Source organism: Trematomus bernacchii, unplaced genomic scaffold (genome assembly GCF_902827165.1).
Source record: "Trematomus bernacchii unplaced genomic scaffold, fTreBer1.1, whole genome shotgun sequence".
NCBI lineage: Eukaryota > Metazoa > Chordata > Actinopteri > Perciformes > Nototheniidae > Trematomus > Trematomus bernacchii.
Genome location: NW_022987698.1, coordinates 681,566 through 925,358, shown reverse-complemented (window position 1 = coordinate 925,358; position 243,793 = coordinate 681,566). Strand labels below are relative to the sequence as shown.

Below are 243,793 nucleotides of genomic sequence, written 5' to 3'. Positions count from 1 at the left end.
TGCAGGACGAGACAGGGACATATAGCTGTTGCTGCAGCATGCCAACGTGTGATAGATATCATGCTGCATGACAGCACAGGGAAAGTGATAGGCCTTCTTGGCTCTTCAACAGCATGAAGGAGCATGTGGTGAATGTATGTATGAGCCATAGGGCCAGTGGAAATGTACTTCTTGTATGTAAAGAACATTTTGTGATTAACTGCCGGACTGTTTTTGATTGAATCACTTAACAACTAATATATTGACTATACCCACACTGACCTTTTTTTTTTATTAACGTTCCACTATCTAAAAAGCTCAACAAGTAAAGTTACAAGTGCATTACAGTTTTCATCATCCATAAAAAGTTCAAAATAACAACTTGACCTCTCAACTCGTTACACATCACATGTTATCACATCTTAAGTATCTAATAATCTACTAAAAACAGCCATTTAGTTCAAAAAGGGCAAGACACAGTTCTACAGTATGATCCTTGTACTTGGCTTGAGTATTTCCATTTTGCTACAAAACTGTGGCAACATGTTGATGTTTTCTTCTCACTGCTTTAGTTAACACCTGAGCTGTAGTAACTAACAACAAATAGGAAAACACTGTATACAAATTAATGTTATTGGGGCCATTCTGCTGCCAAATGAATACAACCACCTTCATTATATCTTGCTGACAATACTCCCACATCTTTACATTTTTAGTCAAATATGAACAGGTCTTTGTCTGGTAGAGTATTATTGAAGTATATGTTTTTCAGTAGACAATCTTGATTCCACTTCTAGTTTCCTTTTTCTGGCGGCTTTCTGGCTGTCCAAACCATGTATCAACTGGAAACTTTCTTAAGCCACGCAATCCAATGCAGAGAAACTTGTTCGGCTCAGTGCTTCAGTTGCTCCATATTCTCAAACAGCTTCTTTCATTTGTTAATATTCACTTTATTCCAGTGTCCTAAAAACAGGAGAAATAATTGTAAGTGCAAGTTTAAAGGTAGAGTTGTTGAACAAGCTATATCAAATGAATACCAATCATTTCTTATGCACTGAAGCTAATTTCACATGGACACTGTCTGATGTACTCACCTGCATTCAGCGCAGTTTCTTGTATATAGTCATCCCAAGGAACCCGGAAATAATAATAGACACCAGTGTGAATAATGCTCCACTAAGCACTGCACCTCTGTTCAGAAGAACTAGGAGAAGAAAACGGTCGTTAGTGAAATCAACAATTTACGAAATGGCATGCAGAGATACAAAGAGACACGTTTATGTTCACATCAACTACCTCAGTGTTGGGGTCTTACCTACAGGTTTTTCTTCTATCAATATAGCTGCAGCTTTAAGACCTTCCTCGTGTGCCTTCATGCTGCGGCCATTTATTGAGACTCCCTCACTTGGATATGTCTCCATGGTTTCATTATCAGATGGGGCCTCAACGACAATGATCTCTGCATCGCTGCCATCCGCTGTGTCCTCCTCCAGGTCTGTTTCAGGATCTGATTGGACAACTTCTTCTTCTGTGTTGTCCTCTGAAGTGTCCTCTTCTAGATCTTCCACAGGGACGATGAGGAGGGGCTCTTCTGGAGACGGTTTCTCGCTGGCGGGCTCAACAAGAACATCAACAGCTAGGGCTGGTTCTGTTTCCTCCACAGCAGGTTCCTCGTGACCTTCCTCTTCTGGGTCGAGTACAACAGATTCCTCTTCTTCTGGAGCAGCAGGAAGAGGGTCTTCACTAGTAGCAGGGTCCTCTTCTGATTCTTCTTCTGGGACTATTGGGTCAAGCACCCCTGCATCTTCTTCTTCTGCGTAATCCTCTGGGGCTTCATCTTTTTCTTCTTCCAGTTCCTGCTCATCTTTAGCAGGATCTAAAGCAACAGTTACACCGGGATCTTCTGGTGCTGTGTCCTCTGCGGCAAGTTCCTCTTCCTCTTCCTCTCCGGTCTCAAGATCTACAAGTTCCTCTTCCTCTTCCTCTTCCTCTCCGGTCTCAAGATCTACAAGTTCCTCTTCCTCTTCCTCTTCCTCTTCCTCTTCGGTCTCTAGATCTACAGGTTCCTCTTCCTCTTCGGTCTCTAGATCTACAAGTTCCTCTTCCTCTTCGGTCTCTAGATCAACAGGTTCCTCTTCCTCTTCCTCTCCGGTCTCAAGATCTACAAGTTCCTCTTCCTCTTCCTCTCCGGTCTCAAGATCTACAAGTTCCTCTTCCTCTTCCTCTTCGGTCTCAAGATCTACAGGTTCCTCTTCCTCTTCAAGATCTACAGGTTCCTCTTCCTCTTCAAGATCTACAGGTTCCTCTTCCTCTTCGGTCTCAAGATCTACAGGATCCAGGGCAACAGGAGCACCATGAAGAGAGTCTTCATCAGTAGCAGGGTCCTCCTCTTCTGGGACTGTGAGAATCAGCCCTAGATCTTCTTCTTCTTCTTCTTCTTCTGTGTATTCCTCTGGAGCTTCTTCTTCTTCTTCTTCTTCTTCTTCTTCTTCTTCTTCTTCTGTGTATTCCTCTGGAGCTTCTTCTTCTTCTGTGTATTCCTCTGGAGCTTCTTCTTCTTCTGTGTATTCCTCTGGAGCTTCTTCTTCTTCTGTGTATTCCTCTGGAGCTTCTTCTTCTTCTGTGTATTCCTCTGGAGCTTCTTCTTCTTCTTCTGTGTATTCCTCTGGAGCTTCTTCTTCTTCTGTGTATTCCTCTGGAGCTTCTTCTTCTGTGTATTCCTCTGGAGCTTCTTCTTCTTCTGGGGAAACTTCGGGGATTGCTTCTTCTATTACCTCTTCTTCCAGCTCTGGCTCTTCTTCAGCAGGATCCAAATAATCAACTGGATCTTCTGGGGCTGGCTCCTGTGGTCCTGTTTCCTCTTCAGCGAGTTCCTCTTCCTCTTCGGTCTCTAGATCAACAGGAAAGAGGGCAACAGATTCCTCTTCTTCCAATGCACTGGGAAGATCTTCTTCACTTGTAGCAGAGTCCTCTTCATCATCTTCCTCCAGGTCTACCAGGGCAACTGCTTCGTCTTCTTCTAATGTACTGGGAAGTGTTTCTCCATTTGCATCAAGGTCCTCTTCAGCAGTGTCTTCAAGGACTACTGCTTCGTCTTCTTCTGTTTCTAGAGAAATGACAGAGACAGTGTCCTCTTCTTCACTGGGTCCCAGAGGAACAATAACAACATGGTCCTCTGGGGCGGACTCTTGTGCTGCTGTGTCCTCGGCTGCAGGTTCCACTTGAGCTTCTTCTTCTGTTTCAAGCTCCACGGGAACGAGAGCAACTGCTTCATCTTCTTCTAATGTACTGGGAAGTGTTTCTTCGTTGGTAGCAGGGTCCACTTCAGCGATGTCTTCAGAGACTACTGGGTCAACTGCTTCATCTTCTTCTAATGTACTGGGAAGTGTTTCTTCGTTGGTAGCAGGGTCCACTTCAGCGATGTCTTCAGAGACTACTGGGTCAACTACTTTGTCTTCTTCTGCATGTTCTTCTTCTGTTTCTAAAGAAATCACAGAGACAGTTTCCTCTTGTTCACTGGGTTCCACGGGAGCCATGACAACAGGTTCTTCTGGGGCTGACTCTTGTGCTGCTGTGTCCTCTGCAGCAGGCTCCACTTCCTCTTCGGTCTCAGGCTCCACAGGAATGAGAGCAACTGCTTCATCTTCTTCTGACGTAGAAAGAGGTTCTTCATTCGTAACGGGGTCAACTTCTTCCAGGACTACCGGGGAAACTGGAGCTTCGTTTTCTTCTGAAATGGCAGAGACTGTTTCATCTTGTTCAGGCTCCTGTTCAGCGGACTCCACGTGAACAATAACAGGAGGCTCCTCTGCAGCAGGTTCCATGTGAGCTGCCTCCTCTGTCTCCTCTGGCTCTGCAGGGACAAGGACAATTGAGTTGTCTTCTTCTGGTGTCACAGGAAGAGCAGCAGGTTCTTCTTCAGTATTGTCATCAGGGACTACAAGTACAGGTTCTTCTGCAGCAGCTTCTTCTTCTGCATTTTCCTCTGTAGCTTCAGGAATAATAGGGATTGGTGCTGCTGGAAGGGGGTCCTCCAGATCATGCTGTTCAGGGGGTGCATCTTCCACAACAGCAACAGTTTCTTCTTCAACATTTTCCTCTGGAACTTCATCTTTTGAAGCTTCGGAAGAAATGACCAGGATTGGTGCTTCTGGGGCCGGATCCTCAACATGTGGCGTTACATCAACAGCTGGGGCAACTTCTTCTGTGGTCTTTTCTGGAGATGCCTCTGCTAAGCCAGCTTCTCCAGGGACTGCTTTCTCCTCTGAAATGTCTTGTGGAGCTTTAGCCAAAGGCTCATGAGAGACCTGGTCTTTTATGAATATTGCTTCTGGCTCTTTTGCAATAACTGGAATGTCTTCTTGAATGGGTGAAACCTCAGGAGCTGGAGTTGCTACCTTTACAGCAACTGGAATGACTTTCTTCACTGTTTTTCTCAACACTTTTACGTGAGTTCGTGTTTTAGTTACCGGTGCTTGTTTCTCTGGTCCTGGTCCAGACTGACCATCTTTGGCAGCTGAAAAATACGATAGAGACTCAGATACAGCTTTAGCTTCCCCCCTTGCATCAACAGCCTAGCTATGTTCTCTGATTATATCGAAAGAGGACCCTCATTAACCTTAAATATATTCTAAGGATTCAGCTTTACTGTATGGTATGTCAACTCAACCAGTATACCCCATATCGTCTTGTCCACCGTATGTTTTAGTTGATAACTCAAAGTTAATTTATGGACGTTTTTATACTTAAATTATTTTTATCATTTTAGATTTTTCCAAACTTACTTTTGTATTGCTGAAGAGGCCCAAACCTGACAATTCTCTGAGCTCACTTTGATACCATACAGTAGCAGTTGGACATAATACATGTAGAGGTTTTCCACAAAGGAAACCTAGTACACTATTGACGCTCTGAACGATGGCTGATTATGTAACAATTCAAAACATCTCCAGGGACCTGATATACAACATGGAGGGTGTGTAGTGATCCAAGTTTAGTTCAAATATGTCACAGGGTTGCATGCCTACAGGAGCAGGTGTGTCATCATGAATGCAATTAAACTATTTTGAGAAGTTTGGTTGGTAATTACATCAATGCGGTAAGGCACAGGAGTTTTATTGTCAATTTACTCAGGTGACTGAGGTGACTGAGGTCCTTTCCCGACTGCATTCTTCTTCTTGTTTTATGAATAGCTAGAAAACACTGAAAGCCATATTTGCCTTCCCCTGTCTTCGATTCTGCTGACTGATAGTCTACCAATCATAAAACAGCAAACACAGGTTTACCTCATGAAACACATTTTGAATGAAGTTGTATTCAGACATTCATGTTATCATTAATGATCAAACCTAATGAACTGTAGCTCAAGCAATTTGTTGAATTATATAGTTAAAATTCAGTTACATTTACCGAGTCTGCAATAATGTGTAACCTTAAGATAATAATTCACACACACTGGCCTGATATTATACAATTTTGTACAGACAATATATAGATTAATTTAAAGAATCCTACATTTTAACAGAGAGTAAGTTGTCTAATCGTTTTTTTACATCATTGATCTTAAGCCATTTCATTTCTAAGAATTCGGTCATGTCACAGAGTTTAGAGGAAAAGCATGGCTTACGTATCGGTGCTAATGAGCATAGCTGAACCGTTAGGAGCAGGGTCAGCAGGAGCAGAGAGGAAGCTTTGAACATGATGTCCTTCTTGTCACAGTCCCTTCATTAGAGTCAAACAATTTCCACTAACTCCCACACAGCAGTGTGACCGGTGCCCCCACTGAGAGGGAATATCCTGCAGGGGGGCAGTATACGTGTAGAGTGTCAGTGTGGACACATGTTGTGAAGTGACACACCATATGGTAATTTGGGGAGGGTGCTTTGAGGGTGGGTATGCGAGAGTTATGATCACATGACTACACCAGCTGTTCTAATCCTGGATTATAAGGTCAAAATGTCTCTTAAAACACCTTAAAAAGGTCTTTAAGAAACAGATATATGAAGTTACACCATGTTATGGAACATAACCTTTTTTCAAAGATTTAAAAAAGTTTGAATTTATATTAAAGGTCTCCTATTATGCTATTTTTAGACATATATTATGGGTCTCAGATATATCAAAATATATAAAAAAATATGTATATGATGTGTTTTGCTCAAAATACCAAACAGATCATGCATTTTAGACATCCCTCATATCCCTCTGTTTTAGCCCCGTTAGAGAACTGCTGATTCGGGGTCCTTAGCTTGAAAAAAAAAAAAAAAGAGGAGGTGGTGGAGCCAATGCCTGCTCAGAATTACACGGCAGATTCAGCTCAATGCTGCCGTGACTAAATGCCATCATATTCCAAACCACATCAAGGATTATTTCTGAAAGAGTATGGAGCTCAAATGCTTTTTCTCTTACCGATTTACCACAAGGCGAGTTCCTTTTTTTATTTCCTGCTTTTTTACACATATGTTCTCTCCAGTACTGCGTTAGCTGTGAGTGTTAGTATGCTTGCTAATGTAAACAAAGGCCATATTACTTCCAAAACAGTCGGGCATTGTTTCTGATAGAAACTTTCTGATAGTTCCGTAGGTCCACATTTCCGATATTGCGTCATATCGGAAGCAAATCTGGATCAGCTCCGTTGTACCCCTGTTTTTAGAGATTTGGGTAGGGGGAAAAGAGAGAGGGTTTTATTTGCTTACGCTGCGTGAGTTCCCCGACACACCGGGGACACATATTTATGTATAAAAGACATCAAAACCTGCATTTTGCATAATAGGTCCCTTTTTAGATATTTGCTCTGTGAATACTATATCACATGGCAGACAAAATGACCCACTCATAGTACATGAAGTATTATTTGGTACAGTTGGGATAAAGGACATACTACCTTTTAATCCTCACATCAACTGGAATGAAGCTCGTAATGAAGTTGTACTCGGTGGTTGTACTCAGGGATCATTTAGGAATGCTAATACGTTGGTAGGTTTTCTAGCTGGTAGGCATGGTTTATCTATTATTATAGGATAATATTAGCTGCTTACCAACAGTTCAGCTTCGACCTGATGAGTATCATTGTTATAATGAAGACTGTACCTCACAAGTAGGACAACAGACAAGAATAAGCAGATACTGTATGTTTGTAAGAAAAGCTCTCTTACAGTTTCTCAAAAACGGTTACTTTAAGATTTTGATTGCCAAAAATTGGCAAAGAAATATTGACTTTAATCATAAGAAATGCCTGGAAATGCATGCATGTTTAAACACATTTACTAGTTTTTGCATCTTTATAAAGATGTATAAGCATGTCCTTTGGGCAATGTACAAATGCTCTTATACTGTAGCATAGGGAGTGATCTTTTATCCGTTCCGAGTGCATTTTTTTCCTTTCCTCAAATCTGCCAATGATGTGAGACTGAAACATCTTCCTGCCATGTTCTACTGATGGCAGTCTTCAGGAACAAAGCTCAAACAGCACATTATTCCACAGTGAAGTTACCATATTTTATTTCTTTAAGTGCCATTCATGCATATTGGGGAAGGGGGTGGGGTGGGCGGTGGTATCGACAATTCTAATAACACTTGAGTTATTTTACAGCACTTAACAAATACAGAGAGTAGCTGTGTCATCTCATTGGACAACAAAAGTAATAAACCGTGCAATAAACAAAAATAGGAGAAAAAAATACAAGAAATGACAGAGACAAAATCAAACAAACAGAAAAATAAAACACAAACCAAATATATATTATCAACACTGAAACACTGAATGTAGAACCATAGTACAGGTAAAAGGTAGTGTCACACAAAAAGCCAACGCATTTTCATCACATATATACAATATAGATATATACATACTGTCACCCTCTGATTGGACAATAACAAAATACTCTATTCTTTTCGCTCCTGTCTTTCATGAATAAGACCCACCCCCAGCCTTGATACCCCACCCCCGAGAGGAAAAAAGGGATGATTGAAAAGACATATATGTACAAGCACAACAACACACCAGCACTGAATAAAATAGGCCCCAATCAGCAGTACTTGTTGGCAGTTCTCTCCCATATCGTGACGAGGCTTTTTTATCTTTTAATCTTTTTTTCCCAATAATTGTAATCTCTCTGGCAGGTACATGTCCAGCGGTTTTTAAAAACTTAAATTGTCTTTTGAAAAACAACTAAATCTCACACAAGCACACACACACACACGCACACACACACACACACACATAACATTGTGATTGTGATCCAGTCATTGTCTTCACCTTTTTCCCTTTTAGCCACATCCGTTCACTAAAATATTTTTTGTTTTCCCAATGTGCTGCTGTGCTCAAACAGTAGCTTCTGTGCATTTTCACAATCTTCACCTGGAAGAACTGAAACACACTTCACACCAACCAAGGACTCACAGGACGCTCTCTACTGTCGGTCCAAAGAGTCCTAATGAAAACACATTGATGTTTTTTCACGGCTGTCTTCAGTGGCAGTCGATTGGCCCCCCCACTCGACTAAAGGAGCTATGATTTGGGTCATTTAACGGACTGACGTATTTTGTCTGAGCACTAATGAGGAAATTCTGGCAGTTGAACAAAACTCATAGTTGAGATCCACAGGCGGACATTTGATATACAAAGACAGACAAAACGGAGCAGAAAGTAGCAGGAGTGGACAGTCACTGTATGATTGGCAGGAAAATATAAAAATGAATGGCAGTATCATCAGTTGAAAGAAGAGAACTTGACTTCATCCGCACAGTGCAGCTGTGGACAGTTTAACAGAAGACCGACAATATAAAACTGGGCTGGTTCGAGTTTCAAATAACCTTCTGTGTTCAAATGTAAAAACATCTGGTTCTATAATATCCAATAAAACAACCGTGTGAGATTTGAACATGCCTTTTCTCACAATAACAAAGACATTGTGTAATATCATAGAAAAAGAATCCATGATTGTCATTCAAAATATGAAATAAAAACCTAAACGTTGTTGCTGGAGTCCCTAGTTGGGAAATTATCTTTATAGGAATAGTTAGACATTTTGGTAAATATGGGAAAACCGCACTGATGTCTGTATTTAGAATATGAAGCTACAAACAGCAGACAGTTAGCTTAGCTTAGCTTAAAATCTGGAAACAGAGGGAACAGCCAGCCAGAATCTACTCACCAGCACCTCGAAAGCTCAGTAATTAACATTTTACAACTCCAGGAAGTTACTGCAAATGGACATTAAATAGTCCAACACATAACCTACTGTAAAAAGTTTTTGTTTTGTCTTTTTCAAACAGATAAACACATGAGATAATACGTGTTAAGTAAATACTTTTGGTGAGGTTGCAGGCATATTTCGCTACCTATAGTCACACTAGCTCATTTCCCAACGTTTCCAGTTCTAATGCTGACAGTCTGCCGGCTGGAGCTTCAAAAAACATCCCAGAATGTGAAACTAATCCTTTCGATAAGGACACAGTGTAGTAGATGCAAAGCACCACACTGTACATAGTTTACCAGTATAGAATAGAGCAGGAACAATCCTGTTTATTGTCAACTGTAGGGTCAGATAGCTTTGAGATCCAGGAGGTGCTTTGCATCTTAGAAACGGATCAACAGAAAGTGTAAGTGTGCAAAGGGCTCTTTTTAACATAGTGTCTCTAAGGTTCAGCACCTGTCTGATTGAGGAGCCACTTGTTTCAGGACGCAGAGGACAGGTTTCCAGAACCGCGGATCTCCCTGTTCTGTGCTTTGGAAACCCTTCCCACAAAAAAAAAAAAACATGTCTGAAATCTATTCTTTAATCACTGTGTGCATCTGCTTTTGTGCTCGTAGATAGCATAGAGATGATTGCAGCAATCAATCATAGCCCTAAAATGACAATAAAACCAAAACACCCACACACACCATATGTTCAACCAACACACACGCGCACACACACACACACACGCACACACACATTGTATGAGTCACATTTCTCATTCTGTTATGATTGTATAATAGCAAATTCTGACGCTATCGAACCATCACAACAAAACACAGGGCAGTTGAAAGATTCTTATCTCTGTCATTTGAATGTCAGGAGTGACAATGAACACGTGTAGCATCGAAATATCGCTTTGATGTGCGATAGGTGGATTTGGATTTCATTTATTAAAAAAGGAGAGTTCGGTAAATAATGTTTTTTTTGTTTTTTACCTTTTTCAAATGGAAACACCATTTGATGCATATCCTATTGATCATTAACCAATCCAGTAATGGCACGTTTAAGAAGCTTCACCACCCTTCATTAGTCTTTATACAAACACATTTTATTTGTCCACTAGCAATGTTTCAAATCGGCAAGGCTGGAAAACAGAACTCTAAAAATTGCATTCAGGCTCATTACTTTTCCTTGTTTCTCTCACTAGTTAAAACAATTATAACATGGGTCGCATACAATTTTACACAATTGTTTAAACGAATAGTTTGGCATTATAGAAATTATGTTTATACGCTTTCTTGGGTAGAGTTAGAAGATTAGCTCTAAACCAATCTCACTTCTGGAGGAACAGGACAGAGAAGCAGCTAGCATGGCTCTGTCTAGCGCTAACGCAGAATCAGCCAACCAGAACCTTTAAAGTTAAGAAATGACCACATTATATCTCCAGGGAGTCATAGCAACCATCTGAAATATAGTCCAGCACATTTCCCCCCCCCCCCTGTAAACGTCAAACCGTTCAGTTTTTGGAGATATAATGTGTTTGTGAGTGAGCTTTAGAGGCAGACTTTGTTAGCTTCAGTCAGAGCCAGTTCAGCCGTTTCATCCTGAGAAGTGTATCTACCAAACAATCTTGTCATATTACTCCCCAAATTACTATATGTTTACTATGATACATAATAACATAATGATATATTGGCCGTTGTTAAGTTTTTTAACATTAAAGTGTCTCTGAAACTGTCGCCATGATACATGCTGAGCGGTGCAAACTGTTTGAAAACCAACTTGTACTTATTAGCAGACATAAATGCTAATATCGATGTATTTGTGATAAGCGGATGATGTTAGCATTACCAATACGTCCAAATCGACTTTTCATTGTCTCTGAACGATGGTGGCTTGTGTAATGATCAATAGAATAGTCACCTTAAAGTCAACTTCACCATAAAAACGGGAATTTGTTTCACGTTAAAACAGTTTCTGATAGGTAAAGCAATTATTTTCCGACACGATGCACACAGAGACCCGACATGTTACTTTGGGTGGAGTGAATTAAAAAAGACTAGAGATATTTGACTTCCCTGCTTCACCTTCTCACTCATCATTCTCACGCGTCTTGAAGTGCTTGAGACAGAGAACAAGTTCAAAAAAGAAAAAGCTGTTGTACTCCCCATCACTGGTCTGTTGCAGTGAGCCTGATCACGATGGTTGGCTTTGAAAACAGATCACCATACTTTCTGTGATCTCCCTCTCACCTCCTCTCTCGGTTTGTATAATATCAAGCCTGCTTAAACATTTAACACCCTGTTCAAAGTTATTGTAAACCTCACTTTTCCACCAACTCAGCCACAGTGGGGCCCACTTTCTCCCAAACGTGACCATCACATTACTCACAGAGACGGCCTGTGTTTCTTCAAAACAAAAGAAACAAAACCAAATTGTTTTTAAAAGATAAAAGAGAGATAAACTCATCCAAGAGGCAGCGGAGGCCAATGTCAACACGAGAAGAATTACAAGCTGAACACGTCGCTCAAATCACATAACAGTTACGGAGCAGGGGGTCGGGGGGGGAGAGGGGTTCGGACTTTGGAAGGCTGCTGGCGAGGGACGGGGGGAGGGCCGGCTGAGGAGCTGAGGAGCGAGTGGTTTAGACGTCAATGTGTTCTACTCGTCTCTAGACAAGTACACAAGCACTTTAACATGTCCAACTGAATATGATTGTCTTCAAAGTAACTTTTTCTAGGTATGTTTTGCTTTTTGTAGAAATGTCAGGGCTGTGAAGTCTGTCTGTCTCTTAAGCTTGTCAAACGTTCTTCTGCCTCCCACCCACAGCGGCCTCCTCTTCCTCCTCCTCCTCCTCCTCCTCCTGCGGCCTCTCAGCTCAGCCTGGCTTCCTCTGGCCTCCAACTCCTCTCCTCGCTCCCTTTTGTTTTGCAGAAAGGAGATTTTAAGGGGCTAAACGATGGAGTCCCAATCAAAGTCGTCCTGGATGTCATCAGCTGGCATGCGATGCATCTGGAAGTTTCTGGTAGGTATCATGTGCTGCTGGTTCATCTGTGCATGGTGTCCTGCAGAGAGAGAGAGGGGGGGGGGGAGGGGAGAGTCAGATCGGCCCAGTTGATCAATAAAACAGTAAATCAAAGGCTAATAGCAAGAGCTAGTTATTATTTTCTCGGTGGCTTCATGTCACCTGTCATTGCGGGTCCTGTGCCGCTCATAGGGGTCATGTGGGGATATCCTGGAGGACCCATCATGGACATGCTCTGTCTGGTGTCCATGTAGATATTTCCTGAAGATAGAATTCGAAATTTGATGTCAAGCAAAAAACCAAACTAGTTTCAGGGTGAGGCCCTGCAGCGTCATTTTACAGAAGGAACTCTGCATTAGCTCAGATTATAGCTACTACCCACACAAAAAACATCATGGTCTATAAATACTTGGTATTGTTTGACACTTGAAATCAGTTGATATTATAATAATACCACTTCAAAAAAGGGATCTTTGTAACTAATGTTTAGAATTTGCAAGTAACGTGTACAAAAGAAAGCCTAATACAGCAGCTAAAGAACTGTGTTTCTCTCTGTGTAATCATTGTTGGGGTGAACTATAGACATATGCAGCTGTTGATGAGGCGACGCAAGCAGACCCTATTTGGTTTCAAGGGACCAAAAAGGTTGCAGATCGCTAGCATGAAGGGCGAGCAGAGCTCACTGTTTGCACAACGTCTCCAGACTGTTTGCACTTTCTGATATAAGGAAATGTAGGCGAGATACATTCTTAAGGCTAAAGGCTCTTGGTTAACTTATACTGACTTTTTCAGACTTAGAGTTTAGTATGAAAATACCCTTACAGATAATAAAGAAATACCTCATAGTACTGAACAATTACAGCATATATTTTTACCAGAAAACAAAACCAGATAAAAGGTGCTTTCTCAACAAGATTATAATAAATCACATAAGAAAACCTCCTCATATCAAAACAGCCACAGCCAACAACTACAGAGCACATTAATAAGTTGGTAAGGTGTTGGAGTGTGTGTTGGAGTGTGTGTTGGAGTGTGTGTTTGACCTGTGTTGAGGTGCTGGCTGGGTTTGTTGGGGTGCATGGAGCCGTGACAGACAGGAGGCTGCACTGCCCCCTGTGGCTGGATTACACCGGTGCGGGCAAAGAACTGGTTGATGGACGAGCAGAGGTCGGCGATCTGGGTGGGCTCCAGGGACCAATTGTTCAACTCCGCTTGTCTCATACTATCTCTCAACCCTTCAGAGCATAAAACACACAATTATAGAAGAGAACAATCAAAGTTAATACCAGATCTAGTGACAGTATCTGCTCTAAAATGCATTAGTGACAATGAAATGTGTGAAACTGCACCAGCCAACTGACTAGAATATAAATATAGTAAATGAGAAACTAATTAACAAACACAAAGCAAAAACTTTGGTTGCAATATATATTCATTATGTCAGTAACCTTCAGTGGGTGATATTTAAAAAACATCCTACCTTGCAATCCTAGACTGTAATTGGATAAACTGACCTGCTGAGCTGCTGAGCTCGGTGTTTTGGTAATTAAACTTGAAGGCAGTGTTATTTAATTGAAGAGCTCAGTTTAATTAAACTCGTAATCAACTCCACAGTGTCAACACTTCAGCACTCAATCAAAAGCCGGGGCAGAACTGTACTATCAGCTCCCGGCTTTTAATGTTTTCTTCTTTCTTTAATCTAGAAAAATCTTAATCTCCTACAATTAAATCAAATACATTACATGTCCAATGTGTGTTTAGTATTTGTAAATGCAGTAAGGTTTATTTGTTGTGTCCAAACCGCACCTTGGAAAGGTGAAAGGTCGACATCAGCCCAGTTATAGCTGCTAGCAATACGACAGCTTTCTTTCAGTGCATCCAGATTTGGGTACCAGTCAGACAGTAAACCTGCAACACACACAGCAAACTATCTGTAACATTTCAAGATACAAGACTTGGTGGAAACAAGTCATTTGGGTTCCAGCACCAAGTTTACTCCTGGGACAAATACAGATTTAGTCCTCAGTACATCTTTTATGGACAACTGCACAATAATTGCTGCTGTAATTGTTATTGACTGTGGGTTAGCTAATAATGCCAGATGATGCATTTTCATTGAAGTCACATTTTTACAGCTGTGCAGCCAGACGTAGCACCAAATGAATGAGAAGGTAGCACCAAATAAAACATTTTACCACGGCTTTAAAACAGATGAGCTGTGTGCTGCGGCCACTAGGAGGCGCCAGTCGACTCTGAAAGAGCTGCTGGAGTCGCTGGATGCAGCATTGCTTTGTTCTCACAGCAGCACAGATAATAAATCAGATGATGATTTACTGTCTACCACCTACAACAATTTCTAAATGCTTTATTACAAAAAAATGTATACAAAACGAGCTCTAAACGTGTTGACGAGTGAGATGAACATGATGAGGAGCGAGTAGACGCAGACGGACGGAGGGTCTTACCTGGGTTGCAGGCCATCTGTTGCTGGGTAGGATGGGGCTGGAGGGAGAGGCTCGGGTGCTGCTGCCCGTGCTGCGGTGGGTGCTGGCTGTGCTGCGTGTGTTGGGAGGGGTGTGGCGTGTGTTGCTGTGGGTGCTGGCCGTGGGACGGGTGCTGCGATGGGTGCTGCCCGTGCTGGGAGTGCGCAGCGTGCTGGGGGTGCTGGGGGAGCTGACTGTGTTGGCTGTGCTGGGCGTGTTGGCTGTGTTGGGTGTGGGGGCCGCCGTGCTGCGGGAGGTGCTGTGCGTGGGGCGAGCCGTGGCCAGGGTGGGCCTGGGCAGGGTGGGACAGGGGCACCTGGCCACTGTTGGCAGAGTGGCTGTTGTTGGGTTGGTTGTTTGAGAGGCTGTTCTGAGTGCTAATGTTGCCGCCGGGGGAGTGCTGATAGGAGCAGGAGGTGTGGGTCTGCTGGGAGGAATCGGACTGTATGCCCATCAGACCTGGAGACAAAGCACAACAACAAAGGGCTGCTTAGTGTGCTGCTGCAAGAAGTCCATGACAGACAATTATGTTCACTCGCAACAATCCTGATAATGGATCTGTCTGCCATTAAATAGTGATGAAACGGTAACAAAGTGGTTCCTCACAGTCATATTGACCAACATTATCATGGTTATCAGTATAATCAGGGTATTGTACACATTTGCTGAAGACATTTTAAAAAGAAGATGTGTACACATGGCAAGTCAAAACTCAGTTTGAATGAAAATGCACATTTAAAACAGTCGTATCTACTTCACTTACTGTAATTGTACCCTTGTTTATCCTGAGAGGTAACCCTTTAATCCCTGCTTCTAATGTTTCACTATTCATTCATATTGAATATTAATTTTTCCAATATATCAAAAACTTGCTTTATCAAAATAAATCTTAGAAAAGGATAAAAAAAGGCAATCCATTTTACAATTAAATAAAACAGAAACAAATCAGAACATTGTCACACTGAGGAAGCTGGAACAAATTAATAATTCACCTGAAAATTCAAGTCAACTTATCAGTTAAAAATGCCATCACTTGCTAGTTCAAGCTACTCAATTGTGAGGATATGATGTTTCTTATCATTGTAAATGGAATATATTTGCAGAAATCACCTATAAATCATTGATAAAGAAACATGACAATTCAAATATTTTTGGTAAAAGCCTTCACCGGTGAATTGAGACGATTGATTCCAACACAAATGTCACTGAAAATGGTTTCAGACCAACGTGTTTTAGTATAACGAACTTGAGCACAAAGAGAGCCACGGTTGTCACATGTAAAAACAGCGACTTAAATACATCTTTACATCTTACAATAATGGGATCTGGGTCTCCTGTGTTTAAGTAGTTCTACACTTGAGACAGACCAGCTGCCATTTTGTTGCTTCAGGGAATGACTCAGCATCAGCAGTGTCTCTGAGGTTCACCGTCGCTCTCCTCTCCAGATACACAGCTCGGGATTTGCCTTTGACAAATTCACGGTGCCGCGGCACAAACATGACTGGGGCATGAACATCTGCACACACAACTGCAATCATCTGAGTGGCAGGGAGTGGTCTTAAGAGGCCCTGTCCTTCACAGCTTTGGCACGGTAAACCTATTTCACTGGAGTGCTTTTAGAGCTGACTCTAGCCCTGAACCTCCACAATCGGCACGTAACACTCACTGCAGGGGTGACAAAGGTGCATCTCTTATCGGCGCAGAAAGCCCATTGTCCAACCAGGGAAATACAGAAAGCAATTAACGCGGCACCAGAATAATAATGCGAGCTCATTACCTATTATCAAAGCCAGTGAATTAGCTCACTGTCTACAGCGGCAGAGTGTGAAATCCTCTAGCTCGATTATTTACGCTTTTTAATTGCTAGAGCTTGTCTGACTAAGAGATTTCACTTTTATGCGCATAAAAAAAAGGTAACAACTTTGAACTAATGAAACATAGATGATAGATTAAAGGAGAGGAACTCTTTGAAAACATTAGCATGAAATGCATTTGATTTGTGAAAGTAGGTTATGCACAGAAAGCTCAGTATACTTTGCTCCTAACCCGCTTGTCAAGTGCTCTTTGTTTATCAGTCAATCAGATTACAAGCAAAAATGCATTTTGTTCAGCAGGGATTCACAAGCTTTTGGAAAGCTGTGCGCTATCCGCTAGTATATATTATATCATAACAAATTCCCTATCATTATGAAACATGAACCTCATATCCAACAGATTTGTGTGCAAACTCCTCCTCCCCTCTGATGAAACACAGCCTACATGAGAAGACGTCTAAAACAACATGCAGACAACTTTCATATAAATTTGAAAAACATAAAAGCAAGAAGGATAGAGTATCAATTCTGTATTAACCGTCAAATGAAAGCAGTAACATCTGTTTACATCCCCTAATGAAATATTTAAGACATGAACTCTCAGATTCTTATTTTGAATATGAAATTAGACCTTTTCCACATTACTCTGGCAGAAGAGCATGAAAATGCTCCGTATAGATTTGCACTATAGGCTAGTCAGCCTGTTGAATACCTGCTCGTTTCTCTGTAAACCTAATTAGTGCCTAAAGACTCTCTATAGCCCTGGCTCTTAAGAACAAACCAACATTAGGAAAATCGTTGAGAGAATCATCCCGTTCCTTTATAAATAAAGCTTAGGCTCTTTATTAGATTTCCACTCGATGGTCCTGGGAGGCCACTCACCTTGTTGGCTGAAGGACTGCTCAAAAACAGACTTGTAAAGGCTGCGGAAAGAGGCACTGAGATCTTCAAATTCGGAGAACAGGAGCTGCTTGTCCCTGTCTGGCATGTTGTACTGGGACTGGGGGGGCTGCTGCAGGCTCATGGCCTGGGACACGGGCTCTGGGTGAGTGGTCACCTGGAGAGATGAGGAGAGAAAGAGAGTTTAAGATTAACAGAAGCAGATGCATATCTTTGGGGAACATAGGTAAAGTATCGAACACTATAATGAAGACTTGTAAGGAACATGAGGTAAGATTTGACCTCATGGGCTGCCTTCATTTCAAGTTTATTCTTGCCTTTTCCTTTGATACGTAAATCGAGGGTAAAACAAACAACTTTCAAATAATCTGTAGATTAATCCATAACGAAAATAATTGTTATTTTTGTGATCAATTCATGTATTAATATTGTATCCATTCTTTTATTTGTATTATTATTATTACTATTATTATTATTGCATTTTGGATTTGTCAACTGTTATGTAGTTAATTTATGTACCTAGATGTGTTTATTTTTGTTATGTATGCTTTGTGAATAATATCTTAAAAATGCAAATAAAAAAAATAAAAATCTTAAAAAGATTTACAGAAGCAAACGGCTACAAGGAGAGCAGATTATGTTTAATGTTTAATCTTGGATAGATTTCTGTGGAAGTACACTGGCCTCAGTTCTGCTACACACAGTCCACAGGGACTACTGAGGCTAAGAGGAGCGCACTATAATGTTCAAACATACACATTAATAATATACATACTTTTCAAAAGATACCCGCAATGCTCATATGGTTATGGAGCCGCAAAGAGAGAAAGTCTCTAGAATACTTAAAGCAAAGTTTGTGGTTTATGTAAATGTATGAGCTCAATATGACGATGGCACTGTAATACTGTTGTTCCAGTTTGAGGAGGTGTCACTCACACAGCATGTAAAGAACAATCAGGCCGACCACAACAATATAGGTCAGTGCTTAACCACCTTGGCTCACACAGCATTAAGAGACCAACTCAAATGGACACAATCCCAATACTCTGGTGGCCAAGCGAAATGTATTCAAAACAAAATCAATAGCAATACCGTGTACAAATAAGCAAGCATTTTATCCACGTCTCTGTGTGGGCAGTCAATGTTATGCACTGCCCCGAGATGTGAGGCGGCAAGCAGCGCTCCCCCCAGCAGCAAGTTTGTCTACGAGATTTATCGGAGCAAGAGGCATTGATGCAAAACCATGGCTGTTCTTACAAAGCAGGACCTGACAACTGCGGGGCTAGCATTACAAGAGAGGTCACGTCCAATATTTGATCACATAACATCTTCCTCGTCCGAGATGTGGGCAGTCTGCTGAAGTGCACGGCTCGCAGTCTGGCTCGGGTAAGAGTGAAGAGGTGATAATAAAGCCAGAGTGTTTACTGTGAGCTGCTGAGAGAGAGAGAGAGAGAGAGAGAGAGAGCACATCCATCAGGCTGAGCCGATCGATGCCCAGCGCCTGGAGCAGGGAGCACTCTAGGATGCAGGAGGACCACACCAAAGAGGGGGCATCTCTGGTGGGAGGACATCAGAGGAAGCGCTTTTCTTTGTCTGGCTTCCAGGAGCGTGCACATTTTCTCTGTTTCCCTTAACCCCCTTCCTGATGTTGTACTCCAGCGCATGTCCACCTTGAACCTCGGTCTATTGCTGGCTACGGCTGCCTCCTCTGAAGAAAAACCTCTGGAGGATTTCGGATCAGAGGAAATAAGGGAAACAGTACACATTCTATGTCTGGCGGTGTTTAGTTTTTATTCATTTAGTGACTGTTGCTCCTTTCCAGGCTTAAAAAATGCGGATAGCATGAGGATGTATCATCTGGCATCAATGTAGCTTTGTGCCAAACTTCAGCAGATTTATAGAAATATCTTGTTCCTACTATCCAACTAAGAGACATTTAGGAGCTGCGACATCGACAGGGAAAATGACCTTTAAGGAACAGCAAGGCAACAGAACGAATGCAAAATGTAGATTGATGAGCTGTGCAGAGCGGTCTTACCGGTGTATAGCTGTGCACGCTGCCCACACTGTTGAGATTGACGGAGGCCAGACTCTGATCCGACAGGCTGTTGTTAAGGCTGCTTCTTGGACTATCGCTCCCTTCCTGGTCTGTGTTGTACAACGCCACCTGAAACACATTCATGTACATCAGATTATTATCTCCGACACACACATAGGAACGATGTGACCATTTGTCATATTAATTATGGCCAAAATAATTGTGCAAAATTGTTTTAAACATGCTCAAGACTCTTAAGTTAACCACAGAAAGGACACATCTATTTTGAGCAAAAATATTTTTTTAGAGAAAAACAAAATGAAAATCTAACAAAGTTATAAGGTACCCCCATGGTCCAGATAAATAAATGATTCTAATCTTTCTTACACTTTAATCTCCTCTATTTTCCACCATGATAGCAGGCTAAGCCCCACACACACACACACACACACACACACACACACACACACACACACACACACACACACACACACACACACACACACACACACACACACACACACACACACACACACCACACACACACCACACACACACACACACACACACACACACACACACACACACACACACACACACACACACACACACACACACACACACACACACACACACACACACACACACACACACACACACACACACACACACACACACACACACACACACACACACACACACACACACACACCACATTCCTCTGAGTTAATTTTGGTCTATAGTTAAACAATATAATTTATTATGGAAATGTAAAGCCTGAGCGTGTGTGTGTGTGTGTGTGTGTGCTGCATGCAATGACATGTCATAATAGCAGAGTACTTGCTCTTCACTTTATTGAGAGAGTGTGTGTGTGGGAGACGCAGGGTGCTGCAGAGCTGAACACCCACCACAGCCACTAAGGGCTTCATGCTGAACGTGTGAATGGGTCTGGAGACAACTGAGACATTCCTATCACTAAAAGGTCACACTACTGGCGATGTCGACCACATCTGCTCACCAAGCGCAATTCCATTTGGGACAACACTGACCTTTCAATGAGGCCGGGAAACTAGCCGAAGCACTTCAGGACGACAATCTTAATGATCGTCTAACAAGGTTTGGCCCTCCCACCCTTCCCAAATAAAGTGCGCCGTCAGACAATTATAACAATAGTAAGAAGAACGATCCAGATAATGAATATAATGATACCCGCAGAGAATTGTCCATGTGATGAGCTTTTTATTGTGAGAAAGGAATGGCAGTAATGCACTGATGGTGGTGCTGCAGTGGAAGAGGGGCCTGGCATTCGAACACTGGTGTGTGTGCGAGCGTTTGTGTGTGTCCGTCCATGACATGAGGGCAGCGTGGTGGTTCCTGCTCATCACTGTGAGTAGAACAGAGTGGGCTCTGTGCTCAGCACAATGAGACAGCAGTGGCAGCAGCCTTCAGGCAAGCAGATTGGCCGGGCCCCTGCCTCTCAGCGGCAGCAGTGGACTGAAGCCTCTTGTCTTTCTGCTGAGGCGCACAAGGAGGGAAGGAAACTCTCACTGCCTCCTCTCCTCTGACTGATTGGCCCGCTCGCTAACATGCTGGTACAACTCCCGGACGTACACACGCAGGGTGAGAGGGTCCTATAATGTTGTTAAGCTTTTAATATAAAGCTCCTGAGCTGCAACAATGAGATAATAACGACTGCATTTAAAAGCAGAGACGCAAATTCTGAATCCAAACAACGCTGTACGAGGAAGAGGGGTCGGGCTGAGGGAGAGGAGAATGGGGGGGTAGTAAGAGAAGCTCATTAGGCAACTCTAGCCTTTCTCCACTCAGTGTGGGCTTGGCTCCAGCGTTCATTAGTGTGAAGGGGAACTCAATGAGCAGCTAAGACTGAAGGCTTAAGCACATCTACAAAATCAGCACGACAATGCTAATCAAAAACAGCGCGCCACAGAAATATAAATGTTATGTGTAATGAAGTCATAAAACAGGCTTTTAGCCTTAAGTCTCTCACCGCAATCTATTTTTACTCTACTCACCCATAAAGTGTGATGATTTCTAAACCTCGCTGCTCTGTGGTTTACGCAGACCCCAGAGTCCCCCGAGTGAAGACACAGATGAACACCCAGTCGCATCTCACCCACATACGGAGAAGCATGCACAAACACATGACACACATTTGTACAGCTACAGATGTACACTAAGGTAGGGTAACACACACACACACAGAAAAACACTCAGACAGAGGCAGGCATGCTCATACAGGCAGGAGCGGCTCCGCGGTAAATACTGTGTACGCTGTGAGCTAGCAGGCAAGCGAGTCAGGATCTATTCTTAGCAGTGAATTAAGTAAAAAGCCAGAGGAGTCTTTTACATGGGGGCCTAATCTGGAGCATGAGACATGGATTATGAAATCAAAGCAAGATTGGCCCAGGTGTCTCCAACAATGCCAGCTAGTGTTCAGCACAATCCCTGCATGCAGGATTGAACAGACAGGGAGAGGCAGAGGAAGAGGGTAGGGAAAGAGGGGGGGGGGGAGCCAGACTATTCATCAGCAAACACACTTCCAACAATCCCCTCTCTACATCCATCATCACACCTCAGTGTCAGAGTTTCATCATATTCACGCCAATGTTTAGGGCTGCCCCGGAATACAACCTTTGGGGGTTGGGGGAGTAAAATCTTAGTCTATATGAGAAAGGCACACGAAGAAGAGGGGGGGGGGGGCAATTGTGAGGAATGTCCGACAGACGAGAAAGAAAGAGATTCCTGCTGGTTCAAAACTCGTCCTGACAGCGTCTCCCATTGGTCTATCTGAGAAGGCGGGAATGAGGGAGAGAGACTGGAATAGAAGGGGAGAGAAAACCAGAAAGGGAATTCCTGTGGCTTGGCACACTGCACCGAAAGAGGCGTGGCCTGTCGTGTGTTTACAGTGTAAGACAGTGAGAAACAAGCTCCCTCCGAGGAGTTAAGGCCTCAGATCTGTTGCTATTCCACTTTGTCTTCTGTTCATTTCACCATTGTTAAAGTTTGTGTCACTATCAAGTGAACAAAAAGACACAACGCTTCATTCATCATCTCTAGGAATCCCACGGAAGTCATGATCTATGCTATTTAAATGTTTTCTGCTGGTTGCACTTATGAGTTATTTGACTGGAGGTATTTGATGGCAGGAGTCCAAACTTTAATCTGTCAGCTCTGTATGTTAGGGCCTCATTATGCACTCATGCTGGTGGAGAGACTGGTGCTTGTAGCAAGTGATTGTTTGTAGTAATCACAGAGGAAAAGGGGTCATCTTTCCCCACACTTAGGCCCATGAATCTTTCTGCGACAGAAACATGAAAAACTGCATGTTCTCTGTAGAAGCAGCCTCGAGCTAATCGTCACTGACGCGCTCGTCAAAACAAGCTGAAACCCCCGGTAACATACTCTATGTACATGTACACACAAGTTATAACACACACCGACATATGCTCAGACTTTGGAGCCCCTGTCAAACAGACACACACTAACTCGTCTTTCCTGTGAACACTCCTGTTCACATTAAATCGTTTTTTTTAATGCTCGCAGCAAATGAATAAGCGACTCTTGTAGGCTTTTTAAAAGTACACCTGAGAGCTGCCCCCACTGGGCCCAGAGGATGGGAGCTTAAGGTTAAAAAGCCTATTTAAATTTCAGAGTGAGCGGCACACTCACAGCTAACAGTCCCCGTGGCTTTGCTCTGTGATGTACAAGTGGTTCCAAGCTTTTAAATATATTAATACAAAAAAAAGAGAGCAGAAGGAGCCAGCAGCAGGGACGGTCACCTGTGGTGTAACAGCGCAACGTGGTCACAGAATGAGAAACACGACTCTGGGCGTTAACCTCCACTACAGGTGAGAGCGCAGGAACCCCATGCAGCGTGCGGTGTATCCTATTGCAAGTCTTCACGGGACTGTGTGAGGTCTATCAGGTTGCAAAGAGCTAAGTATCAGTGTGAGCATCATATTTCCGTGTTGAAGATAACAAGAGCCTGCTGCCTGTTGTTGTTGTTGTAGAGGAAAAAGGTGCTGCAGTGCAGATAGTTGTGTATTTTGGTGTGGGATGCTTTGCAGAGAAGCTTTAGGCATATGAGCGTGTGCTTGTGTGTGTGTGTGTATCTCCCCTCCACTAGAGTGCTCCTCTCTCTATGGGGAATAGTGCTGTAGGTGGTTGGAGAAGTGGGTGGGGTCAGGGTGCAGCCGTGTAGCCAGGTGTGTGTTGGAGCTGGAGGCTGGATGGCTGGCTGTAGTACCTTGTTAGTCACAGTGTTGATTGCCAGTGTTGGAGAGGCACTTCCAGAGATCATACACTCCATCCCCAAAGACTCCGACTCCAGGCTGTACGGCGTAGAAGCCTGTGGGGGTTGGGAGGCAGACAAAAAATACATAAATAAATAAATAAATAACAAAAATTCAACACGGTCTAATTATCAAACAATCCAAATCCAACTGCAGATGAAAAAATAAAAGACCTGTATTATGTTTGTGACAGATCTGTTGCTTGGACGAGATAAGGGCTGCACAGTGTGGAAAATGAGCGATAATAAGCAAAGACAGAACTACTTGAAAAAAGGGAATATAAAAATATTATAGATAAATATTTAAGTGTACAAAGTTCTGGCATTCTGATGCTTTCGTTATAGTGTATAAACATGACAAAATGCTTGTTGAAATATAAAAAGATATATAATTTTGTTTGTTGACCAATTAATATGTCACTGAACACAAAAGGCACAACTGAAAACGAATGTCAGTTATGTTTTAAAGTGCAGTTTTCCACAGACCCAACAAATATCTGTAGAAAACAAAATCCCTAATATGTTAGTCTGTAATGATGCGTTTAATGTGCAGGTTGACATTGTGGCGAGGATGACAAAACGATATATTGTGCAACCCTAGACATGATACATGCCCCTCTGCAGAAAACAAAAATATTTAGCAGAACTATTGCAACACTTTTATTTAGGTCACATTTGAACTGAGCCTTCTGAGACGATGGAGACAACCCCCCCCCATCCCAACCCTCACCTCCCACCGAAGCACAAATACAGAACACACACACATACACACACACAAACACGCACCCTCATGCATGCCCCTGTCTTGCTGTATAGGCGCACTGTAGCGAGAGATAACTCTGCCATGCCTGTCTCATAAAACTGCTTACTGTAAGAGGATTGGCTGCCAACAATACCATTCTTAATTCATGATAAACATAAATGAGATTTCACAAACTCTCAATTTCAATGTCTGAGACTCTTAATGGAATGCCTTGTAGGCAGGCAGACAGTGTCTAGAGGGGGGGGAAGGGTGAACGCAGCGCATGTGTCCTTACAGAACACACACTCTTCACTTGGTGCGTTCTTTTGTGTCATGCTCAAATGAAGAGAACTGCATCAGAAGGGCTTTAGTTGAAACTGTTGGTAGCTGCATATTGAAAACACCTTTTTCCCTACCGTTGTTGTCTAAAACATCTCACACAAGCAAAAGAGGCGCAGTTTGTTGAATGAATGTGATAGTATTTTGCTGCTGTAGGGCCAATACATGAACAGCATGCTAAGTCTTATGTCGTCTACGTGCTTGTGCGTGTCTTTTAGAGACAATGGCGTGTGTTAGGCGTGTGCGTGCATGAGTCTGCCTTGGCCAGCCTAACAGGATCCTCCCTCCCTCGTAGCCTCCGGTCAGCCACATTGTGGGGAAGGAGGAGACAAGAGCTCCCCGTGTTGGGATGCCCCAGGGCCAGGTCAATCTGAGCGGCGCACTAAAACCTGTACAGCTGTACGTAATGCTGGGCGAACCTCATCCATAATTAAAGACAAAAGCTCCCGCTCAGAATAGCCGGCGCGCACAGCTCTGCATTAATTGATGTTTGTTAAAAAAAGTGGGCGCAGAATGTAATGTATGGAATGGCTGCCTCGGGCATGGTTTATTAATAAGGACCCCACTTCATGACAGGCTAGCGAAGCAGCATGGAGAGGCAGTTACATAAAGTCTGGATATGAACTCCTACTGAGTCTGTGTGTGTGTGTGTGTGTGTGTGTGTTCACGCATGTGTGTGTGTCTGCATGTAGTAGAGAAAGAGTGGGAGAGAAAGGAGGGCAAAAGGAAGGAGGCAGGAGAAGAGACACAGAGGCACAGATAAATACTGGGATGGAGGCAGAAGCGTAAGCAGAGAAGCAGCATATTAAGAGGTTCCTCAGGAGGTTTCTTTCATCAGACTCACCCGCTCTCCAGACCGCGGCCTCTTCTTTGGCCGTGTAGGCAAGGCGTCCTCCTTCGGGTTGGTGTCAATGGCCCAGTAAGAGCCCTGCAGACAGAACAAAAAGACCTGTGAGCTGATAAAACACAACATATTGCTATTTCACATAGGGCTGTGCGATTATGGCAAAAATCATAATCACTATTGTTTTGGTCAATAATTGATATCACGATTATGAAAAACGATTATCCATTTACTTTGACAACATCCATTTATTGAATTAAAAAAAAGGGGAACAGTATGTTTTAAACAGTTGATTACCCTGAACTTTAAGTATAATTCAACTGAAAAACCAATAAAAAATAAAAATAAAAATAAAATAAAAATAAATTGTTTTATTTCGATTATGTTGTTTTCATAATCGTTGCAAGCCAAAATCGTAATTGCGATTAAAATACGATTAATTGAGCAGCCCTAGTTTCACACGACATCCCTTCAGTGTTTGCACTGGACTTGGACATTTACTCTACGACACGAAATCACACGAGCATCAGATGTTTGGTTCCAACATTATTTAGAAATAAGAGGTCTAATCTGCTCTGCTAAAATCTATCAGCCCAAGCTGTTATTCGAGCATTATTCTATATATTTGAGCTGTTTGTGCGGCGTGTGGGTGGGCTTTGTTAGTGAGAGAGGCTTGGCTTTTCCTCCTCTGCGGCTGCTTCTCAATGAGAGGCTGGTGAGGGCAGCTGGTGGTGAAATGCTAAGCCTTTTCTGAAGCTGTACTTCCTCAGCCTCAGGTACTGAGTCAGAGTGCTGTTGCCAAGGATGAAGGCTCCACAGTCTCAGCTCAGGAATTGAGGCAGCGCTCGCCCTGCCGTGTTGCTTTCTTCTTCTCAGGTCTGAGCAAGGCTAATCAAGGAGAGAACAGTTGGGCTGGCTCTGGGGCTGCAGCTAGCAATTCAACAACCAGGCTGCATTATTTATCTTTTGCATTCCCATTTAATTGATTTTTCAATGGTTTTCTTCCTCGAAGCCAACAGGAACAACGCTCACAGTACAGATTTTCACCCTGAGGCACTGCGAGTTGTGAATTTATTTTTAATATTTCATATGACCCCCCGATAAAAATCTCAATTGTCCAGAGAAAGTGAGTTCAGGACCTTTAAAATTACTTCTTTAGCAGAGAGAATAATTTTTATTTCCACGAGAAATTGTGCGAACAACAGGAGAGGCAATAGAAGCAGCTGTATCTCAAGTGTCTATACAGTAACTGCTGCATAACGGCCTGCTCTTGTACAAGCCAGAAAATATGTTCTTTTTTTACAGCTCGCATACACAACTGCTGCAATTGTTAAAAAGAAAAGCCAGGGTTGGCCTACATTTGTCAGGGGGGTTAACATTATAAGTTTTATTATGTGCGAGGCTTTGGGGTCAATTAACATTTTCCTCAGAGGGGAGGAATAATTCACAGCACAATCAAGCAAAAAGATGAAGAAACATCTCGTATCGATGTGGGCTAAAGCAGAACACCTCATTACCCACCCCGTGTTTTAACATGAAGCTTCACTGACAAACGTATGGTTAGGTTAGAAAAAGGCGTATCTACATGTGCTTCATCTCTGTGTTAAGATGAAGGGGTTAAACGCAGGGGTACTGATGCAGATGTTTCAAAATTAGGAGGCAGAGAAACAAAGCCAGGCTTGGTGGAGTTTCTTTTAATTAGGGGGGGGAAGAAAACATTAAGTTAACTCTCATGGGAGGGGAGTTTCTGCATTTCCCTACACCCACCCCAAGAGAGTTGGCAGGAAAAAAAGAAAAACATATAAAGAGTCATTAAATTATTCACAAATATACTGCAAAATACTGAAGCATTGCCAAGTGAAGTGGAGTCTGGGGCACAGCCACAATCTCCTCTGCAGCCATATAAACAAGGGCTGCTGCAAAGACTGTTAAATAAAACGGATAACAGATTACCTATTCTCTTCCCGTAAATGACAAAGCTCATTTTCATACATCAACATAAGTGTTGTCATGTAGTTCCCCTTTTGTGTGTAAATAAAGGAAGAACAAACACAACAAGTACACCTGTCCTGGAAACTCCAGACAAAGACAATTACAAAAATGATTATTAACGGTAGCCTTCACAGCATGAATGTCTACCTCCGAGGTGGTTTTGGGGGGGGGGGGGGGGGGTGTCGATGTACAATACCAACTGTCATCTCCTAAAGCATCTCCGAGTGAGAGTGAGAGGCAGACAGAGAATGGCATGACTCTCCTATCTCATCCAACCAGCAGTTCTCATATTCCTGCCACATTACAATATTGATGCAACATATCAAGAGCGGCTAGCGCCTCTTTGAAGTTGTCTTCGGGGGGGAAGGGAGTGAGGAAAATTCAAAATTAAACATTAAGGATGCGAGCATGTTGGCCATGCATTTGGAATGGGATCCATACAGCAATAGATTATTTTGTATTTAGTGGAGCAGCTCCCAGGAGTGTCAATATCAGAGGATTACAGCAAAACATGAAATTAGCATTCAGTCCCCATCCTCTACACAGCTAGGCGTAGCTCTTCATGCATGTGTCGGTGTGCATGTGCGTGTGTGTGTGTAATTATTTGTGCGGTTCCCTAAGCATATGTAGCGTATGCTCTGACAGCGCCGGGATAAAATCTGGGTTAGGCTACATATGGTTAGACCTATGCATGCCGTCAAACTCAATATAGTCCTCAGTGGAGCACTTCTTATCAGGACGATGTCGCTGCAGATTGGGAGGCTGAAAAAGCAACTGAAGGTGCTCCTACTGAGACTCAAATGTCAAATTAACATGTTGGTCTTTACATTGTTTACGGAGAAGAAAAATGGGAGCAGAATGGAGGGATAATGAGGACTGATTCTCTCCTAGGAGTAGGTTCAGGTTCACCTTGAGATTCTGGAAATGACATGACTTCCACCCTGTTACGGCCCCTTCTATTTTCCCTTCTCCATCACCCACATCTGCTGTCTGCGCTTGTCCAACAAACTAGTCTCCTTACATTTTGAAATGCAGTTCTGTGGGGCGGGAGGTTCATAATAGATTACGAGCATGCCATGCATTTCCAGACTGTCAGAGTCCTGGCAGCCATTCAAAGGTAACATTTTTCTGCCAGAGATAGGCTGATACACACCAAAGAAATGTTGTAACAGGGCTTTTTTGGCAGCTGAGAAACTAAACTAAAACATATTAGTCTATGTATATATATTATTGTATTAACTGCATGCATTCTTTTCAGATTCAAATGTCTCACCTTTCCTGGGTCATCTTTGGAGCGAGGCACTTTGAGAAAACACTTGTTCAATGACAGATTGTGCCGTATTGAGTTCTGTGGGGAAACAGACAGAGAGAGAGACAAAGGTGAGGGGGGGGGTCAGTGTACACATACCAAAAACAAGATAACCCAAACAAGTCTGCAGGACGTGAGAACATCACCGCGAGCAGTAACAAGGGCACACATCTCGTTGGCATGTATCTTTAAGGTTTAGTCACAGCTCCTGTCATCAAGGTCAGCTCGTCTCAGTGACGTGAGATCTAGCCTGCCACTGTGTCCAGATTTCACTCCACAAACACATACAGGAGCCCAGTGTGTGTACCAAGCCAACAGGAAGCAGTATCTTTCATCAATGTCCAACAAACTGCAGACTGGTTGCACAACATATCGAATTCCTCCGGTGCCAAAAATAGGTGCCAGAAGGAATCCCACACTGGGATGGTTGCTGCTACTTGGGCCTGATATTAATTAATGCTTCAGCGAGCTCCTGGGGGGGCAGGAAATAAATTATGTAGATCATTCTGAAAGTTAACTCATTACAGTGTTACAAGCTACTCCACGCCGGTGAAGAGGGAGGTTCATCCAGCTGCCTGATTGGGGAGGGGGGGAGGGCTGGAGTAGCCACAAGGGCTGGAGAGCGACGCTCCGGGCCCCCGGGTTAACCAGCTACAGCGGGGCCCTCAGAAGCAGCTGGAGGCAGGCCAGCCGCCGGCGAACAAGAACCAATGGATGCACACGTTTGTCTACTCCACTTTATGGAGTGGTATTGACAGATGGCCACACTGAAGAGCTGTAGATTCTCTGATGAGTTTAACTGATGCACAAGTAGAGAGAGGCAGAGAGAGAGAGAGAGAGAGAGAGAGAGAGAGAGAGAGAGAGAGAGAGAGAGAGAGAGAGAGAGAGAGAGAGAGAGAGAGAGACAGAAAGAGAGAAAATAGAGAGAGGCAGAGAGAGAGAGAGAGAGAGGCAGCACAAGAGAGATAAGAGAGGAGAGAGAGAGAGAGAGATAAGATATATAGAATAGACATGGAGACAGTAGATCAATAAATATAGAGATGATAGACAGTATAGAGAAAGACAGGGAGACAGAGATAAATAAAGAGAGAGACAGACAGACAGACAGACAGACAGACAGACAGACAGACAGACAGACAGACAGAGAGAGAGAGAGAGAGAGAGGGAGAGAAACAGAGAGAGGGAGGGAGAGAAACAGAGAGAGAGAGACAGAAAGAGACAGACAGAAAGAGAGAGACAGAAAGAGAGAGACAGAGAGAGAGAGACAGAGAGAGAGAGGACAGGGAGAGGGAGGGAGAGAGAGAGACAGAGAGAGAGAGACAGGGAGAGGGAGGGAGAGAGAGAGAAACAGAGAGAGACAGGGAGAGAGAGAGACAGAAAGAGAGAGAGAGACAGAAAGAGAGAGACAGAAAGAGAGAAACAGAGAGAGGGAGGGAGAGACCCCCAAGTGCAAAAGATGGGAGCTGCTTATTCAACAGTATGGGCAATTATACCGCAGGAGGCATGATAATGAGAGCCTGGTTGTAATGCTGTCAATCTTTCTGGTTAAATCACTCTGAAGTGCCAATGCAATCCAGAAGAAGTCTAACACTTTGTTTCCAACAGAAAAGGTAGCGGGGGGAAACTGGAGCAATAGACAAAACAATTGTGTTGTTGTGCCAAAAGGAAATCTTTTCTGAAAGTGAAACTCGATACAGAATCTATCTTTTGAGTATCAAATCATCTTCCCTGCGGGCTTGAAAGAAGGCAGTTTGCTTCTTCACAATGAATTCATGTTACAATGGATCCCCAAAATGTGATCATGACATTAGCTATCTGCTGGCGGGCTCGCAGCCTGCAGGGCAGTGAGGAGGAAGGGTCCTTTAAACCGGGCAGTCTGGCACACCCATTCACAAAAAGAAGGAGCTAAATGCTAGCACTTACTTCATCCGTTGTCCCGTAAGAGCTCCAGACAGTGTTCACACATGTAGCGCACAACAGCAGATTACGCCTGTCAGTAACATTCTCACTTTATCGTCCCAAGCACTTGGACTGTAGCACTGGACATGATTTTAAGTTGTGCGTTTAAAAAGGTTGCACTTCAAATAACTTTGCACTCATCGAAGAAGAATGTATTAGTTTGAGATAATTTGTTTTTTTAAATGATTAAATTGTTGGCGTGAAACTGCTTAAACCACATGACTCATAATTCACAAAACATTTGTGTCTATACCACCAAATTCGAAATAACTTACACTAATTCAAGATAACCATAGCTGTTCCTAAATGCTGCATTTTAAAAGCCGCCTTTCAAACTGCAGGGCTAAGTGTTTATTACGATAAAGATTTGGGCTGAAGTATCACCTAAACACCTGAAGAGAGGGTATTTGAACAATACAGACAAAGACAACAGCACAACAGACGGGGTATTAAGAGACACAGATTCTCACGAGATATTAAAGAAGCAGGAATCACACGCCAACTACACAAAAGTTCATCAGGTTTCAAATGAAAGTCACAAAAAAGAGATTCTCACACATCCTCAAACATCTTACTAAGAGAACTTTCAAAATCAAGAAATCTTGTATATGTTTGCAATTACCTATTTGTGGTTTTCTGTTATTACTTTCAAAAGAGAGTGAACATGCCAAGTTACTGAAAGACAAATGTCTCGCCTTATCTGAAATCAATCATTTCTATAAAACACAACAAAAGTAGGTAATCTTCAGAATGATTTTAATTTACTTAAAATAGCAAAAATAATGATTATTTTCTTTCAATGGATTCATGGATTCGTTGATCCGTTTTGTTAAGCTCCAGTTGACCTTATTTCAAGTATAACAGCAAAACATTATGCGTTACGTAACTATGCTACACACTAGTATGCATTTATGGATAGGTCTCAAACCACAATATATTCTCCTTGGATCTTCAAAACTACACACGGAAGAAATCAGACTGAACTCTATGTGGTCTGAATGAAATCCAGCCACGTGATAACCACTTTCCCTCAGAGTGTGCAACGCTGTGACGCTGCAGCATCATCACTGATCTGTAGGCTTGGATCTGAGAAGAGTCACAAAGACTTGAATTCAAACACAGTATTAGTGATGTGGTGGCTCTTAAACTTACTGTTGTGAGTGCACATAAACATGACTGGAAATGAGGGCTTGAAAATATTTGGATTTTCTATCGATATCATGATATAAGACCAGATATTGGTATTCGTAATATCGCGAAAAATATTGGCTTTTCCTGCTGTTAAAGGACGCACTACAGTAAATTGATGTACATTTCAAATGTGTATTATTTGGCTTTACCCACTTAGTCATTATATCCACATTCTGATTATTTATTTTGACCAAAAAAATCATTGAGTAAAAGTGTTATGAAAGCACAAACTGCCAAACGTACAATATCATCACAATGTCAATAGATGTTTTTTTACAAAATATTGTCGTCATTGATTTTTTCAATATTGCCAAGTACCACCAGAGATCCTGCCCCCCCCCCCCCCCCCCCTTCAACTCAGCTGCTCTTCCTCTTCACAGCCAGTCTACCTCACACAGGCTGCAGTGACAGCACCATTACACAGACTTTGTCCTTTTAGCCTCACTTTATCCCTTGCCTTGTCACAGTTGGACTTTAGTTCAGATGAATAAAACAATGTGAACACAGAATGTGATCATGCATAGTGGATGGTGACTAACAGGTATAAGGCTCTCAATTCAGCAAGCTCTGCTACTTTACAACCCTGGGACATGACAACAGGGGAGTGTCTGAGCGGGAGGGAGTGTGATGCAAGCTGTACAATTCTTATACACACTTAAGTACTTCAAACCATTTTCCCATCACAGCCCCTGAGTGTGTGTGCCACTTGATGCCAGGCGGACAGCAGCAGCTGAACTCAGAGAGGTGGCTCTATCCATTAAGGACTTTCTGCTGGGACTAAATCATTGATACAGTCAAGCAGCCGAGGCCTGCCGCTACATTAGAAGTTTACTTTTTAATGAACTCTGCCTGCCTGCTCTCCTCTCCTCCTGACAGGCCGTGAAGCCACATATTGTGTCAGACAAACTCTCCCCACTGCTTTAGACACATCTGTGGTGTGAAACTAACAGGCTGTGGGTCATTTGCAGGCGAAGACATGAACCAGAACAAAAGGGAACTCGAAAATATTACAACAGCAGCAGGGGAAGAAAAGTAAAAACATGATGACGGAGACTATCAGGGCATTTAATAGATCGCAGTGCATTTGCTGAGTAGGAGGGAAAGGAGTACCAAGACTACGATAGGCTGATGAAAAATTAAGGCCAATTACCGTCGAGCATATAAACAATATGTCAGCATTTGAGCAGCAGCTCCTTAGATTTAAATCCTAAGGCTGTTTATGTACAAAGTATATCAGCTTAAAGAAAGTAAAATGGGTATGAGGGTAAAAGGGATGTGAGGTAGGAGGAAGAGGTCAGAGGATGTGAACACAGTGATGCACTAAGTGAGTTAGACAGAGCCCACTGCAGGGGTCCGGCCCAAGTGCTGCCCAGCATCTACCTGCAACCCCCATAGAGCGCCTCGTATCCAACCTCAGCACAGGCCTGTGTGTGTCTGTGGGATGCCTCCTACACACCTAAAGAAACGCGCACACACACACACACACACACTGGTACGTGTCTCCGAACAAATGGCGGTGATTTAACACACCAGGACAGCAGAGGAGGCGTAAGGCAGCTCCGTCCTCCTCCTCCTCCTCCTCCTCTCTCCCCCCCCCCCCCTGCTGAGGAGCAGACCGCCAGGGGAAAGTAGGTCAGGCTGACCTCTGCGCTCGGCGTGTCAAACGCTCAGAGTGAGCTAAAGGGACAGGCCATGTCAGAGCCCCGCTCCTCACAGCTGGGGAGGAGGAGGCACCCTGTGCACACGGTCAGGGACCCAGGGGAGCGGACTCGGCATGCTGGGGCAGACACACGTATGCACACATACCGGTTATGACATAGGGATGAGCACCAGCAACCCAGGGAGAGGAGGAGCCCCACTGCGGTCCGACGTGAATGAATCAATGCCCCCGCAGCTTCCTGGCCTTCCCACATTCACACCAACTTCCTGAAACTTTTGAGCCTCAGGACAAAGATTTTAAAAAAGGAAAGAAAAAAAAGAATGTGTGCGGGGGCTTTGACGGACCGACACACAGCCCACTCTTACATTTCCCACAACTAACAAAGAGCAACAAAAGGCAGTTTTTGAGTTTACCTGTAACATTCCTGAGTGAGGGGCTCAGATGACCTACAGCGGCTCTTAAAGTGTTACGATTAAACTCCAGAAAGAAGGGGAGCTGCTGTCTCTGGGATGAAAGGGCTCCCTAGCATTGCAGTTTGTGGGAAATAGGCTGCGTTGAATGATGTGAGAAACCAGTAGTTAAACATTTAACACCCGCTACAGGAGCTGCGCATGAAAGCAAATATTTCAAATAGAAATGTTGTCCGTGTTACATTTATATTTCAAATTAAGAGCAGGTCTGAAGCAAAAGGATGTACAATTTAAAGCTCAGAGTAAGTTAAGGGGGCATTGTAATGTGTACCCAATCACATTAACTTTACCATCATTTACTGCTTTTAGAGAGGGGAAAAATATGTTAAGCTATGAGAAAATATAAGACAGGCCTGTGGTGCCACGTCTAATATCTTGTATCGCGTGTCTGTCCAGAGGAGGGAGAATGACAAATCTGAAATAACAAGAAAGTATTCCTGCTGGCCCTTTAGAGGACAGGACCTCTCATTGACCTGTCAACAAGTCTGAATGATGGAGAGACACAAAAGACTCGAGCCATGGCTGACATTTAGATCAGTTTAAAACATAGTGAAATAATATCTGCTGGAGGAATGAACGGTGAGACGGAAAGATAAAGCAGCTCGTTGAGTGGGTGAGAGAAAGAATGAATGAGTGAAACAGTAGCCAAAGAAATTGAAAGAAAGACCTTGTGGTTGGACATGTGTAAACGAACACGGAGAGTAGATATCATTTAAAAAAAAGAAGTGGCTGCCACACAAGACGGCAGTGAATTTGCGATATTTTATCAAGATTATATTATGAAAAGGAGGACGTCTGTCAAAAATGACGAAGCACTTCCTGCTGCATGCTAGAAGAATTTTTAAATAATTTCCTAACACGACCAAGCGTGGTGGGGTCTGCTTTCTTCACATCATGGTGGGAAGGCTCGATACTGCAGTGTCAGAGATATCAAACGCAGATATTATCACATTAGACTCATGACTAACACACTGACATCACTCACAAATGACTCGAAGACGCAGTTCACAGACAGCTTTTACAAGATTGCGACATGGGTTTGAAGTTCAGTACATCTGTCAGAGGTGGATGGTGAGGAGTGTAAGCGGTGTTGCAGCTTTTAAAACGGGACGAGACGGTGGGCAGGGATCCATAGCAGCGCCTAAAGGGCATCGGTTGAAAAAGGTTGTGTGCGTTGAGACAAAATGAATTGTGAAATCTAGTACCGATTGTTAACTAACTCGTTTGTTTAAGGGTTTCAGCTTCTCCGACGTGAGGGTTTCAGAGCACTCGGAATACTTTCTGGTTTAAGACTGTTCGATGAATACAAACATTTGAATAGGTAATTTTCAGTTGGAGGTAAATGCAAGTCGCATTCACAAAATGAATACCTAAAACAAATAATGGACAGAATAATCTATAATGAAAAAGGTACTGTAGTTGCAGCCCTACAAAACTCAGAATTTCCAATCAATTTGTCGTTTAAGTACTATTAGAACAATTGAAAGATTAAAAAAAATAGATTATACGCAGAATATTATGAAGTATTTAATCAATAGCTAATTATCAGTACATATGAACTCATTAGACTTTTTGCAGGCCTTACCAAGAGACTACCAAAAAGAAGGAAAGGTGCGACAGCGAGGAGCAGAGAGAACTAAGAGCAGCGAGCAAGCCCACGATAAGAGGAACTGGAAGTGGATCAATAGAGTACAGTAACACACGCAGGTAGATTACTGTATTTTTAGGCCTTTGTTATTTTCTAAGGACCCTGTGACATGCCCACCAACACAGAACATACTCCTCAGCCTCGGGGATCTGCACCGAGGCCACGGAATGTAGCACCTTCGCTGTCTATTTGTAGTGGGTGTGGGAAGGCATGTGGGATGCCACAGCGTTTGCTCAGCAAGGCTTTAAAAAAAGGTTTTATTGGACACACACACACACACACACACACGCACATAGGTAGAGAAAGGTAGGTTCATCCAGGTGCAATCACAGGATGATTTAATCCTGTTAGCTGTGAGAAGAGCGGTGACCCTGAGGCCATTCGAACGAGGCTCTTCTGACTGACTGGATGAGAACCTGCTGCGTGATGACAAAGGAAGTGGCAGGAAGCTGTATGCTTCACTGTCACCTCGTGTTCTACTGCACGCATTCATGTACATGAAAAATCAGGATAAAAGTAAAGTAAGTAGGTTTTCCTGGGCTTTAATGACTCAACATATTACATTAGGCATCTATTAAAGACATTTTGTCACACACTACACACACACCCACACACACACACACACACACACCACACACACACACACACACACACACACACACACACACACACACACACACACACACACACACACACACACACACACACACACACACACACACACACACACACACACACACACACACACACACACACACACACACACACACACACACACACACACACACACACACACACACACACACACACACACACCACACACACACACACACACACACACACACACACACACACACACACACACACACACGAGACCCAAAGCCCACACTCAAATACAAAACAACTATAACGATTTTAACTTGATTTACTCCAACCGTCTTCAAAGGCATTTGATCTGCCTCCCTTGACATCTAGTAGTAATATGTTGGCATGCAAGGTTTTAAACCCAGTACTCTCTGATGTCTACTGACTTGTATGTAGTTTTAATAAAACATGCAGTTTGCTTGCCTGCTGCAGAAAAATACAAGGTGAAATTTGTCCTAAAAACATTTCACAGGTTAGTCCATGCTAGGAGAGCGCTGTGTCCATGTCTATGATGCAAAGACGAAAGAAAGTGAGCGCTGATCACTAACTTTCACTACGTAGACTCAGGTCATCTGCTGTAGCACATTGAGGTATTATAGTCATTAAAACTCACCAGCCACTTGTGCAGAAGGAGATGACACTATGGGGAAATTGTATTTCTCTTCCTCCGCTTAACAGTGAGCATTTGGCTAAATTAAACCCATTTTTCACCGGCAGGCTCATATAATGAGGCCAATACATGCAAGAAAGAAATTAGCTTGATAAGCGATTACATGTTGTGTGGACTCAAAAAGACATTGCTATCACGAGGAGGGAGAACATTTAGTGAGATGCTTGGATTTGGTTATTACGTTTTTTTTCAAAGCTTTAATTATGGAAAATAATAACAAGGAACAAAGAGCAAAATAAAAAGATAAAAACCTTTCAAATGTTGCATCGCGCTACAGGGGAGCAAACGGAGATGACAACTGAGGTCAGTGTGTTGCATCAGTATCCACAGGTGTTGTGTTTCCAGAGGTCAGCTCCATACATTCACACTGCAGGAAAGGCTAAGAGTATAATCAGGAGAAAGGCGTCTACACGTCACTATCTTGAATAAATACAAGCCGTCTACATATTAACCACCTTTAGATACACATTAACCAAAGAAATCTGCAGTAGATGTTTATCTTACCTGCCTATTCTGAACGAAAAAGAAATCCAACTTTATCTGCCAAGTAATTTGGCCGAGGGTAATCCAGGGATACTGCATCCTATAGAGCCCAGGCAATAGACTGAGCCAAAACAAAACCCCCATAGTTCTCTGGTGGCATAAAAGAGGTTTATGAATGCTGCACCAAGGATGTTCCCTTTTCAACGGCAGCGTGGGGTTAGAGACCAAAAAGCTTCAATATAAATGTTCTGAACTCAATCCCACTCGGGCCCATGCACCCACATTCCCTTCCCTTCCTGCTTTGTTGTCGTAAAGCCAACCTTGGAATGGACCTACAGAAATTCAAGGAAATAAAAAACTGCTTCTGCATTATTTTCTAGGTGCGCTCAGGGTTACAGCCCTGGCTTGAATGCTATGTTTGAAAATGGAGCATTTGGGAGGCGGTCACTGCTGATTTGAAAAGCTATGTGGGAAATGCAACTTAGTGCACCGCTGAATGGCAGGTCAAACAACCACAAAAGCCCTGAGCCACTTATAAGAAGCCTATTTGATCAGAGTCCTTCAGAGGCGATCCGTCTTTGTCTCTCTTTCTCTTTTTGCCGATTCATGTGCCTCTCACTCCAAACCGCACACAGCCAAGCCGTTTTGTCCAACCTCCAATGTGTAAACGGTAGCACGGTGCGGCACGCAGAAGTGCAGCATTATTCCATGAAGTGGATTCTTTTAGAAAAGATTTGACCTTCGACAGGGTTGTCTTTGGCGATGAGAACAACAAATGTTGAACACACACACATTTATTTTAAGTCAAATATCTTGTTTTTTATTCAAATAAACATCAATTGGATCTTGTGGCAATCAAGAAAGTGAACTGCTTTGTTTCACCAGAGAAATATTCCATCAGTATTTAGTTTGAACTTAAAAAGCTACATGTAGCTAGAAAATCAGAACAACTGACTGTAGCTCACATTTAAGAAATAACAGCTACATTACTGTATATGTTAAAATCAAAACATGTTCAATAATATAATCATTAAATCCATTCAAATATGGAATGATATATAGGAAATGCTTCTGGTCATTTATAACAACATGGACTATCATCTGAATGATCCTGTTTAGAGCTCGTCAGCCTCCATCTTAGCTGCTGATGAGCTAACGTTAGCAAACAAACCATCTTTGGCCGAGCGTAGGGACAGCAGTTTGCAATGCATATCACAACAGACGACAGTATTCTGTTACAGTTTGGCAAACCCACACAATAAATGTTTGTACAGCAGCTTATAAAATCTAAAATGAGGAGCCGGCAAACAGCATGCACAGTGACTCTACTCCTGAACTAAAGGGGGGGGGGGATTGGGAACAACAGGGAGGTGGTAGTCACTTTAGTTTTTTTAGGGGTTATAATTGTGATTGCACGCTCTGGTTCACCTTCCTTTCTCATGCACTCAGGTCATCACAAGTTATAGTAGCCCAGAGGCAACACAAATAATTTGACAGATACTCAAATGGGGGAAAAAGACACATACTGTGTGCTTGGTCACTTGAGGGAAACGGTGAGTGCAGACTGACAATATAAGCAGATAAAGCAGCCTTGCACAGCGCTGTAAATCTGGTTCTGTGAGCGACTCAGGCTTGCACTCTTCTCCTGTGCTTTTCCTCTCCCTTCCTCCTCCACTGCAGAGGCTGTACAAGGCCATGAAAGATTGGAGGCAAAGTGACGTCCTCCGGTTTATCCTCCCTGAAAGCCTTCGCATGCTCTCAGTTCCACATGAGGGATCTGATGAAAGCCGTTTGTCAGTACGCCACTTAATTATCAGCCAGAAGAAGAGCCTCTGATGCTATCCTCTGACAATGGCTCACAGCAGCCTGCTGACTACAGTGCCCACTAACAATGAAGAACTGACTGCAGCTACTAATGGTGACGGGGTAGTGCCAACTGTCCACTTAGGAGTTAGACAAATTACAAAGCAGCACAGAAATCTTTGTGTGCTACTTCAATGTACATCCTTTTCTTTCTAGGCTCAGGCAGCGAGGAGGAGCACAGTTTGCATCCTTGTACTAAGACTGTAAAACGTGATGTTTGGGAGAGAAAATGCAAAACAGAAAAAAGTCCTACTGAAAACACATTATATCTAGTGGGGGGAAAACGGAGAGGTTTTGACCTTTTATTTTCCCTGCATGTCTACTCACACATTATAGAGCTTATGCTGCTGCTCAATATGCACATTAGCATACGAATAAATAAAACAGTCACATGCGTTCCCTAACCTTCTATATTTGCATTGTCATATCTCTGTGGCTGCTGACTGTTGAGAAACAAATAGCGACCGTGACTACACACCACTGTTCTTTCAGTGCAAATGGATCAAACAAAGAATTCCATTACGTTGATATTAGGTTAAAAAACTCAAAATCAAGTATGATATTTAAATATCATAAGGAGGGAGATATTCAACATGACCACGCCTCTCCTTCTGCCTGGCGTTATCTATTTTCAAAAGGCGAAGGTGTGTATTCTTCGAAGGGTTGGGCTGTCAGTATCAAAGATCAGCAGGAGAAAGGTCTTATTCTTATTCTGTTGTGTGCAAACGTACATTTGCTAGTAATCTCAATGCTCTAAAAAACCCTCGGCTACTACACAAGCAGAGGAATGAGTAAGCCATTTACTATCATCACCCGTATGAATCTGAACTGATACTTTTCATTAGCACAGTACATCACGGTACATGTCCATGACAGACACAGGGTGATGACTCAGTGTACCCTTGGACTCCCCACAGTAACCTGTCAGCAGGGAGCAAGTCCACAAAGCAACATTTTAAATCACTGCTCTGCTCTCGGTAACAAATCCTGAAAAGGGCCTAAGAGAATCTTTTTTTTTTGGTAATATGTATTAGATGTGATTTTCTTCTGAAAAGGAAATCACAGACCCACCCTACAGTCCATTAGCCAAGTGAATGCAGAGCTGCCAGACTTGCTGACCCATTAATAATACATTGCAGTGGTCAAAAGAGGCCAGACACCTCGGTGCACCCCTTCATCCCTCTACACGGCCACATTAATGGGCTAATTCAGATGCAATTAACTGGTGGGGAGAGGCTGTGGCCTTGTGGCTGGAGGAGCACAGGCTGAAGGGCTTAGAGCCAGGGCTGGGATTATAATGTGAGCACACACATGAACACACACATGAACACACACACACACAACAATTGACATACTACAAGCAGGGAGCATTTGTAGTTCAAAATAATGTAGCTTTCAATATTGAATATGAGAAGAAAAGAATGGATGGCATTTACTCAACGTTTTCATATTTATCCGTAGTGATACTGTTAGTAAATTACCCTCAGCTACATTTCTGTTTCAGTGCGTTTTTCTAAAATACTGTCCATAAGAATACCTGAAGAGGAGGTATAAATAAGATTTAAGCAACACAGACATATTTTTGAAAGTTGACAAATTTAACATGTTGGAAGTCCAGCAGATGCGAAGTAACATGAGCGTTAATGCAGATTGTTTTTGTGTTGACCAATGAATGTAAAATCTCCTTTAAGCTCTGTTTTGGTTTCCACCGACTCCTGAGACAATGGTTTGGGTCTTTAGCGACTCCATCAGTGGACTTAAAATGTTGCGAAAAAATAAGTAAAAGACTTAGATGATAAGCTAAAAGACTCAGATGATAATATTAGATTTTTACAATTAGCCATGTTATTTATTTTTAATACAAAAATATTGATTATAGCCGTTTCTACGCACAGAAATGCTTTTATCCTGTGAGGACTTTGTGTAAAATGACTTGCATTTCGATTTAATTTCATCACTTTCATTTTTGAGTTTGTCCATTTCTGCCAGTTTCATTCAATAAAGTGGCTGCAGAAATCTGCTCTTCGAGAATGTGACGTTGACAAACGAGCAATTACAGGAGCGATATTTGTGTGTCACATCTGTGGCCGGCATGACCCGCGATTAGCCCTACTGATGCTGAATGTGAGATGCGAGAGCCAGGGCCTGTCATCGCAGGCGCCGGGGAAGGCAGCGCGGCCCAATCTGGCATGTCATCCATCACTGGTTCCACTCGGCTGCCACAGCTGTGTCACCGTCCCCCTCTCACAGACTGCTGACCCCACTGAGGACGCAGCAGCAGCAGCAGCAGCATGATCAAATATCTCTCTGGGATAAGAGACAGCCAAGCTGCTTCACTGACTAGTCAGAGGACAACCCCCCCCCCCCCCTCCCCCCTTTTCCCCTACATATCCTCTACCATGGTGACATCTTTATCAATAAGCAGCATTTAATGGCGGGCAGCAGCAGAACTGTGTCGAGACACATGGCTGCTCACCTTTGATTCCAAAAAAAGCAAGGATTGTGAAGAGCAGAGTGAAGCTGCGGGAGGCTGACAGAGAAGGTGGTTAAATAATTGCCGAAAAAAGAGAGAACGTGGATTAAATCAAACGAGGAAATGGGACAACATCGGCCCGACGTATTTTTCAAGATAATTAGTTGCCATGCATATTTGATTAACCTGGCATCATCAGGGCCAGTGTACTCATTTTGTTATATCTTCTATCAAAAGTGGCTGACCTACAGTGTGGACGTAAGGCTGAGCCCACGTCGCTCTGAGTGGATATTCAGTGGAGGGCTTTGCCACAATCAAGCTACAGACCTCTGACCCTATCAGCAGTCTCAGGTTGCTGTAGACTTTTGAAAAGATCCTTCTCCAGCCTCTGCCAATTAGTCCTGCAGCCTCTTTTCCTTTCATTTCCAAAAAGGAAATGCTGCGTGTACGCTACAGCGCTGGCAGATCAATTAGCCGCATGCTTCACAGGAGGCAAGCGCTCTTCGGGGAGAGCAGGCTACCTTAATTATGAATATTATTAATTATACCTTTAAAAAGACCGGGAGAAAAAAATCAATCAATCAGACTCAAAAGATGTTTGTTAGAAATTAAATGCCACCTTGTTTACTTTTCTAAAATAACATTTGGTATACGGATGGAGCTGGCAGCAGGAGACAGTGTAACCCAGCTCCGATGAAGCTAACGGGGCAGAATCAGTGTTAAAAGGCACATTCAAAGGACTGCGATCTATTTATAGCATTCATCAGCGTACATCTCTGCCTCCTTGTCAGGGTAGAAATCCGTGCACACATAAGAGTTGATGTTAAAAGGCACCATCTGTGATCCCAGTGTCAACAAAGGTAGAGTCATATTCAGACTGAATAGCCATTATGGTACAACTCCATTATTCAGTCCGACATTGGCTTCTTATTAGCAGTTTCCTGGAGGGCAGGATTTGATTTGACTCTAACCAATCGCTGCACTAATGCATCCGGACTGGAGGCTCTGACTGTGTTAGGCTGCGTACAGTTACAGCCAGTTAATATGAATATTTAGAGAGACTATCAGTTGATATGGACATACAAGGACCATTTCTAAAATATCCCTCATAGAGATGTGTCCTGGTTCAGGGAAATAATAGGCAGTGTTTCATATTTACACAATACAAGTTCACCGGGTGCATTGTTGGATTGTACAAGCACTAGAGCATTGCCAATGTTATATTATGGACGGATATCAAAGAAACAGTTCAGTATCTTAATACAAATAAAGGAGGCAATTAGGTTTGTGTTGAATACTGTAGCCTTTTAGCAGCTGGTGGCTTCCGCTCATGTTTACTTTGTATTCACACTTTGGTGACTTACAGTTGAACAGTAAATTGTAAGAACATGCATAAAACAGTTTTGATTTTACAATTATAAATCAGTTGAGGAAGACAAATGCAAATCAGAAATCTTATCTGAGAATGCACTTATGATTAATTTGTAATGCGGACAACAATACTGCTTGCTTTGCTTATTCTTCACCCTAACAAATACTCATGGAAATGTTTTTTCTTTCAATTTCTTTTGAGGAGATGGCCGTATTCACAGACATGCTCAGCAATATTAAACTGTACACACGCTACATTACACAAAAGGCGACCGCAAACCAAGTCGAAAAATGATAGAGGGCAAAAGGCCACTCACTGGGAAAACTAAGTTATAATACAGGGGAAAGCTAAGAGCTATTTTTGTCTAAATCTTTCTAGCTATGGAACGATGACTAAAGAGTTTTGAGCAGCTCCCCACGGCCCTTCATCTTTCCCTCTGAAGAGTCTAAGAAATAACTAATGATTTTTCCAGTTATGAGTTGTTTTGAAATGTGCTTCAAATACCAGGCAGTTTATAACGTTAACTGTGACACTGGGGTTGATTTTCTAGCCCAACTGTGCCTCAGGCTACATATTTGTGACAAAGAGAGGGGCACGGCCTACTGGAGGTGATGATCTCAGTCACCACATAAACGGAGAGCTCTGGCAAAGACACAGTAATACAGATCCTGACCCTTTCTCCAGTTATTGGGGAGTCGTATGGGTCTCATTAATGCCAGTCAGATTTTAAAAAGTTCAGCGTACTAGAAAGTTCTCATATCCAAAGTCCAATCCAACTGAGACAGATGCCAGGCCCTAACTAGCCAGGGGACGAGAGAAAGTGTAGCTACTTAATATACATGACTGCCTTGACCTCTCATAATTCTCCATAACAACCAACTGAAGAGCCAGCCTCAACAACGCCAGCTGATTAATGTAAGAGCTTCTTCAGCGTGTGTCTTAGGATGTGTGCAGGGATCACCATCCCATCACAGTCCAGTATTGTCTGCATCATAAATTATTCTTAGAAAGAAGGAAAAAGCCCGTTAGCGCAAGTGGTGTGTCCCAGAGTGTGAGTCAGGTATCGACTTCAACAGATCTCATTATCACGGAGGAGGAAGTTCACTGAATCAATTGATGACCGTGGTCAACAGCGTTTACAACCTGCCGCTGTATCTCCTCTCCCTGAGCAAAAAAGAGCAAACGGGAAGGAGCCGTTCAGGGTTAATGTCTGCCTCAAATGCTAACAGGAGCCATAAATATACATGTATATGAACTAAAAGGCCATAGCTATGATTGTCAAAAAGACAGCTACAGTTTCAAGTCAAATTGAAGCCAACATCTCCTCGCAGGCCTGCAAGCCACAAGAGGAAGCGATAGAAGCCTCAGGCCTTTTATGTTCTGCACTGCAGTCAGCACTTCACTCAGCGGAGAGTGGGGACAGCAGCTCTTGCCAAAATGTATCTGTGCCAAGGCCTGCCAGCCTGCTCTCCCCGCCCACTCTAAGGGCCAGAGCGTGAGCGGTGGGGCGCCGGTAGGCGGGTGCAAGGTGAGGCTGGTGGGCGGGTGGCCAGGCTGGAGCTTCCTGACACAAGAACCCGCCTCACAGCAGGATCAAACTGGCTGCCGAGTGAATCACCACCCCTCCTACCACCTGACAAAGTCAGAGCCGGGCCAGTATGCAGCCACTTGCTGTCTCTACAATTAACAAGGAATTCAGGATGAGACAAAAATACTGCTGTATCACCTCATCACCCAGCCAAGGTTTCTATGACACCTACAAAAAGAGAAATGTATGAACTTTGTCAAAAGGATCACTTTTGACTTAGGGTTGGTGTGAGTGGTGCTCTAAATATGTTTCACTGCTGCTAGAATATTCAGTACGAGTAAAGTGCTTAACATTTAAATGCTTGCTTTACGGTGTAATGATGATACAGGCTGAGAAAGTAGATGAAGGTATCAGAGAGTCTTGCACCGAAGCAATTTTACACTTTCAGATTTCAGGCCCTGCAAACCTAAGCTTGAGGTGGGAGATAGGGGCAGGAAGCACAGATTCTCATACCTGACCAATCTTATTTAAATAGGCAACAGGAGCAGGGATGTTCTGAGCTGTGGCTAGTCACTAGTCAGAAGCAGGAACATTATCTCCAGAGTAAATAATGTCCTGGAGGACCAGTAGCTACCCAAATCGCTTCTTCAAAAATAGAAAACTGCTCCAGGCTGCTATTATTAAGCCTCAGATCCAATGGGAAGTTGAACCTTTGATCTGTTTAGGGTACTGTGTATTTGCATTTTATAATGAGATCAAAGCAAGGTCCAGGGCACCCCCCCTCCCTCCCCCTCTAAAAGCTGTGGGCCTCAGTGAAAAAGCAGTGGGAGAGTGGATGTTTGTGAGGCAATCAACAGTAGCCCACATTCTCCTTTAGTTAATTCCGATTCCTGTACACAGGTGTTGAAGTGAAGAAGTGAAAAAGAAAAAAAAATTGCCAGTAGCAACAATCTCCTCGACAGTTAAAGTTCAAGAGCAAACATTTCAAACATTTCTAAACTGGTTGAGAATTGCTCCAGATTTTCTTTGGCATTCTTCACCTCGAAGAAATGCAGAGGGGAATTGACACACTTTGCCTGGAGAGAGCCCATAAGGAGCCGCGAGAAGGTTTGAGATGAGGGTCAACGTTTCAGAGTGTATGTGGAGGCTCTACTCAATACTGTTCCTGACCACTTTTTAAAACAGAAAATATCCCAGAAAAGAAATGGCACACAGTCACTCCTTCTGCGGCTGAGGTGAGCAGAGCCTCATGTTTTCTGACGGCTGATCAGAGGGGGAGAAGGACTTCGTACAATCGGTTTGCTTTAATTACCCCTCCAGTATCAAAGTATTTCTGTAGCAAAACATGAGCTTAAATATTGTTGAAAATTGAGATACAGTGCATTTAATTGCAGCAAGAATTAAAGGCAATAGTTACATTTTTGAAAACTACGATTTATTTTAGTATCGACCACTATTAGACAACTAATATTCTGTTAACAGTGACTTTGTGACTGATCTTGAGTCCACCTTATTATCTTTAAATTATGAATTCACAATATGACTTTTAAATACAGTTAAAATACCATTTAAAATATTATTTATTTATTATTTAAAAAAAGCTTTCACACATTTTCGGGTTATTTACATCTGAGTTTCACAGCAAATGAATATCACATAATAATCATTTGTAAAAAGTTTAGTATGCCGCTCTTAACATCTAATGAGAAGAACTACTTATTAATTAATAAGTTATCTTTAGACTGTATAGGATGATTTTGCCACATTTGAACCGACTGATTTAATGTTTTCAACCAATAATTCAAATGCATGTCATAACTTGACACTGGTTCCCCGTCACGTTAGGATGCACCGGAGACATCAGCATCTACACTTACTGTAATTAAATCTTTGCCTTTGGATGTATAGTGCAGCTAGTCATTTAGCCTACTGCTCATCGCGATGCATGCACGCGAAGGACGACAAGGGGAATACCCCCTCCCCTGCAGCCGTTTTTTTTGCAGCTTCTTGAAGCCACGCGTCTGCAAATGACTTATGAAGCAATTGCCCCACAAACAGTTGTAGCGAAAGTAAGAGACCGCCGATCCTTTAATGACACGCACGCAATACAGTATCTGTGAAGATTTTTGAAAAGATGTGACAGCAGACTGGACTGAAATAACTCAGCTCTTGTAGTCCCATTCATTTGATTACTAATCATCATTTACTAAAAAGGTTTAATAATGCATTCCAACTATGCTCTTTTGAATTCTAAAATAATGAAACTGACCTAATGTAAAACATCTTTAAAAACGTTCTTCTGACCTTGACTGAATGGGACTGAGCGATAGATATGAATTATAATCAGGAAGACACAGAAGTAGTACTCTGCAATATACACATGCAACAAGCAGAACCCTATACTCTTCTAGGAAATATGCGTTTAGGAATCCTAGTATATAAAACATCCTTAAGGAATCTGGCAGATATTCAATAAGACGCGCTTGCCATTCACCCTACAGTATACAAGCTGAAACCCACAAAAGACTGCTTGGACTGACCTGCCAAATATGAATCAAGAGTACCTCAGAGAGCTGGAGAGGGTGTTAAGAAAATCCCCGCCTAATTGCTTGCTCATAGATGCCGAGCACATACTCTGCACTCTCCAAGGCAGCGTTCACACTTTTTGACCTTGATGAATTATCTGTTTTTATTGACAGCACTTATTGATATTTCTTAAAAGCGCCGGCTAATGGAGTTCTATTGAGATTATTAAATGAGCTGCTGCTACTGGGATTAGCCCGGTCTCATCTCGCCAGCACAGCCTGCATTATCATACAGAACAGACGCATGCGTGTGTCGAGTCCCAAATTCCAGCGACTGACATCTCCGGGGAACAGAGGAGCGATGACTACATCCGACCTACATTCACCCCACCCAGGCATGCTCGCTTCCAAGTAATTATAAACGTGCACACTCAGTCACACTATAGGTGGAATCATACCATAGTAATGTCACAGTGCAGGGAAACGTTACTCCTGCATGCACGTTGCATGATTATACCGTTTAAATGATGTGATCCTTTTTTGCAAAGACGCATTTCTGAGGGATTTCAAGTCAAAAACAACTTAAGAGTGACCTCCTGGAGTTTGGGGAGGGAAACTTTTCTCATGCTTTTGCACAGACTTGGATGAAAATATAATTTGTGTAATGGGGTTGTGAAAATTCTCCAAGCGCAGAAACATTAGGAACTAACCTAAGGCTGCTGGAGCTCGCTCAAACGCCCCAGGCATGGAAACAGCACTATTGGATTTCATTCAAATGTCTTATGCAATAAAACCATTTTATAAATACTCGATACACATTGTTTTAGTTGTTAAAATACTCCGAAAAAAAAACAATGACATGGAAAACACCCCATTAACAAGAACTGAGAAATATGTGACGCAGGCTCTAGCGTTTGAGCTCATCGTCAAACCGCATTTCAGAGTTTCCTGTACTGAGCATCCTGGTTAACGTGATGTGGTTTTTTACACGAGAGGTATTTCTACAGTTGCAGCCCACAATAAGGCCAAAATCTGTAGATCTATGCAAACTTTTACTAAACTAGAAAGTACTTGAAGGCGGCGTAATCTCAACCAATGCTGACTAAATCTATAACTTGCTCTTACACCCCATGACATTATTACAGTCATGTCAAATCTACATTACTACCTACAGTTAACGGAAACACTTTCCATTTCCACATTTTATATTTCTGTAAGTGTTACCTCTGTGGGTACAAAAATAAAAAAAATACAAACATTGAATTGCATACATCCTAAAAAAATCTTCCACGATCTAACACTGCTTCAAACAGCATGCTTTCTTACTTCCAAATTCAATCAGACACTTTCAAAAATCCAGAAAATAGAGATTTCAGCCTCATCTAAAATGTCAAATTTTCAAAACAGCTCCTGTGATATTTTAACAACCTGTTATCAATTTACACCGTGTGACATTTCCAATTCTTGAGTGCCATTTATTAAATATTTGTAGGCATTTAAGACGAGGTTTTAACAAAATAAACATTTCTTAAGTGTCTCCTGTACAAAGCAATACTGAAAGCAGCAGCTGATTTCATGTCAAAACCACACGAGACAACAAAGGAAACTAAGTCACGCGAATGGCCACACTCGTTAGCCAAGCGTTGACTAATTAATATCATGTGTCACCTTTCTGCTCCATCTACACTGGGCTGTAATGGATAGAACAGAAAAGTGCAGAAGTGGCAGCAGTACCGGTCTGATTTGCACTGAGGACTCCCACACTGAAATGTATAAGAAGGGAACAGTATGCATTCAAGTGTCAAATAAATGTTGCGTCTTATCTACAGTTATTTTAGTTGTGCTAGCCAGTCACACTGTTATACTTACAAGCAATAACGTCCACTTCAACCCACATACATGATGATTAACTCTCTCTCGTACAAAAGAAACATTAAGAATTTAAAGTACCATAAATGATACAGATTGACCAATGGGTGCTATATGCAACCAAACCCAAAACCCGCTTAAAAAAACAACAAAAATGCTGAAAACTTGTGCCAATATCTGTAGAGAAAACCATAAGTGTGTGATGAGTAGTTCAATTGCATGCTAAAGAAGGTGTGTGGTGTACAAAATCAAGACGATGCCTGTGTCTCAATGCAGGGATACATGCAGAGTGACATCACATACACTGTTGTGTTTCTGACAACTTCATAAGGGTTGATAAAGGCAAAAGAGGAAACAAAAGGTTGCATAGTGAAACAATTCATTTCCTTACACAAGGCATTGCCACACAAGCTCAAATCAATCCATTTATAACAACACATGCTTTCTCATCCCTTCCTCACCTACACACACACACACACACACACACACACCTCCATGCAGCCTGTACACACGCCAGATCTTGTCGCCCCAGGAAATGGGCTTCATACATCTTGTCTGACTGCAATAAAGCAGTGCCTAAGATTCTATTTCCAATAAACGTCGACTGATTGGAAAACTCATTCTAATATCAATTTCCATCTGGACCCTTTAAAAAGGCAATCAGCATAGCTTCATCTCGGTATATCATGGGCTCCTTGAGATGATGACACAGCACTGGCTCTCTCTTCTGCATAATGGCCTTCTCCTATCAAGGCATCTGCAATGAATAATACCACCCATGAATGGGCTATTTAGTCTGTGTTCGCACAGATAGGGGCCACTTCTCTGAATATTAATCCAGGGTTTTACACTTCTATGCTTCTCTCAGCGCTGCACCATTTGTCATTCGGAGAAGTAAGGCACTTAGTGTGATTTGGCGCACTCGTAGTTTCTCTTTAAGCTTTCTCAGAAGTGACAATGGTGATTACCAACGGCATCTCACTTTATTTAAAATGCCCAGTGACCACAAAACAATGATTTAAATCAATCTCAACTCTTTCACAAAGGCTGTCCACGGCTTTCTTCAGAAGGTGAGGTCAAAGAAGAATGTTCATGAGTAAATGTATATCCACTGTTGTAAAAACCAAAAGGATATTCGGTATTCAAAAACAATGGAATAAAACTGGTTTGACAAGAAATCAGGAAGTCTGTAAAAAAGGCTGAAGCCCCACTTTAATCGGAATGCAACCCAATTGCCCTTATTATGAAAATAGACGTCTACACACCTACATCAGCTCAAAAGAAAGGCTTTGTCTCTTACCTTCCAGCCACTGCCCGCCTCCCTGTAGTAGGGAAAGTTATCACAGATCCACTGGTAGATCTCGCTCAGTGTCATCTTCTTCTTTGGCGAGCTGTTGATGGCGAACGTGATGAGGCTGGCGTAGCTGTAGGGCGGCTTGCCGTCCTTGTGTTGCTGCACCTCCTCCTGGTCCAGCGTGGTGTTAGGATCCAGCATGGCGCTCTTCTTGCCCATGCCTGGCCCGTGGGCATTCTGGGCGTCCGCCTTGCGGATGGCCGCCTGCATGGTCAGCTGAGGAAGCCAATCCATGGAGGTCAGGCTGCTCTCCAGCTCCGACGTCATGGTGACGGCAGGCTGGGCCGGAGGGGGGCGGGGAAAAGGTGGAGGTGGTGGTGGTTGCTGTTGGCGCTCGGTGACTGATGGAGAGTGGACCAGGTGCGGAATAACAAACAGAGACGAGTGACAGCTTGAGGATGAAGGCTCCCTCAGCTCATCAGCATGATGTCTTCCGTAGGTCAACTCTGGAGAAACAGGAAACAGAGAAGGCTTTATTAGTCAGCTTTTCTATCTCACAAAGAGCACAGGAGAGCATTGGAAATAAAAGATTATGCATATCAATACTGCAGAGAATAAAAACAAATGCAAGCTAGGAAGCACCTCGGAACAGTTGGCCAACATCAAAAACCAAGTGTCTCTGTAAAGTATGCTTATATTCGCCGTGCAGTAGATCACAAGCCCACCACTTTCTCCACCACTTGCTGCTCTCAGAGCTGAGTCATAGGGACTCCATCTGCACAGAGAGAGAGAGAGTAAATGCCAGGCAATTGTTTTCACAACTGCCAGCCAAATGGGGGAATGGCTCAGGAGGAATTCCGACTCTCTTGAGGGTAGTAAACCCCCTCTCTTTTCTTCCCTGTCTGCCAGCTTGCCTGCCTCCTCCCCTTCCTCCCCCAGACGGAGCCTCTGCCGTAAACAAGCCAGCCAGTGTCGTCTTGCAAAGCCGTCGTCGACCCTCAGCGTGTCGGCCGGGCTGCGCAGGCCACAACAGCCTGTCTGCCCGTCCCTCTCGGCACACTGCCCTGCCCGGCTTAAAATAGAAGGGCAGAGTAGAAAGGTCTAGAGTTACAATCGTAGGTGAACACGCGGATCTGTGGGAGAAGAAAAAAAACCCAGAGCAGGATGACACTGCAATCTGGCCGAAGGAGAGAGAGAAAAGAGAACAGGCGGGAGAACGAGAAATCCTCAACAAGTGGGGGGATTTTTCTCTTGACTAAGCATGCTCGCACAAGTGAGTGTGTGTGTGTTAGCATGTGCGATTTTGAGGGTGCACTCTGGCTGTCACACTGGGAATAAATAGTCCTGACACTTCTAAGGTCTCCCTTGAAAAAGAGATCTATGGGACCAATCTGGTTAAATAAAGGTTTGAAATGAAATGAAATGACTCAATAGGTCAAATACCATATCTTTCAAAAATAGTATAAGGAATCCCAATTATTACCATTCAACCACTTTGACATGAATCTTAATAAATATTATACCACAGTGAGATTAGCTTTAAATGTGTTGGTCTTTTCAGGAGTATGTATTATATTTTTACACCAATATTTAAAAAAATGTGTATGTTACTTCATTAGTGAGCCAAAAAGTTGGGAAGGAGTTTTGAAAAAAAACATACATTTTATGGGCATCTGCTGTCAATATGAAATGAAGCAGGAATACTGAGATATTTCTAAATTGGGCAAACTGCTTTGGCAGTCGTTTGGTCACAAGCAGTTTGTGGTTGTTCCTTCAATTGATCTCTCACAGCGGGGGGGAGCCGGTGCTCAGCAGCCAATTCAGAATCTGCCATCAGCGTGCACAGCCAGAGCCAGATGATGGAGGCTTTTTTTTCTCTTCCAAATACCCAACAGAACTTTAAGAAGCAAAAAGCCAAATGTAGTTAGTAGAGATCATTAATGGAGTCAAGCTTTGATAATAAATACTACCTTATAATCAGTGTTGGGTTTCATCAAGAACTTTAAAGTTCCTATCCAATGTTTTTCTCTGTTAATTGCACGTACCTTTTAATTAATTGAATATCCTGCCTGTATTCCGCCTCAAGTGTATCCTTTGTTGAGCAAAGTTCAGAGATGGCTGTACTTAGAACAGTAGTTAGTTACCTTGATTTCATTGTATTACATTTTAGTATCATTATCACTGCTAGAGCCATCCACATAAACATGTTAAAATATTTTCACCAAACTATCGCCCAGAATGCAACTTCTGGCTCAGTTCAAAAGTTTTGAGAAGGGCGAAGGCATGACTTGAAAGAAGCCTATTTTTGCCATAGTTTGGCAAAATGGTGAATGTTTAGAACTTACTGAGCATGAAGGTTGAAAACAAAAAAGGGATTTAGCTGAGGAGTGGTTTGAGACAGTTTTATCTCTATGAATACTTGTGACCTTTCAAATCTTTTGCAACTGACTGAAATCAAAGTTGTCCGCAGCGGTACTATTTCAACGAGAACAGCACAACAAATGTTTTATAGCCAAACCTTTTGATAAGCAAAGATATACGAGTGATCGAGTGTAACTTTAAATTATTCACATGAAAAAAAAAAAGCCTATTTTCTATTATTTTCTATTCCTCCTTCATTTAAATTTGCAGTTTGTTCACAGGTTGGAGACCTGGATGAAAACGCCAAAGACTTTGAAGTAACTCCCACCCCCACTGCAGTCATGAGCCGACTGATGGATGAGCGGAGCTGCTGACGGGCTACGGACCGGTGAGTCAGCCTAATGGAGGAGAAGAGTTCCTCACCAACGAAAAGACAAACAAATCATACACAGAATATCTCCACCCTGTGACTGAAACACAGGTGAGTCATACGCTGCTAATGACAGTGGTTTTCCCTTTTGAACGGCCGCCCATTGAAACATAAAACTCATTTCATTTTGAAGATCTTTCATTATTGTTCTGACTGTCTGTAGCACCTTTCAAAGAGCCACCATACAGTATTAGTGTTCATTTTAAGAGTATTCATTGTCCACCAACTAACCATTTACATTTGATGATATAAAATAGAGCTGAAACACCATATTGATCAAGAGAAAAGATAACCACTTTCATATTTTATGAATCCTTTCAATCATTTTCAATAAAATATAACAACGATGTCGACTTCCAACTATTCTTATCTGAGGATTGTCAGCGATCTGTTTTGTGTTATTGCAAATCGAAAGTCTTTGGACAACCCGCTGGTTTTAACACATAACACATTACCTAGGAACAACTGTAACGGTTGCTTATAAGATTCTCTTTAACATTTATCAACTAGATCAAAACATTGCAGATGAATCATAACTGAAAATAGTAATTACTTGTAGCTATTTAATACATTTCATTTCATTTCATTAGATTGAAATGGGTGCACCTGAACTGGCAGCTCAGTGTCAGGATCTATACAGGTTAAGTCTCGGTGATCCTCCTACTGACACTAAATGCTCAGAATGAATAAGGGTATCGAAGGAGAAGTAGCAGGCAGAGCCTCGTGGCGACCACCAGAGGTGAGCTGACGGAGAGGGGGGGGGGGGGGGGATGAAAGGAGCTCCGCCCGCTACACAGAGACACATGCCATTTGACCCTCTCCGCTAATGATCCAGCTGCTACATAATCTGCAGGGCCAAGCCGGTGTCTTAATTAGAGAAACCTCTGCGGGCTGAGGCAGGAATGATGAAGCAGGGCATCACAGGCAGGCAGTGAGGCGGCCCCCCTGCTGCCTTCATTACGCTGCCAGGCAGTGGGACAGTCAGAGCAGGGACAAGCCCCGACCTGCCGCCGCCGCCGCGTCAGAGATGACTGTCGGAGTGTGTTCACCAACTGGGTCTGGGAGTGAGGCGAGGAGTACTGAGGAGGCGGGAAAAGATTAGAAGAAAAAGCCAGGGGAGATGTAGCAGTGAGGGAGGGGGGGGGGGGGTGCAGGGCTCAGCAATAGTCTGCATCGAGAGGAGGTCTGAGAGTTCAGGCGCTATTATTACGAGCCCAAGGGAACTGACTTGGGATCCCAAACACATACAGCCACTTTGATCCAGCTGTAGGAAAATGGGGTTCCATCACTGTCACCGCCAAATAAAGGAAAGGGACATTTCTTTCTCAACTTTAATTTGTTTTTAGAATGGATGGAGCACGGAGAGTATTTGAGGGCTGAGAGGGAGAAAAAGATGGTCAAATGTATTCTCTATTCAACACTCAAAGTTTCTTTGTCCTCAGGGGATTAATGGCAGATTTAGTTCTGAATGGGAAATGAAAGCGTTTTTGTGACATCTTAATTTACCAAGGTCTTGACAGGATTTATCAACGTTGCCGCTGCCAACAGAGCACTGACAGCAAACCAGTGATTGTGTTTTGTGTCTCAGCTCCTAAGTCTGAAGTGGCTCAATCAAACTGACAGCTTGGTTATTAAACATGTGCCAGGCTCCGCTTTTATTCAAGAATCTCCAGTGAGACAATGAGCTGAGTAACAACCAGGGATCACTCAACACAATACAGCAGATTACGTCAACTCCAACATGTTAGGCAAGTATGTACTCCGATGACAAGACAGTTACTGCGTCACTTCTGCTCCCCGTTGCCACTATTGCAAAATTGATGTCTGTACTTAAGCAACTACTTAAATGTTTCAGTACCGCTTAAAATGGCTGGCCCGGGATAAAATGAATACTTAAAGTGGGTTATTGCTACAATGACTTTCTTTAATAAACAATTGATATAATGACAATAAGCAGCTACTTTATTTGAATCCTAATGCAGAAAGTATTGATGAAGTATTGATGATGCGATGAATGCAGAAACAACCCTGAATGTAAATCTTTACTCATTTCTGAATTTTGAATTAATCCGATGAACATAAGTTCAATTTCTTACCGTTTTATTACGATTGGAAAGTACTGTCAATATCACATCAGAATGAAGCATCAACAGAGGTGTTTTGTTATTTGTGGGTAAGGTCACTTTTTTTCAATTACAGTAACACTAGATGATGTTGTACAATGTTTTACAAAGCTTTACAACTTGCTCTACAGTACAACCAAAACCTGGCTGATGGTCATAATACTGTTCCACTTTTTAATGATCAATTAATCCATTATGTCACTGTGTTGTACAGCAGTAACTCAACATAGTCAGCAGTCTTGCTAAACATACAGATGTACACAGGTGCGGCATGCAAATTGTATTGACTTTATTGAAATGCTTCAATCACTATGAGAAAGGCAGCATGAGGCTCTTTTCACCTTTCTAGGATCAGTCTGAAGTATCTGGATTAACTAAGGGTCATTTCATCAAAGATAAGCCCTTAACGTGTCATCCTTACAGTCTGATGCTTTATGACAGAGTGAACATGGTTCATTTGTATTGAAACGTTAATGCATTTAAAGTGCAATGTTTTCAATTGTTTACCTGACTTGAATGGGTGTTTTGAATATTTCCTTTCCTGTTGCAGTGTGTTGCCGAGTGGACTCTGAATATGCCCGCACTATTGCTACCACAGGATTTAAGACCCAAAATATTTGTATAAGACTTCGATAAAGTAGCCTTTAAATATACTGCTTGGCATTTTCTAAAGAATACAGTGGGTTGGTCTAAATTGATGAATGGATTGAACCAACACCGGCCAAGGTAAGTAATCCACCTTAATTAACAATATTGCTTTTATCAAAACGATGTCATTGTGCATATGGCTGTGAATCTATGAGATCCAACATATCCAAAACATCATACCTGAAAGAGTATAACAATACAAATATTAGAAACACATAAGCAACTATTTGAAACCACTGGTTATACAAAATACACTATAATAAGATCCCTGCACTCTTGTCACATGCAATCTTTATTTTAATGAATGAAACAAACGCCTCCTGTTTCATGACATTCTGCAAAACCAGAGGGAACTGCTGACTGAAGCAGAAGTAAAAGAGGCACATTAAAAGGGAAGTATGTAAAACGGAATAAGGTGAATACGACTGATTTTACTATTTAAATGACAGTCCAAGTCTCAGTCAAGAGCAAAAGGCATTCCCAGTAGTGAGCAATACTTAAAGACACAGCAACACACCCCACAGGAAGTGTTAGTCAAGGATAAGAAGCATATCCCTAACTGAAGGAGACAGGACGCACACTAAATGTTTTCATCTGACATTTCTGTCTCGTAATGTTTGGTCAATAAACCTGACAAAATTCATTTGTACTGTGTTTGACTAACCGAACACACACGAGTTTACCTGTGAGCGGATTGTGTTTCTGCGGGATGAAAGAAAGCAAGTGCTAGCGAAAAAAGAAAACACATAATCAGATGCAGTGCTTAATTTGGTCTGAAATAAAATAACTATTTATATCTTACACTTCACTGTAACTTGAATGCTTTTATTTTATACCTTTCTTATTCTATTTTAGCTTGTTTAATTGATGAATCGTTTTTTCATTTATTTAAATGCTATTTTATAATGTGTTTCTGTTGCACTTGATGTTTATGCTTTTAACATTTTGTATCTTTGTAAATCACATGACATTGCCTTAAGTTGAAATGTGGTATAGATAAACTTGCCTTTCCTTCCTTTCTCATAGTGAATAGGAAAATCGATACCTTCGTAACGCCTGTGTGTTAAATAAGAATCAGGAGGTCAATTAGCCTAGCTTAGCATAAAGTCTAGATGCAAAATAATAACAAATACCAATATTTTTACATCTAAGGACAGACTTAAACAAAATATGCTCAATCCTCAAATTCACCAAAATGCTATTCATATTTTTATATAACATTCACCTAGCCTATTTCTTTCTCTACCTAGAACACCTAGACACTTTCTTAGAATAAGTTGCCTTCAAATACCTGTGCATTACTGTCATAATTTCCTTTCTGAGAAAAGAGTAGGCTAGTCGGCTCACATTCTCACTCCCACTTGCACACACATGACTGTTGATAGGTACCAGACTCTCCTGCACTTATCTGCAATTTCCTCGATTAATCCCCTTCTCCAGCAGACATGCATCCACCAGGGCTAACACTCCAGCAGCATGCGTCTGCTCAGCTCCACACACACTTCCATTAAGACGTGCAACCGCCATACGGGATCCGCTACCTCAGAACAGTAGACGTGATGAATGCTGCATTAATAACAATGTCACTAGGTTTCAAACAGACCAAAATAAATATTTACACCACTGATTGTTAAATGCTGGCCAAACTTTGCTGTGTGTGTGTCGAGAGAGAGAGAGAGAGCTTATTATGACAAGAATCTTCCTGCAGTGTGATGGTAACTTGGCAAATGGGAGGAGAATCGTGAAGCGTGCTCCCTCTGTTATGCCTGAAGATTTGGCACATGCACTCACAACAACAACAGTGATGTAACCTGGTAACAAGCCTTTGGCATCTTTACTCTCGACCGAAACCCGGGTCATACCTTCCATATCAACGGCTTTATATCCAGCGTGGGAGAAGCCCTTGTTTTTCTAGCGATTGCAAGGGGGATAAACAGGGAGGGGTGGGAACTCTGCTCACCTGCCCTTCAGTCAAAAGGCAGACTGCTCACTTTTTCCAGCCCTGAAGGCAAAGGACTTAGAGGGTTATTTTTGAAATCTCTCAAACTAAAATAGCATGCATCTCAGTATTGTGATCGCACATGAGCTCTGTAATTATTCAGCCAACTACCCTAAGCCTCGTCTTCATTAAAAAACAAAAAAGGTAGATAACGGCAAAACCAAGGCAACAGCTCTTAATGTCAGTCTTCCTTCTCAATTAAGGTCTTAATGCTTCAGCTCAAACCACCCCCTGGAAAGAAGCATTAATAACCCAGTCCTTACTTGCGTTTTTAGGATGTGTCAATTATCGCTTCAGCGCTCACGCGACTGAGCACATTGTTCAGCTTATTGCAGCCTGAAGCATAGCCGGGCGCCAACCGGGGCCCCCTCGCCGCTGACATAATGTGCAAAAACGTCTATGTTTCACAGTGCAATCTGTGTGTCAGTGTTATTAGTAGGCAATGTTGTATTAGAGCTGGCTTTTAAGATGCAGACAAGCAGACCTCTCTGCTGCGCTCTCACAAAAGAATAATGGTAAACATGCTCTTTCTGCTCCCCTATTCCCCCAATCCCACTTCGCCTGTGGTTGAACAAATCAAGTTCATAATTATTCTGCCAATCAATCGGGAGCGCAACTGTGGCTGTGGGGCAGTTACACGCTGAGGAGAGACAGTTGTCAACAAAGCAAAGCTAAACTGTGAGTTCCTTTAAACCCACTGAACCTTAAAAAGGCAAGAGAGACACCTTTGTCTTATTAGTCAGTGCCAAACAAACAGAGGTCTTCTGAATGTGGTGAGGAGAACATGCATACAGCTGCTACAGATATACAGAGAGATGGACGGGCAGAGAGACGGAGGATCAGAGATCTGGGAGCTGGCAGTGGATCAACAGAGCCGCTTCAGGCTGTCTGGAGAGGACACGGAGCAAGCAACAGGGTTTGTGACCCTTGACTCCAGACACAGTCAATCCAAGAGAGAAATGTGAATAGAAGCAGCACATTTAGATAATAGAGAGATGCTCTGAGCAGTCCGACATCTTAATGTGAGTTTGGTTGGATGGACGTAGATAAAAAGGTACAGATCTAAGCAGCACACACACAACAGTCTAATATGCAGGTAAAAAAACAAACATACATGACATGCCAGTAATTGAATAAGCCTTTGCAGTGAATCGGAGCAGCGATCTGTCCCTAACAGCTTGCCTGGGAGGTGGCTTTTGTTTTGGAGGTGGCAGGGGTGCCTTGACATCGACCATGCGAACCCAATTACCCCAGTCCCACGGCCTGGGGGCCCGCATTAACACACTCCCCCTGGGAGGTAGACTCCACGCCAGCCTGGCAGCCAGCAAGGTCCTGCTGCTGAATCACAAATAGAACACTTAAGGCTCCGGCAGGCCAAGGCTTTTGGTGAGGGCTGATCTACATCTGCATTCGCTAGATCTGTTCCAGCGTCAGTGTTACATGTTGAGCCAGTCTCTGAGCCACGCAGTGAGTGTCCGTTTGCCTGGGAGGAAAAAGCTGCCAATTGTCAATGGAAGAATTTATTAATTGAAAAAAGATTGATTGGCAAATATTTTTAAGAATTCATTAAATGCTAGAAGAAATCCAAGCATTCATTGGTCCAGCTTAATAATTGCGAGCATGCTGCTTTTTCTTCTGTGAGCGTAAACTGAATATATTTGGGTTTGGGGCTTCAGGGAAAGATGACAGCCATTTCTTAACACTATTCTATGCCACTTTAAACGATACATTGATTGCGAACATAATTGTCAGATTGCTCGTTAATTGAAATAATCATTGGTTGCAGGAAGGCTTGTTCACATATTTCGAATGTAATGAATGTTACAAAAGATTGTTTGGATAAATGAGAACCTCACATTTAATTGTTTACATACATACCGTATGATGTGACTCTTAAGTATAAAACAGTATACTTTGAGCAAAGAAATATATTTGTTTCTCTTTTAACAATGTATCATGGTTAAATGTATCCATGTCATCTCTCTCAGAAACAACAGTGTGCGAGCCGTGTTTCTAAGTGCGACAGAGACGTGTTACAAAAGAAACCATGCTAGAATTACCCAAGCGTGATTTAAAGGAATTACCTGAGTTGGCAATGCATGTGCTACACAGAGCAGGAATCAGGTCATGCATTTCAAATGTAGACAGTGGATCAGCATTGGCAGCTCTGGAGCTAAAGGAGCCGAGACACTGGTTACACCAAGGCAGAGCACCGCTGCTCTCAAACCCACAAAGAACAAAGTCAAAACCACATTTAGCTTTGGTTTGGTAGATGTGTTGGATGTTCTTCTCACGTAAAGCCTAAAATCGTCTTCATTTAAAATGGCACTGGAGCTGGAGTTATAATTAAAACCATTTGGCTTTTTAATCAATATTCAATCTCTCAGAAATAATTAACAGCATATTAAAGAGTTTACTGCCTGACGGAGCTGGATGCCTCTACATCATTAAGCTGTTGAAGCGCTGCTCTTTGACTCCGCATGTCCCATTTCCCTGGTTTACTGCGCCTCCGTACAGGCTCTTTAAAATGCTCCTGGAGTAGTACTGTACCTGCAGATAATAACACAGCCCACTGATAACACGCAGCGTGTATACTCTCCCACTCTCACTGGCTTTGAACATGTTACATATAAACACACGAGTGAACCTGTACGTGACAAATGGAAGGCTTAAACAGTCTACTGAATGCAAATGCTTCACAGGAAATAGCAGTCATTTATGATCAAGGTGGTTGATTCATGGCATATTGCTGAGGGGCGGCCACCTGCCATAAATCCATGCCCTTTCCCCCCGAGCGATAATGCAGCATACATTGGAAGTTGCACAACAAACACGTGCTATTGAATATGTGCTATATTAGAGGGATAAAAGTCACAGGTCAATAGTTTGATATTTTCTTCTGCTTTTTCTACCACTGTGTTAGCACGTATAGCTAAAACTCCTATAGTGTCCCAGACTCAATCAAGCACATAATGTGCATGTAAATAACATGCACACATACTAGGCCTTTTTACACATGCATTGCCATACTAAAATGATCTAGACATTAACTGGACAAGCTTTATGTGAGAACGAAAATGTCTTTTGGACCTCTCATACTCACACCCAGATATATAGCACTTAGTCCACTTAATGTTTGATTGAGCAATGTATAAACAGAAGCACTCACTGTTGAGAATTCACAGAGAGCAAGTGGGCATATTGATGACACATTTGAGGGTAAAGAAGAAGGGTCTCTTTACAAAAAAAAACATTGTTGAACTGAGAGACAACTTGAGTCTGGAATTAATGCAAGTAAAAAGTGAAATCGTAACACAAATTCAAGGAGCCACAAGAGATTTGGTTGTTGATGACCAAACCATGAACCGGCTACACATGCATCTCGTCTGGCCTACAGCACGATCTACCCATGGGCCACCCCTCGTATCACTCACTCTCAGTATTCCCAGTAGGGGATAATGCTTCTGACCAAGACAGTCTCCTGTTGTGCGCTACATGTGGAAATGTAAACTCCGGACAATGTGCTGGCCTAAATCTTGGTACGTTACATGAGAAAACGGCTATATGTGGAGAGTCACGTGATCAATAATCGGCGTAATGATGAAAATGTATCTTATACCTGAAAGACAGTCTAAGCAGTGTGGCAGAATACAGCACAGAACTCCAATCAGCTGTTGAATTTAACTGGTGCTCTCGTACGTCACCAGGAATTGTCTGTGTTTATACAAGCTAATAAATTCCTTGAGCATTCTCCAGACGACTTCCATGGTCATTTGGGGGCAGCTAGCTTTTTGTCTTCTACTACTGCTGCTGATTAGGAAGAGTAAACTATAAGGCTGTGGCTGTCTAAAGCGCCGCATGACAGACAAGGAATTTGGTTTCACATGGACGGACATCTGTCGTTGTCTATACCTGTTCTCTTCACTCTGCTCCGTTCCAGATAATTTCAATTAATTCGGTATCCTGGAGACAATGTTGCTATTTATCTAGGTGTGGATGGGGAAGGGGGAAGGTAGCAGCAGTCATTGTTGGTTTAAGCTCTGCATTGAAAATACCTCCTAGCATAAAAGTGGATTCATCACTGTGAGGTTACTGCCTTACAAGAGCCACAATGGCTCATCACAAAACCTGAGGATTTACCATTTAAACAGCAGACACGTGAGTTAGGCCTACAGTCAAACCTTTTTGGCTTTCACTGCTAAACAGACACGACGAGATTGAATGGTTACTCAAACATAGTGGCACTCCTCTGAAGAAAGGCTTTTAGGCAAATGATGGATTAGCTGCTGGCATTATTTGGGCACTAACCACAAATTAGCTAACGACGAATGTGGCAGTTCCTTCAGCGGAAAAACCAAGACAAAAATATGACTAATGTTTAATAACAATGATCTGTAGCGCGAAAATAAATATCATTGAAGAAGTTTGATTACATTTTCAAAAATATCGTTGGTCTTCATTCATCATTATGTTTTAAACCTTTGGATTTTATGTACATAGGAAATGACAACATTGCTATAGTGTAGTAGCTTAATGGAAAATAAGAACACCACGTAAGAAAAGTGAAAAATACCCTGTATAATTTCCTTCCCAATGGCAATGTCATTAAAGTTCAAACAGTCCAAATTCAAAAGGAACACAATTTGCTACGACAAGATAGATCGTCATGTGTGAGACTGTTTTCCTTAAAAAATACTACATCAAAATAACTGAATATTTCTTTGTCTTTTTATGTAATTGTCAAAAATAATTTGTTAAATACAGCTTATCTTTGTACAAGGCAAGGTGGTGCATTATTGATATTTCGCAAAATATATGTTATAAGCCAATCCGGGATGTCATGACTATTAAATCAAATTCAAGCATTCCTCAAAATATGGACGTTGACAAAAGATGATGTCAGTTAGGTAACTTCTTGTGTCGAAAGATGTTTTTCAAAAATGTCAAAAATACTATATGATATTGGTTAATTTATCGTGGTCAATTTATTTTTAAACAATAAGATTAAAGCCTCCGTTAACCACTCAGCACTGATCAACTGCAGATAAGTAATAGTCAACGTGTTTGTCAGTAAGTGACAAATAAAGGTCACAGCAGGCCCAGACAGCATGGGAAACTCCGGGGACCTCTCTCTCTCTAGAGAAGCAGTCAGGAGGCAATCCGAGTGTGTTTTCAGACAGGAGGTGAGAGCAGAAGGAGATACTCCTCTACTGTTGTGACATTTGCTGCGGTGTTTCCAATGAGGGACTCATTTCAAAGGAGGAAGGTGAAGACACCGTGTGGGCTGCTAACACTTTACTCTGCTCTCCAGCATCATATTGGCCATGATGGGTCAATAGCTCACACACTTTCGAAATATCTTGCTTCTGACATTGTTAGTCAGTAAATGTCAAAATCCTACGTCCAACTTCACTTAAAGTTCCCTCAAGTCTCTGCTCCCAAGGTACTTTTTCTACTGGTCTATACAAAGAGCTACAGCAATTAGTTGATGCATTGGATAGTTGAACTACAAAGAAAAACTATTGCCAACTGTTTTGATAATTAATTGTAATAATAATTGTGTGTATAGCTTTCATTCAGAGAGCATAAAAACCACTAGTTGTCACTTGGTCCTCATTAATAGGACTAAAGCTGCACATGTGTTGTTATTGATCAATTGTATAAAAGGGTAAGGAAAAAAGGAAACGGGAAGTTAAGGAAATGGTAAAATAGCAAAGGTCAGAGAATTGAAACTGAAACTATAAAATAACCCTGAATAGTTATCAAGATTTAAAGACCCCATGATGACATATTGTAGGTCTCAGCTTATGTGAAGTGGCTGTTAACCTCCGATCGATCTGCAAAGCTCATCAAAAGTCTTGAGTGCTTTCCATTATTGGATGGAGACGGAGGCGAAAGCATCCAAACATTGACTGGGGATTTAATTCTTTATGAGTGAATAAAATCACATTGGCACAGTTATTGGACAGCCCAGCACTGACTAGTGGGGTTTATGACACACTTCACGGACTGCAGCACGGATGGCAGGTGAAATATTCCTGCAGCATGTCAGTCACAGCAGAGTATTTATCCATCAGCACAAATCATTAGCAGAACCAGTTTGTTGCCGTTTAAGGAAACACTGAATAGATTTCTTTTCTTAACTCATGATGCGATTGTTACTATTGGTGTGATTTTTCGCGTTCACTCAAAATATTTGGGTTGCTGTGATAAATTAACACGTCACCTCTTTGTAGTAAACCCGATAATAATACATTCACACAAACCCTGGTATAACACAAACAACAAGCATTTCAGGATGCTAAACTTTCGGAAGAATTCACACAAAAGCCTCATTACATTCGCTAACAGGGATGATGATGCAGCGGGGGGGGGGGGGGTTTCACACCTCGTCTTGGTGGTGTAAAAGATAAGGCTAATTAGCGTGGCACCATTTGCATCTTCACCTCGGTGTTTCCACAGCGAAGGGAAGGGAGCAGCCGCAGCGGGCTAATGAATGTTTGATTTGAGAGGGAAGACTTCCTGTCACTTCCAACGCTCCTGACATACCCTCTCCTAAATCCCTTACATTTTTTCGTGCTCTGCTATCTGGCTCTGCTATCTGGCTCGGCTGTCGGCGTCTTACCTACCTACCTACCTACCTTCCTCTCCCCTCCCCCCCCTTCCTCCACTTTAAATTCCTGAGTTCATCCCCCTCTCCTCGCCCTACCACCACCACACAGGCTGCGCTCATTACAGCAGATTTGCATGTCTGCTCCAGAGCAGTATGAGAGGAGATGAAACAGAACTCCCAGTGCCTCTGCAGAGCTTCACTCATCTGACAGAAAGAGCTCCACCTTGGGCCCCAGACACAGCCAGCAAACAAATGCAGGCTGCTTACCAGGCCACACACACACACACACACACACACACACACACACACACACACACACACATACACATACATACATAAATACACAAACAAATACAAAGCTACTCCCCCAGAAAGAATCCACACTGCACTATATTCAGTTTAAATATATCTATATTCAAGAAATAAATTGAAAAACAGAGGTCTACCTTCCAGCCTTTGCTCCCCTTCCTGTGCATTACAAATCAAGTGTGCTCAACTGAGAAGGATGAGACCATGAGTTATGGGATGGAGCCATCGGTCTCCATTCACAATAAGGTCTCACACACCTGAGACCGATGACCGGCTTTTTTTTATGTGCATGACATTGTTTTTCAACTGGTCCTTTCGCTATTTAACAGTCTATGAATACACGGGGTACAGCTGGGGGATCATTCTAAAAGACACCATCTAAAATCATATCATAAATACATTCTATAATGAAATAACTCAAGTCTTAACAAAATCAGTCAGATCTTAAATACTTGAGAGCTTTTTTGTTTCAGGGTAATGATTGATTCAGTGCTGTAATGATTAATCAACCAACTGATTAGACAATTGCCAAACATTTGTACTTGCTGCTAGTTTAACTTTTTTAAATAAGAGGATACATTTTTTTACATTATGATAAATTGAATAGCTTTACATTTGACCAAGTTGGTTTGGAAACAATGATCAAGATGAAGACATTAGCTTTGCCTCAGGTCAAATATTATGCACAGAGGGTGCAGGCTGTTCTGACCTTTTTATATATTAACTCTCTATTTTACTAAATATCAGTCACAAGTTAACAAATCTAAAGTTGTTGAGCAGAAGGTGAGTTTCAACAGCAATGACTAAATGTCACATACTTTACTAAAAAAAGAGCAAAACCTCCAAAAAGAGGAAAAAGTACATGTTCTGTTTTTGAATGAGGAGCTTTTGCTCAAGATGACTCTTAGTGAAAGTGGTGAGTCATGTGCCATGAGTCACTGTGAAAGGGAAGAGCAGAGAGACCTACAGTGCACCGTGCGCGCTCCTGACCAGACCTGTAGTGGTTCCTGTGACTATGGACTTCTTTTTAGAATAGCACCAAGCCAGAAAAAATAAAACATTTAAAGTCTTAAAGTCCATATCTTCTTCAAATGGAAATTCTCAAACAGACTGCGCTGCTCCTTATTTTGCACTTTGAGATGCATTACTGCCTCTTATTGAGAAGGAACATCCTCCTCAGTCCTCTCTGACTCACACTCAGCAGATAGACTAAATAAAGAGAAATTAGAAATGAGAACTTGGACACTATTTTTGATTCATAGCTTTCAGATCCATATTCTCAGAAAGTTGTATTATGAGAATAGAAACCTTTCCTCAAAACAAACTTCTGTACAGATATTAACTGTAAAACCACAATCTGCCGTGCAGGAATATAAATGACCTCAAATGTTTTCACTGCCATTCAGAAATGCAGTTTTGGTATTTCACATTGAAAGTTTTTTCAGAGGTTTCACTATCCCTACGTAGAAGCTGGTGACGGTTGTGGTTGAGGACGCTTTGACTGATGACGTGAGTAGAAACCCACTGCAGCCACAACAACTGAAAGCCAATCATCAAACAGGTAAATCCCCCCCCAATGGAACATTATGTGTAATATGCCTATATCTTTTCTTGGTTTCTGAAATGTTGGAGGTTTAAAACCCCAAATGTTAACCAGCATCGTATTAACCCAGAGCGCTTCGGCTCTTGAATGTCACAAGATAACCCTGCTGCATGTCAATAGGATAGTGGTTCATTGTTGATATTTTGTTTATATTAACTTCATCTGTAGGGATTTCTTTCTGGGACTTTCTGTTATTGAAGCTGTGTAATAATACATGATATTGTATTACACTCAAACCGCCGTGATTCATGAAGTAAATGTGGCTGCAGTGTTTGTTAGAGATGAATAGATGATGGCAAAGCTGGGAAACATTTTAATCTCTACTTTAGGCCGGTATGACAATGGGCTAAGTGTGACTCAACATATTCAACACTCCATGCAATGCAATGCAGTTCAACAACAGCACCAAAAAGGACATCCTCCAAAATAATCAAAACCTCTCGAAAACCATTTAACGAAAAACTAAACATTATAATCTTCATGACGGGAGGCTTTGTTGCATTAGACTGCATTACTTTCATCCAATGCCATGAGGCAGAGATGTTTCTAGTAAAGAGGTACACAAGTAGCTGCCATTTGCAACTTTAACATATGAGGTTCTATAAAGTCATATTAAAGTTGAATTCTGTTTATGAAATATAATGGGACACTTAAACGTCTCTTTGTGGGTTCATTGTGCATAACTGCCTTTCACCTCTACTTGAAATGCATTTAAAAATATGGATTTGGACGCAGCTCATCATGGCTCTAAAATATATTAAAATGTCCTGTGACTAAAAATCATATGTTCAATTCTGTGGGGAATAATGTGTGGTGCTGAATCACATTTCTGGGAGTGAGCAGATTGTCTGATGGAGCCAGGAACTGAATTTACAGGCACCAGTATCACCAGTGATTATGTGTACTAGCCCTGCTTCTTATCTCAGTAGCAGTATTCTAGCAAACCACACAAACCACAAATAAAAGGACGTGCGTTTGTAACAGACCAAAAGAGAAAATACAGTAAAGTTATATAGGCAACTATGAATGTATTGAACTGAGAAATGTCCTGCTAGGTTTCGAATAAAGTCACCAGGAAGATTACACGGAAAACAAAATGGCAGAGTGGAGATCAAAGTGGTTCGACGCTCGAGCCTCTTAAAAAGTGGCAAAAATATCACAACATTTATTGGAGAAATGACAAGAGAAAAAGAGCTTTTCAGAGGCAGTCATTTCAGATGAGTAAATGGGGATTATCAGGCATAAACCGAAGCAGCAATCAGCATTAACCAAAGTCCTCTCCAATTATGGTCACTTTTGTCAGAGCATCATTTCGACTTTCCTCGACTGGACTCGCAGAAAAAAAGGCAGAATTCCGAGCGCTGTGAGCTGTGGAACTTAGCTGCAGTGTGGTCGGTCTTTACATTGCACATTAAGTCATTAGAGTGTCCCTGCTCGCAGTCCCTCCCTAACCCCCCCACTGTACACACCAGTCACAAAGCCTTTCAGACCCAGCTCTGCCTTCTGCATCTTAATAAGAGGAGGGAAACCAGAGGGAAGCGAAGGCATGGCAGCCTTTGAGAGGAAGCCGAATAAATGACTGAACACACACCCTGGGGCGGGCACGCCGGGGGGTTTCCAAGAGGTCGGAGCGAGCGGGGCCAATCGTGTCAAGACGGAGGCGGCACACTAAAACAAAACTGACATATCAAAGCAGCCAAGCCTTGTTTAAGGGAAAAGAGCAGCGAAGACACTGCATTCAGCTGCACAGCTTGATTCTGCTTCGATGAGAGACAACACAACCAAAAAACGCCAATTAGTGATTAAAGTGGAAATTCCATCTACTGCAAAGCGGCATTTTCTTCCAATGAAAAACAAGCTCAAACCATCCGAGATATCCTATGGCCTTTGATCCCATGCTTGTTTTCTGTTCAGAGGTATAGACAAACTGTAAACCAGGCATTAGGGAGACTGCTTCTGTAACCAAACATTTCATCTCCTCTCCATATCATATTTAAGAGCAACTGTTCAGACTTAAACCTTGCCAGTACAGACAAACCTCTGTCATTACTAAAGCAAACTGACTAGGCCTTGAGGCAACTTTCGCTGATTCGTGTAAATAAATGCTTTGTCTACAAGTACAGACCATAATCTCTGACAACCTGGATAAACTGGCAATGCGCAATATAAAAGCACACAGAGATTGCAGGATTATGAGAGCACTTAAATTAGTTATATTTTGAAATGAGCTTGTTGAGAGCCAGTGTGGCCTTAAACTCAGTTTGCCTATAATGAGATATCAACTGTTTACCACATATCTTCTCTCCTTGTGATAATGAAGGCATTCCTGGGAGCTTTCCGCCATGCTGACACAGCCTTTAGGTGCTTATATCCAAAAATGGGTGCATTAAGTGCATTTTAATTGACTTATATTTACCCACTGTATTGTCTTGCAAATAAAAAAGATCTTCTGGCACTCCTCGAAGACTTAAAAAGTAGGTCACTCAGTCTCCTGTGAGTCATAGATGTTGGCAGGGGACCAAGCAGAGCAGGTAAGGGAGCGAAACAGCTCGAGCTAAGAAGGGCCTAATGGTTTACTGATACCGTTTCATTATTATTAATAAAAACATAATCAACTTTACTTACAACTGTGCATTTTTTGGTACAATATAATATCAGGCAAAATTGGATGCAGAAGTTAAGGAAATGAAAACAAGAAAACTGTGTCACACACATAGCTGCATTAGCACACACACAGAGATCTATATTGTAGTCAGGCCTCCCGAGGAACACTTATGTCTAGTTATGTGTAAACTCCTCCACATGAGTCTTTACATTCCACTATACACTTTAGTAGAGCTAAAGAGATGTCTCAGATTGCAGGTGTAGTCTCGCTTCTCTCCAGGGCCACAGCACCTCAGCAGAGGGGCCGACACGCGGGGTCAGAGCTGGCCATGAGATTTCCAAACAGTTTTGAAGGCGGTGACTCAGCCTGGTTAAAGCCGTCGGTCACACAGCCACCCAGGGACAACCACACTGATGTGCAAGTCTCCGGCCCTGTGACTGACACACCGATACTTTCTTAATTACATTGGGCAACTGGCACTAACCACGTTGCCTCGGCCATGGAGCCCCTCCTCCAGCTAACCCATCCGCCCTCTCATTCATCCACCCTGAGGGAGAGGCATGCAGGCCAGAGGAAGTATGACTCATCTGAGCAACAAGACGCATTCTTCTGAAGTCTCTACAGACGTGTTGTTTGCTAAGTGAAGAGCACAGGAGAGTAGGCGCAGAGAGAGATAAAGAAAAAAGAGTGAGGGCTCATAATTAAGCAGTAATTAAGAGACTATGTGTGACATGTCTTGGAAATGATTGGTGCAAAGGGAGTGAACTTTAGTGTGGGTTTCCTGGTCCACACACACACACACACACATATCAACGTTTCCTCCAACTCCACAGAGAGAATCTTTGGCTTCTGTGAGGGGTTTTCTGAATCACAGATGGAGACTCCAAGTACTACATCTAAGGATAATCCATCAGGTTCCATGCAGAGAAAGAAGTGACTAATGACGACAAGAGAGAGGTTTATGATGTGCAATTCTGCTGAGCATGCAAAAGGACAATGAGGCATGATGAAGACATATGAAGAAAAAGTGTTTAATCTAACGGATCCACCGCGGCTCATTCCCAACACCACATCTGCAGAACTTGGCACTCGCCCCTACAGATCATGAGCCTCACACACACCACATCACACACAGTCTCCAACTTTTACATGAAGCTATTTCTGGAGCGGCCCACATTAACATTGTCTGCAATCACAAAACAAATGAAGAGGCCACGCACAGCCTCCAGGTCTGATCCACCGACACACAGCTGTTGAAATGTGCCCCGTCATGTGATTCCATGATGAATGATCCGTCTCCCACCAGTTTACCATCAGCAGTGGATGATCTTGAGTAATGTGGGAGTCAACCCTGTCTTCAAGACTCCACTGTTTAACCTTACAAAAGCAGACTGTGGATTTGATTAGACATCACCATCTCTGAATTTCTTCTCAGAATCTGCAGATTGACATCCAAACATGTGAGAGTTTGCTGCACATGGCACTGTACACAGGGATAGGGTAAGGTAACCTATGGGGCTGACATCATTGCATTGCACACTTCCTTTACAACTACTTCCACTGCTGCAGTATGCAAGCAAGTACCTATTACAGCAGAGATTATACCATCAAACCTCACTGTCCATAGGCCTATTAAAAGGAGATCTAATTCACTTTGGGTTCGGGGTAACACTCTATGACCGTGGATTTTTGACTGACAAGACAACCCTGTTATCTCTTTGAATTAAGAGTCACTTAGTATATCTAAAATCCTGCTGAACTCGGACAGATTTTCATTGTTTCTCTATACTCATGCATGCCCCAACCACCGCCTCGCGTATCATCTCATTATCAATGAAGTCTAGTTTATGGCCGAATATACATCGTCATGGTTTCATATTTAAACTGCCTTGAAATACGTTCATTACAAAGAAGAAAGCTGAGAGTACCATTTGGGGAATATAATGTTATTAAATTGTGATATCTCTACGGGATTTGAGTACAGGTGTATGATCTGTCATATAGAGCAGCTATGTGTTTGCTGAACTGCACACAAAGCTGCATTATTTAGCCAGTTGTTGGTGCTATCATTTTTCTTTTTCTTTTTTTTTTAAATATTCCCCGTTTAAAACTGACAGAAGGCCCCCATGTCTTTTATATTAAAACGGTCTCTGGGTATTTTGCCGTTTCACCTGGATGTGCATTTTGTATCAGCCACAGGAGCCCCTGTATTGATTCAAACAGATACCAAATGATGAAAGACACCTTCTTATTACCTAAGCTGCGTCAGATTAGCAAGCTTCTTTCGCTGCACACAGCTCGAAAGCCTTCTAACAGTGTGATCCATATAAGCATATCAACTGCTTCTACGCAGTATGTGCAAAAAAGCTTAAGAGAAATACACTGATATTGATGGCTTATCAGAACTCAAGGATAAAGCATACAATAGGGTGACTTGTAAAATCCTTGAAGGCATTGAAAAGTTAAGCAGGTCTTGGAGTAGGTCGGTAAAATCTCAAATGACACAGCATTGCATTTATTCTAAAATCTTTTGTTTGAAATGTCATTAAGCACTACATTAACTCCCCTTTGATGTTGGGGGGTTTGTAGGCCTTGACTTCCATTGCAATTCCCTCCAACACATGTTCTATTATTACACAAACACTTCTTTTCATCTACCTTACATCTTGATGCAGAGATAAGACATAACCAAACATTGAAAATAGACAGCGAAGGTTGAAATGAGTCAGAGAAACCGCAATGAACTACAAAAGTCACCAATATATACCCCAGGATCCTCTCCTACAGTGCACTGGTGTAGGTAGTTATAGTAGATGCCCGAATAGAAAGATGGGCCCTGATTAGTCCGGGTGGGGAAATACAGGGCTAAACACTTTCAGATAAAACATGTTCTGAGCAAATATGCCGATAATTCGACTCGGTTGAATTAAACATCACATACTCCTTTCACTGATTCATGTCCACATTCGACTCCAACCCGGGAGTATGGAGCACATAGGACTAGTTCACTGACAGAATCAACTCAATAGACTGGGAGGGGGGGGGGGGGGGGGGGGGGTCGGTCGAGGAGAACTAGGCAGTGTATTGCAGGATGAATAAAAAATGAAAGTGTAGTGCTTCAGTAAATTCGCTCTCTCCATCCCGTGAGGAGGGGGAGGGGGTGCTGGTGGAGTAGAGGCTTGTTTGAAAACTGAATGCTGCATTCCCACATCCACCCATATCCAGCAAGGGGCTCTTTAAAAATTCATTAATTTACAGCAAAAATAGATTAAAGCACCCAGCTGAGCAAAACTCAAAATGTGGCTCCGGAATAACATTAATGATAAAACATCTCCCTCAAGCCTGGAGGGGGGGGGTTCGCCTGAAGAAAGAGTACTGGCTTCTTTCACCTTACAGCACCTTGAGAATAATTTATTTTCAATCATTACTAAAATAATGCATTTCTAATTGTCATTTTTAATTACGCTTTTCTTGGGATGGGAAAAAAAGGGGCAGAGGAAAAACCTGCATAAACTAATTAAAATCCATCCAAGGATCTGCCATTCCCATGATGCCATGCCAATGTCATTCTATTCACCATTTGATATTTCAGCTACAGAGACTCAATGACAGCTGCTCCAGGCTCCCCAAAAACGCAGAGAACTGCAGTTACAGTAATTGCTCTGGCCAGCACTAAATGAGGTTCACTTAAGTGCAATTATCCCCCTCTGATCTCTCACATAAAGAGACTTCTTTAACATGGAGAAGTGGGCTCACACAATGTGACTGCAAACAAGATTCAAATTGGAATCAGGGAGGCATTTCCAGCAGATGAATGGCTTCATAGCTCATCTGCATTCTAGTGATGCACAGCGTTGCTAATGAAGACTGAGCCAGACCTTTCTCCCCAACACAGCGAGAACAAAACCTCCCACTGGATATAAAAGCACAATGCGGGGAGACATTTCTAACAAATGTGTCCAGTCATTTGGCCTGGGCTGCATTAGAGGTCACCTAGCCTCCATGCAGAGTTAACAGCGGAAAAGAAAAAAAATATCCAGTGTTGTTTTTGCCCAATCCAAGGGGAAAATGCACTTGATGATGGGCGATGAGGTAAAACGAACGAAACCCCCCAACCTGAAATAACGCTACATTTCACAGCAGAGAGGAATGTATGCCACTTTGGATTGCGACCAAAAATAATTGTAAAAAAAACTAGAGAGAGGGCTTTGAACAACAGCATCACGGCTACGCATTGCCAAAAAAATATAAATATATATCAGACGTCCTCATGAATAAATTGCCATCTGCCAATGGCTTAACACAATAGGTTTTCTGCCTAAAGGGTTAAGATATGGCAGGTCTAATAGGGGTTGCTACAGAGAGTACCTGTTGGGTGCAGTCCAACAACACAGGGTGGTGGGGGGGGGGGGGGCTGTGATGGGCGTTCATATTGCCACAGGCAGAACTACCACCAGGAGTCTGATAACTGCATCTCACGGATGGCCATTTGAATAATCACTTCAACAAGGGGAGAAATTAAAAAGCCTCTCAGTGAGAAGGGGCTAGGGACCACATGCTGAATTCCAAATGAGGAGCTTTTCCGATGTAGAAAAACTGTTCTGAAGTCCCTCTACTATACTGGCACGCTGACCCTTGCCACCCATCCAAATGAGCTTCATATCATGTCACTATTCTATTAAATATATTAATTATACTATCACCTTACAGACGATGACAGAGTATTTTTTTATTCAGGGATGATAGATGAATGTTCTAACTGGCGCCATACACAAAACACAGGAAGACCTGGAGATAAAGGTGTTTTTAAACCATTAGGCAAAAGACTGCTCAGAGCACTGCAGGCCAAAACCACCATTAAAGAGAGGCTGTATCACATCCTCCCATCCACACTTTTAAATGCTTACTGTAAGGATAAACAGATGTGTGATCTTCTCTATGTTATATTCTCCACTGTTTAATCCAAAGATTTTTTTAAAGCAGGTGACCCATAAAAAATGTAAAAAGGTAACACTGTTCAATTTAATTTGATGAGAATAGCAAATAACCACTACTACAGCGGCTTAAAGCGGACCGAAAACATGCCAAATCTAGCCTTTAAGTCAAAACACCTCGAGTCATGATCAAAACTGAATAATTACATCGCTAATGGAATTGAAAGGATGCTATAAGTCTAATGAACAAATTCTAAAAAAGGTGTGTGGGCCGTATTCATGTTTCTGCACACAGTATGTAAAGGAAAGCCAGCAGCGGCTGCAGTCCAGGTCTATTGTCTTACAGCCAGGCAGCATACAACAGCAAAATGTCACTTCCGATGTCCACGCCAATTATTCCACTGCAGCGTTTCACATAGTTTTTCAGTAGACATTATTGCTTGTAAAACACTCTGAATTTCATGATGGCATCAACGATTTAGACTTTTCCTGTGAAGGAGTTGGGGTGTATTTGCATGTTATACGGAGCTAGGGACCCTGTAATAAAATGCCAATTCATATAAACTGCACATGGAGCTTTACAGAGAACAGCAGTAGGACAATTCAAAGAATAAGACAGAACAACCAGGTACTAGAAAATAATATATATAAAGCTATTCTGGCTCTGCTTACCTGGAATGGGGGAACATGACAACTCAAACACCATGTGTCTTTCTAAAGCTGCATGCACAGATATTCTGATCCAGACAGCTCGCTGTAGGCCTGCTATTTAAAGGATGGGTGATTAAGCAAACCAGGTCTGACCTTTGATTGTGGGAGCTGACTAACGCTATGGGCATTTTGTTAGTTGAAGCAAAACGTCTGGCAGGGTCAGGTTATTTTTGGGGGAATTTATAATGGTTTGTTTTAGTCATAAATTGAATAAAATTGGGAGTATGATGTGATAATATTCTCAGTCGGTTCAGTCGCTAAAACAACAACGTGACTTCATTGATAAAACTTGCACAAGTTGACAGCGGGGCATATTAAGAGTGCAGTCATCCATCGTCTAATAAAGGCCGTTAGGAGAAGGCAAGGGCACCGTTTTGTATACAGCTGCACGCAAATGCCACAGCTATTTAGTTTAAAGTCGTAGCGTTAACTAATCAGTGCATCACACACCAACTGGTGAAACATCAAAGCAGAGAGACATGCCCTGAGAGATGTCTTGCACTGCAGGTCCAAATGTTAAACTGCAACACAGTCTGTACCATCTCAGGGCAATCCACAAGGGTATGCCACCAGAGGCAAAGACACAGTCCGAGGTTACATTCAGTTGCAGACAATTCACCTGAAATATGCTTTGCACTTGTTGATTGTCCAGCCACATGACAGACCTGCGCCTTCTCATAAAGATCGACTAGTTTTCCATACGAAGATCATTATTTTCTAGAGGAATTTACCAGCCGCCTGAGAAACAGACGATTGACAGACGAGAAAACACACTGCAACAGCTGTGAGTCAAATACCATCAGAGCATGCAGGAAAGGCAAATGACACTAGGTTTATACACACACAGTCACACACAGTCAGTCACACAGTCACACAGTCACACAAACAAAAAAAGCTAGCTAACGATAGCTGTTGGAGGGCTGAGATAGGTCATTATATCCACCTATTGCGAGGGAAAAACACACGCACACACCTAGTCCTGGCCCAGGAGAAAACACCGACAACGCTCAGCTAAAGTTAGCTGGCTACCAAAACTGGCTAGCTAGCTGTCAAAGTTGCCCTGTCAGTTGTCACCGGTTGCACGGCGGTGCTAGCAGCGGGCTAACGCCAGAGCTGTCAACTTGGAGAGTTACAACAACACGGCCGGGGTGTACTAACACTGACCACGGGGAAACACGGACTGCCTCTCTGAGAAAAAAGGTGTCCCCCGCACCGCACGCCCCGCCACGGCGAGCGGAAAGCCGTGTGCCAAGGCCTGTTCCCCGGGCTCAATCCCCACAACTTCAGTGCAGCTCACTTCCCCGCTAAAGTCGTCCATTTCGTGGGCCTTAGTTCAACTTCCATGCCCGTGTAGCTCACTTACTCTGGGTGAAAGCTTGCTGTGACGGCGGCTGTCTGTTAAATCCTGTCGGTAGTTTGAGAGTAACTGCCCCCTCCCCTTCCTTCCACCTCCTCTTCTTCTTCAGCTCGCAGGGGCTCCCCAGGAGGGTCCTGTGTTATTGACGTTACCGTCCTGTGCAAAAGAAGCGCTGTAGCCTTAGCTTCACCGGTGAGCCCGCGGTGCCGTGGTGTCCCTCTTCAGCTACTCTCCGCCTTCTCCCGTTCGCCTTTCTCTCGGCGGCCGAGCCAACATCCGGGACTCTCCCCCCCGTTTGGTAAGTGCCCGGAACTACTTTCCCATACGACGACGCACATGAAGGTTTATTTTCTCCCTCTCTAACCACCCCTGCCGCCACAGAAACTAGCGCGCGGTGTACGCACGAGCCCCAGACAGTGTTGTAAAGTAACTATGTAGATTTACTAATCTACTGTAATTAAGTACACATCTGAGGTACTACTACGTTACTTGGGTATTTCAATTGTGTTGCTACTTTGTACTCCTGCCCCACTATAAATTAAGAGGCAAATAGTGTACTATTACCTTTTGTTACTTTGTAGATATGGATCAATGATTAAAAAACAAACAAACACTTAAATAAAACTTGAGTTACACCTAGATTCAATTCACATGCTACCCATAATTAAAAATGGTTCCACTTTAACAAGATTGATAAAAACATTAATACATAAAAAAAAGAAAACATATAATATATGATTCTGAAATGGGCCAATCTGCATAATGAGTACTTTTACTTTTGGAACTTTAAGTACATTTAGATGCCAATACTTTAGTACTGTTACTTGAGTAACATTTTGAATGCAGGACTTTTATTTGTAACAAAGTAATCATACACTTAAGTATAGTACAAGATCTGAGAACTTGTTCCACCAAACACGCGCTTGTCTATCAACAGTGTTAGAGGAAGTACTCAGATATATAAGTAAAAGTAAAAGTAGTGATACCAAAGTGTATAAATACTTAGTTACAAAAAAAGTCCTGCATTCATAATCAAGTTAAACTAGGCCTATATCAAAAACATTAGAAACAAAGTAATAATTGTGCATATATATTTCAGAATGATTTAATATAATTGGATTATAATTATGTAATCCCTTTATTGTAATAGATGGTGAACGAATGTTACTTAATGTATACTGCTTTGTAGAATATATTATGATAGACACTACATTATAAGTTGATTTGTAATGTATTAGCAATAAGATTATGTAAAGAAACTAAAGTTATTAAATAATTGCAGTGGAGTAGAAAGTACATTATTTGCTTCAGAGATGTTATGGAGTAGAATTATAAAATAGCAGCAATTTGAAATAATCAATAGGCAAAATTTCAAGTGCCTCAAATTTATATTTAAGGACTCAAGTAAATGTACTAGGTTGCACTTCACCAGATCCTATCAATAAATCTATTGATTAAAAAAAAGCGCTTATTTCAAGGAGCATTGTAACTGAATATAACCCAACACGGTTAATATCTTAGGACATAACCTTTTTAATAAAGAAGGAAGAAGCACACAAGTTCTTAAAACAGTGTTACAGAATAAAGGGAAAGAAGTCCACATGGGGGCCACTGTGCAATGAGTCACCTCTTGTAAAAGGTTTTACAAGTTATAATTAAAGGCTAATAAATCATTTTAATTTTCCAGTTACAAGCCAGGAGAACTTTTGGGTTGTCAGGTTTGTTAAACATATCTGTGACTGGTGTCCTTCTTGGTACAATGCATATTAAAGTATATTAGATGATGTTAAAATATGAATACGTTACTTGAGGTGCTCACACTTTCTAATAAGCGAAATTGAAGTCTGCAGTTATACGTGTAAGAGTCATGGAGACTATCTGATCATGGGTTTTTTCTTTCTTCATAATAAAATTCTAGCTTTAATCTAACAACCAACATCTTTGTGAACCACTGTGGTTTTTCTGATTAAATAAAAGACATGCTCCACTGGCAGATAAACAGCTTAGAAGAATTTATTTTGAATTTGACCACCTGGCTACCTAAAAGGTGTTCCCTCTATAATCTATTTAATTGATCTGTCATTAGTGAAATCTTAGTTCATTGACCACTAATAAATCTATTAGTAATAACTTACAAACATTTTAATAACGGGAATTATCTTAAAGTTGTACAGATAAGAAAAAACGTATACAGAAGCTGATAAAGGATTAAGTATTCTAGTCCATGATCTAAAAAGATCTCTAAACTACGCCATCCACTAAATGCAGTTTGAAATAATGTCCTAAGTTATTTTATTGCCTAAAACAACAACAATTAATTAAATAGGTTATATTTCCCTCACCATGTCTAACTCTTTATTGAACAGTGGAAACTGAATTCAAGGTAACTTAATATACCTCTACATTACCGGATTACATTTTTTTATTTTTGTCAAGGACATGACCATCCTTAATGTCCTCACTGGACAGTGAGGTCTAGTGAGGTCTAGTGAGGTCATGCTGACCTGTCTTCATTTTGTTGTCTTATCTCCTATAATAGAGTTACAGGTTTTATTTGATATGTTCAGTTAAATTATCAATTTTGAATACTAGTAGGATATCTGGTGTATAAAATAAGTTTAAGTAAAGTAGCAGGGACGATGGATGTGTTATCTCTATTTATAGCCAATGTATCTTTGTAGTTTCATTTATATTCTACAATCTTATCTTTTTCGTATTTTATTGACTTTTGGCCATTTTATATTTTACCGTGGTGATTTTGTTTTTATAAAAGTAAACATGCATGTCCACAAATTGAGTGGAATCTAATCTAGTTAGTGGACCAAATCAATCTACGCATTAAAGAAAGCAGCCATGCTTAAGTGATGTGATCGACTCTTCAGCAGGGCAACAGCGCCTCCTGTGGGTCATTCAGGGAGCCTACAGCATTTATTTGTTCAAATGAAATTATGAAACACATTTCGACCTTTTATGTAGCCTCTCTAGTGGGGACATGTTTCATTTTGTAAGGTAACAAGCAGTGGTGGAACAAGTATTCAGATCCATTACTTGAGTAAAAGTACCAATAAATGATTGTCAAAATACTTCATTACAAGTAAAAGTCATGCATTCAAAATCTTACTTAAGTAAAAGTACAAAAGTATTATCAGCAAAATGTACTTAAAGTATAAAGAGTAAAAGTAATTATTGTGCCAAAATATATATTTCTAGTGACATTTCTAGATAATATTGTTGCATCAAGGAGCATTTTACTGTTGTAGTCAAACAAAGTTCTGGTTTACTTTTTTCGTAATCATTTGACTATTTTTCCCTTTACAGTTCCTCATTATTGTACTTAAGTATAGCACTGGTGTAAAGGTACTTAGTTACTTCCCACCTCTGGTTACAAGTCATATCCAGAATAAAACTAAATATAGGCCAAAGACATAAAAAAGAAAAAGGCCTAAATTAAAATGCCACATGACAACCAAATAGGCATCTGATTATTTTGTATAAACAAGAGTATGAATCTACAATATTGGACTATTGGCAAGAAGAAAGAAGTCTTACTGCATTTCATTTGTGTATCTGTAATTATAGATGTGAGTCATGAGTGATACTATAGAACTGTTCTAAAAACTGATTTCCATAATACAAAACTTATCATAAATATAAAACAACCAGATCAGCAGCAACACTTCAAGATGTGTGTTGCCATTATGAAACTCACTGACTCAGAGGGTTAGTCAAGGTGAAAAGATCCGCTTTAAGAGAAATCCCTCTCTGCCCCATGGGAGTCTGTGTGTTGGTGATGTTAATTAATTAAGAGTAACACCTCATTGAAAGTGAGAATAGTAATTGACGCACGAGTCGACACTATTTAACCTGCGTGGGTGCAGTGCAGTTTAAGGCCACTGGGGGCGCTGAAGGTTTTCTTCTCTGTTTTATTAAGAGCAACCAAATCAGCTCAGTGGTTTCAGGAAGTGCAGAAGTTGTTGTGAAGCTGACTGACATCAACCTCGGAATCGAAAGTAGGGCATTTCGCAGTTTAGTGAGTATATTGTGGTAAAGCAAATGTGTTTTTTATTAAGGCTGTTGTCACGGTGGCAAATTACTGTATAATAGCAAGCAGCTCAGCGGTGTGCATCGTGTGTAAAATGACTCACCACCTGTCATATTACTGATCATTTGCCTATACAATTCAGAAAACCTTGAATAGGCTGTGTGTCCTTCAGTGAATCAGCCGCCAGACGGTCTAGGTTCACCTGATAAGTTTACTGACTGTAGCATTTATGCATACTGTGATCAGAGGTGGAAGAAATATTCAGGTCCTTTGCTTTAGTAAAATGACTAATACTACTCTCTGAAATTACTCCACAAAAAGTCCTGTATTATTCCTGTACACTACTTTACTATTGCACAAGTTTAATAACACAATCCAACTTTTAAAGCATGGTATTTAATTCCTGAATCTGCCAGTGGGACATAAATGTAACAGTAAGTTATGTTCATTCTACCAGTGGTGTAAAGTAACTAAGTACATTTACTCTAGTGTACTTGCGTACAATTTTGAGGTACTTGTACTTTATTTGATTATCTCCCATTTCTGCTTCTTTGTACTTCTACTCCACTACAATTAGAGGTAAATGGTGTACTTTTACTCCTATACATGTATTTAATACCTTTAGTTACTTTGCAGATGTTGATTATTGATTTAAAACATAATCAACGATTAAATAAGACTTTAGTTACACCTGGAGTAAATTCACAAACTATAAAATAATACAAAGTAGTTCCACCTTTACCAGCTTTGATAACAATTTAATGCATCAGTAATTATAATCAAAACAAATAATATGTAATATTCAGAAATGGACCAATCTGCATAATGAGTACTTTTACTTTTGGTATACTTATAAGTATATTCTGATGCTAATACTTTTGTTCTTTTACTTGAGTAACATATGAAAAGCAGGACTTTTACTAACAGATTATTCCTGCACTGTGGTACTTCTACTTTTACTTAAGTACAACATTTGAGTACTTCTTCCACCTCTGCATTCTATTATAGGAGGGACTTGATGTTCTCTGAAATTAAGTTATTGACTATAAATCACTATTGGCAATCAGCCATAATGACTTGGAAAAGATCACAATATGGGCACAAATCCATGTTGTGCATCCCTAAAATAATGGTCAAATCAATGCAGTAGAGACACAAATATCCAGATGTCCAGTCCCTGGTATGACACGCTGCTCCAAATTCACTGGATATGACCTTTACCATATAGCCACCCAAAAGACTTATCAAACTTCTTGGCTTGTAAGTCTGCAAGGCCCAAGTTTGTCAAACTTTCTGTTAAAAGACATGTGTGGGAACCAAGCCCAAACTGAGCATATGTTCTCAAATGTTTACTTTGCACTTAGGATTTAATGCTTTGTTTAACTTGGCTGAAGCTGTGTCTGATTTCTACTATATTCTACCCATTACATTTTTCTTTCTTAAACTAAGAAAGCTCCCTCCAGACCCACAAAAGACCTTATACAACCGGTTTAACAGGCCGGCAAAATGGATGTTAAAATCCAAAAGAACCGGTTTAACAGGCAGGCAAAATGGATGTTAATATCCAAAAGTTCCCCATTAAACACAGACCTAACATAAACCTTACTGACTGATCACAACTCTATTCTTTACATTACATTACATGTCATTTGTTAGACGCTTTTATCCAAAGCGACTTACATACATTCACTACTGTGGACAATCCCCACAGGAGCAAGTTGGGGTGAAGTGTCTTGCCCAGGGACACAACGACATGCTGACTGCAGTGGGACTCAAACTTGCTATCCCCTGATTCGAAGTCCAGCACACCTTCCACTGAGCCACAGCCTCCCATCCTCCTATTCTAAATCCTCTTTCCTGATGATCCTTTTATTTTGTCAGTTCAAGTCTGATTTTTTTTGCATCACAGCAGCTCCATTTTCAACATCAACGACAAACCTTAAGACAAGAAACAATGGAATAACATTCAACATTAAAATCCCTATGATGCCCTCTCTCTCATCAGGTGATGGCTAATCCCAGAGTATCTTCCATCGATGGGAAGTTGGCAGAAGAATTTGCCGTCCCCTGCCATGTTGATGAGGTTAAAGAGAAGATGGCAGCTTTCGCCAGTCTACACGCTGCAGCGGGTCGCAGAGTGGTTCTCATCACATCAGGAGGAACCAAAGTTCCCCTAGAGTCCCGCACTGTCCGCTTCCTAGATAACTTCAGCAGTGGCAGGCGAGGAGCCTCTTCAGCGGAGTATTTCATGGACTCAGGCTACGCAGTCATCTTCCTGCACAGGCATCGCTCCCTCTACCCCTACACACGGGTGTTCTCTACCATTAACATGCTGGATGCCCTGATGTTCAGAGGGGAAGAAGAAGCTTCCTCTGGTGAAGTGGTGGTTAACCAGCAGGTGCTTCCCAACATTGCCAAAGCACTGAAGAGATATCAGGAAGTGAAAGAAAGCAACCTCCTTCTGCCAATCGAGTTCAGCACTCTGTCAGAGTATCTGCATCTTCTTAAAGCAGCAGCACAGGCACTCAGCGCTATAGGTACAGATTAACAATTTACTACAGGTTGAATGTGTGGCTTTTGTCAAGCGTATTGCTCATAACTCCCTATTCTGCACATACTGTAGGACCAATGGCCATGTTTTACTTGGCTGCAGCTGTGTCAGATTTCTATATCCCAGCATCTGAGATGCCCGAACACAAAATCCAGTCTTCTAATGGACCTCTTCAAGTAGGTGAAAAAACATTCAAAACTTTTTTTCCAGCCTTGCAAGAATCACGACTCAAGGGGTGGCAATGTCTGTTTGTAAATTAAGCTCCAATCCTCTCTGTGGCTAAGAACAGCCTAAAAGAGCTGCTAGCATGGTTGTTCTGTGACATTCTTTAAGAATAACCCCCCCAAAATAAGTCTCTGAAGTAAATAGAATGGCATGTATCAACAGAAAATCTATATCAAAACATCCGACTACATGCACACCGTTGTAAAACACATGCATTTTTGTGAATGTGTTTATGTGGAAGTGTTTTAAAATAGTATGTTTGTAAAGTTGTGAGCATGACTAGATCAATGATTTGGATGCAAGATTTGAGTTTGTTAACAGATGTTTTTATATAGTTTTGCTGTTGATAAAAACATCCTGGTTCATCCAGCCAGATTTTTCCTCCTTTCCACACTTTTTTTAAATCAAGAATACAAGATAGCACAAGGTTATCTTTGTGTGTGAAGTATTCCTTTACCTGGTTGTTAATGACAATATACTTTTTCTTTCTCCCCTTCAGCTCAGTTTGAACATGGTACCTAAGATACTGTCCCCGCTAGTGAAAGACTGGGCCCCTCAGGCTTTTGTCATTTCTTTTAAGCTGGAGACAGATGCATCCATCCTGCTGGACAAGGCTCGCCGGGCTCTGGCCACCTACAGGCATCAGGCGGTGGTGGCCAACGTGCTGGACTCCAGACGGGGCTATGTGGTGGTGGTGACCCCCGAGACCCAGGCTGAGCTGATCATCTCAGAGGAGGATGCCAAGAATGAGGTGGAGATAGAGGAGAGGATAGTGAGCAACCTGACGTCAGCGCACGACAAGTTCCTCACTCAACAAGGGGGCTGACAGAAATCACCCATACTGCACACCTGAGTCATGAGTTGTTGTCTGTGCGCTCACTCGTTCCTGAGCTCGGCTTGAATAAATACTTTAAATCATATTGATAATATAACCTTGGTAATAACTTTAAAACACATCCTGCCTTCCCATGACCTTTCTAATGTACATCATCCAAGCTTTGATGACTGTTTCTGTACAATGACAAAACACAAGTTAATGAAAGTTTATTAAATGTTTATTCACATTGTGCAATGAACTAGAAACAAAGTAATGTTATTGCCTTTTCTACACAAGGGACTGACGGTTGAATAATTCAGTGACATGCTTTACTACAAATCTATAATAAAAATCAACAAGTTTAATCCATTGGTATTTTTTTCAACCCCTGGCTCCACGTATTGGACTCTTGTTTGGTTACTTAAGTTTGACGCTCTTCTTGACGCCAGCACGAATACCAGAGCGCTCTCCACTGTATCTCGTCTCCTCCCGACGAACCTCTCGGACCTGGGGAAATTGAACGACCTTGTCAACTGCTGAACTTGTTTTTCAACATATACTCTGGATTCAAACTGATGAGCCTGCAGTCCTCAGAAGCTTCATGATGCACTGAAACAGTGTAATACAAATGTTCTCATCAATGTATGGAATACAAACCTGGCCCTTTCTGCGGATCTTGGCCCGTCTGAACTTCTCTCTGTGCTTGACTCTGGGATTACGGTCAATCTTCTTCCTCTTTGGTGTGAGCCCCTTGTTCTTCGACATCTGTGAAATTGGAAGAGTTACATAATTAGAATAACTGAACAGAAATGACAAAGTTTAAAGTGGCAACAGACAACTTCTCCCCCGTAAAACTTCAAAAGGGTACTATTGTTGGCGCAACTGTCGCAAAGACAACCAAAATCCCTTTCCACTCAAACACCGGACACACTGCGTTCAGTTGTTCACAACTTTGTGCTGTAAATAAAGCTTTCCCAGGAGATTGTACCTGGTGTCACTGTTTTATAGCTTTCAATTATGCAATCTAATTTCATAATGATAAGTTAAAGTAACTCAAAATGAAATGCATTAAGTGATCACGGTGTAAGGGGCACCAAATATGAAAAAAAAAACGTTTTATAAGCAACTCTGATGTACTTGTTACTTCCCTGTACCAAAGATCTATAAAAACACACATTTTACCCTCTTTAGTTTTTCTTCAAAAACTGAGAATGAAATTGTCTACATAGAGACAAGACATGCGCTGCCGTAGCAGTACAACTAAATACGGTTTATTTAATGTAAACATGTAAAAAAATGTATTCAGCTTTGTTATTCAAGCAATAAAAAAGTCCAACTTCCAGGAGTATAACTTGCATTTATGTCTAAGTAACTGTCAGGATTAATTTACCTACTCGGAAATGATCACCTGCTCTGAAGGTGTTCTGATAGATCTGTTATATTATTACTATTAACTTCCAGGTGAGAGTGTCTGACTAGCTATTAATACTTCAGAGTGCTAGTGGTTGTAACACTGTACCTGGTAAGTAATGCCTCTCTTAGCATCTGGATCTTCCTCCATATATTCCTTCTCCTCCAACCTGCAACAAATTCACATTGATCAGATACAGAGTTGATCTTGTCCAAACAGCCATTTTAAAGACTCAAATCAAACGTACTCTTCTGTTTCTGGTTCTTCGACCTTTCTCTTCAATTTCGAACGCTCCTCCGCATCTCTGTAGAAACGCAGAGCCGCTTCCTCGTCCATATCAGAGTCAGAGTCATCCTCCACCCCAGGCATAGGTTCTTCAGAATCCTGCAAACAACGTGTTCTCATTACCATTCAAGAGTCATACAAAACAACAGCAGTGGATCTACATCGAGGATGCTCTTCAGTTTATGCAATAGTGTTCAAAACCGAACACAAAAATCTCACCGTTCCCTTCTTATTGGAGACTTTGGCCTTCTTGCCCTGTGCAGGTTTGCTGGATTTATCTTTCTCCTCCCCAGCTAGCAGCTTGCGAAACTGCGGTGCAAGCCGAGCATCCACTGAACTGAGTTCATTGATGAGCTGCAGGAAGGTATTCAAGCGTTAGACACAGGGTTCTAATAGTCATTTCTGGCATTTTCAAACGACAGTAGCATCAAAAAATGAATGACACTAAAGGAAGCCGCTGTAGATAGATAGATCAATAGATCAATAGGTAGGTAGGTAGGTAGGTAGATAGATAGGTACTTTATTGATCCCAATTTGGGAAATGTTTGCATTGCAGCAGCATAAAAAACACAAGGAAATGTACATAAGAGAAACTAAGACAGAGAAATAAAAACAGTCCAATATATTTCAGAAATATAAATAAAATAGCATTAAAAAGTTCAAAGATAAAAAATATATACATGTGGAAAATATACAAAAGAAATTAAAAATATACATGTGGAAAATACAAAATTCCAGTAACAAATATAATGCAAATATAATGCTCTTCCTTGACATATAGAATGAAAACACAATCGCTAATACTACTTTACTAATGCTATGTTCCCCTGGCAACAGGTGTCACTGTGTGTGTACTCACATTTCTGAAGATGAGCAGTCGTTCAATCACAGGATGGTTATGAGCAGGGATTCGCTTTGCTTTCAGCACCATGTAGAAACTGATGTTCGTGCAGTAACTGCGGCAGGAAAGAATAATTAGCCACTAATTAAAAAACACGTTGACATGATCTAACAACAAGCAATAATAATTGATTCACAACTAACTTGAGATACAGCTGCTGTTTTGTCTTGAGGTAGTCAGCACCCTTTGGAAAAAAGCACAACAATTGGTTAGGAATTATAAAATGGATTGCCTGAGCTACATGACAGTATTATTATGTGGTTTGGTACTTCTGAAGACAAATGGACATTACAAGCTTACAAAACAGACACCAATCATCATAAAATATAACAGTAGCCATCCCATCTAATGATCAATCCAGTTACAGCTATTTAAAGAACCTAATCAGAGCCACGGTTGATTTCAATGTGGATTCTCATACAGCCAAATGTTAATGTGCTCACCTTTCCTGGAGGGATCTTTCCATCCTTGACCATCTGGACAAGAGGCTGCAGCTCGTCTTTCAGCTCATTTAGCTGCACACATACAAAATACTTCACATCAATAACATGTTGGATTGTGGTAACTATGCAAGTATCTTTTGGCTTATTAAAGCTGAGGTTTTTGTTGGGAAAATACTGAATGTACTCTTTGAATATCAGAGTAGCACATGATAACAAAGGCCCTATGTAGCTGTGTACGTAACAGGATGTATGATTACATAGATGACGCTCATGAGACACTGTGTTTTACATACGATAACTATGTTCCTACGATTAACATGATGATTCAGCATCTATGGAGATAGACATATGACTGTCATGTTTCTTGTTTACGCAGGCCTTAGCTAATCTGAACTAAGCACAGAATACTGCTTTGAACCGGTATTCTGCATCTTGTGACTGTAACACCCTCTCTTGTATATAAGCATGTCAAGGACACTGTTCTGGGAACTATCTGTCCCATGAAGCTTTGTATGTGATCACTACTTCCTTTCTTGCAGGATAATAAATACATGTATCTTGATATTGAAGATCAAGCCGGTGACGAGTGATATTTCTCTAACAGTTTTTAACACATTGGTTTTGGTTGAATGCCTGTGTTTTACCTTTGCTTTGAAATCCTGAATAAGTTCAAGCAGCTCTGGTGACTCCTTTTTCAAAAGTTTCATTTTCTCTTTCTGGGACATTTGCTTCAGATCTTTGACAATCCTTTCTTGTTTTCCCGCAGTCTTGTCATCATCCTTCTCCTCCACAGCAAATTCCTTCATTTAGACAAATCAAACAATCACAATTAAAAACATTTTCTATCATTACATTTTCATTTACCTGCAGGTGTACCAAAGAGAATAACAAAATACCTGGAAGAAGTTTAAATCATAATCCTCCTCGCTCAGATTTGCAGCTAAACGTTTTTGGATATTTTTAGCTTCTTCTTCTTCCTCTTTTTCCTCAGCTTCCAGCTCATCCTGCTTTTTACCCTCTGTAATAACACAAATACATTTTTGTCAATATTAGCCATTTAGAAAACCAGAATTACCCAGATAATATTGGTGGAGATAAAAGATGCTTACTCGTGGCCCCATAGTCAGAGTCATAGAACATCTTCTTCTTGGTGCCCCATGCCATTTCATTAGGAAGATCTGAGGAAGACAGCAAGGTTACAGTTAAATAGGCTTGTTTATAGACAGTGAGGCAAAACTCTTCGCAAAAAAAGATAGATTGTATGTTTACCGTCTTCTTTTTTCTCCTCTAGATCACTTTCCATATCTGTCCCCTCCTCTTCCTCTTCTCCCTCCTCATCATCTGACTCCGAATCATCCAGAGCCATCACTTCCTCCTGTGAAATTCAGATGAGCTTGAATTGGTTCTTGATTTACATTTATTTAATGAATATAAATCCTAGCAAACACATAAGTCATTACCTCCTCATCAATTTCCTCCTGGTCGCTCTCCATTTGAACACCGCTGGCAAGAAGTTTCTGTGACAAAGAAAACACGCAGCAAAACAAATATATATATAAGAGAACGTAAACACAGCAACCTCCACATACTGAAGAACTACTAATGAGGAGGACTTACTGCAATCTTGTCATCATGAAACTCATCAATTTTGTCCTTTGCGTACTGTGAGGATTTCTGAAAGGAAGAGGGAAGACATTCAAATATGACGTTAAAATAATCTACAACACCAAAACAGAGTTGAAGTTAGGAAAGTTTGTTGATGGTTAAGAGTCACGTGATTGATGTACGAGATATATATCACCAGAGTCTGGTTATTACAAGAAGATAACAGTATTATAGAAACATGTTCAAAATGTTGTCAGTTTGCAAACATTTTTATTATTTGAAACCTAGCCACATCTAGTTTAGATTTAAAGGAGAGGTGTCATGGCCATTTCCACTGATCATAATTCCATTGTTGAGGTCTACTAAAATAGATTTATACTGTGCATTTTTCCAAACTCACATTGGTTTCTCATACAGCATCTCTGTAAACTACTTGTATTCACTGAATTTCACTCTCTGCCTTTAACGGCTCGTTGTAGCTCCCAAAGCTCCAGCCCCCACCCTCCCTGTGAGCACAGTGTGCTCTGATTGGTCGGGACGTTGTGAATCGCGCTGAGCTCCGTGGAGGTGTTGTTTCCTTGTTTAGGATACATAGCGAAACACAGCCAAACTCATCCTGAGCACACACAAACTCACAGCCGAAGTAAAAACAATAAGTGTGGCTTGATATTGAGTAAGAAAAAGGTTGATAAACGCTGTGAGAATGGGTCTGCAGAGAGAATTTCGCCGCGATCCCAACTGTCTGTTATCAGCCTGCAGCCAGGGAGGAGAAATCAGCAGAGCTGCCTGTGTGTGAGGATGTCCGTGGATTGGTCAATTTGGACCAATCAGCGGGGGCTTAACCTGTTAAGCACCAAACCTGTTTTTTATGTTTCAGGCTCGAAAATGACATGCCCAAAACAAATGACTACAACTTAACTTCTAAAAGGGTTATATGAATAATTTCTTTTATGAAAGCAAGGTTACATCTGTGAGTTGGATGTAGAAGTGTCAGAATCAATATAGATGTTTTTTATTTTAAAGAAAATTCAGATTTTACATAGTAAAAAACTGTAAATTATAGTGTCCGTCCAAAAATTCTTTTTTACTTATAGTGAAAACTACCCTTGGATGATGGGTTAGTAGACTAAAAGCTTTAGGAATCCAAAGTACAACATATAATAAGTACCCTGTATCAAGATTGATGCAAAACAAGTGACATTTGACCTTTTTAGAGAGGTTTAGCCAAAACCACTCCACCTCTGAGGTGATTTGGGTGAAAATGTTTTTTTTCTCCATATCTCTGGCCCCCCTTGGTCGATTTGGATGGTTGACACCTCTTTCTGACCGTTAGATAGAATCGAAGGGGGAGGCCCCCACACACACACGTGAAGAGAAGAGATGGGGGGTTCGCGCATGTAATTTTGCATCAGAGTGGACCTATCTCTAGCTCTGACATTTGGAAACGAAAAAGCAGTTTTATTGCTTATGGATTATCAGAAATCATTTCAAAGAGGACACAGACACATTGGATTAACCTATGGATTAACTGCAGCATCGTTTTTTTATCGTTTGAATGCCATTGAAGACCAGTTTTGACCAAGGTAAGCCATGTTAGCGTTTCTAGCTACCTAGCTCCACATGTTCTGATGTACGCTTTCGTTTATAGCGTCGCAAATGTTTATCACTGAGTGTTGAGGTTTTTTACACAGATTCTGTGTCTCCAGGAGATGCTAATCGAGGGGTTGGCTGTGCATCTAGGATAAGTAATAAGGGAGTTATGAGTGAGTTTAGGTGCAGTTTTAGGTTACATTTTTTCGCTCATGGGTAATTCAGAGGCTGAGTGTTAGCATTGTGGGTTTTTTTTTTTAAAAGATCAGTTAGCTGAGTTTCTTCCCGTTACATGGATATAAAACATTCATAGTTTATTAAACATTCATAGTTTATTAAATATTAAGATTCCTTAGACGTTGTTTCCTGCAAATGACGCGTTTATCCGCCCGGTACCGGGGGGGGCGGTGCGTAACAGGTTAACGTAACGGCTCCGCGGACGTAACGTAACGGCTCCACGGATTGGTCCATTTCGTTCCGGGTCATGCCGTACCCGGAAGAATCAAATGGACAATGACGTATCTCCAACGAGGCGTTTTGGGGAGGTATTTTCTGTGTTAGTTTTACTCGCTATAGGGTGTACTTTGAGGGTTTTGACTCTGCAAACCGTTTACATGCATAAAAACCTTCATAACACACAAGGGGACGGGTAATAACCGGAAAAGCATGACACCTCTCCTTTAATACTGTAGATCAATACCAACAGTCAAAAACTTTTCTGAAACTCTTGTGACGATAACAAAATATCACCTATCATTATTAATCATTAACCAACAGATGTAGGTTACATATAATACTTAGGTAGATTTCTCTCAGTATGTCAAACCCTACATTTTGTATGTCAGGCATCTCTGTCTTATTGTGACCCTACTGTGATGACAACAACAACAACAACAGCAGGGACAGATCTGCTGCTCTACCTTGTCAGGGACAGGCATCTTCTTGTATCCCTCAGGGTCATCTTCATCATATTGCACTGGCTTCTTTTGCCTTGGGGCCTTTATAGTTCTGAATGGTAAAAGAAAGGAGACCGACATTAAATAATATAATAATTACACTTATATGACAATACAACACACAGTATCAAAGGATTTCCCTCTCATATAATAACATAACTAATTCAAATACATGCATACAACATTCAAGTTTACAGATACCTAAATACATTCACACTTAAGACAAGAATGAAAGCACAATACCTAAATAAACTGAACTAAAAGCAAACATACATGGTTAATAAAAAGGGCAAAACTGTAGAAAATTGGGATACGTTTTCAAGGAATTTGGAAAATGTTTAGCGTTATAATAATGGAATAACTTAGTGTTTACTGTAGGTCCGGTTGGAAAAGGAAAAAACGTTAACTTTTTAGACAAAAATCGATTACAAGGTGTCAAAACATATCATAAACATAGACTGTATCAGAACACCTCTGCCTAACTATGAGGCAAAATGCAGCTTTAGCAGCATAACAATCACATAGCAACATAAAAACATGCAGACTCTGGTTTAGCTAACTTTGGCCGAACTCACCTTTTTTCTCGAACCATGATGGAAACGATAAACTGTTAGCTGCACGTTAGCAGACAAACAGGACGTTACAGTGGAAAAGAAGCAATGCTTTTAAACACCAGTGCTGACAACTGGAGATAAAACAAAGGAGAACTGTATTAAATATCCAGTTGTATAGCGTTGAATCGACACACTTCCACTCTCGTTGCCATGTGCTTCCGTTATTCTACTTTACTTTAGATGACGGTCTCCACAGCGACGTGAAGGCTGCAGACCGCCCTCTACTGTGAGGGAGGGCTACATCCATCTATTTGATTTAGTGTTTGAGTTTTGAATGACTTGTTTACGGGTTTGAATCAAATACATTGAGTCTACACCAATTGTAACCCCAGCCACCCTCGCCACCAGTAAATAAAATCCCACTTTAATATTGTGTTAGCTGTAATTTAGCCCGCCAATAGCGTTTTATTTGTCAGATAGTTTACCTATTTTTTCTCATGGTGAACTTTTTTATTTTCACTCTTTTAGTTATGTTTTGTTCTATTTTGAGATGTTTTTATTGTACAATTGTTTATTTTCTACTCTTTTTGTATTTCTAATTATGTGCAATACTTGTGCAATGAAAACATTTCCCAATTTGGGATCGATAAAGTATATCTTATCAATTAATGTGCAGGGAGAGAACAACAAATATGAGTGAATAATATAAAACCAATGGAGCACTGTATCTGACTGAAAATGTAACTCCGCTTGTACGATATTTGGTAATATGAAAATTGTTCTGGATATTATAATATAATACTTCACTCCCAATGATTGCTTGCAACCCAGCATTTAGTCGATCTCTCACATTTCTTCAAATGTGGTCATGTGTCCAGGCAGCCATTCAAACCCAGCAAACATGTTTAAACCGGTTCAAACAGACATTAGAGACAGTTGTAGTACAGCGGATAAGCACAACAATTGTGCATTTTATGAGAAAAGCATGACATTTCTAACATAGTTAGTGCATACCATAAGGTTTATTTTCAGATGTGGAGGGAAGTCAGATTTGACCTGTGAGGACCGTGAGAGGTCAAATCCAAGATGGCCGCCAGTCTCTCGGGTCAAATGTTCAAACACGCTTAATTTTGGAACCAAACATTGTAGAAAAACATTTAAGGTGTCATATCCAACTAAATTAGGGATGCCCAATCATTTGGTGATACTTGAGATCGCCAGAATTCAAGAAAATGCATTTAGGTGAAGATAAAGGTAGAAATTGACCAAAAATAAGCTGTCAATCAGTTGAAATTTGGTGTGTGTGTGTGTGTGTGTGTGTGTGTGTGTGTGTGTGTGTGTGTGTGTGTGTGGTCACCCAGCGCTAGCATTAATACAGAGACTGGAGGAATATGGATTTACTTGGCACAGTCTGCATGCTGAAGCAAACATTTGTTTTTGTCTTCAAATACATACTTACATGATTGTGACGAGCATAATATTTGCTCCCCGCCCAACTCTCTAAGTGCTTGAACTCCGTGACAGGAGGATGAAGTATGTATAAATGGATGGAACTATCAACAAAACAACAGCGTTTTATTCCCCAATGTCATATTTAATAGAAAAATAATGATGCACCACTTATTGGAGAAAGAAGAATGGGGAACAGAAAGGTTTAGAGAGGGACAACATGCTGAAACCTTGCAACTTCAGTGCCAGAGAAAAAAGGTACTGCGAGTACACTTGTGGTTATTGTCCTCATGTTGCACATAGAAAATTCAATTAAGATGTTTACCGCATGTGGGCAAAAATCCATCAATCTTTCAATTTTCTAAAACTTGTTATATCCTTAGAGTCATTTAAAATGAGTTTTTTTCTCCATGCCATGGAGTCTAAATGGGTAAACCTTTGTATTTGTAATTGTACAGCCATGCTAGGACAAACAAATCCCCTTTGCCAATGTTCTCTCTGCACTCTCTGTCACACACACAACATACATAACCCTTTCTTTGCATGACCTCTAAATGTCCATGTGAGCCACTAAAGAACAGAAAAAAAGCTGCGCTACCTTGGCTTTATAGGTGGACAGGCAGGGAATTGAACCCCAACCCTCTATAAGTGGAAAGGGACAGCGGTGAACCTTATAGTTGAGTGCAGCCCTTTGTTAACAGCGAGGGTTAAGAGAGCTGTTTGTGCTCTACATGGAACTGTTTTCCATCTCCCTCTTTGGTTTACATTATTATTATTTTTCTATTAAATATGACATTGGGGAATAAAACGCTGTTTTGTTGATAGTTCCATCCATTTATACATACTTCATCCTCCTGTCACGGAGTTCAAGCACTTAGACTTAGAGAGTTGGGCGGGGAACAAATATGATGCTCGTCACAATCATGTTAGTATGTATTTGAAGACAAAAACAAATGTTTTCATCAGCATGCAGACTGTGCCAAGTAAAGCCATATTCCTCCAGTCTCTGTAGTAATGCTAGCGCTGGGTGACCATAAATCCACTGGAATATACCACACACACACATTTTGCAAATTTCAACTGATTGACAGCTTATTTTTGGTCAATTTCTACCTTTATCTTCACCTAAATGCATTTTCTTGAAGTCTGGCGATCTCAAAAGTATCATCAAATGATTGGGCATCCCTAATTTACACACACACACACACACACACACACACACACACACACACACACCTTATTTTTGGTCAATTTCTACCTTTATCTTCAACTAAATTCATTTTCTTGAATTCTGGCGATCTCAAAAGTATCACCAAATGATTGGGCATCCCTAATTTAGTTGGATATGACACCTTAAATGTTTTTCTACAATGTTTGGTTCCAAAATTAAGCGTGTTTGAACATTTGACCCGAGAGACTGGTGGCCATCTTGGATTTGACCTCTCACGGTCCTCACGGGTCAAATCTGACTTCCCTCCACATCTGAAAATAAACCTTATGGTATGCTCTAACTATGTTAGAAATGTCATGCTTTTCTCATAAAATGCACAATTGTTATAATATGAGAGCTTATCCGCTGTACTATTGGTGTATTCTTTTATTTCTTCCTTGTTGTACACATCAATGGTCTATGTCATGGTTCATGTGCTGTGAGTATTAAACGTTTGGTATCAGCTTTTAAAATAACTCAATTTACATAAAAAAGTGTAAACTGTACATCAAGCACATAACCTCATGTGTGTTAACTGTTAGCAAAAGGATTTGTGTCTCTTTCTTCTTTAAACCTTTAACATCGTCACCTTTGAAACAATTATTGCATTCATTTCATACCATCTATTTCATGATATACTATATTAATTCCAATTAATATAATATACAAATCCTGACCTTCATACTGTATCAACACAAATGTACATTTATATCCATTCAATAAAGGTCTACACATATTTGTTATTCTATATTTTAATCAAAAGGTCCTATTGTAATTTGTACAGCCTTGTAGTGGTGAAAAAGGTTAATACTATTCAAGAGGAGCAACATTAACATAACAAAAAACATCAAATTAACAGGTAGAATTTACAGACATGCATATAACAATGGCTTTATTCTCAGTCATAGCCTGTTTTTGGCCTGATTTGGGTTAACACTGCAGAGGTTGTAACTATCCACTGTTGACGGCTGTCCTTGGTCAGTGAAAAAAAATGTTTTTACAGAAGTTATTGATCATGTATGTTCTTCCTTGCTTCTCATTCCTGTTTACCCTCCGCCTCTGCGAGTGGCCACCTCCAGGACGCATAAGAGGAGCTGCGGGGCCTCTCTCTGGGCAAAAGGTTTTGTTGACTTCTGTACAATAACGGTTTCAACTCATCGTTCCTCTTCCTCATCAGGTTAAGAGCAGGTGTCATTTGATCTGGGTCAAAGCACTGTCAAAGAAAAAGGAGATTTAAGGCACCAAAAACACATTAAAATCATATCATTACAAGTTATGTTTAGTTTAATATGCAAAGTAGCCATTACCTTATTAAATATGTTTGATTTAAATATACATGAAACACAAATCTGATTATTGGATAAAGGCTCAATATTCATATTTATCACCTAAAGTTACACATTTGTTTTTTGTTTTAAATGTTTTTCTGAAGAGATATTATGTAAAAAAAATGGAAATTAGACATTATCTAATGCTGACTTTGTGAAAATGGGGACAGTCTATTTGCGCAAAAAGTTGAGTTATACTTACAACTCAATGTCTATTTTGGATGTTTACTTTTCGCTATACAATGGGCGACTGTGGCTGCAAGGAAGTGCAGTCGTCTTTCAATCAGGAGGTTGTGGGTTCGATCACAGCCCTTGCAGTCATCATGTTGATATATCCTTGGGCAAGATACTTAACCCCGAGTTGCTCTCGATGGCATGTGTGAATGTGTTGTGTGAATGTTAGCTTACTTGAGCAAATGGCACTGCTCTGTATGAATGGAGTGAATGATGACTTGTAGTATGTAAAATGCTTTGAGTGGTCTTAAAGACTGGATAAAGCACTATACAAGTAGAGTCCATTTGACATTTTACCAAAATAGCCCAAACTCTTAAAATTGTCCATTGCATTAAAAAAATAAGTTTTTTCCTGTATTGTCTTAGCTTAAAAAGAGCAACATCTCTGTAAGCTTTACAGGGGGCTGTTAATTTATTTTCGTAAGAAGTATCTCCTCCTCCATCACTACTTCTTCACAAGCACATACAGAAAGAGATATAAAGAATCCACACACTTACACTGGCCATAAACCTTGGCACCGGGACTCCTCTGTTTTGTGTTTTGTTTACACTCAGCTCCATCATAGTCTGGGTCAGTTCTGACGCGGCGGCCTTCGATCCTTTCCCGATCTGTCCTGAAGGGCTCTGCTGGGGATGAGTCCTCTTCATGATGTCACTCAGGGATTTGTAGCTCTCAGACTGCGGCACCATTAGGATCAGAGGTTTCTGTGAGGAGAGAAATGCATCTCAGTTTTCCACAATTTTAACTCAAGTGCTTCGGTAGAAAAGGCCCGTTACTTACTCTAGAAGATGGTTTGTTCTCCACGGGTGAGCTAGTTTTATTTATGCTTCCCACTTCTCCCAATATGGCTTCCCTCTTTAAGGTCTCTCTTCTCTCCGAAAATGGAAGGATGTTTATATTGTGTGTTGGTTCTGTTCCTTCATCATCAAGTCTTGTTCGTGTTCTGTCATCTAAATTGGTGCTCTTCTCTGCGGAGAGTTGTCGGGCAATAGCCTTATTTATTATGTGATCCACCCTGCTGGAAAAAAAAACAACACAATAAATTAATAATTTTCTATGGAAATAATCAAGATTCCAGGAAACAGATTAGCATAAAACGTTATTAGAAGAAGACAAGAACAAATACTAGTATTATTTTAAAAAAGAACTGTAAGAAGACATACTTGAAAGTTGGTAATTTATGTGGCACATTGTTTGTCACTGGAGAAGTGTTTCGATACACCCTGTCACATACAGAAAGAAAGCAATATATAAGTCATGCAAACAACCTGTAACACAAAATATTACACAAAAATGCTGTGCTAGGGGAAATTAATTAGAGAATGAAAAGAAACAGAAAACATGTTTCAATTTTTCATTTGGGTGTCAGTTTCCAGTATTAAGTTACATTTTAATTAAAAATACCAACATTGTATTTGTGTAAATGACCATTTTAAAAGCATTCTGTATGATTGGTCCAAATACAACTTAGATTGAAGTCAAGATGATCCATGTACCTTTTGTTATCCACAAATTGGTTTCCATTGTAAGTAGGCCTAAAACTGTCCATAAAGAGTGTGTTTTTATCAAACAGCATTTGGCTCTGCATCTGCATCTCCTTGGCCATGATTTCCTCCTGCTGATCAAACAGGAATTTGCTCTGCACCTGCATTTCCTTGGCCATGATTTCATCGTGTTGATCAAGAGGACTGCACTTTGTAGTGTGTATAACCCCCATGGCTACCCAGTCAAGGAGGGAATCAGCAGGTGGGGATGGAGGATTGGCAATCTCAGGCTCATAAAGGTGATGTCTTTGAAACCCGAGATCTGAGCGGTCTTTCAGATGATGAGTCACATCTACATGAGTCTCTGCCTCCCTCCATGTGTCAGGGACAGGGAGTGAAGCCGCAAAAAGGGTCCTGAACTCCCTGTCGAATGATTCTACAACTGGGCCGTTCAGAACGGTGATCAGCTGCCGGTGCAGGTGGGCGTCGGTCCATGTGAGGCTGCAGAGTGCAAAGATAGCTTGTTATATCAAAGTGTTTCTGATACATTTAAAGGGAAATTAAGGATGACAGTAAACATTAGGATCAAAACCATACATTCAATCAAGCTGTAAGCCAAGGATGTAACAATATAGTATGAACATGTAAAGAAAAAGTTAATTGAACTGTCAGTTTATTAATTTTTTTAGGAAAATACAACCATAAAAGATGATGGGAATAAAGTAGCCATCATTATAACCTTTCTGTATTGAATATAGAAAGTAATGGGTCTATTGAAATTATAAACAATACAAAAATGGCTTGAAGTTATTATCCACATGTCAATGATGATTTCTACAATAAGGAAAAAAATGGGAAATGAGGTAAATGAAACTGCTCACCTGTAGCTGCCATGAATCACTGTCTGTAAATCGAATAGAAGGAAATTGTCTTTCATTTCTCCGACCACCATTCTTCCTGTCCTCGAACAAAAGGTTTTCCCACCAAGAACACGTACCTGCATGTTCTGCCAAACCACAAACCAGAGTTGAAACTTGAGATAGAGGGAAATGAAAAGGTGTTGTTTATCTTTGATACAATGAGATGAAGCGGCATAATATCTTACACAGGGTTTATAGTAAACAAGAGTATACATCCATGCAAGGGGCCCTGTGAGGCTGTACTATAGACATAGCAGTGCTTTGAGCCAAAAGCTAACGTCAGGGTGTAAACATGCTTACAATCACATGGCTGATGATTAGCAGAAACAGGTTAACCATGTTCACCATCTTAGTTTACCATGTTAGCATGCACAAATGTGCAAGTTAGCAACAGAAACAAAGTAAAGATGAGGAGATGTGATTCATTAGTTTTGCACTTTTTTTGCGTCATTAACCAAAGTATTTGGCCTGAGGGCATCAGATGAAAGTTAAGGGATCACCAACCTGACAAAAATTCATTCTGAGGGGTGGACATTTCTTCACCAAATGTAATGGCAACCAATACAATAGTCAATTCATTTCTCTAAAAACCACAAATGTCAACCTCATGGTGAGCAAGAGTCATTTTAGGGATGGAGAACTTAAATTCGGTTCATTCATCAATTTCATAAACTGCTATCATGAAATGGATTTATATCTTGTAGGGTATTCAACATCAGGCACAGCATTTCACCACCTCAAGAGAAACAGTCAACTGTGAATGATGTGCAACCAGTTTAACTATGCATGGCTAAGAGTACATTTCACATTCCTAAGATTATTAAACAGGAATGTAAGAGTAAAAGGACACCACTACACAAAATGCAGTCTATCAAGTTTATAACAACGCTTTAAGATGTAACCTTAAGATGTAACCCAGTGGCCCTGTTGACTGGCGGTGCTTGGGTTAATTTATTGTCATGTCAAACATACCCAATCAAATGGCTGCTAGGTGTGTGCTAATTTGCAGGAGGTGACTCACCGGATGCCTGAGCCTGTTGAGCGTGAAGTTCTCTTGAATGGACCTTTGGTTCAGGATGATGTACACAGGGACACCCCGGGAAGCAGCTTTGTGTAAATCTCCAATAATTGCACCATCTGTCAATCTGTCCGTCACAATGGCAATTACCTGTGTATTATAGAAATATGTCCCTTAGTCTGTACTTGATCGGATTGTCCAGAAAGTGGCATACACAAAATGTAACCCTTTATTTCTTCTTTATTTTTCTAAAAGATTAAAGATATCATATTGATGCAGATGATGGAAGATGTGATGCTACTTCACAGAAGTAAAACTGAACTAATATTAACCACAAAAGCAGTAAAAGTTGTTTGGGTTGATGCATTAAGCAGCATTCGTGTAGTGGAGCTGCAAAGGTTGCTTCATGTTTCTATATTTAATTTATTGTTGAAAGGTTTAAATTGAAGGAGTTCTTTATATTTGATTCTATTCTTTTAGTACAATCTTTAACTTAAGTCTCCAGATTAACATAGCAAAAAAGAAAATGTATCTCTGAAATATAGTGGTGTTAAAGTATTAACTCTGAATAAATTACATTATCATAAAAACAGTTCTTAAATCAGAGTGTTCCAGCTCTACCATATGAAAATAAACGTGTTTATCCATAACATGATATATTTGCATACTTCGCCAGCATTTTGCAAGTGCCATCTGATGATCTGCCTGACAGAAGGGTCCCCCTCTGCAGGAGGGCTGGTGTGGACTCTAACGCTGTCTTTGGCTCCCCAGGGGCTCTTCTCAGGCCAGCCCAGCTCCAGGCTCGGGGGTGGTGTGTCTGTGAAGGAGGGGAAGTATGTGGAACAGAAGTCCTCCATCTCTGAGCTGCAGTCCTCTCCATTCTCCTGTCTTTGCACCTGTAGCGGGTGAAGGCGATAGTCCTGAGCCCAGCTGCTTATCTGGCTGACCTCTTCAGAAGACAGGAAGCAGCCGGAGCGCTCTGTGCCGATGGAGCTGTAGAAGGCCTCTGGTCCTGCATTGAGGAGTCTCTCCACTGCCTGACGCTCCTTCTCACAATGGAGGAACTCTGGGGAGGACTCATTCACCGGTAGAAAAACTACATTCTCATCAAGGCTCTGCTCGTGTGAGTTGGACATGACGGCAGCCTGATATGTCTCTGTGTAAAACTGCTAACAAAGTTTCCACTACTGACTTCTGTAGTGTGATATCAAATCCAACCCAGACCAGCTCATGTCACCCTTGGATCTAGTTGAAGTAATTCCATTCATTCTTCTGGCAAAAAGTCACAATATCTCCATGTTGGCAAGACCAGCCCCGAAAACATATGATATCTTGAAGGTGCAGGCAATGCTCTGTGAGAAAAACTCCTGGACACATTTTAAATAAATCTATGAGTAGACTTGTCTGAAAAAAATCATTTTGAACACACAAAACACAATGTGAAACTCACCTCCTGGAAAGCATGTCTCATCTCTCAGGCTTGAGTATCACTAAAAAGCTCTTAAGAGCTATACCTCTTCATGTGTTCCCTCCCAATGCCGATCGTCTCACCTCTCCAAACACTTCCACTCCTTCCAACCGACGTTGTTCTCAGATTCCAGACATTCTACAAAGCTGACAGATCCGTTCGCTGCACAGTCTCAATATTTTACTTAAATCAGAGTCTTTGGTATTCTGGCTCTAGGTCATACACTAAACACGTTCGACGTGTGTGGCAACAAATAGTGCAATGTCAACTTTGTCTTAGAGACTGCTTCTTACCTCACAGCTTCCTTTTTGGACTGGTCCAGCCTGACTGGTAGGTTTGGAGGCAACAGTTTCACACTGCACCTAACTTTCCATCTAAAAAGGTGTAATTACAGTAGTTTGCTTTTTATTACCTCTGGGGAAAATGTGTTGGTGAATGTGATACTGCTGAAGTGTAACTGGCCAATTTCTTATTAGTTCATTATCAACTTCCTCTGAAATGATGTGGAAAATGCAAGCATACCTCAGCAAAGTAAACATTGAATGCCACAAAATGTTGACTGATGCTTTAACAATGATTGGCACACCCTTTAGCAACCACAGCATAATGTCAGAGGATTGCACCGGCACTGAGTGACACAGAAAGCACTGAGTGACACAGAAAGCTCAAAACAAAACAGGCCTAGCACAGAGTAAGCCTTCTTAATACAGGAATGCTCTTTAGAAAAGGTGTCAACAATCAGTGCATTGCTCTCTTTAATAAGTAAACAGATATATACAAAATATATCAAACATAATCACAATCATTAAGTACAAGGTATAGATTGATTAGCAAATACTTCCATTACAGAATTCTTCATGATTAATATGTTAAAGGTCCCATGTCATGCTTTTCCGGTTATTACCCGTCCCCTTGTGTGTTATGAAGCTTTTTCTGCATGTAAACGGTCTGCAGAGTCACAAACCCTCAAAGTACACCCTGTAGCGAGTAAAACTCTAACACAGAAAAGACCTGTCTGTGCTGCCCCAGAACGCCTTGTTGGAGATTTCTCTTTTTCCATTGTTTACTTCTTGGGTATAGTGACGTATTTCGGGTATAGTGACGTAACGTAACGGCTCCGCAGATTGGTCCAAATTGACCAATCCGCGGAGCCGTTACGTCCACGGAGCCGTTACGTTTTGACCAATCTGCGGACTTCCTCACACACACACACACTCGGCGGGACGTTGCGAGGCTCGCTGCTGCAAGGAGCGGGACACTGAGCTGGCTCACTGGTGTGGGGTCGGCGAGACAGTGAGACACCGCGGAACTCAGCCTGGCACACACACAAACTCCCAGCCAGGCTGCGGGTGTGCGTGTGTTCCGGGCTGGGTTTCGCTGTGTCTCTCTGTCTCGCAGACGGCCACTGGGCTCACAGGGAGGGGGGGGCAGGAGCTCCAACAAGCCGTTTATGACAGAGAGTGAATACACATACTATACAGAGATGCTGTATGAGAAACCAATGTGAGTTTGGAAAATTGCACAATATAAATGTATTTTAGTATACCTCAACAATGGAAGAATTATGATCAGTAGAAATGGCCATGACATGGGATCTTTAAGCTTAAGTCAGCATGACCGAGTTTTCTTGATTTGGTCTTGAGTAACAACAATGTGTCTCCTAGAGAGTCACCATTATGACATAACGTCCCGCATACCATGTAGGGTGGATTTTGGGTCCGAAAGTATTAAATAATTTAAAGAAGTATTTTCTTCTTAGTCTCTTATCTCCTCATGTGCACTATCTTTACTCTGGAATGTGAGTGAAGAGCTCTTTTTTTTAATTTTGCATATTTTCTGTTTGTGGCTCACTGCTTCTTGCGCAGGTGGGCGTATAGCACTCCACTGACCAGGAGGAGAGGGACACACAGCCAGGCCAGGATGAAGCAGTAGCCAAAGCGTCCTTTGCTAAGATCTCTGGATTCACTTAAGATCTCCTTTCTGTGGAAGGTGAAGATGAGGCAAGCAGCAAAGACTGTGAAGCCTGCAGGAGCAAGACATTAAAGGTTTTAGTTCAAAATGTCTCACCACAGCTGTTCATTTCATGGTATGCATGTGTGACTACCTGATAGGGATTAATTAGGATCCCTTTGTAAATATAAATAGAATTTATATTAAATAGAACAGATGGGCATGTATGTTTTTACAGGATTAACTAGTGCCTTTATAGGGGACTATATTTTCCGTTGTGGATTATTAAAGTCTTGTTTATTATTAATAGCAGCAAGACTGTGAATGTGGGATAGACTGATATTCAAATTGATACAACTATATATTCATCTAAAGGCACGATTCCAAAAAAACACAAAATAATTCAAGAGAGAAAAACCAAGCTGATTTCACTCATCAAGTTATACTTTGACAGAGGTCTACTCTCGTAACAACTGTAGAAACAAAAGCTACATTTGCAAAGAAAATATAAGTGCAGTCAAGTTTTCACAAAGGATTCAAAGCCTTAAAAGTGAAAAAAAAAAAAGCTGTCTGTTTTTTTTTCATTGACAACATTTGATATGGCTTATGTAATAACTTAAGACTTCACCTGCAAATGCCTGACAGAGGCCTGTGAAGTAGAAGAGTCCTCCTCTGGACATGGTGACCAGCTGACCGAGAAAAACTAGGAAGGAGATGGAGGAGAAGACCACAGAGAGGACCATGAGGGCCTGGACCGACTGCAGCCAGTCTGGGAGAGTGGGTCAGAGAATGAGTGTAAGACACTCACTCACAAGCAAAACACAATGCAAAACGTGACCAGTAAATAATGCAGGCTAGCACGCAAACAAATAATTTAAAATGTACCGCTCTCATTTGTAGCAGCACACATCCAGGTCTTCGTGGCATTATCATGGAAGCAGTTATACCAGAGGTCTGTGATTTCTAAATCATCCCATATCCACCAGGACTGCAGAAAGAATAAAAGAAAGCAAAAAGAAAGATTGGTTCATTTCAAAGACAGGTTCTCAGAATAGCACAAAACCACAGCTGGCAGTAGTTGATGTGCAGCATTTGTGTGAGCCTTTATTCACATCATACAGGGATCAACAGTGACATCTACTGTAGGAAGAGAGAAAACATGCGTCTCACCTTCTCCAGGGTGGCGATGAGGAGCATGGCCAAGGTCACCAAATGCAGCACGGTCATGAATATGAGCAGGAAAACCATGGCTGCTTGGAGATGAGGGAAGAGTGTGGTATCCTGTGTACAAACAAACAAACAAACCTGTAATGTAATTATAATTATAGAATTGCATCTGTAAAATCTGTTTGGGCTACAGGAGTGATGTAATCATCAGCAGGTTTCCTCTTGTATTGTAATTGTTCAAAATAGCATTTTTTCTAATAGTGTCCATCTGACTATACCTGTATTATTATTATTATTATATATGTAAAGTATCAGTGTGACATCACAACTGAATGAAAGTGAAGTTGGCTTGTTAAAAGGCACGTTTTGAAAAAATTGAATTCTCAGTTTTTATGATATAGGAACTTTGATATTTGTGAATCAACAGCTTTATGGTCCATTTCCAAAGTGCTCATCAGATTTCTAAAGGAAGTGGCCTGAAACAGTGGACCCTGTGTCTGCCTCTTGGGGAAACTCTGAGCACTTTCATCACGCATCTCAACATCTGCACTGACAATCTCTGCCCATTTATTAGCCACAAGCATGCCAGACAGAGAGTTTCTCTTCGTCTCCAGAGCAGCTCTGGTCTCTGAGGAATCAGAACATCAACTCCCTGGAACAATTGTAAACAAGCTTTATCCTGAAACCCTACCTAACAAGGGTCTGACATATCCAAAGTCAAAGATCCTTGCAGTATAAAGGATGATTATCCATCATAATACATCGGGTTCAATTTGAGAAAAAAACATTTAAATTCTCTTATGATACAATGTCATATTGTGTTAAGATTGATAACAATAGCGCCTCTTGAATAACTTCAGTTTCTTTGTTTTTGTAAGCTTTAGTACAATTATGGTTAAAGACTCCATTTTTCTTACACCGTATATTGAGAAAGGTTGAATTGGCAAGAGGATAATAATGAATCAAACTAATAGCACTATTTTTCTTTCAAATATTTTATAGATATTGTGATAATATTATCACTGGTGCATTGCTTTTGCCATGATAATTGTTTAGTGAAAGTCTGAAATCTTTACAGCCCTTATCCTAGCCAAAAAGTCATTTAAATAGGAACAACTCTAAAAAGGAGATATGAATGACTCATGGTATGATTCACTTTTTTCTATCCAACATTTTTTAGGACACTTGCAAAAACAGGCAATAGCATCATTAAGCAAGACTTTTTGGTTTCATTTCCCATAGATACAGGTATAAATAACTAACGGCAAAAGAAACAAAAAAACATAACGGACATCATGTCAAACGTAAATACAGTAATAACTAAAAAACGAATAATCCAGAAACAAGTGTGATGTGCTGTTTTTCTATGCTGTTATGGGACCTTAACTGTGCGTCTTGTAAATTGTTGCTAGCCAATTTCATAAATCATTACAGTAAATCCCTTTTGAAATACAAATGGTGGGGTAGACCTTTCCTTTTCGTAAATGGTCCTCTCTTAACTACACAGCTTACTTTAAGGAATGAGTATCCTACGCCTTGCTCATGTTTGTCTTTCCTACCCACCTCTGTCCAGAGGGGGAAACCACTGTTGCTGTTCCATTGTGGACAATTCAGAGAGGCCTGTGTTTGATTAGATAATGCTACATCTGGTTTACATAATGCTGAGGTAACTAGCACAGGCAGTAAGGAAGGTGATGATTACAGAAAATGCACTGTTGATCAACAGAAACGCAGCCTTATGAAGGTTAGATATCATAATGAAACCGTATTTTAGCATTTGATCACATTAGGGTGTGACCTGCATTTTATTGGGCAATAGCTTCATCATACTAAGCTGTACGTGAAAGTCCAGGAATAATGTCTGTTTAAGCTCACATAACAAAGATGAAGTTCTTACCCTTCAGCTACAGAGCTTTTGAGTCTGTAATGTTCAGTGGTTGTTGATAACTGCTTCCTAGTTGCAGTTATCCTCCCTCTGCCCTTTTCTGGTCTCACAGTCTTAGCTCCAAAACTTTGAAAAGGGTACAGAAAAGGAATGTGGAGTTAGATATAGGAGGAGTCCTCAACACCCATTTCCTCTAGAGTTACTCTGCCCTCCCCCTCAAATGTGTGGTCTGGACCAACTCATTACCAACAATAACATTCCTCTAGAACTGAATAAAAACTGAATATTTGCACACATTCAATCTGTATTTAGTGTAGAACTAAATAAGATAAGGTAATGTGTGCCTACGTTTTTCAGACTTCACACAGTTGAAACACATTTGTCGTAATTTCAACTGTGCTGGATGTGTGGGCTCGCAATGGTTACATTTTGTATTATTAAAGCCTCACCTGTGCAAAAGCTGTTCTCAACATTTTTTTATCATCTAATGTCACTAAGAAGACTATAAAAAAGCAAAGTAATACACAACATAAATTGCAAATAATTAACATGCCACAATTTTGCATGACCTCCTCCCCCCTAAAGCACAAAAGTACTCAATACAGGAATATTGTCACTATGATAATGTTCTTACACATACATGTTCATAAGCACTTTACTGTTATAGCCAATCAATCTAAAAACAACTAGAGGTGGGAAGTAACTAAGTACATTTACTTAAGTACTGTCCCAGGTATTTCCATGTTATGTTACTTTGAACTTCTACTCCGAACTTCTACTCCACTACAATTCAGAGCTAAATGGTGTACTTTTACTCCACTACATTTATTTAATATCTTTAGTTACTTTACAGATTTGGATTAATGATGTGAAATATAAACACTTAAATAAGGCTTTAGTTACACCTGGAGTAAATTCACAATATACCCTGCAGTATATATACTTTTACCAGCTTTAATAAACACTTTAATTCATCAATAAATATAATGAAAACATATAAATACATATTATTCTAAAATGGACCAATCTGCATAATGAGTACTTTAAGTATATTTTTTATCTTAATACTTTGGAAATGTTACTTTAGTAACATTTTGAATGCAGAACTTTTACTTACTTAGCGTACTGCTACACTCTGGTACTTCTACTTTCACTCAAGATCTGAGTACTTCTCCCACCTCTGAAAACAACACAATGCATAACTCAAACATTTAGCATAGCCTACACTACACATTTCTTACTTTTTTTTAAAAAGTAACTTTAACTGTCACACTAGACCAGTGGTTCTCAACCTGTGGTACGCGTCCCGCTAGTGGTACGCGGAGGAATCTGACATAACAATTTTTTTAATTTATCCGTGTATATGTATGTATGTATGTATATATATATATATATATATATATATATATATATATATATATATATATTGTTTTAACACAAAGGCTTTTCAAAAGTTTTTACATGAACCTAGAATTTAAAAAAAATGCAATAAAGTAAAATATAGTAACATAAAAATAGACAAAAAGTAGAAATACAATATATGGTGCTCTCTGTAGTACAGTGCATATTCTTTTCTATTATTCAACTGATTATTAATTAAGTATTCATTATACAATTTGTTCAACAACTTTATGTGACTTTATGTTAGCTTAAATAGCTTATAATATTATAGTGCAACAGTCCTCAATTATATGATCTGGCTATAAAAAGAACAATTAGCAATAAATGTAGCACAACCCCACGTACTACTACAACAAATTATAAATCATACTTAAAGCAGAATAATAATTTAAAAAAAGGTCCCTTCTTGTCACGTCATGATTTGACGTTGTTAAGGCAGATTCTAACCCATTTGACCTTTTTTTAATCTGCTACTAGAAAACAAAAAAAAATCCTCTAAATGCAGTGGTGTTACGTTTGAGCTATATGTTGAAATACTCAGAAGCAAAGTAAGTAAGCAACCTCAAGTTTAGAAAACGGAAAAAGGAGAGCATTAAATAGGACATGGGTGCTTAAAAAAAGCATAGTTTTTACTGAGATGTGGGACTACTGGTGATTTAAAACTATTTACACTGGTTCCTACAAGACTCCTTCCAGGACCATCGGACAGCCCACAATCACAGCCGGGAGTTCTTACAAGTAGTAACAGAATCTCGCTAAACCACCACTTACTGCAACCACAGGCAAAGATCATTTGTACTGTTTATATTCCCTCAGCCCACATTAGCCATCCTCTCTTTGTCGCTGGTTTTGAGTAGAATTATCTGTTAATGAAACCCCAAAGTATGTGGGCAGTTTAATGGGTGCGATCCTGTTTGCTACGTACCGTTGATTTTCGGTGTTCGGAGTCGAGGTCGGATTTTTCCGGAAAACGAAAAACATTTAAGGCTGAAATGTGACTGTAAACTACGACCGATAGTTGTTTTTCATCGCAGGACAAATGGATCAACCACAGGTACCGAATACATTTGACATTTGCTTCGTTTAGTTTACCTAACCGCTACACTTCATCTAAAACGTCAGACCGTTAACACTTTTGATTATATTTTTCGCTACAAAGCTGGTGATGAAATTAAGTGAGCCCACGTACAGTTTCTTCCTTTATCCAAGTTAAACTTCAAAGTTGATTATAAACATATCTCCAGCTTGTTCCAGCTCTACAAGCTAGGATGTTTACACGGAATATTTGCGTGTTCGTTGTTTATTTAGTTTTTGAATGCCTGAACCCTTAAATCAATTGTAATGTTGTAGATCTCGTGCGTCATGCAATACATGTTTATCCTCATCCTGATACAGTTTGAATCGTTGCAAACGTTAGGATGTTAACTAAACAAAATATATATATTGTGAGTTCTCAGTTCAGAGTCCCATAGACTGTATAACATAGGTTCAAAGTGTGGCTGCAAAGCGTTGCACTAAAATAATGATTGTGCTTTACACGTTAACACACACATTTAGTTTTTCCCAGTTTCAGACTACCACAGAAAGAAACTCCAGCAGTAACACATATGCCAGCGAATAGAGAAATAGAGAAACAGCTGTTCCCCCAAAATGTGCAAACAGCCAAGAGAAGTGTCAGTTATCTCAGTCTAGTTCAGAGTTTGGGAGCCCTTTATTGATAAAGATGTATTTGACAAGCCTTTTATCTTAAAATAATCCCAGAAAAAAATAACACACAAGGTTGTAAATAACCAACATATTATTGCCCTCTATATATTAAGTGTGAATAAAAGTGACAGGGTAAGATTAAATAAAAACAACATATTTTGTTATGGATCCTATCCACACAGTTAAATGACATAATGTTCATTACAAGTAGTCAGCCTTTTTCTTAGTGTGACACAAGGTGGTTTGTCTGTCAACCATCTCTAGGAGGAAATGGAGCAGATCGCCACATGGTTACAGGAGGAGGGACTCGCTCCTGACTCCTCAAAGGAGGCTCAGCTGTGTTTGCTGTGGAGTGCCCTCCAGCGCACCAGAAGCCATCTGAACAGTGTGACATGGGACCTGGACACGCAGCACTCACAGCACTTAGCAGAGATGGCAGAGGTATGTAATCACTGCTGCTTTACTAGTGACATCCAAAACTGCCAATAAGAGCAAGATTTTGTGAATTTCTGCTTCTGCTTCGGTCCGTTTGTAAGGTACGCAAGTCCTTGGAGCAGATCCGATTCTTTACAGATCACAAAGATGTTTTGGTGCATGAGATACAAGATGAAAACGATCTCCTCAAGGACCAGATGCAACGCCTAGTATCCCTTCAAGGTTTGACAGTTTTACCTATAAATAAACATATTCAAATTATAAAAGTGTAAGTGACCACATTCAAACTTCCAAACCTTCAATCTGCACTATGACATAGTATTTCTAATTTGTTGTATGGTATTTTCCAAAAGGCTAATAGTTCAAATTCTTAAAGTGGACCTATCATGCTATATTTGAAACATATATTGTAGGGCCATACCTATATAAAACATGTCTGTGAAGTTTTTTTTTCAAAATACCAAACAGATCATGCATTTTAGCCATGCCTCATTTCGCTCCATTTGCTCTTTTCCAGCCTGTTTTTGCAAGGGCTGATTCTGCTTTTGTGGCAGACTACAGCGCCACTTACAGGCCTGGCATATGTACTACAGCGTCTCCAGCGCTTTCGAGCTGTCTCTCATTCCCCTGATAGGTGGAGAGTTGCCCATACAGTATAGGCGGAGCACCCCTTTTCTGAAAAATTCAAATAATAATCAGCTCCGTTGCAGCCCCGTTTTTAGAGATTTGGGTATGGAGGAAAAGAGAGAGGGTTGTGTTTTCTGACACTTGGTGAGTTCCCTGACACACATATTCATGTATAAAAGACGTACAAAAGTGAATTTTGCATGATAGGTCCCCTTTAAATTATACTGCAGGTATAATACATGTGAAGGCTTTCTACTTATGTCTTTACAATATAATTTGCACGTTTTTTCAGTAACACAAGCCATGTTAACTTACCTATCTTGTTTGGCAATTGTTGAGATGTCAATCTTCAGGTTCTGGACTGTGTCATCAGCTTTGTTGTCTTTGTCGTTTGACTGTTTGGGAGACAGTCGAAGGTGGTCCCATAAAAAAGCTAATATTTCTGGGGAAATATATACTTAAAAATACATATTTGTCGTGACAGGCTAACATGGTGGGAGACGATGAGGCAACAAGAAAAAGGACCCAAATTCAGATAAAAGAGAGGAAGATATCTGGGATTTTTTGATAAAGTGAAAGTAGGCCTACGTACTGACATGAGTATAATGTCCAGTCAAAAGAAAAAAAGAGTCCAAAGGTAACAGAAATTGTGCAGGGGATAAATAGTGCAGGCAGAAAGGTACATATTCAGAGTCAGTTTCCAGGTAACAGAATTCTTGCAGGGTTCAGGGTCTGGAAGGCAACACAATGACTCAAAATGAACAATCTGCAGGGGAATGAGAGCAAACCGGACAGATATATAAAGGGCTGATGAGGCAAAGTAGAAACAGGTGAGCAAGAGTGAATGAGAGTCAGGTGACTGGGACAGGTGAAAGACTCTGAGGTCATCTAGTGGACTGATTGGGTATAGCAATGCCTAGGGAAGTGAGCATGTGGCACAAGGGAGGAACATAGGGGTAAGACAGGATTGAGATAAGAGCCCAGATTTTCAAATTTATAAAGCAAAACCAAGGAAAAGCCTTTATTTTAGGCAAGGGAGCTGAGTGCACACCCTTGTTTACATCAATTAAGCTGTGCTGAGGCACAGAACAGTTATTAATTCCTGGGAATCCACATTACAAACAACCTCACATGGTGATCAAACATCCCCAACGAGGTGGAAAAAGTTTAAGAGATGTGTGTATTTGTCAAGCAAACTTTATTAAGGCAAAAGTCCCCTCCTAATTCTTGTTAACTTGTACAGAGGAGCAATCAAAAAGCATTCTGACTGGAAACATTGCAAACTAGCAAGTCCATTGACATCAGGACAGCAGAAAGCTTACACATCTTCCGGTGCAGACTGAAAACTCATCTCTTTCGACTCCACTTCGAGCAATAAAATGAAAAACAGAAAGCAAAAAACTAAATAAAAAGCACTTATATACTAACTAAGCACTTACATACTAACAAAGCATGTATATTAACAAAGGACTGGAGAGCAGACTACAGAGCAGCTTCTTTCCTCAGGCTGTGAGACTCATAAACTCAAACTCATATTTTATTTTATCATGTTTAGCAACAAGGGACAACAACTGCAGTTTGTGAAAATGACAATGAAATAACTTAATACCTTAGAAATGTTACACTGTCACCATTCTCTGTTGTGATAGATTCCCAGATTAGCGAGGTGGCTAAAATGCTGTACCAGCAGGGTCTCACAGAGCTGATTCACAGCAGCCCCAGTGAGCAGGTGGCCTACCTCCTGGTGGAGAGAGCCTCCTTACTGGAGACGAGCCAGGGTCCAAGCAATCTGATGGGTAATGGAAACATACCCAGCCCACTGGGGACCGGAACCCAGCCACTGAACACCAGTGCACACCAGGTTAGATGATATTTTCAGTTGTACACTAACAGTTCTTAACAAAGCAATGGACAGATAAGGTTTACAGAGCATTGATTCAGTTTTAGATCGGCACAGTGTGTTCGATGTGTATGATGTAGACACACAGGTCGACCAATACTGTGGTTGACCACATGGTTTTCCTGTTTACTCAAACCAGCAGATGGGAAACGTTCTACAAACCACACATCTATGTCTGGTGAAAGTGTGAAACTTCTTAAGTGAAGAAAATAGTGTCCAACAAATGTGTGTACGTGGGGATAGGACTTAGTCTATGTTTCTCTGCTCTGGTCTTTCCACAAGGTGGCAACTCGTCACAGCCAGAGCCCATGGAAGAGACTATTTGGACTCCACAAAGCTGCTCAGAGCAAACATACTTTTATTCCTGTAGGTCCTTTTATCTAAAGTAATGTTTGTGCTTTCCATACAGTACTAACCAACACTAAAAATGTACTCGGGTCAGTAGAAAAATCAGGGAACATCAGCCAAACTGACTTAATTTTGTTCTTCCAAGATGCATGCTAGCGTATGAGTATTTTGCATGTTTTCTGTTAAACAGCATCAACTTTATCTGCAACCTTTTTTTTTCTTCCAGCGTTGTTAAGCTCTGTTTCCAGCTCAAACTAGGGCACTTTGCATGGCAGAAGAAATGCAAGATTCCACACCACTGATGCATCTTGATCCGGTGCATTTCTTAAGGTCTTGTTTCTGTTCTTGCATGCCTGTATGAACATTCTTGTTTTAGTTTGTCGGTTCTCGTCATTGTACAGCAATCACTTAACTCTTGGTCATTTAAATAAGTTGCCATCCCTCACTCTTTCTTTAGGCTGAGGCCAGACATTTGGCAGGCAGTTTGGAGAGGGAGTGTTCCCGTCTGGAGCGGGACCTGGAGGAAGGGTCCCGCCGTCTGGCCATGGCCCACAATGAGATCCGACGCTTGACTGATGAGCTGGAGTCTGCTCATTTGACCCAAAGAGCTTATGGTGAGTGACTCATATATTTTTTTGCACATTCTATGGACAATCTTGCACTAATGTACATTCTCAAAATATTGAAGTGACTGTTATTTTGTATATATTGATTGTTGTGTTTTTATGTAGGTCATAATGTGTGCACATGTAAAAATGTGTCTTAGACTGTGTGTATATATACATATTTGCACATTATATTTAAATATTTTATATACATTTGTTTTTATATTCGGGATTGTGGGAAACGGTATTTCAATCTCTCTGTCTGTACCATAGACGTCTGTACACACAAACTGGAAGATTGACAATAAAGTTGACTTGACTTGAGATTAATCAGCCACTTGCAAGCAGACTATGTGATTTTTAAAGAGATATTTTTTTATGGTAACACAGTAACAGTTCCTACATTTCTTTATTTATCATTAAAACAAGGTTGAAAGCTGAAATATTTATTTATTTATTTGGTTTGTTATTTTATATTTTCTTGATTACCAATTACCTCTTTCATCAACTTGTTTGTTTATTTATGTGTTTGTTTGATTGTTGTTTTTATGTTTTTGCTGTAAACTTCTTCTCACCCCTTTTCGGATGTGTAAATAGGTAGTTCATTTGTTTATATATAATTTGTAAGTCAGTAATATTTTTGTTTATCAATTTGACACTGCTTAAGTTTGTATAGTATAATAATTATCATGTTTCATTTCATTGTTATTATTATTTCTTTGTATTATTGCACATTCTAAATGAATCAAACCAAATCAAGTAGAGAACAATCATCCCAATTGTTCATGTTACTCCTCTAAATATTGCATATAACATTTCTTACCATCATACAATATCTTAAGATTTGTGTTTATCCTATCGTCTGTGCTTTTTAGAGCCTGAGCTGCAGGCAGCCCAGCAGGAGGAAGAGCAACTCAGACAGGAAGTACAGAAACTGAAGAAATATGGTGAGAATTGTTATTTTTTATTTTATTATAATGTGTAATATATACATATATTTGAATGTGTTTCCAGGTCATTTACATATGTGATTAAGCTCATGTTGGGTGTAAAAGGGAGACTGGACCTGTTCTACAGTCCCCACACAGCTCAGAGTTATTCTTTTTGTATAAAGCTCACACAGGATGGAGATTAGTCCAGCATGAACTGAATAAGAGGAAAGCACCATTTATAGTTTCTATTTTACTAAACTAAAGTTTTATGCATCTGGGCCAAGATCTTTAGGTTGTGGGGGAAACCCACGTGAACAAGGGGGGGAATGTGCACACTCCACACAGTGTTTTTGTTAAATCATTTTAAAAAAAGAGCCTAAAATAAAAAAAAACATGTATAAAAGTTTATAAAGTGTGCAACATGTTAGAATACTCACAATCACCCAGCCTTTAACAGAGGAAATTAGACAAGTATTCTTTTTTCAATCCAATGTGTGCATTGGCAATGTGTGACTCAGTGCCCCGGCACTTATTACCCCAGGGCATTTAGTACAGATCGCGTTCACACCGGAGTACTTTTCCCTGAGGGAAGATTACGCAAATGAGCCGCTGACGTCACTTCGTCTTCTTTTGCTTTGGGTTTACTGGCAGGCCGCAAACAACTTCACGGCGTATACTGCCACCCGGAGTCCCCGGCCGGAAGTCCCCGGAGTTGGGGACTGGCTTCAGTAGAAGCTGCTGGGACTCCCAGCAGCTTCTACTGAGTAAATCGCCAGAACGCCGACACCTCCTCATCTCCACCGCTCCCATGTTTTATTTTGTGTTGCCATAAGTTAGTCTCTCTGCATTTGTGCACTGGGCGAATGCTAATAATGCTAATGGCAGGATAATAAAATGGCGGCTCTACAAAACATTTCAGAGTTGTACAGGGCGTGGTTTGCAATTCGCCCAGCCAATCAGAACTGGGGCACTTTTTTCCCCCAGGAAAGTACCATCTCTCAGCAGGCACTAAAAATGGGGGTAAAAGTTCCCGAGATTAAGTGCTCTTTTTGGTGTGAACGCGATATAAGGGGTACTAACGGAACTAAATGCGAAAAGTATGGTGAAAAGTACTCCGGTGTGAACGCGGCTCAAGATGCCGCCGTGCATATGTCCTCCACACTCACGCCGTTAAATAAGGCTGTTGACACAGCCATAGCTCGTGTAGAGTGTGCACGGACCCCCGTGGGGAAGGCTCTCCCCGCCTGTCCGTAGGCATGTGCAATGCACTCGCAGAGCCAGCCTGCCAGGCGTTTATTGGGCAGAGCTTTTCCAGTTACCCCACCCCCGAAGCACACAAACAGCTGTTCAGTGCGTCTAAGGGCAGACGTGCGCTCCACATAATATGCCAGCGCACGCACCGGGCAGAGGAGGTGTAATTTAGCCTCCCTCGCCCCACTATGGGGGGGAAGAAACCCCCCAACTGAATAGCCCTCGACCTGAACGCACTCCTTAGGCTCTTGGGCACAAAGGAGGGGTTCGGTCTGAGTGTTGCCCCGCTCTGGTCACCCTGGATCATTAAATAACTCGGGTGCACCGATAAAGCGGTTAACTCAGACACTCTTTTGGCTGATGTTAAGGCAAGTAGCAATGCTGTCTTCCACGACAGTGCTTTCAGGGAGGAGAGCTCTAGAGGCTCAAATGGTTCTGTGACCAGAGCCTCGAGCACCAGCAGCAAGTCCCACTGCGGAGCAAGCCCTCTGTCCACCAATAACTGTAAGTGCGACAAAATAGATAGGGGCTCTATTTTCCGCTCCTCACACCATCGCAGGAATCCCAACCACTTCGGCCTGTAACAGGCTGTGGTGGATCCCGCTCTAGCTGCCTGGATAGACTGAATAACACTATCAGACAATCCACCCTGCCTTAGCCTGTCCCTCTCAGGAGCGGGCCCAGATCCGCTTTACCACATCCGGGTGAAGCGCCCACTCGCCTGGCAGGGGTCCGCCCCTCGACATGAGGTCGGCCCCCCTGTTTTCCAGACCCGGAATGTAGAGGGCTCTCAGAGATAACACCACCTCTGCAGCCCATAACCACAATTTCTCCGCTGTGGTCAACAAAGCGGCGGAGCGGACTCCGCCCTGCCTGTTGATATATGCTACTGTGGTCCTGTTGTCGCTCCTGACCATTACATGTGTGAAGCTGACCATTGAGCGGCCCGACCAAGTATTTATTGTCAAAGCATTTAATATATTCATTGCTATCGGGATGTTAAGAGCATTCCATGGAATATAACAAAAAGTGTTTCTGAAATAAATTACATACCCCACCTTTAAGCTGTAAAATGATGTAGGTTTCTACTGTAGCCTTGTACTTAGAAAACAAACATCAGAGAGGAAGAAGAGATGGAGAGATAGAGCTTTATCTGGCAGAGAGAGAAAGACTCCTGCCGAGCAATTCTGCAAACTTACAGAGAAAAAAAAGAAGAGAATAGAATTGTATACCACACATTAGCAGTGACACATGCACACAAACTAAGACAGTCCTCTTTCCCAAGCGTGCATGTGCTGACAGGACAACAGCTCTCACTTTCATTTGTGCTCATGCACCTGCTCACACTTTCTGTTATTCTCATTACGCAGAGTGAACCTCGTCCAACATCAAACATCGGTGTTACCACAGTGTGATCTCATGATCCTTTTCAACAAGTTCCCATAGCTAAAGCCAAATAAGTTGTTTGTCAGTGCTGTTAAAACCAGCGTTAATGAGGTTTAAGTGCCTGCTAAATGACTTGGAGAAAAATATCCAACTGTGGTTTTTTTCAAGGAATCTTATCTTATCTTATTTTCTTTGGCTCTTTTCTGCTGTAACAATGTAAAATCCCCTCTCTGGGACTAATAAAGGTATTCTTATTCTGATTCTGATTCATTATCTGACTTCATTTAAAGAAATGGTGGAACTGCGAAAGGCCAAAGAGCTGAATGATCGTCTGGACCTTGAGATCAGAGCATTGAGGACTCGGGTACGCACTCTGGATGCTGAGAAAAACTCTTTACAGCAGACGGTAAGATTGGATTACGGTTTATTTCTAGAAACATTAAAAGGAGGTAACCCTTGGTCAATAATTGTTATTTTCGAGTTTTGGCAGCATATACACTGCAGACACTGTACTTAAGTTTTGTTCACTTTACTCTAATTGACGGCTAAGGTAAGTCTTTTTGTGGGCCATATTAAAAGTCGGGATGAATCGTACTTCTAGAAAGAGTGTGTGAGATCTGTATTTTGTCAAATCTGTTTACAATTTAGCCTGAACAAAGTGCATGCTGTTGCCCTTTCCACAGTAAAATGTGTACGAGTTTGATTCTGGCAATGTTGCAGTCTCAATCGTAACAACACCTGCACATTTGTGTGGTGCGCTTTAGGCAGGAATCTAGCGTACAAGCCATAATAACAAAGCATTGGACTGATAATGTTTACAGAGCATTCATTCTGGGACCTGTGTTTGTTGAGCACAGTGTGTGTTCGATGTGTATGTTGTAGACACACAGATCAATGACAGTTGCTCAGATGTTCCCCGACCAACCAATACAACACACAGCTTTCCTGTTTACTCAAACCAGCAGATCGAACACTTTCTACAAACCACACATCCAGTCTGAGACACATATTCATTTTTCTGTGTTTTTTTAATAGTTTTTGTTTTAAGTGTCAAACTAATGTGTGCCACTCGTATAGATAAAGATAAGACACGTGTATTCAAGATTCAAGGTTCAAAGGTTTATTGTCATAACATATACATACTATGGTGTATGTAATGTATGAAAAACTTAGATCGCAGGTTCCTCAACAGTGCATTGATGTAATGAATAAATGAACTGCAAAGCTGAATGATCAATTTACAAGAAATAATCAGTAAATAAATAGGTCTTAAAAAATGTAAGGCAGCCTGTATATGTGTATGTCTCAGGTGGTTTCTCTGCAGAGCGAGGAGGAGCAGCAGCAGCAGGGGAAAGTCAACCAGAGTGATGAGTTAGCTAAAGTAAGTCTCACTGTACAGAACCCCGGCCTTTACATCTGATACCGAAACAGTCAGTCTCTAACTCTGAGTAACTGTAATTCAGTATTTAACAGCTACAGATCTTTTGTTTGGAATGTAAAATGCTTGAGTGTCCTACACTTTAAATAATGCAAAGTAATTAGTTTACTCATTTGTATAACAATGTGTGTGCAAATATTGAGAAAAACTGCAGTAAAGTTAGCAAGACATGGATTATGATGACATTACAAAATATTACCTGTTGGAAGCCTAGGTGTCTGTATCGTTTTGAAATGTAGAAATCCCCATTTGCGAAACTTGTGAATTGCATTCTGAATGTAGAGGCTGTGATGAGACAGACTTTTGGTAACTACATTGATCTGTGGTGTTTCCCAGGTGGTGCTTCTGCAGAGAGAAGTGAAGCTGCTGCAGTCAGCCCTGCAGGAGCCTCAGATCAACCAGGCTAAAGAGTTGGCTGGAGTAAGTCTCACTGTATCAATCCTTGAGCATTACATGAGAAGATTACACCTGCTTAACTGCTATCCCCAAATCAAAACAGAAAAGATTCCTCACAGTTTGGTCAATGTTCATATGCATGGGTCCCTCTACAAAGTTATGTTGTATTTACTGAACAGTCTTGTGTCACTGACCAAGTCTTGTTCTTGTCAAACACATTGTCAAACATGTTGGTATTACCAAACATAACTTCATTAAATGAATTTGGAGTTGATACATGTCTGAATGTTGATCTTGTTCTGGTTCCAGTCCCAGGAAACTAAATTAAATCAGAGCAAAGAGTTCTGCAGAGATTTACAAGATAAGCTCAGCACCCAGTCGAAATGCCTTTTGGAGAAGGAGTCAGAAGTGAGTGATATCAATTATTATTATAACTCAGAAACAGATTATTTTTTACAAGAGATATTGAGTACACAGTAACGGTACAATATAGCTTGTTTCCTATTATATAATGTCAAAATCGTTCTATTATCTTTTCAGATACTTTCCCTCAAACAGCAGCTGGAAACATCTCAAAATGAACTGGATAACCTTACTGCTACCGTCTGCACCAAAGAAAACCATCTTCAGGAGCAAAAGTAGGGAACTCTAACTCCACACACCATCCAGCAGATGTATATATAGATACATACTGTGCTGTATGTGCATGCAAACTCTCATTGTTGCAGTAACATCGAGAAAGTTTCTGTGTGTGTTTGAAGACTGGGTAAGCCAAAAGAGGCAGATTCACAGCACTCTGAAAACACTGACTGCCAGGTGAAAGATGATAAAGAACTACAGACACAACAACAGCTGCAGAACAAGGAAAACACACTGCTTAAGGTAATTTATTCTATATTTGAATTACCGGAAAATGTGTAATTAATCAGGTCAACTGCATGTGTGGTTATTGTGGAGGAAATTCTTAAGAGAAAGTGATAAATGGACACAGTTTGTCTTTTATTGTATATAATAAAGTAATAAAGAAAGTCAATATACAAGTGAAATCGATTCCAAATGTAGGAACAGAGCCACTTCATCCTCAGAGGATAAAATGGCTTTGCACCCAGAACACAGCTTACAGTCACACTATGGCTGGTGCCCCACGAGGACAAAAACGGGTTGTATCCGCATATTTCTCTTGCGTATAGCCCTTTTTGCCACACGAGGCCGTAACTAAACGATAGAAACGGACCCCGCAAACGATAACGGGTCCAAAGGTGGATAGATCTGGGAACGGAGCGCTCTGGGGGGTCCAACGGCTCCGTGTGATCGCCTCTATACGATCATTTTGTGATAATGATGACGCAATAGCCCTGCCTCCCCCCACCTCTGCTGCTCACCCCCGCAAAAGTACACTGCACACTGAATTCAGATTATTTATCTTTATCTCGATATGGACATAAACGCGAGTGAAGTCTAATCTGACAGGACGGAGACACGCACACACTTCAAGTCAGATCATCACCCTTAGCTATTTTAATTACCTCTCAAACTACCTAAACTAGTTATAAATATGTTTATTTTTTACTGTCGGCCGGGTCACTCATTACTGGATCAGCTGCTGCATGAGACAGACACTGACGCTGTCAGAAGAGAGGAAAAAGAGACAGGCTCTGTGTATTTGATCATTATATAGAGTCGTTATTCATTTGTTTTAAAGCTTAATAAATAACAAAGAAGACCTTTGACCGGCACTTTTATAATTTTGTCCGGAAGATTTAAACTTTTAACACACGTTGACCGGCGAAAAACTCTGCCCGGTTCCCTCGGCCCCCACCACGGTGAATAAACAGAAGCGCAACCATGACGACCATGCTTCTTCGCTGCTTTTGTGGAGGAAGTTACAGCGCCACGTACAGGCTCGGCATATGTACTGCACCTTTTTCCAGTGGTTGGAGCTAAACTGAGCTGTCTCGTGTGAACAGACACTATCCGGTGTATATTGCGATTGCGTTAATCCAATGCGTTTTGCCGTATGCGTTCCCGTGGGGCACCAGCCTAAATAGTAGAGAGAATAGCCAACTGGTCCCACCCTTAAATTCCCTTAGGCATCATCTAAACATCCCCACCATTAAACCATAAAACCCCCTTGTCCTTAACCATTTGCATATCCCCTTTTTACACTTCCTTTTGCCCTCCTGAAATGTAAACCCTTAACATATGTCTCTGTTAAACACACCTGTTTAGCAGGTCTCCCTTGAAAAAGAGATCAATGATCTCAATGGGATACACCTGGATAAATAAAGGTTTGAAATACAAGACTAAAAATACAATTTAACAGTGCAATCAGAGTAAAAGACTATATGATGATTTGACACGACAGGTATGTGTCATAACTCCCATTCATCATACGACTGTCGACAGGTACTAAAAGACGTAAATAACTCTTGCTACCCATGTGACAAACTAACAGAGTACAAAGCTATTCATTCCCATTATTGTTTCTGCTGTAGTTGCATCACGCTCAACATGCACTGTAACTGTATATTTGACTGCTGTTGTCTGTAATTTGGATCGCAGGAGTCTCTAGATTATCAAGACGCAGTAAAGGCTCTGTTGGACAGCCGAGATGAGTGCGAGACACTCAAGAAGGAGATCTGTGACACCCTGAAATGCCTTGATAAAGAGCGAAGGTAACAGCCTCACGATGTTGCCAACAGCGAAATATAAACCTGGCAGAAAAAAAACAAAAAAAATCGAAATCTCATGATAATCTCTAAAGTCATTTTTGTATTCAAGCCACTATGTCTGTATATATATATATATATACAGACAGAGTAGACACTTTTTCTCCATCCTGTATAGTACATTTAAAACGTTGACATTAATGACAACATATAACAATGTCCCTTCATAGTACAATCATATATTACATATCAAGTAATGATAATAATATATGTTGTATGGCTTTTTTTGGATGACACATTTAAATCAATATAATATAATATTAGTAAATCTGTTATTTGGTCTATTTTCTTACAGTAAAAAACATGAAATGAAGGAAAAGCACAAGGTGAGACTGTGTCAGGCCAAGCAGACATGTGATCATGAAACCATGTGGCGTGACGAGAAGATAAAAAGTCTGGAGCGAGAGCTGTTCTTGTGTTCCCATTCAGTAGCAAAGGTAAATCCGCCTCTTTGTCCTTCTTTAAAAAAGAAAAGAAAATAGGATGTTTGAGGTGACACAGCCAGATATAAGTCATACATTATGAAGCTGCTTATGAATGAATGAATGTCTCTTTATCTTTCTGAAATGTATCACCATTTGTTTGTTTTTTAAATATATATACAATATTTATTCATACCTTTGTTGGTATAGGAGTGTTTGCTCTGGAAAAAGGATTACTTATTTTTTTTCTTCTGTAGATACAGCATGTATTATTGATTTAGTGACCATGGCAACAGCCTGTCATAAAGTGTGTAAATTATTATATATGTGGTGAAGGTCCACAGGGGAGAACTAAATTCTCTATAGACTTTTTTTAATCCGTGAGAAGGAAATTATGTTGTTTTTTTGTTTTCCAGGAAAAGGAGTTCATCACACGCATTACTGTGGAGAATGAGAAATTGCTGGTGGAGAGGAGAAGGCTTTTACAACAGCTGAATGAGGAGGAGCACAAAAAGAAAGACAGTTATCTAACAGCTTCTTTGTCCACATGCAGGTACTGGCCTTACACAGTCAGCACATGAAACAGACACCAGTTGATAGGATGATTTCATATTTAGCCATTGAAAACATTTGTGTGTTGATCTTAAGGGTGGATTTCTTAGAGATGGAAAACAAGAAACTAGGAAACAGGATACTCCACATGACCAATCAGCTAGCTGTCCTGGAACGCAGCTTGCACTTTGCTGAGGTAACAGGCACAGTTAAGTCACCTCCTTTTTTACACACACACTAGTTGCTGCTGTTTTGTTATAGTTTTGCCATCGTTAGGCTACTTTAGATCAGCTTTCTAACAAGGGACACGACCATACATTTGTAGCTATGCATGCTCATCTGAAAGGCTGTGTGTTTGCAGACATAGGACACTGAAGTCGTCCTCTGGGAAGTGAACCATGACTCTCTGTACAAAATATCCATTCAGTTCCTTAGTTTATGAGATATTTAATCTGTTCAGACCTACCAAAGCCTCAGGTTATCAGGCTCAGCTGCCCTTTGTCAGCCTCAGGTGCACACATTCATATTTAGAAAGTTAGCACAACGTGTTTAATCACTGTTAATCTCATATGAAATCTTAATTTTAAATGATGTTAACCATACTTTATTTATCCATACAATGACTGCTAAGATTTTTGATTCTAAAAAAAAAAGATTTACCTTTGCTAAGTCTTATAAAGAAAGACACAATTATTTTGGAATGATAAACTATTAATCTCACATACTTTTTGTTTTGTTTTATTAGGAACTTAAAAACACATCTAATCTCAGGCACGTTTTAAAATCCATCCCTTTGCAAGCGTCAAGGTGAGTCTGATTCAGAATCTTAGCGCAACCTGTTGCCTGCTTAGAAACACACCATTACATGTCTATGAACTTTGATTGTGTCCCTAGTGTGATGATGCCTGAGACGTCTGATATTCAGGGCTGTTCGGACTGTACTCAGAACAAGCAGAGACACGTGACTTCCCCCCCTCTCGGTTTTGTCTGTGGGACTCGATCAGCAGAGATGGGCTACATGAATCTGACTTCCCCCCAGAGACACTCAGACTACACGACTCTCAGCAGCTCAAAAGATCTGAGTTCCTAAAATGTCATGTTTATCTGCAACATGAATACACTGTACAGAATTGTATTTATTTGTGAGTAAATTAATAAACAAAACAGCAGTATTTTTTCTCCTTTCTCTTCTCTCACAATTGTAAAGTTTATACTGAACATAAAAAGTCCTGGGGCCTCATTTATAACGCCTTGCGTAGGATTCACGTGGGAAGGATGCTTACATAGTACAAAGCAAAAAAATAGGTACAGAAATGTTCCGACATTTTCCGATTCACAAAACATTGCGTACCGGCGAGGGAAGTGCGTACGACACTTCCTACGCCTGTTTCCCTTTATAAATCACAATCGACTCGAAATGCGGCGCAGCTTTTGCGGGCTTCACGTAACGCCCATATTTGCCTATAGAGAGGCGAAGTCCCTCCCCTTCCGGTGGGACTCATGGGACCTTATTTCGGAAAAAAGTTTGTATTGAAGTCAATAGAGAGAGAAAGATTATCTTTCGATCCCGTTTGAATTGTGCCACGAATTACACATATGATGTTTGTCAATCTTAAATAATAATTTCCATGTCAAAAAAGTCACAGTTTGTCGTAAAACTGTTGAAATATAAGACTATGAAAAATACGCAACTAGAAAGACTACAAATCCCAGAATCCCGGTCCCGCATGCTGGCTCTTACGGAACCGACTAACTCCCCTTGTGTGTATGTACAGCTCTCAACATGCCCAGACTTGTAGTGATTTTCACCTCTTTTAATACTTTTCGCCTCATTCTGAAAGAAAGAAGTGAAATGTGCCAACGTGACGGCCGTCTTGGTGTGTGGTGCGAGATGGGAGATGTAGTTCATTGAGCGGTTTCACACAAAAAAAGTGTTACTTCACAGTTTTACGACACATTTTTATTTTTTTGACTTGTAAAATTATCTTTTAAATTGACAAACATCATATGTGTAATTCGTGGCACAATTCGAACGGGATCGAAAGATAATCTTTCTCTCTCCATTGACTTCAATGCATAACTTTTCCGAAATAAGGTCCCATGGAGCTCAACCGGAAGGGGAGGGACTTCGCCTCTCTATAAATAGTCAAATAAACGCCCATTCATTCATTCATTTTGACTGACTGCATGAAGAAGATCGCAGGAAATGACGACAGAACAGCTAAAAAAGACATCTCTCACACCGTGTCAGATTTTGGTTATTTTGGGGAGGTCGAGATAAATCATATTGTTTGGTGGATGCAGTTTGAACCAGAGTAGCAGCATGGAGGTCGGATCGTCACCAAAATAAATAAATAAATTGCAAACATTGCGTAGAAACTGGCGTACGCCATTTTTTGAGCGTATATCCCTTTATAAATGTATCCTTTTGACTAGTAGGCCTCTAGGACTCCTTAAAATAATATGAATAGACAACCGGTACATCTCAATAAATATCCACCCAAAGGAATCAATTCTGAATTTGTGCTCACAGTTAAATCAGTTAGATTTTGGCAGAAATAGTTTCACACTTAATGTGCTCTGCCATGTAGTCAAACAAATAATAATTCATCTTAATTATCCTTGCTTTGCCAGTCTCTCAAATTGAAACAAGAAAATCTGTTTCACATAGAAGTTGAACAATGACATGTGTTGTGACTTTAGTGTGTATGTGTGAGCTTACTGTACAATACAATTATAAAACTAGAATAATCCACTTTTACTTAAAGTGGAAAAGAAAACCAACTCTCAGACAAAATGCTTTGGAAAATTGTATTTGTTCTTGAAAGAGTCTTACAAATATCAAATAATCACACCGCAAAGACCAGAAAAGACCAGGGGCCTCATTTATAAAGGGATATACGCTCAAAAAATGGCGTACGCCAGTTTCTACGCAATGTTTGCGATTTATAAAATACTAACTTGACGGGAAAATGTGCTGTCCTCCACGCAAACTCTATCCCATGCGTACGCACTAAGCACACAAACGGGAGAGACGAGAAACTGCGACACCGTTGGCAGAAGGAAGAATGGAGAGAAATATGTGGAAATAATGCCATAAATAAAATGTTACCTCTCATTTATCAAATATGAAGAATTCATTTTCAAACATTGATTAAAGCCAATCTTTAAATGATTAAACAAACGCCTGTTTGAGACTCCTCAGTACACACAAAAACATAACTTGGAGAAATAAATAAATACGGATATGCTATTTAAAACCACCTCGAATATGTTGTGTTAATGTTATGAAATGTTTTCTCATAAATGATGCGGTAAGCAGGAGGACAGAATTACGTCTAAACTGACGCCGTTTTGCATTTCTATAGGTTGTAGATACGAGTATGGTTTTATATACTATCACGTTTAATCATGTTTTATGCCGTTTGCCAAGACTTGATAAGCCGCTCGTAAAACACAGGAGGTATGGAAACTAAGAACACCATATGTGGTAAATTGTACAGCTAATATAACACAACACATTAGTTGTATTTCCTTTAACTGGTGGATTATGGATATATAGTTGCTGATCGACAGCTGGAACACGAAACCACCAAATACAACAAAAATAATTCAGATCCAGTCGTCATGACTCCACTCCGGAGGGATTCCCGATCATTTCTTACAGTTTCTCATCAAGGGGGTGTCTCCTGTCCCCGGGACAAACACACTGCCTGAGGAAGGTTATGTGTATTTTTTTTGTCATTAACTTTTTTCGGACCACTTATTTATTTATTTTGGTGACGATCCGACCTCCATGCTGCTACTCTGGTTCAAACTGCATCCACCAAACAATATGATTTATCTCGACCTCCCCACAATAACCAAAATCTGACACGGTGTGAGATGTCTTTTTTAGCTGTTCTATCGTAATTTCCTGCGATCTTCTTCATGCAGTCAGTCAAAATGAATGAATGAATGGGCGTTTCTTTGACTATGTATAGGCAAATATGGGCGTTACGAGTCGATTGTGATTTATAAAGGGAAACAGGCGTAGGGAGTGCCGTACGCACTTCCCTCGCCGGTACGCAATGTTTTGTGAATCGGAAAATGGCGGAAAATGTATGTACCTATTTTTGTGCTTTGTACTACGTAAGCAACCTTCCTACGTCAATCCTACGCAAGGCGTTATAAATGAGGCCCCTGCACACACAATTTGCAATGATACAGGTATAAAACACATTTATACAGGAGCATTAGGGTGGTCCTTCAAATTGAAAGTCGGAAAGTCTAAGCTCCAACCCACAGAATTAATTCTATTAGTCAAGAAAACTCTCCTGGTGAATTTTTTCCTCAATCTGACAAAATGTACCCCTGCCTCATCAACCTTGAAGTTTAGCCTCAGTTGTGGCAGCCCAGGTTGATGAGGGAGGGGTAAATGTTGTCAGATTGAGAACAAAATTCACCAGGAGAGTTTTCTTGACTAATAGAATGAATTCTGGGGGTTGGAGCTTAGACTTTCCGACTTTCAATTTTAAGGACCACCTTACTGAGGCTAAACTTCAAGGTTGATGAGGGAGGGGTAAATGCTGTTGGAATTTGAATAAAATTCACCAGGAGTTTTCTTGACTATCATAATGAATTCCGGTGGTTGGAGCTTAAAATAAATGAATTCGAAAATGTACATGGCACTAAGGACCACCCTAAGGAGCATCTTACTCCAATAGTACAAATGTATAGAAAGAGTTCAGGCATCAGGAGTCACACCAGCTAATTCAAAGCTCATCTGGGTTAAACTGAAGTGCTATTTCATAATGAATATCAGACTGAAAGAACAACAATACGACATTAATGACAAAACTGGCAAAGTAAACAAACATCTGCTCCCTCATCAAAAAAGCACAGCAGAGGATGTTCTTCCTGAGGCAGCTGAAGAAATTCAACCTGCCAAAGACGATGATGGTGAACTTCTACACCTCCATCATCGAGTCCATCCTCACCTCCTCCATCACCATCTGGTACGCCGCAGCCACAGCCAAGGATAAGGGCAGGCTGCAGCGTGTCATCCGCTCTGCAGAGAAGGTGATCGGCTGCAATCTGCCATCCCTCCACGACCTGCACGCCTCCAGGACCCTGAGGCGGGCAGGGAAGATAGTGGCCGACCCCTCCCACCCTGGACACAAACTGTTCGCCCCCCTCCCCTTTGGCAGAAGGCTGCGCTCCATCAGGACCAAAACCTCACGCCACCTGAACAGTTTCTTCCCCTCCGCTACCAGCCTCTTAAACAAGGCCCGGCCCCCCCGCTGACACTTTACCTCAGCCACATCATAGACTATAGACTATATGCATTACATTAATGCACACAATGTCATACTCCTTTCTGCACATATTCTGATTTCACATTTCTTAGTTTATATGCAAACATTCATTCATAGCATTCTATTTCCATGTAAATTACTGCTTTATTTAATTTAAATTTGTATTGCTATTTAACTGTATTTTATTACGGTGTAAAAGATTTTGTGTTTTATATTAGATTTCTTGTTTTTTATATTTTATGTATGCACCATGACATCAAGTCAAATTCCTAGTATGTGCGAACCTAGTACCTGGCAATAAACCTGTTTCTGATTCTGATTCTGATTTTCTGAAAAAAATGTACTTTCAATATTGATCGAGCTCTAATGATTTGTCAATGCAATTACATCAAATTCTATTCAAATCCTTTTCTTCTACTAAAGCTTAGCAGAGTACAGCATACTGGGTTCTCCCTTTAAGCTTTCTTCAGAAATTGATCAAATTATATTAAATGTCCATTCCTCCAACACATCTTTGAGAAATGGCAGAGAGCCACTGCAGTCACGGGATAAATGTTTATTTTGTTCCATTCTGAATGAACTAAAGGCAAGACATCCCTAACATAAAGTTTCTCTGTTGTTAACATTTATGTCTACGACCCCCATTTCAATACTTTGTCAAATCATTCAAATTGGATGCTTTGAAGACAACATTATTAATCTGACTCACTGACATTATGGTGATTATAGTATCTTAAATTGGTGAAGATATCATTAATAAACATTGTACATGAACACTGTGAATACAGTTAACGAAGAGCAGCACATCGCTTTACAGAAGAGGAAAGACTGACACACAAATCACACATTAACAGGGGGAAGAAAAGCTATCGCTGCCGCAACAGAGCTAACAAAATAATAAAGGACAGCTCTCACCCAGGTCACAGACTGTTCTCTCTCCTGCCTTCTGGGAGAAGATACAGGAGCTTCAAGTCACGAACAAACAGACTCAAAAACAGTTTATATCCCTGGGCCGTCAGGCTGCTTAACCACCACACATAATGCAACAACCATAACCATTCTCACACATACACACACTTTTAATGCACTTTATATACTATTTTCATATCAATATCTTTAACTATTTATTCCCCCGTATGATTTGTAGCCTTTATTTAACCAGGTGAAAAATCCCATTGAGATCAACGATCTTTTTTTCAAGGGAGACCTGCGGTTGTTTATGTTGTCTGTCCTATTGCCGTGTTTTTTAGTGTTCTGTATGTGTTTGTATTTTTTGCACACCGGGACAGTGTTGCACTCTGAATCTCGTTATACTCTGTGTACAATGACAATAAAAGGCTTTAACTTGAAACTTTATTGAGATTTATAAAAAATGCGACAAAATTTGAGTGTCAATAAGTATCAGTTAAAAACAGAGATACATTTGGCAAAGTGACATACAAATAAATAAGATGGATCAACAAGTGCAGATCAAACATGTAAAAAGTTGACTTATATACATCTGGAAAAAAATGCAACAAAAACATTTGATATCCGGATAAAAGACAAGAGTGTATTTATAGTTGTCCCTCCATTATGAAAATACTTGCAGATCTGCAAATTAATTCCTGAGAGAACAAAATGGAGCCAGGGAGCACGAGAACCTGAGACATTACATTTGTTAGCATTTGTCAAGTTTTTAAGGTGTGCGAAGTGTGTCATAATATTTTGGTGCCCACAGTAATCGGGTGACTTGTATGTCCCTCCTGAAACCGATGCTGGTATCCCAGCAGTACTCTGGAGAGAGAACCTTGCTGGGTTTGTGGAGCAGCATGTACTTGTTCAGATGGCTCTCATCGTGCCATAGAGCCTCCACATTGTTCTGTTTGTCTTCCATGATGCCCTGATAGCAGGCCTCGGTCAACGCTTTCACATTCTTCCATGAGCCTCCGAAGATGGCAGCGTGGTAGTAATAATCCCCAGTTTCCATGTACGCCTTGGAGTTTGGGTTGCGGTCGTAGGTGTACAAATGCTTTGGAAGGCGGTAGTAGTGGGCGTGGAGCAGAGCCACTGAATCCCCAAGAGCCTCTGATCCAAATCTCCCGGTAAATACCTGATCCACATCAAAGCAGAAGACGTGCGTGCAGTGGTGGCGAATATCAGACTCTATCACATCTGATATGCTCTTCATTCGCATCATAGAGACGTCCTGCCACCTGGAGTTCTTCTCCACTTTGATCACCTTCATGCTTCTCAGAGGAGACAACTTGATGTTAGGCACCTTCTCTGGCATGTCCGTAAACACGTAGTAGGTCACGGGCAAACCCACCATAAAGTGTTGCTCGGATGAGTTCAGGAATGTGTGTAGGTAAGCATCAAGGTATCTTTTGAGGAAAAGGAAACAAGTCACATTTCGGTTAGACTCTTATCACTCTACCTCCAGAGGAAACTGAGGTCCATTGATGTGTGCAACAAAATGTTGCACATCTTCTTTAGTCTGCTGCTGCAAGTAAAAACTGTTTGCTGCAATGTGCTGGGCAGTGGTATCTGATCTGGTGACCAGAACCGACCCAAACAAACAGTATGACTTTATCTGTAACTGCACTACAATTCATTTTAACACTAGATGCAGCATGTCCACTTCACATGTTTATGAGTACAGTAAAAGATATATTTTCAAAGTTAGCTATAGTAACTATAAGCACTGTTTTTTTGGGGGGGTCATTATTTGTTGTGTTTTTTTGTCATTTTTTTTACAATCTGTCCAACCATCACCTAGTTAAACATTAATGCACTAAAAATACAGTTGGCTGAGTAGGAAGTATTTAGGTTTGACGACAGATTATCTTTAGAGTTATTACTTTATTCATGTGAAAACCAACCTGCCCACAGCAAAGACTGTTAGAGCCACAGAGGATCCTTTCATCTTGTGCATCTCGTCATAGAGGCGGGGGTCAAACATCCCTTCCCAGATGATGGCAGCTTTCCAATATGTACAGGTTAGCACGTCAGGTCTGGACCTGAAATATAAAACAAATGTTTTTCTTTAGACTGAATTCCCTTTTATAATACTCTTCTTTACCAACCTGAAGCTTACTACAGGTAAGTTGTGACCTAAACACGTCATATGCATCTAAATATTTTTAGTAGTATTATTTTATATTTACAGTCAACTTAGATTCAGTTAAATTCTGTTGCACCAAAACTTTAACTACAATTTCAGGTTAAACGTATAAAATAGCTACCCTTCTGATATGGATTAAGCAAAAAAAAACTGTTATGTGGCTCCATTTATTCGTCCAACATTTATTTATAAGTACACCTTCTTCTTAGAAAATATTTAAAAAAGGTGAAATACAAAAAACACCACTTATTTGTTGTTGCTGCTTTATGTCCAATCAGATGAAACCTGCGGCTTCTCAACATGATAGATAAATGTCTGTGTTGGTCTCAGGACTATCTGTTCAGCCAAATTGTAAACAGGTCTTCTGGTCTTACTGGAGGTTGAGGCTGGCGTCCACACTGCTGTCCAGATTCAGCATCTTTGCACTTTCCAAATGGCATTTCTCCATAGGCATGAAGCCAATTAAAAGTCTAAAACAAAAAATAAAAACACGTGTTCATTAAGTAATGTTAGCATTTAGGCTTACAGTAATTGTTCTTGTATGTAGTGTCCCCTAAATGTATCACAGACTCACTTTACAGATGGAGGTATTACGTAGATCGCACAGAGTGTGATGGGAACAAAGAGCACACATTTCAAAACACTCCTCATCCTCTGAAGATGTCTGCAAGAAAAGAGCCAAAGATGTCAGATTAGTCAGATTAAACAGAAATCTCTGATTCTTAAAATGCAGAGGTGTGTGGCACAGTAGCTTAAACAATAAAGTAATATTTATTTTGTTCGTTTTCTATTTTAAAGATGTGAAATACCCCATTGTTGAAAAACGCTGGGGTCAAGGCTCAGTAGAAGGTGAACTCTCTTGTGAAAGAACGTGGCAGCAGCTGATGTTATATGAATGAAACGGCACCTGAGAAAAGAAGAGGAAGTATTTTACTTATTGAAACAATTCTCATTGAATCTCATTGTTTCAAATTCGCCCATCTAGGTATGGCAGTGCTTTTCTTTTAACTTTCGCGATAGTGGAGGTGATGATAGGTTAGCTAAATGTTGGTGTTAACTCCAAAAATGATATTTTACAATATAAGATCTCAAAGTATAAGCTATTGAATATTAACACAAGCAGCCATTCAAGAAGTTTGCCAAAAATAAAATACACTCACAAATTTGGTAACTTTTAGATTTTTTTGATTTTTTTGATTCCACTATTCTCTGGAAGAGTTTAGTTAGTAAAGACACAAACAGTGGTAGTTATGTTGCGTTTTCCGGGAATTGCCAGTGTCAATAAAAACATATAGCATCCAACAATTAGACAAAAACCTTCATAAATTCTTGTCAATGTTCGAAAATATCACTCATAGTACAGTATGGAAACACCTTTAAACTGAATTCAGACAATATTTTAAAGATAAGAAAGACATTGTTCACCGGACCAATTGTGCACACAGGATAACATAATTAAATTGACATACAAAGGTAATTTACCCGAGAGTCACCGGCATTCATCCATAATTCGTCAAACACTAAGCTTTCCCAGGTAAGTAGGCCTACCCCACCCTTGATGTTGTCTTAAGACACGATTCGTCTCCCTGCGGTTCAGCTTTGTGTTCTGGGTCAAAGTGCAGAGGGGGGGCTTCTTGTTCAAAGGTCTTCTCCGACGTTAACAGGAAAACTACCTGCCCCTCTGTTTTTCAGGTGTGTTTTCTACCTACGGATACCGCTCCTATACGCTTCTCATTAAGTGTTTATTATGTTTCCACCAACGCCCTCGCCCTATAGGCGACCGGCTAGTTTGCAGTGCCTAGGGCCGGCCCTGGGCGTGTCCATAATGTGAATGTGGAAATCAGGCTCTTGCACATGGGGTGGTATTTCTCTATAGAGTGGCAAAGTCCCTCCCACTTACTTCCAGGGTATGGGACCTTATTCCGGAAAAGTTATGCATTGAAGTCAATGGGGAGAGAAAACTTATCTTTCGATCCCGTTTGAATTGTGCCATGAATTACACATATGATGTTTGTCAATCTTAAAAAATAATTTCCATGTCAAAAAAGTCACAGTTTGTCGTAAAACTGTTGAAATATAAGACTACGAAAAATACGTAACTAGAAAGACTACAAATCCCAGAGTCGCGTAAGTGATGTCACAATTGTTTACCTCCACCATTCAGATACCTAAGATCAGCGCAATATAGATATAATCTATCTATATGGCGCTGGCTAAGATAAGATAACTTTAACAAGATGCCTGTGTGCTTAGTACCAGGTTGTTATTATACCAGCAATGGGTCTTGCTCGTTCTTTTGCTTCCCGTCTGATGAAACGACCAGGAGTGGCTTGATCAAGTTAGCTACCTAGCTAGTAGCTAGCACGTTAGTTAGCATTACAGCCTTGTCATTTTTATTAGCCTTAACATGAAGTAACATTAAGTAACCCAAAATGTTAAACAGTAAGAGTAGTAGTCATATTTCGTGAACCCTTTGAATAGTACTGTCACCGGTGTGATCATTCTATAATACACCATTTAATTCCGGGGGAGAAATGCTAACGCTAACGTTAGCATCGGCGATCTTTTCTACTTCATGCTATCTGCACAAATGGTTGACATTAAACATTAAAACGACCAGGCAGTTCAGAGAGAATCAAAGGAAGGCAGGCTTTGCATGACATTCTTCAGGACGTGTTTCATTGTGGTGATAGTCAATCGTTTGTTGACAAGACAGTAGTGACGGCCATCATGGTGACGTGTGTGGTTGACCAGAGATGTAGTTCATTGAGCCTTTCACACAAACAAATGTGTTACTTCACAGTTTTACGACACATTTTAATTTTTTTGACTTGCAAAATTATCTTTTAAATTGACAAACATCATATGTGTAATTCGTGGCACAATTCAAACGGGATCGAAAGATAATCTTTCTCTCTCCATTGACTTCAATGCATAACTTTTCCGAAATAAGGTCCCATGGGGCTCAACCGGAAGGGGAGGGACTTCGCCACTCTATAATGGAGTGTGATAAAAAAAGATGTATAAATCTGTCCAGAAGGGTTGCGAGCGTCCCTGAGCCCTCATGAGCTCACAGCTTTTAAGTCATGCGTGGGCGCCAGATCGGGAGGGGCGCTGCGCTAGGAGAAAAAAAAAAATAATACAAAATAAAAAAAATCTTTTAAAATTATTATTCTGCCTAATTTTCTGCCCTTGATGTAATACATTTACATTAATAATTGAATAAAGTAAACACCCTTTGCACCCCGGGCCGACAACATTTTGCATTTGCTCTATACGATGTGCGCTGTAAGTGATGAAAGTGGGGGCCCGCAGCTCACAGCCAAAGTGAGAGAGCCTCTGAGCGAGCGAGAGAGAGAGAGAGAGGGCGCGCATCGGTACTGCGGATTGTTGTTGGATTGAGGCTGATAACTACAGCTCAGTGAGGTAAAGGACTCAAGTGTTTAGATAGTTCACTTTAGTCTAAGTTATCTCAGTGGGTCTCAAACGGTTTGGTCACCATTTATGCAAACAAATATTTCCAAGGCACACCTTTATAATTATTAGGATAAATAACAACAGGTTTGAAATCATTCCAATGCATACTATAGGACAGTAAACCAAAAATATCGTTTAAAACTGGAGATATTAAAAAATACGCATGAATAAATAAATGTTAACTAGGTCAAATAAGATGAACAACAAAAAATAAAATACGTTACATTAATTTGTTATTGGCTATGGGTTATTGGTTATGTTCACATACTTATTTGATTATTAAAATGTAAACTGATCTTTTTCATATGGGTGTTTAGAGTTGAATTGCCTTGTGTTGAAAGGTGCTATATAAATAAACTTGCCTTGCCTTGCCTTGCCTTGTACCCCCTAGATCTAGTCTCTAGTAATTCTGATCAAAGTGCACCAGATTGAAGCATTTGACTTTAAAATGTTAAAAAAACATCTTTCCAGGGAGGCATACCCCCGGACCCCCCTAGAGGATGTGACGTCCACCCCCCAATTAAAACACGTTTATAAAATAATGAATACTACGGTGGCCCGGAAGTGCAAGACACCACAGCATTTCAGAAAACACCGCAGCATTTCAGAAAACGCTACAGCATTTCAGAAAACGCAACAGCATTTTAGAAAACGCTACAACATTTCAGAAAAGACCACAGCATTTCACAAAACGCTACAGCATTTCACAAAACACAACAGCATTTCACAAAACGCCGCAGCATTTCACAAAACACAACAGCATTTCACAAAACACAACAGCATTTCACAAAACGCCGCAGCATTTCACAAAACACAACAGCATTTCACAAAACACAACAGCATTTCACAAAACGCTACAGCATTTCACAAAACGCCGCAGCATTTCAGAAAACACAACAGCATTTCAGAAAACGCCGCAGCATTTCACAAAACACAACAGCATTTCACAAAACACAACAGCATTTCAGAAAACGCCGCAGCATTTCAGAAAACGCCGCAGCATTTCACAAAACACAACAGCATTTCACAAAATGCCGCAGCATTTCAGGAAACGCCGCAGCATTTCACAAAACACAACAGCATTTCACAAAACACAACAGCATTTCACAAAACACAACAGCATTTCACAAAACACAACAGCATTTCACAAAACGCCGCAGCATTTCAGGAAACGCCGCAGCATTTCACAAAACACAACAGCATTTCACAAAACACAACAGCATTTCACAAAACGCCGCAGCATTTCACAAAACGCCGCAGCATTTCAGAAAACACAACAGCATTTCAGAAAACACAACAGCATTTCAGAAAACACAACAGCATTTCAGAAAACACCACAGCATTTCACATTGGACGGAAAGGGTATTCCTTTAGGGAGAACACTTCTTGTTTGTGATTGGACAGAGCCAGCCAGAGAAGCACTGCTGTGATTGGTTGTTTTTGCTGACAGTCAAGAAATGACGCTTCGTGATTGGTCAGCACCCGAGCGCAACATGTCCCAACACATCAACCGTTAGCTGTTAGCACACACTCAGAGCTCACAGCTCCTCATATCTGTTCAGAAACTGGACAAAAGTTAAACAAGTACAAACCACAGACTGTCCTATGTCATGGCGAATACAGTCGCTGCTTTATTTATGTCTGTATGACGCTGTTGTGAGTGTGGACGGAGCAGCTACAGGTTAGTTTAGCCTGATCGATCCGCCCCCTCTCCAGCACGTCTTGTTTGAATGACAGGAGTAAACACTGACAGCTGCGGTGAAACTCGACAACAAAATGAACATATTGACCATGATTTAATTGTAATACACGTTTCAAAGTGATGCCGAAGTAACTACATACTGATACCGGTTAGTAAAAACCATGAATTAATGCTTTGACAAGTCTGCAGACAAGACGGCAGGCGAAAAGCTTTTAAAATGCGTGTTTTCTGAATGGAATCGGATCCATCAGGCTAAACTAACCTGTAGCTGCTCCGTCCACACTCACAACAACGTCATACAGACATAAATAAAGCAGCGACTGTATTCGCCATGACATATACAGTCTATGGTTTGTACTTGTTTAACTTTTGTCCCGTTTCTGAACAGATATGAGGAGCTGTGAGCTCTGAGTGTGTGCTAACAGCTAACGGCTGATGTGTTGGGACCAAGCGGCAAACTCTGGGGAAGAGCCGGGACGCCAATACGGAAGTGCCACAAACTGCAGTTCATATATTGGCCGATAGGCGATGACTGCAGAAAGGAGCAATTTCCATAGACCCCCATGTTAAAATGCCCATTTTCACAGCAGAAAAAAAACGTTTCTAGCCCTGGCTGCAATACATTTTATTATGTATATAGTTAGATTCCACCTTCATGATTATGGATCTGTGAGTGAATTGTTTTCTAACATGACCCTTTTATTTATATTAGGTCTTAAAGTTTTTGCATAAATTAGGGCGTGGTCACATTGAGTGACAGCTCTGTCAAGTGACTGTTGCTGTTAGCTTCTTGTCTCTCTGCTAGCTGCTCCGTCTGTGAAGCTACAGTACAGGGACTCTGCCTGCCCAGTTCATCCAGGGAACACAACTTGACCCCGGCCGTGTTTGTTTGTTCTTCATGCTTATATATCGGACTATTGTGACTCGCTCTGCGGTTAAAACAGACGGTGCATGAATGCCGTTTTGCGGTAAGTGAAATTCGAGTACTTATGTGTTTATGATTTTAATCAGCTACGTAATGAATGTTAAGGCTTGGGTTAGCGTGTAAGCGAGTGGTAGCTACATCGGTGCTAACGATGCTAATCGTAGCCTCCAAGTTAACTTAAAACCATAGACCGTATATATAAAGGTTAAAACGAAATAGACAAGTGTTAAGCGTTAAGTGGGATAATACTGGAGAACAAAAGGCTTCTGTTTGAGGTTGATAAAATAAGGTCATCCTTGTAACTTAGAGAGATATTTTATTATGTAGGTAGGAACTGTATGCATGCTAAGGTTAATTTAAATTGGCTATGCTCGAGTATGTAGACAAGCTAACGTCGAAGTAGTGTATGTGAAATCAACCTCACAATAAGATGTGTGTATATTACAATTATTAATGTCATATTTCAAGATGATTACTTAGATATTACAATATGGTTGGTTGAGCTGGAGTTCATTATTGAGCTTACACGTTAACGTCACAGTCATCTGAAGAACGAAACCAAACCTTGTTGTTTTTATTAATTGCATTACCAAATTGGTATCAAATAAACAGTAAGCATTGGTAACACAACTTCCAAAGTTACAGTAAAATAAAAAGGACCCTGACTCGGACAATACACAATCCAACATGTTCAACAGAAGATAATAAGTTATATTGTTTGTACACATGGTTCTTTACATATATATATCTGTTTGTTTAAATTGTGAAGGTGATGCAGACAGGCTGGACCAGAGAGTGAGAGACAGAACTGGACTCCTCACAGCAGGTGTTTATTAGTGGGTTTAGTTTGTGTGAGAAGGTGTGGCACTGCACAATCCAGTGTTGTAGTCAAGTCACCAATTCACGAGTCCAAGTCAGTCTCGAGTCACCACTCTTCGAGTCCGAGTCCAAGTCCGAGTCACCAAGGGAGAGTCGTAGTCGAGTCCGAGTCCAAGTCCGAGTCACCCAAGGAGTGTCCGAGTCGAGTCCGAGTCCGAGTCATCATTACCTGTGTTCGAGTCCGAGTCCAAGTCCGAGTCACCCAAGGAGTGTCCGAGTCGAGTCCGAGTCCGAGTCATCATTACCTGTGTTCGAGTCCGAGTCCAAGTCCGAGTCACCTAAGAAGAGTCCAAGTCAAGTCCGAGTCACAAGTCTTCATGTATTAATCTTCGTGGATATATGTGTTGAAATGTAGCTGCTCCTCTACATTGGTTTTATCCTGTCATGTTATACTAATCTGTCTATTGAACTGCTGTGAAGCCAGTTTGGCTACAATTCTTGTAATAGGTGCTATACAAATATAAAGCTTATTACTAATATTAATATTATTATTATTATATATAAATAAACTATCTTTAAAATGAGTTACCTTTTAGAGAAGTGATTATATTTGTATGCCAATATTTTCCTATGGTAAAGTTTTCGTTTTGCACTCTTATTTTGAAGGAACTTTTACCGGTTAAATCGGTTTACTGATAAAGATTTAGCCCCAGAAAGCACACGGCTACTTAGCATGCAAAATGACGTCATTCTGCATGTTAAGTAGCCGTGTGCTTTCGTGTTATCGGCTGAATCTTTATTTATTGATTAGATCACGTTACTCTGATGATAGTGTTCAAGACAGCCTATATGTCTGAACTCGATGTTTAGAGTAATATGTTACGGAGCCTTCTCTTCAATATTGTTTCCACATAGAGCATTTTGCGCTGCTCTTTTCTAATGTGGAAGCAGAATGTGTGAAAGCATACAGCACGATGCGGGGTGTGTCTCTAGACATCTTTAGACTGGAATAGCGGGGCCCAGTACGTGAACTCGCCTTGCAGCCGGTGCACACGCCAGGATAGAGGACATCAGACTCCATAGAAAACTTGCTCGAGTCCGAGTCCGAGTCCAAGTCGGAGCGTCAATGTACAAGTCGAGTCCGAGTCATCGTGGGGGGAAAAATTCACGAGTCCGAGTCCGAGTCCAAGTCAGCGTACGCGATAATTCACGAGTCCGAGTCCGAGTCCAAGTCATCGTGTGCGAGAATTCACGAGTCCGAGTCGCGTCAATCAGTGCGCGAGTCCGAGTCGAGTCACGAGTCCCGAAAATCGGCACTCGAGTCCGAGTCCAGGACTCGAGTACTCCATCTCTGGCACAATCATACCTTAATGATGACGAGCATTTTTACAAAGCTCCATTAAAGGGGACCTATCATGCAAAATGCACTTTTGTACGTCTTTTATACATGAATATGTGTCCCCGGTGTTCCAGGGAACTCACCAAGTGTCAGAAAACACAACCCTCTCTATTTTCCAATATCCAGATTTGAACACTGTCCTGACGTCAGGACGGTGGCGCTACGGCTATTGGGCCAACTCCACCAATCAGGAGGAGACAGCCACGGCCATTGCCGTTCGAAAGCGCTGGAGACGCTGTAGTACATATGCCAGGCCAGTAGATGGTGCTGTTCTCACTGAATCTGCCCTTGCAGAGCAGAGCTAAAAAAAAGTGCAAATTGAGCAAAATGAGGCATGGCTAAAATGCATGATCTGTTTGGTATTTTGAAAAGAAAAAAGTATAAATATGCCTTATATAGGTATGGTCCTACACTATATTATTCAAATATAGCATGATAGGTCCACTTTAAGTGATCTTCTATGGTACAACCATTCTCACAACTTGAGACTTTCTGATGTGTATCAACTTCACACATTTAAAAAGCCTGCACTTTGTTGCTATTCAATGGAATCATCACTGTGCTGGTTATATCTCTCACAGGCTCCGCCCTCTACTGGACTCTATGGGTACTACCTTATCATGCAAGCATTCACCTACTGAGACTTCTATAGACGTAGCCGGACCCGGGGCGGGCCTACCTGAATTTGCACGCATCTCACCGTATAAAAGGAGGCCTCGCTTCCTGACTGTCATCCCTTTCTCTTCAGCGAGCGGAAGTGAAACACTGAGCAAGAGACGTGAAAAGAGAAAGAGAAAAGCAAGTATGGAACCACTCCTTGAGCACCGAACCTGCCCGACATGCCCTGGCCTGATCGCGGGGGCTGATCCGCACCGCCTGTGCTTCCAGCTCACAGAATCAGCCCCCTGCAAAAACAGTGCTGGAGAACAGCACATAGAGCGAAATGAGGCATGGCTTAAAATCATGATCAGTTTGGTATTTTGAAAACAGAAACGTATAAATATACCTTATATAGGTATGGCCCTACAATATATCATTTAAATATAGCATGATAGGTGTCCTTTAATAGAATGAATTCTGGGGGTTGGAGCTTAGACTTTCCGACTTTCAATTTTAAGGACCATCCTACTGAGGCTAAACTTCAAGGTTGATGAGGGAGGGGTAAATGCTGTTGGAATTTGAATAAAATTCACCAGGAGTTTTCTTGACTATCATAATGAATTCCGGTGGTTGGAGCTTAAAATAAATGAATTCGAAAATGTACATGGCACTAAGGACCACCCTAAGGAGCATCTTACTCCAATAGTACAAATGTATAGAAAGAGTTCAGGCATCAGGAGTCACACCAGCTAATTCAAAGCTCATCTGGGTTAAACTGAAGTGCTATTTCATAATGAATATCAGACTGAAAGAACAACAATACGACATTAATGACAAAACTGGCAAAGTAAACAAACATCTGCTCCCTCATCAAAAAAGCACAGCAGAGGATGTTCTTCCTGAGGCAGCTGAAGAAATTCAACCTGCCAAAGACGATGATGGTGAACTTCTACACCTCCATCATCGAGTCCATCCTCACCTCCTCCATCACCATCTGGTACGCCGCAGCCACAGCCAAGGATAAGGGCAGGCTGCAGCGTGTCATCCGCTCTGCAGAGAAGGTGATCGGCTGTAATCTGCCATCCCTCCACGACCTGCACGCCTCCAGGACCCTGAGGCGGGCAGGGAAGATAGTGGCCGACCCCTCCCACCCTGGACACAAACTGTTCGCCCCCCTCCCCTTTGGCAGAAGGCTGCGCTCCATCAGGACCAAAACCTCACGCCACCTGAACAGTTTCTTCCCCTCCGCTACCAGCCTCTTAAACAAGGCCCGGCCCCCCCCGCTGACACTTTACCTCAGCCACATCATAGACTATAGACTATATGCATTACATTAATGCACACAATGTCATACTCCTTTCTGCACATATTCTGATTTCACATTTCTTAGTTTATATGCAAACATTCATTCATAGCATTCTATTTCCATGTAAATTACTGCTTTATTTAATTTTAATTTGTATTGCTATTTAACTGTATTTTATTACGATGTAAAAGATTTTGTGTTTTATATTAGATTTCTTGTTTTTTATATTTTATGTATGCACCATGACATCAAGTCAAATTCCTAGTATGTGCGAACCTAGTACCTGGCAATAAACCTGTTTCTGATTCTGATTCTGATTTTCTGAAAAAAATGTACTTTCAATATTGATCGAGCTCTAATGATTTGTCAATGCAATTACATCAAATTCTATTCAAATCCTTTTCTTCTACTAAAGCTTAGCAGAGTACAGCATACTGGGTTCTCCCTTTAAGCTTTCTTCAGAAATTGATCAAATGATATTAAATGTCCATTCCTCCAACACATCTTTGAGAAATGGCAGAGAGCCACTGCAGTCACGGGATAAATATGTTTCTTTTGTTCCATTCTGAATTAACTAAAGGCAAGACATCCCTAACATAAAGTTTCTCTGTTGTTAACATTTATGTCTACGACCCCCATTTCAATACTTTGTCAAATCATTCAAATTGGATGCTTTGAAGACAACATTATTAATCTGACTCACTGACATTATGGTGATTATATGTGTATCTTAAATTGGTGAAGATATAATTAATAAACATTGTACATGAACACTGTGAATACAGTTAACGAAGAGCAGCACATCGCTTTACAGAAGAGGAAAGACTGACACACAAATCACACATTAACAGGGGGAAGAAAAGCTATCGCTGCCGCAACAGAGTTAACAAAATAATAAAGGACAGCTCTCACCCAGGTCACAGACTGTTCTCTCTCCTGCCTTCTGGGAGAAGATACAGGAGCTTCAAGTCACGGACAAACAGACTCAAAAACAGTTTCTATCCCTGGGCCGTCAGGCTGCTTAACCACCACACATAATGCAACAACCATAACCATTCTCACACACACACTTTTAATGCACTTTATATACTATTTTTATATCAATATTTTTAACTATTTATTCCCCCGTATGATTTGTAGCCTTTATTTAACCAGGTGAAAAATCCCATTGAGATCAACGATCTCTTTTTTAAGGGAGACCTGCGGTTGTTTATGTTGTCTGTCCTATTGCCGTGTTTTTTAGTGTTCTGTATGTGTTTGTATTTTTTGCACACCGGGACAGAGTTGCACTCTGAATCTCGTTATACTCTGTGTACAATGACAATAAAAGGCTTTAACTTTTAACTTTATTGAGATTTATAAAAACTGCGACAAAATTTGAGTGTCAATAAGTATCAGTTAAAAACAGAGATACATTTGGCAAAGTGACATACAAATAAATAAGATGGATCAACAAGTGCAGACAGTTTGATCAAACATGTAAAAAGTTGACTTATATACATCTGAAAAAAAATGCAACAAAAACATTTGATATCCGGATAAAAGACAAGAGTGTATTTATATAAGAAGTTGTCCCTCCATTATGAAAATACTTGCAGATCTGCAAATTAATTCCTGAGAGAACAAAATGGAGCCAGGGAGCACGAGAACCTGAGACATTACATTTGTTAGCATTTGTCAAGTTTTTAAGGTGTGCGAAGTGTGTCATAATATTTTGGTGCCCACAGTAATCGGGTGACTTGTATGTCCCTCCTGAAACCGATGCTGGTATCCCAGCAGTACTCTGGAGAGAGAACCTTGCTGGGTTTGTGGAGCAGCATGTACTTGTTCAGATGGCTCTCATCGTGCCACAGAGCCTCCACATTGTTCCGTTTGTCTTCCATGATGCCCTGATAGCAGGCCTCGGTCAACGCTTTCACATTCTTCCACGAGCCTCCGAAGATGGCAGCGTGGTAGTAAAAATCCCCAGTTTCCATGTACGCCTTCGAGTTTGGGTTGCGGTCGTAGGTGTACAAATGCTTTGGAAGGCGGTAGTAGTGGGCGTGGAGCAGAGCCACTGAATCCCCAAGAGCCTCTGATCCAAATCTCCCAGTAAATACCTGATCCACATCAAAGCAGAAGACGTGCGTGCAGTGGTGGCGAATATCAGACTCTATCACATCTGATATGGTCTTCATTCGCATCATAGAGACGTCCTGCCACCTGGAGTTCTTCTCCACTTTGATCACCTTCATGCTTCTCAGAGGAGACAACTTGATGTTAGGCACCTTCTCTGGCATGTCCGTAAACACGTAGTAGGTCACGGGCAAACCCACCATAAAGTGTTGCTCGGATGAGTTCAGGAATGTGTGTAGGTAAGCATCAAGGTATCTTTTGAGGAAAAGGAAACAAGTCACATTTCGGTTAGACTCTTATCACTCTACCTCCAGAGGAAACTGAGGTCCATTGATGTGTGCAACAAAATGTTGCAGATCTTCTTTAGTCTGCTGCTGCAAGTAAAAACTGTTTGCTGCAATGTGCTGGGGCAGTGGTATCTGATCTGGTGACCAGAACCGACCAAACAAACAGTATGACTTTATCTGTAACTGCACTACAATTCATTTTAACACTAGATGCAGCATGTCCACTTCACATGTTTATGAGTACAGTAAAAGATATATTTTCAAAGTTAGCTATAGTAACTATAAGCACTGTTTTTTTTGGGGGGTCATTATTTTTTGTGTTTTTTTGTCATTTTTTTTACAATCTGTCCAACCATCACCTAGTTAAACATTAATGCACTAAAAATACAGTTGGCTGAGCAAGAAGTATTTAGGTTTGACGACAGATTATCTTTAGAGTTATTACTTTATTCATGTGAAAACCAACCTGCCCACAGCAAAGACTGTTAGAGCCACAGAGGATCCTTTCATCTTGTGCATCTCGTCATAGAGGCGGGGGTCAAACATCCCTTCCCAGATGATGGCAGCTTTCCAATATGTACAGGTTAGCACGTCAGGTCTGGACCTGAAATATAAAACAAATGTTTTTCTTTAGACTGAATTCCCTTTTATAATACTCTTCTTTACCAACCTGAAGCTTACTACAGGTAAGTTGTGACCTAAACACGTCATATGCATCTAAATATTTTTAGTAGTATTATTTTATATTTACAGTCAACTTAGATTCAGTTAAATTCTGTTGCACCAAAACTTTAACTAATGTCAGGTTAAACGTATAAAATAGCTACCCTTCTGATATGGATTAAGCAAAAAAACTGTTATGTGGCTCCATTTATTTGGCCAACATTTATTTATAAGTACACCTTCTTCTTAGAAAATATTTAAAAAAGGTGAAATACAAAAAACACCACTTATTTGTTGTTGCTGCTTTATGTCCAATCAGATGAAACCTGCAGCTTCTCAACATGATAGATAAATGTCTGTGTTGGTCTCAGGACTATCTGTTCAGCCAAATTGTAAAAGGGTCTTCTGGTCTTACTGGAGGTTGAGGCTGGCGTCCACACTGCTGTCCAGATTTAACATCTTTGCACTTTCCAAATGGCATTTCTCCATAGGCATGAAGCCTGTTAAAAGTCTAAAACAAAAAATAAAAACACTTGTTCATTAAGTAATGTTAGCATTTAGGCTTACAGTAATTGTTCTTGCATGTAATGTCCCCTCAATTTAAACACAGACTCACTTTACAGATGGAGGTATTAAGTAGATCGCACAGAGTGTGATGGGAACAAAGAGCACACATTTCAAAACACTCCTCATCCTCTGAAGATGTCTGCAAGAAAAGAGCCAAAAATGTCAGATTAGTCAGATTAAACAGAAATCACTGATTCTTAAAATGCAGAAGTGTGTGGCACAGTAGCTTAAACAATAAAGTAGTATTTATTTTTGTTTGTTTTTTATTTTAAAGATGTGAAATACCCCATTGTTGAAAAACGCTGGGGTCAAGGCTCAGTAGAAGGTGAACTCTCTTGTGAAAGAACGTGGCAGCAGCTGATGTTATATGTCTCACAGGCTCCGCCCTCTACTGGACTCTATGGGTACTACCTTATCATGCAAGCATTCACCTATTGAGACTTCTATAGACGTAGCCGGCCCCGGGGCGGGCCTACCTGAATGCGCGTGAATCTCACCCGTATAAAAGGAGGCCTCGCCTCCTGACTGTCATCCCTTTCTCTTCAGCGAGCGGAAGTGATACACTGAGCTTAGACGCGAATAAGAGAAAGAGAAAGAAAGCATGGACTCACCACTCCTTGAGCACCGGACTTGCCCGACATGCCTGGGGGGCAGGAGGGGAGAGCCCTCCACACTATAGTCCACGCACACTCTGCACGGGGTCAGTGTCTGAGTGTGGGGGACATGGGGCACTTGCGCTCTCCCCGGGCTCCTTAGGGACTCGGGAGAGGTGGTGCATAGTGAGCCCATACGGTGCTGCGGACTCTCTCCGTCTGCCTATGGGCGGACGGGGGGAGCCCTCAGCACTTTTTTCCGAGCACACTTTTCGCGAGGTAAGAGCGTCAGAGTGTGCTCTGTCAGCCGCAGCCCAGACTTCTCCACGATTACAACCGAGGTAGAGGTGAGTGAGGTACAGCGGCTGCTAACCAGAAAGCCGGTCAGGGGCAGTGAGGTGGAACGGTGTTGTTGGACGACAGCGCGTGTATACTGTACCCATAAGGCGCGTTCACACCGGAGTACTTTTACCCGTACTTTTCCCGTTTAGTTCCGATAGTGCCTGGAATTTTGCGTTCACACCAAAAAGAGTACTTAGTTCCGAGAACTTTTATCCCCATTTTTAGTGCCTGCTAGAGAGGTGGTACTATCCTGGGGAGAAAAAAGTACCAATTTCGATTTGCTGGGCGAATTGCAAACCACGCCCCGTAAAACTCTGAAAGGTTAGCATTAGCATTATTAGCATTAGCCCCGCGTACCAACGGAGAGAGAATAACTTATGGCAAAGCTTACAGCTTCTACTGAAGCCAGTCCCCAACTCCGGGGACTTCCGGCCGGGAACTTCGGGTGGCAGTATACGCCATGAAGTGGTTTGCGGCCTGCCAAGAAACCCAAAGCAGAAGAAGAAGAAGTGACGTCAGCGGCTTCATTTGCGTAATCTTCCCTCAGGGAACTTATTCCGGTGTGAACGCGATCTGTACTTAGTTCCATGGGGTACCAAGTGCTGGCACTAAGTGCTGGGCACTAAGTACGGCAAAGTACTTGGTGTGAAAGCGGCTATAGAGTCCAGTAGAGGGCGGAGCCTGTGAGAGATATAACGAGGGGTTATGTATGGTAACCCTTGTTATATAAGCACAGGCGGAGCCCCCTACTCGGGGCACTGTCTGTCCTATACCGCTCGCTGAAGAGAGGTGTAGGATGACAGTCCTAGGAGGGGTCTCCTTTTATACAGGTGAGATGCGCGCGCATTCAGGTAGGCCCGCCCCGGGGCCGGCTACGTCTATAGAAGTCTCAGTAGGTGAATGCTTGCATGATAAGGTAGTACCCATAGAGTCCAGTAGAGGGCTCTGCTTGTGCTTATATAACAAGGGTTACCATACACATCCCCTCGTTTCATGAATGAAACGGCACCTGTTGATATAGATGGAGAATAAAAGTGGACTTAAAACAGAACCTTGTGGTACACCATTTGTAATGTTTAACCACTCAGAAGTGAACCCATCAAAATGAACACATTAGGCGCTTTCACACCGCAGTACTTTTCCCACAAAGGTTAATCAGAACTTAGTTCATGAGAACTCTTTAGTTCTCATGAACTAAGTACAGATCGCGTTCACACCGGAATAAGTCCCTGGGGGAGGATTAGGCAAATGAAGCCGCTGACGTCACTTCTTCTTCTTCTGCTTTGGGTTTACTGGCAGGCCGCAAACTACTTCACGGCGTATACTGCCACCCGAAGTCCCCGGCCAGAAGTCCCCGGAGTTTGGGACTGGCTTCAGTAGAAGCTGCTGGGACTCCCAGGAGCTTCTACTGAAGGCTTCCGATTAAATCGCCAGAACGCCGACACCTCCTCATCTCCACCGCTCCCATGTTTTCTTTTGTGTTGCCATAAGTTAGTCTCTCTGCGTTTCTGCGCTGGGCTAATGCTTATGCTAATAATGCTAATGCGAGGATAATAAAATGGCGGCTTCACAAAAACTTTTTGGGAGTTTTACGGGGCGTGGTTTGCATTCCGCCCAGCCAATCAGACATAGGAACCTTTTTCTCCCACGAAAGTACCTGCTCTCTAGCAGGGACGGAAAAGGGGGTAAAAAGGTTCTCATGAACTAATTTTAGTTCCGGCTCTTTTTGGTGTGAACGCGACATTTCGGAACTATATCGGAACTAAAGTGGGAAAAGTACTGCGGTATGAACGCGCCTATTGGGACCTTTCAGAGAGGAAGTTCACAAACCACCCCACTGCATGGCTGGATATGCCAATACTGGCCAGCCTCTGCTTCAGGATTTGATGATCGACGGTATCGAAAGCTTTGGAAAGATCAATAAACAGAGCTGCACAGCTCTGCTTATTGTCTAAGATATCCGCAATATCATTCACCACTTTCATTGTCGCAGTGATGGTGCTATGTTGCTTTCTGAAACCTGACTGGACCAAGGTACGTTTTAACCGTTTGTTTTTTAGTTCTAATTGAAACTAATAATAAAACAGAAACGGGTCGTTTTTTGGTTTTTCAATTTTGCCCCAAAACCAAAAAACGGAAATTCAGCTCGTTTTTTCGTTTTTCTGTTCTTACTGTTAAAACAAGTATACCACTCGATTTTTCGTTTCCATATGTGGGTTGGTCTCCAGTGCCTCCTTGCTTCTGATTGGCTAGTTTGCCTATATGCTTGCGCTGTACTCTTCAAAATAAAGGTTCATACTCTTTGCCTAGACAGTGCAGTGTGTGTTGAACATATGGCTACATGCAAAACATACAGAAGACAGTCTGTCCGTGTGTGGGTGCGTATGTGTGTGCGCGTCTGTCGGCCTGTTGGTCTGTCTTGCGATCTGTCTATCTGGCTGTCTGTCTTGCACTGTCAGCCATGAATCCCTATCTTATAAAGTATGAGTATCTCTCTGTTTGATGTTACTGACACTGCTGAATTGATGCGGCCGTATTTCCCGTTTGCGTGGTCAAGTCAGCATCGAGGTTTTTTTCTTCAAATCTATATTAAAATAGCTTGGAGGTTGAGGATTGATAAATACTATTTAGAGTACTTTTACTGTGTACTCTGTCAAACTCCCCTCTTGAGTACAATAATGCAAATCTTCAGAGAATATCCTGCATAGCTGGTCTATCCTTCAGCAAAGTGACACACCCTGTCACTCTTGTTGGCCTCTTATGATGATGCTGTCTTAACCTTTAACAGCCAGCGCCACCATTTGGTAGAGCACATTTTGTGTTTTGATATCTTGTTGAAAAATAAATAAAAAAGTGTAACTCCATCTGATTCAGCCAGCTCTACCGCTTGGTTGACATGTTATGCACAAAACAACCTCTAGATGTCACTGTGGTTCGAACAGAATGCCCTTCAGCTAGCTTCCACTGAGAAAGTTGGCATGCTAAAAATCACTCCTGAAGAAATCACTCTTTTTGGTCAACTTTTGTAAGGTAACCATATCATTTTTGACATATTTTATTGTCAGAGCACTTACTGAACAGAATTATATAACTTGATGCACAAAACATTTTTGTAACAAGGGTGTAATTATTTTTTTGAAAATATGCTCAACCAACCGGTCGAATTGGCCTTCATATTGTAAACTAGCAATACGACTTTTTCAGAGTTTCAGAGATGTTTTCCAATAAAATATGGTAAATAAATGGCTAGATTCATGGTAATATTATTAAATCTAGTACTGCCTTATGAGTCTCAGAGTGAAAGAGCGATAATAATTTATATAGCACCTTTCATGCATGAAATGCAGCCCAAAGTTGCACACACATGAGCAAGTTAGGCCAACACAGGATATAGACATTTGCTGTTAGGCCAGTTGTTTGTTGTTAGGCCAAACTTTTTATAATGAAAAACACTTTCCATTACTTTTTTCCATTTCTTTTTTGTTTTACAATTATAATTTATTATGAATATATCTGTTTGTATATATTGCTCATCTTCCATCAAAGAATTTTTTTTATTTGAGTTTGTGTTTTATTTGAGTTTGATGCATACAAATACTGTACTATATGATGATTGTTGAAAATGCACTTTTGCCAAGGCCAGCTCGACCAGTTGGTAGAGGCTCATAAAAACAAAACTGTGTGGTCAGTAAAAAAAATAAAAATGGTTTGTGGTTATTTGTCCTATTTGATAAAAAAATGCAAAGAAATAATTTGTCCATAAATTTCTTCTTGGTCTGGCAATTAAAGGGTTAAAATATGATTATTTCCCTGCCCCTCGTTCGTTCCTCGCAGATTCTTCAGTCTCATCAGCCTCATCTTTCCATCTGTCCCAGTCAACGCATCAGCCTCCAGCACACTTTCAGTGTCTGACTCCATAGAGATAATGTCCTGATGCTGTACAAGGGTGATGCCCCATGATCAAAAAATGACCCCTGTAGAGTCTGAGTGCCACTGACCTCTACATGTCACTTGTTAGTTGCTTTTACCTTAAAAGGGACTTACATACACTCAATACTATGGACAATCCTCACAGGAGCTATTTGGGGTGAAGCCCAGGGACACAACGACATGTTGACTGCAGTGGGGATTGAACCAGTCCCCCCTGATCCGAAGATCAACGCACGATCAGCCACAGCCTCCCTAGCCATATTATGTTTGTCATTAATGTTACATCACCCCTTATAACAATTTTATTTCCTTTCTTCTCTTTTCTCTTCTCTTGACTGAATTAAAAAGTCCAGTCTTTAAGTAATATTTGAAGTCCTTTCCTGCACCTTTTTAAGGCTATGTTTGCAATATGTATTCAAAGGTCACTTATTTAAATAAATCAATATCTGAGGTTAGCAAACAGATACCTTTATCTAGAAAGCCAATGACACCCATGAAGAATTGCAAATCTTTTCATCTGCTGTATTAATAAAATTGCCATGTGTTTTCAAATTGAAAATAAGGCACTGTCAGCCCAGAACATTATACAAAATATATATATTAGGGCTGTCAGTCGATTAAAATATTTAATCGCGATTAATCGCATGATTGTCCATAGTTAATCGCGATTAATCGCAAATTAATCGCACATTTTTTATCTGTTCTAAATGTACCTTAGAGGGATATCTTTCAAGTTTTTAATGGTCTTATCAACATATGAGTGGACAAATATGCTTTATATGTTTGTTTATTATCATTTGAACAATGACAAATATTCTCATGAATATTAAACACAACAACCTCTGAACATTACAAATATTCGCCTCAATTCAACCTGGAACCGCTCTCATACAATAATACTGTGTGTGTGTGTGTGTGTGTGTGTGTGTGTGTGTGTGGAGACACTGTGATGGATCGTTGGAGCTATGTGCAGCTCAAGGCATATATGCTCGAATGGGAGCTGCCTGGACGCTGCAATCATGTTGCGCGTACTATCCGTGCTGAGTGTGCTGACTTTTCGTACAATGTCCCACTGTCAGGCTACCTGCATAAAGTCAAGTGCTCGGCGCAGTTGTCGGCGAAATGTCATTGAAACAGCTCCTTATATCCGTTAGCGCAGCTAGCTAGCACCAGATGCTAACAACAACACGTAAGGTGTGCCTCGCTCGCGCGAGTCGCGCCACACATACACACTCCCTCCCGGTCCTCCCGATGGCCAGTCCGGGCCTGCCAGTGAGCGTGGAAGTGGGCACAAGCGGGCGGCAGGAGCGGGGCTGTCAGCATCAGCTTGTCGATGGTATTTTACACTCGATGCGCTCTGAAACTACGGCGGCCGAGGACAAAAAATACACATGCGTTAATCGCGTTAAAATAATTAGTGGCGTTAATTTTTTTTTTGCATTAACGCGTTATTAACGCGTTAACTTGACAGCCCTAATATATATATATATATATATATATATATATATATACATATATATATATATATATATATATATATATATATATATATATATATATATATATATATATATATATATATATATATATATATATATATATATATATATTTTAAAAAGGGACCCGTAAGGCTTAATCAATGTTATATATAGATCTTTATATAATATCAATATTATAATAAACTTCAACCAAAGTCAATTTCAGGAGTGGTGTTTGACATAGTTTACGTTCAATTTCAACTATTCAACCTTTTTAAATAATTTACTTTAATTTAGAAAAGGTTTTTCTGAGAAAAATGTACTAACAAATTGAAAAATACAAGTTTAATAGGACAATGTGGATTTATTTTCTCTCACCTTGTAATTACACAATCAAATAATCTATAATACGGCTTTGGACTTCACTCACCAAACATATTTTTTTTTATGTTTTGCATTTGTACTATTTTGTAGTCAATTTGGACAAATATCTTTCGAACTAAAAATATCCTATGATTGCATATGGTGTGAATATGTATACCCTGCTCACGCCGTATTATTTTAGGTACAATTTATATTTTAAATGTAATGAAAAAGCCAACTCAATAGTGTGTTAAAAATAGACTTTAGGATATTGTAAAACAAAAAACTGCTATATAATGTATTCTTAACCCTCCTTTATCTTCACATTTGCTTTACACCCTCTATCCTTGGTGGTCATGTTGACCCCAGGAGTTTAAAGCTCAAGAAAATGATCATATTCAAAATTGTTACCAAAATGTTTCAATTACTTTATGTTTCTTAGTTGACTATCTAAATATCCATTTAAATAAAACACTACACAGTACATTTCTCCGAGTAAAATTGAAGAAAATGTTACTCTAAAAATATTACATTTGGTCCCAACCTATATAGAGTAAAATGTACTCTTTGTTCAGAGTTGTATTTTTAGAGTTCATTTTACTCTATTATGTGCTTAGATTTGACTCTGCTTAATGGTTATTTACTCTATGTAGTGTATATTAAAAACAACTCTACTGCCATTTTACTCATAATAGAAGGTAATTTTACTCCCAATCGAACGTCATTTCACTCCAACTAGAAGGTAATTTTACTCCTAATAGAAGGTAATTTTACTCAGAATAGAATAAATGAACCATAATGATCTTTACAATAAAAAAGGTCAATAAACCAAAGTGCTTAAGGAACATGAGTGGGCGTGTGTGAAGCTGACCATTGAGCGGCCCGACCAAGCAAGGAGGCAGAGGCAGAGAGTTCAAATACAACCCGGTGTGGGCATTTATTCCTCTTTGTGGTACATACACACAGTGGCGACTGGTCATTAGGGGCACAGCCCCACCTAGTGTCAGCAGAAAGTATTACAAATAATGATTACAAAAAATTAGGGCTGTCAGTCGATTAAAATATTTAATCGCATGATTGTCCATAGTTAATCGCGATTAATCGCAAATTAATCGCACATTTTTTATCTGTTCTAAATGTACCTTAGAGGGATATTTTTCAAGTTTTTAATACTCTTATCAACATATGAGTGGACAAATATGCTTTATATGTTTGTTTATTATCATTTGAACAATGACAAATATTTTCATGAATATTAAACACAACAACCTCTGAACATTACAAATATTCGCCTCAATTCAACCTGGAACCTCTCTCATACAATAATACTGTGTGTGTGTGTGTGTGTGTGTGTGTGTGTGTGTGTGTGAGAGAATGTGGAGACACTGTGATGGATCGTTGGAGCTATGTGCCGCTCAAGGCATATATGCTCGAACGTGTGCTGCCTGGACGCTGCAATCATGTAGCGCGTACTATCCGTGCTGAGTGCGCTGACTTTTCGTACAATGTCCCACTGTCTGGCTACCTGCATAAAGTCAAGTGCTCGGCGCAGTTGTCGGCGAAATGTCATTGAAACAGCTCCTTATATCCGTTAGCGCAGCTAGCTAGCACCAGATGCTAACAACACGTAAGGTGTGCCTCGCTCGCGCGAGTCGCGCCACACATACACACTCCCTCCCGGTCCTCCCGATGGCCAGTCCGGGCCTGCCGGTGAGCGTGGAAGTGTGGTCTGCCACAAGCGGGCGGCAGGAGCTGGGCTGTCAGCATCATCATGTAGATGGTATTTTAAACTCGATGCGCTCTGAAACTACGGGGCGGCCGAGGACAAAAAATACACATGCGTTAATCGCGTTAAAATAATTAGTGGCGTTCATTTTTTTTTTTGCGTTAACGCGTTATTAACGCGTTAACTTGACAGCCCTACAAAAAATGCAAAAAATAAATTAAAAAATATATAAAATATATTTTAAGATCATGTTTAATCATCTGATTCGTCTGTACATTGCTGTTTTAGTCTGTGTTCTTCTAATTAGTGTCTACAGTGTGTGCCTATTGAGCTTTATATATACAGTCTATGCTATTGAGCTGTTTAGAGCCATGTGGGACAAAACCTGATCATGCCCCCTCCTTCTCACTGTGAGTGAACGGTGACTGTAAAAAACTACACTGCGCATGCTCAGAGTATTTTCCTATTTAATGTGTGTGGCAAAAAAATAATGACCATAGGGGCACTGAGCTGCCATCCCCACCATACGTCATCTCACATAATTCAGAGCTGATTGGCTGTAAGTACGTGTGCCGCGAAAAGTGTGGTGGGTGAAGAGGAGACGAGAGAGCTGCAGTGACGCGTCCTAAAACCCGGAAGTAAGCTGCGCATGGCTTCCCTCGACAAAAAAGCAATGAGATTTCTCCATAGGATTTTAGAAAATAGCTCGAAATAAGATCTGTGGGAAACGTACCTGTTAGATAAATGCACGTTTTGTTCAGCCGGATAATATCCACATGTCTACCCTACTTTTATAATTTTTTAATCATAAATCTATCGATTAGATTTATGATAGACTTTTGAAACTACAGAAGATAAGGAGGACTTTTACAAAAAAGTAATAGAAATGTTTGTCCAGAAGGATAGGCAAATGGATTTCATCTTCAAGTCAAGGTAAGACCGCAATTTTATTGAAAATGGGATCTTACTAAGAGAGAACAATTCAATATTTAAATGATAAAATTACATTTTTTGGGTATCCTTTTGTTGAACTGTCTGTTTAAAATTAATCGAAGCATCAGACAAAAAAAGCTTTTGAAAATAATATTATATTTTGGTTTAGGTCAAAATATAATATTTGTAAACCTGAAGAGTCAGTGCCAGTGCCTCACCAGCCATGAACCTCACTGCAGAAGCTTATATATAGACATCTGAGTTTTTTTTGTGACCCACCACTTTTGTACATATAAAAACACCACTGCATACACAGCCTCAATATGAGTGTCTTACGTACACGTACACACACACACACACACACACACACACACACACACACACACACACACACACACACACACACACACACACACACACACACACACACACACACACACACACACACACACACACACACACACACACACACACACACACACACACACACACACACACACACACACACACACACACACACACACACACACACACACACACACACACACACACACACACACACACACACACACACACACACACACACACACACACACACACACACACACACACACACACACACACACACACACACACACACACACACACACACCACACACACACACACACACACACACACACACACACACACACACACACACACACACACACACACACACACACACACACACACACACACACACACACACACACACACACACACACACACGACAAACAGAACCTAAATACACACAGGACTAATCAAACCAACAAGACACAGGTGAGGAGGGAGGAGAAACACAGGGCACCAGGTGAACGCAATCACCAGCAACAGACAAGACGGGAGGGGGAACACTTTTCAAACTAAAACAGGAAACAGAGACAGACAAACTAAAACATAGACAGATCGTGACTAATATATGCATAAATTACATATAATCACATGCTTCCTGTGCAATGTTTTAGCGTGGAACAAATGCATATACTTCCCCAATAATGAAGCTATATAATCCGTAACGGAGACCGAGATCAATGGCCCCAGAGATCACCTCCGTTACAAAGGGGTCATGGTTTAACTCCAATAGAATTGACTCTGCATTTTTGATCGCACTCTAGAAGCTATGAGTAATAAATACACTCCAAAATGGTTAAATATCACTATTTCAGAGCAAAATAGTAATTACTCTGGAAAAAATACTCACCAATATGTCCTGTGTACTAGCCATTTTCATTACATTCAAAGCACTTTGAATTGCCTTGTGTTGAAAGGTGCTATATAAATAAACTTGCCTTGCCTTGCCTTGCCTTGCCTTACATTAGCAGCACTAAACTTACCCTATTTTTCACGTGGGGAGCGGGACCAAGATAACTTTCCATTTTTGGAAAGTAATGTTTCTGCTTGTGTTTGACAGACAACAGGAGCATCTGCATGGGGTATTCAGGGTGGACAATTTGACAGAGGATTTCTCTGAAAGTACAAAATAAAAGTATTTTATCTTTGCGCTAGTAGTCTAACTACTGAGTCCAAAATGATCAGTCTTCGAACTTAAAAGTATTTGTATTGCTTGTCACATATAGCAGCAAAACAGGCATTGTTGTACCATGGAGGGGACTTTGACAGGAGAGTATCAAGAAGTACACAGTAAAAGTATTTCATAGTATTTGGGATAGTTGTAACTACAACTGATTCCAACTTCATCAGTCTTATGAAAAACGTATGGCCAAAAATAATGTTATCGCTCATCAAAGATAGCTGAAGCTTGTCATTTTTGCACTGTGTAAAGGCAAAGAGAACCTTTATTTTGAAGAGTACAGCGCAAGCATAGGGCAAACTAGCCAATCAGAAGCAAGGAGGCACTGGAGACCCACCCACCTATGGAAACGAGCTGAATTGCCGTTTTTCCGTTTTGGGACATTGAAAAACAAAAAAACGACCCGTTTCTGTTTTTGTTGTTGTTTCAATTAGAACTAAAAAACAAACGGTTAAAACGTACCTTCGTCGACTGGTTATATATTTCTAGTGTGAACCAAAATATAATACAAGTGATTTTTCTTAACCAAAATGACAAAAATGGCACAAAAACACATATTATTCTAATACGGGTCCTTTTTGACCCACTTATGGAAGAGTGTTAAACAAACAGACCATTCAGCACGATAATTTGCATGAAACCATGTAAATTATTGCGTGAAAGTTGAAACCATGTAAATGATTCCACTATTCTCTGGAAGAGATTAGTTAATAAAGACACAAACAGTAGGCCTGTTGGGTCCGTGTACGTTTTGTTAGTTTGATTTTTCGTTTAAACCAAAAGGCAAACGAAAAAACGAAAATACCAGCCTTTTTTCGTTTTTTCGTTTTAAATTTAAAACCAAAAAAACGAAAAAAGGCTGGTATTTTCGTTTTTTGCCTTTTGGTTTAAACGACCAATCAAACGAACAAAACGTACACGGACCAATAGTTGCCAGTGTAAATAAAAACATAGCCTATAGGCTACCATCCAACAATTAGACAAAAACCTTCATAAATTCTTGTCAATGTTCGAAAATATCACTCATAGTATGGAAACACCTTTAAACTGAATTCAGACAATATTTTAAAGATAAGAAAGATATTGTTCACCGGACCAATTGTGCACACAGGATATTGGATAACATAATTACATTGACATACAATGGTAACTTACCCGAGAATCACCGGCATTCATCCATAATTCGTCAAACACTAGCTTTCCCAGGTAAATACCCCACCCTTGATGTTGTCTTAAGACACGATTCGTCTCCCTGCGGTTTAGCTTTTTGTTTTGGGTCAAAATGCAGAGGGGGGGGGCTTCTTGTTCAAAGGTCTTCTCTGACGTTAACATGTAAACTACCTGCCCCTCTGTTTTTCAGGTGTGTTTTCTACCAACGGATACCGCTCCTATATGCTTCTCATCGAGACTGAGTGGCGTAGCCACCATAGGGCCAGGCCCGCCCAGTTTACTCATTGGCCCGCTCTGAGAAAGCTAATTTGGCATAAATGTATATACAAATTTGGCAGCTACAAAAACATATTTTCATATCTCTTCCTGCACTAGCAGAAAGCAGAAGCTCTTAGATTCAGTGCATCAAAGAAGGAACTGATTGGAACGGTTATAAACAGTCTGTCTTGAATAATTAGCCTAATAGAATAATTAAGACATGTTTATCACTCTCTAGTCTCTGCTCTAAGATACTTTTATACAATGTTCATTGTTATTCTATAATGTCACATTGAGACATACAGTGGGAGTTGTTGAAGGCTTTTTATTTACCTTCGGCACATTGAATAGACCTTATAATTTCTTGTCAGGAATATAGATTTGAGATGGTATGACGCTGACAAACCAAGGACTCTACACAGGAAACCACAAATCCTGTTTTGTCTAACAAAAGAAAACACAATTACCATATAGTCACGCGTGACAAACTTAATTTAGGTGCCACCATAGAGCCCAGGCCCACCCAGTTTACTCATTGGCCCGCTCAGCTTCGGTGTACTTTTTTTATTATTATACATTTTTTTTATTCACCCATTGAGAATATCCAAGCATTCAAAGTGAAATTTAAGTGAACAAATATCGAGTAGAATTAATGTTGTATGTGTTTTATCCTCTGAACGGAACCCATTTCCGGTAAAAACTGGTTATTGATTCCGGCGCGCGCCCAATTAGTAACGTGAGAGAGCTGCCTGAAAATGACGCATCGAGCAGCGATCCAGGGCCAGGCTCTCCGACTCCGGAGACTATACCGTTACGGCTTGCTCCACGGCGCTAGCAGTGCTCCCTCCCGTCAGCATGAAGCAGGTGCAGGCCTACCCGCTGATCTGTCTGCACTTGATGAACCGCCTTCACAGCCAAAACTGAAGAAGTTCCCCTACACTGTTAATCATGGAAAAGCAAGGTGCTTCTCATCGAGGTGGTATGAAGATTTTCCCTGGGTGGAATACAGCGCAAGTAGGGACGCGCTTTTCTGTAAAATGTGCAGACATTTCCCCCAGCCCAGGAGCCAGAGCCGAAAAAAAATAATCTCAGTATACCGTCGCCGTGATAAGTATGTTTAATTAATTTTGTTAATATGCCTAGATTGCCTACTCTCAAAGTCATGTATTATATTATTGAGTCAATAATATAATACATTAACCGTGCTTTACCTGAACCTCATCATGACACTAGAGAGGACGGCAGGATTGTAATTTCCCGTGTTCAGTGAATGCAACAGAGCAGACCCGGCTCCAGGATGAAATGACTGAGGGGGCTGTTAAAAAATCCGAGGGGGCGATTTTTTTTTCACAACAACGAAAAATACTGGCAATGTAATGAATTGACACACCAAGCTTTTTTCCTTCTCACTGCTCTACAATCTCTTTGCTTCTTTATTTGTATTCCGGATTTACCCCTCTCATTCGGTTATTTTCCTCTGATCTTTAACGATAGTACATTATTAGATGGCTGCAATTTGGTTAACAGACTAACATTGATTTCCTCAATGTATAAATTGACAGGCTCTGTAATATACCATAACCTTTTCTCCTCTATCCCTTAACTCGTCTTCCTATACAGATTTACTTACTTACTTACTATCTACTCTATATCAGGATTAAAGAAAAATTAATCTGGTTGATTTTTTATTTCCAGGATTGAATGTTCAAACCAAGGCCTAAAACCTGGCATTTCATAACAAAGTGACTAATATATAAACCAAATGTAATATTGGATAAAATACTACACCAAATGGACAGACACAGATTAAACATACAGTCCCCTGGTTTGTCTCTAGAGTATGAGAAAAATCAAATCAATGTTCCAAAATCCGTCACTGTCGCTCATTGTACCAATATGGTTTATATAATACATAATAGGGATGCCAGAAACTGACCATGATCAAATTTGAAAATCGGACAGCCCTGGCGAATATTAATCGATTATTGGTGGTGTGACCAATGGCCATTTACAATTATTAATACTATTACTATTATTAGCATTAGTCTATATTTTGGTTGAAACTAAGCCAGGAAAAAAAAGAAAAACATAAATAATAATAAAAAAAATATATAAATAAAATCGAATTTTAAAAATAATTTTCGATTATGGAGACTGTAACGAATATTCGAAAAATCGAATAATCGCTGGCATCCCTAATACATAACATATTATTATTATAGTAAAAGGGCTCGCTTTGGCAAAATCCTGATCCATACAGGCAGCCCTAAATAATAAGTAACCATCATGTGTGGTGCTATCTGTAGATGTCTGTCTTGTTTTTTGTCGATTTTATATTGTTTTCACAGAGCTGTGAAAATGAATTTCCCCCTGGGGACAATCAATCTAATCTAAACTCATTTAATATTCAATCCCGTACTTGGCGATTGAGAACATACATTTGTAATTTACCTCGTTTAAAGCACTTTTGTTCTAATACTATGGATTTGGTTTACACTACTAGCCGAGTTTCTTTTGTCCAATATTTTGCGGGGAGGTACATTGAATTAGAAGTAGAACAAGAAGAAGAAGTAGTAGAGGTAGAAGAAGAAGAAGTAGAGGTAGAAGAAGAAGAAGTAGAGGTAGAAGAAGTAGAGGTTGAAGAAGAAGAAGTAGAGGTAGAAGAAGAAGAAGAAGTAGGTTGCGGTCGAATAGTCCAAAAATCAGCTCCTAAGTTCTAACCCTATCGTCTATTCCTTGACCTCTGAGTGAAACGTCATGGGGTTAAGGGATAGTGGATAGGAGAATTCAAAAGGATTTAGGAGAAGAGACTGCGGTACTTTAGAGCATCCGACTGCACTTTCACTATCCGACGTGTTTATGATGCGCCAGCGGAGGTCATAAATGTGCGTCTGCTGCTGTGGGGAAACTATGGAAACTACAGTTTTCTATACAGCGGACTACAACATGGATGTTTAATAAGAACGAGGGACTACTGTAAACTCATCTAGAGGCTCTGCACCATGCTCTGATGCTGTTGTTTTATGCTTTATGAACGTGGACAACAGAGAAACATATTCTTCATGACCAAAGTTGGAATTGAAATAAAAAAGGAAAGTGAAACTTATGCTCGTCACCCTCTCCCTCCGGTCCACATTAATACAAATGATCCCAATACGTATGATTGTATGAAAATATCTTAAAATCAATACAAATGTATTTATTATAAACGTTAGTCCTTAACATCTATCACTGTGTATATCACCATTCAAACATCTTTTAAAAGTTGAACAAACCCCACACAGCTCAGTAAAGACTGTGAAATGTTGACTTTATTTGATCATTTCAGTAAAAACTAACGTTCATATTTCTCTTTTTGATTATAATACTGATGAACGTTCAAAACAAAGCACTTTGGCAACTTACCATATACGTTTTAAAATGCTTAATAAGCACCGTAACTTTCATGATATCATTTCTCGTTCATAATCGGTTGTTTCCGTGAACGGCCGACTGTTGTGTGACGGCAAGGCAAATGCCGCGGCCGCAAGGCATTGTGGGGCAGCATTTTCTCCTCTCCTTTAGGTTAGGGAGGTCCAGTGGTTCCTAAGCTAAAGGAGGTTATAAAGGAAGTTTGAAACCTCCTTTCCTTTCATTTAGAGAATTCGAACGGCACTTATCATGGCTGCCACTGAGGGACTTCCGGATCATTTCACTCCGTTAGGAAGGTTCCTAAGCTAAATGGACTATTCGACCGCAACCGTAGAGGTAGAAGAAGAAGAAGTAGAGGTTGAAGAAGAAGTAGAGGTTGAAGCAGAAGAAGTAGAGGTAGAAGAAGAAGAAGTAGTAGAAGAAGAAATACGCTAACGCTACAAACAGGCACAACACTGTGACTCTGTTTTTACTGACATGTAACATTTTATTTCACCTTGCTCTATGTTTTTTAACGCACATTCAAAAACTGGAACATTTTCGGGAGTTTCAACCGGGTACCGGCCACCGAAAAAGGGGACTTTGCCCGGAAAACGGGGACGTTTTGGTCACCCATCCGACTGTGTTTACAGCTAAGCACACACGCTAACATTAATTAAGACTACAAGCTCACTTGGGGTTGAGGCTTTTTTACACGTTGCTTGACTGCCTGCCTACTAGGGATGTGCATCTCCATCACTGAGGCCGATACGATGCGCATCTCGATACGCTACCAACGATACGATACATTAACGATACCTTTGAAACACCAGGCGATGCGATACGATACGATTCACCCCTGTTGCGATACAGTTCGATACGATTTGATTCAACATTATGCGATACGGGGCGATACGATGTGATTCAACACAATGCAAAATAATGATACAATTCAATATGGTACGACAGAGGATTTTGTTTATTCCTTATATGCAGCAAATCATACATTAACAAAAAAGTGCTTCACATATTTGCTTCTCTCTACTAGTACTGCACATCCCATCATGCTGTTTCTTTTTTACCTTAAAAAAAACAAACACTTGGACCTTTCACAAGTGTAGTAGTGTTCTCTGTCTCCAGAGTACAGTTCAATTTTACAATTTAAGGATGCCCAAGATTAACAATGTGCAAATAACAACTACCATAGTTAGGGATGTCCCGATCACCTTTTTTTGCTCCCGATCCGATTCCGATCATTTGATTTTGACAATCTGCCGATACCGATTTTTCCCGATCCAATCTTTATGCAATGCATTAAGAGAAAAAAAAGGTAACAGATAACGGCTGGTCATCCAACGCGATGAATTCAGCTATCTTGGCTGTTATTTTTTTGGCCTGTTCTGGGGCAGTTTCTCTTTCCTTTTAAAAGTCTCTGAAAGTGTCGGTTGTTTCAGTGCCGTTACCTGAGTGGCCGCTGTGTACTCGTCGTGTTGTTGTTGGTGTTTGTATTAGATTGGTCGTGTTGAACGTAGCTCTGTTCTTTCCACCACGCGGAACCTCCGCCTTGCAAACATTGCATCTGGCTGTTACACTGCCTTCGCTTTCAATTTTATAATACTTCCAAACTCCTGACATTTTCTCTGTCCCGACTCCCGAGGCACCAGCTGAACGTAGCCTCTTGTTAGCTTACTGCTACTATTAGACACTGCGCCCTGCCCACTCTGTTGCCAGATTTGAGAGAAATAAGCAACCAGGTCTATGAAAACAAGCCAAAAAGAAGCAACACATACATGATGTTGTGTAATTTTAAACCAAAACTAAGGCCTCAGGATGACTTTAAGACGTGAAGATGGTCATTTTTGTTTTGTAACATTAAATAAAATGTATAAAAATATTTTATAAAAAAAAAAAATTCCGATCCCCGATTTTTTTCTCCCGATTCCGATCTTTTGAAAATCACGTGATCGGCTCCGATCCCCGATCACGTGATCGGATCGCGACATCCCTAACCATAGTGCAATGCACATACAACTGCCAGCCTGATGTGCTTAACACTCATTCATAGGCTAACTCACCAGTGAGCAGAAAGCAGTGGTTTCTATAGGAACAATAAAGAAAATAACCTTTCACAAACAGGTATTTCATAACTGCTTACAATTGTAAGGAAGACATTTAAACTATTATTGGCAGTCACAGGCTGTTGTAAACTAAACACCACTCTCACTGACAGAACACCTCACTGTGTGATTGAACTCATATGTCTAACTTTCAGGTTTCTCTTTTCAGCCGCAGACCCCATGTTGCCTCTGTGCGTCGCTAAGTTCCTCGTACTACTTGTGTACTTTAAAGCCGCACGGCATCGTTTACAATTTGCGAGCGATTTTTCAAGTTGTCCGTCTTTCTTGAAAAATTCGAAGTGTTGCCAAACGTTTGAATGTAGGTATTTTTCGGTGCGCTGTGTTTCTCTTTCTCCTCGACTTCCATGTGTGTTGATAACTGAGACTCTCGGCCTCCGTAGTGGCGAAGCAAAGATCAAAGATCGTCTCTGCTGAGTGCTGACAAGATGAGAGGATATTATATGAATGAATCGTTTTTTTACCGATGCAAAGACGCTACAATCGATGCATCGCGAGTTCAACCCAAACTGTAGCCGATGTGCACTCTTTCAACCGGTGCACTCGCATCTTGAACGTTTATGCCGGTGCACCGATGCGAATCGGTGAATCTTAACATCCCTACTGCCTACATATCTGATCTAGACATAGTAACGTGTATTGGGGGAAATAATTATTTAAAGTTATTTAATAATTGTGACATTTATTTTACTTTTTGATGGATGAATGATGCTCAAAGTGAGGGGGCAAATAAGACAACTGAGGGGGCAATGCCCCCTTTTGCCCCCTCGTGGCGCCGGGCCCGCAACAGAGGCAAGACACCAGACCAACCAGAGAGTTGAATGGAAATAAACATCTGTCTTATTGGATGACAGGTACCTATCCTGTGAGCTGTGACAATGTTTAAAATAAACTGTCAGTCGGACTCAGAGTTTTTGAAGATTTCCACATCCACAACATACATGGATACGCCAGTTAATGATGAAGGGAAAAAGTACGGAAGAGGATTAGTTTTGGGATGTGACTGAAAGTAAAAAAACACTTTTGAAAAAAAAAAACTGAATTCTGACTTAAAGATGATTTTACTTTTGGTCTAATGCCAACAATGTTTTCCCATGTGGCCCTAATCCTCTTCAATAAACAAAAACGAAAAATAAGCTAAACTTATATACTTAGATTTTTCGTTGTTTTGAACCTCAGTTCCCAGTTTTATTAGTGGGTTTAGTTTGTGTGAGAAGGTGTGGCACTGCACAATCATACCTTAATGATGATCATTTTTACAAAGCTCCATTAAGTGATCTTCTATGGTACAACCATTCTCACAACTTGAGACTTTCTGATGTGTATCAACTTCACACATTTTTAAAAAGCCTGCACTTTGTTGCTATTCAATGAAATCATCACTATGCTGGTTTCTGCTGATTGACTTTCAATGAGTTTGGCAGCGAATTGAAGTGGGTGTTTGAAAGAAGGGAGCCCATTAAGGGAAACGAAACACTACAGAATGGTTTCCAAATCATCAGCAGTGATACTAAGATACTATTGGTCGGAAACTAAAGCATGCAAAGTTGCAGTAATGATGATGCATTTATTTTATTAATTTATACTGTCATAAAAGTTATATTTATAAAATACTTTTTAAAGCTATTTAAAAAACAAGTTAATATGTGTTTTACAAAGACATAAAAACTAAAAAGAAATACCACAAAGGAAAATATATCATCATACACAAAGATTAAATCAATGTAATAGTTACACAACAATGATACATATTTTTGGTTAATTTGGCATAAATGTATATAAAAATGTGGCAGCTACAAAAACATATTTTCATATCTCTTTCTGCACTAGCAGAAAGCAGAAGCTCTTAGATTCAGTGCATCAAATAAGGAACTGATTAGAACGATTATAAACAGTTTGTCAGGAATATAGATTTGAGATGGTATGACGCTGACAAACCAAGGACTCTTACACAGGAAACCACAAATCGTGTTCTGTCTAACAAAAGGTTAACACAATTACCATAGTCACGCATGACAAACTTAATTTAGGTGCGCAACCTACAGTATGTGCTTCTTTTAACCCAAACCATGACATTTTCCTAAACCTTATTAAGTAGTTTTGTTTCAACTAACAATGTGTGTTCAACACCTGCAGGTGGTTTTTCAATTTCGCCCATTAAAAAGAAGCATTAGAATGTTTTTTTTTGCAAGTGAATGAAGCCCTTTTTTGTCATTTTATACTTGGTTTCATTTGTACAATAAAATGCAAAGTACATGTTCACACAAGTCCAACCTAAACGATCATTAAACTGAATCACCTATGATTCACAACGTTTATGGCTTGTGAACTGGAGTTGTTTATCCCTTTATTACTCGGCAGCAGAGATGGGGTCGTTACTCAAAAAAAAGCAATATATTACATATTACTTTAAAAAAAAGTAATATATTACTTTACTTCGTTGATGACAGGTACCTATCCTGTGAGCTGTGACAATGTTTAAAATAAACTGTCAGTCGGACTCAGAGTTTTTGAAGATTTCCACATCCACAACATACATGGATACGCCAGTTAATGATGAAGGGAAAAAGTACGGAAGAGGATTAGTTTTGGGATGTGACTGAAAGTAAAAAAACACTTTGATTTTTGAAAAAACTGAATTCTGACTTAAAGATGATTTTACTTTTGGTCTAATGCCAACAATGTTTTCCCATGTGGCCCTAATCCTCTTCAATAAACAAAAACGAAAAATAAGCTAAACTTATATACTTAGATTTTTCGTTGTTTTGAACCTCAGTTCCCAGTTTTATTAGTGGGTTTAGTTTGTGTGAGAAGGTGTGGCACTGCACAATCATACCTTAATGATGATCATTTTTACAAAGCTCCATTAAGTGATCTTCTATGGTACAACCATTCTCACAACTTGAGACTTTCTGATGTGTATCAACTTCACACATTTTTAAAAAGCCTGCACTTTGTTGCTATTCAATGAAATCATCACTATGCTGGTTTCTGCTGATTGACTTTCAATGAGTTTGGCAGCGAATTGAAGTGGGTGTTTGAAAGAAGGGAGCCCATTAAGGGACACGAAACACTACAGAATGGTTTCCAAATCATCAGCAGTGATACTAAGATACTATTGGTCGGAAACTAAAGCATGCAAAGTTGCAGTAATGATGATGCATTTATTTTATTAATTTATACTGTCATAAAAGTTATATTTATAAAATACTTTTTAAAGCTATTTAAAAAACAAGTTAATATGTGTTTTACAAAGACATAAAAACTAAAAAGAAATACCACAAAGGAAAAGATATCATCATACACAAAGATTAAATCAATGTAATAGTTACACAACAATGATACATATTTTTGGTTAATTTGGCATAAATGTATATAAAAATGTGGCAGCTACAAAAACATATTTTCATATCTCTTTCTGCACTAGCAGAAAGCAGAAGCTCTTAGATTCAGTGCATCAAATAAGGAACTGATTAGAACGATTATAAACAGTTTGTCAGGAATATAGATTTGAGATGGTATGACGCTGACAAACCAAGGACTCTTACACAGGAAACCACAAATCGTGTTCTGTCTAACAAAAGGTTAACACAATTACCATAGTCACGCATGACAAACTTAATTTAGGTGCGCAACCTACAGTATGTGCTTCTTTTAACCCAAACCATGACATTTTCCTAAACCTTATTAAGTAGTTTTGTTTCAACTAACAATGTGTGTTCAACACCTGCAGGTGGTTTTTCAATTTCGCCCATTAAAAAGAAGCATTAGAATGTTTTTTTTTGCAAGTGAATGAAGCCCTTTTTTGTCATTTTATACTTGGTTTCATTTGTACAATAAAATGCAAAGTACATGTTCACACAAGTCCAACCTAAACGATCATTAAACTGAATCACCTATGATTCACAACGTTTATGGCTTGTGAACTGGAGTTGTTTATCCCTTTATTACTCGGCAGCAGAGATGGGGTCGTTACTCAAAAAAAAGCAATATATTACATATTACTTTTAAAAAAGTAATATATTACTTTACTTCGTTACTCTCTACATAAAGTAACGCGTTACTTTACTCGTTACTTTACTCGTTACTTTACTCGCAGGGCCGCCCCTCCCTACAGGCAGATCACGCAGACTGCAGAGGGTGCTTCATTTTGCGGAGGGAGCCTCATCTGGGGCCTCATTTATAACGCCTTGCGTAGGATTCACGTGGGAAGGTTGCTTACGTAGTACAAAGCAAAAAAATAGGTACAGACATTTTCCGACATTTTCCGATTCACAAAACATTGCGTACCGGTGAGGGAAGTGCGTACGGCACTTCCTACGCCTGTTTCCCTTTATAAATCACAATCGACTCGAAATGCGGCGCAGCTTTTGCGGGCTTCACGTAACGCCCATATTTGCCTATAAATAGTCAAAGAAACGCCCATTCATTCATTCATTTTGACTGACTGCATGAAGAAGATCGCAGGAAATGACGACAGAACACCTAAAAAAGACATCTCACACCGTGTCAGATTTTGGTTATTTTGGGGAGGTCGAGATAAATCATATTGTTTGGTGGATGCAGTTTGAACCAGAGTAGCAGCATGGAGGTCGGATCGTCACCAAAATAAATAAACAAGTGTCCGAAAAAAGTTAATGACAAAAAAAATACACATAACCTTCCTCAGGCAGTGTGTTTGTCCCGGGGACAGGAGACACCCCCTTGATGAGAAACTGTAATATCGGGGAATCCCTCCGGAGTGGAGTCATGACGACTGGATCTGAATAATTTTGTTGTATTTGGTGGTTTGTGTTCCAGCTTTCGATCAGCAACTATATATCCATAATCCACCAGTTAAAGGAAATACAACTAATGTGTTGTGTTATATTAGCTGTACAATTGACCACATATGGTGTTCTTAGTTTCCATACCTCCTGTGTTTTACGAGCGACTTATCAAACGGCATAAAACACGATTAAACGTGATAGTATATAAAACCATGCTCGTATCTACAACCTATAAAAATGCAAAACGGCGTCAGTTTAGACGTAATTCTGTCCTCCTGCTTACCGCATCATTTATGAGAAAACATTTCATAACATTAACACAACATATTCGAGGTGGTTTTAATTAACATATCCGTATTTATTTATGTATCCAAGTTAAGTTTTTGTGTGCACTGAGGAGTCTCAGGCGTTTGTTTAATCATTTTAAGATTGGCTTTAATCAATGTTTGAAAATGAATTCTTCATATAGGCCTATGATAAATAAGAGGTAACATTTTATTTATGGTATTATTTCCACATATTTCTCTCCATTCTTCCTTCTGCCAACGGTGTCGCAGTTTCTCGTCTCTCCCGTTTTTTGTGCTTAGTGCGTACGCATAGGTTAGAGTTTGCGTGGAGGACCGCACATTTTCCTGTCAAGTTAGTATTTTATAAATCGCAAACATTGCGTAGAAACTGGCGTACGCCATTTTTTGAGCGTATATCCCTTTATAAATGAGGCCCCAGAGCTTCAAAACACATCAACAAACATCTTCCTGGATAACCTGCCAATTTTGTGAAGCGTGAACACAGCACACCAACACCTGTTGAAGCAAAGGTGCATAAAGAAAGGGTCTGATGATACATTATTCAGGATTATGAAAAAAGGGCGCACATTATTTTGTTAATGTTTATCTTGTTTGGCATTACAATCCCTTTACTAGGATGATTTCCTGGCGAAGAAAAAACAAAAAAATGTCTCACCATCACTTGTAATTATAGAATGATTTATTATAAAACAGGTTGACAGGTAATATAGTTTATTTACAGTATATATCATGCCATGAAATAAAAGGCAAATGAAAGTGATAAAACAACAGCGTGGACCCTAGAGCTGTAACAAAGTTAAGGCTTGAATGTATATAAAATGGCAAAGGTGTCATTTGTAAAACAATGGCAAAAGAAGTGCTTCAGTTATACATTATAGCTGAAAACCAAAAAGAAACGTCATCATCAATGTTTTCCAGGACAGAAATACATCTGTCAGCAGCAGAGAGGGGTAACATTTATTTTTGTCACTTCATTTATGCATTTGTACACCCGAAGTGGACAAAACGCACTGAGTGCAAGTTTCCATTTAATAGGTGCACAATAATGATACATATTTTGGTTACTTTGGCACAAATGTATACACATTTTTTTGACGACTAAAAAAACATATTTTTATTTCTCTCTCTGCACTAGCAGAAAGCAGAAGCTCTCACATTCAATGCGTCAATTAAACTTCCAATTCAGTTTTTGTGCGGTTTGCGTTTTTTTGGACAATTCTTGTATTTAAGGACACATTAAAGGATTTCTTAAAATTTACCAATTTCAACTTGAGGACTGATTTGTATAACATTACAAAATATATGTAAAACAAAATATATCCATTTATCTAAATATGAGTTACACATCCTGGTCAGCGCAATCTTAACAACAGGGTTAAAACATTACATTTTTTTAGGGGCATTATGGCCACGTGTTGGTGAAGCATTGAACACACTGACATAAAAAGTGGCACAGTTTACATGAATACACGTTATATAAGCATTCACCTTTATGATCACTTGGCCACTCAGCTAACGGAAGACTTTTTTTGATGCAATGATAAAAAGTAATGTACCATATAAAAAAAACACAATGTTATTTTGTTATAACACAAAAAAAATGTTTCCATGTACTTTAGCTGCCAGGAGCAATACTTTTTTTTCTTTTTACTGTAAAGTCACATAGAAAAAGACATTTTGTGGCCTGTCATTTCCAGGCCTGAAAGTGCTGAGAAGTCATCTTTGGATGTCCCCGATAATACTATCTGGTCAGCAAAAAAGGAAAGGAGGAAATACTCATTAAAAGAGCACCTTTTCACAAGATACTCATATGATCTGGCACATTTCTGTAACCAATTTTAGGGTTTGAAGTCCATCAGAGGATATCACAGGAATCGTCTCTGATGGGAGGGCTGGAGACGGGTGAGGAGCTCAGATGAGGGAGATCCGTATAGGGATGGACGGAGACTCTGTCCTGTGCTGCGGGGAGTGATGGGACACCACATGATCCACCATTGTGTGTTTGGACATGTGTTTAATAAGGTACGTCTCCTGGAAAAAACAAGGATAGAAGCAAACTTTCAGACATTTCCGCTACAGTTAGTCCATATTTGTTATTTAACTCGACTTGGATTTCTTACTCACCGACGTGTACGCCCTGCCGCACATGCTGCAGCAGTAGGCCTTGGCATTTTTTATTGCGTGTGCAGACAGGTGGATCTGCAGCGAGGCAGAGTCTGAATAGGCACGGTAACAGTTGGAACATTTGAAGGGCTTGTCTTTGTTGTGCTGCCTCTGGTGAGACTTCAGAAGGGGGAAATAAAAAGGTACAGAAACTGAGTGACCTTCATGCAGCATTGCGAACGGTGTTGCTTTTTGTCCGAAATAACTGGTAAATGTTTACCTGCAGATTAGATAGCTGAGTAAATGCCTTTTCACACCCTGGATGGGCGCATTTGTACGGTCGGTCACCTGTGTGGATTCTGAAACAGGAAAATATTATGCAACTGTAAGCCAAAAAAAAATATTCAACTTTTATCAAACAGGATGCTACAAAAAATTGCATTGAAAAACAAATTATCAAATTTAACAACTTTAAAATGCAAACAAAAAAATGTAAACCTAAATCTCTATCAGATTATCATTTCCTGTTTTTTCTGGTTTGTTTCAAGATAAGTTTGAAGGTGAAGTCCTTGTTTACTCAAGGCCAACAAGGACATTGTTGGCCTTGTTGGCAACTAAAGCATGCCTGCAGAGCGAACAAAAGGTTTACAATGCAGTGGCTTGTAACTATGGCTCCTTTATGCTCAAAGCTGCATTACAGTACCTGGGGCAAATGTTACTTATGACTGTTTCAAGGCCCTCCCCCAAGCACCGTCGCAAATGTTGCCCTTTCCAATTTAAACAATTTGTATACAATTTTGCATCAACAACCCCTTGTGTTGCGGTGGGATGTGTTACACAGATTATTGCTGCAACAAATAGTAATTGGTAAGGATTAAGGTGACAAAGATGTGGACCCCCATAAGGGTTTTTTTCTTTGAAAAATTACCTTCAAGATTTAGGTTTAGCTTATGGTGATTGTAATTGTACTGCTACAACAGTCATTTGAGATGACATTAGTTAAGGGCACTTGTAAAATGTGAAATAATAATAATAACCCCCTGCCGTGAGAGTTAGTAGTCCTCTTTACATTCGTTGCCACGGGACTCAAGCCTGTGTGGCGGTGTCTAAACCTCCTCTAAACCTGTAAATTGCTTTGGATTGAACTGCAATGCAATGTAATGTAGTATAATTTGCTCCTACTTAAGTGACAAGGTTGCATACCAAACTGAAACACAATTTCCTACTGCTGCAACAAGTTATTTTAAAGGGTCGGTTTTTTATTCTGAGGGTATTGAGAGTTGAAATATTCTTTACTTGAAATCTTTCTTAACCTCTCCTAAACACTAGTCAGGTGATCATGCTGCCAACAGTGTATGGAAACAGCTACAGTCATTCCTCCTGTTTATACTGACCATTAAAATAACAATTCCTAATGCTGTTCCAATGTAAATGATGAGGGGAGAAATCTACCGCCCTCTTTCTGCTCGAAAATGTATTGTTCAGGCACTAAAGAGAACATTGTCTCAAATGGGGTTATAGTGGATATTTTAGACTGTAACCAAAACACTTCTTGTCCTCAGATCTGAAAATATGCAGTCAAAGAAAATGAGGTCAGTTGGTTCAATACTGCTTTAAAAAAAAGTACAATATTTAAAGTTTTACTAAGAATAATTTTTGGATAATTCAAAGATAACACCAAGTTTATTGGAGACTATTTATATTTAAGCCTGTGAAATAATACATGAAACCTAAAGTATAGATGAGGTTTAAGCAGAAATCATAAATGTGAAGTGGGAATTGGAAGAAAGGTTTTTTTCATTGTGTAATTTGGTTGAACTGACATTTAAAATGTGGATCTAACTACTATATGTGCATGTCATTAATACCTGCTGGAGACTGCAGGAAAGTTGAACAAATTAAAATAAAAAATATTTGTAATCTGTGATGTAAGAAACATACCTCAGGAACGATACATAAATCCTTTTGACTACAACCATATTCCACCACAGTTTTTGATTTATTTGCTCATTAGGAAACGGCACAATGTAGTGGGCTGCTCCAACAAGTAATATAAGTTAAGGTATTCTTCACTTTAGATATAGACAATAACATCAAAGACACAGCTGTCAGGGCCATGCTGTGTTGAGATCAGACCTGGTGTGCTGCTGCAGATGGGAGAGCTGGCGGAAACATTTCTCGCAGTAGGAGCAGCGGTAAGGTTTGATGCCCAGGTGTATGCGCAGGTGCTGGGCCAGGTACGATGCGTTTGCAAATGACTTCGTGCAGTGAGGACACTTGTGAGCCTTGGCCTCTGTGTGTGTTTTGGAGTGGATCTGCATGTCTGACTTGGAGAAGAAGGTCAACGGACACATTTTACACCTGTATTAAAACACAGTGACACAGAAAGAGGACACACTTTAAGGACACGCACAGAGACACAACTGCATACACAGAACACATAGACATATATACAGTAATTGTTCCGTTGATGAAATGCAGATTTGTATTTTCTCTACTAGTGTACTGTGTTCACGTCTTGTTCTATACATTACATACTTTTTGAGCAGCTTTTATATTTTGGTGAGCCAACTTCAACATGTTTTAGACATTAATTTAATTTCTATTCTATTTTATTCTTTATTGTAGATTAAACCGCTAGTTTCACAAATCAATATATTTCCTCCTATTTACCAGTCCAGAGAGAGATTTATAACCTGCCATATCTCCTGGAATACTGAAGCAAACAAGTTTGAGCCATGATATTATGGTGAGACACTGCACCTACTGTATAGCCGCTTTCACACCAAGTACTTTGCCGTACTTAGTACCGGCACTTCGTGCCCCGGCACTAAGTACCCCAGGGCACTAAGTACCAATCGCGTTCACACCGTAATTAAAAATGGGGGTAATAGTTCCCGGCACTAAGTACTCTTTTTGGTGTGAACGCAACATAAGGGGTACTAACGGAACTAAACTGGAAAAGTACAGGGAAAGTACTCCGGTGTGAACGCGCCTTGTTATGTATGTAACGTTTCATTCTTACCTGTAGGTTTTTCCTGGTTTGGTAGTAATACTGACACATGACTGGTCGTTGCCTGAGGCTAGGATTGGGTAGGGCACTACCAAAAGAGACGACCCATTCTCTGCTTTAATCCTCTTCCGCCCTCGTTCCTCCTTTGGAGGAGGGCCGAGGAGTCCTACGAGGCCGCCGTTGTTCTTTCCAGACTCAATTCCATGGCTGCAGGCTAAGCCTGTGATGAGGTGAGGCATTGGGGCTCCGCCCAGCCGGCTGTGGCTGCTCAAGGTGGGGGTGGTGGGGGTGATTATCTCTGAGGTGTTGAGGTTGCCTGTTCTGGAGGCCAGCACCACACCTGATTGGTTCAAAAGTAATGACAAGGACATGCCTGAAATAAGTTATCATCTAATTTCCAATTCATACACCAAGGGCAACAGTCTGAACACACTGTAATCATATGAAATATGTTAGGGTGCTAACAGGATGCTAGGATGCTGACAATTGGTAAGCAGGCTAATGTAATACGAATCCTCTTTGCACTACTGTTTGCAACCCAACACTGTAATTTTTTCGTTAAATGTTTACATTATTCGTAGTCCATCTCCTACACATACATACAGCACAGAGAAGTCTAAATTTTACTTTCACATTATTTGAATAACCAACGACAAATGAAACCAACAAACAACAAATACTGTTTCAGGACAACATTCTTTGTTTGTGCAGCAACTGGAGATCCAACTGTACAACATTTTTCATTGTAATTTAAGGCACCTTGTATGGCGACTCAAAAGGTGCTCTATAAATAAAACAAGTTCATGTTCAAGTTACCTGAGACATGGTTTGTCCTGGAGGGATCGATGAGTTGGCGCAGATGCCAGTCTTCCCATAATCCTCTGGCTTTTATAGCTGCCTTATCGTCCAGATTCAAGTTTACATCTCCCAGAATACGACCTGGTAAAAATGTGATGGAGAATTCATATTAACAAAAAAACGTATAACTTTCGTCATTGTGATCAACTTTAGTGTCTAAAGGAAACAAATTCAAGATAATGAACAACACTTTCATTTAGCTCATCATACAGCAAAACTAACAGTCTTAACCTTTGTGTTTTATAATATTGACATACTTTTGCTTCAGTAAGGAATGCAGAACATTTAGTGGAGTATTTCTACAGTGTGTTGTACTTTCTGAATACTTCTTCCAACACTGGTATTAGTGAGTACTGGAGATGCAGGTGAGGAGTACCTGTCACTGAGCTGGAGGCGGGGCGGGCGTGCAGGGCGATATCAGGCTGGGACGGGCTATGGCTGTGGAGAACCTGCATCTGCTGAGCTTTGGACATCCCGTGCTGGCTGCCATCCGCCTGGATGAAGGGAGGCAGCAATGGCTGTTGGGAAGGGGCTGAGGCAGCGGGCAGATGCTGAGGTCTGATCTTCTCTGCCATCAGCTGCTCCTTGATTTTATTGATCAAGACTAGGTTATCCAGCTGACAGCCAGGAAACAATGTTTGAGACAAGAGAAAATCTGATCAGTTCATTCAGTGACACTTAGTGAGGAGATGGTTCCCTCTAGAGGCTGATACAGAACATTGCACCCAAAACTATTATACTGTAAATGTCGCAAATAGTATATGATATTTAACGTTTAACCTGGTTTTCCCAACATTTTTGTCTTGACTCCTTATCACAGGCTAGGGAATTTACTATTTATTTTTCTGATTTCTCCAATTTAAAGAATTTATAATACTAACAAGTATATCACAATAATTAAAGCTAAAACAAGAGAAGATTAAGAAGAAAAAGCACAGCTATTTTAAAACACATTGCTTTAATGTATCCCTTTATACATCAGGTGAACCCTCAGATTAATCTCCGGACCAAGTAATGTCATTATGTTTTGCTGACATTTAAATTAGAAGTAGAGCTAGAACCAGCAGCCACTTAGCTTAGCTTAGCACAAAGACTGGAAGCAGAGGGAAACGGCTAGCCTGGATATTCAAAGGAAAACTAACTTTTAAAGCTCACTAGTTAACATGACATTTCTCCTTGGTTTAATCAAAAACTTGAAGTTTAAAAAGGACAATTTATTAATCAATCACAATACAATTTTAATTTTAAAACGTCAGTTCTTTAAAATGCTTTACCTTCTGGCTGCAGCTTCATGTTTACCGTACTACAAAGTGGTATCAATCTTTTCACCATAAATAAATAAGCCTACTCCCCAAATGTCAAACAATTTCTTTAAAATTATGCATTATTTAAAAAACATTTTAAAACAACAACAAGACAAGAAGCTGTTCACAGGCTAACATGCGCATAAGAGAGAATACCAGAGTCGCTCACCTGGCCGGGCATATTAGGAGGTGGATGCCAAAAATAGGGATTGTTAAAGCGAGGTTCAGCCATCCTGAAATAAATACACAAGGATCATAAATAAGGTGAGTGTTCATCAGTGAAGCAGTACATGCATCAAGTACAAAATGGTAGACTGGTTAGACAATGCTTCTTAACGTTAATTAACCAAAGCAACATTTACTTGTGAATCCTCATCCGGTGAATAGGTGAGTGATTTATCATTCTTTTGGTTTAATTTAAATGTTTGTAGTTGTAATTTAGACCCAAAAAGAGAAGATCAGAGTAAACCTTGAATCATCTAGCAACTTCTCAGGATAATTCTGATTATAGTTCCTGTAGTTTTCCTGTAGGGGAACCACCGCAGTGATATTTGCCTTCAAAACTACATTTATGTGAAGAACTATTGTACGTGTACAAAAAGGTGGTGAAAAAAAAAGGTGGCGAAAAACAAGCAGCAGCTGACTGTTTGACGTGATGGTTTAAGATAACTTCTCCCAGTCTTGTGATAGAGTATTTTCAAAGACATTCTGTAAAAGTTATACCCCTTTCCACAAAGTGCAAGAGGAGACGTGTGTCTTTACACGATGCTTCATCACAGATAGCAGAGAAGATGTTCCTGTTGTCAAAGGAGGACGTTTAAGTGAGTGATACAGCTTTTTCTTAAGATTTCCAACCACAGGACTTCAGAATAGGCATGCTGCCTGAGAGATAGGCTCTCACATGATTACAACGGCTAGTAGAGAACTGTTATCAGAGAAAACAGAAATGTTAAAAGTGATGTGACTCAGATCCTAATCTGTCACTGTCTGTCTCCTGCTCGAAACATGGGGCCCCCGACAGGTTAATGGGAAACAGAAGAGCACAGTCTGCCCTCATAGTGGAGCAAGACCTGAATAACATAGTCAAAAGCTGAGAAGTCAGTAATCAAACTGAATATAATGAACATGGAAAGACTAAATAAGGATGCTGCACACACATATTGAATTGTAAGTGACAGTATTTTTTTCTTCTTTTTATAAGTCAACATAGGAGCATGTATATTCTCTTTAAATGACAATATTTGATTATTATGGTCTGAAGTTGGGCATAATGCTTCTCCACACTGACCAGAAACCGTTTTTACGACAGAGATGGCTGCTCACTTGCGAAAGTTTTGATCTTAAAAAGGTTTTTCTTTCCATAGCTTCTCTTCTCAACCTCGTATGAATTTTCTTTTTTAAAACATTTTGCATTGCGTGCTTTGGCACACTTCACCATTCCTAAGTCTGTTTGGCTTAGCAGAGGCATAACACAGTCCATATCCGTGAGCCAAGAGAAACAAAAACGATACGTTCAGGGGTACGAGCGTACAGAAAACCCTACAAAATATTTCTCTAATGATGCCAGTGGGGATCAGTTTCACTTCCTGGAGACTTTCTGCCTCGAGGGAGGAGGCTCAGTAGTTCGACGGCATCTCTGTGCCACTTCTTTGAATGACACACAGAAAGAAATGAATGGCAGTGAAGTTATTTTTATGATCAACAGTTCCTGTGTGTTGCTGTACATTCATAGTGTATGTAGGATATAACAGAGTCCTCCCTATAACCTGTGGAGTCAGGTCTAGACTGCATTGCTTTTGTGTTAACTTTATGGGGCCAGGATAGTGTTGTTGTGTTTGCTTATTTTTGCTGAGTTTATAAAAAGCTTTATTAGGACTATTCATTTCCTTGTGTAACGGTGTTCAAAGCATTTCCAGCAGGTAGAAAATGTAGTGTTTCATATGCAGGTGCATTACAGCGTTTTAAGGCTGCACAAAGGGTTCTTTTTCATCCCTTTCATGATTAATATTAGTTACTTGTGTTGAAATACAAAAACATTTTTAAAGCAGAAAATGTTGAAAAATGGTCAATATAATTTCCAAGGACGCATGTATTGGTCTAAAACTATTTTCAGTTAACTATAATATATATCAAATGATCACATTACACTTTGATATTAAATCAGTATCGCATCTGTAGCATTATCAACAGTTTTAATTGATTTTCTATCGATTGACTCTAAAAGGCTGTCTTAATTTCTTATTAAAATGTTAAACTTGATGGCCTTTTATAAATAACAAAATCCTTTATCAATAAATTACCAACATGTTTCACTGCATTCTTTCCTAATTTAAGGTCAGAAGCAAACACAAATATCTTGTGGCTTTCAATACTCTATAAAGAATTAGAAGAGTATCAATAAAACCACATATCAAGGATATTAAAAAGGTGATGCTTAGACATACTTAGACTACCTGCTGTTAAATCTGCAATAGCTGTGTGTCTGTATAATTAAACTAGTAGAGGAATCTAAATATAAAATAATTCTGCAGATGGTCATATGTCAAGTGTTACCACAAACACGTGCATGTAGTCCTTTGCAAATAGCATCAGTGTAATAAACAGTTAGAGCACCTCTAGAGAGAAATGCAATCCCAGGAACTAAAGTTAGGGTTAACTTTTGCTCCGTTTCTGTACATGCTGTGCTGAATTAAGCCAAAGAAACAGAATCTAATGTTTGCATCTAAAAACCCGAGCAGCTTGTAACGAGAGCATCTCCTCCAGAGAAACGATCCTCCGCAGCGCCTCGCTCCCTTCGCCTCTCCCACATTCTCAGACAGTTTATTAAAAAATTTCAGACAAAAGGAAAACAAAAATGGCAGCCCTGTCTTATTTTTATAAGCACTGGACGCCATATTCTGCAGATCCGAATGTAATAAGGAGATAATTCCTCCAGATCTAGGCCTAATTACGCGCTGTTGTGATGCGTCGGCGTGTGGCGTATTTGCATTAAGCGTACGAATGATTGTTTACTTTGATTTGCAGGTTTGAATAGCCCGGCTTGAGGAGGAGAAAAAAAAAAGATCCTGACACTTCCTACAACAATCATCATGCCTTCGCTGAATGCTCTGCAGCTGCTGAGCCACAAACCCAAATGTCGATGTAGATTCTGGCGCGTAATGAAAGCTGTTATTTGCACGACAGAAGAGAAGAAATCAGTCTTTATCGGTGCAAATGCTGTTTTTTTAATACAACTTTTGCACGACTTGAGCAGAAACGGTGACAAAGCCACACATGGAGAGCTGTGTGCGAGAGATAAGAGCAAAAATAAAAAGAGGCAGAGCATTTGCATCGAGCGGCCAACATACCTGAACCAGCGAGGGAAGAAATGTTTTATAAAGGATTAGACTCTTCTTTCTGCCTGCTCTCAGTCGGACTTCAAACCTTCCGGGTCGCCTGCTGTTCACTTCTGGGTGCTGCAGGCGTCTCACAACACTGAGCTGAAACTGATTTTTTTCAACCCATTTTCGTGTTTCTATTTTAACGCTGGTTAGTTTCTTGCAGATGTTGTGGTCGCGTTAGATAAACTCGTGCAAATGCGTGGGTAGTTTATATTGATCATATTTTTCCTGTAGACTACAGTCAGCCTAATATTAACATGTCTAGATTTCATTTATATAGCACCTTTTATACATAAAATGCAACTCACATGCGTCACAGACTGCACAAAAAGGCACACATTGTAAAAGATGCTGCTCTAAAATCAAGTAAAAGATGAATAAACACAAGGTGTTTTCGCTTGGAATAAGTAAACAAATCTGCCAATAGAACAAGTGAGAAATAGCTTGGTAAGATTTATTGAGATTAGTTTGGGATATTTAGATACATATATATTGTAATTAGCTGGGGAAAATCAGGAAATCTTGTGTTACAAAATAAACCAGAAATGCTCCAAAGCTTTCTGTTGGCGATTGTCCAATAAAAATGTGTTTTCTAAAATCAAGTAAGATTTCTTTCTTGAAACAAGATGATCCATCGTTTACAAATACCATAGCAGCTTAAAAAACTTGTTTCATCTGAGATACAAATCTAAATAAATTATTTTCAGTGTTTGACTTAAAAAGATACATAAGATGCATTGTCTAAAAACAAGCCTCACTGCATTGTTCTTAAGTTATTATGTCTTATATCAAGTGTAAAGACATTCTGACTAGAAATGATACAAACTGACTTGGCAAGAGTTCAGGTTTTCACAGTGCAGGTACAGTTATTGAAGCTTGCTGTCTCTTGTGCATCATCACCAACAATATTCTCAAATAAACACAGATAAGGCTGCTGTACAAACGAATAAACTCCAGTATAGTGAATATTCTAATGAGAATAATGTTGCATGTATTTCAAGATCTGTATGAAAGTCAGAGCAGAAAATATGTGATCTTACTCCAGCAGTGTAAAGCAGATGATAATTCAACTCCTGAATGTCCCTACTGGGGTAAATAAAGGCCCATCTTCTCTCTAATGACAGGTTTATATTGACCTCTTTTTATGCTGATTTGATGACAGCTTTGCTCAGACGCAGTTGATCAAATGAGCAGTGTGATTCAAAAAAGTGGGGGGCATTCTAGGTCAAAACTGAAAGGGAATGACTGGTGCTTTGAAAGCTGCATTTTGACTGACTTATTGATTTGCCCGTATTTCTTACTATCAATCAGCCTTCTGTTTTTTCATTTTTCAGTGTGTATGTGTGTGCCAGGTCAGGACTGTAATGTAGAGAAGGCTAAATATGAAGTGTAATCCGCTCAGCAGCAGCATGACAGGCTGCTAATATGCTCTGTGCTTAGCTCAGCAGGAGATGGCACTGCTGCCACAAGCTGGAGAGGAACAGCGATCATGTTGCCTCATGGATGAAAGTGTGAGGAGATAAATATGATGAGCCATCACTTTACATGTGAAGATGAGACATTACTTAACACACATGCTGGTGAAGTGTTTTTATGTCGGCAGGCTCTCAGATTATCTCGTATTCAAAATACTTGCCTGGTGGTGATGTAGATGTAATATGTTATCCAACTCATTTGTATCAATAAGGATGCATATCCTATTAGAAACACCGCATTGTGTACAGTATGTCACGCTCAAAGCTGAATGCAACTGTTCAAGTAAGTATACATTGTGCTGAGAATTTTTAGGAAACACTTTACAAGTTTGCATCACCAACATGAATACAAAGTTGAATAGAACAGCTCTATAAAGAATAAAAACCAAAACATTAAAGGGGAGATATTTTGCTCATTTTCGGGTTTATACCCATATTTTGGTTCATACTAGAACATATTTACATGCTGTAAAGTTACAAAAACATGTTATTTTATCATACTGTTTATCTTAATACACCTGTATTTATGTTGGAAAAAGCCTATTCTGCTCTTATTTGCTTTTGAGAAACATATGGCACAACTTTGCTCTGGTTCTCAGGCTGTAAGAGGAGTCTGGGGGCGGTACATGTTAATGAGCCTGCATATAACATAGGAAGGGGGGCAATTCAAATGGCTTTCTAAATCTTTTCTAACTAAGGTTGCCACCAAAAAACTGACAACATTTGTAATTTTACAGTGTGGCTTGATAGGCACTCCAGATCGGCTGCCCACATGGTGCACAAGAACAGCAAAAGTGAGTTGTTCATGATATTCCTGTTTTAAATATATACTATGCATATAAACTGCCAACTGAGCAGTCACATGACCATTTTTAATTGTCATAAATATGTCAGCATAAAAAACTGAAACTGTTTCCGTCATTTATAAGTATTGAGGAACATTCAATTCCACCTTTAGTCCACTCTGCACCCTGCACATTTGGCTGCTTTCTTACCTGCATCATCTTGACCTTACATGGTGTTTGCACACACACAAAGTAACACACACACATTCAAATGTTTCTTCTCATGTTCATAATGAAATGCAAATCTCCACAGGTTTCCATCGCACAGCTTTGACTGGGGATACGAAAGAGGATAATTAGAGAGATAGACCTATCTAATGTTATTATTACATCCACCAAAGCTAAATACAAGCAGTTAACATTCACTTTAGTATGTTTTCGATTGATTTTCAACATGTAAATGACCCCTGCTTATAATAAGGGGCTCTTTATTTACAAAACTGTCACATCGCCTCCACAGACATAACACAATTAATATGCTTTATATACATACACTTTTCACTATTCGAAATGTAAACATTTTAATAGAGCATTTTATGAACTTAAACTTTATTTGAGCTTCATCTGACTCTGCTTTGCAAAAAATCCCGTGTACATACTGTGACTCAGTCAAATAAATAAACGTAAAACCTGATAACTAAATGTGGTTTCCAAACCTCTTCTTTGTATCAGTGGATCACAAACAGACGGGTCTAATGGCCTCCTGATTTTTAAAACCAGTCTCATGAGCAGGTCAATTTCAAAGCTTTTCAAGATATTTTGATTGTGTCACACAATCCTCGTCTCCTTTCTCGACCTCGGAAACAGCACAAGGTCCATTGAGGGGCTGTTTTGGGGCTTTTAATCCATCATATCACACTTATCAAGGATGAAAACTCAGCTTTAAAGCCAAAGTGAATGAGATGTCCTCAAATGTCTCTGAAAATTACAATTTCATGACAATTTGGCCAACGCCCATACCCTAACAAATCATGCGATATGATCAAAAGATCCAGAACGGCTGTTTAATTGACCTTATGGTGTTTGTGATCGCTGTTTACAAGGTCAAGGGTGAACTTTTTGGGTGTCATGTTTTCAAGTCATCAAATAGGGAATAACAACTTCATCTTTTCACGTTTTTTGCATCTTATTCCATCCGTGACGAGAATAGCGCTTTATACCAGTTTTATTTCCAAGATTGGTTCGAACATGAAGTACAACTAAATCCAAATGTTTTATGACTTTTAATCCGAGAACAGAAAATGAGGCAGTTTTTTTTTGTAGATACATAATGTATGATGCAACTCTAGTCTGTTTGTTAAACATGACCACCCTCCCCGTCCATAATGGAAACTAAAGCAACCACTGTCGTCCATGATTCATAAATAAGGTGGAACAGCATATTAATAGGGTCTGAGGTTTAAATGTAACATATTTAAAGCATGAATGAATCATTTTGTGATGTGTTATGTGATCTACAGTCCAAAACTGCTGAATGAAACAACCTGCATGCTGTAACCTTTGAAACTAAATACTGTAGTTTGAACAAGGTGTAACAGAATTGTTTGCATGAACTATCTTTTGTCCAATACTTTAACTTATGTCACACACTTTTTATCTCTCACTGTCAGTTAGTTAGTGACTTAATCAGTTGTTAGACAGGTTTTCTTACTTACACAAACTGTGCCACACCCTCTCTGAGACACTGTCACCTCTACCCAGGCCAGGTGCAGCAGGGAGCACAGGAGGTGAGGGGGGGGGGGGGGGGGGGGGGGGGGGGGGGGGCGGGGGGAGGTCATTATCCCCATGAGGGCGGAGCAAAAAGAGAGGTGAAGAGAAGGATGAAACATTTGAAGCTCATACTGACATGTTGCTCTGAAGGCTCCTGTGAGTACAGGTAAGAACTAATGAACTTTTCCGCACTTTTAAAGCAGACTCTTAGTTTTGGGTTACCTGTAGTTTGACTGTTCATTCTGTAAACATGTGATAAGAGATTATGTTCTACAGGTTTAACAAGTCTGATTGAACAGTATCATGGTCTGGAGGTGGTTATGTTTACAGTCAAGTCACAACAACAAAGTCTGTCAGTACATTTGCATGTGTTCACATTACTGAGTAGTCTCATGGCATGTGTTTATTCATTGCTAGTGTTTAACATCACTTTTTTACAATCATTTTAAGTATGTTGACATCAGTTGAGCTTCATTCTGAGTTTCCTCATTTTTCAACGTCTGTAACTGGTGTATCTGGTCCGTAGTTCACTACTAATGTAAACAAGAAAATATTGATCTGCAACCACGTCAGAAAGATTCCCTGACAGTGGAAGGATCATGTAAAAACATTACATACAGATACATATTAACATTGATGGGGGGTTTACTGACAGCAGAGTGCTGGGAATTCCTGAGCTTCTCCACCCTGAGGCAGAAAGAAAACCAGTGTTTCGTTACATTTAACCCATGTATGTGTTGTGTTTGCAGCCATGGATGGTGTGTTGGAAGGAGCGACGGTGTTATGTGTGTGTAAACTGGCCTGCAGTCTGCTCTTCCTGCCATCGCTGACTTCCTCCTACAGTCCCGCCAGCTTCTGCTGCTGCTGCCTCCTGCTCTTCACCGACTTCCTGGTCACAGGTGAGCGTCAGTCCAGTGTTTCCCAGTATACTGCTCTCCCATAGCTGTATCAAAAGGGTTTAATGTTTTTTAACGCCTGAAATATCTCAAAGTGTTGTTTTCTCATTAAAAACAATACAGATGAAACAACTTGTTGAAACAAACTTGCTCAGCCATCAACTTTTAGGATTTCATTTCATTTGACCTGTTTAATAATGAACAAAATAGTTTTATTGTTACACTAATTAAGACACAAATGAATAATCCAGGCAGATGTTGTAAAACACGTCTTCAGAGGATCTTTCTAATAATATTGTTTTCTTCTTTTAAATTAGTTATCTGCTCCACCATCTTTCCACATACTGCTCTACAGTGACCTGACTGATTGACCCCTTTATTTTGTTCTCCTACAGTTTTTCTGAGTTTCCTTTGGCTCTTTGAGTCTTGGGTCTCTGAGCTGACCCTACTTGGCGACGTCATTGCCCTGCGCTTCCTGATCTTCCTCAGCGAAACATACGGTGCAGTGCTGCTCCTGATCACACCTCTGATCGCAGTGGAGAGTGTGACCAGACTGCCGCGGCCTCACTCTGTTGTCACTATCCGGAAGGCCTGTCCTAAAGTGGACTCTATCGAAAAGCTTTGCTTTGTTATTGAGGTAAATGTGGAAGAGGAGGAGGTCAACAAAGACAGTGAAGACACAGAAAAGCGCTGGTCTCATGTTGTCAGCTACCTCTGCTGCCTGTCAGTGTGGGTCGCTGTCGCCTTCAATGTCAGTTTGCGATGGAAGCAGGAGGAAGTGAGGGCAGTTGCCTGTTTGCACTCAACCAACTCCCTTGTCAGATGTTTGCCCAACATGTTCAGCCACATGCCAAGCAGCGTGAATCCCCGCTGGGGCATGGCCTTCCTCTTCTTCCTCCTGATCGTCCTGACCAAGAGCCTGGGCCTGATCAGACGAAACCTGGCCCCTGCACAGACACACAGAGAGAAATCGGGAGTTAACAACAATGGCGACAGTTGCTGTAAAGACCCTGTTCCAACACTGTCTTCCCCCTCCAGGCCTGTGAACCCTGGGATGGTGGGGTTGGAGCCAGAACAGTGTGTTGACCCAGAGAAAACAGAGAGCAGCTGCACTGTTCACAGAGCGTATTCCTGGAACAGCGTGCAGATGTCGGCGTATCACCATGGAGACTTTGTCCTCATCTCCCCTGAGTGCTTGTCTGTAGAGAGAGGACAGAAGCATGAGAGGACAAAGAGAGGTACACCTTGTGCATTTCCCCTTGAGGAACATGTGGACTCACAATACAGGAGCCAGAGTGGGTGGCGACAGAGGGGTTTTCCCTGCCCAGGGGTGAATGTAATGATAGGTTTCCTGGCTGTGCTCTCCATTTTTGTGCTGCCTCTTTACCTGAGTATGAACATTCTAGTGATCAGGACTATAGAGACTCTACTGGGGCTTACTATCACATCTTTAGTTTCATTTGCAGCAAACAAGCAACAGCTCTTACATGAAACAATTGTATAAAACCGACGGATGAGAAGAAAAAGTGGTGGCTGTTTGCAACAGGATCACCAGATTAATATTGCATGTGTGCTGACAGCAGGTCTACCTGTCGACACCGGTTTGAATAAAGTGTAAATAAGAATTTCGGAGCAGCTATTCACATGTGAGGAATAATATGTGGAAACTGCTGAAAGGTGATGAGGAGGCAGGTTGAGGCGTGCTTGCAGTAAGACACTAAATAGATGGCTGGAAGGCCTGTTTTTTACTGTGCAGAGCCTTAAGATCTGCGGTGATTTGTCATTACACAATGGGTTGTAGAATGAGCCTCTCCTGCATAAATAAGTCTAATCCTGGGGCAAACAGCATTTTGAAAGTAGTAACATTAAGTGTTCTGAAGCTGCATCATTTAAACCCTACATAAAGCAATGTATAAATAAATACTGAAGGACTTGAGGGTGTAACACAGATGTTGTTTCTTCTTCTTTTTAGTTTGGTCTCAGTTTGTAAATCGTCTGGCATGGCCTTCCATATGACATACCAAAGAAATCATATAACGTACCAATAAAAAAACTACTGTTGGCCTGTGCCAAAACACAATGTTTTTAGGCCCCTTGTTGTGTTTTAAGAAATCATCAGTAACAACTTAGGCAACTACTATGCTACAAAAATATATAAAAAACACCTTTATGGATCTTTTGTTGCCGATTACTTGACTTGCTTAGTCAATTAGGCAATTTTTTAATGCTGAATTACCTATTTTAAACAGTAATGAGCACATCTCTGTTAAACACAACATTTAGTTACCTTAGTTGTTAACAGTTCCTCCAAAGAGAGGTTACTTCTGTGAACCTCTCAGATAGTTTCATTTAAATATCCACTTGAGGGTCAAAAAGAGGTCAACCTAGTTTCGTGAAAAGTCAAAAAATCATCTCAAGACAGTTCTTGTGATTCTTTAGTGGACCAAAAGCCAAATATACAATAGTTTGAGAGCCACTGACTGGACTTAACTTGAATTTAAAAAGTACTTAAAACTAGATCCTACTCTGCAACAACAAAATACTTTTAGTCAAAGGGAAAATTTGACATTTAAAAAAATATAGTTTCTCCAATCTTACTGAGAGTTAGAGGAGAAGATGACATAACCCTCTTGTGTCTCATTCAACATTAAGCTGGTTAGCTTAGTTTAGCATTTTAAGAATTTATATATAATAGAAAAAGCACTAACATTGTATGTGATGTGTCCTACTTTATTTACAGTGCAGTAATACAATTCTGCATTCATTTGGAAAACTGCAGAATTTTCACAACAATATTCATACACAAAAGAAAAAAAATCACTGAACCATTCAGTGTAGTGAGTGATGATATGCTGCATTGATAAGGAGTTACAAGGTTGGATGATATGGAAGCTACTGAAAAGAAACCCAGACTTTTCATTAAAGAAATTGCTGAATTAAAAAAAAGTAATCATATAAAATAGAAGCACTAAAATACGCAAAACATACTGTAGAAGCTATTGAAAACAATTCTGGACACATTTATTATATACATTTTAGGATATGTTTTGAAAACCACATTCGTTTTGTGTCATTCATAGCCAGGGTAATTTATTGATGGTACCTAAGTGAAACCACTGTAGTTAACAGGAAGGCCACGGATGCTGTTTGTGAAACTGAAGAAGAGGACTTGGGGGGACGTCTGTCAAATATCCAACCCGAAACTAACTTCACCAGTCTCGTTCACTTTGAACAGAGCCCAGTGTTCATGGCGAGCAACCAAAGCACAATGACAGAAAGACATAAGTGGTATCTTTTATTTAACCGTAGCAAAAGATAGCGTGTAATTGTAGAAACTCCTCTTAGACAGCTGCATTGTACTCACAATATATGTCTACGCTGTGTCTTGTTTAGTGTGAATGAGAGCTACATGTCAACACCAGAGGGCACTCCTGAGCGAACATTTAAACTCCTAAAATGCTTTATGGATGAACTCTGGGACGTAACAGGAGCCGATGAAGGAGATTCAGGAAACAAAAGAGGGCTTTTTAAGGTTGACTTACCTGTGACGAAGCCTCAGGGCAGAGTAATAGACCTGCGTCTCTTGTTTCAAAGTGCGGAGACGTGTGCAGACAAATACTGAAACCGCAGCACTCACTGTCTCTAGCATGACTAAACAAGAAGATGCTTAATGCGTGTGTGATCATGCTATTTGAGGACGGATAGAGATAGTGTTAAAACACAATATGTATACACAGGAAAATGAATGCACACTCAAGACAAAAGGTTATAAGTGCAAGGAGTTTGTATCTTTGAGGATATATGTTTTAATCATATTAATGTGATGAGTAATATTAAGAGGATGCAAGAGTTGAGATCAATATCTTGCAAATTGTGTTTCTTGCTTTAACTGAACACCCACATGTGGTTTACTGCATTACCCTGAGATCCTGAAATTGCAAAGCAGAAAAAGCCAATACTGTACGTACCATACAGCAGACTGAAAAATGTAACCTAAAGATGTAGATAATCCTGTAATTAATCCAACATTTTGAATTATGTAGCCTACAAATAATGTATGAAAGGATGAAAAAGAGAAGTGCAATTTGACAATGCCACTATATTTTCAAAATACTGTACATCCGCCAGGGCAATAGAAAGTGTAGGGCTGCAACTATTAAATATATTTATTCTTAATTAATCTGTTCAATCTCAGAAACAGTCAAAAACCTTATTATCTTTTCAATAGTATAAAAGACAGAAAAAGCAGGAAATTCTCACATTTGACAAGCTGTAAAAAAAGCAGTTGTTAATTATGGTTGTGCCTCTTAATTTTTCAATAAACCAACTCGTTATTTTAGCACATCAAATGTTTTTGTAACCATTTAATCATTAGCAAGCTTTAACTTCATACATCATTCTACGCTAAGTATTTTAACAGTGATTTTAATTGGCTGCAGTTCTTTTTCTTTAACATCAGGTGATAGCCTAAGTGTGCTGTATATATATATATTTATTTCATCCTTTACAAGATTAAAAACCTTGCAGTTATGCCTCAGGAGGGCCACATCAGACTGGAATCAGATACGGGTCTCTCAAAGGAGAGCTCGGTGACTTTTTAATGGACACTTTCCCCTCGGGTGAAAATGTCTATTGCAGGATGGACACCTTCTCCTCGGATATAAATGTCTAAATCACTGCAGTGAGGGAAGAAAAGTACCCTGTATGAAAGCTGAGCATATGAAGCCTGTTGTCCTGAGGGTCTGCTCTGCTGTGAATAATCGGCACTCTGCTTCAAACTGCACAGTGTGCTGTGGAACAGCTGTAATCATGATGCAACAAGACTCAACTTCAGAGTGGAATAATAAGGCAGCAGGGCCCAAAGTTACAAAAAAACAAAACCTTTTCTGGGTTTTTGACGCAGTGTATGACTCAGATGTTAACTCTCCATCTTGATTTTAAACTGTATGATTATTAATTCCCACCAGTTTAACAACCAGTCATTCAAACGCATCACAGATGGCAATTGAAGGGGGCCCTATTGAAAGCGGCGGCTCACCCGCAGAGAGGGAACACTGAGCCCATGCACACATCTTGTTATTCATCATGTCACATGGCCGCAGCCTATGCCAAAATAGGGAACAGTAATAAAAAGAGTGCACAACCTCCCACCTCCCAGCTGGATGGCTTAGCAGGGCTGAGAGTTTGGCACATCTCAACTAAAATGCGTGGCATGAAACTCTTGTGAACTGCAGCAGGTATCAACAAGCTGAGGCAAAGCCTTCCTACATTTCAAAGAGTGTTTGTCTGCCTCCCAGATATGTTTCATTTTCAGAGTTTCAATTTCAACTAGCTTTTTTTCTTGCTCTCAAAAGTAATGTGATAGATTATGTTGACTCACTGACTAAAGAATTACGCCAGTGTCAGTATTAAAGCGATTTGACATGGATGTTCTCTATAGCTGCCTGTGACTCTTTAAAATGGAACATGTTAAGTTTGTACAGACATGTATGATACCCAGATAGGTCCTTTGGGGATCAACTGACTTCATCTAGGGCCACCGGTCACCGATGAGGGTACATTTATAACTTTGTGATACACTTTTTACATAACACACTTTTTAATGTTTTGGATGAGGGAAAGTTATGTGGGAAGAGTAAGAATTAAGTATTTTCAAATAAAGGCTCATGTAAAAGTGAAGTCACCTGCCAAGCCGAGTTGCAAGTCTTTTTTTAAATGTTGTAAAGTTTCTGACTTGAATCGAGGTCTCGACTTGAAGCTTGACCTCTGTTAATGAACTAATGCACTCCAACTAGGATGGCTAGGACTAAAAAAGCAAATAGTGTGAGATGAGTCTAAAAAAAGCAACATATATTTCATGGGTCAAATACATTTTGTTCATCTTCAATTGGTAATCCTCCAGTGAACCCTCAGACCTAGCTTGTACCTAGATACACAGCGATCTGGTACATTGGACCTTCGGCGGCAGACACATTTTTTAGTGCCACAGCTACTTCTGGATCATGTTACCTGAAAAAAATGAATCCAATAAGTTCAACAGAGTAGCGTACAGATTTTTAAAATCTTATTTGACAATCTAAGGCCTCTGCATTGATGCTCATCGAAACCAGGACAAAGATAACTGGCTTATTTTAGCAGTCATTTATTTGACATTAAAACATTTCCCACAAACCTCAGCTGCGGCTGAAGAACACTTAAGAGCGTTCACACAAGGATGGGTTCAAAGAGGCCACCATCAAAGACACAATCATCATTATAATCAGTAAAAGTGTCATAGTTATCATCATAAATCATTTTGAACATTAAGCGTCACCACCACCAGTAACCCAACACCACCTCACAATAATCTCCTTCTGAATATTCAAACAGGACGTGGAGCAGACTCCACTGAAGTCTGCAGCTTAGCAAACCAGGGTCAAATGTAAGTGTTTTTCTCTGAAGCACCAGCTGGTTGGAATCTACCTCTCAGGTAGAATACATAAGAGAGAAGTAACATTACTCAACACTCTCCTGAATGTTTAAACCTTGGAAATATCTTCACACATAACTACATGGATCCTCTTGCTGAGTAAATCCCAGAAAACAAACTGTTGCAGGTTTTATTTACCCAAGTGCGACTGCTTCTTGAAACATGCTCCTGTAGATCACTGCAAGTTAAAACAAATACCATAAATCATTTTCAGATGATCACCATTTGACCCTAGTTTGCATCATACTGCGCGTACAGGAATCACATCCTAGAAAAACAAGGGCACTGCCCCCATCTTATTTTAAATGGACAACACAGACAACACACACACAACAATGCTTAGATGTACAGCGGCAAAGGGAAAGTGAGGTGATTTGATAGTGTTTGTTATTCTAATGGTAGTGTAGATCTATAAAAGTGTTACCCAATTACCCAAGTATGTCATAATAATCACTCTTAGCCACTGCATGGGTGTGCTCAGAGGGCCAGATGGGATTTATCAAGCACAACCAACGCTGGATTTAAAATTATAGCTGAACCAACAAACCCGTGCACATGCCCGCCCGCCCCCCCCCCCCCCCCCCCCCCCACCCACAGACACGTCTCTCAGTATGCTGGACTTGGCTGAGCGACCAGAGCCTCTTAAGAGCTGATACTGCAGGACTTGTGTACAGCTAATGATAAATAATACTTGAGGCACATGAGGCGAAGATATAAACAGGGTCTCAGGGGAATTATAACACATTTTCTTCCAGTCACACAGGAATAGCATTTTAGTGCATCCTTTATAATTTCCCTTGATATGGACCATTTCTCAAAAACATTCAGCTTCATTTAATTAAAATGTTATGATCTTAAATAAGATAGATCAGTGGTGTTTGTATAATCTGTGAGTTATACTTCATCTTGAACCCTTTAGGTTTCCACATCAGACAAGTTATGCTTTAACAAGTAGAGATTCCAGTCTCACCGGGCTGTTTACTCAGATGGTATGATTTCATATTCTTTAGGTTTTGAGAGAAAATGAGCAAAACATCATGACTAATAATCTAAATGTACTTGAATTTAAAAACCCCACACATATGCCAGTGTATGCTGTTGGCTAGCATACTTGTGGTTGAAGAGCAGAAACTGAAACGTGAGCCAGCATGATGAGAGACTTCCTTTTTTTTTAAACCGTGATACTCTATATACAAACATGCACGTATTTACTTTACGTTTTTTCCCACTGGGCAAGGTACGGGCAGCCGAACAAATACTACTTTGTTATTTGTGACGGATAATGGCTGGATGACTTGTGAAAGGAGAACAAGAGCTTTCCTCGCAATAATAAAGAATAGACACCTGTGTGGAGGAACCAAGACCCCGGTCTCAGACAGGGGGTAAAAAGTGCGAACAGACTTTAGAAGTTCATGGTGGACTGCTGGACAAACGAAAAGGAGCCGAGTGCTGTCGATCACATTCCACACACAAAGCTAAGCCGACTGTACAGCACAGAGAAGACAAGTGACCAGTCTTCAGTGTCCTCGCCCTGGACAGCAAGGGGACGTAAGGAGAGCGTTGCCCCCTGGGAGTGTGCAAGGTGGGCCTGGGGGCTTTAATCACTTTCTTTTTGTACATACACAGACCCCAGAGGAGCCCGGGGGTCCGCCTGTCTTCTTCTAATGTTATCTTTTCAATCAAAGATGCGTAAAAGAGGCTCAAGTGCAGGCCATTATCGTTTCAAGTGACACAAAAATAACAGCGCAGGACTTTAAGAGCAACATCGAGCACAACTCTGAACTGAACTGAAAGAAAAAAACATTTCAAACACCTTATTAAACACTTTTTAAAACTGAATATCTTTTTGAAACCTCCACAAGTCCTGTGAATGATCTCTCAGGACCACAGATGCGTCAGCTCTTAGAGGCGCACAGTGTTGATGCGCAGCGGCTGCACGTTCTTGCCGTTGGCGTGGCTCTGGCCCGGGCTGAAGTAGGGGAAGACCTTGGCGGGGAATTTCTCCCGGTAGGTGTAGAGCCAGGACATGTCGTCTGCATTGTAGAAGATGAGCAGGCCTTTGTGGTAGTCCAGGTACACCCCCACTTTCTCCAGCTTGCTCTTGACGTTGAGGCGGGTCCACGGCTCGGTGCAGGCGCTGTACTGGTTGCCGTCGTGCATGACGATGCAGTAGAAGCCGCGGCTGGGCTGGATCTGGATGCTGCCCTTGCGGCTGACTGTCTCGTGAGCCACGCCGATCATCCACTGGGTCTTCTCCGACACCATCACCTCCCAGTAGTGCACCCCCGACACGAAGCCTTCTGCGCCCAAAACGGACACCTCAACGTCAAAGCGCCGCGGGGAGTCCTGCAGGGGCTGCGGGTGGAGGTTCCCGTAGGCCACTATGGTACAGTCGTCTGAGAGGATCAGTCTTTGGTGGGCTGTGATCGGGTCGAGGGTCAACGCTGCTGGCACTGAGGAGGACAAGAGAATAGGAGAGATAGTTTTAGCACCAAGAATCTGCATTTATTTCTGTGGAGGAAATTCTTAAAGGTCCCCTATTATACTGTTTTTCATCAATATATTATAGGTCTCAGATATATACAAAACATGTCTCCGAAGTGTTTGGCTAGAAATACCAAACAGATCATGCATTGTAGCATCCCATAATCCCCTCTGTTTCAGAAGTGCTGATTCTCTGTCTGTTACTTTAGATGAAAATAAGGAGCCACTCCCCAAGCCCCTCGGAGATATTTGGTTGAAAAGAACACAATGGTGCTCTAGGAGGAGATGCAGGTGATAAGGTGGGGGGGTGTTACCTTGGTTGGTTATTGGCTAATGGTTACACAAGCCAAAAAATCGTTATGACATCATAAAGTGGCCAAAATCTGATCAGCTCATTTTCAGACAGGTTTTTATATAAATGGATCAGGACAAAAAGTGAGCGAATATTTCTTCCTGAAACTCTCAGATTCTCTTTACACAGAGGGGACACATGTTTATGTACAAAAGACATGAAAAAGTGGATGTTGCATAATAGGTGACCTGATAAATGATTAATGGACAAAGATTGTCTTTTGTTATATTTAATAAAGTAATAAAGAAAGTCCATATACAAGTGAAATCGATCTCAGATGCAGGAACAGAGCAACTTCATTCTCAGAGGGAAAAATAAGTTCTGCACCCCGAACACAGCTTATACTATATACTCATGAAAGGAATCAGCCAACTGGTCCTACACCCCACCATTAAACTATAAAACTCCCTTGTCCTTGACATTTGCATATCCCTCTTTTACACTTCCTTTAGCCCTCCTGAAATGTAAATCCTTAACACATGTCTCTGTTAAAGACATACAAGACTAAAAATACAATTGTTTAAAAGGCAATCAGAGTATAAGACTATATGTTTTAAATGATTATATGATAATTTGACACGACAATTTCATATTCAGTTACGGGAGATAACAGCCCAGACAAACAGGACAGTCGTGGTAATAAGTAAGTATGAAAAAAACAAAGCAAACACATCGATATGTTATGACTCAGCTTGGACAAACAGAAAAGCGAGAACTGCAGTGTTATTCTTAGAGCCTCATTTTTCTTTATCATTGCAAACGCTGTGTGAACAGTGTTATGCTGAGGTAGTGAGTAAATATATCCAGGCTGCTCAGGCACTTTACAGGAGAGGTAAGGTCAAGTTTATGAACTGATATTTGAGACACTCACACTGAGGAGGTTTTATCACAGGCCGCAGATTAAAAACAAATGTACGTCTGGTTGGAAAATACATACTGAAAATGTTATGTTTTGTCCAGGAGGGCACTGAAAAGTACGTGTTTCTGCCTTTAAGGGTGATCCACACAGAAAGTGTAATTGGCGTCCTTTACTTTGCTGACTCATGGAACAGATGCACTTCTATTTGATCAAAAAACAATCCACAAGGACTACATTGGGAAATATTATTATTTCGATAATGCTGATTCCTTATCAACCCTCTAAACCAGGGGTTCCCAAACTTTTCAGCCTGCGACCCCCAAAATAACGGTGCCAGAGACTGGCGACCCCGGTCTGTTGATGATCAGAGGCTGTTGTTGGGGCTGCATAAACGTTTTTTTATTTTTGTTTTGTAGGAGACCATGCAGGCCTCAGAGAGTTAAACTTGGGCCTGCGACCATACAGTAGTTTTACTGTATTTTGTTTAGAAAACAGCGGAGGTTTGTGTCATACTACATGCGGTGTGTTTTGCATATCTCTCAGTAGTCTGTTGTCTCGGACATAAACTCCGTAATAAATGTAGTCTACATTTCATAAGAGGTGTAAAACCTGAGAGCATTTTAAATCGCATTTGAACAAAATGCTTATGATCTGTAGTTGTATTGTTGATTTATTGTGTGAACGAGGCGATACAGAGAAGGTTAAGCTGTCATTATTAGGCTGTTATGTACTGTTGGAGTGGTAAGCAGGCCTATTGTTTTTGGATATTTGTGGAGTTAGGTGCTCCGTGAGTGTTTTTTTATTGGTTAAGTGTCCTTGGTATGAAAAAGTTTGAGAAACACTGCGCTAGTGGATTGTCAACGGGTGGAGCCTCACTGCGGGGAAATTATACAGATGGCCAGTCGGCCCCTGGAAAATGTCTATGCACACGTTATTATTAATAATATATATTTTTTAAATTGATAAAAAAAAAATATATATATTTTTTTAATTTACAATTTTTATTTTGTAATCATCTCGCGACCCCCACTCGGGGTGGCGCGACCCCCACTTTGGGAACCCCTGCTCTAAACTATTTGTGTCCATTACATTTTGCCGAGTCAACCAACCTGTCCTTTTTTTAAAGATTTTAAATCCCATTACCACAGTGGAGGTTTATGACATTTCTTTCGTGGCGCCCGAAGCACTGATACATTTATTTTTACATTTATTTTATGGCATTTCTTAGACAGTTTTGACATTAGAGAGAGACAGCAAAGACGGGGAGAGAGCAAGAGGGGATAACAAGCAACAATGGTCCGCAGACACAATTATAATTGGATATTACATTTACATGGTAAACGCTTGAAACCTGTTTGCTATATAGTAGAGGAACAAACCCCAGCTCTCCATACTGTGGACAGTTTTCATCGGAATAATGTTTGTATTAAGAAAATATTTCCTCTCTGTTTTAGTTGTTTAAAGGGGACCTATTATGCAAAATGCACTTTTTGATGTCTTTTATACATAGATATGTGTCCCCGGTGTGTCAGGGAACTCACAAAGTGTCAGAAAACAAAACCCTCTCTCTTTTCCTCCGTACCCACATCTCTAAAAAAAACAAAAAACGGGGGTGCTAAAAAGCAGATCCAGAATTTTCGCTCCTATTACGTCATTGGCGACATCCGGCACACGTGACACGTCCCAACCTATCGTCTCCGGCACACGTGACACGTCCCAACCTATCGTCTCCGGCACACGTGACACGTCCCAACCTATCGTCTCCGGCACACGTGACACGTCCCAACCTATCGTCTCCGTATAGCTGAATCGGCTCTCGCAGCTGTATGTCTGTGTATTTAGCAGGATTTCAATGCCAAGACACTGCTAGATATTTTTTGTAATTTGGATGAGCTGACACATGAAGACAAATAACCTGGTGGAGACATTACATAATGTAAAATATCAGCACTGCCAGAGTGAGATAAGGTGATTAAAGCCATGCCCTGTGGTTAAAGAGTTCTGATGGCTTGTTATTATACCGTGCACACAAACTGCTACTCAACTTTTATTTCAGACTAAAGAGCAACGAGTGCATTGGATACATTTTTTACAATCAGTTTTTACCTTCATGCATGAACTAGACTATTCAAAGTCAAAAGCTCCCCAGAGTCTGATGGGGAAGCTTGATTTTAGCAATATCAGACCACAGTCTGAGTGCAAACAATACAGTGAAGCAGTAATTACAGCGATGGGAGGAGCCACTCGCTCCACAGGCCCGTAGGAGCTGTTTCTCTGTGTAGTTTGGGGTTTTAGGAAAGGATTATCTGCAGCCATGTCTGCTTATTAGGGAACCATATCAGGCTGAACAATAACGGCTTGTTCTCTTTGCTCTCAGACATTTCTTTCAGTTCATCTATATTTATATCAGCCGGGATAAAAGGAGGTGAAATGTCTGGCGCCCGGCCAGCGGACAGGACAATGCCTTCTCCTGTCAATGACAGATCCAGTGTTTGTTACAATCAAGTCATTAAAATTTCATAACCTGAGTGCCTCTTTGTGTCGTACAGAGAAACCTGCAGGCAGACACACATCAGTGGAGAAACCATTTTTCCTGCTGAACATGAGAGGGGTGGAAAAAAAGGACAGTGTCGGGTAGTTATTCCCACTAACCCATCAGTGCCAGCGAGTGATGAGAGATGATGGGAGGAATGTCTTTATTTTGTGCCTGGCAACCGCTGGTGATGGATCGTAACCAATTGTTCCATTTGGCAGCCAGTCAAGGGAGGCCAACAAAAACCCGGCCTGGCCTCCCCTCAGCAGGCAGAAATGGGAGAAGTGATTGAGGGAGTGAAAAATTCCTCCGAACATTATTTTCAATAATCTCCTCTGAGTGAGCGATGGCTGCAGGGCAGAGGGAGTGGAGCTCCTCTCAGCGCTGTCAAACACAGAGGGGCATCTCCGCCCTTCAGGTCCAACACCATTTCTCATCCAAGGAGGCAAAACAAAGCCAAAAGCATCCCAGCAATCCTAATTCAGGTCAGAACATTGTCTGCACTCTGTGTTTTTGAGTCAGACATCAGCTACTGAAGGATCATTAGATAATCAAATAAAGGAGCAGTAATACATTTTAGAAATATGGTTGTTTATATATAGTAGCATTAGATTAAAAGACTGATACCAATCTCTCATATGATCGTTAAATTAAATAATAAGCAAGAAGAAAGTTAGCTTAGCATAAATACTGAAAAGAGCTTTTGTAATTCCTCTGTCCAAAGGCAAAACAAACCTTCCTACCAGCAGCTCTTGCAACAGAAAAGTATTTAACTCACTTACTGACTTTAATAATACCATTGTGTTATTCTTACTTGCTAATGTTTATTTCCATTTACTGGCTTTCACCTCTTATCTAAGCTTGGGAAAGGTCCTTATCAAGAAGATTTGTTGCGATGTTGTGCACCAACAGTATGACCTTCAACTTCAGCTGAACTGAGAACATCCTGATATTCCCTCCCTAACTTCCAGAATGCGCCTTTTATTATCGCCAAGCTTAACCCCCCCTTTCTCCTCTCTGTGTTTAAATATGAAACGCAAACTCTGGTCTACGTCTTTCACTCTACTGACAGTACGCTCTCTGTAAGGCTGACTGACCTTTCTTGCAAGAAATAAAATACCACAAAGACAGCTGAATGGTTTGATTCTTTTTCCACATTTGAAGTGCCACCACACTCTAAAGCTGGCTAAACAACAACTGTTAGTGGTTTAAATTGGCAACTGTGCAACCGCATCATAAGAGTATAAACACAACCCCCCCCCCCGGATTTAACAGAAGAGATCAAACATGTTAATGAGTTAGCTTACTGTATGTACATTTGTTCCAGTTTTGTTCACATACCTGGTGAGATATCTTGGAAAAGCGACTTCCATATCGTGTACTGTAAGGGCCCCATGTACTTAGATGTCGGGAAATCTTCATACGTCAGATTGGTCTCATGTATCTTCCCTTTAATCCTGGCGGGACAGAAAAATAAAAAAACAACCAGATCAATAACTGTCTTAATCCAATTTGCTGCTTTCCTCCAAATAATACTGCCACTTGTTCAACCAACAAAGTCGATGCTTCATTGTGGTATGAGCCTTTGAAATCTGCCATTATTTAAATTAATCAGCTGACAGACTGCCTCATAAATCACAGGGATGAATGTATTAGTCTAACACCATTACAATATCATTCAATATGAACCTCCACATGAATCACCCCTACATGTTCCCCAACATTCAGGAAAGATATTGAGTGGGTCGCTTTCCACATGAAAAATCCTGAAAACAACAGCGCAGTGTATTGAAAAAGGGATATATTGGATATATGTGTATATATATATATGCCGAAACGTTATTTGTGGTGCATTGTAAGACATAAGAAATGAAAAAAAATGAACATTAAAATAAGTATTACTCATGCATAGTTTGTGGGGTCTTTGTTACTAAAGTGTGACTTAATGAAACGGTGAAAAAAAAATCCAACATGTTTTGAGCCGATTGAATATCATAGCTGTTTGTCCACCATATTTACGTACAGTTGCTTAAATGATATCATTCTGCTAGGATAAGTAATATTAAATAAAACAAAAACTTGTTGATATTGTTACTTTAAAGATATTGTGGTATTCTGTAAAACTCATTAATTCGCTCAAATATACTTAACCCTTTAATTAAATCATCCTCAAGTGCCCCTCGCAGATTAAACACTACAGCTGGTGTATTTCAGGCCTAATATGCCATCTGTTCAGGGATATTCTGACTTTCTCCAAAATGTAAGCAGCCTCACGTTTCACACTGGCAGAACACACAATTGGCATGCTGTAGGTGTGTGTGTGTGTGTGTGAGGGGGGGGGGGGGTATCATAACAAATGTAACAGCAAATATTTAACTTTAACTGTTCACACGAGACTTTAAGAGTTGATAAAAACCTTCTTGGAGCGAATGTGTTTACAACCACATTTTTGTTCTTATCGGTCTGCAGTGATGACACTGGGACTGCTCTATCAAACTCAGGGCAGGTGAAGCACCTCTCAGATGTGACGGCGACTCCCTCCAGGAAGTCGTGTCGCCCCGTCTCGTTGAGGCGCTCCTGCAGGATCTGGATGCCCTCCTTGACGTCGCGCAGCTGCTGGCTGTAGCGCTGGATCTTGTGCTCGATGTCGGCCAGCTTGCGGGCCGTGTCCATCTCCAGCTCCTCCAGCATGCTCTTCTGACGCTCGCGCAGGAAGCGGTGGAGGCGTTCAAATGCGTCGCCGATGGTTGCACGCAGACTCTTGGCTGAGGACTGAAAAAAAAAGGGTGGTTTACTTAAAGGTCTCCTATTACGCTATTTTTAGGCATATATTATGGGTCTCAGATAAATACAAATATATAAAAAACATGTCTATGAAGTGTTTTGCTCAAAATACCAAACAGATCATGCATTTTAGACATCCCTCATATCCCTCTGTCTCAGCCCTGTTAGAGAATGGCTGACCTGGGTCCTTAGCTTGAAAAAAAAGAAAAGAGGAGGGGGAGCTTGTGCCTGCTTAGAGTTCTACGAGATACTCAGCTAAATGCTGCCGTGATTAAATGCCATATCATGTTCCAAACCACATCAAGGATTATTTCTGAAACGGTATGGAGGTCAAATGCTTTTTCTCTTGCGGGTTTACCACAAGGTGAGTTCCTGCTTTTATTTCCTGCTTTTTTACACATACTCTCTCCAGTACAAGCTAGCTCTGAGTGTTAGCGATGCTGGCTATGGTAAACAAAGACCATATTACATCCAAAACAGGGCATTGTTTCTGATAGCAACTTTCTGAGAGTGCCGTGGGTCCACATTTCCGATATTACGTCATATTGGACGCAAATCTGGATCAGCTCCGTTGTAGCCCCGTTTTTAGAGATTTGGGTACGGAGGAAAAGAGAGAGGGTTTTGTTTTCTGACACTTTGTGAGTTCCCTGACACACGGGGACACATATTCATGTATAAAAGACATCAAAAAGTGCATTTTGCATGATAGGTCCCCTTTAAATGAATTGAAAACACCCTCAGTCAGTTAATACAGGCCGTGAAATAGATAGTACCGTAGTTAGCTGGGTTTGTTGAGTGTTTCCGTTACAAAAGCCTGACTCAATGACACAAGAGTCAGTAATTCAAGTGCTTACAAAGCCCTATAAATTGTGTTAATATTAAGCGAATATCCATTAATTGATTCAGCTTGTAAATGTATTGATTTTAAGTGGCTTTGTCGGAACAGTTTAGAAGCTTTTACACTGTTTTACTAATGAGAAACAAACACTGTAACGTGAAGACGGCTCATTACAAGACTGTTGGACAGGCTGAGGAGAGCTGAAGATATTACAGACGGAGTCGAGCACTTTGCAGGCGTTGAAGAAACTTTTTTTGTTGCTGAAGAGAGAAAAATGGAGGGCTGGACATCAGAGAGAATGAATCATGTGTGCGTCAGAGAGACAGAACAAAGGGTGTGACGTGAGAACTCTATAAAAGTCACACAAAGAGTTTCAGGAGCCTTTCAATTAGAAACTGTTGGGAAGCAAAAACTGGACTTCATTTAGACGTTTTGTTAGAAGTTTTCTCGCCTGTCATTGCTTTTTCTGAAAAAGTTGGAGTTGTGTTGATCCATAATTAAATCTGCCCATCAAAGAGCAACTTAGAAAAAGAGAACATGAATGAATCACAGTGCAATTGAACATAATTGTTTGATGAACCTAGTATGTTTTCTCTGTTGGGAATCTCTATCACGCCTATGATCTTTTCAGGATTCAAGAACTGTGATCTAAGGTTTAATTACACTTGCCTAAAAGTTAAATAAATCCCCGTCAAACAGCAGGTGGCTTCATGCTGTTCTCAGAACCTAGAGGCAGGTATTCTCACTCTGCCTGTGGGAAACTTCTCAGAAGACTCTTTCTCTCCAAGTATGAGAGCCATGACATTTAGGTGGGCTGTATCCCGGCCCTCCTACCTAGTAAAGAGCAAACTGACAGTGTGGAGGAGGAAGAGGCGGCGGGCTATCCGTCTCTCAGTGACGTGTATGCTGCTGTGATGGCACTGAGAGGGGGTCTGCAGCCCTGGGAGACAGGAGGCTGGCTACCTTTCATGGAAGCATGTGATTATCAAGCGATTCCCCGGTGGGCATGTGAATAAGACACAATGCCGATCCTTCAGACAGACCCCCACGCCAGCCAAGGACTCAAATTAGAGTGCGAGGCGGACACATTCAGTTTTAATGAGAGCCGGGCTGCTGCAAGGATTCCTTTCTCAGAAACTAAGATACAACCCCGGTCCAATATTTAAGGAAATTCAAACATCAAAGTCGTTTTTATAGATCTTGGAGAGTACTGCTGCATGTGTGAAAAAGCCGAATTAAGAAAGCTTTTGTGGCTCTAGAGGGAGCTGTGCAAAATCTGATGAATTGACTCATGTGTCACTTCAGTCGGTGTCAGTTAGGTCTGAAGACTACAGTTTGAACATTTGAAAAATCTGGAGGAGTGGAGTGAAAAAGAAAGAGGCTCAAAGGACCAGTGAAGCTCCTTGTCTCTGCTTCAGGCTAAAGGCTCGAGGCTAAGTTAGTCCATGCTAATTAAATACACCTGCATGTCGGCAGTGGAATTGCATTGTGGGTTATGTAGGTTTAGACAAAGAAGAATGTATTAAAATGGTGTTTAACAACAAAAGAATAAGTTAAATAAAAGAAGAAAAATAACAGGCTACTTGTTCAGGGACATGTTTGATTGTTAGCTGCCATAATGTGTCACAGATCAATGTAGTCTCACTGTGGCTCTATTCCAGGCAGAGCACTCTGTGCAAATGGATGTAAATCTAATGAGATTAACTCATTCCCAATGAGGGGGGGGAGGCGGCTGAAAGGCCTACATCTAGCAGTCAGAGTGAGTGGATGGATGTGCTGAAACGGACAGCCTGGCTCTCCCTGGCAGAGGAAAGACAAGCAGTGCTGTGAGCAGGCACAACAACAACAGGAGAAAAAAAGGAGAGTGCTTTCTAAATGACAGGTAACTCTGACGGCTGTGAAATCGTCTCTGCTAGAGACCCTTCCCTGGTCAATAGCTTCAATGTCACTACAGGAGGGAGAAGAGACGTGCGGGTGTGTAAAGAAGTGAGGGAGTCGCACATCAAGAGGATGCTCTCCGATTAAAACAAGGTGTCGAGATCAAACAGCCGCTCGATAAACCAATTTTACATGTCGGAATTTCATTTAAGTCAGTCCAAATCAGTCTGGAGGAAGAGAGGGATAATCAGTGCCTGAGACGCTAAACAGACCTGGCCCTTATTCCCTGCTCGTTGAGATATTTATTTTATTACTAAGTATTATGGTCTCATTGGGATTTTTAAGATGCATAGATGGATGTCTGGTTTGAGTAAATATAATTACAGTCGGTCACAACTGACTTCCGATGCCATTTGTTGGTGTAGAATGAATTACTTGATAATTCAAAATGAATCAAAATAAGTTTTACCAATTATTTTCTTGTTTCTTGATTAATTTTATTTAATTTTTTTATTATTTTGTCCGAAACCCATCCATCCATCCATCCATCTTCTCCCGCTTATCCGTGGTCGGGTCGCGGAGGTAGCAGTTCCAGCAGAGAGCCCCACACTTTCCTTTCCCTGGACATATCAACCAGCTCTGACTGGGGGATCCCAAGGCGCTCCCAGGCCAGCGAAGAGATATAATCCCTCCACCTGGTCCTAGGTCTACCCCTCGGTCTCCTCCCAGCTGGACGTGCCTGGAACACCTCCCTAGGGAGGTGTTCCAGGTGGCATCCTTACTAGGTGCCCGAACCACCTCAACTGGCTCCTTTCGACGCGAAGGAGGAGCGGTTAAACTCCGAGTCCCTCCCGGATGACTGAACTTCTCACCTTATCCCTAAGGGAGACGCCAGCCACCCTGCGGAGAAAACCCATCTCGGGCGCTTGTATCCGCAATCTCGTTCTTTCGGTCATGACCCATCCTTCATGACCATAGGTGAGGGGAGGAACGAAAATGGCCCGGTAGACAGAGAGCTTTGCCTTCTGGCTCAGCTCTCTTTTCGTCACAACGGTGCAGTAAAGCGACTGCAGTACCGCTCCCGCTGCTCCGATTCTCCGGCCCATCTCACGCTCCATTGTTCCCTCACTCGAGAACAAGACCCCGAGATACTGGAACTCCTTCACTTGGGGTAAGGACTCATTCCCTACTTGGAGTGGACAGTCCATCGGTTTCCTGCTGAGAACCATGAGCCTCATATTTGGAGGTGCTGATCCTCATCCCAGCCGCTTCACACTCGGTTGCGAACCGATCCAGTGAGTGCTGAAGGTCGCAGACCGATGAAGCCATTAGAACCACATCATCTGCAAAAAGCAGTGGTGCAATCCTTAGTCCACCGAACTGCAGACCCCCTCCCCCACGACTACGCCTCGAAATCCTAACCATGAATATTACAAACAGGGTTGGTGACAAAGCGCAGCCCTGGCGGAGGCCAACCCTCACCGGAAATGGGTCCGACTTACTGCTGAGGACCCGGACACAGCTCTCGCTTTGGGAGTGCAGAGATTGGATGGCCCTGAGTAGAGACCCCCTCACCCCATACTCCTGCAGCACCTCCCACAGTAACTCCCTGGGAACCCGGTCATACGCCTTCTCCAAGTCTACAAAACACATGTAGACCGGATAAGTGTACTCCCAGGCCCGCTCCAGGATCCTTGCGAGAGTAAAAAGCTGGTCCGTCGTTCCACGACCAGGACGGAATCTGCATTGCTCCTCCTCAATCTGAGGTTCGACAATCGGCCTGACCCTCCTTTCGAGTACCTTATGGCGCATTTCCACTACACGGCCTCGCTCGGCCTCGCTCGGTATGGCTAGGCCTCGTTAGGACTGGCTCACTTTATGGCGCATTTCCATTACAGTTTAGGAACTGGGGTAGTATCTATAGTAACGCAGTGTAGGCGGAGCCGTGACGTCATATTCAAGGAGAACCCCAGAAAACCAACACAGCCGTTAGCTGTTAGCACTCAGAGCTCACAGCTCCTCATATATGTTCAGAAACTAGACAAAAGTTAAACAAGTACAAACCACAGACTGCCTGTGTCATGGTGAATACAGTCGCTGCTTTATTTATGTCTGTATAGGCCGTTGTTGTGAGTGTGGACGGTCGGAGCATATACTGCGTTAGCTTAGCCAATCTCCATTTAGAAAACACGCATTTTAAAAGGTTTTCGCCTGCCGTCTGTCTGCAGACTTGTCAAAGCATTAATTCATGGTTTTTACTAACCGGTATCAGTATGTTGTTACTTCGGCATCATTTTGAAACGTGTATTACAATTAAATCACGGTCAAATATGTCCATCTTGTTGTAGTTGTAGCCCCCTTGCCAGCGATTCTCTCTCTAGTTTAGCATACTCAGCCCGACTCAGCCTCGTTGTCTCTGGCCCTAGACCCACGATTTTATGAGGCCAGAAAAACTGTGAATTAGGACCCGCCGGCCGGTACTAGGCCAAGTGGAAACGCAACCAAAAACGGGCCGCTGACATCACAGCCCTCTTAAACCGTGCTCCGCGCTGTAGTGGAAACGCGCCATTAGAGTAAACATTCCCGCTGAGGCTGAGTAGTGTGATGCCTCTATAATTGGCACACACCCCCTGATCCCCCATTTTGAAAAGGGGAACCACCACCCCGGTCTGCCACTCCTTCTGTACTGTTTCCGACTTCCACGCAACGTTGATGAGACGTGTCAACCATGACAGTCCCTCAACACCCTGAGCCTTCAGCATTTCTGGGCAGATCTCATCCACCCCCGGGGCTTTGCCACTGTGGAGTTGTTTGACTACCTCAGTGACCTCCCCCCGGGAGATTGGTGTTGATCCCCCGTCATACTCCAGCTCTGCCTCTACCATAGAGGGCGGACTTGTCGGGTTCAGGAGTTCCTCAAAGTGTTCCTTCCAACGCCCTAACACTCCATCAGTTGAGGTCAACAGCGTCCCATCCTTACTGTACACAGCTTGGATGGTTCCCTGCTTCCCCCTCCTGAGGTGCAGTTTTCCAGAACAACTTTGGTGCCGCCCGAAAGTCCTTTTCCATGGCTTCTCCGAACTTTTCCTACACCCGCTGCTTTGCCTCGGCCATGGCTGAGGCTGCTGCCCTTCGGGCCTGTCGGTACCTTGCAACTGCCTCGGGACTCCCCCGGGATAACATATCCCTGAAGGCCTCCTTCTTCAGTCAGGCGGCTTCCCTGACCACCGGTGTCCACCAGGAGGTTCGAGGGTTACAAATATTTTCTTTTTAATATTAATTAAGTGAAAAATACAACAGCGTTCACAATTAAACAGTTTGAACTTGGAAGTATTTCTGCTTATAAAGTGACATAATACTAGAAAATAACCAATTTTGTTGATAGCGATTCATTGATGTTTCAGCTGTAGACTGTATTTGCTGCTTTTCGGTTTTACTGAATACTTTGATCTGTTGGTGGGATAAAGCATGACTTCGCCTTAGTCTTGGGGAAACCATAATAGCAATCTTTCACTATTTCTGACATTTCAATAAACAAGATAGTGCAAACTATTTTAGTTGCAGCCATATGCAGCTGAATGATTGCTGCTGGAGCATATATCTAAAAATGGGAATTCTTTGTTTTTAAAAAGCAGATATGTTTCAGTACCTTGGTCTCAGTGAGTTGTCTTTGCAGGAGCTGCAGGGCCTCAGTGTGTCCCTTCTCACTGTCCTGCAGGGTGGCCAGCTGCTCCTTCATCTCCCTCTGCAGCACAACAAACAACAGGTCAGTAACCAGGGACTGGAGCTCAATGTTAGAGAACAGCAGAATACAAATTAATTACCTCTAAAAACCATTAGATTAACCAATTATATTCTGTTTATTCAAGATGTATTATTTGTGAAACAGCTCTCTTTGCTCTGATAAATGGCAGCAAAGACTTAAGTCTCAGCTACAAAACAAGCAAGGCAGATGGAGCGTGAGATATGAAAGAGATAAAATAAAATCTCCGGAGATGTTTGGCTGTGTTAGAGAAAACTGGGTCTCATCTCTCGTCAGGCACACGCTGGCAACCTGCAGCACTCAGCCACCAGCCACCTCCGAGCCTCCCCAGGGCTGATCCAGGCTCAGGGGGGAGGGTGGGGGGAGGATGGGGGGGGGGGGGGTGCTGCCGTCACGAATGGTGCCCAGTTTTAGTGCAGGTCCCATGTGCCAACCACACCGGCACACTCTGATTTAGGTTTTAGGACGGAAGTGGTTCAGCAGATTCCCTTAAGTAGAGACTTGTTTATACAAATGTACAAGTACGAGACTCAGGGAACAGCTCTGCACTTTGTTAATCTGCACTAGGTCCATGTGTTCTTACTAAGTAAATAATGAGGAATGAAATGGCAAAGTTTCAAAGTCAGTGTCTCACTCACTTGAATTTTTAATGGGACACATGTCATGTGAAATGATAACATTATAGAGCATGAAAGTAATCATCACCAGGTGTGTAGGGAAATAAATGACCTCTCTTATTACAATAAAAAAAGACAAAAGGAAACTGGATTACATTGCATTACAGACCTGACCTTTGTCAAAGTGACTGAATCAGAACCACTGCAGCATCAAGGCAAGTTTATTTGTATAGCAAAATTCAACACAAGGCAAGTCAAAATGCTTTAGAAAGATGAAAAATATTAAGAGCAGTAAGAAATAGTGCAGCCGAATCACTATATAAAATATGATTTTGAAAAAAACTAAAAGAAAAACTGATTTCTGTACACGAATAAAAGTGGTAGGCTGAGAAACCAGACAGAACAAGAACAACATAGACGTTAAAATGGAAAGGAAGAAAATACGTTATATTCAAAGTTTATCTGGTCAGTTTCCAAAGATGTAAAACACCATTTTTTTAAGCTAAAATACTAACGGTTATACAGAGCAGCTGCAAATTACTCAGACATCCGACAAAAGCCTGTAAAAAGACAATATTTGATTTCTACAAAGAACGGCGTCCTTATCCTTTCCTTATGGGAAATTGAGACAAAAGGGAATAACTTGGGACAAGCCTAATTTATATCAAACCCTTGTTAGGCATCCCCTGCTGCTGCTCGCTGCTCATGTAACCTGTGTGTCACACTGTGTCACTCCCCTGAACACCGACTGCGGCAAAAATCCACCAAATGGAGCTGTCAGCTTAGCGGGGATAATAGAAAAAAAACATCCCTCAGCTACGAGGCTGAAATAAAGGCCAGAATTGAGCTTTATTGACAGGAAAAATACACAAGAGTTTAACTATCTCTTCTTTATAGGAACAAAAACAGTCAAACTTGAATCCTTAGCTGCATAATTCAGAAGGAGCAAATGTGGTCTGTTGAGGGCGAAGCACGTTTCCTCTCAAGGACAGAAACAGTGGAAAACAATGGTTGGTGCAGAGGGGGAGCGTGACTCTACATGCTAATGATAGGAGTGCGGCAGGCTCAGCAGGCTCTCCGCCTCATCACTACACGCCTCTCTGCAGCAGGTCAAAGGCCGCTCCCACACACTGAGATAGACCAACACTGACAGACTGGCATAGAAAACATGCTCCTCCACTCTCCTGCTGCACACCGTCTGACGGACCGGCCAGGGGGGGGGGGGCAGCCTGAACGGGGGCTGCTGTCACGCCAATGGATGGACGCATCAACGGGAACCCAAAAATACTCTGCAGATCTTTGGGGGATTTACATTGTCTGGAGGTATGGTATCATTCTCTCCATTACAGTTTGTAATAACCTCAATACTCAATATATCAAGTGTAATTTGTTAAGCTGAATTTAGGCAGGCAAAGCTGTATTTCCAATATTTCAGTAATTCATTCAAGTTTATTCAGCCTTTGTTATGGCTAAAGGGTGCTCAAAAGACTAACACTGAGTAAAAGAAGACCTCAAAAGCTGGAAAAAAAGATGATCAACTCCAGATTTTAAAAACACACCAATTAAAAACATTATAAATGTACAAAAGAGCAACAAAAACAACCTTGGTTGATTCATCTGTATCTACTTTAAGGCCCCGAACCTCCTCCATAACGTGCAATTACATAATCCTTTTTAATCTTTCTAGAAGCATAAACCGTCCTTTGAGTATCCTACAGATGGAGATTTTCCGTGATGACATTTATAGCAGAAACTGAGAAAAAGCCACAGCGGGAAAGGAATTAGATTGGAAACTGATTCACTGGTCCTCTCGAGGATGTGACAAAACAAAAACAAACAAACAAAGACTGACAGGGAAGTTTATGTTGTCATGAGTACAAGAGTGTGTTTCGGTGTTGTGCGTGGAGGCGTCTCTCTCTTGTCCATCACATCGAACCAACATGAATCTGACATGACATTTCCCCAGGACATCAATGCAGGAAATGGGGGTCATGGCAGGGGGATTATAAATCTAAAATTAATGCCAACCTGCTGTCGTTCCTTTTTTCTTCTCCTGTCAGGTTGGCAGCTCTGGTAGATATTTACGAGTTCATAAATGAATAAAACAATAGACCATCAATGAACAATACCTCCAAAATGGCTTAAAATCCCTCAAACTTTCCTTATTTCCAGCAGCTCGTTCAAGACTGAAAAAGCGTTAATGGCTTCAAACTGCCAGCCCAGATGAAGAGGCAAACAAAACAATATGCAGTGTCACATGTTAAAAATAAAAAGCCTACTGGAACGAGAAACCTTAGACAGTCTAGCGTTCAGTTATTTCACGCAGCAATATAAAACACAAAAACAAACTACACTTGCAACTCATCTGCTTACTGGAGGACATACAGATTGCAAGCCAATGTACTATTGGGCTTATAATTAAAGTGGGATCTATTTAATCTGTTTATCGTTAGATAAGGAATGCAAACCCCAGCAGAGCCCACAATAACTCAATGTGCTGCTAGTGATTTTAACAAGGACAGTTTGGCATAACCTTCGTGGAGCTGAGAGTGTAATTCTGTCAGGTAGCAGACAGGGTGGGTAAACAGGACGCCGGCCAATAAACAGAACGTGGACACACTGCAGCCTGAGGCAGTGAGCTTTATGGGCTTCTTGTGATTTAACATGGACCAGGTCAGAAATATGCCGTCTATATCTTTCTGACGTTTACACCAAGGAACAGAGTTACGGGGAAACTACGTTCAAGGCTATCCGCTCAGACGCTTCAAGGGAAGCATCTCACGTGTGCACCGACACACAATAACAGTATCATTATTCATTACAATTGAATATCTGTATACAGAGCACACATAACATGTCTGCGTCAAACTAATTTCGTCTTGTTTGTTGTGGTATGAAAGCAACAGAACTACCACAGGATTTAATGATAGCAGATGTTATTCTAACATTAATTCAAAGTTACATTTTTATCTAAGCTAACTTCTTGCTGTGAACTCTAAAAGAAGTCTCCATGTAAGGTTCATTCATAATCATCGTACAACACTTTATGTATTTAGTGAGTCATTTGAGCGACATGTAGCAACCAAACACAAACAGAGAGTTACGAGATTCAGTTAAATGCAGGTACAAATGCAAATCAACAAAAACAGCAGACAAGAGAACCAACATAAATAATCTGCAAATGGAATAAAAGAAAGTGGATTTTCTAATTGGGATAGAGAAGCTAGTAATGGAAATACATAAATATAACCAACAGTATATTGTGCATGCCATATCGTCAGCAGTTCATCCCGATGAAACATGATGAGAAGCGACTAGCCTGCGTGGGCCTGTCCTCGCGGTGCAAGGACCCTTTCACAGCACTCACTGCCAAACCAAGTGCAGCCTGAAGACACTGACACAGAGAATGAGCCAACTGCAGACCTCGACAAGCAAACTGCAGCTACTGATGTCACAAACACAGAAATACTCGCCGTGAGACGAGCCCCGTGTTCAAAGGTGGAAGATCTTGTATTTTATTTCCCTCTTCTCTGACGCACATTTCTTACAAGGTCTGTCATTCAGAGTAATATCAAAATGTTGACCAAAGACCCCTGGGAACATAACGCATTGTGTAAGCACATAGCCTTTCAAAATGAAGCTATACACACACAATTCATTATTTTCATATAGGCCGACGGAGGCTGATATATTTGAGCTGTGTGCTAAGTCATGATAAACTGTTTACCTCGGGATTTAATACCAATCATACAAATGTTTCACCTATCTGTCCAGTGATGTCTGTCCCTCCCCTCTGCCCCCAGTGGGGCAACTAAAACAGATACTTGCGAAAGAAACAAAAAGCACAACAACATAAAAAAATGCTGTCCCAGGCTGAAAACACTGATGTATTTGTTCTAAGGCATCACATTGAGCTCAAGCTGCGCCTGACGTCCCACAGCCGTGTTTCCTGTAGCATCAGCAGAGCCTGCAGCCTCTCCGGGGGAACGAGAGCGTCCCGCAGCCTGAGCCCAGCCGGCAGAGGCCAGCTGAGCTGACGGAGCAGGAGGCTGCAGGACACACACACACACACACTCCTCACCAACATCTGTCCCCGTGAGACAAGAACAGGCTGTACAGTGTGTGAATCTACACAGCAGAATGTACAGCTCTGGACTTATGGAACATGTGAAAGATTATAACTTTTATTAGAGTTTCAACTCGCAAGTATTTTCATTGTTAATTATGTTTTCGGTGCATTATTTAATTGCCGATGGTAAATATTTATGTTGCAAAAAAAAAAAAAACTGTCTCCAACTTCTTAAATGTAAGGTTTTGCTGCTCTTCACAGTAGAGTATGACTGTAAGTTGAATATACATGTATTTTGGTTTTGGACTGTTAGTCGGACAAAACCAGAGAAAACTGTAAGTGTTACGTGCCGTGTTGTGTTGTGTTTGTGTGTGTCTCTCTCCCCCTGATTTTCCTCTCTCTTTTTTCTCTCTCCCGGTTATTTTTATATTTTGTTACTTCCCTTTGTACCCCTAGTTGAGGAGGGAACGTAACAGTAAGCATCAGCTCTGGGTAGTTGTGATGGGATCCTTGGTAAACCATTATTTGAGTCTATAAAATGTGAAATTCTTTCACATTACATGTCACTTGTTAGACGCTTTTATCCAAAGCGACTTACATACTCAATACTGTGGACAATCCCCACAGGAGCAATTTGGGGTGAAGTGTCTTGCCCAGGGACACAACGACATGCTGACTGCAGTGGGGTTTGAACTTGTGCTCCCCTGATCCGAACAACAACGCACTAATCCACTGCGCCACATGCCTCCCCCAAGGTGAAGTTGTTTGTGTAGTCTGGCAAACAAAAGAGGCAAAAACTGAATTACATTTACAAATGATAGAACTTGTCATCATAAACTGGAACCAGGAAATGTTTTGCTTTTTTGATTATTTATTTAAAGAAGTGTTTTCAGAGAGATTGTCAATGTTTAGTAGTCGACTAATCAACTAAATGTTTCAATGTTCAATTGCCATGAATGACAATGTAGCCGATATTTTTGTAAAGACAACAATGTTACATTCATCATCTAGTCTTTTACCAGGCACAATGTTTGACAGAAATATCTACAATAAAGCCGTTCTTTGACAGATGAAAGGCTTCTGCTGTGACTGATCCTGGGTCAGTTCACAAATGACCCTTGTGTCTACTACATCTACTTCACAGGAAACATTTGGTAAGAGCAGTGGGGCTTATTGGAAGCGCTGAAGCTGGCGGCCTCCTCCAGTTCTCTGAATATAGGGCACGTCATGTAAATGATGAATGCTCAGAGGCTGCTGCTACACTTTGTGGAGCAACGAAGGGCACAGAGTATGCAAATGTTTTACCCCAAACATGAATTGCTAAGGATTCAAAAATCACAACACTGCACGTCAGTTTAAATATTTGTTCCATGAAAAAAATGGATTGTGTTTGAATTGCTGACACTACAGAGTCCACACACTGAGCTGAGGAAGGAGTGGGAACAGAGTGTGTGGTATCACTGTGTCGCTGGATGTCTGAGGGTTTTAGGAAACACAAGCAGATGCCAGAGCCATCAATGTTAAGTTGGATAATCTACACAGTGCAGGACAAGTTATTTAAGAGGAACAGAGGGTTTGTTGTTGGCACTCCAGTAGAAATCTGAGAAGTGATGAGTGATAAGAGCGCGCCTGCTGTTTGCAAAGACTCACCAACTTGACAGAAGCCACTCAGTGCTTCACCATCAGTCCTGAGGCTGTTACAGCTACAGACATATTCAAATGAGGAGTCAGAGCCATACACAGTTTTCGGCTTCAGTTGGAAATGTATTTGACAGCCAGTTAAAATCCTTATGGACTCAATGTGGACTTTCATAATATTCTCACCCATTCAACCCATTTCTGAAGAGTTGTCAATCAACCCATTAATGCATTACCATATCAAAAATGTACTTCCTTTAGGCTTCCTTCATAATTCCCCAACGTCAGTAATTATCTTCAGAGAAAGGGATCGTTAGTAAAAACTGATTTAAGTGGCTATATTTGGAAGCTGTGCTGCAATCACACTCAAAGTTTTCAGACGTTTACATTTCTGTCTACTGTGAGCCAAAAAGAAACCAGAACTTCCTGGTGTTATCCAGCCTTGGACCAGCTCATTACAACACACCGTATGCTGTGTGTTTGTCTCCATATTATAGATAGTGTAATTGTGAATCCAACCACTTTTCCTGGAAAGACCCGCCATTTGCAGCTTGTGGAAGTTAGCCACTGACATGGCAAATAAGCAAGTAAGCATGGCTCCTGGTAAATCCTAGCGCTCGAATGCTACGCAAGGTTGGTTTTGGAAGGAAATTCAAAAGAACTCAACTAGAAAGGTTTTTAGCAGCCTTCAAGGTACAGCCTTTCACAAATTGCCCAATATCATTACAGGTCAGGGCATGAAGGGATGTGGTGAGTTCAGACATGTCTCTAATAATTGGACAGAGAAGAGTCAACACTCTAGAAGTTTTCAGATGGAAAAGAACCCTTGCATGTGTGTTTTTCTTTGGACAATTGTTCTCATGGTCCAAAAATACAAAGGTTAGGTCATTGTGAGACCATGTGTCAGATCTGTGATTGTCCAGGGTGTACCCCGCCTCTCTTCAATGTCAGCCCCCCAAAGACCCTAAGGAATAAGCACGTATAGCTAGCTGGATGGATGGTACCCAGCTATGATGACAGTACCCATTCCTCATGGTTTTTTCATTATATTTGATATGGTAATTTCTTAAAAATTCTATAGTAAAATTAAATGTATTAAAAAAAAAAAAAGTTACTAAGTGATGTTTATGGTTGAACCAGGATTACAAAAAATTATGTTTCGTTTTCCGAGTCAAGCATTTTCTAGTTTCGTTTCAAGGATCATTTGCCAGACTGGTTAATTTGGAAGCTCCACCTGGCTACGTAGAAACCAAAACACACAGAAACCAAACCTGTATTCATGACTGAACACAGCTATGAGGAAATGCATTTCCTGCTTACTCATCACCTCTTCCCTTCTGCACAGGGACTTCAATCTGAGGACGCTCTGGGTAAAATGACCCATGGATATGTTTGACTGCCAGCACATTTTCAAAACAACCAATCTTATGTCATCTTTTAGAAAAAGCTCCTAAGGATTATCTTAATCTCCAATAGTCACACTAATATTCAACATGTTGTTAATATAAAAACGTGTAGCATGCGTCGGTGTGGTTGCATGAACGCCAGCGCCGCACGGCAGGGATCACAGACAGATTGTTTGCCTCTACTTCCTGTCAGCAACGGTGCAGCTGGAATCCATTGGGTAGCTGTTATGTATGCACTCTGCAGGCGGGAGGGCTACAGCTTGCCAGCAGCTCTGTCTGACCAAATAAAGTGTGCGTCTGCTTCTCTTTCACACAATCCCCTGACATCAAGTAAATATTTGGGAATAGGATGTAGGCCTCTCTTGTCACATCACCCTGTAAAATAACACCGTTTCTGCGATACTGCCCATGCAGATCCATGAATATTAAGTATAACCTTCGAGGCTGCATGTCTTTAAATCTCCTGATGATTTCCAAATAACTACGAATTGAAGCCAGTATCATCATTAAAAAATACATAGGTTTAAGGCATTGCTTGAGCACTGAGTAAGAAAACTAATTCTGTACCGTTAATAGTATTGAGAAGTCTTAAACCAAACAGGCTTCCTTTAGGTGAAATATACTGAAGGTGATTAAGATCTGTCTTCAAGAATACATTATCTTTGGTTTACTTCTAATTCCTAGGCAAACCAAGGCCATATTCAGTCGATGCATTGTGTGATCTGTCCTTGGCAAACAAAAAACTGAAAATGAAGAATACAGGCTAAATTATCACCAGAGTCCCAAAGAATTAGAGACACAAAGTAATCAAACATTTCAAAGCTAATTCTCTTGTGTCAGCCAGACATAAGCAACAATTACGAGGAGTCAATCCAGCAAACAAACCAACCGCCTCTGCCTTTTATTTTTGAAAGAGCAGTTTTCTTTGTCATTTGAATTTATGAGCGTGCTGATGAGACCGATGTTCTTACTTGACTTTTTCCTGATTAAAGCTGTAATGTTTTCACATCCCTCGAAAGTATCTGACAGCTTACACTTTAATGCTTGACGTATGCTAACTTGTTTTGCAGCTGCAGTTATTGTAAGTTATTATAAGAGCTTCTGCTAAATGCTGTGGACAGCTGCTGGAGCAGGAAACCTCTGTTAATGTGCAGAGTGGGCGCGATGATGAGCGGGGGAAGCAGGGTGAGGACAGACAATACAGCTGGCTGCTCCCCACTGATACGCCTGACCCTGGATGCATACTAAATGCATCATGGGAAACAAACAAGCTCTAAGAATACCTGGCCAGAGAACATTTAATTGACCATATATCACTTAAACAGGCAATTTAGGAGTAATGGTGTTTAAAACACCTAATGGGGAAATCTATTGTTATGCAGGCCAAACCAGGGCAGGCATGCAAAACCTTATTCTCTTTCATTTGGTGCATTCCTCTTCTGCACATAAAGAATTTTATTTTTATTTGAACACACATTTTCACCTCTTGACTCTAATTATACAAATGTTTTGCAAAGAACTGATGATTAATTTTACACCATTCCCCTAATCCTGAAGCTAAAGCTCGACTGAGACTGAGCACCTGCCTGCCTATTAATTAATCATGTCCCTCTGCACCTGGATTTATCAAGAACCACAGGTTTTTAGGTAAATAGAAATACACCTCGACTAGGGCTGCTCAATTAATCGTATTTTAATCGCAATTACGATTTTGGCTTGCAACGATTACGAAAACACCGTAATCTAAATAAAACGATTATTATTATTTTTTTTGTATTTTTTTTTTGTATTGGTTTTTCAGTTGAATTAAACATACTGTTCACATTTTTTTTTTTCAATAAATGGATATTTTCAAAGTAAATGGATAATCGTGATATCAATAATTGACCCAAATAATCGATATTATGATTTTTGCCATAATCGAGAAGCCCTAACCTCGACTCCCTCATTTAGACAAATTAGCTATTTGAAGTAAACATGCTCAGGCCTCTTCCCTCTACCCTTCCCAGCGACTTGTTAGCTCAGGCAGCAGGTCAGACCTGAGTCTTGCTGATTGGAAGCTGCAAATGAGGACTCCTATCAGCGGCATGTATAATTAAATCATCTGCAGCAAATCACGAACACTGGGAATTACAGAAGATTACAGCCCTGTCCGGCCCTGCCCAGACCCACGAGAACAATGGCCTGTAATCTGTCTTCATTCCCCAGCTAATCAAGCCGAGAAGTGCTCAGGGTCTCACGGCTGCAGCGGCTGGGTACAGCAGTTCACATCTATCAAAATATCAACCTGACACTGACAAACTATAAGGCAGTGAAGCCTTAATAAAAGCAGCTCTGCTCAACACGCATGGGTTTTTCAAACATTTACAATGGTCTTAAAACTGTCTCTCATCTTCCTCAAACTCTCATTTCACATTCACCACTTAAAGGCTTCTAACCTCTCAGAGAGGAAATGCTAAATCGTTCATTGCTGCGTCTTTTTCATTTAATTAAATCTTTATAGCGGTGTCACTTGTGTGCAGGACACTCTCCCTGCTGATCCGCCTTACATCAGGGAGGTCCGGGCTGAGCCATTAAGCCCCAGTTTAAGCTGTGAAACAGAAAACAGCACTTCCCTTTTCATCCACTGAGATGACCAGAAAAAGAAAAAAATATCTCCTCCACAGCAGTGATTCTTCATCTCCTTTTCTGGCCTGCCAGACCAGTTACGGCACGCACGGCAACACTATGACGTCCTACAGGTTTGACTGGCAGATAGATACATGACTGACATACTCCGCATTCATTTATAATGAATCATTGGGATGCAGTATCATGTGGGAGCTTGGGTATGTCAAAAGAAAACGAGCCAGTTAACTGTGAAAAAGATATGACATATATACAATGTTTACCCTTATAGTTCATTATTTGATAGTGTGTTACATCTGTATTCCACTTACTTTATATAATAGTTTGGCAAAGGAATATAGACACCATAAATAAAGAGAGGGAAAGATATGGGGACTAAAAACTTAAAATCTGTAAAGTGTAAAGTATAAACTGTAGTGTAAACTACATTAGACTAATGTATTGGACTATACAGGGTTCATACACTTTTTCACCAATGATTTGCAATGACTTTTCCATGACCTTTACCTAATTTTCCATGACCAAAGAAATGACTCTTTTTCAGCGGTACCACTGAAAATTGTTTATTTTAACATGGAACAGGAAAATAAGGTCTGCATAATGAAACATGTTGTGCCTATCTAAAACAAATCAAATAGTAGGCTTATAGCTTCTACACGCTAAAGCAACTCAAATCTCTCACCAGCAAAACACCTCGTCAGTTAAATGCCATTTTACGTTTCATTACTATACGATACAGTATTTATTATCATTATAGTATTACTATTTCGGCGATTAGCTAAAATATAAATTATATTTGATGCAACTTTAGTTAAATTTCCATGACATTTCCAAAACGTTTGGGAAAAATATTGTTTTGCATAACTTTTCCAGGGCCTGGAATTAGCATTTTGAATTTCCATGACTTTTCCAGGTTTTTAATGACCGTAAGAACCCTGACTATAGGAAACAAAAGGCAACAAAACTGGCAAATTAATTGTACAAATCAAATCTTCAACTATGGTTTGTGTGTGTTAGTTTACATTTATTATCTTATTTTAGAATATTACTCAACAATCATTATTTTATAGTTAATGGAGAACAAAATGATTTGAGGTTCCTCCTGCAGCTTGAAGAGCTTTACAAGAGGACCTTAGCTTTTGAGAATCACCTTCTAAACTTAAGGAGGTTCTTAAAATGAATGTCACGCTCTTCTTAGCCTTGAAATAATCCCGAAAGCAGCTTTCTGGTTTCTTTTACCTACAGTGGCTGTAAACAATATTTTACCAGCATCTTTCCTGCCATCTATTAAAACTACTATAAAACGCATCTCAAATTGCAACACTAACCCCTCTATGCAGAAGCCTATATAATCATTTCCAATGCACAACAGATGTATTGACATCACAAGATTTTCTTTACATGTGGACGCAGCATCAGGTCTACTTTCTCCAATTAATGCAGCCGATTATCTGCTGATCTGACAACAGCATGGGCTTAAGTCCTGCCTCAAGCATCATCATTGCTATCAGTATAAGTGCAGTACGAGCTAGTGCATCTCTCTGGATGAGGATATTATGCCAGCGCTCCTCTAATGGAACATGACTGTTCTGTCTTTCCCCATGGCTTCATTTCCACATGAACGCAGCCTCTCTGCCACACCAACCTGACTGACCGCCAAGCTGGACAAACTAATTTGTTTGGAGTGGGTGGGTGGGGGGAAATTAGCAGGGTTGGGGACTGGGAACTAGCTTACCAAACAAGATCTGTGGCGTTTTATAAACCGTATACCTGTGAAACAAGCAGATTACGGAGAGAGAGAAGACGGCCGGGAGAGGAATAAAAAGACAGAGAGAGACAAAGAAAGATGGAGCTGCTAGAGAAAAGGAGAGCAGTCTGAGGCGAGCCACAGGGGAGATGGCAGCCGTGGGTGCCCTTGAAATTGCCTGACTCATTACTGCTGCGGCACGGCCATGCGTGGTGATGGCAGGCTCAGAGAGAGAGAGCTCTTGGCTGGGATCTGACAGTGGGAGAGTGAAAGACAGCCCTGTTTTTAAACCACAAGAGGAACACTTCAAAGGCTGGCGTGCTCATTCTCCCTTTTCAAACACCGTCGTTTTCTACACTAAGGCAGAAGAGAAAAATGCTAAAGAGTAACCCCTCTGTTTTTTGTTTGATAAGGAGGAAATATGTAGCTATAAGAATGGTTTTAATCGAATACAGCACACAGGTGCATCTGGAAACTTTGAGTGACAGGTCTGTGTGGGCGAATCAACTCCACAGTAATCATTTCTTAAGCTGCGTGGGTTTTAGTCGAACTAGGACCAGCATTATTGCACAGCTGCCTGCTGCTATACCATTTATGGCGTCTATACTCAGTGGAACAAAAGTTTAGTCCCCAAATGTACATAGATAACCAGGGGCGGGGAGTCCTATTTCCCTTATTGTCAGGTCTTATATCGCCGTCAAGTAGAGCGGAAACCCAGCAGGATGGGTCAGTCTGTCCCAAAGCTGCGGCCAATTGCAGCCCACTGACAGCCTCTATCATCACTATTAAGGCACAGTGGCTGCTATGGGTTCCACTTTGTCCTCGGCAGGAGTTGAATGCCAACTTCAGGCCACAGTGGTGTGATAATAAGTGCACAGCCTCGTCCAACTCCAATCAGGGCTACAGTGATCCAGCCAACCTCTATTTAAGATGGCGCCAGTGCTCCAAGTGTGGCATTACTGAGAGAGGGAACTGTAATCTCATCACCATTAACCATGTAGCCTAAAACAGGCACAAGATGAAGGAAGTGGCTCTGTGGATAGGAGAGTCTGGCTCTCTGGTTTTAATGAGTTCAGAGTAAGATTGACAGGCCAAAACAATGTCACAACAAAATAACTTAAAATGATAAGACTGCTGTGTGGGTTAGTATTATCTAGAGGTTTCTAGGACTGATTCGGATACGTTTAAAGTTTCTGTCAAATAGATCGAGATCTGAAATGTTTTTGTGGGGAATTGGAGATTTTGCATTTAGAGTGCTTTCTGCTCTTGTACATTACATTCAAATGGTGTTTAATGCTGTCCAATATGACAGGGGGAATAAAACGCTTCCTAATCAGAATGCATTAGTTCCCTGTGAGATCTGCGCTCCTGACGCAAAGCCAGAGCCGCATACAAATCCTCCTCAATCCTACCTTAATGTCCTGTATGTTCATAAATATGGTGCACACGCAAGCAATTATCTGAATGGTGAATGTTAGCCAGATGTGTGCGCGTCACCCTGCAACGGTGTCGGTCCTGGATGTGTTTGTGCATTACAGATTTGACCGCAGGAGTGTTTACTGGAGGAAAAGGATGCTAGCAGCAGGAGGTAAAGCCTTCAACATAGCAACAGGAGTCAAGGCCTGAGGTCAGTCGAGTGACATGCCAGGCTAAGAGGCTTACGGCCTGCCACAGTCTAACCAAAGGCTGCCCTCGTCAGTGGACACTGGCCAGCCAAGCACACTGTCATCACACAGCTGACGGTGCCATGACATAACAGAAGTGCTGTATATCTAAACTCTTTGGGAATCTAGTGTGCTTGAAAAGATCAAATCCAAGGCTTTGAAAACTTTAATGTGGTGTTAAAGTGTTGAAAAGCTTATGTCGAATATAAGCCATTAATGGATGCATGATGATGTTTTACATGGATAACATTTATCACCCAGAAAATCTGTTCATTTGGCCAAAGCAGCTCTGGATTAAGAAAGAATACTTTTATATGCGTCTGTTTTTCATCACAGTGGCTGAGCTTAAAGGTTAGTGTGGAAATTAGATTTTGTATGTCTGATTGTGACATACAGTACACAACCATCAGTGTTGAGATGAGTTAACAACAACAACAAGTGACGGAGGACATGTCCGTGTCATCCTGCTCCTCTGGAAAGTAGGGTGAGAGGATGACGTAACTTAAGAGCAAACACTGCTGGGAAAATGGACAGTAATAGTGGACAACTATTGCTCAACATATGTGTGTTTAGTTTTTTTACCCATGGAACAAAATAGTCAATCGTCACAGAATAATAAATAAGGTTATTTGATAATACGAAATTCTCCTCCCCATCTTTGTGAGATATTGTGACAGAAGAGTTGTGCAGAACCACACATGATGAATTACATCACGCTAACAGAGACACAGGAGAGAGCAACATATTGAGACACAGAAGTAGAGACAGCTTACGCCAATCCCAAATCCCATGTGCCAAAGTGTCAAACAATTCAGCTCAAAAAACAAGCTTTGGCTCTCAACCTACCAAATCCTTACCCGTTCCCACCCTAGAAAAACCTTAAGGTTCATTTTTAAAGAGGCCACCAAGCTGGCATGGCATGAAGCCCTCTGGCCCAGTTAGTCAAAACACTGGAGCTGATGCTGCTGCACTTTAACACATCCTCCCCATGTTGTTTTGGCACTTCAGTGAAGCATTGTCGAGCATCATGCTAAAAGTGTGTGCCTGCAGGCGCAGCTCTCACACATTTGTTTTTATCTGACACCCAGCTCCTGCCTGCTCTCTGGAAGGAGAAATGAATAATAAGTTAACTTGTAAGTTGTCTGATATCACAGAGCATCACTAACACAGGCTTCTTAATTCAGAAAATAAACATCACAGTTACAGAAGACACATTCCTAATAACATTAACTTTGTAAAGTCAAACGAACGTGACAGAAACATAATTGTAACACCATCTGCTGCCTTGTTCTGATGTTTGAGTTTGCCTGCTTATCAAATCAAATCAAGTTTTATTTATATAGCACATTTTTAAAACGATTTTTGGTCAAGCCAAAGTGCTGTACATATAATAATTACCTTACAGTAAGGACACTTTACAGCAAATACAACAGCACAGTTTGTGCAGAATATCAGTATGAGAAAACGACACCCTCTGTCCTTTAGACCCTCACATCGTACAAGGAAAAACTTCCGGAGAAAAAACCCACAGTTTAAGGGGAAACATGGGAGAAACCTCAGGGAGAGCAACAGAGGAGAGGTTACGTAACAAACCACCCCACTTGTAGATCTGAAAAGACGAGTATGCCAAGCTCATCATGGGACACGGTTGTGTCCGATGGGGCCTCTGTGTGCTCGTACTCTCTTTCAGTATTGTGGATCTGAGAAGCCCCCAAAGCTCCTGCCAGAATACAAAATGCCAGAACACCACCTTGAAAAGAGCTCCAAGCAGAGGGACAAGCTGGTGTCCAAGAAAAGAGAAACATCTTGTGCTGGGCCTAATTACTTCTGCTTACGATTACACAGTTTTAACCTTTCTCAGGCTTCCAGTACAGAGCCTGATTGGAAATTAAAGAGCATTGATGTTCACAGCGCGGTTAATTATATTTAATGTAAAATACAGAAGGGCACCACTGTAGCTCTATACTTCCCACTAACCACATGACTATGTTTACATGTAATCTACTAATTGAATTAATTGTTCTTGCCTTTTATGCTTTAATTATCTCCTCACAAACACCACAATAGAGTTAATGTAAAGTCATCTATTTATATGCCGATTTTTGCAACTTCTTATTTTTTTACCGAAAATATTCAAAAATCAGACTTAGTTCATTGTGCACAAAGAATTTGAGGTCTCCAAACTGTGATTTGCTTCTCTTTTTTTCTCAAAGAGCTGTTGATAAGCACAACATCAGAATCTCTGAACACTCATACATGGCGTCAGCTTTGAGTAAATAAATCCTATTTATCAATTCTGTCTCATTATTTCATCATCAGATGGGATTTATCATTCAGCTGCAGTCTCCATACATACCTGCTCACACAGAGCAGTGAGCTTGACAGTGTCAAAGATACACTTTCAGCCTAAGGTCAAAGTAATGACAAGTCGATCTTATTGATACAGTCTCTTCAGCAGGGGGCAACTCAAAGTTACAGTGTCTTTGAAATGTTAAAAATGCTGACCTACAGTAAAGCTGATAGTACTGCATTAACCTCAATATTAAGAAGTATTAGCGTAACTGTGAAACCAAAAGCACAGATTATATTAGTGTCATCCACACTAAATGCTGAGCGTGCATGGCTGAGAGTAAACAATCAACATGTTGGCATGTTTCTTATCAGAAGGTTCACCTTTATGTCTGCCAAAAAACTGCAAACCAAATGGTTTTTATGTTACCTAGAGCTGATCTCAATATCTTCATTGGTAATAACAGACTTAAGAAAAGAGACTGACTACACAACATTAGACTGGAATGTGTACATACTGGAGCAGAGAAGGAACGGGATTAGGAGCTTTGTTTCACAGTTATTGGATTTTGGCACTGTGGGAAATGAATTATCCAAACACTGAGAGGAGTGCAAACACTGAACCATTCCTGTTAATGTGGAAAACATGATTCAGTGTAACACATATGAAACATTAACATAATCTTTGTAAGGAATCTCATATAGAAAATGTCACTGTCATGAAACATATTATTGATCTTAATTTAAAAGGATCTGTTGTTGTTTGCAATAAAAAAAGAAAAACTTTCTGCATTAAATATCCTTACTTCCAAATTCAAAATGAGACGGACCACAAGTCTTATAATTTATCTTATACACACACACACTTTAAAAATATAGCACTCAAACCACATTTTCGAAAATATTTCCAGAATTTAGCCTTTAAAAAAGAAATAATTGCAGGCAATATAAAAGCCTGGTTTGACATTTATTCACATAGGTTTCACTCCCCAGTACCTATGCCACTTAAAGTTCTCCGAAGCAAAGCACAATATTTCCAAACCTCTTCAGTGTCGCTGCTCTGTGGCAGTGGAGGACTGAACTGTCTGGGCAGCTCCATTGGCCAAATGAGTGCATCTGCTTGAATGTGGCACTGAGTGTTGATAGGTTTTGACAAAATGTTAGCTTCACCCTTGCTAATGAGCTGTCAGAGTGTGTCTGCCATTACTAACCTGTATCTCCTCAAAAGCCTCGTCAATAGTGGTGACTTGGTGCTGCTCGTGTAGCGCTGGCTCGTCGCAGAAAAAGCACACCAGGCTTTTGTCGGTGAGGCAGAAGAGCTTGACCTTCTCGTGGTCCTTGCAGGGGTATGAGCTCCTCTGAGCGTTGAGGATGGCGTCCAGCGGGAAGGCTGAGTAGCGCTCCACAATGTTGGACAACTTGAGGCTGGGCGAGAGATGAGGATCGGCGAAGGTCCTCCGGCACTCAGGACAGTCCCTCGCTCCGTGGAGCTCCTGCCTGCTCCAGTGCTCAGTGATGCACTTCCTGCAGAAGTAGTGCTCGCAGCCGAAACTGACGGGGTCCTGGTAGATGCTGAGGCAGATGGAACAGAGGAGCTCGTCCTTTAAGCAGCAAGCCATTTGCAAAGACGGAGACTGAGTGGCATCTACGAGGGCAATGTTCTGGAGCTGAATGTACTTAGTTTAATCTTCAAGTCAGTGGTTTACTGCCATGTGGGGGTGCACAAGACAAGATGACAAGATCCTCAGGAATCTTCCGCTTCAACGTCTCTGTTGAAATACGACAAACACAAACAATTAAAAATAATATTGTATTATACACTTCAGTGCATGGGCTAATGCATTTATACAAACAGATCATTAACAGGAGCTGGTTACACAGTAACCAACAGTTAATGCCGTCACGTTTTAGGTAAAAACGGGAATCACTTAAAAAATCCAACTTCTTTTAATCTGAGTATTGTTTTCTTAGCATTTCAATATAGTGTATTGAACACCTTATGGGGTTTTAACTGCAGGATGGACAGTCATAATAATAACTCATCTTAAAATGTCCCCTCGTCTTGGAACATTTTATTTTCACAACTTTCTCTTTATTTATTTTTCAGACCAAATGCTTTGCTGCATCAGAAAACAATTCCTGAGGAATTGATAATAACAATTATGAATGGAATCCATTTTATGCCATTAGTTTCACAAAAGAGCAATCTAGTTTCATTTTGTCAGCAAGCCCCTTACCTGAGGTAACATCTAAATATGCCAATGCTTTTATGAAAATACTTTCCCACCCTGCTACACCCTTTTCCCCTGTCATTGTGGAGGATCTGTTGATTTCCAAAGCAAACTGTCTGCACCAACCAACATAACAGCGAAACACCTGCAGCGGTATTACCCCCGCTGCTCTCTTTTTCCTACCCCGGTGTTCAAAAGCTTCCTTTTAATTCCCATTAGAAAGCCGACTGGATGTCTTAGCATCTACCACATACTGTAGAGACACTATTTGTGCTATATCTTAGCATACATGCTTTTTTAATTGGCTTACTCCACATTGCTTGCAAGCTGGATTTGTAAACATAACAGACCAGGACCACGACACCACCAACCACACCGGGAGGATGAGAGGGTAAGACACAGAAATGGTGCGAAATTAATTGAAAATGCAATACATTTTAAAAGTTGGATTCGGGGAAGGAATGTTAGCGGTAAAGTTGTATTTATATGACAACTGATAATCGAAAGAATGGGGGGGGAAGCCTGAACTCACCGACTTCTTCACAGCAACATCCGTGGCTCCAATGCAAGTGTAGAGTACTGTCTTTCAGGAAGGAGAGCAGCTCACAGCGGCAACAGACGCAACCAACTGCACTCAACGGAGGGGGGGTTATCAAACATATTCATTACAAGATAACTGCTGTTTGTTGATAAATACGTAACGAAAAGGAATGTGAGATAATCTATTACTTAATTCAGAAATGTAAGTAATTGAATTACTGTTTACAAGCCTAAAATAGCATTATAAATGTAACCTGTAATGTAGTGTAACTTAATCGACAAATGGAGTGGCTCAAATTTCCTCAATCTCGTATTAGCATCGCTGCCTAGCTACCTTGATTACAACAAATAAGCAGGCTAACATACACGAAATGCAACTTGATTCGTTTGACAAACTGTTTGACCCCATTAAAAATATAAGCGTATGAGTTGACATGAGAATGGACAGTCACTAGTGTTCACTGTTAAACGCGTTAATGGGCCGAAGGAGAGGGGCTTCGGCGGGCTGCAGTGTTCGCCTTCAGCCAGCAGATGTCAGCAGAAAACACCTTATTCGTCCCGGTGCAGGAGCTGGAGGTCCTTTAACCTCTTAAACAGCGGCTGTTATGGGAGAGGCTCAGGTTAGTATGTGCTGTAATACATTTGGATACATTAGTGAGTCCCAAACTTTATGGGAAAAGTCTCTCACTTTTGTGTATGTTGTCTTCAGTTGTAGACTATTACCAAGTAGTAATTGGTATTTTAATCAGAATCAGAATACCTTTATTTGTCCCACAGAGAGGACATTTAAAAAAGATGGGAAATTTCCAAATACATTTTACGTGAATATCGTAATTGAATATACCGAATAATACGATTTCACTACACTTCAAATGGCAATAGTACATTTTACTTGAGTCCAATTTTGTAAAGCTGTAGTTTGTTTTCAAAGGATGGGTTTGTTAACAATACATAGGCTACGAGTAACACAAATATACGTAATGCATTATTAGAAAACAAATGACCCAAAAAGGGACCCGTTTCAACATGACATTTTATTACAAAGCGATGCATTAGAAGTAATGTAATACAATCATAATATAAAACTGACAGCTTCTCAGCTGCCTTTTTATTGTATAACTTATTGCACTACACCACTGAAATCAAGACTATATTTACATTTGTATTTACTGTATATACATAAACATATCGACAATTGATTACTTTGAGATGGAAACCAAGCTTCGATTGTTGTCTTCATAAAGACTTGCAAAATATACAAGTGCATCTCTTAACCAATCAGATTGTTTTCAATGTTGCAACATGACAGAAAGAAAAATAAGGATTTATCAGTCTCTCATGCCGGTGACTCTTCATGTGTGTAACTTTCATTCTCCTGCACTGACATCAGTGATTCTTTTCCGGCTTCTTGTTGCGGGATGCTTAACAACTCCTCTTCATCTCTAAACTGGAGTTGAGACTCTATATGTGTGCCATTCGGTGTCCCACAAGACCCATTTCCTATGTTTACAGTGATGTTGACAATGGGATTGGTTGTTAGAGGGCTGATGACCTGAGGGCTGGTGGGCTGAGAGGAGGACTGTGGGGGGACGCTGGCCTGGGGCTTGACGGGCTCCATGTCGGATATTAAAGTAATTAAACGCTGGTTTTCCCTTAAATAACCCTTATCGATCTGCAATAGAAAGGAATGAAAAGGTTAATTCTCAGTGTTCTGTTTAACAGGTATTCACTGAAAAAAAAAAAGAGAGAAAGACTCACTTTATCCCCACTTTCACAATTTCCATTTGCATCCACTCCAGGAGGAAATCTTGCAGCATCTGGGTTAAAAACTGAGTAAGCAAAGAGTCAGATAGTGAAAATGTGAGACCAACAGCTCCTGATAAAGTTGATGACAAATAAGGGTCATTATCGTCCTGAATTTCAAGTTGAAGATAAATGTAACATGTATACAATCATAGCTTTTCCATAAAACGAGTACATGATTAAAGGGGAAATATTATGAGAAACTAGATTTTCAGTGCTTGTGCACAAACATTTGCATGCAGGTATATTCATAAAGATAACATAAGGTAAACAATGTGTTTTTGAACAATAAAGAATGTGAACATCTTCTCAAATTGAATTATGAACCTAGAAATTAGCATAATATGTGTCCTTTAAAAGAAAATCAGGATGCAATTACCTTTCTTCCAGCGTGGCTTACAAAGAAACAGAAGAATGATAGCGATGAAAACAAGTAATCCAATAACACCGGCGAGGACCGCAGGTACCATAGAGTCTAACACACAAACGACACATGGGCAGAAGGGGGAATGATAAACCAATGATTAGACCTTACAATTTTCTCAGCATGACTTCATTTGAAACATTAAATCAGTTAGTTACCGTACCCAGTGTACTGTCAGGTGCTGAGCTTGTTGGGGGGGGTTTTGTGGAATAGTCGAATACGTCCCCTGAAGCAGATGGGCTTAAGGACAGTGTGGAGTCTGGCGGTCCACGTGTAGTTTCAGAGGTCACTAATAATAATAATGTACTCATCACTTCAGTTGCAGTTGTGAACAACATCTCAGTGGGGGGATTTTTCGTTGAGGTTTGTGACTGCGTGTTTGCATTAGGAGGCTCACACATCGTGTCTGAGATCGCATCACCTTTTTTGACAACAACCCTCCCATAGCAGCTGCAGAGAAACAGAGAGAGAGGTCAAAGATCTGAGCTCCAAACAGCTGAGTATAAACGTGATTATTCTTCACTCACTTTGTGTGAGGCTGACAGTGGTCAACAGATGAAACTGTGTCAGAGAACGTTCCATTGAGGCACCGTTCACACATCACATTGGAGTTTCCTGTCCCTGAGAGAAACACCCAAAACACCAACATTTCACTTGCAGGCATCACATGACATTTTAACGCTATGATACACCCTGTCTGTAACATGTTATCAATTGGATTACATTGAAAATCAAGTTTGACAGTAAATGTGGTTGATTAAGACCTTTGAGACATGTATGTAACAACTTTTATGATATGACATTTATTACAGTATACATAAAAAACATTGAAAGTCAATTGGAGATGTCTTGACATTTATACTTGAGTCCTTACTCTGTAAACTATAACTCTATTCTTGATACATGCAATATCCAGTAATTGATGATCAGATCTCACACAAATTGGATTTTTCAATTTATGTCTAAATTGAAACCAGAATATTTAGGAACTACATGTAAGGTAAACACACAAACAGTGACAATTGAAAAATACTAGTTGCTGTACCTGGACTATGCAATCCCCAGCCAGCTCTGCATGTCTTGTAATTGCTACAGTATGATGTGCAGTATTTGCCATCAAATCCCATGTTGCAATACTTTCCAGGCTGACACACACACCTGGACCTTGAGGAAGAGGAGCAACTCTGGGCCTCTTGCAGACCTTTAGCTTGTTAAATGTAGAAAAATATAGTGATAGTTGTTAAAAATAACAACAATGAATTATTTCCTCCAAAATGTTATATTCAGAGATGTTCAGCTCAGCTATACTCACCTATTTTGCATCTGGCACAGGTGGCGCAGTTTGGAGCGTAGTTCCAGTTCTCCATGTACTGGCGCGTTGGACATTCTTCACACACAGTTTTATTCGTTTCTGAGCATTCATGTTTCATTTTCTGTCCTGTGAGAATATGTACACGAATGACTTCACAATAATACACATGTCAAGGCATTTTATAACAGCACATGGGCATTGTAATTTCAAAATGACCATTAACAGACAACAATATAAAGGTTTAAAAGATACATTTCACATTTGTCTCACGCAATTCGGTGTATATCATAGTATTACACTTTCTTGGTTTTCCTGGTTAAAAGATATCATCCCATCTTTATGCCTAAAACAGTGCTGCTCATCATAGTTAAAAATAAAATGTTGATACCTGTTTGTATAGCACCAAATACTGGTTAACATGTATTTTATGTCTTTGAAGGTTTTTACTATTTCTATACTTACATATTTTGGTACCACTTTACAATAACACTACCCTTATAAAGGGTTTACGAATAGTTTGTAATTCATTTATTAATTAGGTTGTGAACACCTTATAAATCATTAATAAGCTTTTATAAACAGGGCAACTGTGACCGGTTGCTTGCCAAATAGTGAGCCCACATGTATCTGTACTGCTAAGCCTTATTATAAATGGTAGTAACTCATTAATAAATGGGAATGTGTTTTACACTTTACAATAAGGCTCCCTTTTGGCAACTATAAATGTTAGTAACTCGTAAATAAATGGTCATAAAGAGATGCCAAGAAACATCAAGATGGAAGGGGGGCAATCAACTCAGTGAACAACAGATACCAAGGATGCTGGCTGATGAAGAAGACGAAGTAAGCTAAGTAGCCAATATAAGGCTTAGTCCTCTTGCCAAATAGTGAGCCTGTGTTGATGTATGAAAACTATGTTAGAACTGGTTTACAAATGGTTCTTAATGATTAATAAAGTGTTTACAACCTAATTAATAACCTAATTATCAACCCTTTATGAATCCTTTATAAGGGTAGTCTTATTGTAAAGTGGTAACCATATTTTTAATGTATAGTGTTGAAGATGTGCTCATTTTGAGTTCAGTAAGAGATGGAGACTTTGCAATTTAGTACACACATTTTACAGCTAAAATAAATACAAATTAACACTTGCTGCTACCCGCAATCACTGCATGGTAGAGATGTGGGATGCAAAACAATTAACTCCACACTGAGTGGGAGAGATGAGGTCAGCAGGCACATGAGATCAAATTACTGTGTGAGCACATACGCAGTTTCCAGACTCCAATCTTTACAAGAAGATTGGGAAGGTACAGGGAGGACAGATATAACGATAACATCTCAAAGGAAAATGCACACTGACAACATGCGTTTATTAATATGTATACTTTTGATTGTGTTTCTACGTTCCTGAATTGCAACATTGCCACACTGGCTGCACCCCCATCATAGTAGGTTATTGTGACAATCCGAAACTTCGCATTTAAACTGGAATTTTCAAAAAAACTGACAAAAGTCTTGATTCATTTATGTAAATTCAGCTGTTTCTTTTTTGAAAAGTGAAATATATTTTCAATAGATACCTTGTCATGTGACCCAATGAGTCCAAATCAATGGAGCATTGTATTCATTCACAGGATGAGACACACCTCTTTTCAAAAACACTTTAAATCACATTAAATAAAAATAAGTGTTTGCTACTTGTCCAGTATAATACAGTAATACAATTCTACATTGATTTGGAGTAACTGAGTAACAATGCATTGCATTTTTTGAAAAAGAACATCCAACTTGAACAAATAACTGTCATCAAGTGAAAAGTGTACACGATAAACTACATTTTTGTTGTCTGAGATGAAACAAGGAAATGGATAAATGTCACAGGAACAATAGGTGGTGTTTATCTTACCCAAGCTGGCTGACATCTGTCATCAAATCCCTTTCATTTTGTACAGAGACAGCTTTGTCTTTCAGTACAGAATGTAACTTAACATTGAGTCCATTATAAGTACATTTAAAATCTTCAGAGATTGCGATCTTTGCTGTGTTTGCAGGACAGCACTTACCAGGGGGGCATTTCTGGCAGCACAGGTCAGTTCCTTCTAACAGATACTCTGTTTCTGAGTTGAGACAGTTTCCATCTGCGTCTGCGTGATAGGGCTGAGAGCAGACCTATGGGAAATAGAGACGATAATTGAATGCAATCATCTTATGCATTTGAGACAAAGAGTGTATATTGTTTAAATGCTCTGTTTAAAAGAAGCTGCATTAAGGCTGCTGGGGGGCTTTAAGTTAACTAGTCATTTAGAAATTCTGAGAAGCGTTCTTTTAGGCCACTTTTGTTCCAGACAGACATATTTCCTGGAAGCACGTATAGTCATTAGGTGAAAGAGAAAATAAACACATTGGTCCATGACTGGTTACATTTTTAACCCTGCTAAATAAAAGCTTAAATTAGTGCCAAACTACCCACACCAGCGCCCACATCTGCCTTTCTAGTAATGCTGCTGGCCTGAGCTGCAGACTTCAAACAGGCAGTCATTGTTCTGAATTTGAAGGTGCATTTCACCGCTATGGTGTCTCTTCCTCTCTAAAGAGCCTTCTAAAAATGTTCAGGCTCCGGACACTGCACACATGCACCCTTGCAGTAAAGCAGGAACAACCTCCCCCTACCACACATACTAAATATCATGAACACATGCTGCTGAAACCACAGTAATGATGTGCATGTGATGTGTATTGATGTGCATGACACAGAGCAAAGTTGCTGATACACCTGTCCTGTGCACGAGAGTTGAAAGGCTTTCACCACAGTACCCTCCACTGACAAGCAGAAGAGAGAATATGCTGACAGAAGCAGTGTGTTTCTCGGATTACAGGAAACAGGAGGTGGGTTACAGTAGAAGCCCTTGTTTCTGAAGCCCATTCTGTCGTGTGACCGCAGGTAGCAGCGGATGTGATGATAAACACATGGAGCTCTGCGCTATTAATTACCTCGGCTTATCACAAAATTGTTTTTTTCCTTTTTCCCGTGGCTGCATGCCCACACTTACTTATCCTTATCAACAGAAACCGAAATGATACTGTAAACTAGTAGAAAGGATGTTGCTTAATGTCATAACGTGATAATGAAAAGGCATCATCATCATGACCATGCACTCGAAACCAAATATTCAGACAGGTTCAACACATCAAAGTCAGATTACAGACTACTGTAATACAACATTGTGTCCTACAGTGAAAAGCTGACATTGATACAGCAAAAAAACGTTTTAAAGAAATAATAAATTCCACTTAATTGGCTCCCGGACAGGTAACACAGTTAGCTGAACTAAAAACATATTTAAGACATCAAATGTATAAATTAACATTTCAGAGTAATAGAACAGAAATCATATTACACCTTATTTAAATGCTGATTTTCCCTTTTGGTTTCTCACTACTTTGAGTTAATTAAGGAAGTTCAACTATATTCAACAATTCACATTATGTTTGAACAGTTTGTCGGACATCAGAAGAATCCGGATGCTGGCTGATATCCAGCCTGTCCAGAGTCCTTGTTATACACAGCAAACATGCATGACAGATTCACACACAGACACAAAGCCTACCTTGGTAGTGAAGCCATTCAGGAGAACCAGCAGTACAAGTATGTCCTTCATTGCCTCTCTAAAGCAGGTTGTAAACTGTAGAGGACAAAGTCACCAGCGTGTACTTATCATTTTATAAAGGCGGGCCAGCAGTCTGTGCTATGAGGAGCCATTTCCTTGAACTGAGTCGAGTGTTTGGAGGAAGGAAACAAGCAGGCAGGCTCTGAAATGCACTGAGATTGTGTTGAGATGGGGTTAAACACTCATGCTGTGCTCCCAGCTGATATTAAGTGTCTATATACAGGATAAAAACACAATTCATAATAAATAAATTAATCTTTCTTTACCTGCAGCTGATTAGGGGAGCAATGCAATGGCTGTACACTCCCTTTTAAATGTACATAACATAACATTTTAAAACACTGCATGAAATAACTTTATTGTTGCTTTTTTTAAACCAAATCTGTTTGCATTAAAGTTAACATGATATAGTGGTCACATCATTAATTCATTAATAAGTTAAATGGAGATCACCTCTGTCTAGTTAAGCGGGTCCTATCTTAGAGATCCAACTTTTGGTGAATTGTTTGCAATACCAGAAATCCTTTCAATCCAAGAACAATATTAAGGTCTCACTGCTGGAATTATAAATACTGACCCCCTTATATGACAAGTTATTATCTAATTTCACCATTCATTAATGAACTTGAATAGCATAAAGGTTGCAAAACAATTAAAACATGAAAACTAGGAAACTTTCTATGCTGCTCCCTCGGTGATTAATCTGCTTCTATCAGTGGCAAATTAACAGAACTGACTGACAGAAACTGTCCAAAAAGGTCAACTACCCAAACAGGAAGTGGGCCCACTTGGATATTCATTGTTATTCATACACATAGTTGTGTGTGCTGGTGTGCTGCATCAACTGTAAAAGCAAAAGTGTTAGGCAGAATACGAATCAGGATATTAATCATTTCCAAGTATGGTTAAGAAACCGCGCTGCTGTTTCAATGCTGTGGCAGAATATTGTGGTTAAAAATAACACTATACATGTATTTTTGTTCCACATAAGTGATTTCAGAAATCCCTTTAACCAGAGGCTCTAAAGCAAACAATAACAACATCACCAACTTTACACATTGAGCTCCCTGTGCACATGTGGGAATAAAGGTTTCTTTCATTGCACTCCAGGCACTGAGTAATGTAGTCAAAACATGTCTTCTTATAACCCACCCTGATCCTGTGTGAGATGTTGACATTCCACAATTTTCACAACCCACAACATTTCTCTGGTACTCATATACACCAAGAGCATTACTGTTTTTTTTTTATATAATCATAAATACACAGTTCACTCACAACAGCAGAAGTGAAACCTTTTGGTTTTAGGTTTGCCAAATTAAATCATAGTATTAACATATTAGATGGCAGACATGCTACCTCTTAAAATCAGGTATGAAAATACTGCCTGGCTTTATTCTCTCTTGCTGAAGTCACATTCTTAAATCAATATTCAGGGGTTTTCAGTCTGATGATATGTTTACTGAACTGAGAATATAGAGCAGGCATGATGTCATTTGGTCTGAAGTGAGCAAGTTTCATATCCTGTTAACTTATGTGTCAAAAGGGAACATACGGCTGTCTGAGGGTTAAAGAAAGGCATTGAATTACAAAGAGAGCTAAACAATTCAGCGTGCTTTTATAATAAACTGGTATGGTTATTAGCTGTACTCAAGTTTGTAAAATGATGATAATCCCCTGGTTAACTCCCTTTGATTAAAACCAATCAGCTGGTATTCAAATATCATTGAGGTTCTGAGCACTTCTAAGTCTCTAGTGTTTGATAAAGGTTTATTGATCTTACATCTAAGATCTTTTATTAAGATGTTTCAGTTTCAACTCAACTCCATATAATAGCTGTCCAATAAAAATGGGCAAAGCATAACAAATGCATATAAGGATTTGAAGATATGATACGAGAACAATGATATAAACTTCAGAAGCAGCATTTCCTTTCACCACTGCTTGTGGTATAAAAAAAAAATCAATCACTAAGCCTCATTTCACACAAAGCTTCCCAGATGTGAGATAATGATGAGATGACGAGCACACTGCAGACACTTTGCTTTGAACAAGCTGTTTGTGCTATAACTTCAAAGAGAAGCAGGTTCCTCGCTCAACAGGAACTACAAGAAATGCATAGATATGTTCCTGTTGAAGTGACTCACACCAAGAATAACAATACATTGATGTTTCCTTTACTTGGACGTTTATTTTGTTTCATTCAACGTGTCCAAACACATATACTTAATTCTTCAAATATGTAAGACTGCAAGACACACATTGGAAAATCTGATGTGTCGTAAGTGGGATTGCTACAGACTTTAGGTATAGGTTGGTGGGGTTTCCTGTAAATCATGCTTCTGTCTGACAGTCAGGAAGTGTCAAAGGAAGTTAGAAACAGAAGTATGTGTGAACCTGGGAGCCAAAGCAAACAGCTGGAAAGGGCAACAGAGAGGACTCACAATGATTTGTTCATGTGCCATTCTAAACAGTCTGCACTGTGGGGTAACATTATGAGCTGTTGCTTCACCTTCACAAAACTGCTGACACTCACATGTAGAGTCTAATTCTGTCCCAACTTGGAAGATCAGCGGTTTGATCACTGCCAGTCAGCATGTTAAAGTGTCTCTGGGAACTACACTAAACCCCAGATGGCTTTTAAAGACATAGCTATTGGTGTGAGTGTGTGTGAATGTTGGCCTATTATTGTAAAAGTAGAGCTATATAAACGCATTTCCATTTACTGGTAAACTGGCTTGTAATTAGTCACATGACATGGAATTTCCATCTCTAACTCATTACATTTCAGCACCTGACATATTTGAAAAACATGTTTTAAATGAATCTATTTAAAAGAGAAAGCACTTACTACTGTCGTTTCATTCCCTTTTAAATCACTGTTTGTTTGTTTCATATTGAAGAATAATACATGAGCAAATAGTTCAGAAATAGTTTTGGGTGGGGACAAATGGCTAACAGGAACTTTTATAATCACTTCAAAATAGCCTTTGATTGTCTGTCAGTGCAAAGGGTAAAATGTGCTTCCTAGTTTTCTTTTGGAGGAGAAGTGTTGGAAGTTGTGACGAGCCAAGCGAGACACATCGGAGACCTGGTTTTCGGACACTTTGTGTGAAGAGAGATCCTGAAAAGTATGAAAAGCACCAAATGAGAATATTAATATGTCTGAATTAAAAAAGGTCTGGATTATTTTAGGTCGAGACAGAAAGCCTGTGGTGTCTCACCTCGAGTTCCTTGTTCTCTGACGTAACGAGACTGCTCCGCAGATCGAGGCTGCTGGGGGGGGGCAGCATGCTCTGAGCTGTGTTGGACCAGCCTGAGAGACAGTGCTGGACAGGACCAGGGTAATACATGAAGATAAAAATACTTTAGTACACTGATAAAACTTAAGTTTAATTTATGTCAAACTAAACATATAGATTGGCATGTAAAGATCTCAGAGGGGAAATGGCACGTATTAAAAAGGCATCAATTATCCTACAGTGGGGTCTCTTACTCACCGAAGGTAACCCAACACTATCAGAGGGGTCAAAACTGCACCGGCGATGAGCTTTGTATCTGTAAGGAGGCAAGAGGGTGGAGCGAGGGATGCTGACCCTTAAAAATAAAACAAAAGATAAAACACATGAGGCAATAGAACCGCTGCAACATTCATAAAACATGGTGCAAGTTGAATTTAAACTTCACAAAATGGTATTGTTGATTATAAGAGTTATCTATTTAAAATACAACAAACAATACAGTTTTTGGGTTCTTTTTCGGGGCAACCAGTGCCTTTATTACAGTGATAGATATGAAATGGGGAGACACAGAGGGTGACATGTGGCAAATGGTCCCGAAAAAATGGCTGATCCAGGCAATGCTTTTATGTGTGGGCATTGCATGGATTTGAAAGTCCTAGTCAACCTGTTCCTGCAGGAGTTTTCAACATTCTCAAATTATGGACCCTCAAAAAGACAGACTAGCAATTATTATTACATATATTTTTCACTTTTTAATAGTTAAACAATGGTTGATAATACTAAGGGAATGGGTGACTCCTGGGATACCTGAGGATGCCTGACCATACGCCTTGCCTTTTATTCTGCTTTCAAGTGTTTAAAAGAACACACTTAAACAGACTTCCACTTCAGGTACCATTATCCTGTCGTCTTGTGCAAAGTGCTTTGTTGTTTCTAAGTTGTCATAGCAGGCAGTAAAGGTGAACATGATCAATACCTGATGAGAGCTGGATCAGCAGTAGTGTGAGGATTTGAGGATTTGAGCTCTTTGCACACAGGGCAGCTCTCCTTAGAGTGAAGTGGGACGGGGAACAGTCTGCTGTTAATTCTGTAAGAGAACGTACCTGAAAAAAGGAAAGCAGGCGTACATGAGAATTGCTTCTGCCATCATGAAAATAAAAATGTTACTAGTCTACTCAAATAAATAACCCTCTTACATTGATGAGTGTCAGTGCTGGCCTCTGGACCGTGTTTGTTGGTTAGCGGTGGCAAGACCGATTGGTACTCCTCAGGAAATCTATGAGAAGATCAAATTAATAGTAACTTAATGATGGCATCATCAATCGCAGGCAGACCTAACAACAAAATCACCAGTAAGTGCAATCAAGGGTGAAGCACTCACTCTGCTTGTGGGCTGTGGACACAGTCGTCTTTATTTAGTGATCGAAATGTGCGTAGGTCATTGAAGAACTCGTCAGAACGCTCTATCAAGGAGTCCTCAGCATCCAGGACTCCTTGGAGGGAACAAACATCACCTGTTAGGGCTCTTTTTAATGGCTGTGTGTATCAGAAATGAACAGGAGGATCAATAAGGCATACCTGCTATCCAGTCATATCCCAGCAAAGGCTGCAAATGATGCCTGTCTGAGGCAGATATCTCTTCGTATTCATCAGACTGAAATGTGACGCGACTCTGAACATCCCCCTTTTTAAAAAACAAACATGTGATGCAAAGTATTGGTGACAAGCATGTTTCACTATCAGCAAATCTGCTATTTGAATGCATAGTTTCATACAAAGCCAACACATAGCATAACATGCACAGTGTTAGGCTTGTCATTGTGTTTTTGTACTGAGCAAAATATAGGAAAATCAAGAAGGACTTTTGGAAACAGAGCAATTGTTTGACTCCAAATTAACATTTTATTCTATGATCAAGGTGCTACACATGGTTCTTTTTTCTGACCTGTTCTTTGCTGTGATTTACGAGACTGGACTTGGTGATGGCTGGCCTCATATCCTGCAGCCTGCTGTGGACCAGAGGATGAACGTTGTTGCTGTCCTTGAAAAGGTCTGATGATGTTGTATGTTGAGCAGTCTCTTTTTTGTATTTGGAGGTACAAGACGGTGTTGAAACAGAGCTCTGGGTGCCTATCCGTCTCTCACATGTATCTGATGGAGCACAGGGAACATACAATAATTTCTGCACATGACAGTTTTGCAGAGAAATGCAAAGTGATAAAAAATGTAAAGCAACCAAAATACAGTAAAAACATCATAGCACAGGTAATAGCATAACATATCAGTAGTAAGGCCTAGTTTGACCAAAAAATGCAGACCTCTAGTTGCACTTACTAGCTGTTTCTTGACCCTAAAACCAAAGTTTCATACTTTTGATCTGATCTCTATCTCCAATATATTAAAGCTAGTTAGTGGTTCTCGAATTATGAAGTACTTCGTAGTTTTTTTTAAGTTTAGCTACCTGTAGTGTCTCTTTTAAATACATTTTTGACAAAACATATGCATAGCTTTACGTTTTAACTCCAAGCTAAGGATCTACCGTTTTATCGTTGCTTTAAACAATATTATATAGAAAATTGCACATCTTAGACGAAACACCAGTATTTTAAGTTTGCTAGCTCACTTACTTAGCTAATACCTGCAGACGTCTCTCGGGTATTTGACCTCGTTTAAAGAACAAAACGGTTTAATTACCGGAAAATCTCACGGTAGGTTTGGCGAGGCCTGCCCGGGAAGAGCCCTGGCCTCCCCGGGTCAGGGTCCGGTTCTCCTCGGGGTCTCTCCTCTCCTCGGGGTCTCTCGTCTCCCCAGCCTCGTCCTCTCTCTCCCTCTTGCGGCTCTGCCTGCAGCCGCTCAGCCGCTCCAGTTTCTTTCTCTGCTGCTTCAACTGGTTCAACAAGTCTTTGTTAAGCTCTCTTAAAATGTCCACTCGGTCTGTGGAGGACATTCTTTAAATATAATACGACGTTAAAGCAAGTTTATCTAATTCATTGAGAGTGAAACAAAGAGCAAAAAACTCTTCTGTGATTTAAACAACCAGAGTCCATAACAACGTACTGACAACAATGATTTGATTGGCTGTGAACGTTCTTCCCACCATGCCTCATCTTAAAGTGACAGACACACATTTTGTATTCGAACTGCAGGACACTATGTTGAACGACAGAGGACGCTATTTACTAAATTAATGACTGGAGAAAGCTGATAGTGGTCAATGCATGGATAGTAAGGTCAATAACATGGTTGAAGAAATAGCACATTGTATGTGATTGTTGATGAGAATATCATTGTCTGAATGTACTGCCTGAGAGTGTTTGATTACCTGAAAGTCAGCCTATGTTAACTTATGGTGGTGGGATGTTTTTTCCCTAAGACTTAGGTCAAAACTAATTCTGAAACTTATAGGGTTCACCTTTCCCGTTTTCGGAGTAGCATAAAATCCATGTTAAGCAGGGCTGCCCCTCCCTACACGCAGATCACGCAGACTGCGTGAAATAAAATATAACTGCAGCAAAATGGATAAATACTGTGAAGCACACTTAAACTCGAAAAAATATTGCTGAAGACATACCAAGCCTTCATAGCCTAAATAGTAATACCTTAGCTGCCCCGGAACACAGGGACAAAACAGAAAGCCATATTAGGTAGAAAAGAGGAATAAACTTCAGGCTGAGTGGTTTAAAGAGGAAACTCCTACAAGGACATCTACCAGATGTGCAACAACAAAGTAATGAGCCCAGGAGTACCATGGAAGAACAAGTACATCCAGTCAACAAGGTTTATAAAAGCATAGATTCCCATTTCAAGATCATGAATTTTATGATCAGTTTATGTTAAAATCTTTAGAGGCTTCTGAGAAGTATCTTAAATCATACTTGCTCAGAGATTTACAGCATGCAGAGACAGACTCTTTTATCCACTTGTGCACCCTATCAGGAGGAAATTGCTGGTGCACATTGTCAGAAAGCTGCTAAAATCCACTTCACGGTCTGACGTCTTCCTCGCTGCTAGAGAGGACAGATGTTACATGAGAAGAAACACAAACATCTTGAAATGTCAGATGAGTGGATAACCAATGCCTTTAAATGACAGCAGATCATAGCATTTGAATTGTACACTCTTTATTAAGAACCTGTTAAATGAATTGCCTCTCTCGTAGATGTATTAGTTTGATAACTTTTTATCAGAGAAGGACTTTTTTAGTTATGGTTCACAACTGCTTATTTACAAGTCCAGCAGTTACAGAGAAACATAAGCAACTTTAACACATTCAAGTTAAATATTCTCTCTCTTTTAGCTCTGTTCTGAGGGTTTCAGTATTGGTGCCAGGCATACAATAGTTGTGGAGGATAGATTTCTCTTAGTTTACAGAAACGGTTATATTTTCATCTTTGTATATTTTAATAAGTACCTGTCTAAACCTCAGATATATAAGACTAAATTGTTTCTTGCTGTAGGCGACCATCTCAACTTGAGGTCCAGCTAACAGTCTGCACATATCACTCTATACACTTGCACCCTTTCTACTTCTATTTCCATATGTTTATTCAAATGTTTACATATTTCATGACACTCTTCTGCACCCTCAGTATGTTCCCTGCCTCTGAAAAGATTATCTATCATGAGACATTACATCCGTGTTGCAATTTGATTCAGCAGTAGTTTTGCTTGTGATATCTCCAGCTTATCTTTTTGATAGATTGTGCTTTTAATACAGCTTGCTAAATCCGCATATTTTGTACATGTTGCAGCTGTAAGTTCAACATATTTGATCAGAGATAATAGAAGATACAAGATAAAAGTAATAACTTCTTGCTGATTTCCTTGTAATACATGTTGGCCATTAGCAACCATGTTGATTCTCTCCCCTACTGTATCACTCTTAGAGGACAATCTGTGCGGCGACAGTATAGAGTGTATTCAGCCTCTGCTTGATGACACTAGTTTATTTACATTAAACCTGTCCATCCGTGGTGGTACTAATGACAGAGTTGCAGGTGGTGCAGGGTCACAGCCATAATTCATATGCCTGATCCCCCGTGGAGCGAATGGTGTGAAACTGCGTGGGCGAGCTGCTGCTCAGTATTCCAGTCACGGCTCGTTTGCATTGAGAGCTGGCCAGGCTAGTCCAGTATGATTAGTTGACCACAGTAGTGTGGAGTTGCACCCCATTATCATTAAACGGTGGCAGTCATGAAGTCATATACTCCTCCCTGTCTCTCTAATTACACCCCCACTGTTGGGCTCCAAGCAATTACTGCCTGCCGCCAGAACGCTTCATCGTTCATTAGGCACGGATAAAGGACACATAAACAACAACAAAAACACGTGAAAAAATTACTCATATTTCTGCTAAACAACAAAATCTTACCTAACAATTGTGAAATCAAAAATGTGTTTTGGAGAAGGCTGCCAACAATAATTGGAAAAGGAATCACATACAGTATACACACAATATTATGATATTTGTCATGTGTCTTATGTCCCTTGACCAACCTTGTTCAGTATAAATGTATTGCATTGTATTGCTTCGTTCTGAAAAAAACCCACATTTTTTAATAGTTTTAACTGTTTCCGTCTTGCTGCCCTGTGTAGTTACAGGTCATGAAAAAAAGGGCTATAACGATAAAGCCGACAAAAAGAAGAACACAATAGGGCATGAGGAAAATAGTTTGAAAACACAGGTGAGATACTCAGGTCTTCTGTGTATTCATATGACCATATTGAATTACTTTTCCAAATGTCTGATATTAGTAATTTTGGAAAATCTTATTTATTTATGTTATGTGATGCTGAATGAGATTTTATAGTAAATAGTTTGTGCTGTCAGATGAAACATTGTTTAGTCAGACTGCAGGATTTTGCAAAGTCTTCTGTTTGACTGGTGAGGGAAATCAATGTATATAGTCAATATAGTTTTTAAAAAGCGGAAATGAATCGGTAACTTGTACAAAACGAGCACTGCTCAAAATTAGTAGTTTATCCTCGATAAGTTTTGCATGAGTTTTTCGGCTGGAAAATAAAATCGACTCTTAATTTTCAGTAAAGGACAAAGAGAGAAAAAGAAAGGCTGAGAATCCTTAGACAATGCAGGGAAAGTGTATTTATCTTGAGCTATTGGTTGTATTTATTCAGTCAACCAAACTGTTGAGATCCTCCTGAGTAAATATTGTTTTAGAGTAAAGCACACCGAGTTTCATTGTGCTTGTTGACTTTAAAAGTACAGTATGCCTGTTCAAACACAATGTCTACCATCATCTTGAATTGAACAATTGCCCAGGGACCCCAGAGTGTGTGAGGGCTATGCAAAGAAAACTTTGTATCACCACAGGGTCCGCTGCTTGCGTCTCTGATTTTCCTTTCAATAGTGTCTTTTGACTAACCTTGTTGCAGAGCAGCCATCGTTGCAGTGCGATTATGAGAAGGCAAAGAGTGTGTATTTTCCTGGAAGCAGGCACCTCTAAATACATTCTAGTTGGTAGAGACTGAGACAAAGCAGAACGAAACGAGGTGTAACGGAGAGTGAAAGACCAGCAGAGGAGTCTGATGGAGAGGGAGGGGGGTCTGACAGAAATGGGGGGGGGGGGGGTTGACAAACCAGATTGGGCAGGTAAGTGGTTTTTGCTGATAAAGAAAGGAACAGGGTCGATTGTCCCCACCACTCTAGCGATAGAGGTGGATGCCATTAAGATAAGGAGGATTAGACCTTCCACCTCGCTGTTCTAGCTGCCAAAACCTGAGGGACAGGTGAAGAGTAAAAGACCCCATCCCAGGGGGTTTGTTGTCACTTTCTGACCAAAGAGAACGATTCATGTGGAGTTAATAGGATATTGTTTGGATTAAGAGCTTTGTTTCTGATCACAGAAACTCTGTCACAAGCTTTTAAAAACAGACAACCACATAAAAAATGTATCAGCGGTGGAGGAAGTATTCAGGTCACTTCAGTGAAAGCCGCAGAACCACAATGTAACAACTGAAAGAAATGTTACGCTGCTCTCATGGCTCCAGCATTTGTTATTATCTTCAGATTATTTCTGCGTTGTTTGACAAAATAATAAGGAACAAAGCTATTTGCCATCGTTAGTGTCACTGGGAAGCCACAGATAATGTATATAATGGAGAACAGACTTTAAAAAAGCTGTATGTCCCAACTACAATGTGCTTCTTCTATCGTTGCAACAGCACACAGTGAATGGAGAGCAGTAAAGCTCAAGAACATGTCTGCACACAATAAACATGTACAATAAGAAAAGCCGACACACTTAAGGAGACATTAAACTGTTATGAAAGAGTCACGTTTGCAATGCATGAGCACATACATGTGGGTGTATGGAGTGCCTAACGACCCGCATCTGTTAAATAACACAACCCAGTCAGGTTTCTGTGGGCTGCCTTGGAGGGAAAACATTGGGTTCAACAAGCCATTCAGATTTGGCTCTCCTTCTCATGTCACATGCAGGCTCATAAAAAAATACTGCCCACCATCAGAGTATCTCCACTAACAGCTTGAAAACGACCATACAAAGGTGTGCCATATTTGTCTCACAAGCCATTCAGAGCAGTGTTTTTGGTAGCTGGGCCTTAAAGGAACAGGCGCTAAAACAAAGTGTTTAGACACAAGGTGAATACAGGTCAATTCAGACCAACAGTATGACTACGATGGTACTTTTTTAGACTTTAAAGCATAAACAAATGTTTAAGTAGAAAACCCATAAGAATCATCCTTTTTACAACGATAACACCTTTAAGATTTTCCCTAAAGCTGGCACATGCATAAGTAGATTACTCTTTATTTGAAATGCCCCTGTTTTTACTTCTTGTTATAAAGATATATGCTCGTCCACGCTCAGGTTTGGCGTGATTGAGAGTAAGGAGTGATATAGACCACATTGACTGCAGCCATCATGCTTTGGTCGCCAGTATTCGAACACATAGCACCTGGAAACGGTGATTTAATGGATGCTGATTTATGAGACAAGGACAGAGACTATGAGGTTTGCTTCAGGTCCGGTTCCTCTGAGTTAGTCAGCAGAGGGACCTTGCATCAGGGGTTTTATTTCCCGGTTGTGCTTAATGACCTGAGCGTTTCTCTGAGGCCTATTAAACACATGCAGTAAATCAACAGAGGAGGAACAAACCAGTTAATCACCAACTTTGTTTTCAGGGGTGAGGGACGGCAATTAATCTAACAGAAGGCAACCGAGCTGCCAGAGAGTGTGTTAGGACGACTCACACTGTCATGTCAGACCGACAGACATCTCAGCAGCCTGGGTCAAACAACAATCAATGCCTCTATTTCATCCAGAAAAACAACGTTATATAACCAACTCTAGCATTGTTAGTGTTTTTAAGATAGGAAAAATGTAGGATAGAATCACCTCGTCACAGTAAATAAGCTTTTACCTCGAAAAACGCTATTGACTTTAAGCATTGCAATTAAAAACTCAAATATTCTGGGCTGGCTAATCCGACAGCATTTAACACGAGACATTATTAACAGGGAGAAGAGAATGTAAAGCAGTGATTACTACTATTGTCAGGCCGCAAGCATTTAAAATTGTAATTTCAGGCAAAAACAGTAGAAATGAAAAAATGTAAAGTGCTTATTTATTAATCTGGCTATAAATGAGAACATGATGTTTTCATATCTAGGTCTTCTGTGTGAGCCACAGAACAATTTGGTCCATGTTGCGCAACCTGGTATTTGATATCATTTTTAGTTATGAGATGTTTTTTTACAAGTAATAATTAAGTAATAATAATAATAATAATAATAATAATAATAATACATTTGATTTATATAGCACACTTATAATCTGTTATCCAACAATAACATCCTTCCCTGCAGTTTCCAAGCAGACATTAAATATTTTTGCCACAGGCTTTTAGCAAAGTTGAGTCGCCTTCTCCATCAAATAAATACAGTAGCATTCATCAACAATAGCCTAATTAAAAAGCTTTCAAGCTTGTTTTTTCCAGATCCACTAATCACTGAGACAGAGCAGTATTTGTTTGCAGCCTGTGTGAGAACAAACATACGCTGCCTTACATCAAATAAATCTCAGATAATCAAGTTTGAAGTTCCCTACTTAAACGGGATTAGACTTATTCTTGCAAAAACCAACTCTTTGCACTTGAGTATATAACATGCAATTTACGGACTATAAACTGCAGCTGAGTAAAGACTTTAATGTTTGCCAGCAGCTTTCTTAAAGCAAGGTAATGATCATGAACAAAATGAGAAAAAAGCAACACATTAGCTGACAAATTCTGCAACACAGAGCAGAAAGCCCCAAACACAGCCGGCAGAAAGCGAAAGGTTGTTACTCCTGGAAATGTGAGGAAACCTTACCAGCACAGCATCGTCCTGAAAGGGAAGTGGGATAGAAAGAGCCCCAAAGCGTCCAACCCTTTAAAAGCACTGATGGTCATTTACTTTTAATAAATTCAGTGGAAACGCATTAGTCAGAACACATGCTTTCCTGGGAACTGGAGAAAAGCTGCTTTTCTTTCAGAGGTATAATTCTAAATGTTCACTTTAAATTCAATGGCACTTTACAGCAGTCACATGGACAGATGTAAGAGTCTCCTGTCTCCTGTACCTGCACCATGGATGACTTCATAGTTCAGAGGGACAAAAAGTGGACACTGTTATATTCGATTACATGCTCTCTTCTGACCTTTTCAAATTCCTCTGAGTACATCTCTGTATTTCCCTGCAGGAATAACATGTAGACTAGGGCCGTGCTCACATGTGAAACAATGCATTACATCAGATGATGACTTAATCCATCTCATGGGGGATGAGGAACGTCAT

At 40.7% G+C, this 243,793-nt stretch overlaps 13 protein-coding genes across 20 annotated transcripts; 3 read left to right on the top strand and 10 right to left on the bottom strand.

The window, feature by feature from the left end:
* Nucleotides 1–7,458: 7,458 nt before the first annotated feature.
* On the bottom strand, nucleotides 7,459–76,605 carry foxj3 (forkhead box J3). Its single transcript, XM_034138914.1, has 12 exons — nucleotides 76,309–76,605; nucleotides 50,616–51,115; nucleotides 28,924–28,998; nucleotides 25,659–25,742; nucleotides 23,689–23,790; nucleotides 19,422–19,550; nucleotides 17,366–17,540; nucleotides 14,652–15,128; nucleotides 13,993–14,094; nucleotides 13,230–13,421; nucleotides 12,349–12,447; nucleotides 7,459–12,226 (listed from the first exon to the last, which is right to left on the bottom strand). The coding sequence occupies exons 2-12, from the start codon at nucleotides 50,934–50,936 to the stop codon at nucleotides 12,114–12,116; spliced, it is 1,869 nt and encodes a 622-aa protein (XP_033994805.1). The 5' UTR covers nucleotides 50,937–51,115; nucleotides 76,309–76,605; the 3' UTR covers nucleotides 7,459–12,113.
* Nucleotides 76,606–80,235: 3,630 nt separating this feature from the next.
* Nucleotides 80,236–84,302, top strand: ppcs (phosphopantothenoylcysteine synthetase). 2 transcript variants are annotated; one of them, XM_034139191.1, is made up of 4 exons: nucleotides 80,236–80,312; nucleotides 82,350–82,881; nucleotides 82,968–83,071; nucleotides 83,620–83,967. In XM_034139191.1, the coding sequence occupies exons 2-4, from the start codon at nucleotides 82,353–82,355 to the stop codon at nucleotides 83,944–83,946; spliced, it is 960 nt and encodes a 319-aa protein (XP_033995082.1). In that variant the 5' UTR covers nucleotides 80,236–80,312; nucleotides 82,350–82,352; the 3' UTR covers nucleotides 83,947–83,967. The 2 variants fall into 2 exon arrangements, with proteins under 2 accessions (XP_033995082.1, XP_033995083.1); XM_034139192.1 differs by having other exon boundaries at nucleotides 80,254–80,332; nucleotides 83,620–84,302.
* Nucleotides 84,158–91,923, bottom strand: utp3 (UTP3 small subunit processome component). The gene is made up of 16 exons (XM_034139190.1): nucleotides 91,704–91,923; nucleotides 91,093–91,180; nucleotides 88,595–88,651; nucleotides 88,438–88,494; nucleotides 88,247–88,352; nucleotides 88,087–88,155; nucleotides 87,874–87,995; nucleotides 87,622–87,777; nucleotides 86,978–87,049; nucleotides 86,678–86,718; nucleotides 86,493–86,589; nucleotides 85,853–85,987; nucleotides 85,596–85,732; nucleotides 85,457–85,517; nucleotides 84,595–84,702; nucleotides 84,158–84,444 (listed from the first exon to the last, which is right to left on the bottom strand). Exons 1-16 carry the CDS (start codon nucleotides 91,718–91,720, stop codon nucleotides 84,355–84,357), a joined length of 1,413 nt encoding a protein of 470 aa, XP_033995081.1. The 5' UTR covers nucleotides 91,721–91,923; the 3' UTR covers nucleotides 84,158–84,354.
* A 3,154-nt stretch (nucleotides 91,924–95,077) lies between these two features.
* Nucleotides 95,078–101,211, bottom strand: fam83e (family with sequence similarity 83 member E). 2 transcript variants are annotated; one of them, XM_034139096.1, is made up of 9 exons: nucleotides 100,777–101,211; nucleotides 99,995–100,693; nucleotides 99,330–99,476; nucleotides 98,270–98,394; nucleotides 97,401–97,889; nucleotides 97,068–97,127; nucleotides 96,685–96,919; nucleotides 96,402–96,608; nucleotides 95,078–95,554 (listed from the first exon to the last, which is right to left on the bottom strand). In XM_034139096.1, the coding sequence occupies exons 2-9, from the start codon at nucleotides 100,460–100,462 to the stop codon at nucleotides 95,378–95,380; spliced, it is 1,908 nt and encodes a 635-aa protein (XP_033994987.1). In that variant the 5' UTR covers nucleotides 100,463–100,693; nucleotides 100,777–101,211; the 3' UTR covers nucleotides 95,078–95,377. The 2 variants fall into 2 exon arrangements, with proteins under 2 accessions (XP_033994987.1, XP_033994986.1); XM_034139095.1 differs by having other exon boundaries at nucleotides 96,685–96,922; nucleotides 100,777–101,208.
* Nucleotides 101,212–102,616: 1,405 nt separating this feature from the next.
* si:dkey-264d12.4 (epithelial membrane protein 3) lies at nucleotides 102,617–105,922 on the bottom strand. Its single transcript, XM_034139093.1, has 5 exons — nucleotides 105,809–105,922; nucleotides 103,915–104,025; nucleotides 103,630–103,732; nucleotides 103,373–103,513; nucleotides 102,617–102,817 (listed from the first exon to the last, which is right to left on the bottom strand). The coding sequence occupies exons 2-5, from the start codon at nucleotides 103,990–103,992 to the stop codon at nucleotides 102,642–102,644; spliced, it is 498 nt and encodes a 165-aa protein (XP_033994984.1). The 5' UTR covers nucleotides 103,993–104,025; nucleotides 105,809–105,922; the 3' UTR covers nucleotides 102,617–102,641.
* A 2,041-nt stretch (nucleotides 105,923–107,963) lies between these two features.
* On the top strand, nucleotides 107,964–123,089 carry si:dkey-264d12.5 (coiled-coil domain-containing protein 30). Its single transcript, XM_034139094.1, is given in 20 exon segments — nucleotides 107,964–108,251; nucleotides 109,169–109,345; nucleotides 109,441–109,561; nucleotides 111,616–111,827; nucleotides 112,149–112,232; nucleotides 112,473–112,544; nucleotides 112,672–112,828; nucleotides 113,695–113,766; nucleotides 116,679–116,794; nucleotides 117,698–117,769; nucleotides 118,163–118,246; nucleotides 118,532–118,630; nucleotides 118,763–118,860; nucleotides 118,984–119,104; nucleotides 120,785–120,897; nucleotides 121,247–121,388; nucleotides 121,790–121,926; nucleotides 122,022–122,133; nucleotides 122,671–122,732; nucleotides 122,820–123,089. Coding segments are annotated over 20 exon segments (2,262 nt in total). The 5' UTR covers nucleotides 107,964–108,236; the 3' UTR covers nucleotides 123,016–123,089.
* Nucleotides 123,090–128,792: 5,703 nt separating this feature from the next.
* Nucleotides 128,793–131,203, bottom strand: LOC117489404 (N-acetyllactosaminide alpha-1,3-galactosyltransferase-like). Its single transcript, XM_034138638.1, has 5 exons — nucleotides 131,135–131,203; nucleotides 130,900–130,989; nucleotides 130,700–130,795; nucleotides 130,084–130,221; nucleotides 128,793–129,585 (listed from the first exon to the last, which is right to left on the bottom strand). Exons 1-5 carry the CDS (start codon nucleotides 131,137–131,139, stop codon nucleotides 128,901–128,903), a joined length of 1,014 nt encoding a protein of 337 aa, XP_033994529.1. The 5' UTR covers nucleotides 131,140–131,203; the 3' UTR covers nucleotides 128,793–128,900.
* A 10,679-nt stretch (nucleotides 131,204–141,882) lies between these two features.
* Nucleotides 141,883–156,466, bottom strand: LOC117489403 (N-acetyllactosaminide alpha-1,3-galactosyltransferase-like). 3 transcript variants are annotated; one of them, XM_034138637.1, is made up of 6 exons: nucleotides 156,277–156,466; nucleotides 154,925–155,057; nucleotides 144,235–144,324; nucleotides 144,034–144,129; nucleotides 143,422–143,559; nucleotides 141,883–142,923 (listed from the first exon to the last, which is right to left on the bottom strand). In XM_034138637.1, exons 3-6 carry the CDS (start codon nucleotides 144,309–144,311, stop codon nucleotides 142,239–142,241), a joined length of 996 nt encoding a protein of 331 aa, XP_033994528.1. In that variant the 5' UTR covers nucleotides 144,312–144,324; nucleotides 154,925–155,057; nucleotides 156,277–156,466; the 3' UTR covers nucleotides 141,883–142,238. The 3 variants fall into 3 exon arrangements, with proteins under 3 accessions (XP_033994528.1, XP_033994526.1, XP_033994527.1); XM_034138635.1 differs by lacking the exon at nucleotides 154,925–155,057; XM_034138636.1 differs by lacking the exons at nucleotides 154,925–155,057; nucleotides 156,277–156,466 and adding an exon at nucleotides 144,471–144,559.
* An 11,346-nt stretch (nucleotides 156,467–167,812) lies between these two features.
* Nucleotides 167,813–177,868, bottom strand: znf362a (zinc finger protein 362a). 3 transcript variants are annotated; one of them, XR_004556636.1, is made up of 9 exons: nucleotides 177,777–177,868; nucleotides 174,599–174,662; nucleotides 173,502–173,742; nucleotides 173,084–173,206; nucleotides 172,280–172,640; nucleotides 171,391–171,581; nucleotides 169,535–169,613; nucleotides 169,276–169,434; nucleotides 167,813–169,182 (listed from the first exon to the last, which is right to left on the bottom strand). XR_004556636.1 is itself a non-coding variant. In XM_034139512.1 (9 exons), exons 2-9 carry the CDS (start codon nucleotides 174,659–174,661, stop codon nucleotides 169,063–169,065), a joined length of 1,371 nt encoding a protein of 456 aa, XP_033995403.1. In that variant the 5' UTR covers nucleotide 174,662; nucleotides 177,777–177,868; the 3' UTR covers nucleotides 167,813–169,062. The 3 variants fall into 3 exon arrangements, 2 of the variants coding, with proteins under 2 accessions (XP_033995403.1, XP_033995404.1); XM_034139512.1 differs by having other exon boundaries at nucleotides 171,391–171,615; XM_034139513.1 differs by having other exon boundaries at nucleotides 171,391–171,615; nucleotides 172,280–172,607.
* Nucleotides 177,869–181,902: 4,034 nt separating this feature from the next.
* On the top strand, nucleotides 181,903–184,683 carry LOC117489343. Its single transcript, XM_034138559.1, has 3 exons — nucleotides 181,903–182,005; nucleotides 182,589–182,738; nucleotides 183,131–184,683. Exons 2-3 carry the CDS (start codon nucleotides 182,591–182,593, stop codon nucleotides 184,237–184,239), a joined length of 1,257 nt encoding a protein of 418 aa, XP_033994450.1. The 5' UTR covers nucleotides 181,903–182,005; nucleotides 182,589–182,590; the 3' UTR covers nucleotides 184,240–184,683.
* Nucleotides 184,684–189,796: 5,113 nt separating this feature from the next.
* trim62.1 (tripartite motif containing 62, tandem duplicate 1) lies at nucleotides 189,797–223,559 on the bottom strand. Of its 2 annotated transcripts, none has more exons than XM_034139042.1 (6): nucleotides 223,517–223,559; nucleotides 221,965–222,522; nucleotides 204,582–204,677; nucleotides 197,849–198,204; nucleotides 196,774–196,889; nucleotides 189,797–191,657 (listed from the first exon to the last, which is right to left on the bottom strand). In XM_034139042.1, exons 2-6 carry the CDS (start codon nucleotides 222,370–222,372, stop codon nucleotides 191,107–191,109), a joined length of 1,527 nt encoding a protein of 508 aa, XP_033994933.1. In that variant the 5' UTR covers nucleotides 222,373–222,522; nucleotides 223,517–223,559; the 3' UTR covers nucleotides 189,797–191,106. The 2 variants fall into 2 exon arrangements, with proteins under 2 accessions (XP_033994933.1, XP_033994934.1); XM_034139043.1 differs by having other exon boundaries at nucleotides 197,948–198,204.
* A 980-nt stretch (nucleotides 223,560–224,539) lies between these two features.
* tnfrsf1b (tumor necrosis factor receptor superfamily, member 1B) lies at nucleotides 224,540–230,868 on the bottom strand. Its single transcript, XM_034139443.1, has 9 exons — nucleotides 230,675–230,868; nucleotides 229,130–229,235; nucleotides 227,064–227,189; nucleotides 226,797–226,958; nucleotides 226,279–226,372; nucleotides 225,915–226,201; nucleotides 225,707–225,802; nucleotides 225,283–225,353; nucleotides 224,540–225,196 (listed from the first exon to the last, which is right to left on the bottom strand). The coding sequence occupies exons 1-9, from the start codon at nucleotides 230,723–230,725 to the stop codon at nucleotides 224,861–224,863; spliced, it is 1,329 nt and encodes a 442-aa protein (XP_033995334.1). The 5' UTR covers nucleotides 230,726–230,868; the 3' UTR covers nucleotides 224,540–224,860.
* Nucleotides 230,869–232,905: 2,037 nt separating this feature from the next.
* miip (migration and invasion inhibitory protein) lies at nucleotides 232,906–237,018 on the bottom strand. The gene is made up of 9 exons (XM_034138518.1): nucleotides 236,671–237,018; nucleotides 235,922–236,127; nucleotides 235,555–235,660; nucleotides 235,358–235,469; nucleotides 235,173–235,252; nucleotides 234,953–235,079; nucleotides 234,235–234,331; nucleotides 233,959–234,063; nucleotides 232,906–233,858 (listed from the first exon to the last, which is right to left on the bottom strand). The coding sequence occupies exons 1-9, from the start codon at nucleotides 236,921–236,923 to the stop codon at nucleotides 233,736–233,738; spliced, it is 1,209 nt and encodes a 402-aa protein (XP_033994409.1). The 5' UTR covers nucleotides 236,924–237,018; the 3' UTR covers nucleotides 232,906–233,735.
* Between the last annotated feature and the right edge of the window lie 6,775 nt (nucleotides 237,019–243,793).

Coding starts and splice junctions, on each gene's coding strand:
- LOC117489403 (XM_034138635.1), bottom strand. Junction 144,130..144,234: donor TTAATACCTCCATCTGTAAA/GTGAGTCTGTGT, acceptor TTTTTGTTTTAG/ACTTTTAACAGGCTTCATGC. Junction 142,924..143,421: donor ACAGTCTTTGCTGTGGGCAG/GTTGGTTTTCAC, acceptor TTTCCTCAAAAG/ATACCTTGATGCTTACCTAC.
- trim62.1 (XM_034139042.1), bottom strand. CDS start 222,372: ATGGCTTGCTGCTTAAAGGACGAGCTCCTCTGTTCCATCTGCCTCAGC. Junction 204,678..221,964: donor AGGCTTTTGAGGAGATACAG/GTTAGTAATGGC, acceptor GTTGTGCTGCAG/AGGGAGATGAAGGAGCAGCT. Junction 196,890..197,848: donor AACACATTCGCTCCAAGAAG/GTTTTTATCAAC, acceptor CTGTCCCGCCAG/GATTAAAGGGAAGATACATG.
- fam83e (XM_034139095.1), bottom strand. CDS start 100,462: ATGTCCAACTCACACGAGCAGAGCCTTGATGAGAATGTAGTTTTTCTA. Junction 97,890..98,269: donor GTGATTCATGGCAGCTACAG/GTGAGCAGTTTC, acceptor TGCACTCTGCAG/CCTCACATGGACCGACGCCC. Junction 96,609..96,684: donor AGAACAAACCATCTTCTAGA/GTAAGTAACGGG, acceptor CTCTCCTCACAG/AAACCTCTGATCCTAATGGT.
- utp3 (XM_034139190.1), bottom strand. Junction 88,495..88,594: donor TTCATGATGACAAGATTGCA/GTAAGTCCTCCT, acceptor TCTTTGTCACAG/AAACTTCTTGCCAGCGGTGT. Junction 88,353..88,437: donor AGGAGGAAATTGATGAGGAG/GTAATGACTTAT, acceptor TGAATTTCACAG/GAGGAAGTGATGGCTCTGGA.
- miip (XM_034138518.1), bottom strand. CDS start 236,923: ATGTCCTCCACAGACCGAGTGGACATTTTAAGAGAGCTTAACAAAGAC. Junction 235,253..235,357: donor GTCCACAGCCCACAAGCAGA/GTGAGTGCTTCA, acceptor ATCTTCTCATAG/ATTTCCTGAGGAGTACCAAT. Junction 234,332..234,952: donor GCTGATCCAGCTCTCATCAG/GTATTGATCATG, acceptor TTTATTTTTAAG/GGTCAGCATCCCTCGCTCCA.
- znf362a (XM_034139512.1), bottom strand. CDS start 174,661: ATGGCTGAACCTCGCTTTAACAATCCCTATTTTTGGCATCCACCTCCT. Junction 171,616..172,279: donor AAACCAGGAAAAACCTACAG/GTAAGAATGAAA, acceptor GTTTTAATACAG/GTGTAAAATGTGTCCGTTGA. Junction 169,183..169,275: donor GCGGCAGGGCGTACACGTCG/GTGAGTAAGAAA, acceptor TGTTTTTTCCAG/GAGACGTACCTTATTAAACA.
- si:dkey-264d12.4 (XM_034139093.1), bottom strand. CDS start 103,992: ATGGTTTTCCTGCTCATATTCATGACCGTGCTGCATTTGGTGACCTTG. Junction 103,733..103,914: donor TCATCGCCACCCTGGAGAAG/GTGAGACGCATG, acceptor TTCTTTCTGCAG/TCCTGGTGGATATGGGATGA. Junction 103,514..103,629: donor TGCTGCTACAAATGAGAGCG/GTACATTTTAAA, acceptor CCACTCTCCCAG/ACTGGCTGCAGTCGGTCCAG.
- ppcs (XM_034139192.1), top strand. CDS start 82,353: ATGGCTAATCCCAGAGTATCTTCCATCGATGGGAAGTTGGCAGAAGAA. Junction 82,882..82,967: donor ACAGGCACTCAGCGCTATAG/GTACAGATTAAC, acceptor CACATACTGTAG/GACCAATGGCCATGTTTTAC. Junction 83,072..83,619: donor CTTCTAATGGACCTCTTCAA/GTAGGTGAAAAA, acceptor TCTCCCCTTCAG/CTCAGTTTGAACATGGTACC.
- LOC117489404 (XM_034138638.1), bottom strand. Junction 130,796..130,899: donor GTAATACCTCCATCTGTAAA/GTGAGTCTGTGA, acceptor TTTTTGTTTTAG/ACTTTTAATTGGCTTCATGC. Junction 130,222..130,699: donor GACGCCAGCCTCAACCTCCA/GTAAGACCAGAA, acceptor TTTATATTTCAG/GTCCAGACCTGACGTGCTAA.
- foxj3 (XM_034138914.1), bottom strand. CDS start 50,936: ATGACGTCGGAGCTGGAGAGCAGCCTGACCTCCATGGATTGGCTTCCT. Junction 25,743..28,923: donor CCAAAGATGACCCAGGAAAG/GTGAGACATTTG, acceptor TTCTGTCTGCAG/GGCTCTTACTGGGCCATTGA. Junction 15,129..17,365: donor GCAGTCCTTCAGCCAACAAG/GTGAGTGGCCTC, acceptor CTTTGTCTCCAG/GTCTGATGGGCATACAGTCC.
- tnfrsf1b (XM_034139443.1), bottom strand. CDS start 230,725: ATGAAGGACATACTTGTACTGCTGGTTCTCCTGAATGGCTTCACTACC. Junction 229,236..230,674: donor TGAATGGCTTCACTACCAAG/GTAGGCTTTGTG, acceptor TATTTCCCATAG/GTCTGCTCTCAGCCCTATCA. Junction 227,190..229,129: donor CTGCCAGAAATGCCCCCCTG/GTAAGTGCTGTC, acceptor ATATTCTCACAG/GACAGAAAATGAAACATGAA.
- LOC117489343 (XM_034138559.1), top strand. CDS start 182,591: ATGGATGGTGTGTTGGAAGGAGCGACGGTGTTATGTGTGTGTAAACTG. Junction 182,739..183,130: donor CACCGACTTCCTGGTCACAG/GTGAGCGTCAGT, acceptor GTTCTCCTACAG/TTTTTCTGAGTTTCCTTTGG.